The 221974-nt window shown below is 36.7% G+C and overlaps 1 protein-coding gene across 4 annotated transcripts; it reads right to left on the bottom strand.

Annotated features, from left to right (window-relative positions):
- Positions 1–54050: 54050 nt before the first annotated feature.
- PIK3C3 (phosphatidylinositol 3-kinase catalytic subunit type 3) lies at positions 54051–200400 on the bottom strand. Of its 4 annotated transcripts, none has more exons than XM_017660015.3 (25): positions 200217–200400; positions 197090–197278; positions 192775–192918; positions 179230–179359; positions 161668–161754; positions 159653–159748; positions 156835–156906; positions 154297–154401; positions 153537–153629; positions 146370–146555; positions 140100–140254; positions 138558–138648; positions 127101–127168; positions 119780–119957; positions 118283–118399; positions 114496–114627; positions 111689–111817; positions 110956–111025; positions 108690–108754; positions 106075–106159; positions 99666–99740; positions 87466–87634; positions 80582–80672; positions 63812–63937; positions 54051–54406 (listed from the first exon to the last, which is right to left on the bottom strand). In XM_017660015.3, the coding sequence occupies exons 1-25, from the start codon at positions 200306–200308 to the stop codon at positions 54392–54394; spliced, it is 2760 nt and encodes a 919-aa protein (XP_017515504.3). In that variant the 5' UTR covers positions 200309–200400; the 3' UTR covers positions 54051–54391. The 4 variants fall into 4 exon arrangements, with proteins under 4 accessions (XP_017515504.3, XP_017515505.1, XP_017515506.3 ...); XM_017660016.3 differs by having other exon boundaries at positions 119852–119957; XM_017660017.3 differs by lacking the exon at positions 63812–63937.
- Positions 200401–221974: the final 21574 nt, after the last annotated feature.

Genomic DNA, 221974 nt, shown 5'->3' with positions numbered 1-221974 from the left:
TCTTAATTTTGTATTTGCAATTCCATGCTTTTTGAAATGATGAGTATATATGGGCTTATCCGAATGGCTAATAACCAAACACTCCCCTGTGATTTCCATGTCTGAGCTTGTGTCTGTGTTGCTGACAGAGCTGGTACCAACTGGTACTACTTTAACTGTCCCAGTACTATGAAAAAGGAGTCCAACATGTTTATTATGCAAGTCATGATTTTGGCACAATGTGAAGTCCAAATAGCATCACAGCTGATTGTATAAATGAGGTCACAGCAGCTAAAACAGAAAAACGGTGGACAAACTGAGTCATCATCACACAAAACATAACAGGACACTCGTGCTGACCTCACAAGGGCTGTGCCACAGCAGTCAGAGCCATGGCAATACCTGGAATAATTTTTCTTCAAATGCCATCATCACATGTTAGTAGTATTGGTAACATAAATTGTATATGGGGTCATATGTTTGTTTCTGTTCAATTAATAACTTTATTGTGTTTATTATCATGCTAAAAGCCAGAGGCACTGACAAACTTCTATCTGCTTTTATGGTGGTACAAGAGGTAGGAGAACTTACTAAGACATTGTGGTCTGAGGTCTGCACTGCCCAGCACTTCCATTCCAGAGGGTAATCAGGTAGTTTGTGTTTTCTCACATCAGGAGCATTTTGGGGGCTGTGCTGAGGCTGCTTGAAGACCACATCCCACAGAGCTCTTGTAATAGCCTCGCATACAAGGAAATATGCTGAGTATACCAGAGCACCGGGGAAGGAGGCAAAGTTCTTAGCTAAAATGAGAGCAAGACATAGAGAAAGTGGTACCACATTTACTCTGAGGATCCCTCAAGTAGTGGAAATCCATACCCTCTCTCCTCAGGACAGGGCTTAGGAGATGGGGGTAAATGGCTGCTTAGCGTACCTTGGAAAATGGGATCCTAGGGTTCTAGAGTCCAATTCCTGGGTGCTAGCCATGATCTAGAGGGAGTGGAGCTGTGGAGTTGCCTGAAGAACTTGGACAAGCCCATGTCACTAGTAAGTAGCAGGACCAATGGCTATGCACTTTGCCACTGCCTAAGACCCTACCCAGACCTCTGCACGACCTTTTTCGAGGTATATGAGCTGAGCTGTAGGGCACTGTGGCAAGATTAGTATTAAATTTCCTGCTGGCCTGGCAGAATGAGGGCTCAGAGACTTATTTTATTCAGTCTGAATGAAAGTACAAAAAGTGACACAACATATGTGGCACACTCAAATGGTCCACCTACCTATTTAATTAATTTACAACTTTAAAATTATCTAGGTTATTACTTTAGATCAGAAATAATTTTTTTCTTCTAAAAGAAGCCTGAATGTTAGCAGGTTTAAAACGCATGGCACTACTTGGAGTTGTCTCCTGTGCTAGCAACTAACAGCTTAGCATGGGTTAATCTACCTGCTAGCTAGCTATCACCTTGGCAACCGAGAAGCAGAGTCCTGAGGGAGGGGGCTAGAGGATTTATAGACTTAAATAACAATTCCAGATAACAGGAGAAGAAATGTCACTGGTAGTTGATGATTAATTGCCAAATGAATTGCACAAACAATTTCTATTTAAAAATAAGGGCTCCCTGCATTTTCTCAGGTTAGAGTTTTATAGAACATTTTCATACATCTACTTCACTCAGTCTTACAGAGGTGGCCAAAAATGAACTGTGGAGCCATCTGAACTTGCTCTACCACCACCATATAAATACTTTTCCACCATTTACCAGTATTTATTACCCTTCTTGAGGGGAACATAGAAGGTAAAGAGATTTTAGAACACAAGACAACCACACATCTAAAGATGTATAAGGGTAAAATTTGGAAGGTAAATGGGATTACCTGTGGTGGGGGGTGACTGGATAAGGTTTGACTCCCTACCCACACACCTGAGTTCCAACAGCCAGTCAGTCGCCAGACTCCAGATCTGAAGATCCTTCTCCAATCAGTCCGGGAGGAGGGTTCACATCCCATGGATCTTTGCTTACTGCTCAGAAGCCTGGGCTGGATGCCTGGAGTTGATTCTGGCTGATGGCTGGGAGTCCAACTGAGGTTGTCGGCCAGATAGCTGACAATGGGTATCTGCGCATGGCTTGGGCTTCTCACAGCAAGTGGCCAGGTTCCAGAGAAAGCATTCCAAGAACGAGTATACCAAAAGGCCCAGGCAGAGGCTGGAAAACTTCTGATGACTAATCTCAGAAGTCCCAGAACATCATTTCTACCATGTTATTTTGGTCAAGCAAATCATGAGGGGTGAAGAATTAGACTCCACCTCTCAGCGACAAGAATCAGAAAGAATGTGTGGTCATTTTAGTCCACTACAAGGATGTTGGGATGCATTCCACATGATGGGGGTGGTGACTTCCACTTCAGCTACTCCTTTCTTCACCCCACATTCACGTAAATGTGATACACATAGATGCAATCATAAAATAAATGCTAGGCCTTTATTATGACCTGAGTCAAATAATTGCTACCACATTAAGTCACTTGACTTCTCCTGGTGTGTTAGAAAGGTGGGATTTTCCTAGGTTTCAGTGAAGTGAGAGGGCACATATTCACATAACTGACACATTTAAAATTGAATAATGCCATGTAAACTTCGGAAGATCTAGAAACATGAGACATACATTCCAGCACAGCAAAAACTGCCCGGAAGTGAGGCCCGGCTGCCTTGCTTGGATAGGGCAGTTGCTCTGTGGTGTGCGAGCATCACTCATGCTTGGTTCAGGCAGAGCCATGTAGTCACCAGCTTGCTTCTCTACCACATGGTGTAATGGTTAAGGGTACCCAGATGCTGACTTTTATGGCATGTATTGGAGTCCCAGCTATGCCATTTAAAAACTGTTAGATGTTAAGGAGGTTACTTAACTTCTTAGTCCCTTGGTTTCAGTGTCTAACACGGATAATAACTGTGACCTGCCTCACAAGGCTCTGTGACAACTAAATGAATTTACATGTATTATATTAATACATAATTAATACAATATAATAATATATTAATAATATATGTAGAACAGTGACATACATGTATCATCATTTTCACAGTACTACAATCATAGTAAGAATCACATGAAAGGATTAATATAAAATTACTTTAAATATATGTAGGCCTTACACATAAGTACTAGATCATTATATTTTTATTACATGCAGTGCTGAGATTTCCAGTAGATGGTTACTCTAGCCTTCCCTAGAAGCCCTCCAAGGCAAAAAACTTATCTCTGTGATAACATTGTGACAATTCATTCCACGGTTGGTAGTTCTATTTTCATAAAGTTCTTCCTTAAATTAATCTAACAAAAGTTGCTATAACATTCTCTCCACATAACTGAATTTGCTTACTTCTTTGACCACAGACCTATTTTATGTACTTTTCCTTTGACACAGACTTCCTTATTTTCTCACTTAACTAACTTATCCTTTCCTCAAACATACACCATGTGTCAGGCACAGTGCAGGGGACCAAGAATACGACAGTGAATGGCACCCAGTTTCCCACAGAGAAAGCTTACAGATGGCGTCCCTTCCTACGTGGACTGTAGGACGCTGCATGCAATAGCTGCTGTGCTCTTTCCTGTGTATAAAAATCACCTGTATTCCTCTCATGTGTTGCCATTTAGAAAGTACTTGGGTCAGTTGATTCTCAGAAGGACTCTGTGAAATAAACTTTATTATTCCAATTTTAGAGAGAAGAACAATAAAGTTTGTGCTGTGCTCTCTCGATGCCACACCTCTGACCCATCTCCAGGGCCTGGAATAAAATTCGGCCCCAGAGTGCACTTGAAGAAAGGGTTCAATAAATGAGTAAACCACACCCAAGTGAATGAGGAACTGCAGCGGTTCCGGCCAGCACTCTTCTCAACACTGAGCAGCTAGTTCAGTTCAAAGACAAGGAAGCCTGTTAGGAAACAACACATCTAGATAGGAAGACTATAGCAGCTCCCAGAAAACACAGAAATCATTAATTGTCTGATAAGTCTGAGTCTATAAAAGCCTGTAATAAGAAGTCAGAGGGGTATAAGGGAAGAATTAGCAATGGATTTATAGAAAATTGACCAAATTTTAAAATGAGACAATTATGAAATACAGAAAAAACAAAAATACACATAAGAAAGGAAACATAATTTATAACACATAGCTCAGAAATAAATGGCACTTAGTTACTGAATTAACTGAACATATTTACTAACTGTATTGGGAGAATGGGAGGAGAAAAAGAAGAGTGGCTAAGGGATGCTAAATCTTTATCTGCTACAATTACCAAATAATGACTGAAACATATCAAGAAATAACAGTATTAGCACATTATTTAAGACTGGATTCAAGGACCAGAAGATCTAAAAGAGTTGAAAAGGGCTGCCTCTGGGGGGCAGGGTAGGGGAGCACAGAGGGATTGGATAGGGATGAGGACATTCTAGGTCTTTTAGAAATGCACTGACTTTTTAACCTTACGCAGGTTTTACTTTGTTTAAAAAAAAACAACTGACCACCAAATGACAATGAGATACCACCTCATACTCAGTAGGATGGCAACTATGAAAATCTTTTCAAAACACAGAAAACAAAAGGTTTTGGCGAGGATATGGAGGAAAGGGAATGCTTGTACACCGTGGGTAGGAATGTATTATAGCACAGCCACTATGGAAAACAGTATGGCAGTTCCTCAAAAAGATTAAAAGTAGCATTATGATCCAGCCATCCCACTTCTAGATATATATCCAAAAGAACTGAAAGCAGAATCTCAAAGAGGTATTCATATACCCATGTTCAGAGCAGCATTATTCACAACAACCAAATGGTGGAAGCAATTCAAGTGTCCATTAATGGATGAATGTATAAACAAATTGTGGTATAAACATATAATGGAATATTATTTAGCCTTAAAAAGAAAAGAAATTCTGACACATGCTACAACATGGATGAATCTTGAGGATATTATACTAAGTGAAATAAGCCACTTACAAAAAGACAAACAGTATATGATTCCACTTACACGAGTCACCTAGAGAAGTAGAACCATGGTTGCCAGGGACTGGGGGAAAAGGGGATGAAGAATTATTGTTCAACAGGTATATATATAATTGTTCAACTTATAAGTTTCAGTCTTGTAAGATTAAGAGTTCTGGAGATCAGTTGCACAACCATATGAATGTATTAATGCCACTGAACTGTATACTTTAAGATGGGTAAGATGGTATATTTCATGTTACGTGTACTTAACCACAATTGAAAAGCTTTTTTAAATTAAAAACAACAAAAACACAGGGTAGCCTGAAATGTGAGTCATAGTGGAGTCATAACCAGGTGATGTTTCAATACTTACCAACCAGTATGGCATAGGCTAGGTATAATCAGAATGGACACAAACAGTTAAAAATTGTAAAATTTAGCAACTAGCTACATGCTTACTCAAAAATACTAAAATCCAAGGTTCGACCTTTTGTTTCTATTTCACTGTTTCATGCTAAGAGTACACAGTGTAATTCTGGAAGACTTGAGACTAAAGCAGAAGTCAGGACACAGCAGCACATGACACATCAGAAAGATCTGTGAACCTACCAGAGAGGGCCATGGACTAAGTGTCATTTCATACCTGCTTAGGTGAGTAACAATCCTCAGTTCATCTGTAAAATGTGCATAGCAATCTTATCTACAGTGCCCGGGGCATAACAGGAACTCAAGAAATATTTGTTGAGTAAATCAAGAAAGAATGCTTTAAAAAAAAGGTCATAAATATGAATGCATATTTTAATTTCTATTATAATCAGCAAACATAGGAAATTTCAGTATAATTACACTTTTCCATGACTAACGTAGTAGCTGCTTATGATTCGGAGTCTTCTGTAGGGATCCTGAAATCACCTCATTCCCAAAGTGACCAGTTATTGTCTTTGAAGATTCCTCTTGGTGCACTTTATGTATTGCAACAAGCTGGGAATTGTGTTGCAAAGGAGAAATTAAAGCTCTTTCATGAGCAATCAAAGTTGCTAGCTAAAGCACTCTGAACACAAAGAGATAAGGACTGCCCTTGACCTCTTGACCATACCTGGTCACTTCTGGGTGGATAGTCTGCTTGGCTTTGCAAGTATAATTGATATTAGAGGTCCAAACCCCCTAAAGAACAATTTAGGATGTTCCTTAGGCTAATCTGTACACTCCACAAAACTCAACTCCTTGGAGACTACAAATAGGCTCCTGAAAGTTTCCTTGATGTTGGTTTTGGTGATTTTTTTTTTGAATTTGACACCAAAAGCAAAAGCAACAAAGGAAAAATAAGCAAGTAGGACTACATCAAACTAAAAAGATTCTACACAGCAAAAGAAACTATCAAAAAAATTAAGAGGCAGCCTATTGAATGGGAGAAAATATTTGCAAATCATGTATCTGACAGTTAATATCCAAAATATATAAATAATTCATACAACTCAATAGCAAAACCACAATCCAATTAAAAAACAGTCAGAGGATCTCAATAGACATCTTTCCCAAAAAGATATGCAGATGACCAAAGAGACATGAAAAGATTTTCAACATCACTAATCATCAGGAAAATGCAAATTAACCACAGTAAGACACTAACTCACATCTGTTAGAATGGCTGTTACCAAAAAGAGAAGAGATAAGTATTGACAAGGGCTGGAGAAAAGGGAACCTTCCTACATTGTTGGTGGGAATGTAAATTGGTACAGCCAATATGAGAAACAATATGGAGGTTCCTCAAAAAATTATGAATAGAACTACCAGCAAATCCAGCAAAAGGTATATGCACCCCCATGTTCAGTGCACCATTATTTACAAAAGCCAAGATATGGAAACAACCTAATTATCCATCAATGGATGAATGGATAAAGAAGATGTGGGGTGTGTACACACACAGACATACACACACACACAAAATGGAATATTATTGAGCCATAAAAAAAGGCAATTCTGTCATTTGCAAGAACATGGATAGACCTTAAGGGAATTATGCTAAGTGAAATAAGTCAGAGAAAGACAAATACTGTATAGTCTCACTTACATGTGGAATCTTAAAAAGTAAAAGTAATTATAGATACAGCGAGAAAATAGATTGGTGATTTCCAGTGGTAGTGGAGGTGGGGCAGGGGTGGGGCAAATGGGTGAAGGGGGTCAAAAGATGCAAGCTTCCAGTTATAAAACAAATAAGTCATGGGGATATAACGTATAGCCTGGTGACTATAGTTAATAACACTTATTGCATGTTTAAGTGTTGCTAAAAGAGCAGATCTTAAAAGTTCTCATCACAGGAAGAAAAAAATCCTATGGCCATGAATGTTGGTGGATGTTGCCTAGATTTGTAGAAGTGATCATTTCACAGTGCATACAAATGTTGAATCATTATGTTTTATACCTAAAACTAATATAATGTTGTATGTTAAGTATACCACACATGTATACACACACACACACACACACACACACACATGAATAATAAAAAAGTCCTCCACTCCAAAAAAAAGAAATCTAACCACTGAGATTTTTTTCCAAGCCTGCTCCAGGAAGTTCAAATCTGATGAGACCCCTTAGTTTCCAAACTGCTCAACAAACTTGCAATCAATGCTCAAGCATTTTCCATAATAAATTTTCTAGGCAAACCATCAACTGTATTCACCCTCTTAATGATATAAAACATAAAAATATACAAACAAGAAGGTGGGTGGGCACTAAATCTTGAGTCCCCTAAAGAGTAAATAAGAAAACTAAGATGGACTAGAAGAGTCCCTTCAGCGGGGTATAGCACTGGAGGGCACTGCGGAGGATTGAAGTTTTTAAAGAGAAGTCTTCACATTGGAAGGCGGGGGTAACAGAGACAGATGTTTTGAAATTCACGCTCCATCTAAAGAAAGCCCCAAATACAGACAGTCCCTAGGAGTTCCCTTTCCTTTCTCTTTCTGCAGAATTATAAGGTGCAAAGGCCACTGCACTGGTAAGTCCAGAGTCTTAGAGTTAGTGGTTGGTTCTTGCATTAACTAGCAGGAGAGCGGGCCCAATGCAGCCCTTTCATTTCTGTGAAGCTTGGCAGCTGCATCTATAAAATGGGAGTGGTTAAGATGGTCACTCAGGACACTTTTAGCTCTAAGGTTCTCTGAATCAATGAGTTTGTTCCCCTGAGCATCCCAGAGTTTCATTATAAGCCAAACTTATTTAAAGAAAAAAAAATTTGACAACTTCTAAGAAACCACTGGGTAGAGGCAAGAACAGGATGGAAGGGGAGGCCATTTCATTCAGAAAGTGTTCTCTGGGTGTTCTAGGGCCTGGGGAGGGGCTGCCATTCAGTTTCAGGGTTCATGAATAATCATTGGTGACTACACACACACTTTTGGGGTCAAAGCTGTGCCTGGATGACTGACATTCCAGTTAAAGGAAAAGCAGAAAGGACAACCTAACCTCAGTCAATGAGGTACTGGGAAAGGAGGGAGAGTTGAAGGAGAAGTTAACGGGTGGCAAGAGCTGTGAACATGTATTGAAAATAGCCAGAACATTCATTCATTTCTTCAGTCATTCTTTGCAGAGATACTTCTTTAGTCCTATGTGAAAAGAATGCAGTACAATGTTGGGAAACACGTGGCTATTTGAAGTGTGCTTTTTAATTTCAAATGCAGTTTTATTTCACAGTTTCATCTGACTGTCTTAACAATGCTGTGAGGTATAAATGACAGGTTAGTATTATTCCTGCTTAAGAAAAATCAAAGCTTTAGAGAGGTTAACTGAGTTTAATAAATGTCAGAAAAGTGAATTCACTGAAGTCAGGAGATTCAGGTTTTCTTATTCCTGCTGCATGTTCCTCCTATTATATCACATATATGGCCACCTGTTCCTACAAGTGCCTACTTCTGCCCTATTCAGTGGATGGCCTTAGGCTCCACCACGTTATTGCCCTTTTTCCTTCTTTTGGCTACTTGAGGAGAAAGAACTGAAGATAAAAGCCCTATAAGAGTTTAACTTTTGCCCAATAGGAAGTGGGAACGTGCATTTTCTTCCCACAGGTAGCACACTGATATCCCTGGATCACAGATGAAGAGGCTGAAGTCGAGCTCTTGGCTCTGACACTAGCTTTGTATTAACTTCTCTGGACTTTAGCCTACACCTGCAAACAGGTGATAACACCTGCTCAGCCCAAAGCAGAGCTTTGTTTCTAGAATCAAATCAGGGGGAACATGTAGAAGCCCCCTGAAAACAAAAAGTGAAGACATAAATGTTGGTGTGGTTATTATAGTTGTTAAATGTGTGCTTGGGAGAATAAATAATAGCCAAAGCTGGCTTGACTGAATTCAGGCTTGGAGATAAGCATTTCCACAGGAGAGGGATTTGGATACAATTCCTAAACAAAGGAGCAACGTCCATAAGCAGTTCAATGCTTGGGGAAAAAAGAACAGTTGGTCTCCCAGCTTGGCCAGGCAGGAGAGCTGGCACAGATCCTTAGATCTTTGTGCTCTGCCTGCTGAATTGAATGGGCCTCACCAGGGGCTGGACGTTAGCCTCCTCCTGGCTGGAGAAAAGCAGGGGAGGTTGTGACCACCTGTTCTCTTCGGGATGTCACTGTACCTCTTGCACATTTTCCCACAAAGGCAAAGTCCAAACCAGGCCCTTGGCAAATAACAAAGCAAAAAGCCTCTGTCTTCATACTCCCCATTTCTTCTTAATCTCCCTCTTATCTGAACTCATAAAGACCCTCCAGAGGTGCCCAGTGGCTCCCCAGAGTTCGCACCCATGACTCAAGTGGCCCTCTGAGCCAGCCTGTGGAGACAGCACTCTGCGTGACAGCTCTCTCTGCTTCTCACCCCGAAGTCACCCCTATTGCACCGCCCCTTTGTTGCCCTGCTCTCAGAAACTTGGAAATCTGAGCTGACAAGGAGTTCACACTGAAGAGCTTATAAAAGATGATCAAATTTGAAAAAAAGTAACTCTTCTCAAGAATACTAGTCTGTTACTAATAGGCTCTTAAATAGTTTCCAAAAAGAAAAACATCATGATGCCAAATGGATTCTCTCCAGGAAAACCAATGGATTCACAGGTTTGGTACACTGAGGCAGAGGCTTAAGTGGTGGAAGACTTCTACTTACTTTCCACCACAAACCTCGCACTTCTTGGTACTGATAAAGTTTCTGTTTAAAAGTGGAATCATTAAATGAGAACCCCCCCCCCAAAATGAAGCATATGTAACAAAAACTTAGTTTTTATCCATTCAAAATGATAACTAGATGGAGGCTGTACTTCTCTGTTTTCTTTTTTTAATTAAAAAAATTAAATAAAATGAGCTTTGGAAACATTAGATGGATGGGCAGTGTTATTAAGACTAATGCCTGGAAAGGGCTCAGAATGACACATCTAACAGCTCCAAATGTACACCTACATTAATTGCTTTGAATAAACTCTTCAACAAACCAAGATCTGCTGTCTTTGTCTGAACCCCCAGGGCTTTGCTGGCTTTGGGAACATCAGTCCTCCTCTGGAAGATACCTGAGGGCTGGAAACATGCCTAGTTGCACTCTGTTTTTCCATTTGCTCTGTTTCCTCTCCACAGAGCGACCCATACTGGACAGAAACCCGAAGATGCAGCCTGTAGTAGGCATGTGTTTTCGTTTGAATATGTGGTATCCATCCTTAAGTGAACCATCTCATTCCCATTCCAATTGGTTCCAGTCTGAATTAGTTCAGATCTTGCAAAAAGTAAACACCAAGTCAGGATTTGGAAGCAAGAGATTTGTAGGAAGAAACACTTTCGAAAGATGAAGTAGAGGGCAGAGATAGGCAGGGAGAACCTTCATGTTAGAACACGATGCAGGTTTGACATCTATAAAAAGAAAAAAGGAAGGAAGAATTAAGGAGGATCTCAGACTACAGTGAACCTCTGAGCATCAAGAACAGGCCAGTAGGCAGGGTTGTGGGGAGGGGGTGTCCCTAAACTCAACAGAGTTCATGCCAGGAATCCTTTATCAGGCAGGAATGGCCCGGCTTGAGTACCCCTACTGTGCTTAGTCTTTGGCTGGGAGCAGCCCAGTGAAAGTGTGGCCTGATGTGAATGAGGCAGTGGACCCAAAGGTGCAGCAGCTGGAGGCAGGCAGTCAGCCATGCTCCCCACAGTGGCTTCTCTAGATGTGAGATCTGTGTAGGACATCCGTGGCTGTCATGCAGTAGAAATGTCAAGCCCAACACACCAGGAGGGGGACAGATGATCCAAACAAGACCAGTCAGAGCCTATCTCTGGAGCTGATCAATAGACATTAGAAGGAAGCAGCTTTTTCCACTGCGAAATCTGAAGTCGGTGAGTCCAGGGCTGCCAATGGGCACATATGGGAAGCCAAACCGCATCAGGAGACACTAAGATCCAACCACAGAAGGAAACACAGTTCAAACTGCGGAGCCCTGAAACCCAGAGCCATTAACTATTTTCTTTTCATTTTTCCTTACTCTATTTTGAGTTGTATTTTTGCTGCAAGTCGGATAGTTCTCTGCCTAATACTTGCATGCTTTCTCTGTGATTACCATAATGTACCATCAAAGCTTGAAAGGCCTTTAGAGATTATCTAACTTTCACTGCACATTAATATAATCTATGGAATTTTGTTTTAAACTGGACCCCACTCTAGCCTAATTAAATTGGAATCTCTACACACCCGCTTTTGTTGTTCTTTTTAATTCCCCAGGAGATTCTGATGTTTACCCAGGGTTCAGAGTCACTGGTCTTACAAATCTTATTTTGGAGAAGTGGTGATTGAGGTTCAAACATAGAAAGAGACTGGTCCCAAATCCCTAGATTTTTAGAGATAAAGCCAGGAGTTATATGCAAATCTCCTTACTTCTAATCTAATGCTTCTTTTTTTTTCTTTTAAATATCATCTGTCATCTTACCTGAGTGCTAAATGTTGGTCTCATCCCTAAATAAAAGGCCTTCATTCTTTAAGAAGCCTATGTTACTCTGTCTCTCATTTTCCTTGGAGGTATTTAATTATCAAAGCATTAAGAAATTGCCACTCTCTGAAACAAGACCCACGTACAAAACAAATAATGCTCTGTACAGCAAAGAACACCATCAGCAGAACAAAAAGGCATCCTACAGTATGGGAGAATATATTTGTAAATCACATATCGGACAAGGGGTTAACATCCAAAATATATAAAGAACCCACATGCCTCAACACCCAAAAAGCAAATAACCCTGTTAAAAAATGGGCAGAGGATATGAACAGACACTTCTCCAAAGAAGAAATTCAGATGGCCAACAGGCACATAAAAAGATGCTCCACATTGCTAATTATCAGGGAAATGCAAATTAAAACCATAAAGAGATTTCACTTCACACCAGTTAGGATGGCCAACATAGAAAAGCCTAGGAACAACAAATGCTGGTGAGGATGTGGAGAAAGGGGAACCCTCCTACACTGCTGGTGGGAATGTAGACTAGTTTAACCATTTTGGAAAGCAGTATGGAGGTTCCTCAAAAAACTAAAAATAGAAATACAATTTGACCCAGGAATTCCACTCCAAAGAATTTACCCTAGGAATGCAGGATCCCAGTTTCAAAAAGATATATGCACCCCTATGTTTATCACAGTATTATTTACAATAGCCAAGATATAGAAGCAACCTAAGTGTCCATTAGTAGATGAATGGATAAAAAAAATGTGGTACATATACACAATGGAATATCATTCAGCCATAAGAAGAAAACAAATCCTACCATTTGCAACAACATGAATGGAGCTAACGGGTATTATGCTCAGTGAAATAAGTCAGGCTGAGAAAGACAAGTACCAAATGATATTATTCATCTGTGGAGCATAAGAACAAAGCAAAAACTGAAGGAACAAAACAGCAGCAGACTCACAGAACCCAAGAATGGACTAACAGTTGCCAAAGGGAAAGGGACTTGGGGCGGCGTTGGAAGGCAGGGAGAAAGGGAATAAGGGGCATTACGATTAGCACACATAATGTAAGGGGGGTGCATGGGGAAGGCAGTATAGCACAGAGAAAACAAGTAGTGACTCTATAGCATCTTACTACGCTGATGGGCAGTGACTGTAATGGGGTATGTGGTGGGGACTTGATAATGGGGGGAATCTAGTAACCACAATGTTGCTCATGTAATTGTATATTAATGATACCAAAAGAAAAAGAAAAAGAAAAAAAGAAAATCAAAGTCCACAGACCTAAAGAGATCAGAAAGCCAGATCTGGGGACTGTATCTAGGCCTCCTTATGCAACAATGCTTCTCTAGTTCTACTTAATTCAAGACCTTAGACTTCTTGTGTATCTTAAGTTAGCTATTTATTCCTAACACATTATTATTATGTGTTGAGTCTTTCTGTGAACATTTACTTAAAGATTATAGAAACAAGGAATGTGGGTGTCCAATAGTTGTTCATACAAAGAGAGGTTCTCAATCCTATCTGTCAGGTTTCTATGAAAGCTCCCCAAGTAAAAGTCTCCAAGGGAATATTTCAAATAAAATATTAATTAAAAAATAATAATAATAACACATTACTCTATGAGCACAAGTCACTACTTCACTATGTGTGCCACCCTCCCCTTCACAGTGTCAGCTGCTGAGCACTGAGAGGGGGTGAGGAGGGATTCCAGACCGAGCCACACCGTCCTGGAGAGCAGCGGTGTTCACTTCAAGCTGCTCTAACACACACTGGCCATTGGTGTTCTTTAGCCTGGATTAGAAGATACATCTCCTTTGTTCTCAGTAAAAAATGATTTCCTGTAACTCAAACTCCAACTAACATGTAGATTACTCAAGTTTGTGACTTTTGAAAAGCTACCGTATTTCTGAGTCTTCTTTCTCAGGAGCTATTTCATCGTTACTAAATACCTTATCATTTAAAATAGTAGAAGAAAGCAGAATGTAAAATTACAATGTCATCGCAACTAAGTAAAATGAATAGATAAAAAGAATGGGTGGATGATGATTATGTATGATTATGAGGCTTGGGAATCTAGGACAATATGGCAAGGATCAAAATGAAGAAAACTATGACCCAAAGTCTAGGCTGGCTGGGGATGAGATCATGGCCAATGGTCTGAGGACAAGACACCAAGTCCAGGGCCATCTGGGGAGATGAATGGATATAGTGTGGGGAGACCGGACAGCTCAGGAAAGGGGATCTCCTGCAAAGGGGATTCATGTTTTAAGGGAAAATACTTTCAGTTGCCAGTATAATGACAATTCTACCAGTATTTTTTTTTCAAGAAGACACTGTAAAATATGACTTCATACCAAGAAGTCCTGATTCTCTAACTAACCAGTTTTAGAACTTTAGACAAGACATTTCACCTTTTTGGACCACAAAGTGATGGCTTTAAGATGAAAGGGATGGACCAAATCAGACAACATTTTTTGAATACCTTATTTGGGTCAGTGTATTAGCATAGGACATTCAGTGGTGAAAAGACAGATACTTCCTGTTCTCATGGAACTTAATGAGTAGTAGTTTTAAAACATTTTGACATTACACACTGTAAGAAATATACAAATACATATTACATCAAATACCATGTATATGGTTGCATAAAAATAAAAACTTCATGAAACAAGATCTAATATGTGCAGTATACTTTTTGGTTCTGTTCTATTTTAATGTTTTTAAATGCTGTCATTAATTTCATGCCTAAGTAATGGGTTATGATCAATGATTTGAAAAACATAATTTTAGAGGCTACCCTCTGAGATTTCTTGTGGCCTTTTAATTTAAGGATTGCATAGCTCTCAGATTTCTCCGATCTCCCAAGCTTCTCCAAGCAAGTGACCATTTATGTAACCTGTGCTTAAAGTTGGGCCAGTTGTAATTACATGGACAGTCAAGCTGATGTTCCAAATCCAGAAAAGATCCACATAATATTGTTATTTTGGCCACACCAGACACGTTACATCTAATACATCCTGTCTACTGACTTTTGTGAGTCTCCTGGCTTTGAAATGCCCTGGTCCCTTTTTTTTGTTCCAAATTTTATGCTCTCCTTTTTGTTGTTAGGCAAAGTCCACTTTCTCCCAGGACCTAACGTCACAGAATAAAGCACTGCCCATGGCAGAAGGTACATTCATGAACAATATACTGACCAGGTATTTCCAGGAGAATGCCTGTCCTCTCTTGGCATTTCGCCCCTGGGAGAGCTGGGTTATCTAAGAACATGGTGTTTGCCCCAAAGCATTCTTTCAGCACAGGAAAGGTGCTTTTCAAATAGAGCTGTGCTTTGGAATGGGGAAAATGCGCTTTCTGATAAAGAAACAGTGCTTTTCTTGTTTGATGAAACTGGGTGAATCCGTTCCAGCATTTGGTTGGTTGCTTATTAGTTTCCCAAGAGAAGAAGAAAATCTCTAAGAGGTGCAGAATGAAAGGAATGTTTCAAATGTGTGTTACTAAGAGTGTGATCTGCTCATGTTTAAGAACTCTCTCCCTTCCCTAATCAGACAGCTTGATCTAAGAGAAATACTATGGGAACAGAGGCAGAAGGTAAGAATTTGAGTCTGGCTTCTCTGACAAACAGGTTGATAGAAATGATGACTAAAAGCCTACACTCCCCACTGAGGAATTTACAAAACATGAAATGTTAATAAAAGACAGTAAATAGGTAAAGCAAAGGGTTTTTCTAAGAATCGTATAACAAATATGAAATCTCTGCCACCTAAGAACTCCACAAATGTCACCTCCCTCTCATCACACATGTCAAACAGGTGGACTGCCAACTGACAGGGAAGGAGGAGGTCAGGAGACTCAAGGAGGCGTGGAAGCATCAGACTGAAGACCTGAAGCAATCCCAGGAGGATGGGCAGGATTTCTAAAGTCCATGAGAAGGGGAGGCTGGCAATTATCTCACTAAAGAAATGGTGAAAAAATTACTCAATTTATGAGAAAAATTAGCTCTGTTGCAATGATTTATGGCCAATTTTGTAATCAGCAGGTCAAGAAGGCCACTAAATAAAGAAATTAGAAGATTGATTCACATAAGAACACAAGTTCTGACAGCCAACGAGAGAGCCAGTCACATTGAGAATGTCTATTTTAGCATAACCCTGTACATACACCAGATTATCAACTTTAGACTTTATTATTTGCAACTTTCCTCTGCTGCAAACATGCCTATTCTTCTCCTAGGTAACTCCTACCGGATGCTTTGGATTTAACTTAAACATAAGCTCCTCCCAGATTCCTTGGCTGCCAATTTCCTTTCCTTAGTGTATGTCAGGTGTCCTTCCTACATGTTTCTATGCGTTCACTTAGCTCCCGCCACTATATTTATAAAATATTTTCCACACTCATTATAACTGATGCTTCACTAAGTGTTAACTTTTCTACTAGCTCATCAAGAATAAAAGTTTCCCGAAGAATAAAAAAAAAATTACTCAATTTAAGTAGAAAATAATTATTTGAGTCTCACAGCTTCTGCTTCTGTGTCTGATCTTAGCCTGGTCCACTTTATATGAATCTCAATCCCTTTATGTTTAAAACAAATGTTAACTGTGCCTGCCCTATAATCTCCTTGTTTCACTAAAAGGGGTAATTCAATAAAACAATTTTATAAAATGTAAAGTGTATAAGGAATAAAATTAATGGTATTCATTCCACAAACATGTACTGAGAACCTGGGCTAGAGTCTAGGGACACAATTCTGAGTAGCCTGGCTGCTGCCTACCTGCTCACAGGGAAGTTAAGTGGGAGGAGAGATCAAAGTTCAGGTGAGGGTTCACACAAACAGGTGGTATGTATAAGCAGGTGCCTGGAAGATAAAAGTGGCTCAACCACAGACAATGCAGCAGGGGAGGGGGAGGCATGGCTGGAGGAGAGAAACTTAAAGAGAAAAGAAGATTCCCAAAGGAGCTATATATACTAAGCTCAGAGATTTGGAGGCGGTTCAGTTCAATCAAATGTATATGTCTTGGACTATATATGTTACACAGATGAATGTGACACAGGTTCTGCCCCCTAGATAGACAAGGTCAATGTAATATGATCACATGAGAGAGGAGAGAGGAACGCTCAGGATGCTACATTGAGTCAGTCAATGCATAAAAAGTTAACCAGCTGACCAGGGAGGAGTGGATCATGTGTCAGACCAGTAAACCAGCTTGCATGCATACATGAGGACCTGTGAAAGCATGTAGCAGGCAAGGAAGAAAAATGGCCAGCGTGGGGGAAAACAAAGAGCCCAGACTATCTGTTTTATGTTAGTGGTGATGGAAAATAAAGATGGTTTGTGCATGGCTTTCAATAGACAGTAATGAGTTTATTGTTTATCCTGTGGTTGATGGGCACAGAATAGTCTTCAGAGAAAAGAATAATTTTGGCAGCAGTGAGCTGGACACACCAAGGTGGAGAAAAACCAGAGGCAGAGAAGGCTGGCTAGCTGGCTGCAAAAATAAACCAGGCTTGAACTGGTGATGGCCCAGAGTAAAACAGTAGCAAAAGAAATGGAGGGATCAGACATTTTTTGCATCTATCAGATGTAGGTGGAGTTCTTTCATAGTATCAGTTGAATGTACTGACCAAGATGGATTTATTTAATTTTAAAATTCTGATGCCAGGTCATTTTCTGCTGTTTCTTCTTTAGCATGTATTAAAATATCAACATCAGAACCATTAAACACTGGAAGCTCAGCTCAGAATTGGACCAATGAGGAACCTGAAGCCAGAAAACCATGAGACGTGTCCTCCATCTGCCAGTATAGATGGCAGAGAAAAGAGAACATCCCATATTTGTGACTCCAGTGCACCTCTTGTCACACCAGAATGTCACCCTGCAAACCATCCATCACTTTCCAGGGAAACCAAGACAGAGTGAAAAGGTATAGAGGTGGCAGAAGCTCTCAGTTCCTGGCTCCCCCGGCCGCTAAGTGAGAGGCACAAATCCTCTACCCTTCAGGCACAGCCCTCCCAGATCACACCTTTGATGACAAGGGGTCACTGAATCCTGCTACAAAAGCACCCTCGTGCTGGGTGCTGGAAACACAAATACATCCCAGGCCTTGGACAGGTCTGAAATGAGTCCTTCTCAACCTGGACAGCACTTTGCTGAGAATGGACAGAAGGACCCACTGGCTAGTGGAGCCTGGAATTACCTTTGCCAATATTAAGTCTGGGATGCTACCCGTGGCTTTGGTGGCTCTTCCACATGTTCACTAGGGTTGGAACATTCATGTGAACCTCAGTCTCCCCTGGGTGAGATCCCTTCACACCTGCCTTGTCAGTTTCTCTTGCTGAGAGCTGGGCCATGTCCCCCAAATTTTTAGCTACTGACTGGGCTCCTGCTTGCAACCAAACAGCCAGCCTGCCATGGGTATGACTTATAGCATCCCTGCTGCTCAGACTCTCACTGCTGCTTCACCTGTATCAGAATCTCTTGAATTCTACTTGAATTAACTCTCAATTCACCATACATTCGTATCCATACATTTGCACTACAGGCCAACTCCTGAGGGGTCAACTGGGTCAAGTCTGCCAGTCCTAAAGCCACCTGGTCCAAGGCACTCCCTTCTGCCATCCCAGAAAAGCCTTAGAGCAAAACCACCTGAGACAGGACAAAAGCCCCCATGTTGGAAGACAGCATTTCCCAAGAAAATGAGACTAAATGAGAAGCTTCCCGGGACCTGCCAGCACTGTACCAGAAGGGCAGGCACTCTGCAAAGTATGAAGCCCTGGAGACAGTAAAAGTCAGACGTGGGGTTCTTTGTATACTGCTTCATTTCTAATCTGGGCTCAGCTATCACATTTAAACTGTTTGGGTTATTTATATGGAAGTGTTGAGCTGTTGTGGGTATTCTTGACCCACAGCTACCAGGTTTACTTGTGTTTCAACCTATCACTATGGTTCTCAGAGCAAGATGAAAAGTAAAACAGAAATAAATCACCCGGAACCATCAAAGGGAGGTTCCTCCCTCCTCTAATGAGCCACCATAGCCAAACAAATGATGCTTTCTGATAATGCACACACAGACCCGTAGCCATGGAAACACACTTAGCAACAAAGAAACCTTGACCTTTCCCCATCTGTTTAGAATCTTCACAATGACACATTAATTTCAACATAGGAAAACAAAAAAAGAAGGGCATAAGTGTTACATTTTCTGTAATTCCCAGGAAATACCTAGCCTACTGTAGCTAAAACTCCTAGAGAAGGAACGATGCAGTTTGTTTTAGCCCAACACTCCAAGGTGGAACCTGAGTGACATTTTACTGGCATTGAGCAAAATGACTCATTATGTTCTGTGGACAGATTCCTGAAAATGCTCCAAAATTGAGTCAGAGATGGACAGCTACAAAAGCAAACACCAGCCAGTATAAATATTCCCAAGAGACAATAATTGAGATCTTCAAAACCTAATATTCTCTGAGTGCTAAAGCTTTCTTTCCATTCAGCTATTGTTAGCAGCCTAAGGCTGAAGACAATTGAGACAGATTCGGTCCAATTCTATCCAACCCAATAAACATTTAAGTAGACTATCTCTGTTTTCACTGATAGATAAGAAGTGGGTATAGAAGAAGAATACAACACAGGTTCTGTTTCTAAAATAGTGTATTTTTTTGTAAATATGGAGACATTAACTCACTTAAATCAATTACAGAAATACTGTGAATGACAAGATGGATGTTGCTGAAGTAATAAGGGAGAGTCTCTGCATAAAGTGTCACTTGAACTAAACTTGAAGAGAAGAGAACATTTTTCAATAAGTAAACCATGAGTTAGAGATGTATGTAACTCTTTAATGAAGGAACTTGATGGCAAAGCCAGTTTGGAGGAATTGAGAAACTGATATGTATCAGTGGAAAAAAAAAAGAGTAAGATTAGAAACTGGTTAATGCCCTACAAGACAATAAAATCATAGTCTTTGGGGTGATTTTTTCTACCCAACAAAAATTACTAGCAACATATAAATCTTCCACAATTCAGCATCCAATTTTAGATAATCTGAGCCTTAATCAAGCAATAAATAATAAACCAAAGTTACCTTCCTCCACTGTGTGAGAGATGTGAGATGTGTGTGAGACGACCCTTGGGGGGATTTGTTATAAAATGTTCTGATATGACACTGAAATGGCAGGCAAGATTCCTTCTGTCTTACTTCAAGTTTCGGGTAATTTTTCTTAACAGAAGCAGAATATAAGTAGAGAGCAACAGTGGAAACAAACATCATTAAAACTGAAGGAAGAGTTGGGATGACACGGTCATTATTCAGCCTTCCACTCAAGTGCATTACTAGGAGAAAAACAACACTGTCAGCTATGGACTGAGTAAGAGAAAACAGGATTCAGTTTCAATTTGAGACATACAGGATTGAGCAGATAATCTTTACAGGATTAGAAATATGTTTAGAATCATTTTTTTTTTCCATTTCCTAAAAGTCCTTATGAGCAGGTTACAAACTGCCTGATAAAGGGGTAGAAAATAACATTTGAGAATTATTGACCCCATAGGAAAAAAATAAGTCAAAGTTACATTGTTTTCCTTAGAGAAATATAAAATGCTCAAAACTTGCTATTTTTAATTAAGAGCGAATTAATATATTCAATATAACCAAGACAGAAAAGGCAGGAAAAGGCAGGGAAATGAAGAAGAGTTCAAAGGAGAAACATGAGTAAACCGTCAGATGGGAATGGAAAGCACAGAGGCTATGAGGAGCCGGGAAGGGGACAGGTGAGACAGAGGTAATCAGGAAACGTCACAGATGAGGAAGAGCAACATACAGAAATTTAAAAAGGTGAGGTTGAAAGAGAAAAGTGGGAAGGTGTAGAACTGTAAGTAAAGGTAAGTTTGCAATATCCATTCCTTTACTATTTACTTGCTCTGTGATTTCTTTGTCCTGCTATTTACAAGCAGTGATCAGTTGACTGACCATTGATATTCAAAAGTTCTCCAGTGTTCTCTCTTCCTTAAACCTAGAGGGGAGGAATTGCATCCTAACCCCTAAGAGGATGTCACGCTGACAACGAACTCAAGCAGGAGTCTGAGACTGATTCCCTGAGGGAAAAGTTTTCTGCCCCAGTGAACCCCAGCAGCTGGGAAGAGGCAGCCCACGTTCATCAATGCCCAGCCAGGCTCTCACCTGTTGGCATGACCCAATACGCAAGTCCCAAGGCCCCTGGCCATCATCTCGGGTGGCAACAGTAATGTGCCCCATATACTGCAAGGAGGAAATAAAGTTCCAGTGAAGTGAAAGGAGGAGAACACATCGCTGGGGTTGGACAGACTTTAGATGAAGCAGGTTCGGGGTCACACCCTCAAGGCAACAGGATACAAGTCTGAAGGAATAAGGGAGAGCCCCTTCTGCTCTCCTGCTTCTCTGACTAAACCTTTTTTCAGTTTACCCCAGGCTCCAAACACAACTAACTCTGTCTTTAAGAGGTTAATACAAGTTAGAGAATGGCTATTGGGAAGTTCTCTGCTTTTAATTTGTTTAATGACATATTGGCCATGGCACTATCACATTGTCTTACTTAACAGCCTTTCCTGGACAATAAACTGTGCTTGGCGCCCACCTCGCCCACAAACCCTACAATTAAGCCATCATTTGTCCTCACAAGCTTGACAGGAACAGGAGTCCAAGGCCGGCTAGGAGGAACCCAGATTTATTAAAGTGATAAATAACCGGGAAGCCCCCACCAACCTTCTTATTTACTTCCTTCTTGTAGCTTTGGAGATGGGAAGACGGAGGACTTAATTGCTTGGAAAGAAAGCTGCCTAAGAACTGCAGGGCAGTCTCATCCCAGAAACAATAAAATAAAACCGGGACGCTCTGGGGCTACAGCTCAGTAAGGGCTCTGCTGCTGCTGGGCTGTGCTTCTTGGCAAGTGCTCACTCATTCTGTTTCTGGAAGGGCAATCCTCACTCCTGCACAGAAATACACTCAGAGAGGCAGAGAGCCATCTGGCTGGCTGAAAGGAGGTTCCTCTGAGATGAGGTTGCTATGCATGGTGCCCTTTGTTCCATCCCCTTTTTTTTAATTATAAGGGGTTCCCCTTTGTTTAATTATAATGTTTCTTTTTTTCCAAAAAATCATTTGGTAAATATTATTGTAGATGTAGAAATCTCTGGATGTTACCTTGTACTTAACATTTTTAAATGCCATTTTTTCTCAGATGTTCTATCTCATTTCATCATGATTTTCTAAATTATTATCACAGAATATATTTGCATGGCCAGAACTAATCTTTCTAGAATATTCCTATCTCCAAAACATTATATTCTATAAAAGCATTAAGTAAGCAATTTCCTAGAAATCAAAATAGATGTCACATATATACACATTGATTCTCATACAGTCAAAAATCCATGTATTATTTCTGACTCCTCAAAAAACTAACCACTAATAGCCTATTGTTGACCAGAAGCCTTACCAGTCAACTAACACATATTTTGGATATGTATTATATACTGTATTCTTACAATAAAGTAAACTAGAGGAAAGAAATGTCCTTTCAAATTGTCACAAGTTATTGGAAAATATCCATATAAGTGGGCCTGCATAGTTCAAACCCATGTTGTTTAAGGGTCAATTTATATACCATATATATAGACATATATATGTGTATATACATATATCTATATACACACATACTTTATTTTGCATACAATTCTCACAAATATTATTTATGTACTTTCCCAGTTCCCAATCTAGAAAGTTATAACACTTCCTACAGGCATTATTTTTAGAGACAAGTCACTTGTGTTCCTACCTCCCGTGCTCAAATTAAGCTTGTGAAATTCACGTAACATAAAATTTACCATTTTAAAGTGAGCAATTCTGAGGCTTTTAGCACATTCACACTATTGTGCAATCATCACTGCTATCTAGTCACAAAACATTTTCATTGCCCCAAAATAAAACCCCATGACCATTAAGCAATTACTCCTCACTCCCCTCTAGTCCTCTGGCAACCACTGATCTGCTTCCTGTCTCTGTGGATTTACTGATTGCAAAAAGTCCTTATAAACCTTGACCTTTTGTGTCTGGCTTCTTTTACTTAATATTGACATAGTTCATTCACCCAGCAATGCATTCTAGTACATTTCTTTTTTATGGCTGAATAATGTTCCACTGTGTTGATACAACACTTTTGTTTATCCATTCATCCATTGATGGACATGCTTGTTTTCAATTTTTGACTACTGCAAAGAGTGCTGCTATGAATATGTGTGTGCAAGTATTTATTTGAACACCAGTTTTCAATTCTTTGTGGGTAAAAACCTAGGAGGAGAATTGATGGTTCACATGGTAATTTTATGTTTAAGTTTTTGAGGAACCAACAAACTGTTTTCTATAGCAGCTGAACCATTCTGTATACCCAACAGCAATGTATGACGGTTCCACTTTCTCCAAATTTATTTCACATACTTTTCTCACAAATATGTTTATGTACTTTCCCAGCCCCTAGTGTAGAAGTAGTAATTATTCTTGCAGACTCACTGTTAGGAGCTAGTCACTCCTCTTTCTCCTCTCTAATCCAAGTTAAGCTTGTTCCCAGAAATGTACCTAGTATTGATATGTCTATTTGTAGCAGCTGACAGCTTTGCCCAAAAGCTGAAAATTTTCCTTCAAATTTAGGCAAAGTTGCTATGAAGAAATTTTGGGGTTTTTTTTAACACCAAATTCTAAAAAAATATATTTTCAGATACACAAGGTCCCCAAAATTTTCATTTACCTATTGCAACCTGAATTCCACATAGGCTTGCTCAGGGCTGTCATTATTATGCCCTTATGGAAAATTGTACTGAAAGCTACTGGAATGAGAGGGAAGCAATTTAGTTTTAAAAAAAACTAAGCAGATTAAAAATCAATGCAATTATTTAACTTAATCTTTTGAACAATCAGAGTACATTGTAGGCCTAAGAATGCAACAATTATGAGTTTAACCCAAAATAATAATAAGAAATTATATCAGAAGGATGGGGAGGAGAAACAAAGGAGTGGGTGGTATAAAAGGTAAATAAAAGACAATAGACAATATCTAAAATTGATAGATCGAAAGATAGCAGTGTGCATGAATGTTTCAATTATTTATTGATAATGAACAGATCGCCCTAAAAGTCAGCAGTTTAAAACAATAACCATCATTTTATTATTATCTCTCACATGCAGGGAGCTGATTCTGTCAGAAGGCTGAGATCTCAGCTGAGGTAGCTCGCTGGACCACCTACAGATGGCCTCTCTGTACACCATGAGTTTCTTTATAACACAGCAGCTTGAGACTTTTTATATGGTAGCTCAGGGCTCCAAATGGTCCAGGAGGCTCATGTGGAAGCTCAATCCTTTTTTACTTTATGGCCTAGTTACAGAAGTTGCGACATGTGTCTTCCACAAGCCCAGTCTGAATCAAGGAGAGGAAACACAGACACCACCTTTCAGCAGGAGCACCGAAGTCACATCGCAAAAAGAGGGCATGAGCTGAGACCATCTTGAAAAATATAACTCATCACAGATATTATTTAGAAAGTATTAAAGCCAGAAGGAAAAACTAAGTGTTCTAAGTACTTCTGGTGGGGGAAATTAGGACATTTTGCAACTACTTTATTTCTTAAAAGAGTCATATAAATTACTTTGATACAATTTTTCAATAAAGTCAATATTCCTTTCTAAATGGGTATATTAAGCCCTAAGTGCTCCAAGGACATACAGTTTATGTCAGAACCATCAGAGTTTTGCACATCACCGACAGCTCAAACACCACAGACCTTAAAGCCAGCATCAACTGTTTGGCACTCTTCACATATGACAGGGATGACCTTCCATTCCATGACATGTGCACCAGCCACAAGCATGGCCTGAGTCCCTGGTATGCACATGATGCTGAATCCAGAATACAAAGAGTCTATGATTAAATCCCACAGCTGATATAAGTCTAGTTATAAGAACTCTAAGAAGCTATCTAAGGAACGTTTTCTTTGGGATATTGCCAAAGGAAATATCAAACTTTTGAATCCTTAAACAAAAGGAACAATTAATTGATAATGAGATCATTTCTTTATTCAAAATTGGTCTTTGCTGTTTTCTGTGTTTTTGAACCATTTGAACCAGAGTTTGTGAGTGTGGTGGGAATAGGCAAGTTCTCAGGTCCCTGAGAAAACATCAGGGATCGGGAATCAAAGCCAATTTAATTAGTAGTTTTTCTCATGTCCTGCCAATATTTTTTAATCTATTAAACAGAGATATCTAATTATAAGCTGTGATTCTTTTCTTTTGGGATGTTTTGCTTTCATCTTTGTCCTCCCAACTCCAACACAGTTGATACAAATTTTAAGGCTTCAATACCTTTCAATATCTGCTAAGTCTATAGATGCTGCACATGAAAGGTGGCCCCAAGCGCCTATAATTGCACCAAAAAATCTAGAAAAGCTCCAACTGTGTTTACAAGGAACCACCCAGTGCAGCTATCTCTGAGTTAAGGTCACATAGTACAGGAGGTTACTGTATATTGAGAGTTTGAACCTGGAAGGGAATTGTCAAATGTTGCAATGGAGAAGAGGTTTTCCTCTTTCTTACATAAGCCTTGCCCATAATGCATATTTCAGAGATAGGCTGGAGATGTCCACATCCTGGCTTCAACTTCACAATATCATGATACAACATTTCTCAGCATTATATATGAGTTAGATAGTTTTTCGACTTCTTGTAAGTTACTCCAGGGCTGCTGTGAAAGATGTCCTGGTTTGAAAATCAGAAAATAAGAGCTCCATCTTCAAAAGGACCATAAGTATGAAAATACACACATACTTTGTATATGAGTGACCTTAACTCTATCACTTTATATACCTTTGAGTAAGTCATCAGATTTCTTTGAGTCTTTCCTGAACTATGTAGTTTTTTTTAGTGGTTTCTCTGGGCATTCAAATATACACATTTAATACATCACAGCCTAACTGTATTAACATTTCACCACTTTGAGTTAAATATGAAAACTTTATTCCATTTAAGTCCCTTCTTTAAAATATAAATGTCTTTTGGCATCCCCTCTATACACACTGAGTTTCCTATCAGACAATGCTGTAATTTCTGCCTCATCCTCAAATATCATATAAACAACCCATGAGGGGAAGGGTAGTCTATTATATTTACCCCTATTTTTACTCATTCCATTGTCCTTTCTTCCTTTCTTACATTCAGCATATTGAGAGGTTCAAACTCTCAGTATGCCAATTCCTACCATGCATTCTAGGATACCCTTCCTGACTATCTGTTCTGTTATCACTTCCTTTCTGTTTAGATTAGTTCCTTTAATCACTCTTTAAGAGTGGACTTGTTGGCAAAAAACTCTGTTTTATTTATTCTGAGAATGACTTTATTCCTCTCTTCACTGCTAAAGGGTATTTTCACTATGTATAGAATTCTGTATCTTTCCTTGCAGCCTTTGGAAAATGGTATGCCTCTTTGATGCCCCTTCCTTCTGGCTTCCATGGTTTCAATGAGAAATCTAGTGTAATATGAATAGTTTTTATCTTCTACAGGTAAGATTAACTTCTTTCAAGAGTTGTTGTCTTTGGTTTTAAGAAGTTAGATTATGACATCTCTGTGTGAATTTTTTGGCTTTATTCTGCACAGAGTTCACTTATCTTCTTAAATTAGTAGGGTTATGCCATTCACTGCATTTGGGAAATTTTCAGCCACTATTTCTTTGAATATTTTTTCAGCCCCATAGTCTTTCCTCCACTTCCACAAAGCCAATGATGCACTAGTTACATCTTTTGCATTGTCCCAGGGGTCCCTGAGGCTGGAGAGGGTGATATTTGGTCAAGGTCTGAATGAAAAAAGGTACCAGGACTGCAAAAATCTGAGAGAAGAATAACCTTGCAGGCAGTGTTAAGAACTATAGTAAAAATCCAAATGCAAGAGTGAGCCTAATTATTTGTGTGACAAGAGCCCAGTATAGGGGAGGAGTATGTAGGAATAAATAAAAATAGGTAAAGGCACATGAAGTGCATTAGGACCTCTGGGAAATTAAATGATGCTTTCCTGAGATAGAATTAGGAAGGTTTGGTGGAGATGATTCTAGGATCAGGTGATGATGCCTGGACTGGCAGGGGGGTGGGGGTGCCACCCAGGCAAAGGGAAGAAATGGGAAACAAGCTCCAACGATAAGCTAATCCAAATTCTGGAGCACAATTAATGCCAAGCGAGATCAGAAAATGCACTGTATGCCCTGGTGTATAATCCTCCCCATGACTCGGGCTCTCCATTTATTCCATGTGTCCTTGTAAGTAACTGCACAACCCCAATTCCCTGGTGTGGAGAGCGGGAAAAGAGTCTCATTTTTCCTCCTCTCTAAAACTAAATACCATCTTCCAGGCTGATTCCTACCATGCATCCTAGGATACCCTTCTTGACTACTACAGAGGTTCTAATTGTCCTTCACTCTTCCATTCAACCCTAACAACTCAGGTTCTGTGTCATTATATTTTTGAGAGTTTCTGTGATATTCCAATGTCATTCATCTAGTTACTTTACAGAATTATAAACACTCTAAGATAGGCTTGATCACCTAGTTTAAGGAAGAATGAGTTCTACATTTCTAATGCCAGTATATATGGGGACTCACAAAAGCCCCCAATAAAAACATCCAACTAGAGAAAGGAAGCTTCAAGACTTTCTGCCTGCTCAGAACCTGCAGTCATCAAACCGACTCAGATCACTCAAGTACACATAATCTTAAAAACAATCCAATTGAACTTCTTTGTATTTACATGAGAGGAAATTGATGCTTGGAGAGGAAACTCCTTTTCTAGAAACGGAGCCTATCTTGAAATAAAGAGGCTTCATATCCATGCAGAGGCCAAAAGGAGAAGGCATCACATTTTCTTGTTAGCATACGATAGCTTTAAAACTGGTCTAAAAAAGCAAGACCTTTAAGGAGAATCGAAGACAACCACAGACTAAGGGAAAATATTTGCAAAAAAAAGACTTATCTGATAAAGGATATGTATCCAAAATACACAAAGGACTCTTAAAAATTGGAAGTAAGAAAACAATCCAATTAAAAAATGGGCGAAAGATCTGTATAGACACCCCATCAAAACAGATAGCAGATGGTAAATAAATACGAAAGCATGCTCAGCGGCAAACTCAAACGATGAAACACCACTGCATCCCTGTTAGAATGGCTAAAAAGCAAAACACTGACAAAACCAAACGCTGATGAGATGTGAGCATCAGGAACTCTCATTCACTGCTGACAGAAATGCAAAGTGCTACAGTCACTGTGGAAGACAGATCGGCGATTTCCTACAAAGCTGAACATATCCTACTATATGATCCAGTTATTGTGTACCCAGGTATTTACCGAACGATTTGATATTATGTCCACATAACCCCCTCTGCCTCACATCTAAAATGGTTACAGTAGCTTCATTTATGGTTGCCAAAAATTAAAAGCAATCAAGATGTCCTGCAACAGATGAATGGATAACAAACAGGAATAGCCATGCAGTGGCATATTACTCAGGCATTGAAATAAACAAAGAGCTATCATCGGCCAGGAAAAGACACTGAAGCATCTTACATACATATTGCTAAGTGAAAGAAGTTAGTCTGAACTATATGAATTATATTCTAGAAAAGGTAAAATTATAAAGACAGTTAAAAAAAAAGTGATCGTCAGGGGTTGGGGGTTGGAAGAAATAGGAATGAGTAAGTAGACCCTAGGGAAGTTTTAAGGCAATGAAACTATCCTGTATGACGTTATAATGGTGGACACATGACACATACATTTGTGCAAACCTATAGGACCGTACAACACAAAGACTGAATCCTAAACTATGGATTTTAATTAAGACTGAGTCAATATATTTTCCTCAATTCTAATAAATATAACTGGGTAAAATTGAAATATTTCCAGAATCTCTCAACTGGCTTTAGTTCATCTCCATACAATGGGTGTTTCCAGGGGGTGGAGAGGAGTAGCCATCTCCATATGAATAGTTAATTACAAGGGCCAGCCTGGGTTTATCTGGACCAGAGAGGCTGGGTGGGGGCTGCTTCTTCTGCAGCCTGGTTGTGAGACACAGGGGGAGTGGAAGTGGATGACTGCTTGTAAGAAATAAACTTCACTTCTTCTTTTGACTGATTTTGGTTTCAAAGGTATTTTGCCCTGGGATTTGCCCCTGGAGTTACCGTAACACACCAAGGAAACTGGGGGAAAGAAAGGGATATGAGAACTCTATTTTGTGCACAATATTTTGTAAACCTAAAAGTGCTTTAAAAAGTAAGTCTATTATAAGTAGTGACTCTATAGCATCTTACTAGGCTGATGGACAGTGACTGTAATGAGGTATGTGGTGGGGACTTGATAATGGAGGGAATCTAATAACCACAATGTTGCTCATGTTAATTGTACATTAATGATACCAAAAATTTTTAAAAATAAAAAAAGTAAGTCTATTAAATATAAAATATAAGGTTTTTTTTTTTAAGTTACTCTCAACAGTAAATAGGACAGAAATATTTATCTTGCAAACTATCAAAAAAGAGACAGCAGTGTAGCAACCAAGACTAAACCCAAGTGTCTGGCCAATTTTTGCTTATATTTATAAACTTAATCTTCTTTTAAGAGTATTTCAAAAGAGCACGTAGCCAAGCAAAAGAAGCTGGAATTCCAGATACAATTACACTGCAACTTGGATATCTATAAACCAGAGAGAATGAAGTTTCAAATAATAAGTCTCCTTGTATCTCATTCTGAGTTATTACCAAATGTTTACCCAAATGGTGTGATTTTCTTTCAGCAGCATTACTGTAATCGCTTATTCCTGCTTCTACTAGCTCATATTCTGTCTGGGATGTCAGATTTCTTTTCTTGATTCCCACCTCCACTTAAGTCATGTATATCAAAGTTTAAAAAACAATCCAATCTTCAGAAATTTATTTTACAAACGCTGCCTCCAAAATGTCAGTTCTCTGTTTAAAAGTTAGCTATTTCAGAAATACCATGTTCACATCTTGATACTGACTACACTAAGTTATAGTTGAGCATAAAGAAGTTAAGGAAGACCCGAAAACTTCTAGTTATTTAAGGCAAAAAAACTCTTGGGAGGCTTAAGAAAAGCTCTGCTCTGAGCGGGCAGGGCTGCCCTAAGTCTCTACTTTAAGTAGGCAGCGCCATCTAGTGGAAGGACTGTTTCTAGTTTCAATTTTACCATCAATTAGCCATCAGGCTTCAGGAAGTCATTTAACTGTACCCAGCTGTTTCCTGCATAAAATTGGGGAGAACAGTGCCTGTTCTGTCTACCTTTTCAGCTACTGGGGTAATAAATACAAGGTTACTGCAGACCCTCGGGGTCTTTATTATAAATTCAGGGCTTCAGTAGAAAGAGGAAAGTTAATTCTGGCTCTAATTCTATCTAAAAGCAGAATTCCTTAAGGTCAAGTGAATTTAGATAAATTTGGCTGAAAACTATTAGTTTTCTCTCCTCCTAGGATCATGGCATATATCAACCTAATTAGTGCATCTAACAATTTATGAAGTGACTGGTTAGAGCCTGATAACCTTTGTAATGCATGTGGCTCACACAAGGCAATTACGAAAGGAAATTAAGGGCCCAGTTCCGGTATGATCATGGTCAATCTCAGAGGAGGCCATGAAGGGGACCCCATTCTCAGAGAGAAAGCAAACAAACCAACTTGGACTTCCATCCAGCTTGGCAACGAGGTCATACCTGGGAGTCTACAAATTGCAGAGCCCTGTCTGAGGCCGTCTAATTGGCGTTTCTTGCCTGTGGGCCTCCTTTGTTTCCACCTCTCTCATTCATATTCAAGGCCATGATCCGAAGCGCTGAACAGAGATACAAAGTGTTTCTTAAATGTAGACAAATGAAATATAAATGTTCCTCCCAACGCTATTAATTATTTTACAGCAGTCCCCAAGCACCCTTTGTATAGACAGTGATTTAAATGGTGACTGTAAAATGTGATAAGAATTTTTTTCCCAGTTCTGCCTTTGCTTCTCAGTTACCTGTTGAATCCACGCTCATTCCTCCCAGCTCCACGTACTGTATTTCAAGAACTACACCAAAAACACACTTTGCTCTTTGTTTTTTTAGTGAGATTATAAAGAACCGGATTCTCAGTACAATCTCTGCCACTCATCACCCATGTGACCCTGTTTCTCAGTTTCTGCATCTGTGGAATGGAGATAACAGCAGCTAACTCGTGAAGAGCATCCACAGTGCCTGAACATGGCCAATGCTCCATAACTGATACTTTATATGGTGGCGGAGGGGGGATTCTTTAAAAATACAAAGTCTGGCCACTTTACTGGTTATGGAGAATAACTTCAATCCAGAAAATCTATCAGCTTTCTCAAAAGAGAAACCGGAGGATGTTATCAAAGAACTTTGCTTGACTTTTGTTACTGATCCAATTGCAAAACGAACAGTGCCTAATGTACAGTCGGCTCTTAGTGGATATTCGTCCATCAGCAGTGCACGGGCATGTTGTTTGCGGGGAGATAGGCTCCTGTTTGTGCATGTTTGTAAGCAGAGACACTGATTCTCTGATCTGAACTATCTTTCTAAGGATATTTATAAAGCAAATAGCCTTACAAGATTTCTCCCCCTCGAACTGAGGGCATGTTTGTTTCCTGCTTGGTATAATAAAGATAATGACTGCCTCTTAAGCAAAAGTTGGAAGGGTTTGCTTGCAGCCATTATAAAATATTGGGGTCTGAGAAGTGACTGGTGGTTACCCTGGGGAAGGTGTTGGGGTGGGTGGGTGGAGAGGGTGAGGGGAATAAAGGAGCACAAAAATTCTCAATCATAATATTCCTGTAGACTACTACAGGGATAGTAGTACAGCATGGAGAATAGAGCCACTGGTTCTGTGACATCTTCCTATGTTGACAGATAGTAACTGCAGTAGAAGGGGTGATGAGGGGAAAATTGTTTATTTCCAGAATCTCTCGCGGGGCCTTAGTTCATCTCCATATCAATAGGTGTTCCAAGGGGTGGAGAGTAGTTCATCTCCATATCAATAGGTGATTACAAGGGCCATCAAGGGCATATCTGGACCAGAGAGGCTGGATGGGGCCCCTTCTTCTGCAGCGGGATCTCAAGAGACGAGGGAGAACAGAATTGGACGATTATAACTGGGTTCGCAAGCAATAAACAGGTTTCTCTCACTTTATTTCTCCCTTTTACTGATTTTGGTTTAAAAGGTTATTTTGCCCTGGGATTTTCCCCCTGGAATTACAGGTGAGATTTAATAAAATGGGTAACTGCTGAGCCAGTGTGTTATATATTTGTAACCAATATAAGATTGTATATCAATGTTTATATTTCAGTAAAAAATAAATTTCCCAAATTTAGGGTTTCTCAGCTGTGATGAGAACCACTGTGTGTGCAGCATCTACTTGGGCTGCCGATGTTGCTTCAGAACTTGAGGGCCAGTGGGGACTGACAGGGTCACAAAGCTGAAGCTCATGCTGCTTGCTGTGCCTTGAGCAAAGAAATCCTTTGTCTCTGATGCAGGAGACTTCAGTCTTCCACCAGTGCCCATGGAACTGTGGCTAACCAACCTGTTAGCTTATAAATAGGGTAGAAATCTCAGACCCTTCGTAGCTGTTGACATCATTCCATCGAGTTTTGTTTCCTAGTCCCCAAAATGAGTCTTCCAATAGAGGAGTATTAGGAGGCCAAGTGTGAGAACTCAATGAAATTAGACTCTGTCTCCACTTAAAAGCCCAGAAAACCCAAACTTAACTGAATCAACTAGCTATTTGATAGGAGAAAAATCATTGCCTATATGAATTAGACCAGTTTCCCTTTTTTAACTAAAAGCTAACCTGTGTGTAAACACTTTGAGTGTGTAGCTTGAGCTGTCCTCTTATTTCAGTTTTCCTCATCCGCAAAAAGAAGAAAGTGAGTGTGGGTATTCATAATCAAAATACAAAGTTGTGGTTATCTACTATAAGCCAGACATTATGTGTACATCTCAAATTCCCACAATTCTTCAATAATTTTCCACTTTACAGAATGTGAATTTGGGGCTTAAACATGGGAAATCACTTCATAAAGATCACACAGCTGGATTGAAGACTGAATTGTCTTGATTTCAAGTAGTTTTTTGCTCTATATTATTCTTGAGGATGAGGTGGACCAGCAGGCCAACCTCAAAGGTATGAGTAAGCTTCTCTAGCCAAAAAACATCTTTCTCTCTTCTACTACCTAAAACGCCATCATAAGAGATGGAAGGCAGTGTGATGGCAGAGGAGAATGAAGTACTTCAAGGGAGATGAAATAAGTCCTCAGATCTTATTGCTGAGGCTATGGCTTTAAATCCTTTACTTCTCAGAATATCAGTTTTATCATCTATTAAATAACACATTATAAAATCTGTCCTTTCTACCAAATAGGGCTTCTGTTAATTTAGAAAGAAACATAAGAATGAGGTAATACGTGGAAAAGCACTTTTCAACCAGGTTTGCCTCTGTTGTAGAAAAATTCTTAACTGTATTTTTGTAAGCTTAGATACTTGAGGTCTTCAAGAATGCCCGTTTAAAACTCAGTATAAGAGCCTTTGAGGATTAGGATAAACTGCTGGCCTATATAGGTGGGTGGTAACAAAAGACAAAGGTGGAGGGCTTTCACTTCACTGTTTCACCTACACCCAGCATGGACCCCAGAAGGGCACATATCCCAAGAGCAAGAGGAACCTAAGACTGGCAGTGAGTCAAATCCCCTGAGCTTTTCATCTTCACTTCAAATATTAATTTATTTTTCAAATAGAAACTAGAACACTAAATCAACTAAGAGCATCCATCTGATAAAGATATGCAAATATCTTTATAAATATACAGTATCATCTATAATGTTGACAGGTCCGATAAAAACATCAACTTTCACTTAAAACTCTAAATTCCATATACAGGATGCAAATACAGAGATTTTATACACACACACAGACACACACACACACACACACAATCTAATTTATCTTCAGCTCCAGAGATGGTTACAAATTGCATATATTATTCATAGATTCCCCGATTCTGACCCACCTTCACATCCTAACCAGACTCACATACTAGAGGAAACTCCAATGCCAAGACTTGAATTTTAAAAACCAATAGATTGTCAGAATTGTCAAAAAGTGCTCTGGAAATGAAGTTAGGGCACACAGCATCTCTGGATGTGTTTAATATCAACCATAAAAAAATATCTAAACAATAATAAAAATAAACCTGGTCAACATTTGCCAAACAAGGGCCTATGCCAGTAGCAGCCACTCCTGGCTACCTTTGGCTCTCCAACAATTGGCTTCATCAAATATTCTTCTTGAAAATGTCCTTAATAAACAATTGGAATGTGAAGTCCCCCTTCACAGTGGGAGAGCCCACCTGGGGAAGGCAGGGTGACTGCACAGAGGTGGCTGCCTAGGCACCTCACACTTGGTCTAAGCTGTCAGCCCCAGAAGATGATGGACAGCTCCTCAGAAGATGCCTGTGGAAAGAGGTCCCAATTTGCAGTCCTTTTGTTCTTGTGTTCTTGTGGGCACTGACCTCCTACTCCCACCTCCTTGTTTCCTACCCTTCCCCCTCCCTGAGGTTTTTCTTCTCACATAATTCTATAATGCCAAGAGAAAACCAGAATAAAAAGAAAGAATAATCAGGGTCAAAAGACCAGAGGGCCCATCTCTGATCTGTACTGTGTGGCTGACGAGGCCATGGGCTCCAGAGTATCTGACAAGACATCAATGGAATCAATGTGGCTAAATTACAATGTGCAGAGCATCCCATGTTTTACATGCTGCTATTGGGAAAGCAGAGACACAGCAGCAGATCTGAAAGCACATGTAAAGGCTGAACTGGTCAACAAGGCTCCTGAAACTGGCAGACAGGGAGGCCAGTAGAAGCTGATGAGAACCCAGGCCTGCAAGTATATAGAACAACTAAAGCAGGTGGACACTGATCAATAAATATACTGAACACTGTATATTTATTAGTTCAGGTTGGAGAGGTCTTTTATATAATCATAAAGAATGTGCAAATTTCATAAAGTCTGGAAACACAGAACTGCTAAAGCATGGCAGGACTTGTGTTGAATGAGTGAATGCACCCAGGTCAGCCAGTGAATGGCCAACATTCAGTGCATATTTACTGAGCTCTCATCACCAGGCATTATCTGTGTTGGGTGGGCATACTTTGCATCTTCCAGTAGATTAAGGACACAGAACACAATAGCAACTTAATGCCTAAAATGGACAATAACTCAAGTGCTAACAGGTAGCTATTGATTGCCCATAGGACAATGACTTGGCATTTTAAGTCCTCTTGGGCTTCAGAGTCCCTTTGAAATCTCAGCCAAATCATTTAAACACTGTTTGAGGCATAACTGGGGTTTTAAAAGTTTACTTAGTTCACTGAGTAAAGGATGAATTATTGTACACATTTAACAAAGCAGTATGTCCCATCAACTGTTTCTTCCAGTCCAGTCAAATGCATGCTTTAAATATTTCACTGTATGTCTAGTCAACATTCCCTCTACATGAAGCCCAACTCAAAGAAATTTCAATGATACTCTTCCTAATTAGCTATTTCTTAATCAGTTCATAAACCTAATGCATGCAGGTCCCAAGTCCTAGTCCCAAATCTCCTGTTCAAGACTAATCCTCCTGCTTCTACCATCCTCACCTCCACCCCCTGCAGCAAGCACACAGAACCAGAAGGATGAACTAGAAGGTTCACCCACATGGCAGTGTAATTATGATAATAGCTGATACTTACATGGCAATTACTATGTGCCAAGATCTGTTGTAAGTGCTTCATACACATTAACTCATTTAACCTTCACATAACCCTATGAGGTAGACTATTATTATCCTCATTTTGCATGTCTACAGGGTCCCTGGAGTGGCCTGCTCTGGGGAACTACAGTCTAAAAAAGTAAAGGGGGAGAGAATAAAATCTTAGTTCAAGGACATTTACTTCGGATGAAAGGAAGAAGAGATTCTAAGCCCAGCTCTATTTCTCACTCAGTGTTCCACTGCCCGGCTTCTCCTGTGTCCAGTTTCTCCTGTGGTCCAGCCTTGAAACTAAGTGGTGAAGATAAGGCACTACAACTGAAAACTCTATGGGTTCCCTGTAGCTGAGGAGAGTATTCAGTGGCCTGGTGTCTAAATCTAGTCTAGGAAACTCAAAAGACAAGAGATAGAGGCGCACTGGAGGGAGAATAAAGGAGCAAAGAATGTCGGTTTGCAAAGAATGAAAAAGAGTTTCTCAGGGACCAGATGTGGTCCAACCCAGAAAGAGAGCTGGCGGCCTGGGGCCATGGTAAATCCCACAAGAGAACCACCAGGAAGGGTGAGGGGTTCCAGTAGACAGGGGGTCTTTGAAGTAAACTGCCAAAAAAGAAGAGCAAAACGGCTGGAGGAAGTGGCTGGGTGTACCATCTCTAAGGCAGGCCCTCTGAGAAGCTCACTAAAGCATACACATGAGAAAGAGGCAGCCATAACCACCTGCTGGACCCAGACATCACAAAGCACCCACAGGGCTGTGCCATTCAAGTAAAGACTTCCTGGGCTCTCCATTCACATCCCTCCCCATCTCCCTACCTCCCAAGTCCAAAACCTACATGGGCAAGATGGGATGGGACAGGAGAGACTGAGAAGGTGGACGATGATCCCCTCCTAGCCTCTTCACCGGCTATAGGGTCCTCACTTAGAGCAGACTATTGGAGGATGACTATCAGAACAAAGACAGCAGCTCCAGAGACAGGGAGGAAAGGATCTAGGGGGGAAGAGGAGGAGGAAGTGGGTGGGGGAGAAATACGCTACACCCCACCATTACAGCCAGCACTCTGCAGAGCACAGTGAGAAGAGCAAAACCTCCCAGAAATGAACCGAGGGAATCACTGCATTAAGGGCTGTATTTTTAGCAAGCGTCCCCGTCTTTAATACAATAAATGGTAAGGTAAGAGCAGCATGAGCCACAAAGGAAAATCATCTAAACACATCAAAATAGTCCCATCAGCCACACCTGTTAAGGGCTTTCACCCTATCCACTAAACACCTTTACCATTTCTTATTTATCAACTCTAAGAAGTAAGGTGCAGGTAGTTTGTTTTATATAAAGAGGATAGACTCAGTTACTCCCAACAAATCTTTTGGCTGAATTAGAGAATCTCTCCAGGCATTGCTACACAGGGTTGCCAGCTGCCTGGTCCGCACCTAACCATCAGCTTTAAGGTTCAGGTGGGCCCGGAAGGGCACACTCTTTAGAGACAGTGTCGTTATGGAGCTTATCTGCCTGAGAGGGTCACAGGTGGCACTGGTCCCGGGCCGCGCCAGGCGCCACAGGGAGCAGGGAGCAGGGAGATGGATGCTGTGACTCCAGAACTTGGTCTTTTGAGATGTTATGGGCAGAGGAGAGGTTAAGAAGGAATGAACAGTTTCCTCATCTCCCAGCAAGGACTCAGTAGGGTGACCTGAAATTCCATGGGGCAACGCCTGATCTACTTTTGAGAAAACAAAAAAGGAGGCCCTGCTACATGGGCAGCAATAACCTGACAGCCAGAAACAACAGAAGTTTCATGGGACAAGTATGCCGAGTGTGGACAGTCGAGGAAGAGCATCTGGTCAGCAGTGTGGAGGCCTTTTGGTGTGGAGTAAAATTCAGGAAGCAGAGTTTCTGGGCAGCCAGCCTAGAATGTGATCCACTTGACTGCACTGAGTGGGGCCAGGCCACAGGTGCCCCCAACAAAAACAATGTCCCAGATAACAGTGTCTGCAGAGGGCATGAGTCGGGCACATCTTGTCTCCCAACAGCAGGTACAAAGGCCTGGACTTAGCGTGAGTCATGGAAAATGAACAGTGGGTGGACAGCAGCCGGGGGAAGGGGGAGCTGGAGTCTCATCAGAGTTACACAGATTCCACCCTTATTAACTCACTAACTTAACAGGGTTTTGTCATGACCAGGTTAACGTGTAGTGCTAAGAAATATTATATCTTCTCAATTACTAGTCTGATAGCATAAGACTCTTCACTTAAAACTTTTCAATCTCAAATTGTTTTTTCAACTAAGCACTCCCATGTACTTTCTAACCCATGATTAAAGAAGTGACCCCAAGGTAAACCCTTCATGAAACTGTCATTGATAAACAGCTCATCGATTTTAGAACAAGGTTTCCATAATCACCCATTCCAAGGGACAGTCACTCAAAGGCTCTTCTAATGTTTTAAGCCTTCAGTTTTCCTGTTTACTTTTTCAATCTTCCACAGCGAGCCTTACTGCCAGACTGACTCCCATTCTCCAGACCACCGCTGGCGGTTTCTGACTCAGTCTACGCAAAGTTGTCATTGCTACTTTGTCTTTTTTTCTCTGTTTGAACCTTTTAAGAAGTAAGCTCAAAATACCTATGTAGGGTTTTGGTGCTATTATTGTGGTCTCCTGTATTTGGCAACATAAAGCAGCTTATTTAGATTCACAACCTTTGCTAACTCTCACTTTTTTATCCCTTCCATCAGTCATATTCAAAGACAAATGCTCCTTCTCCAGTAACCTGACTCATTTCTCAAGTTCTTGAGGATGTGGTAATTGACAGCTGCTGTCCTGATGAATCCTGGGCAATTCCTCCTCCCTTCTCAATGCTGCTCCTAGTTTTCATGCTCTCTCATTCTGAACGATTTGTTTGACATTGTCACTGTTTTTTCTATTTCTCCTAAAGCCGAGAGCAAGGTGACAAAGGCTGTGGCTTCCATGCATGGGTTAATGTACACCTCAACTTATGACCTTTCCTCATAGCCAGGAAGAGCTTATCCCATCTGATGCGCCACATGCTTGCTGAACCATCACCAACACAGTTGAGGTCCAAATCAACCCACAGATGTTGACAAAGACTTTACAAATCAAAGGTATATTTTTTTTTAACTTGGCCTTTCAATAATTAATTTTTCTTAGCCCAAGGCAATGCCTTTTTACTGTTATCTTATTTAAAATTCCCTTTCAAAATAAAATTCTTCTTGCTGTTTAATATACTGATGACATAAAGCAGAAAAAGCACTACTCTTCCTCCTAAACCCTTCCCCCATCTCTGATCCCTGCTTGTGCTTCCTCCACTTCCCATCAGGGCATCTTTTTACCTTCCACTAACCCAGCCCTTCATGCTTGCCCGGTTGACTATGTTCAGTTTTCTTATATTTTTATATTGTTTAATGTTTAACTGTCTCTTAAGTTGTTTAACATTTAAGTGTCCCACCCACCCAGAGCCACCTGCTAATAATTGACTGGTCTGTGCACCCCTGTAGATTCTTCAATATGTGCATGTATTATTTTCTCCCCAAATAGGAGTATGTCATCCATTATGATTGTAACCTACTTTTTTTTTAACAAGTAAATCAGTGGTTGGACAATTATACCAACTTTCTTCATTATAAATAGTAGTAAGAAAAATTCATTTAAAAACAAAAAGAAGAAAACGCTACAAATTCTGAGCAGAAAGAAAATGCTTAAAGCCATTTAAAAAGTTATTAACCTACCCCATGGCACACCAAAATTATACCAGTACTAGAAAATCCTTGCCAAATACTTCTTCCTCACCAAATCTTCATTTCAAACAAATTGCTTTCAGCCCAAATTGCCTAGAACCTCAGCATCCAAGTGGGTCCTCACCTCCTCTAGAGGCCTTCCCCAGATTTCTCAGCTGACTCTGACCCCCCCCTTCTCCACACACCATGTGCCTTGACGTTGGGATGTTAGCCTCACCATGTTCTGACTTGATCTGTTGCTTCATTTTTTTCCTGTTATCAGCTTACCTCTCAAACTAGGGTTAGGGTGCTTTGCCTATGGAAAGCAATAAATAAATGAAAGAATGAAAATAACTAAGAATCATGTCCATTATTGCCCACCATCCTTGGGATTTATTTTGAGGCTTTTTCCCTGGCCCACTTTTAGTTCCACTATGGACTATAGTTAATTGCATTAGTCAGGAGTCTTTCAGATAAAGGTGATAGAAAACCAATTCAAATTAGATTAAGCCAAGAGGAAGGATTAAACACGGCAGCATGAGAGGTGAGACAGAGAACTCCACCCAAAACCACATATAATATGAAAATATAGTTAATACAACTAATTCTAAAAGAACAACATTAAAGAAGGCTGCACACACCTGGAGAACAGAGCAGACCTCAAGAAACAGGGTAACGTACCAAAGCCTTGACCGGTGGGACCCAAGCCCTTCCCCCACCCTAGCTCACCAGTGGGAGTAAGAGAAACTGAGAGGGGAGTGGGTGGAAGCCTAGGACTGCTGAACACCCAGCCCTAGAGATCTGAGTGCATGGTGCTCTGGAGATTAGTGGGGTTGGAAAGCTAAAACAGGCGGAATACTTGGAGAGACTGAGATTCCAGCCATTTGTGGAGGACAGGGATCCACATCTGGCTGCTCTGGGACAAAGGAAAGGTGGTCAGTCTGGGAGAATTCTTAGCAGCAAGAGGGCTGCTGAAGGGGTGGGGTTTGCACGGAGCTTACTGTGCAGGAGAAGGGATAGGTGGAAAAGGTTGTCTAGGTGCACTCTGCAGCAGGTTGGGAACTTTCAGGAGCTTCAGGCGCTCCATCCCACTGGCTGGCTACTCATCTCCAAGGCTCCCCACTGTGATACACAACATGCTACGCCTTCCTCTTGGCCTGCCAGTACAAGCTCGCAAACCGACAGTTATTGCCCTGGCATCAGCCCAGCCAGAAGGAGGCCCCGCCTATGGCAGCTAAAGGTGCAAAGCACAGAGGCTTACACCTGTGGGCTTGGCCAACTGGTTCTGTCAGTGCAGACACACACTGCAGCCGAGAAGCAGAAAACAGCTCTTTCCTCCCCCTAGACAACAGCCCCAATCCCCTGCGGCCCCCACCATCATCCAAGGGGCTGAGCAGCTTAAGAGACTAGAGCTTCTGGGCACTAGAAGGTACCACATACAAATATACAAAATGAAATGTAAAAAGAACCTGAATCAAACAAAAATCTCAGAAACATGAGAAAAAGGGCCAAATGAAATTGAACTCATCAATCTTCCTGAAAGAGAGTTCTAACCATGCTCATGGAGGTACAGAAAAATATTCAAGAACTCGGGGATGAATTTAGGAAGGAGATTCAATCCTTAAAAAATTCCATATCTGAAATGCAACATACAATAGAGGGATTTAAAAGTAGATTAGATGTAATAGAAGAGACAATAAATGGAATAGTAGTTACAGAAGAGGAATACAAAGAAGCTGAGGCACAGAGAGAAAAAAGGATCTCTAAGAATGAAAGAATATTGAGAAAAACCACGAATCTAAAGCCTGCAATGACAATAAGTACATACCTATCGATAATCACCCTAAATATAAACGGTCTGAATCCACCAATCAAAAGACATGGAGTCACTGAATGGATAAAAAAACAAGATCCATCTGTATGCTGCCTAAAAGAGACTCACTTTAAACTCAAAGACATACACAGAATGAAAGTAAAGGGATGGAAAAAGATATTTCATGCATCTAATAGGGAGAAAAAAGCAGGAATTGCAGTACTGGTATCAGACAAAATAGACTTCAAAAGGAAGAAAATAACAAGAGACAAAGAAGAACATTACATAATGATAAAGGGGTCAGTCCAACAAAAGTATATAACTATTATAAATATCCATGCACCCAACACAAGATTACCTACATATGTGAAACAAATACTAACAGAATTAAAGGAGGAAATAGAATGCAATGCATTTCTTTTAGGAAACTTCAACACACCACTTACTCCAAAGGACAGATCAACCAAACAGATAATTAAGTAAGGACACAGAGACACTGACCAATGTATTAGAACAGATGGACCTAACAGACATCTACAGAACACTCCATCCAAAAGCAAAAGAATATACATTCTTCTCAAGTGCGCATGGAACATTTTCAAGAATAGATCATATATTAAGCCCCCAAAACAGCCTCAGTAAATTCAAGAAGATTGAAATTGTACCAACCAGCTTCTCAGATCACAAAGGTATGAAACTAGAAATAAATTACACAAAGAAAAAGAAAAAGCCCACAAACACACAGAGGCTTAATAACATGCTCCTAAATAATCAAAGGATCAATGACCAAATAAAAACAGAGATCAAGCAATATATGGAGACAAATGACAACAATAATTCGAAGCCACCAAATCTGTGGGATGCAGCAAAGGCCTGCTAAGAGGGAAGTACACTGCAATAAAGGCCTACTTCAGGAAAGAACAACAACCCCACATAAACAGTCTAAACTCACAATCAACAAAACTAGAAAAAGAAAAACAAATGAAGCTCAAAGTAAGTAGAAGGAGGGACATAATAAAGATTAGGGCAGAAATAAGTAGAATTGAGAATAATATAACAATAGAAAGAATTAATGAAAGCAAGAGCTGGCTCTTAGAGAAAATAAACAAAATAGATAAACCCCTAGCCAGACTTATCAAGAAAAAAAAAGACTCCAAATACATAAACAGAATCAGAAATGAGAAAGGAAAAGTCCCTACGGACACCACAGAAATACAAAGAATTATTAGAGAATACTATGAAAAATTATATGCTAACAAACTGGAAAACCTGTAAGAAATGGACAACTTTCTAGAAAAATACAATGTTCTAAGGCTGACTCAGGAAGAAACAGAAAATCTGAATAGACCAATTAACAGCAAAGAAATTGAATTGGTAATCAAAAAACTACCTAAGAACAAAACACCTGTACCGGATGGTTTCACAGATGAATTTTATCAAACATTTTGTGAAGACCTAATAACCATCCTCTTTAAAATTTTCCAAAAAGTAGAAGAGGAGGGAATACTTTCCAACTCATTATATGAGGCCAGCATCACTCTAATACCCAAACAAGGCAAAACACCACAAAAAAAGAAAATTACAGACCAATATCCCTGATGAACATAGATGCAAAAATACTCAACAAAATATTAGCAAACCGAATTAAAAAATACATCAAAAAGATCATCCAGTTTGATCAAGTAAGATTTATTCCAAGGATGCAAGGATGGTACAACATTTGAAAATCCATCAACATCATCCACCTCATCAACAAAAAGGACAAGAACCACACAATCATCTCCGTAGATGCTGAAAAAGCATTCGACAAAATTCAACATCCATTCATGATAAAAACTCTCAACAAAATGGGCATAGAGGGCAAGCACCTCAACATAATAAAGGCCATATATGACAAACCCACAGCCAACATCACACTTAACAGCAAGAAGCTGAAAGCTTTTCCTTTAAGATTGGGAACAAGATAAGGATGCCCACTCTCCCCACTTTTATTCAACATAGTCTGAAGGTCCTAGCCATGCTGTCAGACAACATAAAGAACTAAAAGGCATCCAGATTGGCAAGGAAGATGTTCAACTGTCCCTGTTTGCAGATGACATGATATTGTACATAAAAACCCCTAAAGAAACCACTCCAAAACTACCAGATCTAATATCTGAATTCAGCAAAGTTGCAGGATACAAAATTAACACACAGAAATCTGTTGTATTCCTATATACTAATGATGAACTAGCAGAAAGAGAAATCAGGAAAACAACTCCATTCACAATTGCATCAAAAAGAATAAAATACCTAGGAATAAACCTAAGCAAGGGAGTGAAAGACCTATACCCTGAAAACTACAAGACACTCTCAAGAAAAATTAAAGAAGATACCAAAAAATGGAAGTTCATCTCATGCTCTTGGGTAGGAAGAATTAATATTGTCAAAATGACCATCCTGCCTAAAGCGATCTACAAATTCAATGCAATCCCTATCAAAATACCAACAGCATTCTTCAACAAACTAGAGCAAATAGATCTAAAATTCATATGGGACCATAAAAGACCCTGAATAGCCAAAGCAATCCTGAGAAGGAAGAATAAAGCTGGTGGCATTATGCACCCCAACTTCAAGCTTTACTACAAAGCCACAGTAATCAAGACAATTTGGTACTGGCACAAGAACAGACCCATAGTCCAATGGAACAGACTAGAGAGCCCAGATATAAACCCAAGCATATATGGTCAATTAATATACAATAAAGGAGCCAAGGATATACAATGGGGAAATGACAGCCTCTTCAACAACTGGTGTTGAGAAAACTGGACAGCTACATGTAAGAGAATGAAACTGGATTATTGTCTAACACCATACATAAAAGTAAACTCAAAATGGATCAAAGAGCTGAATGTAAGTCATGAAACCATAAAACTCTTAGAAGAAAACAGACAAAAAACTCTTGAATATAAACATGAGCAACTTTTTCCTGAATGCATCTCCTTGGGCAAGGGAAACAAAATAAAAATGAACAAATGGGACTACATCATGCTAAAAAGGTTCTGTACAGCAAAGGTCACCATCAACAGAACAAAAAGGCATCCTACAGTATGGGAGAATATATTTGTATATGACATATCTGACAAGGGGTTAACATCCAAAAGATATAAAGAACTCACATGCCTCAAAACCCAGAAAGCAAATAACCCTGTTAAAAAATGGGCAGAGGATATGAACAGATAATTGTCCAAAGAAGATATTCAGATGGCCAACAGACACATGAAAAGATGCTCCACATTACTAATCATGAGGGAAATGCAAATTAAAACCACAATGAGATATCACCTCACACCAGTAAGGATGGCTACCATCCAAAAGACAAAGAACAACAAATGCTGGCGAGGATGCGGAGAGAGGAGAACCCTCCTACACTGCTGGTGGAAATGTAAGCTAGTTCAATCACTGTGGAATGCAATATGGAGGTTCCTCAAAAAACTAAAAATAGAAATACCATTTGACCCGGGAATCCCACTCCTCAGATATACCCAAAGAATACAGCTTCTCAGATTCAAAAAGACATATGCACCCCTATGTTTATCACAGCACTATTTACAATAGCCAAGATATGGAAGCAACCTAAGTGTCCATCAGTAGATGAATGGATAAAGAAGATGTGGTACATATACACAATGGCATATTATTCAGCCATAAGAAGAAAACAAATCCTACCATTTGCTACAACATGGATGGAGCTAGAGGGTATTATGCTCAGTGAAATAAGCCAGGAGAAAGACAAGTACCAAACGATTTCACTCATCTGTGGAGCATAAAAACAAAGCAAAAACTGAAGGAACAAAACAGTGGCAGACTCACAGAACCCAAGAATGGACTAACATTTACCAAAGGGAAAGGGACTGGGGAGGGTGGGTGGAAAGGGAGGGAGAAGGGGAATATAAGGGACATTATGATTAGCACACATAACATGGGGTGGGGGGGCACAAGGAAGGCAGTTTAGCAGAGATGACAAGTAGTGACTCTATAGCATCTTACTACACTGATAGACAGTGACTGTAATGGAGTATGTGGTGGGAACTTGATAATGGGGTGAATCTAGTAACCACAATGTTGCACATATGACTTTATATTAATAATACCAAAAAAAATCATGGATGGACCTCGGGGACATTATGCTAAGTGATATAAGTCAGAGAATACAAATACTGTATGATCTCATTTAAATGTATAATCTAAAAAAAGAAATGAACCCATAGAAATAAATTGGTGGTTTCCACATATGAGGGAGTGGGTGGAGTTGGTTAAAGGATAAAAACTTCCAGTTACAAGATGAGTAAGTTCTAGGAATTTTATGTACAGCATGGCTACTATAGTTAACAATATTGTAAATCTGGAAGTTGCTAAAAGATCCCTCACACACACATTTTTAATTATGTAAGGTGATGAATTATGTGAACTAACCTTATTTTAATAATCATTCTGCAATATAATCTCCCCTCAAGCCCCCTATACCTCTCCTCCTCTGTCCCAACTAATAATTTTTCCTACTATTACATTGGAAAAAGAATCTTCAAATTAAAACTCCCTCAAATTCATTAACCATCTTATATCTTCTCCCTCCTCTTACAATGGGAAAATCAGTCTCTTCCCATCAAAACCAATTTTTCCACTAGTCTCTGGGATGGCGTGCCTTCTCACCTTCTTGGGGATTCCTTTGATTAGAGCCCCCATTTGCATGATCAGTCTTTGTTCTTTTGAATCATCACCATTATCTTATAGCTCTATTATGTAGGTCTATGTTTTTTTAAAAAATCCCTTTGACCAATATCCTCTTCTATCCCCTCATTAACTGCTCCTTCAATAGTCAGAAGGGCTACCTACAATCTTCTCCAGTCCTTCACCTGTCTGTCCACTCCAGCCTGCTCTCTACTGCTGAATACAGATAATTTTATTGATCTGCCTTCAAAGAGCTTACAGTCTAATAGGCGATAAAGGTAATAATACTTTACTAAACACAAACACCATCTTCTCATGTCAATTTACTAATCTCTCAGTAATATTCCTGTTGATCTGAGATATTCTTCTAATTGACTTGTGCCATCACACACTCATGCATTTCTCCTATTTCTTTGGCCTTTCCATCTCAGTCTCCTTTGCCTGCTCCTCCTATCATATCCAGCCTCTAAACATGGAGGTTTCTACCATATCAGTCTTATGTACCTTCTATTTCCTTTCTTAAGACTTTTTTCCATAGGTGATTTCACCAATTCTTTATAACCTTGTGTTTTTATTGAATTTTTATTCAATAGTTTTATTGAAATGTAATTCACATGCAATAACACAGTTGTGCACTCATGACCTCTACCTAATTTTGGAATATTTTTGTCATTGCCCAAATAAATCCCACACTCCTAGCACCCATTCCCTGTTCCCTCCTCCTATCCATTGGCGATGGTATGCCTTCTCACCTCCTTGGGGGGTCCTTTGCTTAGAGCCCCCGTTTGCATTACCAGTCTTCCTTCTTTTGAATCATCACCATTATCTTATGGCTCTATTATCTAGGTGTATCCTATGTAACCTATCCTTTGGCACTAATCCACTTTCCTTCTATAGAGATTTGACCATTCTGGATATTTCATATTAATTAAGCCAAACAGTATGAGGTCTTTTGCAGCTGGCTTCTTTCACTTCACGTTCACCCATATTGTAACATGTATCAAAACTTCATTCCTTTTACTTATGAATAATTTCCATTGTACTATATACCACAATGGTTTATCCATTCATCAGTTTGTGGGTATTTGGGTTGTTTCTACTTTTTGGTTATTATAAATAAGGCTGCTATGAACACTTGTACACAAGTTTTTGGTAGACTTATGCTTTCATTTCTCTGGGCTATATCTAGGAGTAGAATTGCTAGGTAGTATGATAACTACGTTTGAGGAACTGCTGAATTGTTTTCCAAAGGAGGCTGAACCATTTTGGTCCCACCAGCAGCATATGAGGGTCCCAATCTTTCTACAGCCCCATCAACAATTATTATCTGTCTTTTATATTATAGTTCTCCTAGTGGGAATGAAGTGGCATCTCCTCAATGACTAATAATGTTGAGCATCTTCTCATGTGCTTATTTGGCCATTTGTGCATCTTCTTTGGAGAAATGTCTACTCAGGTCCTTTATGTACTTTCAATTGAGCTTTTGCTAAACTGAAGGTGTTCTTTACTTATTCTAGATACAAAACCATCATCAAATGTGACTTGCAGATATTTTCTCCCATTGAGTGGGTTATCTTTTCACTTTCTTAATGGTTTTATTTTTAAGCAGAAGTTTTTAATCTTGGTGAAGTCCAACTTACCTGTTTTTTTCTTCTGTTGCTTGTGGTTTTGGTGTTAAGATACTGTATAAGTAGTATCTTGCATATGTAAATGTAAAATATATGTAGAAACACTTACATGTAGAATCTTAAAAAAACCGAACTTGTGAAAACAGAAATAAGAATGGGGCTGAGGAGTGGGGAAATTAGGAAGACATTTACGGGTACTAAGTTACAACTAGTAAATAAGCTGTGGAGATCCAATGCAGTGATTACAGTCAACAATACTGTTTTACATATTTCAAAGTTACTAACAGACTAAATCTGAACACACAAAAATGATATGTTACATGAAAAATATGATAGCTGATGCTACTTTAGTAATTGCATTGCAATATATAAATGTACCAAAACATTGTATACTTTAAACTTGTATGTTATATGGCAATTATAGGTCAATTTAAAAAAATGAAAGAGTTGCAGATGAAGCCTCATAACAGGTGCTTTTGTGCACTGGATGGGCCTTAACTGCAAGGAGGCGACAGACACACATACTGCAGGCATCTATCTCTTCTGCTCCTTTACAGCATTCAGTGTCCCATCAGACTTCACTTACTAAACACCAACTCAAACATAAAATTACTAAGGCTTTTAACACAGCCACAGGAAAGCACTGGGCTAAGCTCAGGGCCCTCTGAATGTGGTGGCTTGTCCAAGTATACAGGCAGCATGTCCATGAACTTGGCATGGTCATTAGCATGTAAATGACATTTAACTCCACAGTATTGGATTATCACTTCTACAAGCACAGACAGAAAGAACAGTGGGTCCCGGCCACAAGCACTGTGACAAGTCCAGTAACAGATTTATCAGAAGAGAAAAAGCCCATGAAGGAGACTGAGAAGAAGCATCAAGGGAGGTAGGAGGTCATATTATTAAGAACTGGCTGCGATGATATTAACTGCATTTTCTGAGACTCTTCTCTTATGAAAGACCAAATAGGGGGTACTGAAGTCTGAGGGACTACTGAGATTCTGGTAATACTACCAGTATGAGTGGGTATGGCAGAAGTGACTCATTTAGTTGTGGTGGGCTGGGATTTAAATGCTCTCACAGGCAAGAGTTACAATGTTCGAAAACAACTTCTAACCAGATTTTGGATTCAGTGGGATGCTGGTAAGGAACCCCACTGGTGCCTGCATACATGCCCAACAGAAATCTGAAGACGAATTCTGCTGGTTCAGTGGCAAAGGGTGGATGTGGTGTTTTTCTTTAAGGAAGGACAATCCAAAATCTTCACCTGAAAGCAGCAATCCTAAAATATGGACTAGAACCCCTAGACATTCCTAGCATATTTTTTGGAAGGGGAGACAATTTCCTCACCTGAGCTAAGAAAAAGAATCACAATAGTCCCAGGACACCAATTTGGCTTTCTCCTAAGTCAAGAAGCATGAACTCACCAGAACTGGTGTATACAGAACTGAAAGCAAGGTTACCTTTCGGAGGGGAGGGCACTGCTCAAAGCGAGGTCACTCTCCTTAGGGTGGAGGATGTGTTCTTGCTCCAGGCCAAGGAAACTGCTCTGAAGTTTGGAGATGCTTGCTTAAATCCTGGCCTTTGCCTCTTGATGTCTGTCTCAAGTTCTATTTTCCTGTCACAAACATTTCCTGAAATGAAGACCCCACACTTCAAATAACTATAGACTTAAAGCACCATACTATTTTTCAAAATCCAAGTCGCTTCAGTAAACTGGACAACTTATTGGGCACTGGGTCGGGCCAACTGTTCAGGACCTGTCTGTCTGTGACCACGTGCCCGGGGCCTCGGGCCCCTGTGTGGCTTCGCAGGCTCCCCTCGTCCTGAGGCTGCTGGACGCGTCAGTCCTTACCGCCAGCCACGCCCAGAAGCCTGGATATACGCACCTGTGTGTGATTCGCTGAGTCTGGAACACAGAGGTGGAAGAGGCAGCATCTGCCAGAGGCTCGGAGCCTCAGGACAGCGCTGGCGACCACAGCACTGAAGGAAAGCAAATCCCTAACCCGGAGCCCAGCCTGAGGCGCTGCAGCCACGTGGGGAACCCGGGGGCCGTGCCGCGCAGGGACACGAGGAGGGGCGGTGCCTGCCAACCTCCCCGCGCATGCGTGTATTGTGGTTCGACAGGATTTGCCGGCTTTGGGGAGTTGCTTTGGATCTTTTTTAAAACCAGCTCCACAGAGGTACAGTTTACACGGTCATTAAAATATTGTTTTTTAGTAAATGGAGTTGTGCAAACATCACAGAAATTCAGTTTTAGAGCGTCTCCATCACTGCTTAAAGTTCCTGAGTATCCCTTTCCAGTCTTCCTGTTTGTACTCCCAGCCCACCGCAACCTCTGATCAGCTTTCTGCCTCTGACGATTTACCTTTCCTGCAAATGTAAATTTATAGTATATGGTATTCTGTCCTGATGCGCTCAAGGCAGACAGTGGTAGTAATGATCTAAAGCCGAGAAGAATTGATGTAGAGATAATTCTAGTTAAATTCTTTGGTTTATTCAGATAGGGTTGTGCTACCTACGTTGAGCTTACTTACATCCATATCCCCTACCCCATTTAGACTCCACAGTTTGAGTGGCAATATTCAGGATACTATCTTAATTTCTATTTTTAAAAAATCAGACACCTTATATAGGGAGTAATCTGGTAGAACTGGACCAGAGAATAACCTGGACTCCTCCTTTGGAGAAATGCTAACTTCAGACTTGGGGCAGAGAAAATACAAGATGAGCTTGAAACATCTGGTGTCACCAAAGTAAAAAAGGGCTCAAAACCTACTGAGGCCATGACAGGGTCACAGGCACCAGCCTGAATGGATCAGTTCTGGGGCAGTTTTACCATCAAAACAAGCAATAATAGGAACACATTGTATAATAGGAACCCATAGAGTCCATATTAATATAAATAAATGAATACATAATTAATGGAGAAAGGACAGTTCTACCTTACAGAACACTAACAAGTATAGAAGAAAAAAAAATTTGGCTTTTAACTACAGTAATAATTGATTCAGGCAAGAATCATAAATATATGCTAAAATTGATAGGTAATATAGCCTGAAAAAAAAGATACTTACACAGTTTCAAAGTATCTCCTCATAAAGCATTTATAAACTGCTTATCCTTTTATTAAGAATCAAATACAAATTAACTTCAGAATGGGGAAAACTGGAAAAGTCCATCTTAACCAATAAGTCACCACCAGCTGAAATCATTTACCTTGTGATAAGATGTCCTGAGAAGAACACAGCATTATTTCTGAAGTATTCCTACAAAAACTGAGTAAACTTGAGGACAAACCCAAACTGAGGGGTTTTCTACAAAGTAATTACCTGGTACTTTTTTTAATAGTCAAGGTTAAGAAAGAGGATAGTGCTAAGGAACAATTTCAGGCTGAGGATCTCCTTCAGATGCAGGAGTTCAGGTTCTCTAAGTGTCACCAGGTGGGACTTCACTACTGAGACTCCCCATTCCTTTTAAGATAACTAGTCCATATTTCATATTTCATTCATAAGTTAATGTCTTTGTTCTATTCCAGGATCCCAACCAGGTGCTATATATATATATATATAATTCATTTGGCAAATTAGTGTATTTTTCTGTAACTAATTATAGAAAGTCTACATTGTTTTGCAATGTATTTGGAGGAAAAAAATCCTAAGTGTCTCAATCTAGTTACCTTTTCCAATTGCAATGTTATAACTACGTACAAGTACATAAATTGCATCACAGTTGTAGGCTAACAGCTGCATGGTTATGATTTATTTTACCCGTATGTTTTTACCCTTGGAAACCCTGTAATGACATAAATAAGAAAAGGAATAAGCTTGTTTTGGGGGGCTTCGAGTCTAATGGGCCACATATACACACGTGCACACACTGGATGTCTGTACTATCACTACTGCCTCACTGAGAAACGAAGGCTTAGAAATTGATGGTCAAGACTGCCATCACTGGAATCTGAGTAACTCCATTTCAAACGCCAACTCTGCACTCACAGCTAAGTCTTAGGCAGATGATTCAACTTCCTTAAACTTCTGGAAAATGGGGAGACAATTCTATCTCACAAGACTGTTATACAGAATAATGAGATAAGCAACATGAAGCAATTACCACATCCCAGACATGTACAGGCCGTATAAATAATTCTGACTGCTAGTACTGCACTGAACACCCCGCTGAAAAGTCTGTAATACAAATGAACCGGGGAACATCTTACTCTGGTATATTAGGAATAACAAAATTCAGGTTGAGTCATCCTCTTAGTTTTGTGAACCACAACCTTACTTCTTTCTTTCCCGGTGCCCTACTCTCAGTGGCTGCCATCTACAGCTGCTCTCTCCCAGTCAGAAATCTCTCTGAAAACTTACAATACATGACCATGACACTCACACTTTGTAATTAAAGTACTGTGTTCTCACAAATATATTTCTCAAACTGAAAGCAAACATTGTTCTGGAAATACTATAGAACTTGCCAAAGAATCTGGGTGGCAGTAACAATAAAGAAACATTTAGAGTACACTATGAAGAGGGAGCTCTGAAGAATGAAACAAGATTTTGGGGGAAAGGAGGCACAAAGAGGTTGCTTTGAGCAATAGAAACTGAGACTGAGGACTCACTTTTCTTTCTGATGCAGGCTTATGACCCACCCACAGCCAAAATACTATCAGCAAAACCATAACCACTGATCATACTCAAGAGATGATCCTTCCTCACTCAATACCTTTCTTCCTTCTTGTAAGTTTTATCTCCCCTATAATTCTTAGCAAGTTTGCACTGAGTAAGTTTGCACAAGTTTGCATTCATGATCAACTCTCTGGACTAGCTGTCGCTGTCTGTCTTTATAGAATGTCCTATTAGTTAAAAACTTATGTATAGGGCTCTACTATAAACATGCTGCTATCTACATAAAGTGTGGAATTCATAAAGATGAGTAAGATGGAAACAGTTTTGCCTCACAGTTAATTCAACAGGGGTCAGTAAATTTCAGCCCAAGGGGCAAATCTGGTCATGCTATTTGTTTACATATTGTCTATGGGTGCCTTTTGTACTGCAACAGCAGAGTTGAGTTGTTGTGAACAAGATCACATTTCCCAAAGCTGAAAATATTTACTATCTTGGCCTCTTACAGAAAAAGTTTGCCAACTTCTGAAATAGGAGATCCAAGTTTAACAAAAATACCCAACTTTACTACATGGAATTTAAAAGCTGTAAATAAAGAATCACCAGAGTTGAGATGGGTGGAGAGTCCACTTTCAACAGGGACATTTCAAGAAAACTTTGGAGCAGGTGCCAATAGAAATAGGACTAAAAGAATGAGAATGCAGATGTTGTTGTTCTAGACAACAAAAAATGATGTAAATATGTGAAGCAGAGAAAAACCAAAGACAGAGGAGGCTTGCCCATTAGTTTGGGCATACAGGCTTTCACGATGATTTGCAGTGGGCTTTTCATCTTTAGTATGTATTTTTGTTTTATCAGAATGTTTGTTTTATACAAGTCATACTCCATATGCCTCTAGGATTTCTCATTTAATTATATACTTGCCTTCCAGCTGGTGACCCCACTCTAAAGAAGCAAGCTCACAGTTAAGAATTTGGTTAACAAATAGACATTATAATCAATGGCATTTTCTGAAACTATGCCTTAATTTTAACCTTCTTAATCTTTTCCATCATTTGATATGTAATATTTATTCAGGTGACAGATGTGCTTTTTGAGCACCAAAAACTGAATGTTCTTCTGAAACACAATCACATGACTATGCAACACATTAATCTGAAAAGATTACCACTATGTTTCTCCTCTCAATTGTGTATGTTCTCTTTTCCCAGAGTTCCATGAAGCAGAAAAGCTAGATGCATTAGTTTAACTTCTAGGCTTAAAAGACAAAAAATTATTTTGCTTAAATCAGGAAGGATGTATTATATTAAAAAGTCTGGGGAGCTATTTCAAACAGCTTTTGAAAGCAAGTTTGCATCAAAAAAGAATTTATTGCAGGAAAACAATTTATACTTATATGTAAAAATATCTTCATTTCAATACCAAAAGCTGCTGTCACATTACCTTTTGGCCAGAAAGTCAGATGCTACATTTGCATATCCTGGTCTATGTACTTTTTCAATCTCGGGGTGTATTTAGTTTAAAAAAATATCACAAACAATATTTAAGAGCAAGAGAAAAATGACTACCTTATTTGAAATATATATTACTCTTGACTTCTGAAAGAATGAGCCATAACATGTAAAACTGGAAGTACTGTACATTAAGCAAACACAAACAAAACTGTGGGAGGTTGGGAGGAGGAAGGGAAGACAGGAAAAAAAGGAGGGAGAGAAAACAAAAAAACCTGTAAACTAAGACAAGTAATCCAAATTCCTCTGCCATCCTGATGTGAAGAGAGGAGACAGAAAAGGATGTTTGTTTCAAAGGCTAAAAAGTTTAATATTTCAACATACAATCTCTCTAAAACTCTCATAATATGTATATGATCCTGGAATAAGTTTCTCACTTCTTAGCTTATTAACAATGTGTACATTTGAAAACATATACAATATTTCAAAACAAATTCTTCAAGATCATATTTGAACAATACAATTCAAGGGAAATAAATTCAGGCACCATGTAACATTTAGGATAAATGGTATCTTGAAGATTAAATATTCTCTTCCTTGCTTGTTACTCTGAAGTCTTCCTTAGACACAGGCTGCTGCAAAGTAGTTTCCTTGGAGTCAAACATCTTGATGGGTCAAATCCGGTTTCATTTTCTCCAGTACTACAAAAATTAAAAACAGACAAAGAAACAAACAGAAAATAGTTGACTTCACTGTTCACAAAGTAAGAGTCTACAATTTTAAAAAATGCTTACATACATGTAATTCTTTAACAAAAGAAAAAAAATCTCACTTAATGTTAGTCCTTAAATTTTTTTAAAGGTTTATATATATTTTAAAAAGTGAAAATTACTTTACTAAATGCAATGAAGAGGATTTCAATTATCCACAATGTATAGGATTCCTAAGAGTTGGCTTAAAAATTAACTTACATGAGAAAGTATTTGGGGGAGGAAATGTTTGCTGACTGTAAGCTCAAGAAGGCCCAATTAGTACCACACAGGCAAATCGAGCACCAGGAAGGCAACAATCGCACTGAATTCCACAGTGACAGATGTGCTTTTGAGCAGTGGGCTACTTCTTGGTGCAACATTTTTGGAGAGACTGGAAACCTGTAGCCTTATTCCAGAGTTCAACCACTTCATTATATTAATAGTTTGGAATCCAATCAAAGAAAGTAGTCTTCAAAGAACAAGAAAGGCCCAGTCAACAGTTGTTTTGGGACCAACACATTAACAATATTTATTATTAAAATATAAACTAGAAGTAAAAATAAACCAACATTTTTAGCCCCTTATTTTGTGCTAGGCACCTACAGTGACTTCATATAAGGCACAATAATCTGTGGTGTCTGTGACACTGCCCTCTCTGTGACACTGCCCTGTCACTATCTCTCAAAGTTACGATTCTGTGAAACTAAGAGACGGCTGGCTACCTATTACTTTTGAGGAGTAGGTAATGCAAAAATAATCTGCAACAGTTAATGGTTGTTTTTAACATATACAGATGCTTCCAATCACCCACTCTCAGTAAGGACAACCATTCTGCCTGAGTGAATGAATATACACCGAATCATCCACAACTCATGTGCCGTCTTGTTCAATAAAATATATGCTGGCTTTATCTTAGAGGACTTAAGAGTGGTTTACATATAACAAACATGACATACATATAACACCTATGAACTCCACCTCATTATTACTGAGAGAAAATGTGAAGGAAAAAAGGCTTGCTGATAAATGTTTGTGTATGTGTGTGCATGCATGTGCATGTGTAAAAATGTGAAAGATGTTCACTGATTTTAACTGCTACAATTTAAAATGACATTCTAAAAAGAATATGATTATGATTTATTTTTAATGTTAATAAAATACAATTTACAATTTAAATAGTTGCTAAAATACTTTATTGAGGGCAGTATCAGAGTAAATAAAGTTCTCAGATGGTCCTTGGCACTTATATAAAATGACATACATTTATTTGGTGCCTATCATGTGCCCTACTATGTGCCAGGAACAGTTCTGGTTCTGTAGGAGTTAAGTCCCAAGTTACTTAAGACAAAAAAAAAATGCCTAAAGACAAAAATGCTTATATAGTCATCTCATCACACACACACACACACACACAACACCCCAAAAGTTAGGCAAATGGATAGGGAATAAAGAGCAAAGGTGTATTGCTTGTAGGGTGGAGAGCAGGTATGGGGATGAGGTATTGTCATGGGGGTAAATCAATGAAGCTACAAAGAAGCTTCCTTTTGAAGGCTTTTTGAAGATGATGGAAATTGAAAATGCAGGTTAAGGCCAAATTATGAACAGTCTGTATGACATATTAAGAAATCTAAATATCCTGGAAACAATCAAAACCCACACCTGTGTATATGTGTATTTGTATGTGTGAGAAGATGCTGCTACTAAACAGATGCTGTCTCATGTAGTTCCTAAATACTTCAATGTGTCAGTGTGTCTATGAAAAAAAAATTAGTAATACTATGTAGCAGAGCCAGTCTCCAAATATTCAACTCCCTATACATGTGATGAATTTATATAAAAGGGCTTGATTTAACACAAAGGGGCAGGAAAGCAACTGTATATAACAACTAGCCTTACTCAAAGCAGTTAATTATGCAAACAGGCAATCTTACCATGGATTTTTGCAAGTGCTCTCTAGATAAGGAAATTAAATTTGTACAGATGAAAAATAAACTGCAAGGCATTTTAGCTGAAAATAATGGGGCAATCTGAGGACTGTTGCTATTAAAATACTTGACTACTCTTGAGATTTTAAAACATTTGTACACCAAGTACCCACATTATATTTTTTTAAAAACATTACATACAGGTCATATTGGGCAGTTGTGCAGCATGCTGGCCATGGGAGAACGAGAACAGCATGCAGGTCAATAAAGTTCAAGACTGGTTTTTGGCCAGTGTGCAAAATAAATGTTGTCCTGTATTTATCATATTTATCTGGGATTAACAGTTTCCAATGATTTCACTTTATATCATACTCTACTGGCTCTTTGCACAGCTGCTTTTTATCTTTTCATGGTCAAATGAAAGATTGAGATAAAAGTTAAAAGATCATTTTTTAAATTTACAAGTGTATTTTTAAAGTTCACTACACACAACAAAATTTATTCGTAACTAATAAAGGTTAGATGTCTTATCAAGAAAAGCATTATTTAAAAACTACTGTTTATTTCTGCAACCAAGGGTTTAGGTCTGAATCTGGACTTCATCATCTATTAATCTTGAGACCCTGGGCAAGCAATTTAACTACCTAAGTCTCATTTTTCTCATCTGTAGAACTAGCTTGGTGATAGATACACCTACTTCCCAGGTGTGAGAATTAAGTGAAGTGATACAGAGAAAGTACTCTATATAATTCCTGGCTGTAATTATTGTTATTATTGTTGTTTCTTTGTTGTTATTTCTCCCAGGATAATATCAGTAAGTTAGGATAGATCTGGGACACAAAATGATACAGAATAACTATGATACAGTGTTTTTTGTTTGTTTATTTAAAGCCACTGATCTAGGAATTATCTTTTTGGAAAACATTTACTTAATTAAAAATACAGTTTAGAGCAAAAGTATTTCTATTTGGCCACAGAATTCAATGCTTTTGTTTTGTTCAATGAAATACTTTACAATGCTTTCTTTATCTTAATTGTAAAATAAGGTCCATTTAATGTTAACTCAGAAATGATGCTTCATTCACTCCTTTGTAGGGCATCTTTTGCACCTATGCCTTCTCAGAGTAGATGACACAGCAGAGTAGTTACAATGGAAGCATCCTACACTGGGTTTAGGAGCTAAGGTCTGTGCATGAAGCTAAACAGGCATATATATAAATAAAATTACTCAAGAAAAGTCCTACAGAAGACAACACATTAGAGACAGTCAACTCTCAAAAAGCCTAAGACTGCAAGCTTTCCACCTAATCCTGATACAAAGAAAAAAACCCTGTTTATTTAAGTAGCAACTGGAGCAGACTGCTTACACTGGAGAGGCTATGATGTAGGAAAAAACGAGATTCTGCCATATGGGAATTGCATTCAGCATGGAAGGTGCCATGTCATGGGTGGCACTCAGGATTTGCATTGCTCCCGAAGCAGCTCCCCCAACATTTATTAGAGGACGTAATAATGTCAGGCAGAACAACCATACCATTTTCCTCCTTTTGTTGTTTTTAATCCCAACAAGTATAGAGAGTCGAATTCTCTTCAATTAAAGGCATGTAAGATGTGACTAAAAATTTATGTGCTCTTTGCTTGGACCTTCCTTTTGAAACACAGGGGCTAAAATAAGGATGCTTGCCAGGTGGACAGAAGTGATGTGTTCTTAGTATCTTGAGCTGGAACTTGGGTAAACTTTCTGAACCCAATCTGTTCCTTTTAGTATTTTTGCTGTTTGTAAATAATTCATCTCTATCCCTATTTAATCTACTAAGGTCCAGATAATTGGATTTGATATGTGTTAAGATTAATGGAAACCAAACTCCATTCTCCAGACTTCTACCGTCAGTCAGTGAAGAAGAAACAGGATAAAGAAACAGGGAAGAAATGGGCTGCATTGTGAGAAATCACCATTGACAGGCTTAGTTTCAGAACAGTAGGTGACCCAAACTAAGTGATCTCTACCTTTCTGTGCAGACAAGACTAAAAAGCCCTTTAAGAATAATTTCAGTGGTAGGAGAGTTCTGATGATGCAATTTCAAAGACAATGACCCAAATAAAAGTGTTTTTCAGTGGAAAATTTGTGCCACTAATAGGTGGGTGTTGCTAGGCAACAAATATTGCAGTATTTAATCTCTGCCTTCTTAGGGAACGGCATGATGGAAGAAAATAAGTCTTTTCAACATTTCAGTATAATAGTTGGATCTGACAATTTTGTAGTCTTCTTTTAGTGTATAATTTCTTTTATGCTGAAACAACTGTAACTTTTGCTAACATATTATCAGCCTATCTACATTTTTAAAAAACTGGCTCTGTGACCCATGGTAGCAGAAAGGCATTAAAATTAGCATAAGTCAATTAACAATATGCAGCCTTATAATAAATGCTGTCAGTGACCAAAAAACAGGTATCAGTCATCAGAACTTGAGTGTGCTTGTGAATTATACTCAATTCAATGTGAAAATATACAGTATTTAGACATGTGAATTTCAAAGAGAAAATAAACATCTCTTGAGATCACTTAAGAAATAGCTATGCTTCTCTAATTTTATAATTTGAAATGACTTATGTGAAGTTCAGACCTTACTCGGTATCTCTTGTACCATTCAATGCTTAAGCAAATTTAAATGAAATTAAAACTCCTAAGGTTATTTTTATTTTGATATTGTTTTAGTTGTGTAATAGCATAGGCAGAAGTAACAAATTTAAGGAAACCTAAAAAAAAGCATGAACATTTTCAAGTTCATTTCTTAGGATAAAAGACAGTGAGATTCTGGTAAAGAAGACCTGAGTTTAATAAGCTAAGAAACAACTTTTTATGTGGCTCTTCTCATCTATAAAAGAGGATGATGCTAAAACTCACTTATTTGGCTATAGGAAGGATTACATGATATTAAAAACTAGGGAGCATTAATAAAGAAAAAAGCTCAAGAAAATAAAGGCTGTGATGATCTCAGATACTATGTCTATCATTATTATAAAATTGAGAGCTGAGATGTAATCTAAAACATGTAGTCTACACTAATATTCATGCTGTGTTAGAGCTCTACTTTCCCTAGTCTATGCTGATGATGGTCCTTACACTGCTGTAATCATCCACATATTTGCTCTTAACTCATATTCATGCTGCTACATCTTAATTTTCTAAACTATTTTGTTATCAGGAATATATCCTCGCCCAAAAGAGTATTTAACAACCGAGGCCAAAGTAATTCTAAATAACTATCCAGGATTTCTACATCTTACCTACTATTTTACTGAAGTGAAAAAACAGGCACTTGGAAAAATAGGCTTAATGTTTCTTTCCAAGAAATACAATTATCTATTAGTTAATGCTTATGAAATGATCTTTGCCATGTCTAAGTTAAGAGTATGTCTATCTCTATTACCAATTCATCATCCATATTCATATTTTCTCTGAATAGAAAAGGTACATGCATTACCTCTTAATTTATCCATTGGTTCTGGGCAGTGGGAGGGAATTTCATTTAATTTTAGTCTTTGTGGTAGTCAGTATTAGCTTTACATATGGAAAGCAACTGATCTTTGTGCATCTCTGACAAATCAAATTTGTTAGTTTTTACCTCAATGCCAATCACTTTTAAGACTGGAAATTGAGGCCCAGAAACACCGATAAACTATAATTTCATTATTACAACTTCCCCTGAATATAGTTATGGTCCCATTTTCAGCCAGCACTTCTCTTCTCTTTTTAATACAGAGACTTAAGAAATACAGTTTATTCTTAGATTCAGCAAGCAATGCAAAACAGAAAATTTTGCACACTGACAAGACAATTTCAAAACCAAACCACTAATATAAAGTATGCCACAAGTTTGTTTTACAGAACTTAAAGGCTCAAACTTTAAGCATATTAGATGAGTGGCAGTTAAGCCTTCAAAGATGACACACTTAATTCCTCTCCTCTCTGCATATATATCCCTCTCTTTTATCAAGAGGTAGAATCTCTTTCTCCCCCCTGTGCATCTGGAACTTGTTTCTCCTCCCTGTGAATCTGGCCTTGAGACTAGTTTTAAGAGGTCTGCTATTTCTGCTTTCTCATTCTTTTGCAGAAGCCAGCTGCCATGCAGAACAGCAGCTCAGGCTGGAGTACTAAGTAGAGAGAGACAGGCCATCTGCAGGAGCAACAAAGTGAAGATGTTTGAGTGGTACCTTTCTGAACCTTCCAGACAAACCTGATCACCAGCTGAACAAAGCTGAATGAACGAAACTGCCAGACATAAGAGAAAACAAAGGAACTGTGTGGCTGGGCTCTGGCTGAAATCTTGACTCAAGAATCTTAAGTAGTAGTAACTAATTATCTATTTGTAAGCTAGTGAGTTTGGGGTTTGTCAATGAAGCTATAAACTGAAATGAGGTGTTAGGCAGCAGCATTCATTTCAAGTGTGGAGTTTTAGCTCCATTATATATTGTAACTGCCCAGGAAAATAAATGTCAAGTGTGCAATAAGGAAAACTCATGAAGGGAAATTTGTAGAGCTGTCGACAGGGACTGAGCAAAATGAAATATAAGTGACCAACTCTGAAGGGTAGATCTCTTCTGAAGAAATGCTCAGACACAGAAGTTTAAAGTTTCTATCTTAAAGCATGTTTTAAATGGTTGAGTTTGTAAAAAGAAAAAAAAAAAGGTGTACTTGAAAAATAACAGGATTGTTTGGTCTGTGGCCAAAAAAAGTTTGACATGTAACATAGAACATAGTACAGTGGTAAGCACAATACTGAGAATTCAGAATCCTGGTTTCAAAAATACTGGATATGGGAATCAAAAGATTTGGGTTCAAGTCTTGGTTCTGTCTCTTGTTAGTCACATGAAGTTGTCTAAGTCATTATACCTCTGTGAGCTTTTCCCATACTGTAACTCTAAAATACTCTGCTGTGCTACACAGAGACTCAGATCTACCAGTAGTTAAAAGTTATTTTCCTACCATATGAGTCACAATTTACTGTCTTGAGAAGTAACTGGTTAGTAGTAATGACCTGTGGAGCAGAACTTGAGTGGGCTCTTATAATAAAATATGACCTAGACTGGTGTTCAGGGAGAAGAAACTTTTTGTTGTTATTAAGTGGGAAAACTAGTAAAGGCTAACATTTACAGATTCATTGTTACTAGATATTTTTTCAGTGTGTGAGACATTGTGTTTCTAAGTGACTGACAGATTTAGCCTAGACTTCAAGGAGTTAAAAGTGTCCAAATATCTGTAACAGAAAGCAAAATGCAAGTGCAACTAATAATAAATGCACTAAGTACTATGAATATTCAGAGTATTATTAATCATAGTGACCTTAAGAATAGATCTTGGAGGACAGGCTGGATTTTGGCAAGTAGAAGTTACAGAAGACTCATTATTAAGAAGATGGACATTCTTTGCTGAAAAATGGCTGCAACAAAGTAGTCATAAAGATGGAAGAAAACAAAATATTCAGAGAAAATATTAGGAGAACAGCTCAGAAAGTAGCTTAGAACACAATATTCTGGAAGGCCCTGAGTTGCCAGAGATTGGACTTTACTGTTAGGCAATTAAGAAACAATATATCCATTTATATATATTTTAAAAAGTACAAGGACATGAAAAGATACTCCACATCGCTAGTCATCAGAGAAATGCAAATTAAAACCACAATGAGATATCACCTCACACCAGTAAGGATTGCCATCATCCAAAAGACAAACAACAACAAATATTGGCGAGGTTGTGGAGAAAGGGGAATCCTCCTACACTGCTGGTGGGAATGTAAAATAGTCCAACCATTGTGGAAAGCAATATGGAGGTTCCTAAAAAAACTAAAAATAGAAATACCATTTGACCCAGGAATCTCACTTCTAGGAATTTACCCTTAAGAATACAGCAGCCTATTTTCAAAAAGACAGATGCACCCTTATGTTTATCACAGCACTATTTACAATAGCCAAGAAATGGAAGCAACCTAAGTGTCCATCAGTAGATGAATGGATAAAGAAGATGTGGTACATATACACAATGGAATATTATTCAGCCATAAGAAGAAAACAAATCCCACCATTTGCAACAACATGGATGGAGCTAGAGGGTGTTATGCTCAGTGAAATAAGCCAGGTGGAGAAAGACAAGTACCAAATGATTTCACTCATATGTGGAATATAAGAACAAAGGGAAAACCGAAGGAAAAAAACAGCAGCAGAATCACAGAACCCAAGAATGGATGAACAGTTACCAAAGGGAGAGGGACTGGGAAGGATGGGTGGGAAGGGAGGGAGAAGGGGGAGGGGGAGAAGAAAGGGGGCCTTACGATTAGCATGTATAATGTGTGTGGGGGCATGGGGAGGGCTGTGCAACACAGAGAAGACAAGTAGTGATTCTACAGCATCTTACTATGCTGACGGACAGTGACTAATGGGGTATGTGGCGGGGACGTGGTGAAGTGGGGAGTCTAGTAAACATAATGTTCCTCATGTATTGTAGATCAATGATAACAAAATAAAAAAATAAAAATAAAAAAGTACAAGGCAAAACACTGTTTTGTGGAACAAGATGTTTAGAAAAATAAAGATTGCTTAGAGAATAATAAGACTAAAACAGATCAATTATAAAGGGCTTTAGTTATCCAAGTGAAGAAAAAAATGGATAAAAATATTAGTAGTCAGAAAATGATAAAGGATAAATAAAGAAATGGTTGATGAAAAAAATAATAAGGATTGGTGACATATTGGTACTGGGTGAGGGAAAAGTCAAAGCAGACATGCTTTGAGCCTGGGTGATTAGCAAAATTATTACTAACAGAATGTGTGAGGTTAGGAAGGAGTACACAAGGAGAAGAGTGGGAGGGTGTGGGAGGGAAATAGGCCTAATAGTTCTGTTTGCTAATTATTTTTCTAATCATCCTTACCATGAAAATCATAAACAGGCTTTAAATCGAGGTTTATCATCATAGGCTACACCTGTATCAAAGATTCTGCTAACAGGGAGTCTACAAGTTAGACCTTTTCATTTTATGGTATGCACTGCTTTTCTTGGCTTCTAAAACTTTTCGTAGCACTTCACCATTTACCAAAACCTGCAAGAGTCCACATCTCACTTGCAGAGGACTCTGCTAGACCCAAGATCATTCTCAAGAAGGGTTTACCATCACCACTGACTACAAAGCTAATACACCTAGGCTGATGTTCCACAACTTAGTCATTACTAAGAAAATGTAAGTGGGATGTTTTAGAGCTAATAATGCAGGGGACACATTCACACTGATTGGCTGGCTAGTGAGATGTCAGAGAAGGCTTACTTAAAAAAAAAACCTGAAAAGATGTCTTAGCAGGAAAAAAGTGTGGCTCTCTGAGGACTCTGGAGTAGAGTCTGGCGAAGCTGAGATAAAAGCACTGCCCTCAGAGAACTTACCTGGGCGAATTTGTGAATCTGTTCTACCACTGCAGCAAAGAGAGCATGGACACTTTCATCAATTAGACTCTGCATGTAATGCACCGCCTCTTCATCAGACAGGTCTAGACGGAATTTGTCCTGGACCTACAAGGCCATAATCTATTAGTCATTTGAATGAAGGAAAACATATTTGGAAAAGATAGAATCAAGTTGATATAGATGCTATTACAACATATTACAAGCTATTCCTATGCCAAAAAAAAAATGATTTGTAACTTACACATTACTCTTCTAAGTGTAAAAAGTCTACTGTTTTTTTCTATGTTTTTATATCACCCTATCCTTATTGGCTGTAAATATTTTTTAAGAAAAAAGAAAGAGAAAATACAGCTCTGTTTAACTCTGAAATTTAAAAAACAAAACAAAATTTGTTCATTTAACAGAAAAGTGTGCTAAACTACTTAAAATTTACATTGTGACATATTTATTAGCAATCTCCTGCACTTTATTCCTGTTACTCAGTATGAAATGGATGTGGTAAGGTGAAATTTTATTAAATTCTTCTCCAACTCACTTCCTATACAAGAACAGGAACTATGTCAATCACTGGTAAATCACTAAACTACAACTTCTAAAATGTCTTCTTTCCTGTTGCAATTCCTTTACTCCTGGCAAATAACTACTCCGATTGGTCTATAATTTCCAATGACAGAGGAATTATTCCTTAATTTCATATTTAAAATTGCAGTTGACTCTCAATAAGTACTAAAAAAATAAGAAGATATATTCAGAATGGTTCCCTAAAAAAAATAAAAGCCAATGTTACTGTATAACTACTTTGTACAAAACACTGTAGATCCAGTATCCCACTTGACTTTCAGATGGCTCTGAGGTAGAAAATATCTCTACCTATAAGATGCAGAAACTGAGGCAAAGAGAATTCATGAAGCCAATCCAAGGGTCTGTAACAGATGATAAGGGTCTCATGCTTCCAGAAAATCTCATGCCAGTGCATGTAACCATTGCACTCTACTTCTTTCTACTCTTCAAAGTGACCTACATATACTTCCAAAAGGACAAGAGAAATGAGATTTCCAAGTTGAGTAAAAAGTGCTCCACATTTAGCATTTCCTTTTAAGTATAGAGTTTAACTACTAGAAAACTAGAAAGAAGAAAGGATGTAGTATGTCACCCCAAGGCCCCCAATCAGTGCTTGCCTCTTCACTGGCTAGAGGTATGCCAGATGATCAACACTCTACAGCCGCAAGACAGGGGAAATAAAAGAGATATAAAATGTGAAGGACAATTTGGTGGAGGAAGACCTAAGGGTGTATCCCCAATCAACTAATTCTTCCATTTCTGGATCCTAATTAATGACACACATGTTCCTTGAGTTTAATGCTTTATTTCCTGGATTTCTATTTAAGAAAGATAATGTCTGATAAGTTTTGGAACTATTTTTAGGGACATCAAAAACTACAGGGAAGGAGAATCAAAATAAAACTTTAGCCCAATTTATTTAAATTTGCATATTTGTGTGTTTGAAGCACAAACAGTAGATAAGTATTTGGCATATAAAGAAAATGTTACTTCCCAAATATGAACATACTCTCTGTTATTACAAAGAAAGTTAACTGCATATAAATGGTTGATTTGAGATTTACTGACTTACGTTAGACTACTTGCTATTGTCCCATAGGTCATTAAGGTTCCAAGCTTTTTGTTGACTCTACATTCCATGTTCTTCAGATTATAAAATGTAGGCTCTTTTCATGTGTGTGCATGTGCACACAGCCACCCCCACACATTTCAGTTAGTATTACATATTAAATTTTATCTTTAATAGCATTATGATGTACACTCTTCTTGCATTCATTCTCAGGTATGTAGAGCTATTCTCCAACAAAACCCTGTAACACATTTCTAGATAAACTCTATTGTCTTTCATAAGGAGCACAGTGATTTCACTGATACCTAATCTTTACCCTGTCTTTGAAAGCACAAAATACACCATTACAAGACTAATTTAATACTCAACACAGAAGAAAATAATTTTAGTGTTTAACATCTCTGAAAATAGGAACTTTCATTAAACTAAGAAAAGCAGATCTTCTCTATTAAATTCTTCTTATTCAAAATATTAGAATCAGAAGAATGCTTTTCCTTGTATTCATTTCCTAATAATTTAATCATATGCCTGACTATAATAAAAGAACAATTTTCAGTCATCAGAGTGAAAGGAAGAGTTTTAATCTAAGTATTATTTTCTTGCTGAGTTCATTTGATTATTTGAGCTACATTTAGAATTAAAAACAAAAATCACTTACTTGAATAAAATAAGGAGTAATTAAAGAGAAAAATGACAAAAATTGACCATCCAACTATTGCTAAGCAATAATCAATGCTGTAGTTGTTGGAAGTAAGAAAAATAAAACCTACAGTGCCAAAATTCCACATGAGTGGACACTTTGGCTTGTACATTTATTAATCTTAGAGGCACCAAAGGTCATTTAATTTTATAGATCATTTGAAATAGATCTTCAGATAATCCAGACCTCTTTTAAAATATATAGAATTTCTGTTTTACAGTTTAGCAAAAAATCAACTTAGAGAAGGAACACATCCATTTAATTCAACACAAAATAGTATGATCTCACTCAATTACTTTGAACAAACCTGTTACTCAGTTTAAAAGGTTTTATCTTATTGTTGATTTAAAGGAAGAGCACGAATGACAAAGCAATGACTGTCAAGTGGTCGTTTTTATTCATTAAAGCAGTCCTACCTTTTCTTTACATTTTTTTCTCCTGCAAAAAGCTAAGATGTGAAACTCTTTGAAGATAGGCAATTGTCTTCTTTCAACATACTTGGCTTGTAACAAAGTTAATGACTTGGCAGGTAATACATGTTTTTTATCTCAAGTACTTTAACTTTTCTTCACTAGCATAATCAACAGGAACTAAGAAATCTTGTTTCCATACCACATATTTATAAGGTATCTTTTTTTAATTTATTCAAAATAAGCTGATACAGGCAGGAGCCAAGATGGCGGCGTGAGTAGAGCAGTGGAAATCTCCTCCCAAAAACACATAGAGCTATGAAAATATAACAAAGAAAAATCTTCCTAAAATAGAGACCACAGGACACAGGACAACATCCAGACCACATCCACACCTGCAAGAACCCAGCGCCTTGTGAAGGGGGTAAGATACAAGCCCCAGCCCGGCGGGACCCGAGCGCCCCTCCCCCCGGCTCCCGGCGGGTGGAGAGAAACCGGAGCGGTTTTTTTTTTTTTTTTTTTGGCGAGTGCTTTTTGGAAGCCTTAGAGGGACGGGCCCCCGTTGCTGGGGAGGCAGGGTGGCGGGACCGGTGAGGAGGTGCCTGGGAATGGCGCCGGAGGACAAAGAATATCCCGCGTTTCTCCCTGCGAGACCTGGGGGCGGGTGCCTGAGACTGGTGCCTGAGGACGGAGGAGGTCACGCGTTTTTCCCCTTTTTTTTTTTTTCTCTTTTTGGCGAGCGCTTTTTGGAAGCCTTGAAGGGACGGGGACCCCAGTGCTAGGGAGGCACGGTGGCGGGACTGGTGAGCGGGTGGCTGGGACCGGCGCCTGAGGACAAAGAATATCCCCCGTTTTTCCCTGCGGGACCGGTGGGCGGGTGCCTGAGATCGGCACTTGAGGACAGAGGAAATCGCGCGTTTTTCCCCTTTTTTTTTTCTCTTTTCTGCGAGTGCTTTTTGGAAGCCTAAAAGGGACAGGGACTCCGGTGCTAGGGAGGCAGGGCGGCAGGACTGGTGAGCGGGTGCCTGGGACCGGCACCTGAGGACAAAGAATATCCCGCATTTTTCCCTGTGGGACTGGTGGGTGGGTGTCTGAGACCAGCACCTGAGGACGGAAGAAATCGCGTGTTTTTCCCCTTTTTTTTCTCTCTTTTTGCCGAGTGCTTTTTGGGAGCCTTGAAGGGACAGGGACCCCGGTGCTAGGGAGGCAGGGTGGCGGGACTGGTGAGCGGGTGCGTGGGACCAGTGCCTGAGGACAAAGAATATTGAGCGTTCTTTCCCTGCGGGACTGGTGGGTGGGTGCTTTTTGGAAGCCTTGAAAGGACAGGGACCCTGGTGCTAGGGAGACAGGGCAGCAGGACCAGTGAGCGGGTGCCTGGGACTGGCACCTGAGGACAAAAAAAAAAAAAAAAAATCGCTTGTTTTTTCCTTTTTTTTCTCTCTTTCTTTCTGTTCCCTCTCTCATTGTTGCTGCTGTTGTTTTGGTTTGGAGAGTGCTTTTTGGAAATCTTAAAGGGGCAGGACAGGTCACTTAGACCAGAAGCAGGGAATCTGGGGATCTCTGGGCACTCTAACCCCCTGGGCAGCAGGGAGCACAGAGGCCCCTTACGGAGATAAATAGTCTCCTGGCTGCTCCCCCTCCAACGGGGCTCCACCATTTTGGAGGAACAGCCCCAGCCAGGCCAAGCCCACAGCAACAGCGGAGATAAACCCCAAAGCAACTGGGCAGGAAGCAGAAGCCCTGTCTGCGCACAGCTGCCCAGCACAAGCCACTAGAGGTCGCTATTCTCCCAGGAAAAGGCTACAAACCAACAAGAAGGGAAGCTCTTCCAGCGGTCACTTGTACCAGCTCTGCAAACTATCTCTATCACCATGAAAAGGCAAAACTACAGGCAGACAAAGATCACAGAGACAACACCTGAGAAGGAGACAGACCTAACTAGTCCTCCTGAAAAAGAATTCAAAATAAAAATCATGAACATGCTGACAGAGATGCAGAAAAAAATGCAAGAGCAATGGGATGAGATGCAGAGAAAAATGCAAGAGCAGTGGGATGAAGTCCGGAAGGAGATCACAGATGTCAGGAAAGAGATCACAGAAGTGAAACAATCCCTGGAAGGATTTATAAGCAGAATGGATAAGATGCAAGAGGCCATTGAAGGAATAGAAGCCAGAGAACAGGAACGTATAGAAGCTGACATAGAGAGAGATAAAAGGATCTCCAGGAATGAAACAACACTAAGAGAAATATGTGACCAATACAAAAGGAAAAACATTCGTATTATAGGGATACCAGAAGAGGAAGAAAGAGGAAAAGGGATAGAAAGTGTCTTTGAAGAAATAATTGCTGAAAACTTCCCCAAACTGGGGGAGGAAATAATCGAACAGACCATGGAATTATACAGAACCCCCAACAGAAAGGATCCAAGGAGGACAACACCAAGACACATAATAATTAAAATGGCAAGGATCAAGGACAAGGAAAGAGTTTTAAAGGCAGCTAGAGAGAAAAAGGTCACCTATAAAGGAAAACCAATCAGGCTAACATCAGACTTCTCAACAGAAACCCTACAGGCCAGAAGAGAATGGCATGATATACTTAATGCAATGAAACAGAAGGGCCTTGAACCAAGGATACTGTATCCAGCACGACTATCATTTAAATATGATGGTGGGATCAAACAATTCCCAGACAAGCAAAAGCTGAGGGAATTTGCTTCCCACAAACCACCTCTACAGGGCATCCTACAGGGACTGCTCTAGATGGGAGCACCCCTAAAAAGAGCACAGAACAAAACACACAACATATGAAGAATGGAGGAGGAGGAATAAGAAGGGAGAGAAGAAAAGACTCTCCAGACAGTGTATATAACAGCTCAATAAGCGAGCTAAGTTAGGCAGTAAGATACTAAAGAAGCTAACCTTGAACCTTTGGTAACCACGAATCTAAAGCCTGCAATGGCAATAAGTACATATCTTTCAATAGTCACCCTAAATGTAAATGGACTTAATGCACCAATCAAAAGACATAGAGTAATAGAATGGATAAAAAAGCAAGACCCATCTATATGCTGCTTACAAGAAACTCACCTTAAACCCAAAGATAAGCATAGACTAAAAGTCAAGGGATGGAAAAACATATTTCAGGCAAACAACAGTGAGAAGAAAGCAGGGGTTGCAGTACTAATATCAGACAAAATAGACTTCAAAACAAAGAAAGTAACAAGAGATAAAGAAGGCCACTACATAATGATAAAGGGCTTAGTCCAACAAGAGGATATAACCATTCTAAATATATATGCACCCAATACAGGAGCACCAGCATATGTGAAGCAAATACTAACAGAACTAAAGAGGGAAATAGACTGCAATGCATTCATTGTAGGAGACTTCAACACACCACTCACCCCAAAGGATAGATCCACCGGGCAGAAAATAAGTAAAGACACACAGGCACTGAACAACACACTAGAACAGATGGACCTAATAGACATCTATAGAACTTTACATCCAAAAGCAACAGGATATACATTCTTCTCAAGTGCACATGGAACATTCTCCAGAATAGACCACATACTAGCTCACAAAAAGAGCCTCAATAAATTCCACAATATTGAAATTCTACCAACCAATTTTTCAGACCACAAAGGTATGAAAGTAGAAATAAATTCTACAAAGAAAACAAAAAGGCTCACAAACACATGGAGGCTTAACAACATGCTACTAAATAATCAATGGATCAATGAACAAATCAAAATAGAGATCAAGGAATATATAGAAACAAATGACAACAACAACACTAAGCCCCAACTTCTGTGGGATGCAGCGAAAGCAGTCTTAAGAGGAAAGTATATAGCAATCCAGGCACACTTGAAGAAGGAAGAACAATCCCAAATGAATAGTCTAACATCACAATTATTAAAACTGGAAAAAGAAGAACAAATGAGGCCTAAAGTCAGCAGAAGGAGGGACATAATAAAGATCAGAGAGGAAATAAACAAAATTGAGAAGAATAAAACAATAGCAAAAATCAACGAAACCAAGAGCTGGTTCTTTGAGAAAATAAACAAAATAGATAAGCCTCTAGCCCAACTTATTAAGAGAAAAAGAGAGTCAACACAAATCAACATAATCAGAAATGAGAATGGAAAAATCACGACAGACTCCACAGAAATACAAAGAATTATTAAAGACTACTATGAAAACCTATATGCCAACAAGCTGGAAAACCTAGAAGAAATGGACAACTTCCTAGAAAAATACAACCTCCCAAGACTGACCAAGGAAGAAACACAAAAGTTAAACAAACCAATTACAAGCAAAGAAATTGAAACAGTAATCAAAAAACTACCCAAGAACAAAACCCCGGGGCTGGACGGATTTACCTCGGAATTTTATCAGACACACAGAGAAGACATAATACCCATTCTCCTTAAAGTGTTCCACAAAATAGAAGAAGAGGGAATACTCCCAAACTCATTCTATGAAGCCAACATCACCCTAATACCAAAACCAGGAAAAGACCCCACCAAAAAAGAAAATTACAGACCAATATCCCTGATGAATGTAGATGCAAAAATACTCAATAAAATATTAGCAAAGAGAATTCAACAGTATATCAAAAGGATCATACACCATGACCAAGTGGGGTTCATCCCAGGGATGCAAGGATGGTACAACATTCGAAAATCCATCAACATCATCCACCACATCAACAAAAAGAAAGACAAAAACCACATGATCATCTCCATAGATGCTGAAAAAGCATTTGACAAAATTCAACATCCATTCATGATAAAAACTCTCAGCAAAATGGGAATAGAGGGCAAGCACCTCAACATAATAAAGGCCATATATGATAAACCCACAGCCAGCATTATACTGAACAGCGAGAAGCTGAAAGCATTTCCACTGAGATCGGGAACCAGACAGGGATGCCCACTCTCCCCACTGTTATTTAACATAGTACTGGAGGTCCTAGCCACGGCAATCAGACAAAACAAAGAAATACAAGGAATCCAGATTGGTAAAGAAGAAGTTAAACTGTCACTATTTGCAGATGATATGATACTGTACATAAAAAACCCTAAAGACTCCACTCCAAAACTACTAGAACTGATATCGGAATACAGCAAAGTTGCAGGATACAAAATCAACACACAGAAATCTGTAGCTTTCCTATACACTAACAACGAATCAATAGAAAGAGAAATCAGGAAAACAATTCCATTCACCATTGCATCAAAAAGAATAAAATACCTAGGAATAAACCTAACCAAGGAAGTGAAAGACTTATACTCTGAAAACTACAAGTCACTCTTAAGAGAAATTAAAGGGGACACTAATAAATGGAAACTCATCCCATGCTCATGGCTAGGAAGAATTAATATCGTCAAAATGGCCATCCTGCCCAAAGCAATATACAGATTTGATGCAATCCCTCTCAAATTACCAGCAACATTCTTCAATGAATTGGAACAAATAATTCAAAAATTCATATGGAAACACCAAAGACCCCGAATAGCCAAAGCAATCCTGAAAAAGAAGAATAAAGTAGGGGGGATCTCACTCCCCAACTTCAAGCTCTACTACAAAGCCATAGTAATCAAGACAATTTGGTACTGGTACAAGAACAGAGCCACAGACCAGTGGAACAGATTAGAGACCCCAGAAATTAACCCAAACATATATGGTCAATTAATATTTGATAAAGGAGACATGGACATACAATGGCAAAATGACAGTCTCTTCAACAGATGGTGCTGGCAAAACTGGACAGCTACATGTAGGAGTATGAAACTGGACCATTGTCTAACCCCATATACAAAGGTAAACTCAAAATGGATCAAAGACCTGAATGTAAGTCACGAAACCATTAAACTCTTGGAAAAAAACATAGGCAAAAACCTCTTAGACATAAACATGAGTGATCTCTTCTTGAACATATCTCCCCGGGCAAGGAAAACAACAGCAAAAATGAGCAAGTGGGACTACATTAAGCTGAAAAGCTTCTGTACAGCGAAAGACACCATCAATAGAACAAAATGGAACCCTACAGTATGGGAGAATATATTTGAAAATGACAGATCTGATAAAGGCTTGACGTCCAGAATATATAAAGAGCTCACACGCCTCAACAAACAAAAAACAAATAACCCAATTAAAAAATGGGCAGAGGAACTGAACAGACAGTTCTCCAAAAAAGAAATACAGATGGCCAAGAGACACATGAAAAGATGCTCCACATCGCTAATTATCAGAGAAATGCAAATTAAAACTACAATGAGGTATCACCTCACACCAGTAAGGATAGCTGCCATCCAAAAGACAAACAACAACAAATGTTGGTGAGGCTGTGGAGAAAGGGGAACCCTCCTACACTGCTGGTGGGAATGTAAATTAGTTCAACCATTGTGGAAAGCAGTATGGAGGTGCATCAAAATGCTCAAAACAGACCTACCATTTGACCCAGGAATTCCACTCCTAGGAATTTACCCTAAGAACGCAGCAATCAAGTTTGAGAAAGACAGATGCACTCCTATGTTTATCGCAGCACTATTTACAATAGCCAAGAATTGGAAGCAACCTAAATGTCCATCTGTAGATGAATGGATAAAGAAGATGTGGTACATATACACAATGGAATACTACTCAGCCATAAGAAGTGGAAAAATCCAACCATTTGCAGCAACATGGATGGAGCTGGAGAGTATTATGCTCAGTGAAATAAGCCAAGTGGAGAAAGAGAAATACCAAATGATTTCACTCATCTGAGGAGTATAGGAACAAAGGAAAAACTGAAGGAACAAAACAGCAGCAGAATTACAGAACCCAAAAATGGACTAACAGGTACCAAAGGGAAAGGAACTGGGGAGGATGGGTGGGCAGGGAGGGATAAGGGGGGGGAAGAAGAAGGGGGGTATTAAGATTAGCATGCATGGGGGGGAGGGAGAAAGGGGAGGGTGGGCTGCACAACACAGAGAGGACAAGTAGTGACTCTACCACATTTTGCTAAGCTGATGGACAGTAACCGTAATGTGGTTGTTAGGGGGGACCTGATATAGGGGAGAGCATAGTAAACATAGTATTCTTCAGGTAAGTGTAGATTAAAAATTTAAAAAAAAAAAGAAAGAAAGAAAGAAAAGGGGGATTACTCCTTAACAGGATAAAACTATTGGTAAATCAAAGATCAACGCATGCTTTAAATATCCTTAATGTTGATCACTTAAAGGGTGTCAGATGATCAGCTATGGAGGTACTCTTTTCTGATAATATTCCTTTCTCTTAATTAAAAAAAAAAAAAAAAAAGCAGTTACTGTGTGCTGACCTCCAATGAGTTCTGCACAGTGGTATAGAGGGCATGTCAAAGTGTGGGCAAAGGGTCTGTTTGTTTCTACGCAGAAGATCAAGGCCTAGCTTGGATACCCAGAAAATGAACTAAGATACGATATGAGGAGGAGCTTCCGGCATCAGCACTCTCTGGAGGACTCGTGCCGGGGGATGATCATCAAAAAGCCTCCACAGGGATCCGGACGATGCTGCGGTTGTGGCTGCATCCAGCCCACCGTCTCCTGGACTTGCCATAAGAAGGAGGAGGGAGATGTCAAGGCTGGCATGTGCATACAGTGAGACAACGAATTTGACTGGATCTGTACTGTTGGAACTCAACCAGGAGTTGGGAGGGGTGCAAGTTGTAGCACCCCAAAACCTCATGACTATAGACTATCTATGGTTAAAAGAACATATGGGATGTGAACAGATCCCAGAAATGGGCTGCTTTAATTTGTCTGATGGTTCAAGTACAGTTGGAAAATATCCATCATATCATAGATAAATTTTCACAAATGCCTAGGGTGCCTAAATGGTTTTCTTGGCTTCACTGGAGATGGATGGTAATTATAGTTTTGCTTTGTTTATGTCACCGTATTCCTATTATGTTAATATGTGTGTGCAAATTAGTTAGTAGTTTAAAACCTATACATACTTAAGGTACTATACAAGAAGATATGTCAAAGAAATAATCAATCCTCCCAAGTTTCCTTCATATGCTACATCTATAGCTTTTCTTCTTCCTTCCTAATTACAAACCTTAAATAGAATTCGTGCCTCATATCGAATTTACCGAGTATCATAATTCCTCCAGGTGGTAAAGATACCTCGAGACAAGTGCTGGGCATAGAAGCCACAGGGCATAAATCTGCAAAGAAGTAAAAAGCTAACCTTTGCAAACAATATGGCTTCTCTCTCACTTACCAACTTTACATTTCCCTGTATGGCCCCGGAAGATGACTGGTTAGCCAGAGACGGGTAAGATTCCTCAAGGGAGGAACAACCTAAGACAGGCACAGTCGCAGGGGGGCCATCAGGTGAGAATTTGGGGATCAACAGAGGTGAGGCTCAGAACCTCACCCCCCCTGCTTTGAGAGAAATCTTCTGTATCCGTGGATGTCTTGCTGCCCTTGTCTAGCCTGGATTAATACTTAGTCCATAGGCACACACCTGATCATCTGATCATCTACATTTGCCTTCTTACAGCACTAAACTATGTTTTCTACCTTTATCTTGCATCTACCTACCACTTCAGCATTTTATTAAAAATAAAAATAATAATAATAATAGGAGAAATGTGGGATCAACATATAAATCAAGTACAAAAATCAAATGAATATTCATATTTGACCTGATGGTTTATAGGTCATATTGCATGATCAAAACCGAAAGTTTCTGTGATGAATGCCCTTGTACTGTTCACCATGTAAGAATTTATTCACTCTGTTAAGAATTCGTTCACCATGTAAGAACTTGTTCGTTATGCTTCAGAAGATTGGAGACTGACGAGAATTAGGCTTGAGATGGATTAATGATTGTACATTGAGCATTGACCCCCCTATACTGAATTTTATTGTTGTTAACAACCATTTGATCAATAAATATGAGAGATGCCCTCTCAAAAAAAAAAAAAAAAAAAAAAAAAAAAATAAGCTGATACACATCATCTCTGTGAGGCCTTCCCTGGCTACAAAATCTAAGATTTCTAACAAGCAATGCCAATTCAACATTTGATTTACCTCTGTTGCTTTTCTTTCTCTGTAACACTAATCACTACTAATATGCTATACATCTTACTTTATCTTGTTTCTTGTCTGTTTCCCTTACTAGAAGGTAAGCTCCACCAGGGCAGGAAATTTGCTTTGTTTATTATTACTATTACTATTAGTATTACTAAAATAGTATGACTAAATAATACTACTATTTATTTTTACTGAGACAGTGCTTGACACATAGTAAACCTCAATAAATAATGCTGAGTGAACTGAATGAAGGATAAAATATATTCATGGAACAGATATACTCAAACTATAGGAGAATGATTATGCTTAGGACAGAGGAATGGAGGTGAGTGTAATTCAACATGAACTGGAGCATTTTGGTTCATTTACAATAAAGGAGGATTTAAAGCAAGCAGAGGAAATTGTTAACATTTGTTAAATGTGGGTGATAGTTAATGGTGTTTGTTACATGAGCATCTGCATTTTTTATTATTTAAATATTTCATATAAAAATTTATTAAGAAAAAGCCTAATAGGACATACGCTTATTGGTGGAAATTAGCCTAGCCACTACTATGTGTTAGTTATACTAGCACCATAAAACTTGGCTTTTATCAATACGTATTATTTTTATTGAACTAGGTGGACAGCTTAATTCTAAACTGTTAGAATATTAAAACAACTTTTGACCAAGCTTCATAACCCAAGCAAAGAGGGTAACACTAGCCTACTTTTACCAGGTACGCAACTGATGTTTGAGATTGATGATTACAGATATACCTTATTTTACTGTTCTTTGCAGCTACTACATTTTTTACAAATTGAAGGTCTGTGACAACCCTGTTTGACCAAATCTACAAACACCATTTTACCAACAGCATTTGCTAATTTCATGCCTTTACATTTGGTAATTCTGACAATATTTCAAACATTTTTATTATTACTGCATTCGTTATGGTGACCTGTGATGTTACTATTTTAACTGTTTTGGGGCACCGTGAGTTCTGACAATATTAAGATGGGGAACTTAATATATAAAGATTGTGTATGTTCTGACTGCTCGAAGGATTGGCCATTCCCCTGTCTCTCTCCCTCTCCTTGGCCTCCTTAGATACAAGGTTGGTTACAAAGTTAAAAGGAAAGAAGCTGTGTCCATAACATGAAAGTTGAAGATGAAGCAGCAAGTGCTGATGTAGAAGCTGCAGCAAATTATCCAGAAGATCAGCTAAGATAACTAATGAAGATGGCTACACCAAACAAAAGGCCTTCTGTGTAGACAAAAAAGTCTTCTAGTGGGAGAAGATGCCATCTAGGAGTTTCATAGCTAGAGAAGTCAGTGCGTGGATTCAGAGCTTCAAAGGACAGGCTAGCTCTCTTGCTGGGGACTAATACAGTTGGTGACTTTAAACTAAGCCAATGCTCATTTATCCTGCTGAAAATCCTATGGTCCTTTAGAATGATGCTAAATCTACTCTGCCTGTGCTCTATAAATGGAACAACAAAGCCTGGGTAACAGCACATCTGCTTATAACATGGTTTACTCAGTGTGCTAAGCCTACTATTGAGACCTACTGCGCAGAATAAAGAGTCTTTTCAAAATATTACTGCTCTTTGACAGTGCGCCTGATTACCCAAGAGCTCTGATGAAGATACACAAAGAGATTAATGTTTTTTTCATGCCTGCTAACACAGCATCCATTCTGCAGTACGTAGATCAAGGCATCATTTTGACTTTCAAATCTTAGTATTTAAGATATACATTTTGTAATGCTGTATAGCCTCTATAGATAGTGATTCCTCTGATGGATCTGGAAAAAATAAATTAGAATTGTCCTGGAAAGGATTCACCATTCTAGATGCCACTAAGAACATTTATGACTCATAGGAAGAGGTCAAAATCAAAATACCAACATCGGCAGGGATATGGAAAAGTTGATTCCAACCCACATAGATGACTTTGAGGAGTTCAAGACTTCAGTTGAGTTAGTAACTGCAGATATGGTGGAAATAGCAAGAGAACTAGAATTAGAAATGGAACTTGAAGATGTGACTTAATTGCTACAATGGTCAAACTCTTAAGGGATGAGGAACTACTTCTGATGGATGAGCAAGGAAAGTGGTTTCTTGAGATGGAACCCACTCCCAGTGAACATGTGAAGACTGTTGAAATGACAGGGAAGGATTTTAGAATATTATATAAACCTAGTTGATAAGATAAGAGCAAAGTTTCAGAGGACTGACTCCAATTTCGAAAGTTTTACTGTGGATAAAATGCTATCAAATAGTATCACAGGTTACAGAGAAATCATTCATGAAAGCTCAGATAGCATTTTTTAGCAATATTTTTTAATTAATATAGTTTTTGGTATAATGCTATTGTGTACTAGATTAACTACCATATAGAAATACAACTTTTATGTATGCACTGGGAAACCAAAAATTCATTTGACTCTATTGTGATATTTGCTTTATTATGGTGGTTCGGAACCAAACCCAGAATATCTCCAAAGTATGCCTCTGTGTTTTAAATTGTTACCCATCTCACATGTTTTAGGCAATTGTGTTTTCTAAGAAATAAATATGATTAATAAAAATGTCATGTAGTACATACATATATAGTAAGTTTCCAAAAAATTAAAATGAAATTGACACATACTAAAAAAAGATATGGAGACAGGAAAATATTGTTGGATTTCCTTGTGATTACTCAAATAATCAAAATAACGTGTACTTCTCTGAAAACTTCAGCCTCAAGTGTGCCACTGTGTTTTTCTAACTGGTTTCTATTCATGAAGACAACAAAAAAATTTTCCATGTAATAAGACTTCAAAGTAATATCAGAAGTTGTTATTTTATTAAAGTATAAAAACCTACTTCTACTCCTTAAAAAAGTCAAGGGAACATAAATTTTAGCCTATTCTAATTTAGCTTTCCAATATTATTATTACTTTAATATCAAGTTTATGTTGCAACTTGATAAAGCAGCAGAAAGCAAAGAAACATTTTATGAAATGTCCTTCAGGGAAAAGTATAGTAGAATACATTTTTTATAAGATTCACTTAACTGAAACTAGAATAAACAGCTAAAGACTACTACTCTAAAGAAAAATGACTAGTATGCATGCTTTTTTTCCTTCATAAAATATATTGCTCATACATTAAAAGAAGTACCCTAAAGAGTGCTGCTAACAAAAGAGCACTGTCTTTAAATAACAGTCATGATTTTCTAAAAGAGAAACAAAAATGGAACAAAAGTAATAAGAACAGGAACAACATAACTTAATTGGCAGAAGAAATTGGAAGACTCAGTTTGATAAACACTGCCAGAATAGAAGTGAACTCAGGGAAGAGTGAACATATGACAGAGATAAATGAGTTAAAAAAAATCTGAAATCTGGTGCAGCCATCAATTATAGCTAAGGACATTTTCATCAGCCAATTATATTTCTTGATGGATGTGCTTCAGTCAATAAAAAAAAATAAAATGACAAAAAAAATCAGCTATACCAAAAACTGGTGTGGTAAGTTCTCTATTTCCTACTGGGAGGTGGGGGAAATTTTTTTATTGAAACAGTGCTTGCTGGATAAAATAAATGAAATCCTAGTAAGAGCATAATTTTCTTAAATGGCAAAAAATGAAGTATTTACATTAAAATCTTTCTCATTGCTTGCCAAAGACTTACAGAATAAGGTAAAAGAGATTAGTCTATTCATGTTTGCAATCATCTGGATATTTGTATCATCCCCACACCAAAATTGATGTTGAAATCCTAATGTCCAAGTCATGGTGTTAGGAGGTGGGGTCTCTGGAAGATACTTAGGTCATAAGGATAGACCCCCACCATGAATGGCATTAGTACTCTTAAAAAGAGACCTCACAGAGCTCTGTAGTCCCTTCCACCATGTGAAGACACAAGAAGTCTTCAACCTAAAGAGGGCTCTCACTTGACCATGTGGGCACCTTGATCTTGGACGTCTAGACTCTAGAATTGTGAGAAAGAAATTTCTGTTGTTTAGAAGCCTCCCAGCTTGTTATTTTGTTATAGCAGCCTGAACAGACTAAAACAATGTTTGGTCTACAGAGTTATTTTTCTAATAATGTTCATAGTTGTTGGGTACATAAGAACTCGGAGCGTTTTGGTGCCACTTATTATTTTCAACCACCAAAGCAACTCCATCTGAGACTGCTACTGCCCTTGGGTAATTTTATACTTCTACAAGTTAAAAAGCTATACTATCTTTCTTTCAAGTTCAATATTAATAATCATACTGATATTTAAGATCATGCTATGTATCTCTGGTTTAAAAGTACTTTACCTAATTTCCTCTCCCCTCCAGTGATTCAGAAAATCAGAAATAAATTCAGACAGAATCCTTCAAATCTGCCACCCTTCTTCCCATCTCTCGTTAGAAATCAAGGAAGGAGAGCTCTGAATCAGTTAGCCTACATGAAGGCTATCCTTTCTTCTCATCTTTGCATGCTGAGTGAAAAACCAGGTCTCTACTCTCCTGACACAGTTAAGAAACTCCTGTAAACCAAGAATATAGGACAGTGAAGATAGAGATTAAAAAATGGCTGTTTTCTCCTATATAGGATTACAGGATTTTTTCTGATCCTTAACACATAGCCTGAGAGTGCCAAGATTCAGGTAACCTTTTAGGAGCATTAAAGAAGAACTATACTTTTCAGGACAAACAGCAAGGGTTGTAATCATGATCCTTCTCTCTGGATATAGTGACCTGTTCATGTGGTTGGGTGTATGAACAGGAAAAGTACAAAATTGGCTTCAGAGGTTGTTATATTCTGGAATGTGAAAAAATTACACAAAGGTCTCTTTCTTAATTTATGTTACCTAAAAGACTAGCGGCTGGGACAATAAGGGGAAAAGGGTTATTAAAACTTTAACATCTTTTATATATGAGAAGTAGACTATGATATCTCAGGATGTATAAAAATTACCTTTTTCACAGTTTTATCTGGTTCGAGAGCAATATCTGGAATGTTTGCATCCACCATCAAGGAAAACAAGTTCAAAATCAGATTTGAATACCTAAAGGAGAGTGGGGGATAAAAAAAACACTGTGTTAGAATTTTACAGCTCACTATTCATCAGGTTCCTCACTGAAAAGCAAGCCTTGAAAAAATAACTTACTCTGGGTCTTGATATTTCTAGGCCCCAGACAATGGAACAAACTTTTGTAGTAACCATCTAATCACATTCTTTTCATTCTTTACTAAGCATCTTCTTTTTGGAAGAGACTGAAGGAGAATCCACTTTACACCTAATTAACAATTATGAACAATGAAGATCTGTCTTTGCTAGATAACGACAAGAATCTGTGACTTAAGACTATCTCAGTGTGTCATGAGTGAGTGAATGAAAAGGAAATACAGCCATCCCACTAATCATTCATGACTATACTCCAGGATATTCACTAATGATCACCATAGCAGGAACTTTAGTGACTGGTCTAGGTAGAAGGAATCCTAAATGAAGGGGAAAACAGCTAATACTCTACTGTATTAGAGATTGGCTAGATATCTAAAAAACATCCAGTTTGGACTATGCTGGCCCCTACAGGAACTACAGGTTAATCCTCACCAATCCTCAAATGCTTCTTCTTCCTCCAATCAAGGAGAAAGAATTTTGCTATGCTAAATGCTCATTTCCAGGCACGGAGCCTTGTGGAGACAGGTGTAAGTAAGTGTACACTGGGCACAATCCACCTCCTGCTCCAGAATAATCTCCTCTTGGACAGTTGGGCTCTGGTGGCCCCTTCTTAGCACTGTAGTGATAAAAGGATATGCAAGTTTGACTTTGGCGATGGATGTGAGCAAAGGAAGCTTTGTTGTTAGGCAATGAAGGTTTTTAGCTGGTCTCAGTAAAGGTGTCAAGACAAGAGCCTTGTGTTTTCTAGAGATGGAGGTCAGGACTTAGGTAATGCAGAATCTTTTTTCTAGCCATCTACTGATCTATAATATAAAAAAGCACAACATGCTGCACAACAACTGATAAATACTTGAACTAGAATGATAATGGATTTGTAGGCAATTGACTGTCCATGTAAACCTCAAATCACCTATTTTATCAACATTTTTTAATTTTATATTGCCCATAGAAATCAAGAGGGACTACAATAAAAACTTACAACTTGATGTAATCTTCTAGTCAAATTAGGCCCTAACTCACTCAAACTCTTTAAAAAAAAAAAAGAAAAAGAAAATAGCTTAATAGCTTTAACCTAGCTTTAAAAGTTACTGGTTTCCTTGTGAGAATTGGTAAAAAGCACATCACAAACATTAGTCCATTTTTACTCATATAACAATTTTATTTATTCAACCAAATATCTCCTGAGTACTCACTCTATACACTGTTCCAGTGCTAGAGATACAATGGTGATGGAACAAAGTCCCTACATTCAGGAGGCTTATATTCTGGAAGAGGGTGGAGACACACAATAAACTGATAAACAAGGTAGTTCACACCTGGTTTGCCAATTAAAAAGATAAAAAGAAAAAAACAGAGGAATGGATCAGAGATTGATGGGGTAAGGAAGAGGAGCCTTTCTAAAGAGCTATGGTTTTATTCTAAATGTACTGGGAAGTAGCTGAGTTTAAGTGGTGTGACATGCTCAAATACACCTTTTCAAAAGCTCACACTTACCACTTTGTAGGGAATAAGAAGGGAGGTAGGGAAATTCACTGATGTCCAGGTGGAAAAGAAACAATACGGAGGTTCTCAGGCTAAGGTTTGAGGACGGAGTGGATGACACTTGCTGATGGCTTCAGTGGAGTGGGGGAGAGAGGACAGGAGGACTCAGTGTCACCAAGGACCTAGCCTCAGAAATGGCAAACTACTGCTACTCACCAAAATAAGAGAATGAATGAAGAATAGTATTTGGGGCAAGAAACTGAGAATTCTGTTTTAGACATATTGAGTTTGAAATGCCTCCTAGATCCTCAGTGGAGATATCAAGGAGGCAAATTTATCTCAGAGAAGATAACAGAGGTGATGGTGTAAAGTTGGAAGCCATCAGCATTTAGATCCTATTTAAAGTCACAGGTCTGGACAAAAATCCTTATTAAGAAGAGATTTTGGAAGAAAAAAAAATTCAGAACTAAATTCTTTATACCAATAATAAAACTTTTAGACAGTTCAATAGGTAAAGAAAGAAAAGGGAAGAAATCAGCAAAGAAGTAGAAGTGGCCAATAAGGTAAAAAGAGAAACAGAGAGGGTTAAACCAAATCTAAGAAAGGTTTTCACGAACAAAGTAGTAGTTAACTGTGTCAAAAGCTGCTAGGAAGCAAAAGCTGCTATGAGATTTGGTATAGGGAACAGTTCATCTTGATAAAAGTAGTTCCAACAGCAGAGCAGAAATAGAAGCCTTACTAGAGAAGGATAAAGGAAGAAAAGGAGGCAAATAAGTGGATGCAGTGTGAACAGGACATTATAAAGTAGATGGGTGGTGAAGGACAAGACGAAATAAGGCAGCACTACAATTTAGCAACATCCCTGGCTTCTTCCCACTTGATGCCAGCGGCACTCACCCAGTTGTGACAACCAACATTGTCTCCAGGCACAGTCAAATGTGTTTTTGGGGTGGGAGGAAATTAGCAATAGCCCCCACTTGAGAACCAGTGATTTAAATCCAGTGGTGAGAACACCATGATTATTGGATTTCCTTCAGTAACATAGCTGTTACACTGTACACATGAAATAGGAAGGCAGACAGATCTGATTAGAGTTGGGATATCAGCAGGTGAAGCTGGAGAACTGGATAAAACTGTAGGACAGAGTTTATAGGGAGGGGTTGTAAAAGTGATTACAGTTTGGGGCTAGAGAATTCAGTGGGGAAAGGAGAAAAGTGAGAATATGAGATGGATTTCATTTGGTGGTAGGGTGACCAGACTGTAAATATCAGTGAGACTGAAAACTTGTAGAAATGGGGACATCCAAAAATGAGCTGTAAGGCTAGAAGGTGTTGGTCAGAAAGTGGAAAGTATGGGATTGGTATTTTAGATGGGCAAGTTATTGGTATTGAAGATAGGGAGTGGACACAGTTGGCTCTAAATGAGGAGGACAAGGCCCTAGGAGGCCAGGTCATGGCTGGACCATTCATGTGGATGCTGAAGTCACAGTAGTATCATGAAGAAGACAAAATGAAAGCTTTCAGGAACAAGAGTGACCTGGCAGGTAGACAGAGGGTGGTTAGCAATGGGTAGTGTATCTATTGGTGTGATCTCATATGTTTTTCTTCTTTAAGAAGGCAAGGGAAGAAATAATTTGGAGGTGGCCATAGGGAGCAATAAGGACACCAAGCCCTTCTCTAAGCTCACAGCATGTAGGATATGGAAATAAACATGAAGATCCACTTGAGGACTGCAAGGACTGTGGTGTCAGCAAAGTACAGCCAGCTGCTATGTATTATGTTATCAAAAAAGAAGATGTTCTTTCAGTGAACCCTCAATTACTCATACTCTTCACTGTTGACTATACAGTTTCTCCCAATTTTACCACAGGGGAATTTTAGAATCTACCACAGGGTAGACTCGCAAGGTAACAGAGAGGGAAATATAGGGCTCAATTCTGAAAGGGGTATTTCAGATGTTCTCAAAACTGGCAGTCCATTAGATTCACCTGGGGAGCTTCCTAAAAATGTTAATACCTGAGTCCAATCCCAGAAAGTTAATCTGATGAGGCCCAGAACTGTTTTCTATTCCCTGCACCCCTACCCCCAAAAGTTCTCCAAGTGATTCTAATAGATGGTCAGGATCTACATTAAAATGTCTGCCATTATGGAAGCATGTTTGTATCTTTTTTAAATGACAATATTATTGCTTTATGGATCATCTGCTGGTTTAAATGTAACCACCTACCCTGCATTATTATAGCAAAGGGGAACAGAATATACATTATGTACATAAATATAAAATGGAATATTCTATAAGAAACCTAAATATCAAATTACTTTGTTGGTAATTTGTGATTACATTAACTGTCTTAATCTTCTACATCAGTTGCCATTATCCTGAATTTTCCATTTGAGAGAAAACATGTGACCCAAAACAGAAAGTACATATTACACAGAGTAGTCTCATTCAATATTCTACCCAGAAAGACAGATTTAAAGGTCACTAGGAAGCTTTAAACCTATTATCAAAAGAAAATATAAGGTTACATAAAAATTGATGATAGGGTGGGAAAAGTGTGCAGTATCGAGTCTAGACAAAGATGTAAGGATGAATGTACATAATTTAATTTTTAAAAAGGAGTGGGTTGAATAAACTGTTCAATGAAAGTATACTTTTTCTTACCCACATTTATGGCAACCACCATACTAACCACTGATCATACAAAGATGGTCTGAATTTTTCAGTAAAAACTTTCAGTACTGAAAAAAGAAATGTATTTAACTATATCTAGTGAGGTTCTTTCAGTATTTCAGAAGTCTATTTCCCCTATAATCAACCCATTTTTTAAATGCAATGAATAGAGTAGAATCCCAAGATTTAATAAGTGTACTAGTTCAAGGAGGGAAAACAATGATGCAATGATGAAAGGCAATGTGTGATCAGTTAGCCAAACATCCCCAGACAACATAAAATCCATTCCTAATTTCAGTATTTTTACTCACAAATTTAGGCTACCTTTTATCATTAGTATCTAGCTTGATGTTTGGCATGAATATGTATTAAAGAATGAGTTATATTTTCCTTGACCATTTAAGATTAAAGACCATTTAAGATTACTGCCGCCATGAGATAACATTCAAAAAATATATTTACCTATTAATTACTGACTTAATAAGTATTGGTTAATAAGGGATGATGATATATTTTGTTACATGAAAATCACACCAGGAAATATGTTCTGACATCTGCACAACTGTAACCATTCATAACTTAGTTCAAAGTGACTGCTCTGCTATGTGGCCCAATGTTAGTCAACAGTTTCTTGTTGTAGTAATTGATCAAAAATCAACAAAAAACACAGAAAGGTGTTTGGTCATACCTACAAAACCCTAGAAGTGTAAAATAAACTTGGTTTCAAATAAGCTTTTGACTATCAGGTTAATTCTTATGCCCTAAAGGCAATTTTTACTAGCAGAATCATATTCGGAAATAAAACAGTTAAAAAATAAATGCTGGTCAAAATTTAGGGTCTAGCTGACCTTAACTGAAGAAATACAGTGAAATTTTTAAAAATAAAAATAAAACAAATTTCACAAAGTAGTGAGGAAACTTTTCAGCTCCATATTAATAACCTGCCTGTTTTCTCATTTTACTGAATTGCTGCTAATCCATTATCAATGACAGTTTATAAAGCACATTGTTTCCTTCTGCTTTCAATAAGATAGAGCACCTTTTACATTTCTCTAGTTATCATTTCACATCACCCTGTCTGCCTCATCACTGAGATCATCATGGTTCCATCTATTTTTCTGTAGGCTTTGACTATTTTAAATTAAAAATCCCACGTTAAAGTGGAATTCATATCTCTCTGAAAGTGCTTCTGCATCACCAGGCAAATCAAAGCACCACTGATCTTTTCATTATTCCTTTAGCATTTCTGGAAATAAAACTGAGCTACTCTGCCACCCAAAGGATAAATAAACAAACTGTTTGTAAAATGCATGTTATAGTTTGTGACAACATAGTAGAGACTGAGTTAACCATGATGGCCTGCCGAGTCACTGCAAAGATGGAACCTGATTAGCACAGGACAGCAGTTCTCCTGGGACAATCCGCATCATCACCACCTGGCAACGTGGACTCACCCCCACGTGAAACAGAAATTCTGGGGGTTCTCATATAAATACTGAAGGTTCTTATTCAAGAAGTGTACACTGAGTGATTATGTTCTAGCCACTATATGAGTAGATGATGTCCCAAGCATAAATATGACAAGAGAAAACATGCATAGACAAATCATTGTCTATTGGTTATATTTTCATCTGGAAGAACATGTAGGTATGTGTTCTGGGCTGTGATTTTCTGCTGGACTAAGAATTTCACTTTGAATACTCGAGTTGAAAAAATGGGAGTTAAGAGAAAAATTATCCTGTCATTTTTTACTAATAATCAGAGCCATGTTATATATTTAACAAACACGACTTTTAATTTCTTTCTTTCCTGATATATGATGTTCAATCCTAAGTATACTAGGATGAAGGAAGCACAGATGGAGTGGCACTGGAGAAAAAAGAAGAGATTGAGAAAAAATCAACAGATTTTTCTTTTCAGCTGAATGATGAAGTGCTAAACAGAGATGTAGCTTTTATTCTCCGATCACTTCAAGGAACTACTGAATGCTTCCAAGGAGCAACAAAAACTAAGGCTGATAAGGGTGCTGAAGAATAAGGATGAGAGGATTAACACCACTCAAGCTAATTCCTTCATTTCTGATAAGGAAGTGGGAAGTCAGCTAAGAAAAAGGAAAAAAACCCAACATGGTGATTATAATCCTTCAAGACTGCCTACAGGGAGACCTGAGGAGTATTAAAGCTCCTTAACCTTTTCTCTATTCTAGTACTGTCAAAGAACACAGAGTATATTCTACTAAATTGATTTTAACATACTGATTTTGAAGTGTTTGCCTCTTCTTGTGTAATGCCACCTTCTTGCTTGGTGGGATTTAGCAATCAGATAATTAGTGGGAAAGCAAGATATTCTTTGTTTGCAGACTTTAATATTAGACTGTTTATCAAAATATACATCAAATACACATTAAGAATGCTTGTGCCATCCTGCAAAAGAGTGATGTTAAGAATGTATATATTTGAACAACTTTTTTTGCTCTATGAAATGAATTTTCCAAAATTCTGTCATCAAATCAACTTACCTTCGAAGGTGGAGAAAGGCCGTGTAACACTGCTTACGAAACTCTTGGTATTGCTCACTCTGTGTGCCCCCCATTCCTTCTACCATTTCTTTATTCAGCTTCATTGGAGGAGGAAGAGGCTTTGGATCTCGACCCAAAATATATCCAAAGTCTATGTGGAAGAGTTTGCCTGGATGTTGACAAAAAACTCATTTGTTTCCAGAATTATTTCAAAGAACTGGTAAGGGTATATGTCATACAATTGGCATAAGCAGTGTTTCATCATAAGGACTATTAGTTCTTGACGAAGTCTATTAAATTTTTTGACCCTCTAACACCAGGCTTGGTAGCGGCCCTTACAGCAGTATTTCACAACTCAACATTCATTCAGATGAAAATATGCTTAGAATCATCTAGAATCAAAGACAGCAAAAACCTAAACAACTTTTTAAGGTATTAGCAGAAATTAGTATCTTGTAGCAAATTTCTCATGCATAAATTTAAGTGAACTCCCTTCACTTAGTGGAAGACCATTTAAGTATTCATTAGAGGAATCCTTTCTTTAACTTATTACTATTCCCCACCCCACCCCAAAATAATTCCCCATATTTAAAATTATATTGTTGGCTGCATCACAACCATTTTCAACTAACTGGTGTCACTCATTAGCTGCAGACTAGGAAACGAAGCACAGTATTAAAATCTGCCAACAGTCGGATACAGCTGCAGTGCAGTGAAGACAAACCCGAGAACAGTCATTTTAATTCATAGACCAGATAGGTAAGAATGTGATCATTCACTTTAGAAAATTATTTGCTACTGAATTTTACAGGTGATTTACAAGTAAGTATAAAGGAGGAATACATTTTAACACAAAATCCAACGCCATGGATCCTAAGTCCAAGGCAGAGATTTGTTGTGTACTGCTGTATCCCCAGCCTCAGAATAGTTTCTGGCACATAGTAGCACTCACTATTGAATAAAGCAACTAATTCATTTAAAAAGCGAACTTAAAAATCTTCCTCGTGCAATCTGCCCACTCTCAGTTGTCTTGTAATAACATTAAGACCTGTTTTATGTGGAAACCTATCCTCCATCACCTATGTGGGGAGGTTGAATTTCTTTCACTTAAGGGCACAAGTCAAAAACTTTCCATCTTGTAGTACATACATTGAGTTTTTTAATACTTTTGCCATCTTGCAAAATATTCTTATATATTGACTCTATCCATTTAAGATGTTAGCTATACCCTCTATCTTTTTCTGTGTATTATTACTGTTATCTATAAACTTTAAACTCCATCATTTAGTCACTGTTGGACATAGAACTGACTGAGGTTGTGGCAATGAAGTCCCAGGTTGACAGTGATGCACTGGCAGGCACTCTGAGTCAGGAGTATAGTTGCCCTTCAGTACAACTGACACCTTCATGCCTCACCTGATCAGACATGTAACCCTGACTAAGCTGCTTAAACGTTCTAAGCCTTACTTTCTGAACTCCAAAATGGATTAATACTGACAATTACCTCACAGGGCAAAATTAAAAGAGATAACACATCTGACACTCAACCCAGTACACCTGGTACACAGTTAACATTCTAATTGTCAGCTGTTAATATCATTCCCAACTAAGTTATAGATGAGTGTGTCTAATGAAATAACTAAAAAACCTCATTTAAGAATGATCATCTACAGTCATGTCCCATTTTGGAAAATATGTCCTTGACTCACAGAGTAAGAAATCATTTTAGCCCTAAACAAAACTAAATTAAGCTGTTACATCTAATGACCAGGTCTCTTAAAGGTGCTTACAAATGTTAACTACAATTTTAAAGATGGTTAAAATATACTGAACTGATATTTATATGTCTCTTATACTTGAGAACACAACTGCCAGGAATTAGTAAAATTAAATATAAAGGAACAACCAATTCTTTACTTGAAAAAGCACCTTTCTTACAAAGAAAAACTAAGTAATACACTAAATTGGAAATCTTATAAAACTTTGAAAATGAGAAACAAATAATTTGCCAAGGCCAAATAATAAGACAGTCCAAATTTTAGGCAATAATGTTATTAATATTTAAGTAAAATTCAAGATAGATATTGGCACAATTTCCAGACAACAGTAAAGAAAACTACCCTCCAAATTATCTGGAGTGACTGTAGAAGTTGTACTGTAGGATCTAAGCATTCAGTGAAGACATCAGGTTAGCCTAAGCACAGCCATCTTGAGAAGCTCAGAGGCCATTTTCTGAATATGTGACTCAGAAAGGCCTTGAAAACGAAGTGAAAAACAAGTTAGACAATCATAAGCACAGACAGCTGTGGCCTTTAGTCAGCTAACCTTGGTCAGTTAATCATACATACCAAGCTTATCTTGCTGAAACCCACCCTAGCATTCTGAGAGTAATATTATCTTACTGAACCCCCCCAAGATGTGACGCCAGCCGATGAATCATGTGTCTATGAAAAAAACCCTGTTACGTGCTTGTAGAAAAATACTGTCCTCTTAGAAAATGCTATAAAAACCTCTGGCTTTGGCTGCTCAGGGTCCTTGTTGAGACCCGCTGCGTCGGGCTGACACTTGGACCCCAGCTAGCTGGTTCCTGAATAAATTCCTCTTGCTTGTTGCATCAAGAGACGCCTTTCATGAGTGATTTGGGGTGGCGTCCTCCTCTGGGAAAATCCAACAGTACTAATTTGGGACATGGGGTTTAAAGAGAAACAACAGCTCACATATGAATGCTGTAACAGCTATCTAAAGGTGTAAACACCTGGCTGTAGAAAAGATAGCCTTTACCAATGTAACCACTGCACTGAAAACCTGTTTTCCATTTATCCAGATAATCTCCATGATTTTTTTTTAAAGCTTATTTCAAGCTTAAAATATACTGTTCCAATAGGAGAACTGGTGAGTTACCTAAGCATTTTTCAGTGAGAATATGTGAAACAGAAAATGACAAATGCAAAAAAGTGAGATGAGAAGGAATTATAATTAGATATATATATAGCAAGGAACCTATACCAAGAATTAAAAATAGCTTTTGTTCACTCCAAAAAATAACCGAAGCAGTTACAGCTTAGCCAAATGGTTCCTCTAGTTCACACTAGGGCTAACAAACTAAATCAGCATATACTTGGTAAACAGTTATTAATGAGACTCCTACATCACCTATTTCCATCAAAACATGTTAGCTAAGGGTTTACTGAAACTAACTGCTCACGTATTTTCCCCCTCAAGCTAAACTCTTTAACAAACCATTAAGAGTCTTAAAATCAAGAATCTTGTTTTATTTATTTTTGTTATAGTCCTGAAACCTAAGATAATGCATAGCATAGGGGGAACTCAATGTGGTTATTTTGCATTTACTTTGCTGATGACATCTCAATTTTACATTTATAGGTTAGACAACTTTCAATAACATTATTGATGTGAGAAATCTGATGTGAGAATATCTTCTAGAAATCTGATAGTTCTTTAGACAAGTTGTTTTATTTTTAAAATTTTATGTCTTCATTTTCATGAAGATCTATTATAAAATTAATAGAGGCTGAGTCTGATCATCTGGATGCTATCATACTACTTAGTACTGTCCTGTGATTTCACTGTTTTGACTGGGTTGGTAACAAACAGCAAAGTTACTTTAATTGTTGCAGGCTAGTACTAACAGAAGAATTAGTGACTTGAAATTACATGACAGCATCCTGAACAAATGGAGGTCAGAAAGTATTTCAAATAAACATAGTATAAGATACATTAATAAACTCAAACTCACTTTACTATCTTTATCATATTCACTCTTCAAGTGACAGTTTAGTCTCAATATCACTGTCTTAATAATATTAGATTAAATTTTGTTTGTAACATGATTTAATTTGTAAATGTTTTTATTTTATAGTTATTTAAGAGAAGATGCACAAGAAGTTAATATCAGGTTTTATGTTATATGTATTTAATACTATAAAGTGTAAAATGTCAACACAGGGGATTTCGTTTCTATTTAAAACAGTTCTATGTATTACTCATGATTGAAAAACACATTTTCAGAATCCTAAATTGGGCTTCAGTGGTCTCTAAGCACAATTAAATTGATTTCTTGGAAATCTAGACTTCACCAAATTCCCAAGGTTAAGTTTGTGAATCTAAAAAGATGAGAAACTAGTTTAGAGTAAGGAATCTGATAACTGTACTACTCACCAGGAAAGCATCATCTCCTAATCTCTTAAGGTTCAAGGAAGCTTGAACTTCAAGGAACTTCATTAAGTTCAAGGACGTTCAAGGAAGTACTATCATTTACCTTTCCATGATTTGGTGAAAAGTCCATCATAAGCTTCTGTTAAGGATTTCACTACCTTCAACTAAATACATATCCTCTGTTCAACTAAGCTAAGCACTCCACTCTGTGTTTAAGTCTCTGGAGTTCTCCTTTATTTTCCACCTTGTTAGACAATCACTATTCTACTCTTGATGAGGTAAAGAAAGGAAAAGCTTATAATATTATAGGTACAGGTAAACTTTTCTTGGTTTTATTGAACTAAATAATGTTTTGTTACCAATATAATTCCTAATGATATTCAGCACTTGAACAGATAGCTTATATGAACAATCTTTTTTCAAAACTGCCATCCTTAATAAATCAAATGGTATCAACCATCACAACATGGTTTATTTAATGGGCTCCATCCTTTAAGAGGTAACCTAACTCCACTTTTCCTCATTTTATCACAGACATTACTGGAATTCCAATTTCAGCTATGCATCATCGCTTGCAAATGGAGAAGCATTAGCAAATATACTATTTTCTATCCTTCTTGTAAGAAAATTCTCAAAGAACAAGATTACTGTTTAATTATAAGGCATAAAACATTCAGTATCTAACAAGTGAAACCATTACTATGCTTTGCAAGTTCAAAGAATCATGTATTTTGAAAAAAAGCTATTAATGTTTTAAGAAATTCATCCTCATACATACTAGAAGGAGTAACTCTTTTAAAGTTAATTTCTGTAAATGAAACTTATAAGGATTTTTAAAAGTGCACTTCATGAAAATTTTAAAAAATGCTTAAGAAATTCATGAAGTATGGTCTTATTCATATCTTTTACCCTAGAGAGTCAAGAGGTAAAGTGTACATAAAACAAACCAAATGTTGACTGTAATTACTTCCTTTTGTCCCTGACTTGTGATCTAAAGGGAATAAGAGGTGCTAATTAAATTCTTCTGTTATTTTGTATAAGTGACATGAACTTATTTCTGCAATTATAGTTCAAGACATTTGCAGTTCTTGATTAAAAATAATAGATACTGCTGAAACTAACAGTATTTGATGACAGTTTAAAAAAATTTGTTTTATCTAGTAATTAAATGTTACCAATCTTTTTATTTTTCTGTTCTCTATATTCCAAACTCTGTTTTTCTAAAAATTGCACACAATTCCAATTCAAAAATTCTTCCCTGAGACTCTACTCCACAGGAAGTTTTCTACCCTCTTCAATTTTTTTGTATATAACCTCACATTTTAGTGTTTTCCCACATAATGCCTTAACTTCTCATGTGAATTTATATCTTTCCTATTGCCCTACCATGAAATATAGAAACAAAGAAGGTTGCAAACAACTACTTATTGATACAATGGAACATATATTTTTGAAACTAAAAATGCGCCCTGCAGTTATACCATGTCTCCCAATACTTATTAATTAAATCTTATGATATACGCGGTTAGAGGTAATTTTACTTACAGTTAAAATTATAGTAATGAGGAAATACTTTCAATAAGAGTTTTTGATTAGCAAAGAAAAACAAGACATACATAAGAACACAGTAGTATAGGCATTCCAATTATCTGCTAAAAGTTTCAGATAATTTATTATCTTTTTGCATTTAGCTGTTCAGATGGCTTCTTATTAACAAGGACAAAATTAAGCTAACTAACAAAAGGGGGCAAACCATGTCTACTTAAGACAGTATATCCAATTATATAGTCTATTTCCATTCAGGAAAAACAAATTTTTATATGTACATATTTTCATTTTCCTATACTCGTTAAATCCAATGAAGTTTTTGCCCTGGAATATTCTTTTCTCCAGAGAATTGTTTTAATTTTTGAAGCAGAACAGTAAGCCTTTTAAGATGAAAAACCATGCTTTCAATCAACAATTCTAAAATATTTTGGTCTCGACCAAAATGCTCTTATAAATTACTGAGGACTCCAAAAAGCCTTACTTGGACTACCTCTATTGATATTTACAGCATTAGTAATTAAAACTGAGACCTTTTAAAAATATTAATTTAAAAATTTAAGTCATTAATATTTTGATATAACTTACTTATTATGAATAGTACCTGTCTAAAACAAAAAAAAATTAAGACTGGCATTGCCTTACACTCTGCAAATCTAATATCTGGCTTAGTAGGAGATGGCTGGACTCCCGTATTCTCTTCTTCTTTCAATCTGTTTTATGATACGCTGTTTTCATTGAAGTAAGAGAAGAGAACGCAGCCTCTAAATAGGTGTGGATTTTAAAAAGGGAGAAGAATTTTAATAACCATTTCAGATATTTAATGGACAGTTTCTTTGCTACTAAAAACAAATTCTCCTGCCCTACCATACCTACTGAATTGAAACCGTAAGCCTGATTCCAGCAATCTGTAGCTTAACTTGCTCTCCAGGTGATTCTGATACAGACCAAATATTTTATACTAATACAACTCTCAACTTCGATTAGGTCAGTGAGGAGGAAGATTGTGGCAAGATGAGCCACCTAAATGAATTAAAACTCATATCCAAGACTAATGGTTACAGTTCCCCTATTGTACAACCCCATTACCTTAAAATTTGACACATTTTTTGCTCAAGGAATCACTATGAAATGCATTAACTTTTTGATAATCTAGTTCATGGTTTCTAGTCTATGGTAGAACTTTGAATGCTTTAAAGTAAATTAAAATTTGACATCCCCAAAAAGTATTCATTGCAAAGTAAAACAAATACAGTGTCTTCCCAACATTAAGGAATACATCACTTGTAAGAAAACTTACTTGATAAGAAAACAAAAAAATTTAATATCCTAACCTACACTTCTACTTCAATGACTGAATTAAGCTTTGGCCTATAAAAGGTGACCCAAAAGGAGGCATACTGACTTCCCTCACCATCTGACCTTATTTTAACCTAACCAGCCTGTATATTACCTGCAAAGGCAGTGCTTATTTCAAGCTTCAGAGTATTTTACTGGAATGAGTTTTTTCTCCATTTGCATCACATATAAACCCAACACATTTTTCATCACCCAATTACTTTCTCCATGAACTAATTTTTCAGCTCCTTAGGTACAAAGAGTATATATAGTATTTTATCCTTTTTTTTATTACTTCTAAGAAGAAACCATGTCCTTCTAAAACAAACTTAAAAAAAAATGCACATTGACAGCAGCAACCAATAACATTTTCCTTATGATAGGTTTCAGTAAACACAAGATTGCCTTTCTGATACTCAATTTTCAAGAAACTTTAAAAAATCAGAATTTAAATAATGTCAAAAAATCCTAATTCATGTGAAGACAAACATAAAATAATGACCAATAAAAACTAAAAAAGTATTTATGGATAAAAAGGGAATGTCTCATGTGCCAGGTTCCCCTTTGCACACATCAACTGAGAAAAAAACAATTAAACTGGTAAATAGTATATCCATAGTCTATAGTAATACTAAAAGTTTTGCATGAAATAGAATTTTCTGGACATGCTAAGGATGGATATAAATGACATGAAAAAACCTACTTCATTTATTCATTTTAAAAGCATTTACCCAGTCCCTACTAAATGCATGAAACGTTGTATATCACTTTCTCTCATGTCCCAGAGATTAAAAAAGCACATTAAAAAATAAAGTCTGTAATTTTAGATTTTACAGTATATTTGAACTACCAAACTGAATAACTTAAATACATATAGCTGAGAAAGCACCACCATGTGAATAGGAACTAAATTAGAGCTGTTCTAATATTACTTACACATTCAGAAGAAAAGACTGAGTCATATCAGATAACTTGCCCAAAGTCGCCCAGTGGTGGAGGGGCAATTTAATCCCCCAAAATTGTTACTTCAGAGCCTGACACATTGAACCGCTACAGGAGACTGTTCCTCAGAATTAAAAAAGGAAGTGAACCAATTTCATATAAAATTAAAGACTGATAAAGAAGATTAGAATAGGAGATCTACGGGAAAAAAAGTTCAATCAGAATAACAACAAGAATGAGTATTTTTCTTTAGTTTGAGCTCCCCGAAAAGGCTATAAGTTAAAAGTAGCTTGGACTTGCCAAGAGAGACAAAAAGCTACTGCTCCTGCCACTATACAAATGCGTAACTCCAGGATAAAGGGCCACCCTTAGGACCTACACTGAACTTACCCCAGCTCCTTGTTTACATTTGTGAATGTTTTTCAGCTATTTACTTTTTAATTTTACATGCTAATCTATGATAAAATCTTATACCATAAACAACAGGTAAGTTTTTCAGTGAAACTGGTTTTTCCCTCAAGTCCTAAAAAAATAAAAATAAACCAAAACACTTTCTCCAAAGAGTTGAGAAAAACCCAATCATCTTACAGTCATGCCACAACTGCACTAACCTGAGTGTGTTTCTTAAAGCTTCCATAATGGGCACCAATTCTGAAAAGAATTCATATTTTTTCCAATCCCATACCACAGCTTAAAATTTTAACTTTTTATCCAAATACTGCTATATGAATGCATTAAGTGTAACATCATTCACCCCAAATCTGTTTCAAGAAAACAATCTAATAATCAACCACATGACAATAAACTGATAATTCCCCGACTTTTACATTTTTGGTGGATAGACAGCGCCCTCTGCTGCACAAGTTGAGGAATATTCAACCAAGCTGAAAGTATCCACAAAGAATAATGACAATGGCAAAAAAAACCCTGGGAAATCTGTTTTTGAGATTCGTATTTTGCATTCTTGCACATTACCCCTGAAGAGATGTCGAAATTCTCTAAATGGAGTGAAACACTTTCCTCCATACACTCCTGAAGTTTTCAGTCTGACCCTTTTCTGTCTCACCTATATTTACAGGCAGAAGAGTGTACTGGGTGAATATTCCCAAAAGACCCTAGTGAAATGAAATCTGGGTGTGCCCTTCTTTCTGCTCCATCTCTCATACAAGGAAACTGGACACAGATCAATCAGTGGAAGTCTGATTACAATTCTAAACCACCTTCATCCAAGCAGTCACAGACTATAAACTTGCCCAATCTGGCAAATGAGATCGGAAGACAAAAAGGTGTTGTCTTGAAGAATGGGAGAAACGTTCCTTATCATTAAAATATGCTCCATCAACACTGAGAGATTGGAGAATTTTATAAGAGAATCTAAAGTTCTAAATTTTTAATATGTTACAGTCTGTGTTGAAGACATAATGAATCCAAAATATTCAAGACTCCTAAGCCTTCATGATATTTGAGGCATTTTTAGCTGCAAGCATTAAAATACATTTTCTACAATGAACCACATTCAAAGTTCACTTTAAAAATAATAGCTGTCCAAATTATACAAAGTTTGGTTACAATATATAGATAATATAATTAAAAACCACTTTGAAATATGGACTGTTGGTAAAAATTTACTAGAAACAAAACTTTTAAATCATTATCAATTTTTAGAAGTTGAGGAATGCCTAATACTCTTCCATTTGTCTTGACATAATTGGCCTTTCTTTATATAATCTAATTTCATTCAAGCTAACCCTGAAAATTGAAAACTTTAATTCTAGTGAGGAAGACTTAAAATGATAACTATATAATATAAATAAATGGGTGAAATAATTAAGAACAATTTAAAAATAACTCAAAGAAATGCTGTTTTAAAAGAATGAGAATGTGCCTCTTATCTAGTCCGATTTCTGTTGTTTTTTAAAAGCAAATTTGGAGCACCCTCTAGTGGAAAACTGGTGACATGATGCTTAAAACCTTTCTGAAATTTTATTAATTCAATTTCCATTAACAACTATGACTTGGGCCAAAAAAGTTAATTAGGTAGACTCCTCTTTCCAAATCTCACTCTTAAAGTATGCCCATCAAAACACACAGGTACAAACACAAACAAAGACAAAGCATTTCTCAAAGTACAATAGAAAAGGTTACCAATTTTTAAAAGAAGAGACAAGACCTATAAATATAACAATATATGTATAATTATATTCCATACATTAAAGAATCCCACTTTGGTTATGATTATAATGTAAAAACAATCACTTTAGTACTTTGATTCTGTGGTTAGAAGATCCAACCAAAAAAGAGGTCTGAGAAATCAACTAAGGAAGACTTTTTCCAAATCACAATTCTCTCCAAACACACCATAATTACTAAAGCAGTAAATCTGGCCAGAACCTTGATGACAATCTAGTAACATTCCTTCAGTCTTGGTTATTAAAGAGACTGCATAGCCTGGACATAGACATGATTCCCACATGCAAATTCTTACACATGTTAAGTTTTCACACTAAAAATTTTAAATTGAATATACAAAATTTCAGATTATGTGCCTTAACAGGGTTACTACACTAATATTAATCAGATTACACTCAATATAGTATGTTAAATTCTTGGAACCACAATTAGGAGAAATACTAACAAAACAGAAAATGTGTTTATCTGAGAAACTATTTTAAGGGCACTTAAAAATCCATTTTCTATGGAAGGCTGAAGAAACTTGTATTACTTAGCCTAGGGAAGAAAAGGCTACATATAGCCTAGGGAAGAAAAGGCTACATAGAACAGCAAACATATTTATTCACTCATTAGTTCAACACTGATTCATTCAAAAATTCAAATGCTTTAGCTAGGTGTTATTTGAAGCTTTGGAGGTATGGTGCTAAACTGGATGGACAAGGTTCTGGTTCTCACAGAACCTGCATCCTGAATGGGAGATGATCAGAAAAAGTCAAAAGCTGCACGGAAGCCAATATTTGTCTGTTCTGTTCATGTTGGTATCCCAGCCCCTAGAACAATATCTGGCACATAGCAGGTGCTCAATAAATATCTGTTCAATTATATAAGAAGATAACTTCAGCTAATGATAAGTGATATAAAGAGAGCAAAACAGTAATACACAGAGATAATTAGGGGTGGGGTGGCAGGAGTATGTTATTTCAGATCAGATAGTTAGAAAAGGCTTCTCTAGGGAGATGCCACTGAAACTCAGACTTAATAACCAAAGTCAGACCTGCAAGGATCAGACAGAAGAGCTTTCCAAGAAGAGGAAACAACACGGACACTTGACTGTGGCAGGAGTGGTCTGACATCAGACATTCAAACTGATCCATGTGGGCAAGCCACAAGAACAGAGTTCAGATTTTATTCCAACAGTTCAGGCAAAAGATAGTAGTGACTTCAAATGGGGTCAAAGCAAAGGAAATGAGGAGAGTGGGTAACTTCATGGTCTATTTTGGAGGTGAGGAGTAAACAACATTTGCTAATAGTTTCAATATGTGAAATGAGGCCAAGATTGGAATTTAAAACGACTTCTAAGCCTGGGGCTTAAAAACTGCGTAGGGTAAACTATGTTGCTATTTACTAAGACGGTAAAATGAAGTGAGAAGCAGGTATTAGCCAGGTAGTGGAGGCAGAGAACAACTTTTACTAACTGGTCACATAATTAGGATTTCAAGTAAGGGGTTGGATATATCAGTTTAAGTTTCTGAAATGGGGAAGTACAGTGCTGTAAATATGAAAGTTATCTGCATAAAAATGGTGTTTAAAGCCATAGGGCCAAAGCATTATCAATAAGAGGGATGAGAATGATTATTCTATGGAACTCTAAAGGGAAAAGCAAAACAAAACCTCCTTAAAGGTAGAGATTAATGTGATTAAACATATTTGATAAACAAAAAACACATTCTAACCTTCTAACTAGAGCTTTACTATGAAAGACTCAGCTTGCATACATTTTGGGCTTTCCACCAAGGGATGCATTTTAAGAAGCAAGAACTAGAACCATCTGTAGGATTACTACTAAAGTATTTTTATAAGGTTTGGCAGAGTCCCCTAGACATCCTCCAAAGGAACCATGTAAAGGGACTTTTAAGATTCTACGATTTAATTTTCAGTTAGGCAACTTACTCTGTTACTCAATAAATTCCAGGGTAAAAATCATTGGCATACACAATATATATCTGCTGATAGCCATTGTATGGTACCTGTTTTTGTCAGCAAAAGGTTATCCAGGTGCCTGTCTCCAACTCCAAGTATGTATGTAATCACGCAATATCCAGCTACAATAACAGTTCAAAAAAAATTGTGAAAAATACATGCAACCAGGTTTTACATACAATTGAATATGAAAGCAGTTTGTGCAACTTTAACTTCAATTTGAATACTATTTTTTATTGCTCACCTAAATTCTCAAACTAAATGTGTAATCTTCTTTGACTCTATGAAGTTTATCACTTGAAACTGAGATTTACTATTTGCAACAGAAAAAATACCCTGTAGAATTTTGTCACTTATAAGTCACCACTATCAAAGTTAAATCAGGTTATTAATAATTAGAACATGTGTTTACCATTTCAAACTGGATACATGTTGAAGATGATAGGGAAAAAGAAGTATCTATAGAAACATACATACTGAAGTCAACCATCCCACTACCGTGTTATCTACAAGATAACAAAAGTAAATTCAGGGTAAAAAATAATATTTTGCAAAACAATCCTAAGTGCCAGCAAACAGAAAAACAAATGAATTCGCTTGAGCAGTAAAGGCATTTATGGAGTTTCACAGCATAATCTTCTAAACTATTAAGAAACATTACATGAGCAGGGCTGGGGCAGAGTCATTGGCTCCAGCTTTACTCCCTTTTATCTTTCTCTTCTTTAGCCTGAAAACCTGGCATGTGTTGAAAATACTCAAATAAAATTAAGCATTTAACAACTCTTTGAAGCTTCTTTTTCAACTTTATTTCTCCCATTACAACAAATACAATTTGCAAACATACATGTAACTATATCAGTATTTACAAAAACATGTTTGAGTCCATATGTAGAAAAAAGACTGAACCACTTATTAATGATCAAATAAATACTGTCCAAATTCAGTAAACACTAAGGTTCATTTGACTCAGTTCTGAAGGCCATTCTAGAAGTCTGAAAGTGACTTAAGCAATGAAATCACCATTGGGTTAATACTGAATTATTAATAATAATCCCAGTTACAATTTACTGAATGCCAGGCTCTTTCTTAGCTGAGCATATTACCTATATTCCTATAGCCCTTTCAATGATACCAGTTAAGTATTATAACCATCCATCAAATGACAAAAAACCTCAGGCTCCAGGAGGTAACAGGATTATCCAAGGTCATTTGACTGGGATTTTAACCTAAATTTGACTCTAAATTCCTCACTAATGCCATTTTTGTACTGACTAACTCCTTCTTCCCAAGTGGCTATGTTGATAGATGCAACATCAATAACATATTTAAGCTTAAGTACATTCGTTTAGAGTAACTAGCCATATTCTAATTATAGATAAAAGTATATATTATATGTATTTTAAAATACATCCATATGTAGAGAATGAATGATAGCAGAGTATCATTCAAAAATTCTTCCAATTATACTACTAGTCTACTAACAATTTTAACATCATGATAACAAATCAATTACAGTATGTAAAACAAATCAGTTATTTTCAAAATAATAGTCTGTAGTGTGACAGGGGACATTAGTTTATATACACAATATCCTATCTATGCTCTTTGCCCCTAGAATTTATGGGGCAAGACTGTGCATAGGTAAAAGATTACATTCCCCAACCTCACTCACAGTTAGGTATGTCCAATGAAATGGAAGCAAATGTAGTTTTGTGGTGGGCATTTTTTAAGTGAGGGCTGACTAGGGTGACTAAGCCTTTAGGCTTTTTCTCTTCCCTGGCTAATCTGCAAACGTAATGATTGCAGCTGTGGCAGTCATTTGCGATCATAGGCAAAAGGCTGAGACTCACACAGACCTTGGATGGTCCTAACGTCCCTCAAGCAGCTCAAACAACAGCAAAGGCTTGCAGCTCTGCTTCTTACAGAAAACAGTTCTTACATGTGTAAGCTATCGCTTGATTATGTTAACTGTAGCTGAATGCAATTGTTAACACATTTAGCAGTCCACTAGGGGTCTTCAAGGTTATTTACATAAGGGATGAGCAAATATAGCTTACTGGCCAAAACTGATCCCCCTCTGTTTTTATATTTTATAAATAGTTTACTGAAACACAGCCACACCCATTCATTTGCATATTTCTTCAGCACTACAGCGGTCTGGTTGAACAGCTGCAACAGAGACCATCTGGCAGAACACCCTAAAATATTTACTACCAGGGAGGCTTTAGGGAAAAAGTGACTGAACACTGATTGATCCAGAGCACTGCTCTTCAAAACGGGATACATATACTGGCAGTTTCACTTAGAAACTTATTAAAAGTGCAAGGTCTTAAGCCCTACTTCAATTTTCTATGCATAAGAATCTCTATGGGCAGTGGCCAGAAAGTGATTGTTAATACACCACAAAGCTGGAAATGCCCTCTCTAGTTTTTAATGTACATAAGAATCCCCTGGAAATCTGGCTTAAAATGCAGTATGTAATGTATGTAATTGCTGAATCACTATGTTGCACACCTGAAACCAATAGAATATTGTGTATCAACAATATAAAAATAGGCAAATAAAATGCAGACTGTGCTCAAAACATCAGGGGCAAGGCCTGAGGCTCAGAAATAAAAAACAAGTTTCCAGGTGAAGCCAATGCTGCTGGTCCATCGATTGAGTAGCACTGCTCTAAAACTGGTACAAAATGTGTAATTCCACAAATGACAAAAGGCTCTTCACTGAAAAACTATGTAACTTTCTAAAGGGTATTATTGCATCTGGTATTCATAAAGAGAACATATGAGAACTTGGTATACTGTGTTCTCTAGTACATGATTCACTTAGAAATCTGCTTGGTACTTAGTACTTGTCAAAGATACAAACTCCTAATGTGCATGCAAAGGTAGGTCAAACTCCTGCAATTTTCAAAGAGATCACTGAGTATCAGTGTTCTTGAGTTGTTGTATGGTACTTACTACTTACTCTCTTTTTAATTATAAATTGCAATAAGTTTAATCATTATTTATTTAGTTTACTTCACATTGGTGAGCTATCACTACATAGTAACGACTCACTTGTACAGTAATTTTGCCCTAAAATGTACAAGTAACTAGACATGTATGAATCATGCCTGTCCTACTGATAAATTAGTTTATTTACACTACTCTTTATCATTTAATTTGCTTTTACAGTGATATTTCATTGTTGTTATTGGTTTATTTCAAAATGGAGTAGGGAATGTATGAGAATTAACCTTTTACCCTGCATCAGTGGGTTAAGGTCACAAATATGTTTGATGGGTTTTTTTTGATAAATGTTTTTTAAGTCAAGTGAGATAGCATATAATCTTCTTTCATATATGCATGTATGTGTGTGTATATATATATATATGTGTGTGTGTGTGTGTGTGTATATAAAAGATGGCGGAGTAAGACTTTAGGGTGTTTCAATAATTCAGTGTCAATACTTAAGAGAAACAATACATCCTGAAAAAGACATCTAAGACAAGAGTGGGACGAATCTCCGGAAACTGTGAGGACAAAACTAATATTCAGAATGATTTGAGATGGCACGAGTTGATCAGAGGATTCTTATGGAAAGAGAAGCCATTCTGTAACTACAATGGACAAATGATACCTGTCCAGAAGAATCTTGTCAAAAGGAGGCTGTTCGCTAGTATTTTGATGCTATGTGATATTCACAATATCCTGAAACTGGCTTCATAAAACAACTCTGGTTTAATGTAAAATACAGAGAAATATTGACAGCTAAGCAATGCTATTTCCCTTTACACAGTAAGGATATGTGTGAGAATAATTGGTATTCTCACATTTACTCGCATGACATAGACTTGGCATCTTGCATTATCTGGAAATACTGTCATCATAATGATTATCACTTTTTCTACTTACACTCTGCCCAAACCTAAAGCATCAGTTTCTGAATGAAAGTTATACATACATCTTTATGCTAATGTCCAACAGATTCTAATACAAAGCACTACAGAAAAATTCAAATAATGGCTCAACCTTATCATTACTTAGAATGCTACCAACTCACTGAAACACAGAAGATTATTTTGTAACATATCAAACATGTAGAAAACAGGCTAAAGGCCTACTATCAAATTGGTTATCAGGGGATGAACAAATGTATAATGTTTGGGAAAAAAGAAAGGAACAAGATCTAATTTGAATTGAACTGTCCAATAGGTGTAACTTATAAGGCTACTTTTTTTTACATGAAAAGCTAGTCATATTTTCAATAGCTACTAAAATTATTATGTAAGAGGTACAACACTATGACACAGCATGTATCCATAATACGCTGTTCCAGTAATTTAACTAGAAGAGGTTTTTCAAATTTTAGTCAGTACTTACAAGCTGTATGTGTATATATTCCAAGTAGAAAGTTAACATTCCTTTATTACATATATATGTAAAAAAAAGTTTATATCAACTATCTGAAAAAGTTAGAAGACACAAGATCATTTTTTGAAGACATGTAAAATACTTCATATAACAAGGCACTGAGAAACAGGTGTGACAGATTAAAAATGGCTGCATATTTCCTAACATGCTTTTCATCCAGTTGGGAACTATATCCCTTCATCTTGAATCCAGGGAGACTCTGTGACTGCTCTGACCAAAAGATTATGGCAGAAGTGACAAACTATCAACTTCCCAGTCCACACCTTCAGAAACCAAGAATTGTACTTCCTTTCCTTTGGAATTCTTCCTCTTGGTGCCCAGCTTGGAGAATTCCAAGCCTCAGAGAGGCCATGTTTTGAGAGGTGACTTGATTGACAAGCCTTGCTGAAAGGTACTATACACTGCCAGTCATGTGAGTTATTTATTTTAGATATCCAGCTTAGTCAAGTCTTTAGATGATATGTAATTTTTTCAGATCATGGAAAACATAGACTTGAAGGTCTGAGAGAAGAGAAAGAAGAGAAAATGGGGAAAATAAAGAAGGAAGGAAAGAAAGCAGAGGGAAGGAGGGAGGGAAAGGAGAGAGAAATACAGAGTGGGAGAGCCAGCAAGAGTTAGAGGAAACATTTTCTCTACAAGGCTTTGATCAATGTTCTAATCTCAGTAAATTCTATGTGACCATTTTTATGTGTAAACAGTTTATTTCCCTTCATTATAATTTAGAATTAAAATCCACAAAGGATTCTAATGCACACACATTTTATTTCAGTGTTTTTAAAGTTCTCACATACTAAATTTTCTTTGTACTTCTTCCACAAAAATCTATCAAGTATAAATTTGAGAATAAAGTACAGGGTCGAAAATAATCTGGAATACTGACTCACAGGAATATTGAGAAAAAAAGTGTCTTTAATGTCATGTATAAGAAAGGAATTTATAAACCATAAAATATGAAAGTTTAAATATAGTTGTTGTATCTCTAAAAAGCCTTCTACTTGATTCACCCAGTGTTAGTTGCTTAAGTATACATATAAATACAGATATAAAGATAAATATAATATTTATATGTAACAGAAATAACGTTATATCCCATATACCATTCATGGCTCAACTCTATTGTCAACTCCTTTATTAGCCCTCCTTAAATAATCCAGTTATAAAGAAAAAAATCTCTTAAGAATAAAATACAATCCTCTAAAATTTAAACTTCATAAGGATAAGCATAAATGGGTGAAACATATGAATTAATCCTTCAGGCATGCTGCTATTTATTTCCAGGAAGGGACTATAAATATTAATCTAAAATATACCCACCTAACACAGCACTGATATCTTAGTTCTTGAGATTCATCTAAAGCATAATTATTGCTGACTGAGACACTTCCCACAGTCTATTTAATTGCAGTTACTCAAACAAAGGGAAAATCTAGGGGAAAGTTAACAGCTTCTAGCAAGAGATAACTTGTAATTATCAAACAGTTAAGTGATTGCAAAGATATATCCATTAACACAAAATATAATTTACAACTTGTTACTACTATTGTATCAAAACTTTAGTGAATTCTTTTGTCAAACTTCTTTTAAACTTCTTCTTACAGAGCATTTAAATCTTCTATGGTCTGAATCTTTTTGTCCCCCCAAAACTCACATGTTGGAATACTAAAGCCCAAGGTAGGGACAACGGGAGATGCTTAGGTCATGAGGGCGAAGCCCTGACGAATGGGATCAGTTCTCTTATAAAGAGACCCCCACAGAGCTCCCTAGCTTCTGCCAACAAGTAAAAATACAAGAGCTCTTCCACCCAAAAAAAGCCCCTATCTGACCATGCTAGTAACATCTCAGACTTCCGGCCTCCAAAACTGAGAAATAAATTTCAGTTGTTCATAAGTCATCTAGTCTCTAGTGTTTCACTATAGCAGCACAAATGGACTAAGACAAAATATCAACATATTCTAAACGTGTATGAATAGGGGAACCTCAAAATAGCCTGCTTTCCTTTATTCCAACATATCAATGGAATGTAACAGCTTAAAAAACTTACCACAGCTTTTAACGTAAGTGTCCATAACTTCAGCACTGATGCCATTTGGCCCATTCTCACTTGGTGCATATTTTCTAAAAAAATTCTGAAAAAATATGTACATGTTCACAATTTCAATACAACTCTTAAAGAAATTAGACATTCCAAAATTGTAAATAATGACCAAAGGTGTCTGCTCCAAAAATTAGTCAACAATTATACAATGTGGACATTAAAAAGCATACGTCTCAGGAATCACGGTTATTACTATGCTTACTATAACAAGACTGTTAAGAGAAAAAAAAAATAATGCTACTTCTATACCTGAGGGGAAACATTAAAATGCATTTACTACTATATCTCTATACTTAATTTATCACTTTATTCTTACATTTCTCCTAAAAGTAAACATGAGGGTTTTCTGTATCATAGCCTGAAAGTGAATGTTTACGTTTTTAAAATTATCTTTTAAGCACAGCTATTGAAACAGTTACCATTAACAAGTTCAATAAAATTACATATAAAATTCTGAAATACTTAGAACACAAATACTAAGAAATCTTAGATTCAGAAGACATGATGCAAAACATATAAGAGATGCTGACTGAATAAGAATTATAGGAGCATAATAAATGCACTGAAGTGTCCAAAGAGTCTGGAAACACTGGGAAAACAGGGTTTTTTGTTTTGTTTTGTTTTGTTTCAAATTACCAATTGGACTTACTTACATTTAGATGTTAAAGAAAAACACACAGATTGTATGAACTGAAAATACGACTAATATATAGTTAAAAAAAAGGTTTATTGTATATTTTCAACTTTTTAAAACACCCTATAAGCTTGACAAAGATCTAGAATATATAAAGAAGTCCTATAAATCAATAAGAAAAAGACAAACAATCCAACAAGAAAATGGGCAAAAGATGTGAGCAAGCACTACACAGAAGAAATAAATGGCCTATACATTCATTTTTAAATTCTCAGCTTTATAAGCAATCTGGAAAATACAAACTAAAACTCAACCAAAGTTAAGATGTTTAATAAGATTAGATAAAGATGTATAGCAAGGAGAGAATGAATAGTTGTTCCCCAAAACAACTACTTTAGAAAACAATTTTTAATTATCTTGTAAAGGTGGAAAGATGAGAATGACCTACAACTCAGCAAATCTATTTATGCAGATCTGACACAAAACCAAGATTCAATATACAAACTGTCAGTCTTTATTTCATAAAATTATAATTCCACAGACCAACATAATAATAGATAACTTTATTAAACAAGTCCTTCAACTAGAACATATGTTTAAGTTATACATCCATTTCATGTCATCTCTAGAACAACCGTAGAGCTAGGTACTATTAGTTACTACCAAAGTTTCACAGATACAAAACAGAACTTGCAGGATATGTTGGGTATCTGTTTGATACCCCATGATATACATGTTTGATCTGTTAGATGGAGTCACAGACTCAACATATAATTGTATCACAACTAGGGTTTATTACACTGAAAGTATACATAACAAGACGAGTGTGGGAAAAATACACTGGCAAAGTCTGGCGAAATCTATGCACAAGCCTTCTTGATCTCTTCTGGAAGGGGATACACTGAGTATACTTACTACTTTTCTCCAACAGAAAAAAAAAAGGGCATACAGGTACAATGTTTCTGTCCAAGAAAGCTGATTAGTGACTCAGCATATATGGTTCTTATGGGGGCTAATCACATAGGCACTCTATCTAGCAATTATCAAATGAGAAAGCAGGCTGTTTGCAATAAATCACATTATTTGTAGTCTAGGTACAGTGAATCACCCTTACCAGTTAGCTAACAGACGGAACACACTGGAAGCCAAGTCACCAGATACCAGCCAAAGGCCAAGCAAGCAGGCCTTTCTAAAGACAGCAGCCTCAGCCTACTTTGTTAACTCCTTTTGCAACAAAGAGTTCAGCAGTCACTCAAGGTTATAAAGCTGGAAAGATGCATAACCAAACTTGAACCCTAGGCAGTCTGAGATTCTCGACTTGAGCTTTAACCATTGCATGTGACTGCACCCCAAACCAAAGAACAGAATAAGCACTTGCTTTGCCAAGAAATTAGTGTTCCTTTTCTACAAATCTAAGCTCATACAGAATTACTGTGTAAAAAACTCCAAAGATATACATGCCTTAATCCTACAAACAACTCACCATTTCTTGTATTAAAGGAGAACAATGAGGATGAAGTGGGGAATAGGGATCTTAAGAAAGGAACTGTGCAAAACATGTACAAGCAAGAATATCACTGTAGCACTGTTCCAAATAAGAATAAACATTGGAAATAATAAAAATGTTCATTAATGGTTAAAAAAATGATAGTATTTTCATAGTCTGGAAAATAGTATAACCATAAACTTTAACAGATTTTTTATTTGTTCAGCAGTAATTTCTAATCCCTTATTATGTGCCAGGCACTGTTTAAGGAATTGAGCATCTGCATGAATGAACATGGAAGAACTCTCAGGACAGGAAAACAACTTGAGGGAAGAAGGAGAGTTTCATTTTTAATTCTATATGCCTTTTGTAAAGGTTGAATTTTTTTTATAACAAGAATATGCCCATGAATTGTATAGACCTTTAAAATACATACTGTACCTGAATACTTCCTTCTGTATCAAGAACTTCAGCAACAGGAACTGACTGGATGAACTGCATGAAGCCTACACAGAAATATATGCACTGCATTTAGCACAGCTATTGATTAAGCAATTAAAATAAAGATCCTGCTAAAAAGAACCTTCATTTGAGAATGCGTACACTTCACATCTGAAGAGCTTAAAGAGGTCTGTAAACAATATTAAGCTTATACTGGCTTAATATTGTTCTAAGTCATAGGAACTACAAGGATACTTTTTTTTCAATTAAGTGGATTTAATGTGTATGTTTCTTTAAGCCAATTTATATTATTTACACAAAGAACAAAAGTAATAGGAAGAGCTTCTGAAATCTGGCACAAGAATGCCTTTTTTCCTGTAGTTTTATAATATATATATATATATAAATTAAAATCACTTTAAAAAATCTGAAAATATGTATTATCAGTCACCTAAACCTGAAACTGCATTATATTCATTGGCTTTTCTGTTTCATACTCCATCTTCTGCCACCTCCAGAAGTGATGAGAGAAAAAGTGTAAATTTCTTAAACCACCAAAAAGAAGAAGAATGCAATAGTGTATAAGGCAAATGAGGATAAAACATAAGCCTAGTAAGTCTGGAGACAACAACAGAAGTATAAAACAAGAAATATATGAAAAAACTCTAAGCTGAGTGAAGGAAACTATTTCAGATCATAACAATCTGGTTTTGGTGAACTTTACCTTGTAATTATTTACATGCAAATTACTTCAGAGTTAGTAATGTCTCATTCATTCTTTATCACAAATATGGAATAGTCACATTATTCACATAAGAGATATTAATTTCTTTTCTACTATGTAGCAAGAATTTTGCCAAGGAAAACATAAAGCCTTGACCCTGCCTTTATAGATCATACAAGCTTGCAAATTTTATTGGGATGAATATTATTTATGGATGAAAAGACACTATGAAACAGAATAGTGTAGGGACCTAAATTACAATAATGATCAGAGGACATCTGACATTTGAGCAGTATTTTGAGTGATAATGAAAGTTAACAGGTAAAGCTAAGGAGAAAGGATGTTAAAGGTAACAATCATAGCATATGTGATGGCTTGAAAGCTGAAAAGAGCATGGTACATCTGAGAAAATGGAAGGTAGCCTATGTGGCTACAGCCCAGGATGCAGGGGGGAAACAGGCAAAATGAGAGACTTGTGGGACAGGCAGAGGAGAGTGCCACACCATGTCAGAACTCGTAAACTAACCTAAGGTTTTTGTCTTTGTCCCAAGAGCAAATGAAAGCTAGTAAATTAAATTATGCAGGATAGGTAACACTTTAAACAAGATCATTCTAATAGGGAAATGAGAAGAGGAATTAAACCATCAAAAAGATTTGGGTGTGGCCAAGGGAAGGACAGAAAACCTAAAAGAGACACTTTGTTTCTCCAAGGTATCTGAGGATAAGAAGTTCTATGAATAACAAAACTATGGAATTCACAATAAGCATTAGGCAAACATTCCTCAGGAATCTTCCACCAAACCTCCAGATTATTTAATCAGAAAAATACTCTGTGTCAAGATGCTATATATCTACATAAAAAAAAATTACTTAATAAGGCAACATCATTTGCTAAGTGGTTTTTATAAGCAGAGCTCAGTACAAAGCCATTCTGGGTTATGGTAACTCTCGAAAGATGATTGAGGACACAGATTAACAACTAAGAAGCTGATTTGTGAACATTTTTGAGTGTAAACATCATAAAGGCATTAAATTTTCTTCCAGGTATGCTAAGTATTTCAGGCGAGAAAGACAGAAGGAGACAGGCTAGTCCAATTGGTCTTCAATGCTACAAATGAGATTGATCTCTAACACTCTTAACTTTCAATTAAAAAAAGGAAAAGTACAGTTGACTTTTGGCCAGCAATGGTTTCAAGTGTCCAGGTCTACTTATACTCAGATTTTTCTCAATACATATACTGGAAAATTTTTTGGAGATTTGTGGCAATTTGAAAAATATTTTATCTTCTCTACCTTTCTTTATCATAAGAATAAAGTATATATTCATATAACATACAAATATGTTAATCAGCCTTTATGTTAAGCTTCAGACTTCCAATCAACAGTAGGCTATTAATAGTTAATTTCTGGGGGGAGTCAAAATTTACATGCATATTTTTGACTGAATGGGGGATTGACACCATTAATCCCCACATCGTTCAAGGGTCAACTGTAGACTCATAGAGCACTGAAATATATAATCATGGTGTAAATTAAACTTACCATGTTTTGTACTAGTGGCTAATACTTTATAAGGTGTCAACTTCAAATCCAGATTTTCTTTCCTTAGCAGCTTTTGATCAAAAGATAAAATATATTAACGAAATATAAATATTGTTATGAAACAGCTTTGTAGTCAATAAGAGACTTAGTGTAATATAGAGACTTAGGGGGTAAACCTAAATGAAAGTTTAACTAAGATAATTAGGTAATTTGATTTTGATAATCAAAATAAATTAACTAAGCATTTACTTGATGGTTATGCCAAATTTTTTATCTTATTATAAATCACTATCAGTACTTTTCAATGCATAGTAGGATTCCTCCTACTGATTTATGCAGTTTTTTTCTGGTCATTAAGTATTTTAGAACTCAGAAAAAAGGAAATGAGAGCAAATATGTTCCTTCAAAAGCCAAGGACAGGAATGGGATTTTAAAAAGAAGATCATCTAGTTAACTAAGAGGAAGGAAATTAATTAAATCTGATATCAGAGAGAATTGGGAAAAGTTTTTATAAGAAGGAACACATGCAGTTTCATTTTATACTCATCACAAGAGCCATTTCTGTACTGTAGAAAAATAATTAGATTTGTTAAACATCAAGTGGAGACTGGTGAGCTTTCCAGGTTGTACTGGAGGTTACAAATACTTCTGTGTCCATATACAGCATATGCACTAAACGATATAGTTTGCCAATATGAAAAAATGTTCGCCATCAATATAAGATTATGTTCACCTTGTCCATGAGTGAGATGATTTGAAGAATAAGTTGATCTTGGCGTAAATCATCCCCATGCTTAAATATAACTGGATATTTGCCTCCATCTTCTGTCTTAAAGAACAACTGTGCAGGCATAAGAGCACTCTGGAATAAAAATACTGTTTTCAAATTTGGATATAAATTAACACATAAAGATTTACTGTACACAGAAAAAAATAGTGACATGTAAGGTAAACAAATAGGTAAACAGATTCTAAAGAAATCGAGGTATTGGCAGCAAAATGCACTAGGATACCACCTTGGAGAGAACAACGAGCTAGCTAATAGATGACTACATGGCATAAAGAGCACAAGCCCTGGAGTCAGTCACAGATACGAATCCAGACTAGTGGGATGATGTTGGATATATTCTTTAACCTGTTTCCTCACCTGTAAAATAAAGATAACAACTTCTTCTGCAGAGTTGCTTAGGTGATCAGAAACCACAGAAGGTCAAAACACTGACACCATGCCTGATACACAGCAGATGTTCTATATATTTGTCATCATTATTTTATTATAAAGACATACTGGATATAATAGACCATATAAAAAGTCAAGAGCCCTGGTTACTAATGGCACTATATGACTGACTGTGCAGCTTGAGACTCAAATTCCTCTTTTATAAAATGAGAGATCTCAAAAATCTTTATCTTTTATTCTGTAACAATTATGTTTTTCCCCAGAATCTTCCCCGTAACTAGATGAAATCTCTGATTTAGTTTAGGTGTATGTTTAAATCAACAAATAATGAAATTAAATTTTCTTCAGAAACAAAACTTCAATAGAGTAGCACACTGAGACCATTATTTGGAGATAAAAAGTCAGAAAACTATTCTTAAATAGATACCTTATTGGTACTCATCGTTAGGAAGAAATTAAGATGTAAATTTAGAGATATTTATAATAATCTAAAAAAAATTACTGAGTCTGTCAAAGAAAACAAATGACAATAACCTTAATTTACACAGCACTGAGAAATAATAGCACAAAAGTGTCACATAAAGGGATGAACAGACACGTGACAAAGCAAACAGAGTAAAACATTAACAGAATCAAAACAGTAGGTATACAGCTGTTGACTTTAAAATTTTTCTTCCTTTGCTGTATGTTTGAGAACTTTCCAATAAAATATTTAGGGGAAAGGCATAAGAAATGCTTTAAAAAATATGCTTAGAAATCACAACCTCTAGAGGACTGAAGCTCTGATTTTTAAAATGGACTTAAATTTGGAGTATCCTTTTATTACCCAACAAAAACATACTTTATATAAATGACCTAACAAGCATTTGTGACCCAAAAATTTGTGACCCAAAGAATTACTATAATACAGTTATGTAATAAATTTCCAAGAACCTTTAATCCTAACCTCCAACTCAGAAGTTTCAAGAATACCCACATACATCAGGGTTGGAAACAGAAAACAGGACTGGATATTAGGATCAAACAGATGTCCCATGATACTTTACTAACTGCTTTATGAATATAAGGACAAAAGGGTGCATAATATACATAACAATAGTGACAGGTATATAATCTTATACCCCAGCCTTACAACTCCTGCTCTATGTCTTAAAGATTCTTTTGTATCCTGTTGGAAAAAAAAAAAATGGTAAAACTACCTTTTTGTCTCACTGACCTTGATTAGTCAGTCCTTAGGGAACAAGAATATTAGGACCTGGTCTTGTTTGGGAGTTTCAGCCCAGAAGAACACCAGTTGTTACATATATACTGTCCTCTGTGTGGCCATTTATCTTTCAGCTTCCAGGACAAACTAAGAAATATTTGCATATTATCTCCTCTACCAGTATTTTTCAAATTGCAGGTTATAATCCATTAATGAGTTTTAAAATCAATTAAATAGATTGCAAGCAACATTTAAAAATTAATGTAAAGGAATAATTTTCAAAAAGATAGAACTACCAGAATCTATAACATGTTAAGGTTAATTACTGCTTTATGAAACCTAATGTTCCAGTAGTGTGAACTAGGCTGCAAGGGTGGTATTTAAACATACTGTTAAAAAAAAAATCTTAACTATTTCTTACTGTAACCACACCCTTTTTAAAATATACTTAAGTTGTCCTAAGAGCCCTTTGTCACCCGGATGCAAAGTAATATCCAGAGCAACTCATGCCTTTCTATTCCTAGAATCACAAAACCTAAACACCACATCTCATAGAGACCTTTCATTATAATGCCAAGCAGATGATGTTTTCACAGGTAATGGTGCTCAGCCCTTTGGCCAGATTAAACAGCTGCCACAAGCTGTTTCTAACTATCCAAGTGATGGTCAGCCAAAAGAAAGACTGGCATGCTATTAAGGACTTAAAGAGAATTACTACTTGAAAACATGAGAAAAAATTTAAGTCACGGGAACACATAAGAGAGTTGAGAAGTGCCAAAAAGGTAAACTGGGACTCACTGCTAACTATGTGAACTTACTAACTGAACATATAAGTTTTACAATTTAACTTTTTAAAAAAAGTTAAAATGGAAAAACATAGGGTCTGGCTCTGATGAATATAAATAGTTCAAAGAATTGAAGATTGAAAAATGACTCAGATATTAAAATATTCTACATATTTCATATAAAAATGGCTACTGGTAACACAAAATCTTTAAATACTCAAAATAAAAGGTACTTTTTAAATACAGAATTTACTAAATCAAATAAAACTATAGATATTACCCACAACGTAATAATATTTTAAGGTAGTGTCTCTGTTGTAGCTTTAAAGAATTAGGTTCCAATCATATACATTAAGATCCATCACAATTACCTTAAATAGAGTAGCTGTTTCTGGGATTATTCCTCTAATTTTCACTTGGGGTTCTAAAGGCAATGGGATAAGTTCCACATCTGACAAGTTCATTTTTTCATTGTCTCCAAGCAATGCCTGTAGTCTCTCATTCTAGATGAACAAAATCAGTAAGGATTCATTAGGTTACAATGGAAAAGTAGTTTGTAAGACATGGTAAAGACATAAAGACTGATTCCATTGACTTTAAAATACTTGCAAAGCTTCATAAAAGTATGTACAAAGTAAAATAAAGAAGATAGTGTATATGTGAGAGACAAGCACTTTTACAATCCACCTGACAAAAGTAAGCAGCATGCTTTAAAAGTAGCAATTACTTGACACTGAAAATCTGGATTTTCTCTTGCTGCAGCTGAGCATCAGGAATATACACAAGCTGGACTTAAAGAGTCCATTTTTATTGTCAAAGAATTTGTGAAACCACAAAGAGAAACGAATTTCATTTGAAGCTTAATTCTGCATGAATATTAAGCAATAATGTCATTATGCTGCTTTAGTGCATGATGTAGGTTTAACAAGTAATCTCAATTCACTAAGAAACATGGACTCTACCTTTTACTGTTCATTAACTCTGTCTGATTAAACTTCCTAAGATATCATTTATTTTCTTCAGTTCACATGCATACTGCATTGAACCAAGATTTCAGAAAATGAGAAATTCAAGTCATGGTGAACAGCTTTGTCATTTAGGAGCATCTATAATGTTCAGACCAAGCCCTTCCATTCAATTTCAAAAGAACAATCTATTTCCTTTGAAAGCCATGAGAAATCTTGCTTTCTTTAAAGGGCAAAACTTGGATTACCAATCCCAGCAGAATAAAACACCTGGACTCTAATGCCATTGAAAGGAGGTATGCATCAAAAGAGAGGACTTTGGAATGAATGTGGTGGTAGTTCAGAAAAATAACATGTTTCAAAGACCACCAAGACATAAAATTCAATGTTTTCTTTTCAGAAATACTCCCAATTCTCCTTCTGAATCATGCAAGTTCAAGGTAAGAGCAACTGAAAACCGGTATTAATTTCTACATATACCTTACAAAAATTAGTAAATCTACTCAGTAACTGAAGGTTTGATCAGATATACTAGTGTGAAATAATGTCAACTAGTTTGAATTTCAAGTTATCCAGCATACCAATTTCCAGTTGGTGTGCTAATAAACAATAAAACAGAAAGCAGGTGAGAAATCAAGCCACTTCTCCCCACCTCAACTGCCACGAGCCCTGGAATCCAAGCCACCATCACTTCTCATCTTGATTATTCCAACAGCCTCCTGACTGCTCTCTTTCAAGCTTTGCCTCTTACAATCTCTATTGAAAATAAGTAAGTACTGTTGCTAAAATCAAAGTCAGATCACATCACTCTTCTGTTGAGAACCTCTAATAACTTCCACTCTGAACTTATATTCAATGATGAAGTCCAATTCCTTGTACTGGCTTACAGGGATATATTTCATCCATTGTGGAGTACATCTATGATCTCAGTCCTCTGTCTTCATCTCCTACTGTTCTCCCCCATGGTACCTTTGCTGCAAATACACTGGGCTTCTTCCCATTCCACAAACATGGCACATATGCTCATACACGTATGCTCCTACATCAGGGCCTCTGTACTTGCTGTTCCTCTGGCTGGAACAGTTTTCTCTAGATATTCCCACAACTTGCTCCATCACCTGCTTCAAATCTTTGGCCAAATGTCAGCTTCTCAGTGAGGCCTTCCTGTCTACGCTATTGAGAAGTCAAACACTGCCTTACAACTTGAAACCAGCACTTTCTGTTCCCCTTACTAACCTTATTTTTCTCCATAGCACACAACACTATCTAGAATACTATATATTTTACTTGCTTATTCGGTTAAATTTTCCCTCCAACAAGAATGTAAGCTCCATAAAGGCAGAGAATTTAATATTCACTGCTATATCCCCAGAACTTAGAAAAGTGCTTGGCTTGCAGTAGGCATGCGATTCATTAGTATTGCATAAATGAATGCGCTCACCTAAAGGATTAAAAAAGTGGAAAAAGACTACTTAACATTCAGTATGAAAGCTTTAATTTTTTTAGAAGTCAGTGGAAATGCATTTTTATTAGAACTCAAATATCTAGACTCAAAGACAAGCTCTTTCAACATGATTTTTCCTAAGCCAGAAGTCAACACAAGAAAGAAGATAGCAACAACATTATCATTTGTTTCACCCATTTGGCACTGAACTCAAGGATCACCATGTTACATATCTAACACTACTGCCCTCACCGTGATGTTTCTCCCTGTTTCATTATATGGGATGGAAAAGTGCTACATAGGATTTTAATTACTAGCAGTAGTCATTCCATTATTTCTATCAGTAATGGAAAGAATGGTAGTTGAAAGCAATCTTAGCATTTCGGCATGGTGCCAGGACTATGCCTAGTAAATCTGTGTAGTAAATAACATTAAATTTGTCTTTTACCACATCACAAAAAGATGTCTAAGATTTTTGGCCAGTGTTGAAACTGTATTTGGGATTGTCTAACTTATTAAAATACAGGTTATGTGGCAGAAAAACAATTCATGCTGTGGGGCCTTAAGTGATTCAAACAGGTAGTCATCATCCGGAACAGCTAAACCCGAGGTGCAGCCAGAGGCTCAGGTGTGCAGTGAATAGACGAGCACATCCTACAAAAACAAACTGGTTTAAATACATGCCCCACACTGACAGTCACCGGAACAGAGACTTCCTTTTGCTGGTGGGCATCTGGGGTCATACGGCTTCTCACACAGGCACCTCCGGGGAGGAGGGCTCCAGGAGAAATGCACTAAGGATACAGTTGCTGAATGATGATTTGTAATTCTTAATAACAAAGAAAATGCAAACAATAAAAAGGTACTTCTCTTCAGCCTATTTTTCTCATTCCTAACCTTGTGAACACTTCCTTGCACATGTATCTGCTAACATTTCTCTTTAGACCTGATACCTTGCCTTTGAACTCCTAACCCAATTTTTCATCTTTTCCTCTTTCCACATTCCTCTCACAAGTCTACATAACAACAGTAAAATGTGTCATGTTGTTTTATTTTACAAGGGCCATTTAGAAAGATCTACCTACTATGGGATAAGGTAACAGGAGATTATCAGGTGAATCCCTCATATCACTTAGATTTTCAGGTAGAAAAAAATGATATATGAAGACTGAATACTCATCTATTCTCATCAAGTAGAAGTCTCACTGTATAGAGAAAGATCACTGTCCTAGTTGTGAGAACAGGTAAAAAGCCAGTGTTGTTATGAATATCTAGTTTCACAATACATAAAGTCACTCTGGACTTTGATTTTTTCAAAATAATTCTAGTCTAAATGATCTCTAGAGATCCCTTCCATGTCAAATAGATTATACTCTAGGAAGCTAAGATTTTAAAGAGCCAATAAAACACTGTAGATAAAAATATGGACTCAGAATGCCTGGGTACAAATCCCAACACCAACACTTGCTAACTGAGGACATGAACAAATTACTTAACCTCTCTATCCCTACTTTCTCTTAGAATTGGTATAATAATAGTACCTAACTTACAGGGTTGTTGTGAGAATTAAATTAATATATGTAAACTCATAAAACAGGACCCCATACATAACTAGTACTGAGAAGTGTTCCTATTATATTTACATGATACGAATTTCATAAAATTGCCAACCCAAACAGACAAATCTCCGTATTTTATGACACCAAGACATTATGAGTCATAAACAGAAAGCAAAGCCCATGGGTCTACCTTTTTCTTACGATTGCCGCTTTCCCGCTGTACTGCCTTCATGAGATGCACCAGCCGGTCTACAAATGTCTGCTGTGCAGCCAGCAAAGAACGCATAACTCTGACAGACTTATCACCCTGAAGGGATTGAAAGAAGAGGAAAATTAGTTTCGACGAAGCATAATGATCAGGTTTCCTTTAATAGCATGGGTGATCTTTATTTATTCCTCTAATAGCTGCAAACTTCAATACAAAGTAAAATTGAAAAAGATTATCCTGATTCAGAGATAATGAGAAACTTGCTAGCTTCTTTAACCACCACCAACTCTTTCAACCAACAGTTGAAAATTATTTGAGTCTTCAGTGAAACTTACTCTATCAAAAACAGCACTTTTTCACATACAGTCATGTGGCACAATAAAATTCATTCACTCAAAATGCATTCACCCATTGATTGATAAAATATCTGGATACCTGTGAAGCCCAGAAATGTGCTGGGCATATGACACAATATTATCCTCAAGGAACTAAAAATATACTCAAAATACTCAAGTAGCAACATAATAGATGCTTGCTTAGTAAAATAAAAGTCATAAAAACTAAGTGTTAAGTATTATGCAGTGATTCCAAGTTCATAAAACCAATTTTCTCTTTTAATCTTCCCAATTACTTGATAAAGGGTAGCTGAGCAAATACCCTCATTTCAAACATGAGAAAATTTAAACTCAGAGAAAGTGATTATTTCTTCAGGGGTTGTTGACAAAGGCAGTAAGTGACAGAAACTAGATTAGAAAAGAGGACCAACCATTTGTTTGCCAATCAGTCTGATGTAGAGAAGCTCTCAGCTTTGAGGACTACATAAAGGTTTAGTCTCAAAGAGTCCAAAAGGTGTGATTTAAATTTTTAAAAACACGAAAGAGCAGATAAAAGATGCTATGAAGTAAAATATTTCTGTAGCAAATCACAGCCTGATGCTGTGAGTTTTCCTTCCATTGCCCATGCACCCTCTGCTGGCTGAACTGCAACACATTTCAGAATCACAAGAACACCATGGGAAAATGGCTTCACATATCTCGAAAAACTGTTTAAGAAGCAAAACACAAGTTACACAGAAAATATCTGCAATATAACCACTGCCAGCTTTCTGAAAGTGTGACTAGTCTTGATAAGAAAAAAAGAAAACAAAAAAGGGAAATAAGAAAGCACAAGTTTGGAGTTTTCTGGCTCCAGGTATAGGCTTATTTAAGTAAATAAGAAGTCAACAAACTTCCTGTCAGGGGCCAAGAAATAAATATTTTAGGCTTTGCTGGCCATACAGCTCCCATTTCAACTATCCAATTGCTATTGTAGTAAAAAAGTGGCCATAAATAATATAAAATAAATGAGTATGACTATGTCCCAATAAAATTTTATGTATGAACACTACAATTAGAATTTCACATTGTATCACAAAATATTCTTTTGATTTTTTTTAACCATTGAAAAATACAAAAATCATTCTTCACTCACAGAACATACCAAAACAGGCAACAGGCCAGTCTGGCTGGTCCTCTGTGTTTGCCATCCCCCACATTCAGTGGTTATGGTTACCTTCAGCAATGCTTGGCTGAATCGTCTCATTACATTCAAGTACATCTCATGGGTCTTTGGATCTCTCTGCTGAGTATCTTGATCTTCACATTCCACTATTACATACCTCAAAAATATGTTAAGTCATTCATATAAGGTGAAATGAAATTCAGATTCATTTTGTAAATCATCACACATTTCCATTAAAACAGAAAAGTCCCATTTGCAAAATTAATTAAGTGGAAATGATAAAACACATTTTATCATTAGTCTTTTAAAAGTGTTAAATTACAGGACAACATATATAACCGTCTATGAAAGGCAAATTAATAACAATAATGCTTTAATATATACAATATCCTAGATTTCCTAAAAATCTGGCTTTAAAATAAGCATTTTCACCCAGCACTTTACAAGGTATAAAGAGCATTAATATCTTCAGAAATCATCTTAAACTCACACATTCACACTAACTCACAAACAAGAATATTTTCATAATCTATAAAATACTTTTAGTATTATATAAGGCTCTTATTAGTCTACAAAGTAACTGTATAGGCAGTTTAGATTTCAGCAATGATCTGGATTATATCTTACAGATCATCTAATCCAGTGTTTCTAAGTGTTGTGACGCAAACCAGCCATACTAATAACCACATTTTATGTCGTAACTCAGGACACACAGTCACCTCTGTGCACACATGATACTCAAGACAGAAAAAGTTTGACAAAGGAACACCCTATGAATATATTAATAATGCTATTCTGTTCTATTTCATTTTTCTTTAACAGATGCTAGATTGTCTTTAAATTGTTTTCAACGGATCAAAATGTGTAGTCTGAAAAACACAGATCTAGCCCAACTTGTTGTATCAATAGTGAAACTTTAGAGGGCTGTCTTGCCTACATGACACATTAGTTTGGTTGTAGAGCTGAAATCAGAACCAAGGACTTGACTCAAAATTCTTTATGTGCTACTAAGCTTATTCTCACAATGTTTAATCTTTTAAAACCACATGAAACATATCAACTCCCTTAACTGATAGGGTTTCACAAATTTCAAGGTACAGTCACTTATTATTTTCCTTTATACTATTTCTTGGTAAGAGGATGTTCAGCCACTAGAAGGTACACTTTGTGAGAACAGAAACTTACCTTCTTTTAGGGTCTTTGCAATATACCCTCAGCATTCCCATTCTTGGCTCATAATATTAAATATATTATTGTTGAATGAATGAATGATTTCATTCTCATGGATTTAACCATTATCTCAATGTTGATAATTCTCAAATATGAATATATATCCCTTTTATCATTTCAAAGGTCTAATTTTACATTTCATTACATGGCCTGCTTTCATATTCATCCACCCTCATTTTCAAGCAATAGACTCCCATTCCAAGACACTGTCTGTCATTTTTAACTGAACATGTTTAAAACTGAACTTGCCATTCTAAATGACTTATTTTTCTATCACCATGGAAGGTACTATCAATATTCCAGGCATTTGGGGTAGAAATTCTCATGTAGCTGGATTTACAATCTCAAGTTTTCTCAAAAATCGGGCAGGGAACATAAATGTTTGAATCACTTGAATATAAGAGAAGTAAAGCTGTAGTCAAACCAGATATGCAAGATCTACTAAAACTGTCAACAGCACCTTGTATTTAATTTGTGGTCCATGCATCTACAGGCAAATGTAGCTCACATGCGCCTGCCTCAACCACCTATACTCAAGTAGTCACTAGACCCTATTTACTTTACCCTATAAAATGCTTCTTACAGTGGCTCTGTACTACTACCAGCCTCATCTGTAATCAACCATCAGATAACTCTTACCTGGCCTCTCCAACTCTAAAAGAAACCACTTATTGTTCAATACAATCATCCTAAATTTTTCTTTAAATGATTTTAACTGTGATCCACTTATATTAAAAACATTAATGCTTCCCTCTTGTCCACTATTTTAAAACAGTTTCTGTGGCCCCAAGGTTCTGGTCCAAACTTCAACTATCCTCAACTTAAGAATTCATACTCCAGGCAGGTATTAATACCCTTATGTACAGAAATTGGAAGTTCCCTGGCCAGAATCCTCATCTGATCCTAATCTAACTTCCCATTGTGCAAGTGCAATGATGTAATACTCAACTTACTGTGCAAGCACATGCTTGCACACATGTGTACAATAAGCTATTATAAAGAGCTCCACCCAATGCTCAGCATAGACCCAGGAGGGGAGGCAGAGGCTAGACCAGAGGCAGAGATGGAGAAAGGCTTGCTGCATGCAGATTTGCTGAAGGTCGATAGGATTCTAGCAGCTGACCTGCCACCGTAAGAATAAAGATGGGTATGAACCCTTTTACCCCCAATGTTCCATTGTCATTTTTCGGTCTCACCAAGTTACAGAGTGAACTTGCCTGGGGCTGAAATTCCCTTCAGGCAAGACATTTGGCATAATTGGCAGGATTTAATGCAGACCAAAAAACAGAAAAAGCTGCTCTCATGGGTGGGGTACTTCAGTGGGCTGCCCCTATGGATGGCAAAACACTCGAGTATCTCTGAATAGGCCTATGGTCCAGGATGGCCTCCTGCGGAAAGTGCAAGTCATGAACTCATCCGAGTAGAACCGGTTTGAACATGGCTGCAATGACCACCTGGTGGAAATCCGTCTCCCCAGGCTTGAGGATGAATATCATCTGTTGTTATTTGTATACCATCATCATAATTCCTGTTGTTATTTGTATGTTGTTGTAACCTCTGTTGCTGTTGTAGAGTCTGGTTGCAATGCTCTAGCTTTCTTGCACAGGGACCATCAGGGAAAATTAAGACCACATAGATTCTGAGGTGAGAATCCTGGCTGGGTGGATTTCCCTGGAGAGAAAAATGGAAGTTCCATTTTTTAATAGTTGCCTTACTATGCAGGATCATGCTCACATATGTTGGTGATAAGCCATTATTGTCTGTGTTGCTATATAAAGAGAGCTACCTAGCCTGGAGGGAAGGAAGAGCCTGGAATGGAGGTAGAGGCTGGAGCGGGGCAGAGGCTGGAGCAGAGGCAGAGACAGAGATGTGCTTGCTGCATGCAGATTTTGCAGGAGGCAGATGGTATTCTAGCACCTGACCTGCCACCGTAAGAATAAAGCTTGGTGTAAATCCTTTTACTCCCAACATTCTGCTGTCATTTTTGTCTCACCAAATCCAGAATGAACTTTCCCAGGGCTGAAATTCCCCTCAAAGAAGACACCTTACCATCCCTCACATTTGCCTATTTTGTGTTTCTGCTCATGTTGCACTACGGTCCAGAAACACCTTCCCAAACTACATCTTCCTTTATTCTACCCATCCATCAATTACAAGCAACACTTTACTGCTTCTAGGAAGTCTTCACAGATCCTAACAACTTCTTTCATCTCTGACTTCCTAGAATCAGCATAGCCTCTCACAGACTTTTTAATAATGTTACTTTGTCACTGTTTCATATGTTTAACTCCTAATTCCCTTCACAGATTATATGGAAATTGATGCTGATGCCATATCTCAAAATTTTTCAGTAGCCCCTGACATATCCAGTATAGTCTCATACACAGATATATTTTAAGAGCTGATAAAAGTTAGTCTTCCTCCCCCAACTTCCCAGTGCTATGCTTTATCATGATAATAGGTGTTCTCTCAGAGTTGTATAACCTAAAATTTTCTGTAAAGTGGTATGAGGAAGTGAACCATGATACTATATCCACCATCTCATGTGCCCAAGAATTCTAAACCAAAAATTCAAGGCGGCTTTCTTGAATCATGAATCAAGAAAGCCTTCTAGAGCCACAGGATATATATGACTATTTAAAATAAAAATTAACTGAAATTAAAATTTCAGTTTCTCAATCACACTATCCACATTTCAAGTGCTCAACAGCCATGTGTGCATCACTGTGGGTTATTTCCATTACTGAATAAAGTTTTTCAGTTAGCTCTTTTCTAGATGAATAAGCTAAGAACAGTTAAGACAAACTCATATTTCCTATTCACAGTATTCCAAGATGTTTGATCACCTGCAACCATAACCTAAATGTCAAACAGTCATTCTCAACTACAAAATATCAACAGCTTTATTCAAATCCAATTCATACCTTTCTATCCTTTAAAGTCCTTAACTATCTCCAACACCTCAGTATATTCATTGTCTTTTCCTGTGTGTTTACAAAGCAAACTCATTTCCAAATAAGCAATACAGATGACCTCAACATAGAGGTGCCACTGGTCTGTTCAGGTCTCCTTGACCACCAAGTAAACAAAATGACCACAGCTAGCTCCTGTGATTGAGGATCTGCGTTAGCACTCATAAGGGTCATATATATCAAACATCTCTCAAAATCATTCATGCCAAAGTTCTGCTGTAACAAGGAAGTCCATCTAAAATAAAAATAACAGCATCATCACCAAATATGAGGGATAAATGTAGATCAAGATTAGAAGACCAAGATTTAAATCATTTCTGAATTCTCTGCTCACAGCAGTAAGTAATCTATACAAAGCACTCTAAGGTAGCCCTTTGAAATCTGTCATCTTCAAGTAGAAATGCAGACAAAACTGTCTGGGTATCCATTGTAAGATTATATCAGTGGGCTACCTGTTTCCTGGCAATTTCATTTTGTGGGGTAAATAACCTTTATTACCTTGAAAGGTCTTAAAAGTTATAGAAAAACATGTCAAAGCATCCAAAGTTTACTTTCAATTTCAACATACTGGAATAGCTATAAAAATAAAAAAGTAAAATGATTTATAGATCCTGATGCCCAACACTTTTATAGATTGGAGGCTATAACACCCCTCTGTGGCTTAAAAGGTTGACACTATTCAATTTAAAAGGATTATCTGCAGAACTATAGGCCCCTGAGGATTGAGCTATAGCAGGAACCCCATTTAAATCACTAGGAAAAGAACAAATGGAAAAAAATTTCAAAATATTCAAATGGACACAGCATAATCAATTAAAACTTATATTTTAATACATTTGTTACAATAAACTTTTTAACTTGTTATATTTGATTAATATTTTAATACTATTGTCTCCATTTTCAAAGAAAAAGAATGGTCACTTTATACCCACTATTTGAAATTATTTCCCATATTTTCACTCTACAATCACAAAAGAAGTATCTACCAAAGTCAGAAATCCACATCAATAGCTTTTCTTCCCCATGAGTATTTCTGAATATGTAATATGCAGACTGTAAATACGGGAAAAACAATTACTCCTCAGAGAATGAACAGACACAGCACATGGTATTGCTTCAATGAATCAGAGACATAGTGGGAAAACACAAATCAAATCTAAGTTTGACGGAATGCTTATAAGACTGGGAACTCGGGTTGCACTTTGTGTATTATCTATGAAGAAAACAAAATGCTCTTTCTGAACAGAAACTGTTGCCTTGTTGGAAACTGTTCATCTAATAGGTTTCCTACTATTCAGCTGCCTTCAGAATGGTTTGAAAACTCTTCTTACTTGAAATAAGACATCAAGATTCTATTTTCAGATTTCACAATGAAAGCTGGTCTACAGTAAATCCAAAAAGTACACAATTTTAAAACACCACATATTCAGTATATTCACACACAGCTCTTAAGTGACTAATTTATAAATTATGAGCCAGAGAAAAACCTTCCATGAATACTGCAAGGAAATAAAAATACTTATGAAAGAATTCTCAGTAAATAATTTTAAAAAATATAAAATCTTAACTCTACAATACCTTTGAAGCTTTAAATATCTACTCAAAAACTTGGCAACATGCTGAATAATATGTATTTTTTTGTTCTCTTTTATAAATATTTGGGTTTTTCTAGAGGAAATATTTTTCCTTAACACCAGTGAATAGACCTACATTTAAGAATTCACACTGGAATATGGAGAACAGTAGCAAAGAAAAAGTTACAATAAAAGGAAAGAGCAGCTATTTGATACTCCAGAATTTCTAAGTAACTTTTTCAAAGTAAAAATGGTGATTAACAACTAGTCAAAATATCCTATGGGTGTATTTCCAAGGACATAATGAAATTTACTGTGAGGGAAAGTAGTTTTATGAATATTATATTGAACTGATAAAGTAAAAGTAAGGAATTATTTTTCTTCCCACTAAGGGCTTAAAAAAAAATCACAGGTTCCCAAGGGGCAGAAAGAAGATAGATTTATTTAAGATTGATAGTAGTTTTTCTTCACTGTGAAGAGAACAATAAAGGAATAAACAATGACTTATTGCATGTGTAAAGATGAAGACCTGTGTTTGTTAAAAGAGCCCTCTGACTTTAGTTACTCATTTCATGGCTACAGTGCAATTTTAGAATAACACTATGCTTGGAGAGTGGGAAAATGAAGTTAAGGCATGATTTGACCTGCAAGACAGTTTCTCCAAACTCAGTCTAAAACAAGATACTATTTTGTTTAATTTCTTCATGAAAGCAAATGTCTCATTATTCTTCAAAAATAATGAGTTTTCAGACCGGATATATGTTGATTTGTACTGTTGAAGTAAACACTGTAAAATGAGCAGCAAGATTAGATCAGAGATCATTTCTATGGTAAAGAACACTAAGTATGTCTGTGACAGATAAAGGGAGCCAGGATTCATTTTAATTGTGTCCCAGGAAGTCAGTTCTTCTTTCTGTGCCATAATTTCTCTTTCCTTCAACTCACTCAAGACACTTGTGTTCATGTAATACAGAGATGCTTATACTTATCCTATTTAACTTCACACGGACAAATGAGAAAAGGTCACTGAAAGTACTCTGTAAATGGCAAAGTGATAATAATTAATGTAGTCCTCATTCACACATTACCAAGTTCAGGTACATTATGCTTCTGCCTCAGTTTCCTCATCTATGAAATAATTAAGTCCAAATTCCAACCTCCCATTTTTGCATGATTCCAATGTTTTGGTAAATAATGTGAAAATACATACTCCCAAAGGACTGTGAAGTTATAGGCACACTGCTTAAGCAGCATAAAAGGCAAAACAGATATTAAAATAAAAAAAATTAATACCTTACCCACTTTTATCTCAGATCCAGGAAAATTAGTGAAAGAAAGAGAAACAGTATAGCTAACAAGCATAGCCATGAGCACAGCTATAAAGGAATACAACTAGATAGATATAAATACAGAATTTAGGATGCTGATGATTACTTACACCTTAAACTATCTTTTATTTACAGTATGGGAAAAAAATAGTCCAAAATAGTAATAAGAAAATAAGCAGAAAATTATTTTACCTACCAGTATAAATAGTTAGCCAGTGTTGAGTTTTTGCAAGCCCTTGATATCAAGAAGGTACAGAGATCTTGCTGAAAGAATTAAAAGAAATATATATATATTTTAATGCTATCTGGTATTAATAAGAGGGAAATAAGACAACTTACATTTCCCTATTAGTTTTCATTTACATATCTTATGTCACAAATGAGATTTTCATCCATCCACCTATCCCTCCATACCTCCATCCAATATTTATTCTAAACCAGGCAGTAAGTGAGAAGTTAAAAACACCATGGTTTGCACAGTTCCTTTTCCTACTGGAAGCCGAACATTTGGTGGAAGAGAGGGGCTTTAAACAGTCATAGAAATAATTTAGATAGGGAGGTTGAAAAATGCAGCAGTAAGGATATGATATTTAGGTGACACCATGGATAAAGGCCCTGAACTATACTGTCCAGAGAAAAATTTTAAGGCCCAGTGTAGCCCAAAGAAAGCAAACACTAAACCAAGGAAGTTTAAAAGCCAGGTAAAGGCCAAATTATGCAAAACCTTAAAGGTCACACTATTGAATATGGATCCTATTTTCAAAGTCACAGATACTCAACAAAAGGCTTTAAGCAGGAGAGTGAGATGATCTGATTTGTATTTTATGAAAATGACTTCAGTTGCACTGAGAAGTACAGACCTGAGGACAATTAGGATGCTATTACAGTCTAGAAGAGTAAAAGGTGAGAGTGGAAACAGAAGTAGACACATTTTTTTTAAATACTCTGGAAGTAAAATTAATAGGACTTGATGATGGAGAAGTTAACATTAACTCCCAAATTTATGGATGTAGCAAATGGGTTGATTTGTTATACCACAGATGGAAATTCCAAGTGAGGAACAGGGAGAGAGAGTTCTATTTTGAAATAATAAATTTGAAATGTCTCTCAGACAATGGAGATCAAGTAGGTATCAGGATATATGACTCTAACATACGAGAGAAATGTGCTAGAAACATAAATTTGAGATTATCAGTACAGCCTAGGGCAAGAGTATAAATTGAGAATAAAAAAGTACCCTCAGGAGCATTAAGATGTCAAGCAGTAGAGAAAGTGCTAACAAAGGAAACAGAAGGAAAAACCAGAGAGGTAAAGAGGTAAACAAGGGATGCAGGGTATCATCTCACCCACATGAAGAGTTGAGTTTTTCAAGAAGGGAGTTGTTTACTTTGCTGAATACTGCTGAGAGGAACTGAAAGGTATCCACAACTAACAAACATTAAAGCCATTTACTACTTTAGCAAAGCAAGTTTTAATATAATGATGGGAACCAAAGCTTAGAATGATGTGATTAAAAATGGAAATAAAGTTATATATATACAAACATCTCCTTTAACAAAATAAGGTGCTATTGCAAGGGATGTGGTGTGAAGGGACAGTTTTGTGTTTTGTTTTCTCTGAGTGTTTTAAATGGGAGATACTAACGAATATTTGAATATTCCACCAGGAAAAGAAAAGAGCCTGTCTTGGAAGGGAGTTTATTTCTTCCAATTAAGAAAACAAGAAAAAGATGGAAAGGGAATTGGAAATGAGACCATTCTTACCTAGTGGATTCTATTTGTTTCATTAAGGATGAGACAGAATTGTCATTTGGAGATTGGGAGACAGAACATGAAGAAAAGAGTAGAGAAAGTACAAAAGAGTCACTGCAGAGCAGGAAGAGCAACCAACCTGGAGAAATGAAAGATGGTAGGCAGTGCTGAGTGCCCATCTGATATTTGTGACCAATGTCCTTACACTGATACCAACATGCTAAGCTATGTACTTTTCTTCAGCAATATCCAGCACAGAGAAATTAGGTAATTAATTAGCCTTATCAAGGGATAAGATTTTCCCAGGAAAACTGAAGGTACTAATAAAAAAATGATTAAAATGGTGAACCATAGGATAAAAGCTATATTTAAAGGGGATGATAAACAAAGAAAAACGTAGGGCTCAATGAATTAGAAGTTTTAATGTAGTAGGGGTTCCTAAAAAGTAAGCTAGAGTAATGGAAGGCTGTTCCCACAAAGAACATATGTCAGGGCTTTCAGAGGTAGCAAGAATCCTATCTCTAACCTTAAAGCTGAAACCTTAGCACTGCATTTTAAACGTGTAACATTTAAAAACTCAGTAAGGACACACCTCAATCAGAAAACCATAATGCAATGTTGAAGCCATGAGTTTAACAGGAAAGTTTATTTTTGATTATATGAGAATGATATGTTTTTATATAGTGGTATATAGACTTAAATAGAAAACACATGTGTTTCATTTCATATTATGCTTTTTTCATTAAAAAAATTTACTTTGTGAGACAAGACACATGTTCTATTAATTTTTAAACAACCTAGATATGCAGTATTTTAAAGTTTTTAAACAATTAGAAGAATGTGCTTTAGGCAAGAGAAAATGACCTCCTGTTGAAGGTCAAAAATATAATAAGAAATGGTAAATAAGGATACAGGTAAGCATCACAAAATAGTTACTGACTGCATATAATAATACTATTTTCTAACATTGATCTAATTAAATATGACAGAGCTAAAATACTGGATAAAAGTTACATATGATAAAAAGTATACTGCATTAGAGGAAGGTAGTACTAATCATGCCAGATGTAAAAGTAAGGGTAGATGTTAAAGTATCTAGTATACCCTGTAAAAGAATTGATAGAGACAGTATAACCTCCTAGCTGGGATAGATATGGAGTTTGGGGAAGGGGATTGAGTGAAGTACAGGTAAGAAAAAAAAAAAAAGATTGGAAACTATCACATAAGATGGTAGAATAAATCCATATACAGTTCTAATCACAATTAAGACAAATGGGGGGATTAAACCTCCTCCTAAAACCACATATAACATGAAAATATAATTACTACAACTAATCCTGAAAGAGCAACAGGAAAGAAGGCTGTGCCAGACAGCATACACCTGGAGGAAAGAATAAACCTCACAAACAGGGTAACATATCGAGGCCAAGACCCAGCAGAACCCAGCACACCATCGGGAGGAAGAGAAACAGAGCAGGGAGGGAGAGGAGGGCTAGGACTGCTGAACACCTAGCCCTGGAGATCTGCTCTGGAGGTTTGAACTTACATTGCATGGTGCTCTGGTGATTAGTGGGATTGGAAAGCTAAGACAAGCAGAATACCTGGAGAGACTGACATTCCAGGTGATTGTGGAAAACAGAGATCTATATCTGGATGATCTGGGTGGGCAGTCTGAGAGACTTGCTAAAAGTGAGATGGCTGCTAAAGGGGCAAGGATTGCACAGAGCTTACTGCTCAGGAGAAAGGACAGGTAAACAAAATTGTCTGGGTGCACTCTGCCCAGCAGATTGGGAGCTTTCATGATCTTCAGATGTTCCATTGCCCTGGCTGGCTACACAGCTCCAAAGCCCCCCACTGTGATACACCTGCTACACCCTCCTCGCAGTCAGCTCTCACCTGGCTCACAAACTGGCAAACCCTGCCTTGGCATCAGGCCAGCCAGAGGGAAGCCCCGCCTACAGAAGCAACAATTGGAAAGCATAGAGGCTTACACCTGTGTGTTCAGCCCACTGGTAGTGCCAGTGGAGACAGACATAGCAATTGGGAAGCAGGAAAAAGCTCTTTCCTCCTCCCAGGAACCAGGACAATTTGCCTGCAACCTTCTGACAAAGCTCCAGGGGCAGAGCAGCTCCAGAGAGTAGAGCTTCTGGGCACTAGAGGGCATCACATACAAATATGAAACGTCAAAGGAACCTGGTTCAAAATCTCAACACCAGAAAAAGAATCAAGTGACACTGAACTAATAAATACTCTTGAAAGAGATTTCAAAATAAAAATCATAAACATGCTCATGAAGGTATAGAAAAATATTCTAGAACTCAGGAACGAATTTAGGATGTAGATCCAATCATTGAGGAACAAAATGGAGGGTATTAAAAGCAGATTAGATAAGGTGGAGGAGACAATATATGAAATATAAATTAGAGAAGAGGAATAGAAAGAAGCTGAGACACAGAGAAAAAAAAGGATATCTAGGAATGAAAGAATACTGAAAGAACTGTGTGACCAATCCAAACGGAACAATATTCACATTATAGGGATAGAAAGTGTCTTTGAGGAAGTAATTGCTGAAAACTTCCCCAATCTGGGGAAGAAAACAGTTTTGCAGACTATGAAAGTCCACAGATTTTCCAACACAAGAGACCAAAGGAGGACAATACCAAGAAATAAAATAATTAAAATGGCAAAGATCAAGGATAAGGACAGAATATTAAAAGCAGCCAAAGAGAAAAAAGATCACATATAAAGGAAAGCCCATCAAGCTATCATCAGACTTCTTAGCAGAAACCTTACAGGCAAGAAGGGAGTGGCATGATGTATTTAATGCAATGAAGCAGAAGGGCCTCAAACCAAGAATACTTTATCCGGCAAGATAATCATTTAAATATGAAGGAGAGATTAAACAATTTGCAGGCAAGCAAAAGATGAGAGAATTTAACTCCCACAAACCATCTCTACAGTGTATTTTGGAAGGACTAATATATATGGAAGTGTTCCTAAGGTTCAATAGCTGTCACCAAAGGTAATAAAAAGTGCTAGACAAAGAGTATAGATATAATACATCATATATAAAGAATGGAGAAGAAAAGGAGGGAAGAAAAAAGAACCTTTAGATTGTGTTTGTAATAGCATACTAAGTGAGTTAACTTAGACTCTTAGATAGTAAGGAAGTTACCCTTGAACCTTTGGTAACCACGAATCTAAAGTCTGCAATGGCAATAAGTACATACCTATCGATAATCACCCTAAATGTAAATGGTCTGAATGTACCAATCAAAAGACATAGAGTCACTGAGTGGATAAAAAAATAAGACCCAACTATATGCTGTCTACAAGAGACTCACTTCATACCCAGACATACACAGACTAAAAGAGAAGGGATGGAAAAAGATATTTCATCTAACTAACAGGGAGAAAAAAGCAGGTGTTGAAGTACTTATACCAGACAAAACAGACTTTCAAACAAAGAAAGTCACAAGAGACAAAGAAAGCCATTACATAATGATAAAGGGGTCAATCTAAAATGAGGATATAACCATTATAAATACCTATGCCCCCAACACAGGATCACCTACAAATGTGAAACAAATACTAACAGAATTAAAATGGGAAACAATGCAATCCATTCATTCTATGAGACTTCAACACTTCACTCACTCCAAAAGACAGATCAACCAGAGAGAAAAATAAGGAGACAGATGTATTGAACACATTAGAACAGGTGGACCTAACAGACATCTACAGAACTCTCCAACCAAAAGCAGCAGGATACACATTCTTCTCAAGTGCACATGGAACATTTTCAAGAATAGATCATATACTAGGCCACAAAAAGAGCCTCAGTAAACTCAAAAAGATTGAAATTGTACCAACCAGCTTCTCAGACCACAAAGGTATGAAACTAGAAATAAATTACGCAAAGAAAATGAAAAGGCCACAAACACATGGAGGCTTAACAACATGCTCCTAAATAACCAGTGGATCAATGACCAAATAAAAACAGATCAAGCAATATATTTAAACAAATGACAACAATAAGTACCGCAAAATCTGTAGGACACAGTGAAGGCCATGCTAAGAAAGAAGTATATTGCAATATAGACGTACCTCAGGAAAGAAGAACAATCCCATATGAACACGCTAAACTCAAAACTAGAAAACTAGAAAACTAACAAAACTAGAGAAAAAAGAAAAAATGAAGCCCAAAGTCAGTTGAAAGAGGAACATAATAAAGATTAGAGCAGAAATATATAAAATCAAGAAGAATAAAACAATAGAAAGAATAAATGAAAGCAGAGGCTGGTTCTTCAAGAAAATAAAATACATAAACCCCTAGCGAGACTCATCAAGAAAAAAAGACTCTACACACATAAACAGAATCAAAACTGAGAAAGGAAAAATCACTACAGACACCACAGAAATACAAAGAATTTTTAGAGAATACTATGAAAAATTATATGCTAAGAAACTGGAAAACCTATAAGAAATGGACAACTGTCTAGAAATGGACAAATTTCTAGAAATGGACAACCCAGAAATAAATAAAAAATCTGAACAGACCAATTACTAGTAACAAAATTGAATTGGTAATCAAAAAACTACCTAAGAACAAAACTCCTGGACCAGATGACTTCACCGCTAAACTTCATGAAACATTTAGTGAAGACCTAATACTCATTCTCCTTAAAGTTGTCCAAAAAGTAGAAGAGGAGGGAACACTTCCAAATTCATTCTACGAGGCCAGCATCACTCTAATACCAAAACCAGGCAAAGACACCACAATAAAAGATAATTACAGACCAATATCTCTGATTAACATAGATGCAAAATACTCAACAAAATATTAGCAAACCGAATTCAAAACTACTTCAAAACAATCATCCATCGTGATCAAGTAGGATTCATTCCAGGGAATGCAAGAATGGTACAATATTAGAAAATCCATCAACGTCGTCCACCACATCAATAAAAAGAACAAAAACCACATAATCATCTACATAGATGCTGAAAAGCATTTGACAAAATTCAATACCATTCATGAAAAAAACAACAAAATGGGTATACAGGGCAAGTACCTCAACATAATAAAAGGCCATATATGACAAACCCACAGCCACACATCATATTTAACAGCAAGAAGCTAAAAGCTTTTCCTTTAAGATCGGGAACAAGACAAGGATGCCCACTCTCCCCACTTTTATTCAACATGGTTCTGGAGGTCCTAGCCACAGCAATCAGACAACACAAAGAAATAAAAGTCAACTAGACTGGTAAAGAACAAGTTAAACTGTCCCTGTTTGCAGATGACATGATATTGTATGTAAAAATCCCTAAAGAATCCTCTCCAAAACTACTAGATCTAGTATCTGAAATCAGCAAAGTTGTAGGATACAAAATTAATACACAAAAATCTGTTGCATTCCTATACACTAACAATGAACTAGCAGAAAGAGAAATCAGGAATACAATTACATTCACAATGGCATTAAAAAGAATAAAATACCTAGGAATAAACCTAAGCAAGGGAGTGAAAGACTTATACTCTGAAAACTGTAAGACACTCATGAGAGAAATTAAAAAAGATACCAATAAATGGAAACACATCCCATGCTCATGGATAGGAAGAAATTAATATTGTAAAAATGGCCATCCTGCCTAAAGCAATCTACAGATTCAATGCAATCCATATCAAAATACCAACAGCATTCTTCAACAAACTAGAGAAAATAGTTCTAAAATTCATGTGGAACCACAAAAGACCCCGAATAGCCAAAGCAATACTGAGAAGGAAGAATAAAGCTGGGATGCTCCCTGACTTCAAGCTCTACTCCAAAGCCACAGTAATCAAGACAATTTGGTACTGGCACAAGAACAGAGCCATAGACCAAAGGAACAGACTGGAGTACCCAGACAAAAAACCACGAATATATGGTCAATGAATACACGATAAAGGAGCCATGGACATACAATGCGGAAATGATAGCCTCTTCAACAGTTGGTGTTGGCAAAACTGGACAGCTACATACAAGAGAATGAAACTGAATTACTGTCTATCCCCCATACACAAAAGTAAACTCAAAATAGATCAAAGACCTGAATGTAAGTCACAGAACCATAATACTCGAAGAAGACAACATAGGCAAAAATCCCCTGAATATAAACATGAGCAACTTTTTTCTGAACGCATCTCTTCAAGCAACAGAAACAAAAGCAAAAATCAACGCATGGTACTACATCAAACTAAAAAGCTTCTGTACAGCAAAGGACAACATCTACTGAACAAAAACGCATCCTACAGTATGGGAGAATATATCTGTAAATGACATATCCAACAAGCAGTTAACATCCAAAATATATAAAGAACTCACATGCCTCAACACCCAAAAAGTAAATAAACCAATTAAAAAATGTACAGAGAATATGAAGAGACAATTCTCCAAAAAAGAAATTCAGATGGCCAACAGGCACATGAAAAGTACTCCACATCACTAATTACCAGGGAAATGCAAATAAAAAACACAATAAGCTATTACTTCACGCCAGTTAGGATGGCAGGTATCGAAAAGACTAAGAACAACAAATGCTGGCGAGGATGTGGAGAAAGGGGAACCCTCCTACACTGCTGGTGGGAATGTACATTAGTTCACCCATTGTGGAAAGGAATATGAAGGTTCCTCAAAAAACCAAAAGTAGAAATACAATTTGACCCAGGAATTCCACTCCTAGGAATTTACCCAAAGAAAACAATTTCTCATATTCAAAAAGACATATGCACAGCTATGTTTATTGCAGCACTATTTATTTTACAATAGCCAAGAAATGGAAGCAACCTAAGTGTCCACCAGTAGATAAATGGATAAAGAAAAGGTGGTACATACACACAATGGAGTACTATTCAGCCATAAGAAAGAAACAAATCATACCATTTGCAACAACATGGATGGAGCTGGTGGATATTATATCAGTGAAATAATATGTGAATTAAGTATTCACTCAGTGAAATAAGCCAGGCGAGAAAGACAAGTACCAAATGATTTCCCTCATGTGTGGAGTATAACAATGAAGCAAAACTGAAGAAACAAAACAGCAACAGACTCCCAGACTCCAAGAAAGGACTAGTGGTTACCAAAGGAGAAGGGTGGGTGGGGAGGGAGGGAAAAGGGGACTGAGGGGTATTATGATTGACACATGCTGTGGAGGGGATCATGGGGAAGACAGTGTAGCACAGAGAAGGCAAATTCTGACTCTTGGCATCTTACTGTACTGTTGGGCAGTGACTGCAATGGGGTATGGGGGGACACGATGACATGGGTGAATGCAGTAACCACATTGTTTTTTCATGTGAAATCTTCATAAGAGTGCATATCAATAATAACTTAATAAAATAAATAAACAAATGACTGTAAAAAATAAATGGGGCAAAAGTCCTAATTAAAAGAGAGTAGTAAGCTGGATTGAAAAAATGAAATATAGCTATATTTTTTCAAGAGATAAACTAAATTATAAGGCCACAGAAATAGTGAAGGGAGAAGACTGTAAAGTATACCAGTGAATACTAGTCAAGACAAAGTTCTACTAATATCAGACACTACAGACTTTGAGGCAAAAAAACATGATTAGATTTACATGACTCAATTTACTTGAATGCACCTAATAAAATAGCTTCAAAATATTTAAAGCAAACACTAACAGAAATAACAGAAATACAAGGAGAAATTGATAATTACACATTATACAGAGAAAATTTTTTAACAGATCAAGCAGAAAAAACCTTAGGCAAAGATAAAGAAAATTTCCACAACACAATGAATAAGCCTACTCTAGTGACACACATAGTGGTGAACCCAAGACTGGGGAATATACCTTCCTTTCAAAGACCTGTGGGATTTATGAAAAATGACCATATTTGAGCAAAGAAATTAACTGAGTTCCTGTCTTCTTTCCAACATTTAACAAGACATGCACAGTGGCTTCCTAAAACTCCAAGAGAAAGGGGAAAGGAAAGGAGAAGAAAACAAGACTCCTCAGGTGCCAGGGAGGAGAAAGAATATTGGTATCTGTAGTGAGAAGAAGTCAGGGGATTCAGCTTAAACATTTAGTTGTTTAGGGATCTTAAAGGTGATGACTGTTTGTGCAGTATTATGACTGGGCGCTGGGGAAAGGGAAAAGAAAAGCTTTCAAAACAATGCACCTGCCTTCTGGGATGGCCTGGATTACCTGAACCTTTTAAGGAACTATTGGTCTGAGAAAAAGCCAGATGGCTTAATTACTGGGTAACAACAGACAGGTTTTTCAGTCACCAGAGAAATATCATAAATACATATAAACTGTTTTTATTTTTAGCCTAAAGGTTTTGAGTGATAGGTAGTGTACAAAACTGCATTCTGGACATAGCTTTCAGAATCTAATCAGTTCACACAGTCTTCAATGCAAACCAACCTGGCTCAAGCCACAGCAAGTCTTACCTGAATTATTTCAATAGCTTTCAAGTAAAAGTCATTTGATGCCATGGCTTACAAGGCTCAGCATGACTGATCTGCTTGTTCTCAGACTCATTCTTACACCATGCTTCCTTTTGCTCTCTCCCCAGAACCAGGCACACTGGCCACTTGCTGTTGCTCACACACTTAAGCTCTGATCTTAGAGCCTCTATATATCCTTGTTCCCTTTGCCTGAACTGCTCCTCTCCCAGACCACCACATGGCTGTTCCCTTGCCTGCTTCATCTTAAGAAAGATGTTATATTTCCAGGGAGGCTTTCCCTGACCAATCCTTTCAAAATTGCAACTGCCTAACTCCATTCCAACACTCCCTATCATCCTTCCCTGATTTATTTTTCTTCAGAGAATAGATATCATTACCCTCTTCTACTATATATAAATATTATTGACTATCATCAGGCCAACACTAGAATGTAAGCTCCAAAAGATCAGGATTATGACTTTTATTCTCTGATGCACCATCCCTAGCACCTAATTTAGTTTCTGGTACATAGTCAAGAACTCAAAACATATGCATTAATGAATGAGTTACTGAACCAATAAATTGGTACCTTAGCTTTGAAAGGTCAAAATAATTAAACTGGAGCTGAATGGGTCCTTAAAGGGCTCCCTTAAGAATTCTACAATCGTGTAAAGTTTTTTCTTCATTATTTTCTATTGTATCAAGAAGGTAAGCAGACATGCAAACATTGGTTAACAGTTAATACTGAAGACAAAAGTCATTTAGATATCAACACTAACTCCTAATATTTGAGTAAAGCAATACACACACAAACACACAAAATCAATGGAACTTTCTAATATCAAAGCATGTATTGTTTGTTTTGAACATTAGGGATGTGAAAGATTCTTCTCAAATTAGAAGTCTTATGAAGATAAACAACAATACCAAGTAGATCATCTTCTGCAAAGGTACTTCCAAAGGTACTTTTCAGATTAGCATTGGCCAAATAGGTGGGTTTTACCTCAAAAGTTAGTCTACCTCTATAAGGGACTTAATTTTTCTGCATGTATAGATATAAACAGCTGTTTAGTATACTATCCTTAGGACCAAAGTTATACATTTCTACACTGTAATCACAATCACTGACAATTACAAGTAATGTTAATAAATGCCAATAAATATTCTGAGTTTCCTTAATAAAATATTTAAGCCCAGTTTACTTTCACATTGCATATGAATCCATTTATATGCCCAAAGCACCTATAAAATGCCTTGAATTGAAGATTATCTGGCACTTTTTGCTGAGATGAAAAGTCTTAAACATGCATCATAAAACAAGTTATTTAATAAAGTTGTAATATTTAGTTTATTAATCAAAATCAGTGTTTTAAAGACCAACATAAAATGTTTATCTGGTAGGATATCTACTATAGGAAACTTGAAAGGCTTTACACCCACCTCTAGATTTTCACCATCTGAACCTTCTTTTATTTTAGATGCAGGGGGAGGGGAAGACACTGGAGGAAGAGGGCTGGTTATAATTTGGGAGCTGAAAAACAATAGAAGATAACACTGTCTGTAAGAGAAAGTACACATTTTTAGCATAGTTCACCTCAATTGTTTCTGGTGAAAGCATCACTTCCTAAACTGTGTCCTGTGCAACACAAAACTCACATTGTGCTCTGGAAAAAGAGGCACCAAAGTCAAAGAATATGGGTAATAAGCCTCTTGGAGATGTACATGCAAGTCTAAATATTAAAGGTTTTGGTAAGTACTGTAGTTTTTTTTAAGTCCATTTTACTTTCAACCAGCATCTCTCAAACATATTTGACCACAAGACCACCTCCACCTCTTTATCTTTTTAAAAAAACACATGAGTGACCAGCAGACTGTAATTTGGGGAATATGGGATTACAGTTTATATCTAGTCCTAAAACCTTGAAGGACTTCTAATAAAACACTCTGGGTAGCATTAGTAAGGAAAAAGATACATAAACATGACTGGAGATTGAAGGCCTCCAGTGCCCAATGGGAGAAAAGTAAGGGGTTCTTCTCTTAAAAATAGAAAATAATGAAGCAGCCTATGGAAGAAAAATTTTTTTTTTACCACTTCTCAGTTCTCTAACTGAAAGGCAAAAGAAAATAACATTATTATAATCATAAAGAAAAATTCAAAAATATAATCTTGGGCTCATGTGATACCTGAAATACTGGACTGATTCAGAATCTGAATTCTAGACCTTATTAGGTCATTCACAAATCTCATGATACTCACACAACAGTTTTACATTTCTGAGCCTCACCCAAAGGTTCCTATTTATCTCAAATTTTAAGATTTTATGAAAAGCAAAATAGCAAAGTAGAAAGAATATAGGCTTTGGAGTCAACTGTATCATTTACAAGATGCTAAGAATTGTTATTGCTGTTAATAGCTGACTTATAATTAAAGTAACACATTTTTTTATTCAGGTTAACTACTGAACGGGTGAAAAGTAGCCAATAAAAAACATAACTTTACAATAAAATGTTTGAGTCCACTAACATGCCCAACCTTCACTTTATTTTTGCATGACCAATAATAGTATCTAACACTTACTGAGCACTACAGTGAAACACTTTTTGAAAGGCTTTATGTGTATTAACTCAATCTTTCAACAACACTTGAAGATCAGTTACTAGCTATATTCCTATTTTTAAGATGAGAAACTGGGACCACATAGAAAATATGTACCTTACACAAATTTACCCAGCTAGTAAATGGCAGATTCAAGATTTTAACTAGGGAATTTTGACTCAACAGCCTGCAGAACAATGCTCTGGACTATATTAGTTTGTGTAGTTTGTGTTCTGTAAGTACACAAGCCATATTCATTCGTAAAACTTTAAATTCAGTACTAATTAGGGTTTGATTTGGTATGTCTGAGGAAAAAGGAAAGGAGACAGTTTGAAAAGTTGGGAAGCTATCAGTTGTGAAAATGAGTCCTCCCTGGATATCCATACCTATCTATTTCTGCAGAATTTATTCCAGAACTCGACACACTCTCTGACACTGAGCCCTGACTATCCTTCTTGGTGGGTTCTAATCCATTCTTTATGTCATCAAAATTTTCATATTTGAGAGCTTGGACCAGCTGTAATAGGTACATCAACAAATCCTGGAAAACAAACAAAAAATAAGTTAATATTAGAAAAACAAATACAGTATGATTACAGACGTAATTTGTTCCTAAATATCAAGCTGACAATTTACTTTCATCTACCATGTATCAGCAGTGCCACCTCTGGCAGGTTATGAGGCTATTTAACCTCTTTTGGGTCCTCATCTGTAAAATGGATGTAATCACAAAAATCTTAGAGATGAGTTGTAAGGATTAAATGAGGTAACAGAAGAAAGTTACAGAATAGCGCCCAGCACACAGTAAGTGGCCAGTAAATACCTTGTTTAAAGCAGCACCCAAAAAGCAAATCAAGCAAAACACAAAAATTGAGATGGTTTATGTAAAACTAAGAAAAAAGGAAGGACTTTTTTTTCAACAATAGATCAGATAATGGCATTTTATGTCTAAGATTACGTAAGAAATTCCAATTTTTCAAGTTTTCAAAGAATTTTTGTTTCATAACCTTTTCAGGAAAGGATTTTTGTTTAATTCTATGAGGTTTTATTTCATTTTGTTTTGTTTTCCCTGAAAGCTCAGGTTTTAGAGATTGTGGGGTGCTACTGTAATTAGAAAATCCTATAAAACAGATATTTTCATTTTAAATCTCTTGCTTAAGGGAAGTACTTAATTACCTGCCAACTACCAATAACAGCTTGAACAAAATTAATTCAAAAGCCTAAATTTCCCATACCTATATCCTGACAATCAATGGAATAATCAAGACTAAAAAGTATCAACACTATTATTTTTCTGAGTTTTCTCTTAACATAAAAAGATGTTTTTAGGATGAAAATGTTCCTGGCTTATTCTGTGAATGTAGTTATTCACCCTTACCAATGAATATTAATAAAACTCACAAAACTATGCTTTTAAAAATAATCACAAACTGCAGAAACTTATAGAACTCAAAAAATTTTTTAAATAACTATTATCTTCTGGTTCCAAATGTTACTCACCTAGCTAGACTCTTCAAATCTCATAATTAGATAACTTTGAAACTCTGTGACTCCCAGTAAAAATTTCATGGCCAACTATTTCCTTTCCTATTTGTAACAACTATAGCATTTGTAATTACTTGCTTATTTATTCTGCTCTTTCCCACTATAAGGACACAGATCACTTCTCAATGGTCTATTAACCCTTATGTAATATCATAATATATTTTTCTTTCATAATTTTTTTTACACTTACACATTCAACATATTTATCAATTCCCAAATACTGACACAAAGTAATATACATGTTTTCACCACTAAACATTATTTTTTTCACAGAAAAAAATTAAATGAAAGGTTCACTGACTTACTTTGGTTCAAATATATTAATGTCAGTGGCCAAAGAAATAAAGTGATTCTGTATCAAAGCACCTCTACAGCACTTTAGTTCTAAAAAAACATTTTTTTAATTAGAGCGATAAAGATCTGATTTTCTCTTATTTTACTTGAGATTTATGGTATCTAATACCTTTAGGCATGCTTAGATGCATTTTCTTAGGAAAAAAAAGTGTGTTATATAACAGAAAATTGATTATTTAATGACAAGCATCCTTAGGAGGGGTAAATAATTCAGTCTCATTACTATCCCAAGACATACTTGGGAAATGCTGCTGAGCGATCATCTGTTATGTTTTCCCAATTATAGAAAAGATGTATCACATGAAATGAAAAGGGCTGCATTGTTATTAAATTTGCCAGGAAGGAGAAATTCAGAGGAAAACTTTCCTTTTTTTAAGTCACCCACTGCCATTCAATGTGTTGGTCATTAGATATTCTATATTCAAACTACTCTTTCCTTCATTTGTACAAAGTCTGTCTGGCTATTATGTAGTCAACATTTGAAAAATACAAAATGTCTCCAAGCATGAAGGACATAAATATACGAATAAAACAAAGGGGAAAAAAAATCAGGTTTCCATCTCAGGGAATTCAGTAAAAATATACCTAGAGCTATGAAATACTATCTAAATAGTGATCACCACTTTTCTCAATAACTTAATTCTAATGCTTCACAGTACAAATGCGAAGTTCTATTACAAAATCACCCACAGACTTCCCAATTCTTACTGAATTAAGAGTATCTTCATATAGACATTACAATGAGAGAGACACAGGTTCTGATCTTGCCCGGACTGCTACATATATCCCACATTCCTGTTAAAGTGAAATACTTTCTATTTTTCCCATGCTTTTCAATCTCCTTGCTTTTGTTCATATTGTATTATTCCCTTGGAATGTGAACTCATGCCCAACTATGAAAATTCTCGTCTTCTCTCAATGTCTATTTCAAATGCTACTTCCTCCTCAAATTCTAATGGAGAATCTCTCCTTTTGAGCCACACAACAATAAGAAATATGGCTTTAAAAAATTCCTAAAAAGAATTATGAAAAAATCGAAGATTTTACAAATGTGCAGCCGCTATGGGAAATCCATCAGCATAGGTTTTAAATAATATATATTATATACTGATATTTTTCCAACAGCATGTTGATATAACCTACAAAATATAGAAACCCACCTAACATTTATTAAAACTAATAAGAAAAATCACTAAGGTGACTAGATAAAACATAAATATTAAAACAAAATATAGTTTTCCATTTAACAAACAAAAGAGAGATAAAAGGGATGAGGTAGATCATCATCATAACAATAATTGCAGGGAATAAATCTAAGGTTTAAAAATGTGTATAATTCTTATGAAATCATGACTTGAATGAACCAAAAAATCATGTCTCCAGGAGAGAGGATTTAGTATCACAAAAATGTCAATTTTTCCCTAATACATAAATTTAATGTAATTCTATTTAAGGTTCTCATAGAATTTTAAGAAAATGCCAAAATTATTCTAAAGTTCTTGGGAAGAATAAATGTATAAAAGTTATAAAGAAAAATATAAAAAAAGAAAGGGAGTGATTTGTCCAATCATGTGTTTAGTTATTCTGAACTGTAAATTTTTGAAGATACAAGCACAAAAATATATTTGTAGAGGATTATCAGTAAAATATAAAAGGCGTATTATCTTTTGGCTTAATAATTCCAATGCAAGCTACTTATTCAAGAATATGGAAAAACATACATCCAAGTCTGTTCACTAAAATACAGTTATAGCAAAAGATTGGAAATAATACAATTGCCTATCAAAAAAGACTAACTGGTTAAATACATTATAAAATAAACATGCAATGAAATATCATGCTACTGTTTCAAAAGAATAAGGTAGATCTACAGGTATCCGTAGTTTAGAAACACAGTTTGTTTTTATTAACAGATTAAACAGGCCGTTGACATCATTTGCCTTGATATTAATTTGCCTATGTTTCCAGACTTCATAGACGCCAAATGTGTTGAAAATGAGAAAATGTCCAAGTTATACTGTTCAGCTAAAGCAAGTTTTTAAAATACATATAGGATATTCCTATTTGTATTCATTTTTGAAAAGAGGTGTATATCCTGTATGTGCATACATTTGCAATTTGCATAGAGCATATATAGAAGGATGTAAGTGGCTACCTTTCTGGGGATAAGAAATGGCTGGAGGAGTGGGGTTGTCAGAGGAGTATTACCTTTATATTATTTCTTTCACAATTAAAAAACTAAGCAAACTGGATAAGAAAAAGATGAACATTACAGTAAAGGAATAAATCAAATGATACGGGAGCAAGAAACAAACAAAAATGACACTGGCTTTCTGGGATGGTTAAGAGAGGTTTTCCAGACGGGTGAGGTATGTGCTACACCTTGAAGGGTGAACAGGAGGAAGACTCCTCCAGGACGATGAAGTCACACATACAAAGACACGCCTACTGGAGAGACTATACTCAAGGGCTAGACTGACTGTCCAAATATACAATACAGTACTTTTCTTTCAGGCTTTCCAGTTTCCTAAGATGTGGATATTTAAACAAAGTGAACTTTGATGTATCTTTCGATGCTATGATTGTATGATCCTATTATCCTTTGCCATACCAAAAACATTTGAAGTTTATAAAACAAAAAATACTATAAACCACAGATAAAGCAGAAACAAGGAGACATTTTACACCAATTAGAAATGAAAGAAACAGTATGAATAATTTTAGTATGAAATTTACACAATATATATTTGCAATCTTTCTGCATATGTGTTTTGAGTACCATTTTAAAAACTACCTCACATAATTTTTCTTCCTAACTAACAAGTGACATAGCAGCTATCGTCACTATTTTTTGGATAGGAAACTGAGGAAACAAAAAATGATACAGTGGTCCCAAAGAAATATATACAGGTACATAGCGTCAGTGAAAATAAAAACTTTAGATCTTAATGTATATCTGAACAACAGATTGAGACTTTTTTTCAGCTGTAAAAAAAATTAAGAGACTTTTTTCAGCTGTATACAATTTATTACTGACCTACGTTCAAAGGGAAACCAACAGATAACACCATATTATTTATGCTATTATCTCTAGAACCTCAAAAAAACTGTCAATAATTGAACCATATTTTGCAGTTTAGAATGCATGCAATGTTTCTATCATTAGCCTCTACCCCATAACAAAAACTATAAAATGATCTAGAAATAGTTCAGTACCTGCTTGAACACTGGTAACTCCAGAGACAATAAAATACTCAACCTTAAGTCTGTGAGGTAACTGACATCAGACAATCAAAAACGATGATTTGTAATTTTTCTATTTAAGTTTTGAACTCACATGGAGGGTCTGTCTTGACTACAGCCCAGAGGCTTTATATAAATTCTATGACTAATGTTAAACACAGAAAACTAATGACCTAAGTGAAATTGTTAATGAATTTCAAAATATATTTCAACATTTCAAATAAATATTGTAATAATTTTTTTACTTTTGATACAGTAAAGACAATGAGGAAGGAGAAGATAATGCTATATTGTAGTGTTTGTAACTGCTTTTTGACAGAAAAGTGAAAAATATCCTGCTCTGATAATATTATACAATGTCTGAAATTTGCCTCAAAATAATCTAGTGAAGGGTTGGGAAAGGGGAGGAGAGAATAAATGGTGTTACAGATGAAACAAGATTGGTTATGAGTTGGCAACTGCTGAAGATGAATAAATTATATGTGATCATTCACTATACTATCTTAGTGTTTAAATTTTACTACAATTAAACACCCATGTATATTGACCTCATCAATCTTAATGCTGCATTTTCTTTCTTGAAATTCAGATACCACTACAAATTCAAAATGATTAAAAATAATGGTCTTTGACAATAGTTGTTCTATGGGATCAGCATTGCTATATATATCAAGGCTTAAGAAAAGTTATCCCATATCCCTTTAAGTTTTGAAGGCTAGCATAAACTATTAGGTTACGTTTCAGAACTCATTCACTTTAAAAATATTAATAGGTTAAAAAAAGTTGCTGGATTAGTCTACCTTATTAGGAATTAATAAAACTCAAAATACACACTGCTTTGTGCCAACACAGTGTTCCTCATTCCCTGCTGGCCTTTTATATGTGTGTATGCACACACACACACACACACACACAAATATATATATATATATATATATATATATAAAACTAAATAGCCAGCATAAAGTTTGCAGCCTTTGCTTTCCAGAGCATTCAAAACCACCTTCAGAAAATCTACATATACACATAATTGTCAATAGCTGAAAGTTTAAAGGAGGATTTTTAAGGAGAATAAGATGATGCTGCATCTCTATGCTTTAAAGGCCCCAAGGGCTTTCCAAGGCTGCAATTAAATGTGGCTTGTTGTATACTGATTGATAGACGGGATCTGAATTATTCCCTAGCTGGTGCTGCATTAAACCATTTTTCATTAGAATTCCTTTTTCCAGACACAGCAATACAAGCTCTGCTGCCAGGTGAGTGTCCTGGGACAGATTGTCCTATCATGTAACAGATCAGGAAGTAAATTTTCATTTCACAGAGGAGTCCTTGGAGGAATATTTTAATTTTACTTCTGAAAACATACCTAGTATATCCTCTTCCTTTCTAAAAATCAATCTGTCTCTCTCTTACACACACACACACACACACACACACACACACACACACACAAAGTCCATGATCAGGCTCTAGTTAAATGTAGCCAGTTGAAGGAGTGACGAATAATTACATACCTCATCATCTGCCTGTCGCAACCGGGCAACAGCGTAACGCCTCACTGTTGGATTGGTGTAATGGGAGGATAACAGTTCCAAGGAATCCTCTACATCCATTGGCTTCCATTTTCCCAGAAGTTCCAATGCCTGTTTGGCCTCCTGAGGTAGATCCCAATTAACACATTTCAAGAATTTTGTCAAAGCCTAAAACCAGAGAAGATTTTAAAATTAGAAAACAGCCTTTTACCTGACATAGAAAAGTAAGGTGTTAGGCAGAGTTTCACTTGGTCCTGATGGAAGAGTTATAGAGTGAACGGTAGATGATTTGTGTAACACTAAACAAAGGTATACATATGATCCCTGAAAAACACTGGACAGGAGAGAAAAGGAAAAGCATGTTTCCTCTAACTTTACATTTTTCAGGTCAAACCGATTAAAGGGCACTATGAATTTTAAGTTTAGTTGACTTTTCTTCATTTCACTTTTTTATTTCAAAATGCTGCAGGTCTCAAGATATGGAAATAATTGAGGCATGCTTCATCAACTCTGAGATGCCTCAGAGACAACATCAACATGTGACATAAAATACTGCTTATCAATGAAAGAATACAAAGCCAAGCCAGGGTAGACTTCCCACCATTGGCACCTTCCCAGCCCCTCCCCAGGGTCACTGGGTTCCCAGATACTCACACATGAGGACTAGAACCAAACTCAGTATGTAAGTCTTTCTTACTCAGAGAGGCACTATCTAAAAAGACGATCAAAAACTCCACAGAAACAAGCATAAAATATAAAAACAGTGGCAAATATTCTATGATTCAGCTGGCTGTAGCATTTGTTCTGGAACCTCACAGATAGGTAGTATACTGAAGTTTTCACAAGACTGAGGCAAGTAAATTACCTTGGAGCATATAATTCATGGTTGCATACATAACAAATGCTCTTTAAAGAAAGGTGCATACCTGTTTTCCATAAAAAGTAATTTCCATTGATGGGTCTCCCTACTGGAAACTCCTTCCTGACTGATTTTAAGACATTTCTTCTTTCTCTTCCTCTATGAATTCATTTCTTTAACAAAGATAACTTAAAATCTTTAAATTCCTGCTCTGCCCAACTAAAATCTTTTCATTGGTAAACTACTGAAGTTCTCAAGAAAATGTCTACTTGGACAACAAAATACAACTACTGGTTAGACTGACAAAATGAACCTGCAGGCCCATCCCCTTATTCTTGATGTAACTAAATTAAGAAAAAAGGCACTATAGAAATTACACACAATTTAAACATTAGACTAAATAATCTCAGAAAATTATGTCAACCTCAAACAGTAGACAAGCTAGACCTAAAATCCAGATCAACTGACTCTCACGGATCTTCCATCACATGGTTCCTCCTTAACATTATGGCACTGCCACCTCTCCAAGTTAGCTGTAAGTCCATGCTGCTTTGGAGCAATGATTCCACTAACACTAATTTCGTAAATCCATTCCAGTTCCTGTCAATTATTTCCTAGCAATATTCCCTATATCTTCCCCTTACCTCGATTTTCACTATACCACACATGTGGAGTTTGGCACAGGCTTCTTACCATTAGTTTCTCTTCTAATCATTTCATACAAATTAACAAAAGCTTAAGTTAAAAGTGATTTTAGCACGAACCTCCCACTCTCAGCAGATATTTACCTCAACCATGAAAAGCCCCAAAATTTACTTAAGTAATTCCAGTGAATAATTTCCAAAGGACCCATTATATTTATAGACAGTGAAGCCATTTTAGCAGCTGTTTTTTTAACAATAACGAACCAAAAGGTAAGAGTGTCTTCTTGTATCTTCTTCCCATTGGTCAGTTTCACTGTCTGGAGAGAATGAGAGGAAATTTTTGAAGAATACTGAATATTTGAAGATGACTGTTATATTGCTATACTTTGGTTTCCAATGAGATGATAGAGTCACCCTAGCTTGTAAACTGGCCGACATAAAAACAAAACCTTGGCTTCTCAAAAACATTCCACTGATATCCATCAACTATCCAAACTTCTACCTCTCTTTAAGCTAATTCTCACTGCCCTTCTACACTTCAACCAAGTTAACCTATTTTATACTTGACTGTCTATCTCCTCTCTACAACTCTTCCTTATGCTCTTCATCTTAAGGCCAGCTTTCCAAACTTAACTTATCCAGGAAGTTTTCAGCAACTTTCAGCTCATCAGCAACTTAGTAGTTGCCTCAATTTTACTACCTTCATTTAAATAATGACCTAACTGCCAAATGCTTTTGTGGCATTCTTACCTCTACAACTAGAGTCTGCTTTCCCCATAGACAGCTACCCATTTCTTCTGCACCTCCTGCACACCAGTAAGTACAGTGCTCCCTCTCCATAAAGGAACACAGACTGCTTTACCACCTTATTCCATGTATTGCTGGTTTCTAAATATATGTCTAGGTTGAAAGTGAACAAAGCAATACTTCTAAAATAACTACAGTGAAAGCTTTCCCATTGCACAGTACATAAGCAGTCTTAATACAAATGTGTGGGTATGTAATTATAAGGAAATTTAGCACCATGCCCATGCACTCAATTCAATAAATGAAACTATCTTAACTTCTAGATTCTCAGATTTGTAGACTTACCAGTAAGATTTATTGAGTACCCTGCTCCTAAGGAAGTTAAGGCACTACACAAAAAATTTCACAGCTGTATAATGCTAAATGTTAGATGTAAGCAAGGAGGTAGTAGAATGAAGAAGGAAACAAGAGGAAGAAAGAGAAAGAAAAAAGGATTGAGAATTTAAAGAGAAAAATAATAATGATACTTAATCTCAGGCCCTTTAAAGACACTGTATTGATCTTTGTAAAATAAAGGTACAGGATACAAATGCATTTTCTCTCTAGAGGTTCCACAGACAGCTGGAGAGTACAAGCTTTAGAGGCAGAGTGTTTGGGGTTAAATACTAATTCCCAGCTCCATCAATTATTAGCTGAGTCACTTGGAGCCAAGTGTTAAACTTTAAAATAAACCGTCTCATAACGTTTGTGATAATGATAAAGTTATGAACGCATATGTTTAGAACAGCACCTTGTATATGATAAATATCTTATGTTATTTATCACTATTATTCTATTTCTGATATTGAGCTCAACATCAAATGTTAACATTACTGCAGTTATTACCATGCCTTTTTTTAATAGCAATAAATAAATAAGTATTTTGTTAACCTCCCTTCTGATCTTAGACTCACCTCACTGTTACCTTTAGTTGTTAGAACCATGATCACTTCAAATTGTATTATCATACATATTTCTAATCTTAACTTCTACCAACTCAATTATTGGAAATTTCTACCTTACTGATAAAGGAAAACCTTTTCTTCAACCCAAGAAACTTCTGACCACAAATGTGTGGGTTTCTCATACCAACCAATTCCTTAATTCTCTGAGGACACCACTGGGTGTGTCCGACAATTTAATTTAGTTCTAACACTAACCAACTGGAGCCAAGGCAGATTCCATAGGATTAAGAGGTCAGTCACACAAGACTGCTAACCATTTCAGATGCCCATCAAAAATTCTGGGTCCCCAGGTTGCCCAAGCTTCTGTTCTACTTGGCTGCACATCAGGGATTCCCAAAAAACTCTCACATTTGAAAATCTACTACAATGGCTCACAGGTATGGCTGAAAGGAGATTATGGGTAAGAAAAAACACTCCTTCCTAGTGTTTTAGAAACTCTGTGCCAAGAACTGGGGATGAAGAACACATATATATTTCTTATTGTATCACAGTGTCACACTTGTTATTCTAATACTTCAGATTCAAGCATTCAAAAGTGAAAGTATCTCATCACCTTGCTTTTTCCACTTGCAATATTTCCTTATTTCAGTCACTCAGACCTAACTCCAGGGAGTTGTCTCCAAGTCACCTTATACATTTTCCTCTCCTTCCCTTGCCCTCCAGAATCATTCTCCAAATCAATACATGAGCCTCCTAATTATATTTTTCTTCATTCTCAGCTCTGCTTCAATCCTTTCTGATTCATCTTCTTTAAAGCGTAACTTAAGACATATTCTGTTCCTTCAGTGTTTTCTTACTGACAGTGAAATCCAACTCCCAAGCTTAGAACTAAGGTTTGTCACAAACTGACTCCATCTTTTCTATTCAATAGCGATTCATATAAACTTTTTTGTCCCTGAGCCTAACACTCTGCTTTACTCATGCTTTTTTCTCCATGAAAAATTATCACCAAATAAAAAATATCATCAAAGCTTTAAGACCAGTCTTTGCTCTACGAAACCTCCTCTGTATCACAGCACACAATGAACTTGATTTTTTATTATATTACCTAAATGTTCCCAAAAAAAGATCCCTTAATCAATTACTATCCTATAGCTTTCAATTTTGATTATGTACAAATATCCTTTTCCTTAAACAGTTTTGATTTATATGAAGACAGAGAAATGATGTCTTGTATAAAGCTAGGCCAAGAATTGATAACAAATACTCACTGAAACAAATTCATTTCTGCTTGTCAGGAGGCACAATTTCGATTATTATCCTTATATCACTGTCTCATTAACTACTTCATAAGCAGCCCCGTAAGAATATTCAGTGCATCTCTATTACCTTTAGTACATATGACTCCATCTGCTGCTTTTCTCCAAATATAATAGAAAGGATTTAAGGTCAGTTTTAACTAACATTTTTATAAGAAGAAAGGCCATTCACCATGGTAAAACCTGGTTTTGAAAAGTTAAAATATTCACATTTTCAGTTCTGTAATAATGAGTCATTTCCAACATGCTATGGAGCACAAATTTGAAGATACTTTATAAATTTAACTGGTTTTGTTAGACAAAGTTCTTATTGTGAACTTCTTAGCTGCAAAATCAAGTCCAGCCTAGAGGGTTTTCATCCAAAATACTTAAGACAGGTCATTTACAAAAAAGGGGTGGAAAGACCAAATGTAATTAAAAAATAAGTAAGAAGTATAATAAATCTCAGATAACACACTGGGGAAATTTGTTCTTTCTACTTTTTCTCTAGGAAATCTTTTCAGCCTCAGGGCTCAAATGCCAAATAACCTAAATCACTGTTCCTGAGGAACTGATGCTGAAAGAATTTCTTTGTGTAAATAAATTAAGGGATGGAAAACAGGAGCATTTGTTTTCCACAAAACCCATTTTAAATTATTACAAAGATACAAATGTGGCTATGTGAATAATTCCTCTGGTCACTTCAAGGCCAATATGTATTTGGTTTACTGAAAGTGCTTCCCGAACATTAAAAAATATTGTTCACTCTACTCTAGTGATCATAAGAACCCTATAATATGTCCTGAGAATTGAAGTTTCATCACCCACCTTTCGAAAACTTGAAATCAACTAGTTAAATGAAACTTGTCACACACTTTATATCACTTGAGCATTTCATTTCTTTTCACATATTTAGAAGTAATTGAATTTCAGTGGAAAGTGACTACTTGTTTAAACAAACAATTTTTCTTGCAAGCCTTTCGAATATCTAAGGCAGTTCTGCTCTGTAAATCTATTCTATGCTTCTTGAACCTACACATTCTAACAGGTTTAATTCAATATCTTGCTGTGTATTTTAGACAACACTGTGCTGCATTCAACAAGCAATTTCTGTGACCAAGGTTATTCTTCATTTAACAGAGTACCAAGAACTAACTCAATCTTTTGGTAGAACACAAAATTACAAATCTGTGCTTCTATTGATGAGTATTTCCTTTTTTGCAGTGATGAAGAGAATAATATTCAAAACTATGGCACATTTGAAATTCTTCTCTCAGTCTTGTTAGAGATATAAAAGAGAATGAATGATTCATTTGCAAAGAATTTCCCAATGCATCAATAAAAGATAAAGAGGAAAAGATAAAAATGAGCTGCAACTGGATTTTTACCTTTATTTTTAAAACTAAAGGAAATACAGTTGTTTCAGAAAAACAAGTTATACAAAGTGGCTAAAGACTATCTTAAGAGATTGTAAAACATATTCATTCATTTTCACATAATTATGTAACAGCCTTCTGACAAATACTAGTTTTTCTGATGCTTCTCTGTTTTGCCCCCAGTGCATTTCAGAATTTCTAAGGCATATACATGATGCTGCAAATATCTGTACAATCTTTTTTTCAATGTCTTCACTGGCTACTTTCTCTTCTAAATAAGACTCAAGTGTCTTTACCTGTACAACAGTAACAATACCTATGTTGTGGGGTTGTTGTGGGATTTAAAAGATCCCTGGTACATGGTGGCTGTTTAACAGATATTGGTTGTTATTATTTATTAGACCTTAAGGGTTAATCCTTGAACCTATGTTCTAAGAATTAAAAGATTATTTTAAGAAAGACAAGAGACTTAGAGTTCCCTGTCATTTAATCAACTCATATTAAATATGAGGGAACTAAAGCCTAGTGAAGTAATTTCTTCAACTTCTTAAATTTCTTCTTAAAAAAGCTTCTTAATGGCAATAGTAAGACCAAAACTAAGTCTCCAAACTGAAGTCTAGAGATACTTCACCACAATTCTCTCCAGAAACTATCTTCTCCACAGTTTCATTATGGAAAGCAAATGTCTGGTTCTGACCTGACCTCTATCCTGCATGCCAAGCTGGACGTCACTCCATGAACTCAATTCACACATTTCAAATTAAATTTCTCATACTCTCTCTTGCCATGTTTCCTCCAGAATTCTATAGTTTTTTTAATGATGTGAATATTTTTCTAGTCACCCAGGTTCAAAGAGGCAAGAAGGAAGATAGAAGTGAATCAAAATTTACTCTGCACTATTATGTGCCAGGTACTCGGCCAGGCTACTCATCTACATTATCTCACCTGTGAAGGAGGGTTGTTATTAGAAAAATGAGGAAACCAAGCTTCCAAAGCAATTTGCCTCACATTACCTAGTTAGATGAGCAGTCGTGCCAGAAACTGAACCCAACTTTCTCTGACTTAACCCATTTAAATACCGCCTATGCACTAACAGGTAGTATGTGTATCTTTGTGTGTATATACCTTTGCAATTTTTAAACATGAGAGTATTATATATATTGCTCTACAACATTTTTTTTAACAATAACTGTATTTCCATAGTAGTTTTACCTCATTCTTGTTCATTAGCAACAAAGTTTGTAGATAAATTTGATATATGAAAATAATCAAGAAACTCACTTTTTCTTGATTAGTAAGATAGTATCTAAACTTCCAAACAAGATCTTGTTCTTCATATGTAAGTTGCTTAGTTGGTGGATAACTCACAATAATCTACAATAAAGAAAAGAAAAAAAAAAAAGAATTAACTTTTGTCAAATATATTCTCCTATATATTCCATTTCCTTTGAAATTTTTCATCTATTTAAATGTTTCTTTAATAGAACTATACAGTAGCAAGGAGAATGTATATGCAGTTGAGAAAAAGAGTAAGAGTTAAATCTGCTGCACTCATCAGTCCAAAAAGGATAATTATTAGAGTATAATGGGAATAAATGATGAGACAAAAAAGTCCAATTCTATATAAAAGTGTCATTATAGAGTTCATTTACTTCAACCAAAACAAAACAAAGTAGCAAAAGTATCCCTCCTGGCAAAAAAAGGGAAACACCCAAAAAATAAATGTTTCTCTTGTCTAGTCCATGTACCACCATCACATGAATGTACACCAAGGCCTCTCAGGCAAAGTACCTTAGGGTCAGTCAATAAGAATGCTAAATCATGGCAGTATATATTATTTGTAGCTCTGTCTCTATGTCTCTATATTTACTGAAAACCCCAGAAGTATAATAAAACTACAGAAATATGAAATTGCTGAAATTACAAAGGATTCATTAACCTGAAAAAAATACATATCTCAATACTTGCAAGTGAAATCATCAGATGCAACTAAAATAGCCATTTAATTATTTTTACATGAATATTTTATAACTTCTCTTACATTCAGTTGATCCCTTGTGGCAGCATTAGGTTTGAGATCATGGTCAGAAGGTCCACTTCTTAAACTTCGGGCAAGCTTGTGGTGTTTGCTCTCAACTAAATTTTCCTGCAAATTATTTTAAAATATTAACCAACAATGTAAACTTCACCAAAAGGAAGTTTCAATAGACAGAAATAAAAGAGTAAACAGTTGTTTATTTAAGACTATTTTTTAATACTTAACATTTTCTTCTCATAATAACTTTAGTCTCCTCTGTATCCTTAAAATAAATCTCCATTTTGAGGTAGGGAAACAAAGCAGGCCTTTGGCTTCACTAGCACCCTAATATGCACATCATTTCAGTTTCTGGAAACACCTATACCTCATTCTCCACATATTCAAGGTTTTCACATCCTCCGTTCCCTCAAGTATCACCTTCACTCTGAAATCTTCCCTGACAACCCAGACTAACACAGTCCCTCTTTCCATGAGCCACTGGTGACCATGTGGTAGCACTTACTGCCTGCCAGGAGTAACCAAGGGCAGGGACAGCGACCATAATGCTTAAATAAACATATCTGACATTAACTATCTTACAGCCAAAATTAGTTTTCAATATACACCTTTGCTTAGGGGACTATTTTATTTTTGCATGTGTGAATTGTCTGCTTATGCCTTTTTGCTGATTTTCAACTGGCTTTTTGGTCCTTTGTTCCTCAGTTTTTAAGAGTTCTTTATAAAAAGATACTCAGTCTTTTGTGACATATGTCAATAGATTCTCACATTTTGTCAACTGTCTTTTGACTGTTACGGTGTTTTTGCCATGAAATAGTTTTAATGCAGTACAACTTATCAATCATTTTTATTGTCTCTGGATTTTGAGTCATTGTTAGAATAACTTCCTTTACACTGAGAGTAAAGGGCTAATAAGTTTCACTTTTTAGCATTTGAAGTCCTGACCTATTCAGAATTTTTCTCTATGTGCAGTGTGAGGTATAGATCTTAGTTTTCTTTTTCCAAATGGCTAATCAATTTCCCAGCACTATGCTCCAGTGACAAAATGAACTTTTATTACATATTAATTTCCATATGTTTGTGGATCTATTTCTGGACTTTTTATTCTATTCTATAGTCTATTTGTATATGTATATATGTTAGTACCACACTATAAATATACAAATTTTGTAGTCAGTTTTATTGTCTGATACAATGGTATACCAGCTAAGTGACAGTTTCTTTGTTAAAATACATTTCTCTACAAATAAATAATCCTGACTAAAAACAACTAAATTGTTGAGCGCAGAGGGTAAAGAGGGTACTTTTATTTTTTTATCATTTCATTCTTGCTTGCATTTAAAACTCACAATTTTTAACAAATGCCCTAGTTCGTTTTTAATTACAGCAACCATAATGTTAAAGTTGTAATTACTGATGAGAATTTTCTTTATAAAAGAATATACTAAATATATAGACATCTCATCTATCTGACATTTTAGTAGGAGTTACACAAAAGCAGTTATCTGTGGTCCCAATTATGATACTTATTTATTCAGCCATTTCAATGGTAACCACAAACATCCATTCTTGTGTTTCAAATACCAAAAATGCAAAATATAATTTGATTTTATGAAAATTCTGTGTTAGCTTTAGATATATTAACTTGATTTTATTATTCTATGAATAGGAACTGTAAAAGTATTTAGGGTGTTAGTTTCTAAAAGATTCCCAAGTGACCCTTTTTTTCTAACTTTTTATACTCCTTTCTCCTATCTCTTCTTTTGATATTAGACCATCAGACATTACTTCATGCTTTAATAACCTGTATTTACCTCCATCATATTTTTATTTTCCAATGTGCTACTTTTAATAAACTTTGGTCTGATTAGGAAGGGAATAAAATAGAAATGCATAAAAAAGAATAAAATGATGTAACATTTTAACATCATTGTAATACAGTACAGTGATGTAAATGTATTATAAGTATAAATATCGATCTATTGCACTGCTAAAAGGATTTTTTTGCTAGAACTTTCTAAATCTGAAGTCATCTAATAAAACTTTTGTTGCAAAGTACGAATTCTTGTCTCATATCCCTGAGACATTCATTTCAAAATCATCCAAGTCATATGATCCAAAGTCAACAGTTCTAGTAACTTGATGATCTTTCCTATTTTTCAACAAAATCAGTCTCCCTAAAATTTTCATCCATGGATCTCAGAGGTACCTCCTGGTATAATAAACAAGTTCCACTTCTGCTCAATGACAATTTTTTCAAATTCTTATTCTCCCAAGTCCTCACTTCAAGACTATAATATCCCTAGATCTTTCAATAATTCAGATAAAATGGCTCCCTGAGACTACGGTATTCTGACCTTATTTTTAGGTGTTAATATTTCTTGTGAAATTTCTAGCTGAACCTGATTACAGATAGCTGAAATCACTTTTAGGTAACTAAGTTAACTACAGATACACTTTTTAAAAAGAAAATGTATAATGTAGATCTAGGTCATAATCACTCAGGTAAAAAGCACTTTCATAAGAAATTTGACAAAAACTCACCATAGACATCTGAGGGTCAGGAACTTTCACTATCTCAAAGCTTGTTAAAATTGGAGATGATTCATCACCATCCTGGATTACAGTGTGACAAATTAAAACAATAAATAAATAAAATTAAACCAAATGGTACGATACATGATAATGTACACTCCAATGTATTTTAACTCTATATACTGATCATTCCTCCCTTAAAAAAAAAATCTTCTTTCAACTATATTTTAAAATATGTATCCATCTTTTACCTTTTGTTGCTGATGAAGTATTTTGAAAAAGATAAATATAACAATAAAAATTTATATTATAATTTTTAGAGATATGAGATCTGGAAGATTATATTTGTCATTTATTTCTGATTTTGTTTATAATGACAGTGGGTCAAAAATAATATGTCCTAATTTTCAAACTTAAAACAAGAAACCAGAATATAATTAAAATATGCCACAATGGATGTGTTTCATCATTTGCAAAAACAAGTAAGTATATGTTGTTAACTTCAAATTATGACATTTGAGTTCCATTCAAAGGAGCAGAATTTTAAGTGTCGGGCTAATGTTCCTCGATTTTATACACAGCTAGAGATGCAACAGCACTGCCTCTTGGAGGGACACTTACTCAATACAAGGTATACTTGAATAACGAGAATCAATCCATCGATTCTTAAGAAATAAAGCTGTCTTATTTTGTTGGCATTATCATTTTTGAGGAATGTTGACTTTAATTTTTGTCCAATTCAGTCAAGAAAGGAAATTCAGCATAATAAATGTCACTGCATACATATTGGAAAAGGCTAAACTAATTAAGGTCAAAATTCGTTCCCTCACAATTGTACAGCTAACATCAAATTTTTCTGTCAATTTCTAAATGCTAGTGTATTTTCAATTTTAGATACGTGCAACAAAATCAGGAGAGACCAAAAGAGGGGCAGTATTATGACTTTACTTTAGGTCAGTAATTGAGTCTCACCGAAAAACACAAATTCCCACAGCCCTTGTTTACCAGGCTGGTTCTCAGTCATAAGACCAGAAAACACATTCATCAGCCTAAGTGTGACAAGTAATCTTCACTAAGGCTATCTGTCCCAAAAGACAGGTGACAAGAAAGTCTGTTTCCATTAGATTCAATACACTGGCCCAGCAATCTTTACACTAAGTGGAAATATGACAGGGTAGGTAGACAGGCATTAATTTATGGGCAATTTTCAAGAAGCAGTAGAAAGGGGTCAAGAACCTTTTCAAAAATACTTGAAATTCTTCTAATTTCCATTCTGTTATCATTTCATCTATTTTCAAAGCTGTCTTTCAAAAGATCCTTCACATCTCCAGTGTTTCAAAGTAACATCTCCATTAATATGTGTTTGCAGTATAAACTCCATATGGGCAGAAATAAAGCTTTTAAAAAAATCACATATAGTATAAAATGAAAAGTCTAATTTTATTAAAATGCATTGGTGACAAAACAATTTCACTCACCGACATTTCCCTTTCTTTTTTAATGTAGTCTTTCCAATGAATTACTAAATGATATTAAATAGACTATCCTCCTACCATCTTTTCATTCCCAGGGAGTATCTCTTATAAGATAAAAATTTGAAACAAGTTAGCTTTTCCTATGCTGTTACTAAAGGGAAGGGGTACAAGCTAAAGGGAAAAAAATATGAATGTTAACTTGAAAAATAATAGAAAAATGATCATAAATTAACTATATAAACCCTGAACCTGCATTATGAAAACATCTTTCAACTAGGTGAAGAGGATAAAGTGGTACTAACTTCTGATTATAAAATAATTAAGTCACAGGGATAAAGTACAGTATAGAAAATATAGTCAACAATACTGCAGTGACTTTGTATGGTGACAGATGGTTAACAGTTATCATGGTGAGCGTTCATAATGTATATAATTATCAAATCACTATGTTGTACACCTGAAACTAATATGACATTGTATGTCACCTATTCTTCAATAAAACAAAAAAAGACAAAAATAGTAATAGTTATAAATATGTATTTTAAAATAAAACTTGTAACAACTTTAATAAATAAAGTATAGGTGAAATTTAGAAGTGCTGCTAGAGGAAATATTATTCTGTTGAAGCTATATATCAAAAGTCTATCCTCACACTGATTTAAGTACTTGTCTAAGTATTTCTACAGTAATACCTGGTTTATATGATTTTGAACTATGCATACAATTATTTCAGTAGTATATAAATGAAGACCCTTCAACAAGCATTTAAGGTACAGATATTTTTCAAGCTACATATCAAAACATATAACTACTTACTTTCGCATAATGAGCAGACCAGAGTAAATCCTAACCACATATTTGCTATCACTCAGCCTATTGATAACACGGTTTTCTAAACCCTGCACATAGTACATAATTAATGGACATTTATTAAGTCTTTCATCAGCATACATAGGGTTGTATATACAATTCCAATACACTATATACATATTCTTAATAATAAACACATCCTTAACTTCCAACAGCTTACCACTTTTACAATTCCCTCTTTTTACTTTTCAAATGAATACTGTTAATAAAGCTATTGCTTTTATGTCCTACATGCCAATTTGCAAAACAATTAATCAAAAAGTTTTTAATCTCTTGCACATTTACTGAATTCTGTAACCCAAACTGCATTACATGAATAATCTTGTTGTGCTGATATGATCTGATTTGTGATAAACAGCTGCTTCTGACAGCTGTCTGCTGCTATCCTGCAACCAAATAATTCATCTCAGCAAGAACAGTAATTTTTTTAATGTTCCCCTCCCCTCTACTTTAGAGACCATAAACAGTTCCAAGGTAAATACCTTTTCATAATAAACAATACCATATTCCTTATCATCACACTTGACACATCGAAACTCAACCATCAGGTACATGAAATTAGAACTTCGTTTTTCACTCTAAAAAAAGAAAAAGTCAGATTTTTATGTAAAATAATTATCGTCAAGATTCTAAGGATCAGTATATTCATTATTCTCAATTCAGCAGCACATAGATCTATGAAGTACACTTTAAAATGTAACAAATGTTTATGACATTGTTATAAACACATGGTTTTATGTGGTGCTACTATTTTATTTTATACAGCAAACTATTTTATGCAGTAGTGTCTATTTTTCACTTATAATTCCTTCCTGAAACTTCATATTTTTGGGTTCTTAGTGTCTGAATTTCTTGAAGGTTATTTTGTATATATTTGCATAAGATCTACTTTATTTCAAAAATAAAGATGTTTTGTACTTGTAAAAATTTCAAGCAATTTAACAGTGTACCTACCCTTAAACCACATTACTAACTTAACTGTAGAAATTAATATAACAAAATCAAAAGTAAAACAATGTAACCAAGGACAGAGGCCACTTGAGCTTAACAGACATAACCTTTACACAGTTTTCTGAATTTATAAATGGTCTTAAGATGGCTTGCAGTCATTTGTAAACTTTTATTTACAGTATACCTTCAGTATACCGGGGAATAGTTACTTCTTCCCAACATAAAAAATGATGATTGTGTGTATGTACAAATGTACCCCCTTAAAAAAAAATGCAGTGTTATTAAAATGAAAATAAAATGAAAACTAAAAGGCTGATCAGTCTTAACTCAAACACTTTTAAAAATGATTTTAAATCTGTATGTGTAAAATCGTAAGAGTCTAAAGAAGTCATTTAAATTGTTCAGTTTTATGCAGCATATTATTGTCTATTATGGTAATGGTCTCCTCTATCTTTTAAAGAGAGGAGGCAGGGAGGGTGAGAGGCTGGGCAAAGTAAGCCCTAACATTACATTTTCTACAACCAAGGATATCTAAGTTGAATAGAAAAATGTAAGTAGGCATTTTGATTAAACTACTTTTGGAATTTGACTATCATAAAAATTCAAAAAAAGTAAACTTTTCTTCCAGTTTCAGCATATTAAAATATATTATGAATGAATTTAGAAAAGAGACTCAATATTCATACTGAATATAAATGTTAAATACCACTAATTTGTTTTCAAAAAATGAACAGTGCAAGACTTTAAAAATTGTTCACTGTAAACCTAAAATTTTTCTCCCTACTCCCTGAAAACTATTCAGAGAATATAAATTAAGTCAGTTGTGCCCTATGGTAATCACTATAAGCTAGGCATATCACAAAATTGACAATTATTCTCTCCTAATATGACTAATTAAGTTGTGATTTCTGCTCTCTCGACACAGAATATTAGGTGCAATATCTCATATGTCAGTGCAAATAAACAAATAAAAAAAAAATAAATTTTTGTTCTAACTCTGAAGAGTTTCATTGAAGACATCTTTTAATTAAACATATTCTGGACCAATATACAAGATCAAGAAATAAATAAATTACCTGAACCTTGTTAACTTTTTATCAGCCTGCAGAGTCCTCTATGTAATACATTAGACACATACTGTCTTAACTGAGTAGAAGAATGGCTAACAATAACCTAAGGTAACTGGAGAAGAGGTAGCACTGTGTTGAAAATTTATCTAACACTTGGACTTGAACATAAGCGGCCACATGTAGAGAGAAATAAACAAAAGTGAGACATCAAGCTTAAGAGAGGATTCATTTATTATAAGATAATTACTACACTTATGATACCCCTACCTACTTCATGGTTCAGTATGACATTAAAATAAAAGAAATACAGATATCCCATTTCCACTTCTTAGCATTAAACTCACAACTACAGGTTATCCTCAGTACTCCCATATTTCTGGATACCTGGCAACAGACCTGGAAAACTCTTCTAAAAAATTCTTGGTTTAGAAGTCTAGAGATTTTATTTTAAAATAAAAAACAGCAATATAACCCACCTCATTTATCATTTCTATCTCTCTAAATGTCAATCTGTCCAGCCAATCTACTTTCACCATGTGTCCTTGTCGATGAGCTTTGGTAAGCTGTAGAACAAACACAACAGAGAAGATTTTAACACAGGCTCACAGGAAGGAGGATTAAGAACAATAATTATCACCTACATGACACTGGAAATTCTAGCTAATGCAATAAGACAAGAAAAAGGAAATAAACAGTATACAGATTGAGAAGAAAAAATAAAACTTTTTATTTGCACATGACATGATCACCTATGTGGAAAATGTGAAAGAATGGACAAAAAAACTCCTGGAACTAATAAACAATTACAGCAAGAGTGCTGGATGCAAGGTTAATATATAAATGTCTATCAGTTTCCTATATACCAGCAATGAACAAATGGAATTTGAAATTAAAAACAGAGTATCATTAATACCCTAAAAAATGAAATTGGTGTGAAGTCTATACAATTTGTATAATCTATAAAATTTGTACAAGATCTATATGAGGGAAACTACAAAACTCTGAAAACAAAGACAACTAAATAAATGAAGAGGTATTCTATTCATGGACAAGACTCAATTTTATCAAGACAGCAATACTTTCCAATTTGATCTGTAAATTCAATGCAATCCCAGTCAAAATTCCACAAAGTTATTTTATGGATATCAACAAATGATTCTAAAGTTTCTATGGAGAGTCGAAAGACCAAGAATGACCAATATAGTACTGAAGAACAAAACTAGAGGACTGACACTACATATCTTCAAGACTTATTATAAAGTTCAGTAATTAAGAAGGTGTAATCTTGACAAAAGAACAGACAAATAGATCAATGGAATATAACAGCCCAGAAATAGACGACATAAATAGACTCAACTGACCTCTGATAAAGGACTAGATGCAATACAATGAAGCTATACAGTCTTTTCAACAAATGGTGTTGGAACTGGACATCCACATGTAAAAAAAAAAAAATGAATCTAAACACAGACCTTGTGATTTTCATAAAAATTAACTCAAAATGGATAAGAGATCTAAATTTAAAACACAAAACTACAACACTCCTAGAAGATGAGGAGAAAACCCAGAAGATCTTGGGTATGAAGACCACATTTTAGATGCAACACCAAAGGTACAATCCATATTAATCACTGATAAGCTGGACTTCATTAAAATTAAAAACTTATGCTGTGTGAAAGACACTGTCAGAAGAATGAGAAAACAAGCCACAGACTGGGAGAAGATATGCAAAAGACAAACGTGTTGTCGAAAATATACAAAGAACTCTTAATCTTCAACAGTAAGAAAATAAGCAACCTGATTTAAAAAATGGACCAGACATCTCAACAGACAACTCTCCAAAGATACACAGATGGCAAATAAACATATGAAGATGCTCCACATGGCATGCCATCAGGGAAATGAAAATTAAAACACTGAGATGCCACTAAACACTTATTAGAATGGGCAAAATTTGGAACACTGACAACACCAAATGCAGGTGAGGATGTGGAGCAACAGGAACTCTTGTTCATTACTCATGGAGATGCAAAATGGAATGGCCTCTTTGGTAGATAGCATGGCAGTTTCTTACAAAACTAAACTACTCTTACTAATGATCCAGGAATTGGCACTCATTATTATTTACAAAGGTAAATGTCCTTTGGGTAAATATGTCCACATAGAAGTCTGCACATGAATGCTTATAGCAGTTTTACTGTGGAAGCAACTAAAATGTCCTTTATTACGTGAATGGATAAATGTGATACATTGAGACAATGCAATTTTATTCAGCACTAAAAAGAAAAGAACTATCAATCCATGAAAAGACCTGAGGAATACTAAGTATATTTTACTAAGTGAAAGAAGCTTAGAAAAGTCTACATACTGTATGCTTCTGAATATATGACATTTAACTGGTTTCCCAGGGCTAGGGGCGAAGAAGGTATAAATCAGTGAAGCAAAGAGGGCAGTGAAACTACTCTATATGATACTATAATGATGGATAAATGTCATTATATGTTTGTCCAAGCCTGTAGAATATATAACACTAAGAGCGAACTCTGAAGTAAACTATGGACTTTGGGTGATAATGCCATGTCAACGTAGGCTCATCAGTTTAACAAATGTACCAATCTGGTGGGGGGTGTTGCTAAAGAGGGAGATTCTGCATGTGTGAGAGCAGAAGGTACATGCCAAATCTTTGTACCTTTCTCTTAATATTACTGCAAACTTAAAACTACTCTACAAAAATAAAATCTAAAAACCTTAAAAAAGAAAAAAAAAGAATGGTAATGTCACATTCACATTTGATACATTCCTCTACATAAAGGAAATACACAATCATCAGGCAAGAAATGGACCTGGCAAGAAACAAATCATTATTTTTTTAGAGAAAAACAATTTAAAAAAATTTTAAGGTACACCACCTGCCATCTACACACACTAAAAAATCACAAAGTCTTTCCTGAAAGTCTCCATGTTCTATATGTCTTGTACCTTTGATTATCACATAGGGAATTATAGTAAGAATAGTTCCTCAAATGGGACATAAACTATTTTTTCTATTTTCTTCTCATCTTTCAATCTAAAAAGTACTATAAAAAAATAAGGCAGCTACATACAGTAAGGCATTTCTCTGAGACCTATAATTTAGTACTCTAAGATTTAAGCATGTAAGTGCCTTAATTTTAAGAAACAGTGATAAAAAAATCAGCAGTAATAAAATAATTAGCAATAATTAAAAATTCCTAGGAATTTTTAGAGTCAAATTTCTAGCATTCCATTTTCAAACTGTCATTTTGGAACTCACATCTACAAAATCCAAGTATTAACTTCTATTCCTATCCCAAAATTCAAATAAGACAATGGATGCAAAATATGACAGCAGTAATATTTCATGTAGTCTTTAAGGAATTATATTCTGACTAATTTTGCAACATGTTTCAAATTCATTTTTTAAATTAATGAAAATATAAAGGGCCATATTATTCCTCTGCTTTTATGAGCAAAATAACAGTAAAAATCATTAACAAGAGTGTATTTACTTACTAAACACTGATAGCAAGATGAAAAGAAAAACAACATTAATTTACATACCAAATTTTTGGCATTCGTTTTACTTAACTACACTATGAAGGAGACAGTTCTGACCCCAAATTGTAGATGACTATCAACTATTACAACTAAGTGGCAGGACAAGGATTTAAAACCTCAACTCTACATGACTCTAAAGTCCTACATCATACTCCTTCCACCAGTCTTTGCTATCCCCTTTATTGATGAAATTGTTAAGTTCAACTAATTTCTGTAATGTATCAAATGCTATTTTCATATTTATGATACAGTAGTTGATTCCCACTAGTTTTCTCTGAGGAAAGAACTGGCAATAGCAAAGTAAGTTTAGATGAGGAAGAAACTTTTTTCCCTTACTAAATCATCAGAAAAATTAGAAATTTTCTAAAGTCATGTTCACTAGATCGAGAATTTATGTTTGTTGCTATATATTTCCTATATAGCATATTCCTAACTTCCCTGTTTGAATATTAAAGATTACCATTCTCAACCTTACAGACAGCTATGAAAAAATGAATGTATGGTTGGGATGGTAGCACTATAAATTGGTAAGACACTTTGGAGAACAAATTTAAATTATCCTTGATACAGTAACATTTGTATATCATTATTTGCAATACAGAAAATTTAGACACAAAAGTATGTAAATGTCCACTAATAATGGTAGCTGTTAAGTGTACTATAGTACACACACACTATGAAATACTACAATCAAAAACAAGGGAAAATATATATACCCTGGTAGGGAAAGATCATTTTAATACCTTTGAAAGCAAATGCAACTGCAAAATAAAAAGTACCCCATTCATGCTATGAATGTTTACATGTCTGTCTCCTGTACCAGACTCTTGAAATTGAGAGAATTTCTAGATAGTTCTCTGCTTTAATTAGTTTTACAATTTCTGTAGAACTGGAAAAGTCACCACTCAAAATGTCCTCCAGCCACTTGTGCTATTTATCTATTACTACGTAACAAAGCACCACAAAACTCAGTGCCTTAAAATGACATTTATTATTTCTCATGATTCCTGGAGAAGTCAAGATGTTATCTTCTTGAGTGCCATCTGGATTTTTTTTTTTTTTTTTCTGTTAGCCTAATTGTCTCTCAGGGACTCTTTCTCATTTGGTGGCTGGAGCTGGAATGTCCAAGACAGCCTCACTTCCATTTCTAACACCTTTGTGGGAAAGAGTAGGCTCAGCTGGAAGCCAGGATCATGGGTCCTCTTTCCACATGTAATCTTGGTGCTGCTTTCTCTGTAGCTGGTCTTTCAACATCACTCTAGCAGGTTACCTGGACTCCTTACATGGTGGCTCAATGTTTCCCAAAGTGCAAAAACAGAAGCTACCAAGCTGTCTTAAGATTTAGGCCTGAAAACAGGCATAGCATCACTTCAGCTGCATTGCATTTATTAAAATGAGCAACGGGGTAGGGCAGACCCAATGTGGAAGGGTGTGAGTATCAAGAGACATTATCATCGAGGGTTATCTTTGGAGTCTAACTAGTATAGCGCTTATTGGAAAGTTCAAGCATGGAACATAGTTGATTCTTCAAGTGCAAAAGAGCAGGAGGACAGATCTGGAGACAGCAGTCAGCTCTTGGCTATACTTCAGGCAGCAGGGAAAGTCTAGAATTAGCTATCATGATTCCTAATGATTAGCCCCTGCTCCCCCTCTCCAAAATAAACTTGTAGAACTCTCCAAGTGACATGCTACACTAGCCACCCTTTCCAGTACAAACTATAAAGCCTATTATTTTTAAGATTCAATGAAGATGAAATAAATACTGGATGAAAATCTCTCACTAAAATTTTGTAAAATGTTATAAAGCTACAAGGCACTGTGTAAACTGTAAGCAGCTATTATAATTAAACCATAATCTATGTCACCTCATCACTTTTAAGTGCTAATAACAATGTAGAAAATACTTGGGTGGTTCTCACCAGTCCAAAGCAGCTTATACTTACCTTTAATCAGGGATCTTCTATAGATACAGACCAAACACAAGTTTCAACAATTATGTTTCATTTTGGATCTGAAATGTTAGTGACCTAGATCTTTCAAAAAAGAAAATCTGCATTCTGTTAAACAGCAGGGTAAAACTAGTACAATCTGTTTCACAATTGCTTATGAAGAAATAAGTCTCACTAGGGTGTCCATTCTAGGAAGGAGATAGGTCAGGAAATCAGTGGGAGTGTCATCCTCTCTTTTTAAGAAGCACAGGTTTCTACAGAATTCTCAAGAAGTCATTTAAGGCTTCGAAGAGAAATAATGACATAATTATTGAGCTTATCTTCTCCAAGAATTAAAAAGCAAGGGGTTTTAAAAGCTATTTAAATAAAATATCTGTAAAAACCAAATACATGCTCAGGAAACTGCTTGGAGTACTAATCATTTATTATCAGATTTAACGGGAGGACAGAAATATGTGTTTGAGGAAGATGTCTCAGATTAATAGGTGTCCAATACAAGCACGAAGGACTGAAGTAAAAGTAGACCAAGAACTGTATATAGACTATGAACAGAAGAGAAAATAAATGTCAAACTAGATAATGATACTGGGAACAGACTTCTTTGATCACCACAACTCACAATTCAATGTATATTTATATTAATGAATATAATATAAATGGATACAAATGTCCATTCAATGTTAACGAAAGGCCTTTTAATATAGAAGGATGGAAGAATGGAAAACAAATGTTTGTTATCTTTGGAAATCTGCTCAAAAGCTTTGGGGAGTTGTTGAGGGGCAAGGGAGAAGGAGTGACATTCAAAAAGAAGCTGGAGAAAAGAGTGATTCATGCCCTTGGTAACTTTCCCCTAGTATTTACATACTATTATATAACATACATATACTTGATTGCTATTGTAAGTTACAAACCTCAATCAGGTCCTTTACTCTGGGGATAAGCATAGAATGTTGAACAAAAAGAAGCAAGTTTCCTGCCCTTACAGAACTTAAAGATACGAAGGGGTGAGCCATTCATATGGTAAAGATCTACATGCATAAACAGAAATTGAAAAAGTTATGTGAAAGGAATGAACAGGGAGGGTGCTGTGACAGTAAATAACGTAAAGGTCTTGATAAATCCTCTCAGGCAAGTAACACTTAAACAGACTTGAAGGATAAGGAATCAGCCAAACACACAGATGAAATCTCCCAGGCAGAGGAAAAAGCTTGTTTGTCAGAACATCAATGAGCTTGATGTGCCTAGGCATTAGAGAAAGAGCAGAATGATAGTCCTCAGTAAATACTTAACTAGACAAATCAAGTTCTCTTCAAGATAGAGGGTACGAATATCTATCTATACATATAAAAGATGCTTACTGGGAATCAGCTTTCTTGAGGCTCATCATAATCTAGATTTTTCCTCTCCAGTAGACACTACACTTAAAGCCCAAAGAGAGAAAGGAAAGAGTGGAAGGACTGAAAAACAATGTTTACATATTTCAAGTCAGCTTAGGAATCTGTAGGGAGGTAAATGGGGAGGGAAAGACAGACTCATTCAAAAGGAAACTGGAGAAAAATGATTTCTGCTTTAAGAATTTTCCCTAGCCAGTTTCTCCCACATTCATATACACACTTTATCTTTACAAAAGACAACAATCAACATGTGTTTATCAAACAAATAGTAGATATATTGCCCAAGTTCACAGGTGCTATGAAAGATGGGTTAGTTCTGTTTGTTTAATAAGAGATGGTATATTTGCTTAAGAAGTTTAAGATCTAGCTCTGAAAACAAGATGAACATGTAAGACAGAATATAACTGATAAAATGAAAGAAAGATGTATACCAAACTTTGATCCTGATTTTAGTTATGCCCATACACCTTATGACTATGTCCAATAATTCGGAAATCAAATAAATAATCTAAAAACAACCTAAAGAATAATCTTTTGAAAATAAATTGAAAATAAAAATAAACTTTTTATTTTCAAGCTAATTAGCCAATTGAAAAATTAAAGAGGATAATGTCTTTACAACAGCACAGAACTACAAACAGTTTAAATATCCAACTATGGAGGACTGCTGAAATTAATTATGGCATATCCACACTATGCAAAACCCTACAGTCTTTATAAATCATGTTGAGGAAGTATCTTAAATGACCTGGAACAATTCTCAGACACCCTTAAGTGTAAAAGCAGGATTCAATTAAACACACATGGTAAGATCCCAACTTAAAAATAAATACATATTCATTCATGCATAGCATATTTATTTATTTACTGAAAGCATATCAACCAAAATATTAATTATTTCTAGGCAGAGAAGGGATTTTCATGGTTTTTATCACTTTGGCAATCTCCTGCCACTGTACAAAATTGATTACTTTTTTGTTATTAATGGTAATAAACAAGTTATTTTAAAAATAATGGTGGGGAAATCTCTGTTAAGAAAATCCACTGAAGATTAGTATTTAGCAAGACAATGCTAAATAAAGTTATTTTACTTCATGATAAAAACTCAAAAAACAAAGACCTATCTGATTAATTTAACTTGACCATCTGAAATGAAAACCAGGTTATTAACACAGTTGTTCTCTCTCAAATTATTTCTTCCAAAGATCTTTCAGCTAGGTCCAAATAAAGAACCATATATATTAAAGGTTCTTATCATTTTAAAAACATGTTTAATAAAAACTCCCATATATAGAAAGTTATAGGATTTATCAAACTTCACTAATGTCAGCTATATTCAAGAGAATGAAACGGGATTACTCTCTAATCCCACACACAAAGTAAATTCAAAATGGATTAGACACTCAAACTTAAGACATGAAACCATAAAACTCTTAGAAGAAAACATAAGCAAAAATCTCTTGAATATAAGAATGAGTAATTTTTTTCTGGATATGTCTCCCTGGGCAAGGGAAACAAAAGCAAAAATAAAGTGAGATTACATCAAACTAAAAACCTCTGATTAGCACTGGAAACCATCAACAAAACAAAAAAACAACCTATGTTGTGGTAGAATATATTTATCAACAATAAATCCCAATACTTACACCCCAAATATACAAAGAACTCATGGACTCAACACCAAACAAATAACCTGATTAAAAAATGGGCAGAGGACCTGAAAATTTTTCCAAAGAAGACAAAACAGATTGCCAACAGACACATAAAAAAGATGTTCCACATCACTAATCATCAGGGAAATGTAAATCAAAACCAAAATGAGTTATCACCTCACACTAGTCAGAATGGTCATTATCCAAAAGACAAGAAAGAGTAAGACTTGTTGAGAATGTGGAGAAAACAGAACCCTCCAACACTCTTAGTGCTGGAAATGTAAATTGGTGCAACCACTATGGAAAGCAGTATGAAGGTTCCTCAAAAACTAAAAATAAATACCATTCAACCCAGTAATTCCACTTCTAGGAATTTACCCACAGAAAACAAAATCCCTGGTTCAAGAAGATATACGTTTCCCTGTTTATCGCCACAGTATTTACAACAGCCATATTACAGAAGTAACCTAAGTGTCCATTAATAGATGAATGGATAAAGAAGAAGTGGTACATATGCACAATGGAATATTATGCATCCATAAAAAGAAAGAAATCCTGCCATTTGTGACATGGATAGACCTATAGGATATTATGCTAAGTGGAATAAGTTAGGCAGAAAAAGTAAAATAAGCCAGGCAAATACTATATGATTTCACTTAAAAGTAGAATCTAAAAACAAAACAAAACAGCAACAGACTCATAGACAGAGTAGTGACTGGTCATTATGAGAGGGGAGGGGTTGGGGTGGGTGGGTGAAATACATGAAGGGGATAAAGAGGCATAAAATCTCAATCTTAATAGAAATTAGTCACAGGGATGAAAGTACAGAATGGAGAATATAGTCAATAATTCTGAACATTAGTTGGGGTGAGCATCTAATAATGTAGACAACTGTCAAACCACTATGTTGTATACTTGAAACCAATATAATATTGTATATCAACTATGTTCAAAAAACTAAAAAATCAAAAATAAATTACACATAAAAAATCAAACACAAGCTATGCAGTAACTATACTTGAAGACAAAATGTAACTGTATATAAGAATTCACTTGAAGTACTAAGATTAAAAGAGTGTGTGTGTATTAATTAATTCTTAGAAAGCATAGGACTTTTCTTCTATCTTCCTGACTATTGAAGTTTTAGCCTTATTCATCAAACTTTACATGTAAGTCTTAGAAAGAATAGTATTTGCCTCATAAAAGCCAAGTTCTGTATGTCTTCTTTCATTCAGTTAAACACAGAGATTAATCTGTCTTAAAAGCATGTTGCTTTCTATTTTCCTGGAGGAAACTATACTTGTAAGGACAGAAAATATATTTACAGAACATAAATCAATATATTTTTAGGGCTCAATCTTACACTGGCAAAACTAATTTAGTCTACTTGCTACCACTCATTTCAAGACAAATCTAAAGTTTTGACAGTCTTGGACAACCGTAAGCAAAATAAAGTGAGTGGTAAAAAATATTCTACCGGGTATCATTAGGAATAAATTTGTAAGAGATTTCCAAACCCTTCTTTTATGACAGAAAAGAATGGTAACATATAATCAAATCAAATAAGCTATGCTCATAGAAATTACACATATTTTTTGTATATAAACCTATAACTGAGAGGTACTTTTGATGCAATAGTGCCACTGAACAAGTTTCACAGTCTTGAATAATTTCAGCAACTGTCATCATAATTTTGCTTTTTTATTATTGTCATTTATAAAACATCTAAGGAAAGAAATATAATGGGACTCTTCTGTCCAACACAAATTTTATAGCCAGGATTCTGTTTTTTTCATTTTAAAGTAACAAATTTCTCCGTTAACACTTTTGATCAGTGTTCTCCTTCCTCTAAAATGTAGACATTTAAAAAACAGAAGTAATTTTTTGTGTTGTTTCTTGTCATTAAAGTACATTATTACAGACAAAATATATAAATACTCATTTTTTTAAGAACACAAAATTATTTCTTCTGTACTCATTACTATGGTAAAGTTTCAATTGCTTTTTTTTATTGTGGATAACATGTAAAAGTAAAAAACATACAAATAGACAAAGCCCTGTATTCATTTTATATGTACATTTACTTAGATTTGGATTACATTATGGGTAGCACATTCACATTACTGAATTGCCATACTTAGTCTAATATTGTACAGCATATACTGTTCACATCACAACTAACAGCAGTTCACAAGTAAATTGATTGGAAGGTAGAAAACTGAAAATTATCAAGCTACCTCAGCTATAACCTAAATCATTTTCACTACAGAAAAAGGACACTTTCTTTACGTGAAGGCACCTAATCAACTACAGGTATTATGGGAATACCAACTTCCCAAGAAAAGCCCTAAATAAAATCACTTCAAAGTATCTCTAGGATCTTAATATTATAATCTGAAAAAAGTCATTATTAGGGGAAAAGATCATTAATAGGTTCTACTAAATAATTTACTTCATTAAACTAGTTTTACCCAGAATGTCAGTTTATTCATGAACATTATTTCACATAGCTGCTTCAAGGCAGAAACGTATTCAGAACCCAAGAAAAGTCTTAATCAACTTGTTATAAGGTGAACAAAATAGTCTCTGAAATTGTTTCCTTTTCAGAATAGCTTTAAAAAAATAATAATAATAATAACATCATTATTATAATTCCTATAATTAACAGAGAGAATGGAGTCCAACTGGCCACATTTTATCAGTGAAAAATATCCACAAACGCAGAACTAACTGGTTCTAATAAGCCACTGTAAAAGCTATATACATCAGGGGTTTTGATAGCCATTCTTTCTACCAAGTTATAAGGTACCTCATTACTAAAGCTTCCATCAGCTTTCATAGTTCTATTATTTTTAAAGTATAAAATAAATAAATGCCTTCATTTTTCAAAACACCTCCTTGGCTAATTCTGTGTTCAAATACCACTATATGGGCACAGGTTTAAAAAGCCACACAAATTATCAATTAGACCATCTATTCTAGAATTTGTAGCAAGTCACTGTTTACTTAAGATACTGGGCACCCTCTTTTGTGCCATACCTGAGGACCTGCAGGTATATACATGTTTCATACTCCCTTTGCCTCTTCTCCTGTTTTCAATTCTCATCTTCTTGGTATGGACATATTCTCCACACAAACAATTTCTTGACAATCCTTAAACCTTATACATGCCACAGATACTTATCTTTGGAAAGACATTTACATAAAGAATTTAAAGACATGATTTCAGGTCCTGGCTTTACCCTTTAGGAAACATGAGACCTTAAATAAATAATTCACTTAACTTGTCTCAGCTTCCATCTCCTTGCTGAGTTTAAAAACAATGTACATTTCATGAACAAAACCACTGTGTTAAAAGTCTAACCATTATACTATACTTGATAGAATCAAATGAAATCAAGTAAGACAACAGCAGCTAACACTTATTGCTCAGTACTGCTGGACAATATGCTAAATCCTTTAAATATTTTATCTCACTTACATTTAGTCTGCACAATAACTCAAAAAAGTAGATTTAACTATTATTCCTATTTTACAAAAGAGGATTTCATGGCTTATTAAAAGTTAAGTAAACTAATCCAAGATCACAACCAAACAAGTAGAGAATAAATGAAACATAGACTCCAAAGCTATGATTTTAATCACTTCTCCATTTTAGTTCTCAATTTGTGCTAAAGGATTTTATAGATATTAAAACACTATACACCCAAGGTGATTATCATTATAGTTATTACTATTAATAATGGCACTAAATGACAGAAAAAGGATGCTTTTTTTATGTGAAGAAATAGAATACACTTTTTTTGTCTCCAACATTCAGAAGCATGCTTTTGACACAGTAGGCAATGGTGGCAGAGCTAGAGGACTTGTCCACGTTACTTAAAATAAAAATTCTCAGTGAACTTCTCTAATTCATAACAAGTACCTATTCAATACAATGCATTTAATGCAAAATATTTTCTTTCAAGGGCAAATGCTTCGGCAGTTCAAATAGTACTATAAAGATTTAAAATAAATATCCTCAATCCCACATCACAAAATTATTGTGACCAAAAAATTTCTAGTTACCCTAATCTGAATTTTAAAAGATTATTTCATGCTCATGAAAATTTGTCAATGATTATTCAGAAGATAATATTCAAGTAATCCTGGCAACTAAGAAGACAATGTTAAAAAAGAAAATCCTTTTAATCCTTTTAAGATACCCCCAAATGACAGCAGTATCTCACAAAACTTCTAGCTTCTACAAGCTATGTCCTTCAGATTGGCTCCTTTGTGGCTCCCTAAGAAATCAATAATCTCCTGAAGATTAATTTCCATGATGCCTTGAAAAATGGTGCCTTTGTATCAGACACAAGCAATATGGTTACGAGAAAAAAAACAACATGGTTACTAACCTATTATAAATTAGTAAATTGACCCTCTAGACCACTGCATCCACTAAAACTTTCAGCAATAATAGAAGTATCAGAGTAGGTAGATAGCTGGTAGAAGCAGGGAAAGGAAGAGGGACCTCAGCTGGATGCTTGATTACAGTCTATACTTTCTATGTCATTCCCTAGGGCTGTCGAGTGAGGGTATAGATAATAGACCAGATAAAACCTCCTAGTTCCAACACGGAGGAGAAACTGACTTAAACATCATTTCAAACTCCACTGACGTAGTAAAAATCATGCCCCTCTGTCATCAGTGTAATAAAATAATGCCTTCATGAGCCATGACAGTTCAAGGAAAATCAAATATAGGCCAAAATCCCTCCATGCTATGTGAGGGTGGAGCAAACCCAAACCCCAAAGACCCCACCTGTCCCCTTTGATACCTAATCCCACTTAGTGAATATTCATCTCCCTATACATAAAAAGGCTCCCTGTTGAGCCCTGGAGGCAATCCCCCCTGGGTCTGCCCATGCCCAGCTCTCAGGCCTGTATACTTTTTGCCTTACTTTACACTCATTTTCCAAGTCAACTTTTAAAGCTCAACGACTTTTGTGTCTGTTCTTGAATTCTTTCTAGCAAAAAGACCAAGGACCCATCTCCAGCAACAGAAACATTCCATACCTGCACTGTCCAATAGGTAGCCCCGCTAGCCGTATGTGGCTATTGAGCAGTTGAAATGTGATTACAGTAACTGAGCAACTGGATATTTTAATTTTACTTAATTTTAATTAACTTAAACTTAAATTGCCACTTGGACCAATGGCTATTAAACAGTATAGTTCTACCCTATACGTAATTTTTTGAATGGATTGGCATGAACCTATTCTCAAGATACTAATTATTTCTGGATGAACTTTAAAAATCCAGTCTCTAATGGACCCTGACCCAGGGTGACCCCATGCAGCCAACCTGAGGGTCAGACTGAAACACCACATCTTACCACAACTTCACTGTAGCAATGCTCACCTATGTGCTTCACTCAACATTCCCCAACCTATCTGTATCACACAGAACAGAAAGCATTTTTCATCTAGTCGCTATTTTCTCTTTGCCTCCTCTTAATCAAATTGACAGAAACTAAAGCACATTCCAAAGGTATCAAGCAGAGCTGCTCAAATGAAAAGGAGACAGTGGAGAAGCATGCTTTTACAGTAACCTTTTACGTCTAAAGACATGGATTCAAATATAAATCAAACACTAAAACTTAGTAGTCACATCCAAAACCCCAGGTGGATATGCATCCTAGTCATAAAACTCTTAAAATATGACAAGCTGAAAAACTAAGCAGATGGAAACAATAGACAAATTTGCTCAAAAAAGGCACACAATTAACAGACTGGACCATGGACAATTCAAGTGTAATAAATGCCCCAGAAGTCTGGACTTTGATTATTTTCACAAATAAATTCAAACAGAAAGGCATTAGTAGAAGTTAATTAGGGAAACTTAGAAATGAGAAAGAAGCTAACAAAGAGGATGGGGAAAAACTGTATTTTAATACATTCATTTCTTCCTATGACCTACTAGGAAATCCAAGTTACAAAGAAATAAGAACTGAAGACCATGCAGTTTTGTGTCCCTTCCTCTCACACATTTTTCCTTAAAGAAAAACTAGGCATGTTCACAAAATGATGTGAAATCATTAGAACGGTTAATTCCACTAAAATTCTTCTGGAAGGATTTGACTTTTAAGAAAAATGTTAAACCTAGAAAAATTAGGCTTTTAAACTTCAGTTATTCATATTGCAATTATACGTCAACTTTCATAGCTAAGCAGTAAGACAGAATAATATTTAGTCCAGCTTGAATTTGAGGTTCTTTGCTTAATAATTATCTAACACCATCTTTTCACAAGCCATTTAAATACTTCATCTTCATTTCACAGTCCTCTTGTCCCATTATCCCCAGGAGGCCAAGACTGAAGCAACCCTAAAACTAAACAAACTTTCTTCCACTGCAGTTTGAAAATTGTCACTATGCTATTTATTTTGGCTCATGAGTACAATACATGGTAACTATGTTTTGCTATTATTAAGATTTATGTACACCTTTTCACTCTTTGAGTCAATTGCCTTCTCTTCAATTAGAGACAATTATAGTAAATTCAATGGATGGAAATCAAAGTGCAACAAGAAATTAACCATTCAGTTCTAACCACTTAAATCTCATCCATTTGAACACTCTTTTCTTTTCTTAAAATGAAATATAAGTATTACATATAAAATGTCTGCTCCTTTTATATGAAAGTGGAAACATAATCATACACATTCTTTACCAGTTTTTAAAAGTACATTGTATCAAAGACAATTTCAAACTGTTTTGAGAAAGAGAATGACGATCTAACTGAACAAACTTTTCAATGTGGATCCCGAAAAATGAGAGGTGGAGGAGGGAGAGAGGGAAGAAGGGAGAAAGATACCTACTGTGACACAATTTTAAAAATAAAACAAATATCAAGTATTCTAAATACTAAGTTCAGAACATGACAGGTATCAAAGTATACTGTCTGACAGGTTTAGAAGACCACAACAAATACCAATGTATAGTTTCTCTGGTATAAGGCAAGGGAAATGGACTCAGGAAGCCAGAAAATTTAAGTAAAAAAGCAGGCACTAATAAAACAACAGAAGCAACAAAAAATCTAAGATCTATCCACATCATGTTCATTAGGCAGCTCCTGAATAATGCTTTGCTCTATGTATACACATTGCAGAAGAAAAGGAATGACATGAACACAGAACATTCACAACTGCAAATGGCTGACCAACTGCTTATTCTCTAGTAATGTACTAACTATAAAATCCAGATAAATAATCCTAATCATTTGCTATTTCAGTACTTTAAGAATCACAGAATGTGACAGCTACAGAGGACCTCAGAAATTATCTATTCTGGACTTCTGATTTTATAGGCTCAGAAATTATTTTCCTTGAGGCAATAGGATGGCTCAATCTCTGACTCATACAGTGTTCTTCCCAATGTGAAATGCTTCCAAATACCCAACCTTCCAATTTAAGCAAAACTAAAACTTTAAAAAACACATTCTTCTTCAATAGCAGCATGGGTCTAACAGGTTCTGAAACCTCAAATTGCACAGCCAACTGCTATTTACAGAAGAATAAAACACATTGGCCCACAGTGCCAAGAAATAAAAAAGAGCTTCCTTCAAAGTTGGAGCAGTCCCTTCAACAAAGCTTTAAAGATGATGAATTTTTCCCCTTAAGTATAGTAATTACTGGTTTTAATGGTTTCTGTTTAGTCTCTGAGGAACATGAGTTAACCCGAATGCAAGCTGTCACAGCCTAGCAAGCTCTTAAGTCTCTACCCAGAAGTAAAAAGTACAGTTCTATTAGGGATAAAGAACTTTGAAAAGAGCTCAACTCCAATTAACATCAGAAAGAATGTATGATGTTTATTATCCTTAATTTTTATTTTCCTTTCAAAGATTTAGATACCAGTGCATAAAGACTTGAAAAATGTTAACCATTCTGGGCAATACATTACAGCATATAAATTTTAACAACCACTCCTGGAAAATGTAGGACCCCACTTACCATACTCCCCCAATATAAAGAATTTATTTAAACTGTTGATGATTGATACCAATTAACAAAAATGTTAAGGAAGCTTTTTTCTAACATCTCACTTAGCTCTGCATATGCTTACTCATCATTTTCTGCAGTTACAAAAGTGCACTGATAACCTAAAAAGTAAACATGAACCCCTACAACTCTTTGAGGTATTATTCTTCCAATCATCAAAAAGATTATTATCAAGTCAAGTCTTTTTCTCTTCCCATAAAATTCAAAAAATAAAAATGAGAAATTTATAAGGTGCTACATTAAAAAGCCAAAAGTCCAGTTTAAACAAAGTCCAAAGCTGCATATGCTGCTGTTTAAAAATATTCAGTCACCTGTTAGAAAAATTATTTCTGAACTTTTCACCAAAAATAATTAGGGAAAAAATTAGGAACATATAAACAGAAGCCTAATTCATTGAATAGAGAACCAAAGTGGATGGATTTAGCAACCATACAACTTTATATTCCTTGACTCTGCCCATTCCACCTCAAATTTAGAATTTCATCCATAACATGAATTTCAATGATGTTCTAAAAGAAAAAAAAAAAATTAAGAGCTTTTGCTTCTTCAGTACATGCTACATTCCTCCTGCATTTGAGATTTAACCTTTTTTGACTCACAGGCTATAAATGAGCAGATTCTGGTAAAACTTCTGTTTAACTCTTCAAGGTTTATAAAAGTCAGAAAGAGTAAGATTAAAGTTCATCATTAAGATAAACTTTTAAAGAAAATATAGACATGTGAAAAGCTGAAAATTTTTCCTATCTTTAAACAGTATGTATTATAGTCCTTTGTGAACAAATATTCACAAAAAATGTGATATCGTGATTTTAAGCACAGAATTGAGCTGTTTGTATTTCTAAATGAAAACATTTCGTCAAAACAATTTTGAAAGAAAAACATATTAACTCAATCTGTTTATAAAAGGAGGGGTAGGGGTTGAGGGAGGCTAATTTAGATAAGCTAATAATTATCTTGACTAACAAACAACATAACAATTTCTAACATGTAACACTTGCATCTTAATACTATGTCACCAAAAAAGGTAGGTGGTCATCTTGAAAATATCACCAAAAGCTCTATTTTCAAAATCTGACAGAATGATAGACACAAACGGTCATTATATGATTCCGTTTATAAGAAATGCCCACAGTAGAAAAATCCACGGAGACAGAAAGTACATTAGCAGTTGCCAGGGGCTGGAGAGAGGAGGAATTGGGAAATGATTGTTATTAAGTACATGGTTACATTTTTGATGAAAATATTTTAAACAAGTGGTGATGATTGTACAACTCTGGGAAATACTGAAAACGGAAGAACTGTACACATTCCAAGGGTATATCTCAATACAACTTATTTAAAAATAATCTGACAGAATTCATAATGTCAATTTATGCTGTAACAGACATCATTCAGAGCTTTCCACCTGTTCCAATAGTTTCTTTTTTACCTTGGCAAGGCGGCTCATCTGATCTTCTGAGAGAGTACTACTTGTTCTGCCAGGAGTTTTTGTGGGTTCTGATCCATCTGCTTCTACATTAGGCCAGACTTTCAAGTCATGCATCCCTTGGCGAAACATGCTACGTGAAAAGAAAATGTTCAGGGTAGATGTAAATTAATGCAGTTCATTATAGGAAATTTTATATTTCTAAACAGAGAGAATTCTGCACTAGGAAAATGCATGTCTCTCTCGCCAAGCTTTAAGTCTTCAGTGGGTTGTAAAGCAATTAACCAAACAACTAAAATCCATGTAACACTGTTTTTCACATGCTATTCTTCTTCCTCCAAGCAGTAAGAACTATTACAGATTCTAAAGGTAGAAGGAAAGGAGAGAAGGATCAGTAATAGACCATATACACTTCATCACTTCAGTGAAGATCCTAAAATAGAAACCAAATTCCTACCCAATGAAAGAATGTCACAGTCAGAATGTCTGAAACCAAAACCTAAACACATAACTGTCCAGTTTAAGTGACAATTCAGTAGTAGCCTATAGAGTCAAACTGCTGGGGTTTGAATTCAGCTGTCCCATCTATTACCAATGTGACCTTGGTAAATTACTTAACTTCTCTGTGCCTCATTTCCCTCATCTATACAATGGGATCACAGAGTACTGTATCTTATAAGGTTTGTTAGAAAAATTTAATCAGTACACAAATATAAAGTACTTAGAATAGTGCCTGCCACTAACAAATATTCAATAAATGGTAGCTATTTTTATCCTTCTCACTACACAAAGGTTGATTTTTTACTGTATTATTTTCTGTAAGAGATGTCTAAAAGGGTATACAATTGTATATTCATATAAGAAAAAATTCCCATGTATACATATCAGAAATTTAACATATAGTCAGAATTCGGTGTGAGTTCGGTGATCCTTCAGATTATATGACCTTTGATTGTTATGTTTCCTTCAAAAAGCTACCAAAATCTAGAGTGAAAGCTGAACAAACTCGATGTAGCTTTAGACAATTATGTTTTTCAAATATGTACTGTCAAGCTTCTGAGTTTGTTTTGTGGGTGTTAGAGACAGTCTTTCATTTGTGTGTTCTCTTTCTTAACTGTTTTTAATGAGGTCTTTCAAACAATATTAAGTCTACTCAAATAGCATCCTTCCAAAGTTGTAAGAGTTAAGCTATCAACTGCAATGGTAAGAATAGGACTGGAAGTACATGTAAGTGAGTAAGCAAGTCCAAAGCATTTGGCACATTCTCACAATCAAAAATAAAAAAGTGAATAAGGTACAGTTGGATATTTTTTTCTACCTTTAGAAACACTGAACTTAACTGTTGGAGGTCTATATCAGTTATTTTAAATCATTGTCACGTTCTGACTTATGGAAAATGTCTTCACAGATTTTCCTGAGATAATAAGAAGGATTTTACTGAACATTAAATAATAATGCCATCTTAAACATTTAGATTGGGAACTACAGAGAATAGCCATAAGACCTCATAAATGGGTAATATCCAGCAACCATACCTGCAAAAGCTTACCTTATAAGACCAATATAAAATGCACAAAATAAAAGATGGTTGTGAACAACCAAAATTATCTCTATTTATTCATCATGTTAGAGACAAAAAAACAGTTACATTACAAAAAACTCATAATGGAGTTTTAGACAAGCCTTTTATAAAGTTAATTTTCTCTGCCTTTCAACTGAGATATATATAGATTCAACATCAAGCAGATCTGCTTAGCCTCTAAGAAACTGCATACAGCGAGATAGTAATAGCACTTTAAATGAATATCCTCTGAATATCCTTCTGAAATGCACCTTCAGAAATAGCAGAAGACCTCTCTTCCTTCTTTCTACCTCCCTGTTCCCACATGAATACTCTGACTGGCTGAACTTAACTAAATCAAAAATAAGTGGCAGGAAGTCAGTTTACTAAATGATTTAGGTGCCCTGGGACAGATCTGGAGAAGAGATTTAAAGATAGGGAATGTGTGAAGTGACTCAAATGATCAAGTGAACATATTACTTTCTTTTGACACTAATGGAACCTTTAGTAGAGCCTCCAGGTGGCAAGGCAGAAGATGTTCAGAGCATCATGTCCACTTGGGAAATTAAGCCAAACACACAAAACAGGAGAAGAGCACGGCAGGATATCCTTCAGACTCCAACAGAGGCCCCGGCAGCAGCTGCTGTTGCTGTTCCAGCTCCCAGTGCCAAGCCACTACAGCAGCAACTGCCCTGACTTAGGAATTCTCATTTGGAAAAAACATCTGCAAGAGAAATCTGCAGCTTACCTCTGGTTCTTTGCCAATTCAACCTAATGATCAATCATTCTTTAGCTTCTTAGACTCTCACAAGCTAGACTTTCAAAATGAAGACTGTTAGTTATTCCAGCCATAGCTGAACAGATCAGCCTTTCAATTATTAATGACACTATTCTCCAAGAAGCACTGCCTCACACTGACTCAAGTATGCAGCACAGACATGGGAGGCCAGAGTTGGTAGTCAGTCACATGATTTCCCAATGCTGTAACTAACAGACTCTCCAAGGACTACTTTTTAAAAGCTATGAAGTCCACACCAGGACTATTTAGGGAATAACTGGTATCATTTCATTGCTTAAGAAACATCTGAGGAAGCAATGTCTAAAGCACCATTTCCTTAAGCCGTAAGAACTGTAGCAGCACATGAAATGATTTTCAAGGGATAGGTGAAGAAACACACACAGGCTTCCTGCTGAGGCCGCCCAGAAGACTCATGCTGCTTTCTCTCCCCAGTTGCAGACAAGCAGCTGTGACCCAGCAGCACAAGTGCATGTTTGCACTCTGCTATAGCACCTGGGACATCCTGAATAGCTTATTCTCCTGTAATTCAAAGCTGCACAGGAAGCCCAGACCACCCCAGGGAATGCCTGGGCATGTCTCCATTGCAACCCAGTTCACCCTAAGGAAAGGCCCCAGGACACAAAGAGAAAAAGAGTAATTTTAACTTCATAGCGTTTCTCAGAATTCTTTTTCTAAGGTGAAGGTCAGGATAAGCTTCAACCTAGAGGGAACAGGAGTAGGATTCAGCTTTTTTTACAGTTCCTCTCGACTGTTCAAAGAATCCACAGACCTCTGTTATAATCTAATATTATCATTTGGCTAACTGTCCTACAACCATATAGGAGTTGGACTAGTTAATAAAAAAATGTTAATATAAAACCTTATCTTTGCCTCAAATTAAGTAACAGTGAACTGAATATCCCCTTATATCTGACTAGGTACAAAGAGAATTATTCTAACTAAAGAAGGACCTTTTTTTCTTTGCAGGTATTATATGCATATTTTGCAAGTCAAATAGATTTAGTATCATTTGCATTCCATTTGGGTTTTCTCCTTCATTTTTTCCAAAATTTAATAACAGTTATTTGCACTGTATTTTTATCATTACCACTAATGTTAAATAATACTCATTCTCCATGTACATCAGGGATAATTAAGTTTTTGCTTTTCACTAAACAGAATTTTTAAAAAAAGCAAGATGAGAGGAGCCAAGATGGCGGAGTGAGTAGGGTAGCGGAAATCTCCTCCCAAAACCATATATATTTTTGAAAATACAACAAATACAACTCTTCCTAAAAAAGAGAACAGAAGATACAGCACAACAGCCAGGCTACATCGACACCTGCGAGAACCCAGCACGTCATGAAGGGGGTAAGATACAAGCCACGGCCCAGCGGGACCCGAGTGTGCCCCCTACCCCAGCTCCCCAGCGGGAGGACAGGAGTCGGAGCGGGGAGAGAGTGGGGGCCCAGGACTACTAAATAACCAGCCCTACTCATCCGCACCGGGAGCACAGACATACAAAGTTAACCAATCTTCCTGAAAAAGAATTCAAAATAAAGGTCAAAACCATGCTGATGGAGTTGCAGAGAAAAATGCAAGAGCTAACGGATTAAGTTGGGAAGGAGAATACAGGAATAAAACAATCTCTGGAAGGACTTAAAAGCAGAATGTATGAGGTGCAAGACGCTGTTAATGGAATAGAAATCAGAGAACAGGAACACAGAGAAGTTGACGCAGAGCGAGATAAAAGGATCTCCAGGAATAAAAGACTATTAAGAGAACTGTGTGACCAATCCAAACAGAACACCATCCACATTATAGAGGTACCAGAAGAAGGAGAGAGAGAAAAAGGGATAGAAAGTCTATTTGAAGTAATAATTGCTGAAAACTTACCCAAACTGGGGGAGGAAATAGTCGCTCAGACCATGGAAGCACACAGAACTCCCAACACAAGGGACCCAAGGAGGACAACACCAAGACACATAATAATTAAAATGGCAAACATCAAGGACAAGGACAGAGTATTAAAGGCAGCCAGAGAGAGAAAAAAGGTCACCTACAAAGGAAAGCCGTCAGGCTATCATAAGACTTCTCAACAGAAACCTTACAGGCCAGAAGAGAATGGCATGATATATTTAATGCAATGAAACAGAAGGGCCCTGAACCAAGAATACCATATCCAGCATGATTATCAATTAAATATGAAGGAGGGATTAAACAATTCCAAGACAAGCAAAAATTGAGGGAATTTGCTTCCCAATAAACAACTCTACAGGGTATTTTAGAGTGACTGCTCTAGATGGAAGCACTACCAAGGCTAAACAGATGTCACCAGAGAAAATAAAATTACAGCAAAGAAAGAAGACCAACCAAATATTAATTAAAGCCAAAAAATAAAATAAATTACCCACAAAAGCAGTCAAAGGAAACACAAAAGAGTACAGAATAAAACACCTAACATATAGAGAATGGAGGAGGAGGAATAAGAAGGGAGAGAAATAAAGAATCATCAGACTGTGTTTATAATAACCCAATAAGCGAGTTAAGTTAGACAGTAAGATACTAAAGAAGCTAACCTTGAACCTTTGGTAACCACGAATCTAAAGCCTGCAATGGCAATAAGTACATATCATTCAATAATCACCCTAAATGTAAATGGACTGAATGCACCAATCAAAAGACACAGAGTAATAGAATGGATAAAAAAGCAAGACCCATCTATATGCTGCTTACAAGAGACTCACCTCAAACCCAAAGACATGCACAGACTAAAAGTCAAGGGATGGAAAAAGATATTTCATGCAAACAACAGGGAGAAAAAAGCAGGTGTTGCAGTAGTACTATCTGACAAAACAGACTTCAAAACAAAGAAAGTAACAAGAGATAAAGAAGGACATTACATAATGATAAAGGGGTCAGTCCAACAAGAGAATATAACCATTATAAACATGTATGCACCCAATAAAGGAGCACCAACATATGTGAAACAAATACTAACAGAATTAAGGGAGGAAATAGAATGCAATGCGTTTATTTTAGGAGACTTCAACACACCACTCACTCCAAAGGACAGATCCACCAGACAGAAAATAAGTAAGGACACAGAGGCACTGAACAACACACTAGAATACATGGACCTAATAGACATCTACAGAACTCTACACCCAAAAGCAACAGGATACACATTCTTCTCAAGTGCACATGGAACATTCTCCAGAATAGACCACATACTAGCCCACAAAGAGCCTCAGTAAACTCCAAAAGACTGAAATCTTACCAACCAACTTTTCAGAGGTATACAAAGGTATAAATCTAGAAATAAATTGTACAAAGAAAGCAAAAAGGCTCACAAACACATGGAGGCTTAACAACATGCTCCTAAATAATCAATGGATCAATGACCAAATTAAAATAGAGATCAAGCAATATATGGAAACAAGTGACAACAACAGCTCAAAGCCCCAACTTCTGTGGGACACAGCGAAAGCAGTCTTCAGAGGAAAGTGTACAGCAATCCAGGCATATTTAAAGAAGGAATAACAATCCCAAATGAATAGTCTAACGTCACAATTATCGAAATTGGAAAAAGAAGAACAAAAGAGGCCTAAAGTCAGCAGAAGGAGGGACATAATAAAGATCAGAGAAGAAATAAAATTAAGAATAAAAGAAAAGAAAAATATCAATGAAATCAAGTGCTGGTTCTTTGAGAAAATAAACAAAATAGTAAGCCTCTAGCCAAACTTATTAACAGAAAAAGAGAATCAACACACATTAACAGAATCAGAAACAAGAAAGGAAAAATCATGACAGACCCCAGAGAAATACAAAGAATTATTAGAGAATACTATGAAAACCTATATGCTAACAAGCTGGAAAACCTAGAAGAAATGGATAACTTCCTAGAAAAATACAACCTTCCAAGACTGACCAAGGAAGAAACAGAAAATCTAAACAGACCAATTACCAGCAACGAAATTGAAGCAGTAATCAAAGAACTACCCAAGAACAAAACCCCCGGCTAGATGGATTTACCTCGGAATTTTATCAGACATACAGAGAAGACATAATACCCATTCTCCTTAAAGTTTTCCAAAAAATAGAAGAGGAGGGAATACTCCCAAACTCATTCTATGAAGCCAACATCACCCTAATACCAAAACCAAGCAAAGACCCCACCAAAAAAGAAAATTACAGACCAATATCCCTAATGAACATAGATGCAAAAATACTCAACAAAATGTTAGCAAACCGAATTCAAAAACACATCAAGAGGATCATACACTATGACCAAGTGGGATTCATCTCAGGGATGCAAGGATGGTACAACATTCGAAAGTCCATCAACATCATCCACCACATAAACAAAAAGAACAAAAACCACATGATCATCTCCATAGAATCTGAAAAAGCATTCGACAAAATTCAACATCCATTCATAAAAACTCTGATCAAAATGGGTATAGAGGGCAAGTACCTCAACATAATAAAGGCCATATATGATAAACCCACAGCCAACATCATACTGAACAGCAAGAAGCTGAAAGTTTTTCCTCTAAGATCAGGAACAAGACAGGGAAGCCCACTCCCCCACTGTTATTCAACATAGTACTGGAGGTCCTAGCCATGGCAATTAGACAAAACAAAGAAATACAAGGAACCCAGATTGGTAAAGAAGTTAAACTGTCACTATTTGCAGATGACATGATATGGTACATAAAAAACCCTAAAAACTCCACTCCAAAACTACTAGAACTAATATCGGAATTCAGCAAAATTACAGGATACAAAATTAATACACAGAAATCTGTGGCTTTCCTATACACTAACAATGAACTATTAGAGAAATCAGCAAAACAATTCCATCCACAATGGCATAAAAAGAATAAAATACCTAGGAATAAACCTAAACAAGGAAGTGAAAGGCCTAAACCCTGAAAACGACAGGACACTCTTAAGAGAAATTAAAGAAGACACTAACAAATGGAAGCTCATCCCATGCTCTTGGCTAGGAAGAATTAATATTGTTAAAATGGCCATCCTGCCCAAAGCAATATACAGATTCAATGCAATTCCTATCAAATTACCAACAGCATTCTTCAATGAACTGGAACAAATAGTTCAAAAATTCATATGAAATCACCAAAGACTCTGAATAGCCAAAGCAATCCTGAGAAAGAAGAATAAAGTGGGAGTGGTCTTGCTCCCCAACTTCAAGCTCCACTACAAAGCCACGGTAATCAAGACAATTTGGTACTGGCACAAGAACAGACCCACAGACCAGTGAAACAGAATAGAGACTACAGACATTAGTCCAAACATATATGGTCAATTAATATAGGATAAAGGAGCCATGGACATACAATGGGGAAATGACAGCCTCTTCAACAGTTAATGTTGGCAAAACTGGACAGCTACATGTAAGAGAATGAAACTGGATCATTGTCTAACCCCATACACAAAAGTAAATTTGAAATGGATCAAAGACCTGAAAATTAAGTCATGATACCATAAAACTCTTAGAAAAAAACACAGGCAAAAGTCTCTTGGATATAAACATGAGCAACTTATTCATGTACATATCACCGCAGGCAAGGGAAACAAAGCAAAAATGAACAACTGGGCCTATATCAAGCTAAAAGCTTCTGTACAGCAAAGGACACCATCAATAAGACAAAAAGGTATCCTACAGTATGGGAGAATATATTCATAAATGACAGATCCAATAAAGGGTTGACATCCAAAATATATAAAGAGCTCATTCACCTCAACAAAGAAAAAGCAAATAATCCAATTAAAAAATGGGCAGAGGAGCTGAACAGACACTTCTCCAAAGAAGAAATTCAGATGGCCAACAGACACAAGAAAAGATGCTCCACATTGCTAATCATCAGAGAAATGCAAATTAAAACCACAATGAGATATCACTTCACACCAGTAAGGATCGCCACCATCCAAAAGACAAACAACAACAAATGTTGCCAAGGTTGTGGAGAAAGGGGAACCCTCCTACAGTGCTGGTGGGAATGTAAACTAGTTCAGCCATTGTGGAAAGCAGTATGGAGGTTCCTCAAAAAGCTCAAAATAGAAATACCATTTGACCCAGGAATTCCATTTCTAGGAATTTGCCCTAAGAATGCAGCAGCCCAGTTTGAAAAAAACAGATGCATTCCTGTTTATCACAGCACTATTTACAACAGCCAAGAAATGGAAGCAACCTAAGTGTCCATGAGTAGATGAATGGATAAAGAATATGTGGTACATATACACAATGGAATATTAATCAACCATAAGAAGAAAACAAATCCTACTGTTCGCAACAACATGGATGGAGCTAGAGGGTATTATGCTCAGTGAAATAAGCCAAGCACAGAAAGACAAGTACCAAATGATTTCACTCATATGTGGAGTATAAGAACAGAAAAAACTGAAGGAACAAAACAGCAGCAGAATCACAGAACCCAAGAATGGACTAACAGTTACCAAAGGGAAAGGGACTGGAAAGGATGGGTGGGAAGGGAGGGATAAGGGAGGGAGGGAAGAAAGGGGGCATTACGATTAACATGTATAGTGTGTGGGGGGCACGGAGAGGGCTGCGCAACACAGAGAAGACAAGTAGTGACTCTACAGTATCCTACTACGCTGATGGACAGTGACTGTAATGGGGTTTGTGGGGGGGATCTGGTGAAGGGGAGAGCCTAGTAAACATAATGGTCCTCATGTAATTATAGATTAATGATACCAAAATAAAAATAAATAAAAATAAAAATAAAAAAAGCAAGCTGGTTTAAGTAAAAACATCAAATAAGAGTATACTTAGTACAGATATGGCAGGAATTCTGAAAGTGGGAAGCCAATGATTCACATTTGAGAAATTCTGCTCTAAGCAAGGTAATTTCGGAGGGCTGTTCTCCAACATGTTTCATTTGTATCTGACATGTGATGTGCTCAGGGCATGGAAGAATAATAACATGAATAGTCTCCAGTTAAAAGAAAACACATGACTTCTAAGATTCAAATTTTAATTTACTTAATATCAGAGAAACTGACTGATGTTTATTTCCCACTTACTGCTACTATTACCTTTATGGAAATCTTAGTGAATTACTTCTTAAAGCAGAATAAATACTACTGATTCATCTCTCAGGCATGTTTCCAGCATGGTTTGGATGGAAGGTAAAGAAATTGTCCTTTTCCTGGGATATACACAGAAATACAAATAAAGCAAGCACCAGGGATGAAGTAAAGTAAGAAACTGAGAAGAACTGCAGGCATAAGTCATATAAATAGACTACTATGGAAAGGTTAATGCAGGGTTCTCAAAATGCGGTCCATAGGCCACCTGTCACAGAATCACTCAGGATGCATATTAAAAATTCTGATTCTTGGGCCCCACTACAGATTTACTGAATTAGTGAGAAGGCAGGAAGGTGCTTTTCCACTGAGCTTATCACTTGATTATTATACATGTATTGATAACTACTGGTTTCACATACTTTTTAAAAAATGCCAAAAGCTAACTAAAAGAGTGTCAAAAACGTCAATCTGAGAGAGTTGATTTGGCTTTAGGCAGGTCTTTTTACTGCACTTGTGTGGAAATTTCAATTGTCTCACACCTATACTCAAAGTGCCTCCTGAAACTATATCCTAAAGTCATCTAATGCACATGAATGCTAAAAGAGGTGTTTTATAAGGGAACCTCCACCTGATACTCCACAAGGTAAACTATTTTACTAAGAAGCTGGGAGGAAAAACCAAGGGGTCTATCTGGCTGTTGCTTAAATTTAACTGCTTAGACTGTATAGTAACAGTATTAAGCTATTGTGCATATTTTTTCTTTGTGTCAAGCAAACCCCACTGTAGTAGATAAAAGTAAAAAGTAATACTCTAGAAAAGGAATGATACTGATTTAGTAATATATCTGTTACATTGCAACATGTTCTTTTGTCAAAAATTGAATTTAAAAACTGGAGGCCACAATGTCTCAGACTATGTCTAAATTATTGTTCTTACCTGGGTTTCAATAATAAATATCTTTTATTTAGCTACATTAAACTAAAATACCTACACATTACTAAGCAATCAAGCTATCTAAATGGATTACACCTAGATTTTATTCATGAGTTGAAGCTTTTCTGGCAATACCCTATTCTTGGAAAAAAAAATTCAGTATTATAAAGGTGTCAGTTATCTCCTTAGTTAACATACATAATTCATTAAGAGTTCCCAACAATGAGTGTTTTTTATAACTGAGAAAATAATATTAAAATTTTATCTGATGAAACATAGAGAATATCCAGGGAAATTTAAATGCAAGACTAATGAAGATTACTGTTATCTAATATTAAAATATTTTACAATATAATAGTATCCAAAGCTAATAGAATAGTTCAGAAATAAAGATAGCTTATATTTACTGAGCATTCATTAAGCTCATTACATGTCTTTAGTAATTTATCATCACATCAACTACTTTGTGAGGTAAATGCATCGTTAAATCATTTACAGATGAGGAAACTAAGGCATAAGGAGTTTAACTTGCCCATGGGCACACAGATATTAAGCAAAGGATTCAGGATTTAAAACTACATAATCTGCTTCTACAATCTACCTCCCAAACTACTGAGACAGGAACTACGGGTGTAGTCAGAGTAGTGTGAGGGCCTCCAGAAAAAGCAAGGCAGGATATTCGCGGTCAGAGCAATGTAACTACATACAAGGAAACCCACTACCAAAACTCTGTGTTAAACATTAAGCCCTAGAGTAATTTTTCAGTGAGATCAGTTAATACACCCCAAAGAACAGTAGCACATGTTTTTATTATGCTAATCATTTATAATCATGTGTGGGATTCACTTTAACATACGAAAAGGCCCAGGCCTATGTGCTGTCTTTCCTCCTTCAAATTTGATGAAGTGATTTTGCAAACTGGGCAACTAATTTAGCATGCAGGCCCAGCCATAAACAACACAGTAAAAGGCAAGAAGGATTCCACCTTTAAGATAAGATTGCATTTTAATACCCAAGAAGTTAAGACATTAGAAATTCTTAACTTACTCTTTAGCAAGTAATGCCTCAGCCCACCTTGGGGGCTGAGCAGGTGGCCTTGTTTCATATGCCCCCAGAACAAGATGCTGGTTTCTCAGGGAGAAATCATCAGAGTGGGGAGTTGCTTGTGTTAAGTTAATTCTAAATATTCTGGGACCACTTAATAAGTCCACACCCCTAAGCTTTTATTCATGTTCTCAAAAATCCTCAACTGCCCATAAAACCTCTAAACAACACACCACTATGGACTCTCTTGTCCCCTCCTGGCGTGATCCAGAACTGTTCTTTCACTTTATCTCTAAATAAAAGCCTGCACCTTGCTCTCCTACTTTGAATGTTTGCGAAGCTCATTCTTCAGCTTTGTGAACAAGAACCCCGGCATCACTACCATACAGTATACTACACTGTTTCTCTTAAACTTCAATACATGATGAATTGAATATATAAGGATACCATTTCATAATACCTGGAAACAATGACTTATTTAATAACCAATGTTAAGATAAAAAACTAGCCATTTGTTGTTTTCTTTTTTTTTTTAAAAGGTAATTCCCAATACATCACTCCTTTCACAAAGTAATTTTAGATAAATGTAAGATTTAAATGTAAAGGACTGAAACAGTTAACAGAAGAAAGTATTTTTTAAAAATGGGAAAGGACTTTCTAAATTCACAGGCTATAAACATTAAAACTGTTAAATTCAACATAATAATTTAAGACCCATGAATAGCAATCAGACAAGTAAATAATACACTAACTCAAAAGAAAAATGTCAAATAGGAAAAATAGTATTTGGAACATGAAACACACAAAGGACTAATTTCACTTATGTATAAAGAACCCTTACACATTAATAAGAAAAAAATGACAACTCATAAAAAGGCAAAGAATTTTACAGCATGTGTATTTTATTTCAATTTTTTAAAATGAGCAAAGGACATTAAAAAGCAATTCATAGAAACATAAAACACAAATAGTAAATGAACATATCAAAACGTGATCATCCTCATTCATCATTCACATTTAATGATGTGAAAATTAACTCTGAAGGTAACATTTTTCAGCTTTCAAATGGGCAAATATTAAGGAATCGGCTAACACTTACATTAAGATCACTCCCACTCTGCCCTGAATGGAACTGGGACTTCTTTCAGAAATTCCAGGTCTAGAGCAGAAAACTGCCAATTGGTCTACATAGCTCATCTACCAGGAAACCAGGAAACTACCAGTGACTAGTACAGCACTATCAAAAGGACATGGACCAGCTTGAAGGGGCTCCTATTGACCAAAAAAGGGAGTTTTTGAACACTATAAAAAATAAAGGCAGCAATGGATTGAGACATTTCAGAAAAGTTTAAGACTAAAAGTTCAAGACAAAACTTAAAAAAAAACAAAAATTCATCATTCACCAGCTCTGCAAGTTACTGGGGCACCAACTCATTCTGAAAATTGGTATAAGGGGAAAAAAATTAAACATTCATCAGCTTTCCCTATATGAACTGTATGCCAAGGCTGACTCAATACTTGATGAAAGACAAAGTTCTTTAGAAAAAAAATTCTAACTAATAAACACAGAAAGAATAATAGAGTATCTCCAAATCTCTTATAAAGAGCAATCCCTCTGTTCCAGAAGAAAAGGAATAGAGAAAAAATACCTTTCAGGACTATGGGTTTTGTTTTTTTTTACAATAAACTTATATTATCTGTAAATTTTTAAGAACTGAATTAGCAAGTTTTCTATTACAATCATTACTATTATTGGTAAATTTATGCTTTTTAATACAGCTTATTCTTTGTCACTATTATGACAAAGTAGAAAAACCCTGTAACAAAACAGTTAGAAGTGTATGTCAAATCACTTTTTTTCTCCAAAAAGCAAGATTCTAGTCCCCAGTCACTATTTTCTAATAGAAATCACATTATGGATCACTAACAGTGGAGTACTATAAATTGAACTTCTCAATTAATCAATGTGCATATCCCATAGGAAATATATGTGTCAAATTCAGTCTCAGAGGTGAAGGAATCATATGTAACAAATAGGTTTTCACTTCTTAGCACACACAAAACCACACTAGGCATAAACTATTAAAGCCCTCCCAAGAAGAAAAGGGACAGAAAGCTACAACACTCCAATAGATTAGGAAAAGACAATGCTCACCCATATTTTCCAAAGAGTGAAACCGTTGTACCTCCCACGGGCACTGCCTTTCCTGGTCCGTACACATCCCATATTGTCAAGGCCACTTGGGCATTCCTGGGCAGATCAGGGTATTTCACAGGCAGTTTTAGCCATTCATTCCAGCTATGGAAATAAAGTCAATATAAGCAAAAGCTACAGAAATAAAGCCAAGATAAATAAATATATAAATATATAACTTTACTGTAAATTTACAAACCATACGAGGTTTGGCCAGAGAAAATATCCCAAAAGATTAAGTTAGTACTACAAAAAATGCAGCCGTTACCTCATTTTTGCTGTAACCAACTTCAATTTTAAATACAGAACACATGAGAAAATTTTTTTGAAAAACAAAGCTCATGAAAAAGAACACTGGTAAATCTTTAATCAAGAAACTCCAACAGTATCACTAAGACACAAAAAATACAATAAGGCTAATAAACATCTGGAAAACCCTTTAACTTGTTAGAATCAAACTTGTTTTGAGCCAAGCTATGATTATGATTTATAAATAAAGCAGAAAAGAACCACTAATAGCTTAAAGAGGTGGAAGTAGTCTACCCACTACCTTCATTAATGTGAACCAGACAGCTCTGGACAGTTTATTACATTGTGAGATTTTTCTGCTTCTCATGCTAATTCATTAATACTGCTAATGCTTAGCTATTAGATTTTTATGCTTTCAAAGCACGTCTGTATATGTGATTTCACTAAGGAATGCTTGTTCTTCATAATATAGTAATAACAACACAGCTTTTTTTACTCTCTATTTATCTCTGAAAATCTGCTTCTGCATTCAAAGTCCACACTCAATTTATTTGGTAACTTCAACTCTTTTAAACAACAGATGGCTTTTAAAATCCCAAAAGAAACCTATGCAAGCAATACACAAAGTAATACCCAACAGACATAGAATTGTTTCTCTCTGTTTACTCAAAATTATTCTGTTTACTAAAAATTATTCTCAATGGGGCATATCCCAGTCTAGGTCAAATACATCTGCCTTGGTAAGAAATTGAACAGAATTTTCAAAAACTTCAAGGACGAATCATTTATATCCACCATATAAATTCAAGGACTTAGAGGAAAATTAGAGATGGCTATCAATTTAAAGGAGAATCAAACGGTCATTAAATCCTTTTTTTCTATGAAGTTCTTTAAAAAATAAATCACATGCTTAAAAAAGCCATTCTCCACTACAGATTAGCTTGAGGAACTAAATGAATTTATTTAATTACTATTGACATGGCAGGGCAGGCTGAGAAGGTAAATACTAAGCAGTAACATTTTGTGCCAATGAACAAACCACAGAGGCTAATTAACAAAGGCTAAAGTTAAAGAGAAAAGTCAATGACAATACCCAAAATGAACTGTGAAAATCCTCACTCTGTATTTGGTCCTTTGACTAGGAGACAATAGTAAGACCAAGCAATACTTTGCCTCAAAACCCCTGGTCAACACCGGAACACCACACCTCTTCAAATCAAAGCATGCACTTTAACCTGTTGTATGCACTGGGCTTCTGCAGAAGAGCTCTTTTGAAGAAACTAATCTGCAGCTAAAAAATTGTTTGAAAACTGCTCAAGATATTCTAGAAATATGGAAAGATCTGGTGAAACATCAAAAAGCTGTGTGTTTTGAACTCCATTTTGTTCTTTCCCTCCCCATGCATCAACCCCCATGTCCCAACCCTCATAAAGCTTAAGACTAAATTTACCTGGCAACTTTCAAAACACTGCAAGATCTTAAAGCTTGACTCTGGATGGAAAGATCCCCACCAGGTACCCCCACCCACACACACCACTGTACATATCTTCCAGTCTGATAAATGTACTACTAAATTCTAAACTTCTCATTCTTATACTTTCTCATTTTTTCTCATTTTTAAATCATACTAGATTGTTGTTAGTCTCTCTCTCTCTAAAGCTCTTTCAAACCCTTTAGGGCTAAGAGAGAATACAAATTTAAAAAAAAAATGTAAATATGCCTACAGAATAATATTCATATATAAAATATGGAAATTTGTAGTTTTCCATACATAAAAATAAAATTTTACCTAAAGTATAATCAAAGCAAGTACAGGTTCCCCTTACGATGAGCTCTCTTATTACAGGACAGGATAGAATAGGATCTGACAGAATAAACCTCAATAAATTTTGGATCAATTTCTCAATATTCAAACTCTTACAACTATCAGAAACTCAGAAATCAGAGTTAGATGATACAGAATCTTGCACTACCCCAAAATCCTATTGTAATAAGAAAATGTAAAAATTTGGAGAACAAGAGACCCTTTTATGATATAATTTATTTTTCCCACAGTTAAGAGTATTTCTTTTAAGCAAGTGCTATAGAAAATGATGGCTGTGTAAAGTTTGCCCTCATTCCTTTCAAGAGGGTGACTATCGTTTTGATGAACTGATAAAAAATTCCACTCTTAAATACTCAAGAGGATATACAAAATCTGCACATCTTCCCCTAAATGCAGAGTGTATTAAAAAAAAAAAAAGCCTATCCTCAAGTTACTTTATCCAACATGAAGTATTTCTCTATTTTCTACATAGCTGCTTTAAACATTTAAGTTAAAAAAGTGCCATTCTTTATGTCAGAGAATTTATTTTATTAAACAGTTGCACAATTTAAAAAATTGAAATTTAAAAAATTCAAACTTTTAGAGGGCAAATATGGAATTTTTTATGTCCTTGAAAATATGTAATATATAAATAATGCAGGGAGGAGTTGTTAAATGGGAAAAAGAGGATAAAGACTCTAATAACCCTATAACTAGGAATCTGCTTTTGCTCTAGTTTCCTTTATGGCCAAGACATGGAACAAAACCAATACATAATTTTCCTTGCTGATAGAAGTGGAATACACCATAAATGTTAACTTTCTAAACCTAAATTTATGACGCTATGTCTTTTTTTGGGTCACTAGCCATTCTGAAATATCTAACAAAAGTTTTGAGCTCTGTCCCTATAAAATGTACCAAGGCATACAAAGTTCTGCATATGTTTTCATGGGTTGGTAGATTTCCTGATTCCAGTTTAAAAAACCTCTTATACAATTAAAAAATTTTGGTCCATTGTTTTAGGTATAATGATGGCACTACAGTTATTTAAAAAAGATATACAGAAATACTTACAGTTAAGATAATATTTCAAGTTTGCTTCAAAATAACAGTGTGTATAGAAAAAACAGGATAGGCCTTGATTTAATAGTTGAAGCTAGGTAATGGGGCCTTAAAATTCATTATATTATTTGTTCTATTTTTACAGGTTTGATATTTTCCATAACAACTGTATATATGTGTGTGTGTGTGTGTGTGTGTGTGTGTGTGTGTATCTATCTATATATGTGTGTGTATATATATTTAAGAAGTATGTTTGTGTTTGTGTTTATCCACAGAAAACTACTAGACAAATTACACCATTAAAATAGTTGGTTTTGACATAGCCATATGACCAGAGCTCAGGCTTCTACTTTCTCTAAAAAACTCTTCCCAGCCTGCTGGGCCACACCTGGTAAACATACAGTTGCATCCTCAACAGCACAGCCTGGCAGCCTATATCGCCACCTCTTATCATCACTGTAGACATGAGCTCCTTCCTTGAGAAACATGCAACATATATATCCTGCACCAAATTACCAGGGTGCTGAATAACTCATGGATCAAGCATTAAAACTGCACAATATACTGTATCAACTAAGTGTCAAGAGGTTAAAGACGCACAGTACTATTCTGGAAAAACAGGAAATTCATGTTCACTATATTTACCTTGCATCCCAACAATGATTTGCTAATATACCATGCTCAGTAAACGATGAACTTAAAAAAAAAAAAGAGCTAGTTTTTTTATTTAAAATAATAATTAAAATCTGACCTGAAAGATGACAACTGAGCTCTCTAAAGAGCTGAGCTCCAAACATCACATTGGACAACATTTCAGACTATCCACAAGTATTTATGTGTTAAAGTTCAAGGACACAGAATGGTAGAAAAAGGGCATAAAATGCTACACATGTGTTTTTGGTTTGGGTCATTCTATGAATCATTCAAGTTTGTATTAAAAATAATTCATATATTTTATAAGATAATACTTTAATAAGATAATAAAATATAATACTTCATTCTGACTAGGTTACAGCTTTACACTATTTAATCAATGCATATTACAGGTGTTAAATAATTTTTTTAAATTCCTCTAATCCCTACAAACAAATCATACTTGCAACATCTGTAAGGAAATGCTAGAATAGTCTAGAACCCACCATATGCAAGAAAACAACTTACTTCCATCTTGTACTAAATGCCTTGTATGATGTTCTCACTGGCAAGGCCAGAGGCTTCCCTTCTGCAAAAACTTGACAAGTAACATAAAGGTCAGAGCACGTCTCTTGGTACAGTCCTGAAAACTTCAACATTGGGTCTTCTAGAACAGCTTTATAACTCTTTTGTTCTCTCTTCCCTTCCAAACTTCCTCTGGAAGCACAAGAACAATAACATTTAGACATACATTTTCTAAGCATATACACAATAAATACTAAGAGTTTATGATTGTGTCACAGAAACCTGCTACTTAAAACACCTTCCTGTAGATGCAATTAAAGTCACTTTTACATCTAATACAGGTATTTAAAAATCCTAACACACCTAAGATCACTGTCTTTCAACATATTGCTCTATTTTAGGCTTCTAAATTTTAAACCCTGTAATCAACTTTCGGTCTGTCTTCCAGATGTCACTGGCTTGCCAGGCTTTAGTTTCATTTTATTAACTTATAAAATGAAACTATTCACATACTCTTTCAACAAACATTTACTGTACTAGGCATAGAGGCCCAGGAATGAAAGACAAGATAAACAAATACCAGGTCACAAGAAAATGTTAAGTCCTTACTTCGGGGGAGAAAACCTACTTTTAACTACACATTCTTTTTGTACTCTTTCAACTTTTTTTTATGTATTGTATGATCACTTCTTGAAATTAAAACATAGTGTTGTAAGTCATAAAAGATATGCAGGAGACATATAAAAGAGGTAGGTACATTGCTTGGACATCAAGGTTATGTTAGATACTGTGTCAGTTATTTTATACTCTTTCTTACTTATATTTTGCCATATTCCCATGTTATAAATGATGAAGCAGAGACTCAGAAATCAAGCTTATCATCTAGTATAGTAAAGTTAAGTAAGAGAGCTGAGAATAAAAGCCAGAGCAGAGGAAGCCAAAAACAGTTTTCCTCCCATTATAGAAAGATGTTTCAAGGTCTCAGGAGCACCTAACTGGGCTTGGGGCTAGCAGCTTAGTATCCCAGATAGATGCCTGAACAACATATGGGAGTTGGAAGCCAAAGAGGTAGAGTCATCCCCAAAAGAACAGCACATACAAATGTAAAGAAGATGGGGTGTCTGGGGAACTGTGAGTTATTTGGTGTAGCTAAAGTGTAAAAATCATGTGGGAAAGAAGCTAAGAATGAGAATGAAAAGTAAGGGGACAATGAAGCTAAGTAGCCACCAAATTTAGTACAGTGCCTGACATAAAGTGAACATTCACAACTCTTAATCAAATTATCTGAAGTGAAAGTAATATAATCAGATTTGTATTTATGATACTTCCAGCAGGAGTATAAGAACATAATGGAGAGGTGGGACTCAAAGCAAGATCAGTTAGAAGACTTTCTGTCAAAATTAGAAAGGAAAAAGGTAGACTAAGGCTCAGGCAGCGGCAAACAGGGGTGACAGATCAAAAAAGTTTAGCAGATAGATTCAAGGAAAATTGTTAATGACTAAGCAGAGAAGTTAAGACAGGTAATCTGAATGACTTGAAGTTTTCTGTCTTAACCAACTTGAAGAATGATGGCAACGATCACCAAAATAATGTGAGAAAACAAAGGAAGATGACAGTTAGAGGGGAAGGCTAATGACGTGCTCAATTTTGGACAAGTTGTTTTTAAGCTGCTTCAGCTATCCAAAGTGACCATGTCTAATGAGCAGTTTGATATTCGAATTACAGCACTAAAAAAAGAGACATCAAAGTGCAAGTTGTATTAAAACCACAGAAACAGATGAAAGGCCTAGGGAGAATAAACAGAATTAAATAATGTATTATTCTCTGATTACATGATCTTAAACTGATCCCCCAAAAACCTACAATGGCAGTCTCAGAAGCTAAATACTGAATTTTGCCAAATTTTGAACTTCTGCTTTATCTCTTTCTCTCAAAATGTTCAGTGTGTGTGCCTGTTGATAATGGACTGGATGCTTTTTCTTTCTTTTTAATGTTCAGAAGTTTCAAAAAATGCATTTATGTGTCCAAGAAATACTGAGAGGAATGTGACTGAAGAAAGGCCCTTTACCAGATGATCCCAATACATAAAGCACCTAAGGGTGTACACTGTAGAAAGTACCTTAAATAGGTGGGTGCAGTATTATACAAGAGTACTCTGTTTACTTATTTTGACCACCAGTACACAAAGAATAGTAAAATATTTTTCAGAGTCTGAATTAACCTCTGAAAATAAAGGAAACAATCATTCAAAGGCACATCTGACAACTGAGAAATGTCTTTACTGCAGGTAAGCAGCCCTCTGCCTGCAGCACATTTACTGAATATTGATTAAACATATTATGAATAACGTGATTAACAATTTGTGATAGCTTTCATATATGAACATACTTTATAAGACCATCTTAAAATGGACATCATTTCCAATTCAGTCCTACCTGTCCCCCATTTTAGTTCCATTATTTCTCATCTCCAGATGTCATGCCCCTGGCCTTTACTTCAACAGTGATGCCGCAAGTTCTTCCTGCAAGGCTCTTTTCTCCTATCTTCTGGTCCCTTTGCAACTGGCACCTTCCTCCTGGACTCACTCCCAGCCTCCCTGGCTAAATAATGCAGGACTGTCCAAAGATTCAACCCAACCCTCTATCAACTCCAGTGCTTTTAACACCATATCCACACGCTCATCTTATTACCAACTACATCTGCCTGTGTTGACCTCCCCATAATTTCTGCAGTCTCCATTCTACCTTCCAGCCCCGTTCTAAAGTAAAAATCTCCCAATTATTAACTACAGGACGACGACTTTACTGACTTGATTACTGGATCTGTATAATAAGACTAATAGCCCCTCAAAAGATTGCTCTGAAAAGCAAAATGCTTTGAAGAAAGTAAAACAACTTGGGACTTGATGGCTTTTTCCTACCGCAGTCTTCAGAGACCACGTCCTCAACCCTTCCCGCACACGAACCTTCTCCACGCTCCTGAGCTCCTCCACTGCCCTCGCCGCAGCCCTCCTCAGCCGCCCCCAGGCCGGCCTTCAGACTAGTACCCACCTTCCCTCCCCAACTCACAGGCCCTGCCTTCCCGTCCCTGAACCCCAGCAATCCCAGACCCGCTTCCCAGATTCTCTCACATCTTAAGCTGCACGTTAATGTCCAGGTCACAGCTGTAGATGTAGTGAAACTTCTCCGCTTCCCCCATTGTACCTCCCAGCAAAGGCAGCATCTATAGCTGGAGGCAGGACGCTGAAACGACTCAGGGACTAAACAGGTTGAGCGCCCCAACATGGGGACTTCCGGCTCCTCCCCTCAGCTCTGGTCCCTCCAATCCCTGCCCAGAGCACGACCGAAGTGACGGAACTCCCCGCCCAAGCTTCCCTAGTACGCATGTGCAAAGATGCCCACCATCTTGCTTAAGGGTAAGTAGGATGCCGGAAAAACGGCCTGTTTGGTTACATTCCAGGCTTCCTGTGTTCTTCCTGTCTTAACACTTCTTTTTAAAAAGAACGTAAGGAGCTGTCATTTAAACTTCAGCTGTTCCTAAAATCTATCCAAAAGGAAATTCGATTCAAAAAGAACTGTGACGGTTTTCACTAGCTTCAAGCTACACAGGGAACAATAACAAGAATTAGAATTTTGCCAAGTTTAAATTTCAGGCCTTTCCAAAAACTGTAGATACAATCACCAATTTGCTATCTCAAAGATTTCTTCTTTCTGTTCTAAAGAGTGGAGAAAGGACTAGACAAAGAGCAGAAAAATCTAGGGTCCAATTTTTTGCTACTTTGCACAACGTTCTTGGGTGCTTGTTTAAACTGTCTTTATTTAAATCCAATGTAGCTTTCAAGACCCAGCTCTAATGAAAACCTAGAATCTTACAGCAGCAACAGTTCTAGGACTCAGATTTCTGAAACTCTGAATTCAAACATGCTTATTTTTATAATATTACCTAAAATTGTTATTTATTACCTAAAAATTAGTTAATAGTAGTACCTAAAATTGTCATCTTCATTTCCAACTAGATTCAAAACTCTCTAAAGGCAAAGAACGGTTTGCCATATTCTTCTGTATCTGCCTCCGTTAGTGCCTTAATACATTGCTGAGTTTAGTTATTCCTATTTTTTATTATTGGTGATATTAAATAAAAGTCTCTATTTTCTAAGTGTCTTTCTGGTGCCACCTTTTAAGAGGGACATCAGTAGACTATTTGTAAATTACAGTAATTAGAGGAAAAAATTAACTTTTAAGGAAAGGTTGAAAGGAGTGTTGCTCCTTTCAAACTGAAAAGGCAAAAAAAGACTACTGAACAGTGTTTTCTCCGGTCAGTTTTCAAAGATATTTGTGGAAGCAAGACTAAGTAAAACATGATAGTTACTCTTCTATAATTTAACATACCAACACAAAAAGCAGACTTTATTTGTTCCTAAGTGTAACTACCACCAATGACTGAAACTTACAGGAAATCTAATGTCAGCAAATGAAAACTGAACTTTCCAATCATCAGAGCTTCCAACAGTAAAACAAATAGTTACAAATGCCCCATCTGTGAGATAATCCCAGCAATGGTTGTAAGATTTGATGTGAAACAAGTTTCTCAAGCTTGAATAAGTTACTGACAACTTGTAAAGGACTAAATTCTCTGATCCCAGTGCTGACTTAAATTACTTTTAATATAATTTTATTTAATGTATAAACCTAAATAAAACTCCATTTATACATATGTATATATTTCTTGTAAATTATTAAAAAACTAAACTCATAAATTAAATATAAAAATTTCAAATTATAACTTTTATATAATATATAGTCTTCTACTGAAACTCTGGTCTCCAAAACATCAATATCAGCTATTCTTACAGGACTGGCTCTTTGAAATTCAGCATGTCTATACTGCTGAATACCACATGGCAAAATTCAATTTTCTGGCCTTATTTTCTATTTTAAATTACTATGAAATATTCATTATAAGTATCATTACAACATTTGTTCTTTACTTGTCACCCAAAACATTTATTTCATCTCAAGTCTACCTCTTTCCTTTTCTTATTAGCTCACGAGACTTAAAAGAATATTAATTGACCCCAAGGCAGTCACAAACACAACACAGATAAAGGCATAAAACTGAAGAATCAGTACTTAGTTCTAAGATAATTCACTTATAGAATCCACTTATATTAACTTTTCAAAGATAATAATCAAGTAAAAAACATTAAAAATTTATTATGGGAGAATATTAGATGATTGGACTGTAATTGTTAAAAACATTAATGCAACAAGAAAATCCAATGTGCCTGTAAGGAGAAGGAATTTTGTAGGTCATAAAAGCATAGTGAAAGTCATAGAAACAAAAACTGGCTGTACCTTTTCCTGGACCAACCATGGGTCAGGATGATGTTGGTTAGTAAATCCAAGTGTCACAGTCCAGATAAGACAGGGACCGTGGACTTAGACAGAGTAGGGAGAGGGCCTCAGAACAAAGCAAGGCAAGATATTTGGACTCAGAGACATGTAATAATATGCAAAGAAACCCCCTTCCAAAACTCCATGATAAACATTAAGAAAAGTCAGAGTCACATGAATTCTCCAGAGTCATTCTTCAGTGAGATCAGTTAAAGCTCAAAAAGCCAGGAGTAACTTAGCCTGGAATGTTAGAATATTCCCCTGATAAAGAAAAGTATCTCAGCATAGCCCACGTTTTTATTGTGTTATCATCACGCCATGGTAAGATTCACTTTAGCATGCTAAAAGGCCCAGGCCTATATGCTGTTTTTCCTCCTTCCGACCTAATCAAGTTATTTGCATCCTGGGCAATTAATAATGGCAAGCAAGCCCAGCCATAAACAACATAGTAAAAGCAAGAAACATTCCATCTTAGATTACCTTTAAAACCCAGAAAGTTAAGAAGTATGTTCTTGAAATACTCTTTTAGCAGACAGACAGGGCAGGACAGGCAGTCTTGATTGGTATGCTCCCAGACCAAGAAGCTGCTATTCTGGGAAAGAATCTGCAGTAAATATCTTATGCTAATTTTGCAGAATACCTGGAGGACTGATAAGAAAAACAGACTTAATGTCTCATCAAGGATGAACATTCTAGGACCATTAAATAAGTCCACACCCCTAGCCCTTTATCACATTCCTAAAAATCCTCAATGGCCTATAAATCCTCTGGACAACACACAACTGTGGGCTTTCTTGTCCCCTCCTGGTGTGAGCCAGGACCTCTGTCCTCTCACTTTTTCTCTAAAAATAAAAGCCTCTCCCTTGCTTTCCTACCTTGAGTGTTTGTGAAGTTCATTCTTCAACTCTATGAACAAGAACCCTGGCATCACAGATGGCAAGGCCATATCCATAGGGAAAATAGAAACCTTAGACATCTTATTCTAAAAGGAAAGGAGTATTTTCTTTCCCATGTGATATTTTACAACTCATTAATATAAAACACACTTATAATTGCAGAACATAGTTTGCACTGCAAGAACCCACTGATCCACACACCAGTGTAGAAAAGCAACATTGATGCAAAGGTGTTTTCTTTGTGTGGTAGGCTACTTCCTTGACTATTTGGTCATGTATTTAATTCACCCTTGGAGTTGCAGTTTTGATGTTGTGTTTCTTTTGTGATCTTGTTTCAATTTCGTGTTTAATTGTTCAAATAACAGATTTTAATGATGGCTGAGAAATTTTTTGATAGTGGTCAATTCCTTCATGTTGCCCAGGACTCATGTAGTGATAATCAAGTTTCTTTCTATTGGTTTCTGTCACCTGATTTATTCTCTTTAGCTTGTAATAAAAAAATTGCACTCATAGCTTTAAAAAGCAACCATCTCTTTTTGAGGTTCCATCAGGAAAAAAAATGACTGAAAGTGTGATTTTCAAATACTCTCATAATTCCTTTTTCTCCAAATTAAAAAATTGTCTTTGTAAGTTTCTAGTAACTCTAGGTGTTTCAGAACCTAATCACATGATAGAATAGATGACAGTGTGAGAAAACTTGAAACATCTATCTCACATACCAAGACTCTTGTTTATTTGTCAGATCATGGCCAAGTGACATTATGGAAAAATTATGATATTATGGCTTGGGAATGTCTAATAGTTATCCTGGAGCAGGAACCCACAGGCCTGGGTGATTCCATTCAAAAAGGCAATTTCTATCAGCTACAAAGGGGTAAAGATAAAAAACATGAGTATTTAAAAAAAATAATAGAAGTATATCTTGCATGTGTGTTCCTTTGTAATAATACTATTATGTAATAGAAAAAGCTCCTTTTTTCATGTAGAAGTGAGAAAAGAAAACTTGTAGTTGAAAGGCATCACTGTCAAGAATCTCAGCTATAAAAGAGAAAGGCAGTCATATCTCTCCTATGAAGTGTGATCGGGTCATACCCAAGGAACATGGTTGCAGGTGACGCTCTTTGTGCCTCCTTATGCACTGCACTCAATAAAGGAGCACTCTCTAGTATTCAGACCTCAGGAAGGGGAACTAATGTGAAAAATACCTGATTTTCTTTATATTCTCTTGATTCAAGATTTTTAAAACTCCAAGCCCCATCAACTCTTGTTTTTTTATAAAACCATAGTGGACCCTGGGAGAGTCTCCTCCCTCAAAAGAACTTTTATTAGATCTTTGCATTGCAAGCCTAAGATCACGCCTTCAGCCAAGCTGCTTCTGATTTCACCTTCCTTTCCAACACTAGTTAAGTCATGTTACTCAAAAATCTATCCCTTCACGTAATCTTCTTTCAGAGAATTTTCAAGAGTTTCTCTCACAATAATTTGGTTAATGGCTGTCTCACCCATTAAACTACAGACTCTGCAAAGGAAGTGTTTATGTCACTTATTTACCCTTGTATCCTACTTCCCCAAGGGAAAGGTGTGTGTCACTTTTATTTACCCCTCTACTCTACTTTGGATAAAATGAAGGTTTGTGTGGTCAAGATACTCACCTGGCCCTGGTTGTCTAGCTCACTACACACGTGTGGGCAATACATTGTTATTGACTCTATATAAAGAGCTCTGCCCAGTGCTCTGGGCGACATGGTGGCATGGCTGCAAGGCTGCAGAAGAGCAGAAGAGAGGCTGGAATGGTGGCAGTGCCAAGGACAGAGCCAGAGAGGCCCAGAGGAAGGCTGTGCAGGCCCAGAGGCCCAGAGGCAGAGACTGGCTTCCTGCATGCAGACTCGCTCTGAGTGGATGGGATTTTAGTGATTGAACTGCCACCATGGAAATAAAGTTGGCTATAACCCTTTCACCTGGAGAATGTTTTACTGTCATTTCTTTGGTCACATTGAATCCATAGCAAACTTGCCTGGGGTTGAAACCCATTGGCAAGAAACCTACTTCCCCAAGGGAATGTTGTGTGTCAGTTTTATTTACTACTGTACCCTACTTTAGTTCCTGACACAGAGCAAATGCTGAATAAGGAAAGTAGGAATGAAGCCAGCACTTGAAAAATTGCTATCTGCCAGATAACATGGTAGGCAATTTCATGTGCATTATTTACTTATTTATTTCAACAAATTAGTGAAGTAAATGCTTTTACCCTATTTTACATAAAAGTAACTATAAGGTAGATTAGGCTATTTGTATATAGTTAATGGTTAATATGTGTGCAGATCCAGGTGTGGCTGACTTCAAAAGGCAGGATATTTTTAACAAACTATGAAGGAATATTCCAGAACAATACCTGAATTTAATCTTTGCAACAGAAAGTAAATCATTAATTGCCAGTAGTTTTAGCATCCTATTTGTGATTTAGCACTGCCATTGATCCCTGTGCTCCTGTATAGATTATATTCTCAGGTAAACATCTTGACTCATTATAGAGGAATTCCATGGAGGGAGGAAATCTTGGTCTACTCAGCATCTCTGTGGGTCACCCATTTTTTTAACAAATATTTACTGAGTGCTTATAATGTGCCATGAATGACACCAAGCCTTGTATTAGACATTGGTCTCTGCAATCTCCCTGGGGAGAAAATGGTATACTCCATTTACATGTGGTACCACCCCCGCATCCCTCAGTGTGTGTTTCCTGTTACCCTGTAACTTGTCCTATATGATCATAGGCCACAAAGAGATTTATTTCATTTGTTCTGTACATATTGTAGGATGATAATGACTTTAGACATTTCTGACAACTCACTGTTGTTAGGAAACCCATTGCAATGAGTGCATCTTCAGCACACATTATCCTTGATCTGTATTTCTGGTTTGAGAATCATTCTTTCCTTGTGCTTCTACATGCTCCACAAGACAGAGAGGCTGCTGTTATTTTTGGCACTTCTTATTGCCTTGCCCGTGTGCATTTGTGTTTGTGCATGAATATTTAATCACAGAAAGGTTGTTGACCTGACACTCGGACTTGCTTCTCTGAGACAGAAGGAAGAGATGCAATCAGACTCTGAGTTCACAGGCAATAATTTGTAACACAAATAATTGCTCATGATCCCTGGGGTCCTTCTAGGTCACTTTGCCACCTACCCACATTTTATTTTGTAAATGAACAGGGAAAGAGTGACAAAGACCCTGAAAAGAAAGAAAGAGTTTCACTGTGTTGTAGGAATTTCTTTTATTAAGATACAAAACAAAAAGCTGATGTAAACACTAGAAGAAACCCTGGAATGGAAAAGAGAAAGGAAAACAGAAAACTGTTCACTTGAGAGTTTGCTGGAATGTGAGCTGTGCATTAGTGTAAGAGCTCTGAAAGTTAGTACTTTCCAGAAAGGATGGGATGCTTGTCAGGCTAGAGGGGGAATTTGATAAGGCAACAGACAGGGAAAGTTGCAAGTGAGAGATGTGAGAAACTCTCTGCAAGTGTTCACTGGGACTTCCATCTTTTTAGAAATACCCAAGGTGTAGGGATGAAACTTTGTCTCTTTTTCTGTCTTAAAGACTGTTGGAAGAGGTCATGGAGAGAACGTGACTGCTGGGTGACCCACAGCTGGCTCTGGGTGATGGGAGGCTCCTCACATTCCCATGTCCTGAACATATGTTCTGCCCACTATGTCCACAGTGGGGACCAACTTCAAGGACACACAGCCTTGAGAGGGTAATGTGGTATGAAACCCGCCAGACTGAATATGTGACTGAACCCCACTGAGGCCCCTAGATAAATTTTTGAGATTTGGTGGGCAGGTGCAGAGATCTATCGTCTTGTGGTGCCCAAGACAAGCCTCATAGTAAAGGTTCCCTGTTTGTCTAAACTGCCACCTGCCTCTGTGGAGAGCCTGCCTCTTTGTGCGGTCTCTCCTTGTCCTGGACTGGGCCCAGTTTCAGATTCCACCCGGAGAACTCCACGGTTGTGAGCCAACTAAGGCTAAACAACACAAAAGTGCTGTTCCCCACCAGGGCTCTTCACAGTAGGAAAGGGGAAACAGGCTTTCCATGCCCTCATGGACTACTGGGAATTGGAGCTAAATTTGAGTTGTCTTGTGAAATTGTTATGTTCTATTTGTCTCAATGTTTGTTTGAAGATATCAATTCTGAATAATATCCTTTCTCTTATTCTATATTCAGATTTTGCCTTTATCTTCTCCCAAAACCAGTGGTATAATTAATTCTTGTTATTCACAGTAATTGTGTTCTATAAGATCACAGTGCTCTGAATTAGTGAATATTGAAACATTGCCCTTAGTGGAAATAAAGGGGTTGTTTCTGCAAGCATCTGGTGACAACATAGTCATCAAACAATGAATATATAATCTTTATGTACATTTCTGTTTAATTATTTAATATATATTATTGACTTGTTAATATTGAACTTATAACTAACAACACTGGACTCATGCCTGAATGAAGATTACCAAACATATGTATTTCTTCCATGAGGCACATCACATTCTTCTTGCACTTAGGAACACCATACCACACTTAAGGACTATGTTTTAGGGCCTTTTCAACAATAAAATCACCAATAAAAAATGCAAAAGTTGCAAAAAAACACAAAACAAACAAACCACAGCATGGCACTACATAGACAATAAAAAGGACATTTCTTTACATTATGAAAATTGAAACAAGGAGATAGAGCACTTCCTTGTTTGACCACAGCTGGGAACATATACATTGGGTGACTCAAATATTTCACTGCTGTGTGCATGTCCTTGTTGGCTGCAAGTATTGATTATGGGGTTACAGATAATTTTAGCAAGAAGGCAAATTCACAAATATGGAATTCATGAACAATAATAATTGACTAGATTTGTTCCCAAAAGAGAACAAAGAGCTTCTCTAGACCAGTGTGCGTATGGTTCACCAGACCTTACTCAAATGCAGACTCTATTCAGTAAATGTGGGTAGTGGGCCTGAGAGTCTTTATTTCTAATGAGGGAGGCTAACATCTAAAGACACAGAAATTGAGTTCTTGGTGCTAATAGGAACCAACTAAGTTTACAGTTAGCACTTCCTAAGGAGCTTTGGCTCTTCTCTGCTTCTCCCCTTCTCCATTTCTTTCCCAAATCTCTTTGCATTTCTTGAAGGCCGCCTCTGTGTTGTGGAAGATCTTCTTGACACTTCTTAAGAAGAACAAAAGCTTTCTAATAGGTTTCCAATAAGCCTAGATAAGTAAGATATATTACGTTCTTTCCATCATACCTACATTTTACTCTATATCAGTTTGTTCCCTCCCCTACTCAAAACCCTTTAGTGGCTCATCACATTTGATGCAATAAAAAGCAGGTATCCTACCTGGAACTGCTTTTTCTTCCAGATTCTTCCTTCAGCTTCCTTTCAGGAGGCTATTTTTACAGCTTCTCAAAGTGGATTCTGTCTAGGTTTTAGCAACTGCTGTCTTCTGTGCAACACGTATACCTGTTACCCATGGTATGGCTTCTCCCTTAAAAGTGTCCCCTTTCTTCATTGTCCCACTTATTTCAGGAACCAGCTTCTGTACAGGTAGTTCCCTGTGATCTTTAGGCACAAATTTCCCAAACCTCTAGATATTTTTGAAGCCCCTGTACTTATTGGCATGCATATGTATGTATATTTGTTATCTTGTATATGTAGCCTGGAGCCAAAATTAATTTATCTTTGTATTTTTTCATAGCTTAAAGCATGCAGATTTATCACTGCACCTCTAATTCATTCATTCATTTAACAAATACTTATTGAATATCTGGGTCAGGCATAATACTGGAGAGAAAATAGATAGACATAGGTAGGGATAGCCTCTGCTTTCCCTGGGTTATAATCTCATAGGGAAGGCATACCACTATGCATGCATAATAATCCTCATTATTGATGGATTCCATGTCTACGAATTTACCTATTCTCACTAAAATTTACCTGCAACCCCAAAATTAACATTCATGGTGCTTTCCTGGTCATTCATAGACACGGACAGAGCAGCAAAAATTTTGAGTTAGCCAATGTGCATGTTCGCAGCTGAGGCTGAACAAGGCAATACTCTGCCTTAATTTTTCAGTTCTCATATCGTTAACAAGTGTCCTTTCTGCAGTCTATGCAGTGTCATGCTATTTTGTATGTTTGTACTTCTTATTGGTGGCTTCACTGTTTAAAATGTCCTCTAAGAGTTGTGCTGAAGTGTGGTCTAGTGTTCCTAAATATAAGAACCTTCTCTGTGAAGTGCCTTACAGAGAAAATACATGTGTTAGGTAAGCTTCATTTAGGCATGAGTTATAGCACTGTTGGCCATGAATTCAATATTAATGAATCAATAATATATATTAAATTAGATGTCTGTAAGTAGAAACACATAAAACAAGATTATGTATTAATTGATGAAGAAGTTGGGATTGGTGAAAAACAGGCTCAAAGGAAATTAACCCTGTATTTCCCCTATGAACAAAGGCTTGGTATTCACTAATTTAGAGTTGATGACTACTTTATAGGACATGACTACCGCAAATAACCAGAAATGATTGTAATTAGTTGTGATAAATATGAAAAGGGAAATAGTGTTTCATGGGAACACATCAGAGTAGTTCTTTATATTTCTGGGGTACAAGTGGGACAAGAAAGGCTTTGCAGAAGACAAAAGATGAAACACAGATCTGAAGCTTGAGTAGAAGTTGGACAGGTGTGACTAGGGAGAAACATAGATGGTAAGGAAGGAAGAAAAATGTTCAAGGCACAGGAAATGGCCTGGGTTTCCCTGAAAGAGGATTTGTTGAAAGAAGCACAATAAACAGTTGGAAGGATGTATATTAGTTTGCTAGGTCTACCATAACAAAGTATCAAAAACTGCCTGGCAAAAATAACAGAAATTTATTGTCTCTCGTTCTAGAGGCTGGAAGTCCAAGATCAAGGTGTCAGCAGGGTTCATTTCTTCTGGGTGCTGTGAGGGAGGATCTGTTTCATGTCTCTCCTCCTGCTTCTACTGATTTGGTGACAATCTTGAGTTCCTTGGTTTATAGAAGCACCAACCCAATCTCTCCCTTCATCTTCACATGGCCTTTTCCAGGTGTGCATGCCGGTGTGCAACTTGCCCTATTTTTATAAGAACATCAGTCATATTGAATTAGGGCCCACCCTACTTCAGTATGAACTCATCTTAACTAATTATATCTGTAATGACCCTGTTTCAAAATAAAGTCACACTCCTTAACATAAGAATTTTGAGGCCAAACGACTCCGATCATAATAGGGAGGAAAGACAATGACAGAGGGTGAGAGATAAGAGGAACCAGGGCTTGGTAGAGAAAACTAAAATGTTCAGACTTCACCTTAAAGGCAGTGTTGGAAAAAAGTTATTCTAAAATGAAGAACTATGCATTTTGCACTAACAATCCTCCAGGTACAGGATTCTAGTCTTTCAGCTACTTTACCACATCACAAATTGTAGGCAACTAACAGCATTGTAAAATAATGCCTATAGAAAATCCAAATACTGCCCTCTACCACCTTTGGAAAAAACAGTTTTGTCTTAATTTGCATATTTATACCATATTCCTGATCTAAAAATACCAGGAATAATCTTTAAAATCTCTTTTGAACTAGTTATGACATCTGCCTGGTCCCCTCATTGATTAATGAAAGAATGAAATTATCAACATATGTTCAGTTTTATATCTGTATGAGAGTCATCATTTTACCATTTTCTGAAAATCACCTTTTACAGGAATGTGAAGCCCTCAATGGATGATACATAAATAAATGAACAACTGCATGAATAAGTCAGGTTGTGTGGTAGGTGAACTCTGTACAGGTAAGACAGTTTAGTTCTAATTAATAATCAAATAGAGAATGGTATTATTGAACTTTGAGAACTGTGGTCCTGGTAAACAGGGATGGTTAAGAAATCTCCTATTCTTTGTGATCTGAGAAAATGACTTACTGCAAAGAACCACTCTTCAACCTATGACAGATAAAATTTGCTAAGGAACCCCTCTTTATTTATAAAAAAACCAGATACAGACCCTCCAAATTTTTATTCTTTGTATCATAAATGATTAAACTGTTTCTTGTCCAAAAATTAGCTAGACACAGAAATATTTCCTTTATGGCTGACTGAGAATCCTCTGATTACAAAAACAGTCCCAACTGTAAAACCACCCCACCTATAACTTGTTTGCTTCTCCCTATAAAAGTCTAAGATGAAACCATGTTGCTGAGAACTCTAATCTTCAAATCTGAGGTGTCATCCTATAGTAATAGCCTGAATAAAAGTAATTTCATTCATTGTTTGGTTTTTGTTTTTGACAAGAACCAATCTCAGATTCCAAAGGCCTCCAAACAGTCCTGAAATTGGAATGATATCTAGAATTTAATAGACAACTTGCAGGTTCCATGAAATTTTTATTTCTTCTTCAACCTTAGTTTCAATGTGCCTTCTCCCTTCCCATTCTGTAGCTGGAATCTCATCCTGTAGTTTTGCATTGAGTGCTTGAACATATTGCCCTTGGGAGCATCTGTAATTGGGCTGGCTTCTTGCACAATACCATCTGATAAAAATAAAAAACAAAAACTTCTTATGGGATTTAATTATTGATAATTAAACTAAAACAATTAAAAAGAATATGAAGAATGAGACAAAAATTCTGAGGGTAAGATTATACAATATGCTTGCAGCTCCAGGAAAGTTCCTCTGGATTCAGTGAGAGCAAAAAAAACAATGGAACACTTGGGGCTTAAAGGTCTTACACTAAGCTTTATTCTTGCTATGGTAGGTCAAGAGCTAGAATCACATCTGTATCTGGAAAATCTGCATGTAGTAAGTCTGTCTTTGTCTCTGTCTGTGCTCCAGACTCAGCGCCAAGCACTTGGAAGAGCTCTTTACATAGGAATACAGGCAATAATGGCTTATTGCCAACACACGTGCAAGCATGTGCCTGTGCAGTAGCTAAGCATTACATCATTGCATATGCACAGTGGGCAGTTAGATTAGGTTCAGGTAAGGATCCTGGCCATGGAACTTACATTTTCCCTACAATGCTATTTTGTCTTTAATACTTGATGCATAAAGTTATTTAGTATCACACAAAAATTGATGATATTCATTTTACTATTGACATTCCAAACTTATTTTTGTATTACTGAAAGTGTTTTTCAGTACAATGCACAAAAGCTATGGATTCCCTTTTTTAATAGAAGACTCTTAAGATGCAAGTTTTTCTTATACTGATTAAGTAGCTCTGTTGCCATGACTTAGAATATTTCTATGCTTTGCCAACTTTTTTCTCCTTAGCCTCACAAATGATCTCACCTCAAAAAAAAAAAAAGATTTCACATTTTAAAATTTCATTTGAACCAATGATTCGCTGTGATATAGGTGAGCTGACCAGCATTATGAAACAGAACATTGTATTTACAGGTCTTAGTATTACTATACAGAAAATTTAAGCTTTATTTATTTAAAAATTATGGAATACCTAGAATGTGCAAGGTACATTGTTATGTCTCTTGGTACTTTTTAGTTAGTGACAAATCAAAAGCCCTAGAGACTGAGAGACCTCTGAAATAAAAGGATTTATTGAACTGTTATAGATGCTAGCCAGATAAGGACTGAGTCCTGGGGAGGGAATTTTCTGCTTCCCCAGCAAAAAGGATAGTTAACAGAAACAACTTATCCATCAGATCCTAGAAACAGGGCACATTTATGAAGAGTCTCAAAGAAAGTTCATCAAATTCACTTTGGCTACAGAAAAGAAAGGCAGGCTAGCACAAAGTGGGGTAAGTCCTGACATAGATGTTTAGTCCATAGACAAGGCTTGTAGATTGGTTGTTGATGATGGTCAGACACTCGCCATGCGCAAGATGGATGCAGTTGTTCTGCGGACCTTGTAGATGATTGTTGAAATGACTTCATCCAGAAATGTGGATTTTCTGATTAGCTAAGGCCTGTGGCTATTGAATGATGACCTTCCCTGTCTCTCTCTCATTTTGTTATGTTGCATAAGTAAGGATATTTCAGAAATTTTGCCTTATCATTAGCATGCTTTCTTTGCTATTGTTCCATGTGTTTGCTTTTTGACTCCATATTGATCAAATGGAATATGACCTTTATTTTCTTATATTCACAAAGGGTTCCAGAACAGCACCGGACAGATATTGACAATAAAAAAAAGAGTATTGATGTTAAATTGATTTTCTTTGGAGTAATTGCTTCTAGGTGAGTGACAGCATTTGCAAATCCTTGTTTTTTACTAATAGGCTAATCTTTTAAATACAGAGACAAATAATAATCTAAATTGCCTTGGAGCATCCCAAAAGAAGAAACTTAGATAAAAATTTCTTTAAAAGTGAACTAATAAATTCTGTTTTGCTAGGGGATCCTAAGGAAGAATGGTAATTAAAACATTAAAAACAAAGGAATCTCCATTTCTGTTTTGTCTTATGTTAGAAGGGGTGGTAAGGCTCCATTCTGCAAGTTCATTAGGTTGTTAAGTGAGTAGAGATTGAGAGAAAAGGGGGAGCTGGTGAAACATCAACACACCCAGTGCTGTGATCTCTGTCTTGCCCAATTTTACGCCAAAGGAGACTGTCAGGGCCCTAACGTGACTTGGATCTCAGAGTGAATTCATAAATTCTTTTGTCTTCTTCCTTCTCTCCCTGCACCCCATCAATCAGAGATTACATCAGCACAGAAGCAGTCTCCAACATTCTGAAGCTGGGCTGCTTCCCAGTATAAATCTGTCTTTGAACAAAGAGAGAAAGAGAGAAAAAGGAAAGGAGAGATGCCTGGGGCAGGGTCATTCTCTGACCTCAGGCAATCGTCCTTCCCCCAAGCAGTCCCAGGACACAGTTCAGGCTAAAACAAGCACAGCAGTCCCATCAGCTGTTACCTTGCCTCCCATCTTTTGAAGAACAGGCTTCCTCTCCGCTTGCCTAATGAGTGCTGCCTGCCACTCTCAGGTTGGCCTTTACAGTGTGAAGAGCCCGCTGCACACACCTTGAGCTCTTCTCTATCCTTTGCACTTCAAGAATTTAGGAAGCTTCAGGGTAAATAACGATTCAGGATTTTTTTTCACCGTCCATTTTGATGAGCTTTGCTTTTCCTACTGGATGTATTGAAGCACCTTGAAAACTCACACTTGGCTTTCAGGGCATGGAGCATGCAGAGGCAGAAGACATGTGCTCTGCAGAGCCAGGGCTGGAGCACAAGAAGGTCCTTAGCATCACTAGGCTGTGAGCACACCCATCTGGCACCCTCCCTTAACTCACTCAGCCCAGCCAGGTAAATGAGAGTGGCCAAGACATAGAAAGGGAGAGAATAAATGGAAATAAGTGACAAACATAAAATTGTTGTACTGTCCTTGGCTTCAGTTGCTATGCTTCCCTTTACCTTCCTCAGGGCTTCTTACCAGTTCTGCCATGCCCTTTTCTTGTAGACTCAATCCTCTGCAGCAGCTGAGATGATCCTCACTGAACAGGAAATACTGTGCTCCAGCCCTAAGCCCTGACCGTTTGCTACTCTTCAACTCTGCATCCACCCACACACCAACATACCTTCTCCAGTCCAGTGGGCAGGCTGACCTAGAAGTATGGTATAACTCCAGGGAAAAATAAGTTCTCAGCCTGGGGAAAATTACCTTTGATGCCAAAATCAGTCAAAGGTAGAAATAAAGTGGGAGAAACCCATTTATTGCTTATAAGCAGTTGCCCTTTTCTGATCACCCATGTCTCTCAAAACCTGGCTGTAAAAAGGGACCCCACCAAATCCCTTTGGTCCAGATATACTGTCACTCCACACCCTTATAATCACCTATTGATATGGAGATGGACTACTTCTCTCCAGCCCTTGGAAACACCTATTGATATAGAGATGCACTAAGGCCAGGTGAAAGATTCTGGAAATCTTTCCAGATCTATCTGGAAATCTATTCACAACCCACCCCTCCAGAAATCTCACCTCACAATCTACTTCTTCCCATCTTCTCCAGTGGCCCCTGTGCAAGAAAACTGGGGCACTGTAACCAGACTAATAACATAAAATAACAGCAATGAAATCATGATATTCCTCTAGTGGGAGGATTCAAGTAGGTCCAAAGTCCAGTGCAGATTAAGTCCATAGCTCTTCCATTCCATAGGTGGTCAGTAGTTGAACAGGTAGGGAGTTCAGAGCAATTATCATATGGAGCTGCAGCCAGGGGACAGATCCAGGCCACAGGAACTATAGAGGAAAATAAGCTTAAGGGTGATAAGATACATGTTTTAGTGACACCAACATAGGCAAATCTTGTCCATCAGGTAGGATGCATGCAAGAGAGTGGTCCTGTGATAGGACAGTGGCAGAATGGGATCTCGTCCTGGTCTAGTATAACAGACTTTCATCCCCCTGTTTGAGGGAGTTACAGATGGGTCAATATATAGGGCTACAGGAGGTGCATGCACTGGCCATAAAGATAAAACAAAACTTCCCCATACAATGCTCTTTCCTCCCAGATGTTATGGGTACACTACTGTGATCTTTGGGGGCCACTGGGCTGTTAATCCAGGAATACACATGAGGCCAGCTTCCAGGCCTTTTCTCCAAGATGCCAGAGGGTCAACCATCATTGGTCCATGTGTCAAAATGCCCAGAGCCATGTGCATTCAACAGTGTCTCCAAGACAGTAGGGGCAGGCAGCAGGATGTGGCTCTGCTGGCTATATCCTGGCTTCAATAACTCCTCTTTGGTTTGCACATACAGTTGTATAGGAAAGGCAGAAGTATGTGTTAGCATAACCACAGGGCTCACGGATCCTTTTCAGGACGTCTCATTCAAATGCTGTAGCACTGCCCATAAGGAATCTGATCAGCCCCGTAGACTGTTGGTGTCTGACTTCAGGCCAGATTTCAACAAACTGTTGTAGCTCTCCATCATGCCTACCCCAGTAGGGTTATATGGTATATAAAGCTTTCACTTTATTCCTAATTGTTACACCCATTCTTGCAATGCATGTCCAGTAAAGTGCGTGCCTTAATCACTCTCAATCACCTGTGGCTGGCCATAGGCTGCAAAGAGATTCTTTAAGCCTCTCTTGGTGGTTTGCTGATCTGCACAACATGCAAGAAAAGCAACCAGTAGTCCAGTAACCAAGTTCACACAAGTCATGGCATACCAATATCCTTCTGATGTGGGCAGGGGCCCAATGTAGTCCATCTGCTGCCTGACAAGGGGTATCGGCCCCTTTATTATTCTCCCATGTTGCTGTGGGACACGGTGTAAGTTCCTCTTAGAGCATACAAGGCACTCCTGGGCTCTGCTGACTTTTCAAAGGTCAGCCACAAGCCCCACCAACAGGCAATAGCCCAAATTATCTTTTGCCCCATGTGCAACAAACACTGATGTAACCAGTGGGCTACATCAGAGGCAGGCTTTCCTTTTAGCCAATCGCACCTAGGCCAATGTGTTTGCTCCATTATTTCCTGGGGATGCCAAAGAACAATGGCCAGTCACATGATATATGGGAACAGTCTTAGTCTAGAGGCCAATAGGTCTTGCCATAACTCTTGCCCCCAAGAGGGCTGGTAACCAGCCATCCAGTTGGCATGGTACCATGTCTGTAGCCACAGGGTCAAAGCCTGATAGACAGCTTAGCTGTCAGTGCAGACAACTATAGGATAGGACCCCTTAGTGATCACCAGCCATACTGCCCTTCAACTGAGCCCATTGGGTTCTCTTCCCCTCTCCATCCTCCATCCATATTGTCTTAGCCTTAGCATGGAAAGCCACAGCCCTCCATCTTTGGGGCTGCCCGCAACTGGTGCCATCTGTATACCAAGCATCTTCAGGTATAAGGGCTTTTCCCTCTTAATAAGGACTCTCAGCTACCAAAGGCTCAAAAGCAAGTTCTTCCTGCTTTCCACTGGTATATGCCACTGGCCCCAATAAGTGTGGGAGTTCTCCACTTAAGGGGCTATTGGAAAGGGCACTACACTGCTGTACTATGTATTCCATTTGGCAAGTGTAGGCAACTGTGCCACGCCACTCCATGCCCTTTGGGTCCAGTCTCACACCCACACCATGATGGGATAGGTGATTAACTTGGTCAGAGCTGTTTTGGTGATGGTCTCCATAGTCAGCAAGGCATGGTACACAGCAGTCAGTTGTTTCTCTGTCAGGGTGTACCAGACCTCTGCTCCTTTCCATAGTTGTGACCAGAATCCAGTATGTTGGTGTGTCCATTCAAGCTGCTGCCAAAGACCCCGTGCATAACCGTCTTCGGTTACATGAACATCTAGCTCACAGGGCCTGATGAGTCCATTACACTCAAGGTCTGTACTACCTTAACTGCTCACTTAGCAGCAGTAAAAACAACTGCACATGTCTCATCCCAGTCTCACCTGATGCTCTTTCATATCAGCAGTATAAAGGTTTCAGAATTTGTGCCAAGTGCAGGATAAACACTCTCTAGTAGCCCAGAAGACCAAAAAACTCTTGTAATACTGCCACAGTGGTACAGGTAGGGAAAGCCTGGACCTTGTCTATGCTTCAGGAATAACTTTAGTTTTACCCTACCAGACAACCCCAAAGAATTTTACAGACAAATCAGGTGTCTGAACCTTGGTGCTGTTCACAGCCCATCCTTTCTCCTGTAGATGTCACAGCAGTCTAGGAACTGCCCCTTCTAAATCTGCAAGAGAATCAGACATGAGCATAATATTATCAATGTAGTGATAGAGCTGCACCAACTCCTGGGCCACAAGTGGACGTTATCCCTGTGGAAGGACAGTGAATGTGCACTGCCAGTTTTCCCACATGCAGGCAAACTGTTCCTGACTTTCCTGTGCTATGTCAATAGAGAAGACAGCATTAGCAAAGTCCACAACATAATGATATGTCCCTAATTCATGACTTAGTATGTTCATAAGGGCTGCTTTCGAGGGGACAGCAGCATGCAAAGGGAGTGCGACTTTATTCAACTCCCTGTAGTCAATGGCCATATCCCAGGAGCCATCTGGCTTTTTCATTGGCCACACTGAGGAATTAAAAGGACTATGAATGGGCTTTATGATGCCTACCTTCTCCAACTGCTGTAGAGTTTTTCCAATTTCCTTGTGCCCCCCAGGCAATTTATACTGCTTAGTGTTTGTCACCCATTGAGGTACAAGCAGAGCTACAGGTGGGTGCTTAGCATGTCCCCTCAGAACTCCCCTTACCACATGTACCCTCAGTCTGAACTAACCTGCAGTGGTCTATAACCACAGGCCCTGCAAGATATCCTCCCTCAAAATATATTCAGGGATGGAAGAAATGTACACAGTATACTCCTTTAGGGGTAAATGTCCTATCCCCAATGAGATTTGGGCTTCCTTTACTCTAATTGCCTTACCCCCATAGCCATCTATCACAGCAGGGGTCCCAGGAAAATGCTCAGGGTTGCCATAAATCAGAACACATTCACCTCCTATGTCCACCAGCGCCAGGACACCTTGTACATTCATGGGGGAACCAGTGAGTTGCAAATTCTACATGCGTCCTCCGGTCCCCACCACATCCCCCAAGTGGGGTCTTTGACACCCACCTCAGTCAAACTGTGATGCACAATTGTCCTCCTGTGGGGGTGAGGGCACAGATGGGCTCTGAGTACTGCTCCCTAAGAAGTCTTGCAGGGACACAGGCCAGACATGGTTCTTTGCCTTCTGCTTCCATGTCCTGGACCTCAGCGGCTGGAAGTGCTGCTCTGGCTTCTATTGGTGCCTCAGTTCTAACAAGATCCTACTGCGCTGCCCGTCAAGTTTTTCTTTCACTACCCTGGCCTTTATCAAATCAACCAACATCTGGGTCCTCGAGACCCTCACAAGGCTTTTTGCACCTCTCCTTTCAGTTGTAGCTTGTATTTCCTTCCTCTTATTATTTCAACCTCCCCCAGCTCTGCTAAGGCCTCACTTACAGGTTGCCCTATGTAGGGCGAAAGAATAGTCACTAGGGACCCAAAAAAAGATGGGGGAGCTGTATGGAGTACCAGATTTCTCATTCTTATTGTGAACAACTCCTCATTGGGGCCCTGAGGGCCCATATTATAGATGATATTTTTCATGCCCAACTCCCATAACACCCACTGGAACTCTGCGTACATTTTTCCAGCTAGTGGGTAAGTATGGTAAATCATCCTGATTAGGCCAAACTCCCTTGATGGTTGCTGTCCGAAGCACCTGATTCCCTGAGTTGTGACAGGCACTTTGCAACCACTGCCACAGGGAATGTTGAGTCACTGGGCAAGCCAGTCTACCCATATCAGAACCTAACATAACAATGTTTTCCACACCCATATCCCTAAGATGCAAAAGTCATGTAGGCAGAGGTTCCGATGGCTTCTGCCAAACTGGATGCTCATATCCACGAGCTCATCCTACTTTCTTAATTACAACAATATGGGCCTTTAATACAGGAGAAGGCTGATGCCTTGGGCAGTGGCCTTAGTAACAGTTTTGCCTTTGGCTTCACCTCCACAGCGGCTCCCAACATCTCTACTATCTCCAGGGCTGAAGGCACTATTCCTTCCTCCCCCTCCCCCACAGCCTCCTGCTATGCAGATTCCCCTGCTGCCTTCACTCTTGCTGCTAACATATCTTTCAGGAGTGTGACCGGTCTTCTTAATAAAGGACATACATACCATAAGTCATTGCGCAGCTCTTCCAGGCAATGCCGAAGTATGTCTCTCTCCTCAAACACTTTCTACTATCTCGAGAAATAAACATTCCACAATCCCAGCTGCTACATGGCCAGTCAGGGCCTCTAAGCAATCTTCTATCTCATAGAGGACTAATTTCACAGCTTCTGGTGTCTCCACCCTTTCCCAATACTGGGGAAAGACCCACTCATCTATGAGGTCCTTTACCCTAGACCAATTTCCCTCTAGGGCCTCTCCACATGGAAGCCCAATGGATAGGGGGCTCCATTGCTGCAGTCACTGGGGTCTCCCCACAGGGGGTTTCCAGGTATCTCTCCAATACTCCTCAGGGCAGCCCATGCAAACATTGCACCTATGAAGACAGATTTAGGGTTCAGAGGTCCTGTTGGCTACTCCCAGGTGTAATTCCAGGGGTGAAATAAGTTTCCGGCCCAGGACAAATTACCTTTGAAGGCAAAATTAGTCATAGTGAGAAATAAAGTGGGAGAAACCCATTTATTGCTCACAAGCAGTCATCTACTTGTGCTCACTCAGGCCTCTCACAACTGAACTGTAAAAAGGGGGCCCCACCAAACCTTTCTGGTTCAGATATACCCTCACTCCCCTGCCCTTGTAATCACCTTTTGATATGGAGATGGACTATTTCTCCCCACTCCTTGGAAACACATACTGATATGAAGTGCACTAAGGCCAGGTAAGAAATTCTGGAACTATTGCAGTTTTAACCATAGCGGCATCTTGCATTAATGACTTAGCATCAGTGGGTTCAATCATATATATTAGAGTCAGGATGGAGAGGAAAGTAGTAGACAGGGGCTCAGGTCCTCAATAAATAAGGGCAGAGCTCTATCCTTAGATTGCCTAGTAGGTCAGTAGAAGTGATGGGCTCAGATGGCAGGACCTTGATATGAGCTTGATATAAAGCAGGGTCATGTTATGCCTTTCCTGGGCCCTAGGCACATTAGCCCCTTCCTTCATAAGAAAAGAATATTAAAAAGTGTATTTTACAACTGTATTGTTAAAAGATGAATATAATTCAAGTTGAATTATATTCCCTTTTTTTCCTCCTGATTTTAAAAGAAAATATTTTCTGAATGCCTATCTTGCCAATGGGTTTCAGCCTCGGGCAAGTTTGCAATGGGTTCAATGTGACCAAAGAAATTGACAGCAAAACGTTCTTGGGGTGAAAGGGTTATACCCAACTTTATTTCCAGGTGGCAGGTCAGTCAGTAGAATCCCATTCACTCAGAGCGAGTCTGCATGCAGCAAGCTGGTCTCTGCCTCTGGGCCCTTTTGTCCACACAGCTGTCCTCTGGGCCTCTCTGCACAATCATCCCTCACAGCTGTCCTCTGGGCCTCTGTCCTCGGTGCTGCCATCACTCCAGCATCTGCTCTGCTGTCCTGCCTTGCAGCCCTGACACCGTGTTGTGCCCAGAGCACTGGACGGAGCTCTTTTTATAGAATCAACAGTGATGTATTGCCCACAGGTGTCCTCTGGACTTCTGTCCTCAGTGCTGCCACCACTCCAGCCTCTGCTCTGCTGTCCAGCCTTGCAGCCCTGATACCTCGTTGTGCCCAGAGCACTGGGTAGAGCTCTTTTTATAGAATCAACAGCCATTTATTGCCCACAGGTGTGCAGTGAGCTAGTCAACCATGGCCAGGTGAGAATACTGGCCACAGGAACTCCCATTTTATCTACAGTACCCTAAAAGCAACATGGGGACTGTGTCTGCTGCACCTAGGGTGCCCAGTGGATAAATTGGCCTTGCCTTGAATGAGGATGAAGGGGAAATGGTGGGAAGTAGTAGGGGATCAAGTAAATTGGCCTGTAAGGGGAAAAAAGAAACAACAGCTTCCATTTGAAAAAGAGCATGG

This window comes from Manis javanica, chromosome 9 (assembly GCF_040802235.1).
Source record: "Manis javanica isolate MJ-LG chromosome 9, MJ_LKY, whole genome shotgun sequence".
NCBI classification, from domain to species: Eukaryota; Metazoa; Chordata; class Mammalia; order Pholidota; family Manidae; genus Manis; species Manis javanica.
The sequence above is the reverse complement of the archived record's forward strand: the minus strand, read 5'-3'. Positions and strand labels throughout refer to the sequence as shown.

Coding starts and splice junctions, on each gene's coding strand:
- PIK3C3 (XM_017660015.3), bottom strand. CDS start 200,308: ATGCTGCCTTTGCTGGGAGGTACAATGGGGGAAGCGGAGAAGTTTCAC. Junction 161,755..179,229: donor AGATGAGCCGCCTTGCCAAG/GTAAAAAAGAAA, acceptor TTTGTTCTACAG/CTTACCAAAGCTCATCGACA. Junction 106,160..108,689: donor ATACAGAAGGAAGTATTCAG/GTACAGTATGTA, acceptor ATATTTTTTCAG/AATTTTTTTAGAAAATATGC.